Consider the following 288,358-nt stretch of genomic DNA (forward strand, 5'->3'; position numbering starts at 1 on the left):
CCGTTAGTAGGCCCCAACCACACATATTAACAACAACTACTTAATGAGAGCCTGAAGACTGAAGCCCAGGCAAGTAAACCTGGAGAACACCTTGGAGCGGCAGACACAGTTAGTAGGCCCCAACCACACATATTAACAACAACTACTTAATGAGAGCCTGAAGATTGAAGCTCAGCTTTGTACAGTGGAGGACAACACCAAGGAGCGGCAGACACCGCTAGTAGGCCCCAAACACAAATATTAACAACAACTACATAATGAGAGCCTGATGAATGAAGCTCAGCTTTGTACAGTGGAGGACAACACCAGGGAGTGGCAGACACCGTTAGTAGGCCCCAACCACAAATATTAACAACAACAACTTAATGAGAGCCTGAAGATTGAAGCTCAGCTTTGTACAGTGGAGGACAACACCAGGGAGCGGCAGACACCGTTAGTAGGCCCCAACCAAAAATAATAACAACAACTACTTAATGAGAGCCTGAAGATTCAAGCTCAGCTTTGTACAGTGGAGGACAACACCAGGGAGCGGCAGACACCGTTAGTAGGCCCCAACCACACATATTAACAACAACTACTTAATGAGAGCCTGAAGACTGAAGCTCAGGCAAGTAAACCTGGAGAACACCTTGGAGCGGCAGACACCGTTAGTAGGCCCCAACCACACATATTAACAACAACTACTTAATGAGAGCCTGAAGATTGAAGCTCAGCTTTGTACAGTGGATGACAACACCAGGGAGCGGCAGACACCGTTAGTAGGCCCCAACCACACATATTAACAACAACTACTTAATGAGAGCCTGAAGATTGAAGCTCAGGCAAATGAACATGGAGAACACCTTGGAGCGGCAGACACCGTTAGTAGGCCCCAACCACAAATATTAACAACCACAACTTAATGAGAGCCTGAAGATTGAAGCTCAGCTTTGTACAGTGGAGGACAACACCAGGGAGCGGCAGACACCGTTAGTAGGCCCCAACCACAAATATTAACAACTACTTAAAGAGAGCCTGAAGATTGAAGCTCAGCTTTGTACAGTGGAGGACAACACCAGAGAGCGGCAGACACCGTTAGTAGGCCCCAACCACAAATATTAACAACAACTACTTAATGAGAGCCTGAAGATTCAAGCTCAGCTTTGTACAGTGGAGGACAACACCAGGGAGCGGCAGACACCGTTAGTAGGCCCCAACCACACATATTAACAACAACTACTTAATGAGAGCCTGAAGACTGAAGCTCAGGCAAGTAAACCTGGAGAACACCTTGGAGCGGCAGACACCGTTAGTAGGCCCCAACCACACATATTAACAACAACTACTTAATGAGAGCCTGAAGATTGAAGCTCAGCTTTGTACAGTGGATGACAACACCAGGGAGCGGCAGACACCGTTAGTAGGCCCCAACCACACATATTAACAACAACTACTTAATGAGAGCCTGAAGATTGAACCTCAGCTTTGTACAGTGGAGGACAACACCAGGGAGCGGCAGACACCGTTAGTAGGCCCCAACCAAAAATATTAACAACAACTACTTAATGAGAGCCTGAAGATTGAAGCTCAGCTTTGTACAGTGGAGGACAACACCAGGGAGCGGCAGACACCGTTAGTAGGCCCCAACCACACATATTAACAACAACTACTTAATGAGAGCCTGAAGACTGAAGCCCAGGCAAGTAAACCTGGAGAACACCTTGGAGCGGCAGACACAGTTAGTAGGCCCCAACCACACATATTAACAACAACTACTTAATGAGAGCCTGAAGATTGAAGCTCAGCTTTGTACAGTGGAGGACAACAACAAGGAGCGGCAGACACCGCTAGTAGGCCCCAAACACAAATATTAACAACAACTACATAATGAGAGCCTGATGAATGAAGCTCAGCTTTGTACAGTGGAGGACAACACCAGGGAGTGGCAGACACCGTTAGTAGGCCCCAACCACAAATATTAACAACAACAACTTAATGAGAGCCTGAAGATTGAAGCTCAGCTTTGTACAGTGGAGGACAACACCAGGGAGCGGCAGACACCGTTAGTAGGCCCCAACCAAAAATAATAACAACAACTACTTAATGAGAGCCTGAAGATTCAAGCTCAGCTTTGTACAGTGGAGGACAACACCAGGGAGCGGCAGACACCGTTAGTAGGCCCCAACCACACATATTAACAACAACTACTTAATGAGAGCCTGAAGACTGAAGCTCAGGCAAGTAAACCTGGAGAACACCTTGGAGCGGCAGACACCGTTAGTAGGCCCCAACCACACATATTAACAACAACTACTTAATGAGAGCCTGAAGATTGAAGCTCAGCTTTGTACAGTGGATGACAACACCAGGGAGCGGCAGACACCGTTAGTAGGCCCCAACCACACATATTAACAACAACTACTTAATGAGAGCCTGAAGATTGAAGCTCAGGCAAATGAACATGGAGAACACCTTGGAGCGGCAGACACCGTTAGTAGGCCCCAACCACAAATATTAACAACCACAACTTAATGAGAGCCTGAAGATTGAAGCTCAGCTTTGTACAGTGGAGGACAACACCAGGGAGCGGCAGACACCGTTAGTAGGCCCCAACCACAAATATTAACAACTACTTAAAGAGAGCCTGAAGATTGAAGCTCAGCTTTGTACAGTGGAGGACAACACCAGAGAGCGGCAGACACCGTTAGTAGGCCCCAACCACAAATATTAACAACAACTACTTAATGAGAGCCTGAAGATTCAAGCTCAGCTTTGTACAGTGGAGGATAACACCAGGGAGCGGCAGACACCATTAGTAGGCCGCAACCACACGTATTAACAACAACTACTTAATGAGAGCCTGAAGATTGAAGCTCAGCTTTGTACAGTGGAGGACAACAACAGGGAGCGGCATACACCGTTAGTAGGCCCCAACCACAAATATTAACAACAACAACTCAAAGAGAGCCTGAAGATTGAAGCTCAGCTTTGTACAGTGGAGGACAACACCCGGGAGCGTCAGACACCGTTAGTAGGCCCCAACCACAAATATTAACAACAACTACTTAATGAGAGCCTGAAGATTCAAGCTCAGCTTTGTACAGTGGAGGATAACACCAGGGAGCGGCAGACACCGTTAGTAGGCCCCAACCACACATATTAACAACAACTGCTTAATGAGAGCCTGAAGATTGAAGCTCAGCTTTGTACAGTGGAGGACAACACCAAGGAGCGGCAGACACCGTTAGGCCCCAACCACAAATATTAACAACAACAACTTAATGAGAGCCTGAAGATTCAAGCTCAGCTTTGTACAGTAGACGACAACACCAGGAAGCGGCAGACACCGTTAGTAGGCCCCAACCACAAATATTAACAACAACTACTTAATGAGAGCCTGAAGATTGAAGCTCAGCTTTTTACAGTGGAGGACAACACCAGGGAGCGGCAGACACCGTTAGGCCCCAACCACAAATATTAACAACAACAACTTAATGAGAGCCTGAAGATTGAAGCTCAGCTTTGTACAGTGGAGGACAACACCAGGGAGCGGCAGACACCACTAGTAGGCCCCAATCACAGATATTAACAACAACAACTTAATGAGAGCCTGAAGATTCAAGCTCAGCTTTGTACAGTGGAGGACAACACCAAGGAGCGGCAGACACCACTAGTAGGCCCCAAACACAAATATTAACAACAACTACTTAATGAGAGCCTGAAGATAGAAGCTCAGCTTTGTACAGTGGAGGACAAAACCAGGGAGTGGCAGACACCGTTAGTAGGCCCCAACCACAAATATTAACAACAACAACTTAATGAGAGCCTGAAGATTGAAGCTCAGCTTTGTACAGTGGAGGACAACACCAGGGAGCGGCAGACACCGTTAGTAGGCCCCAACCAAAAATATTAACAACTACTTAATGAGAGCCTGAAGACTGAAGCTCAGGCAAGTAAACCTGGAAACACCTTGGAGTGGCAGACACTGTTAGCAGGCCCCAACCACAAATATTAACAACAACAACTTAATGAGAGCCTGAAGATTGAAGCCCAGGCAAGAAAACCTGGAGAACACCTTGGAGCGGCAGACACCGTTAGTAGGCCCCAACCACACATATTAACAACAACTACTTAATGAGAGCCTGAAGATTCAAGCTCAGCTTTGTACAGTGGAGGACAACACCAGGGAGCGGCAGACACCGATAGTAGGCCCCAACCACACATATTAACAACAACTACTTAATGAGAGCCTGAAGACTGAAGCTCAGGCAAGTAAACCTGGAGAACACCTTGGAGCGGCAGACACCGTTAGTAGGCCCCAACCACACATGTTAACAACAACAACTTAATGAGAGCCTGAAGATTGAATCTCAGCTTTGTACAGTGGAGGACAACACCAGGGAGCGGCAGACACCGTTAGTAGGCCCCAACTAAAAATATTAACAACAACTACTTAATGAGATCCTGAAGATTCAAGCTTGGCTTTGTACAGTGGAGGACAACACCAGGGAGCGGCAGACACCACTAGTAGGCCCCAATCACAGATATTAACAACAACAACTTAATGAGAGCCTGAAGATTCAAGCTCAGCTTTGTACAGTGGAGGACAACAGCAAGGAGCAGCAGACAACACTAGTAGGCCCCAACCACAAATATTAACAACAACAACTTAATGAGAGCCTGAAGATTGAAGCTCAGCTTTGTACAGTGGAGGACAACACCAGGGAGCGGCAGACACCGTTAGTAGGCCCCAACCAAAAATATTAACAACTACTTAATGAGAGCCTGAAGACTGAAGCTCAGGCAAGTAAACCTGGAAACACCTTGGAGTGGCAGACACTGTTAGCAGGCCCCAACCACAAATATTAACAACAACAACTTAATGAGAGCCTGAAGATTGAAGCCCAGGCAAGAAAACCTGGAGAACACCTTGGAGCGGCAGACACCGTTAGTAGGCCCCAACCACACATATTAACAACAACTACTTAATGAGAGCCTGAAGATTCAAGCTCAGCTTTGTACAGTGGAGGACAACACCAGGGAGCGGCAGAAACCGATAGTAGGCCCCAACCACACATATTAACAACAACTACTTAATGAGAGCCTGAAGACTGAAGCTCAGGCAAGTAAACCTGGAGAACACCTTGGAGCGGCAGACACCGTTAGTAGGCCCCAACCACACATGTTAACAACAACAACTTAATGAGAGCCTGAAGATTGAATCTCAGCTTTGTACAGTGGAGGACAACACCAGGGAGCGGCAGACACCGTTAGTAGGCCCCAACTAAAAATATTAACAACAACTACTTAATGAGATCCTGAAGATTCAAGCTTGGCTTTGTACAGTGGAGGACAACACCAGGGAGAGGCAGACACCGTTAGTAGGCCCCAACCACACATATTAACAACAACTACTTAATGAGAGCCTGAAGACTGAAGCTCAGGCAAGTAAACCTCGAGAAAACCTTGGAGCGGCAGACACCGTTAGCAAGCCCCAACCACAAATATTAACAACAACTACTTAATGAGAGCCTGAAGATTCAAGCTCAGCTTTGTACAATGGAGGACAACACCAGGGAGCGGCAGACACCGTTAGTAGGCCCCAACCACAAATATTAACAACTACTTAATGAGAGCCTGAAGATTGAAGCTCAGCTTTGTACAGTGGAGTACAAAACCAGGGAGCGGCAGACACCGTTAGTAGGCCCCAACCACACATATTAACAACACCAACTTAAAGAGAGCCTGGAGATTGAAGCTCAGCTTTGTAGAGTGGAGGACAACACCAGGGAGCGGCAGACACCGTTAGTAGGCCCCAACCACACATATTAACAACAACTACTTAATGAGAGCCTGAAGATTCAAGCTCAGCTTTGTACAGTGGAGGACAACACCAGGGAGCGGCAGACACCGTTAGTAGGCCCCAACCACACATATTAACAACAACTACTTAATGAGAGCCTGAAGATTGAAGCTCAGCTTTGTACAGTGGAGGACAACACCAGGGAACGGCAGACACCGTTAGTAGGCCCCAACCACAAATATTAACAACAACAACTTAATGAGAGTCTGAAGATTCAAGGTCAGCTTTGTACAGTGGAGGACAACACCAAGGAGCGGCAGACACCGTTAGTAGGCCCCAACCAAAAATCTTAACAACAACTACTTAATGAGAGCCTGAAGATTCAAGCTCGGCTTTGTACAGTGGAGGACAACACCAGGGAGAGGCATACACGGTTAGTAGGCTTCAACCACACATATTAACAACAACAACTTAATGAGAGCCTGAAGATTGAAGCTCAGGAAAGTAAACATGGAGAACACTTTGGAGCGGCAGACACCATTAGTAGGCCCCAACCACAAATATTAACAACAACTACTTAATGAGAGCCTGAAGATTCAAGCTCAGCTTTGTACAATGGAGGATAACACCAGGGAGCGGCAGACACCGTTAGTAGGCCCCAACCACACATATTAACAACAATTACTTAATGAGAGCCTGAAGATTCAAGCTCAGCTTTGTACAGTGGAGGATAACACCAGGGAGCGGCAGACACCGTTAGTAGGCCCCAACCACACATATTAACAACAACTACTTAATGAGAGCCTGAAGATTGAAGCTCAGCTTTGTACAGTAGAGGACAACACCAGGGAGCGGCAGACACCGTTAGTAGGCCCCAACCACACATATTAACAACAACAACTTAATGAGAGCCTGAAGATTGAAGCTCAGCTTTGTACAGTGGAGGACAACACCAGGGAGTGGAAGACACCGTTAGTAGGCCCCAACCACACATATTAACAACAACTACTTAATGAGAGCCTGAAGATTCAAGCTCAGCTTTGTACAGTGGAGGATAACACCAGGGAGCGGCAGACACCGTTAGTAGGCCCCAACCACACATATTAACAACAACTACTTAATGAGAGCCTGAAGATTGAAGCTCAGCTTTGTACAGTAGAGGACAACACCAGGGAGCGGCAGACACCGTTAGTAGGCCCCAACCACACATATTAACAACAACTACTTAATGAGAGCCTGAAGATTCAAGCTCAGCTTTGTACAGTGGAGGATAACACCAGGGAGCGGCAGACACCGTTAGTAGGCCCCAACCACACATATTAACAACAACTACTTAATGAGAGCCTGAAGATTGAAGCTCAGCTTTGTACAGTAGAGGACAACACCAGGGAGCGGCAGACACCGTTAGTAGGCCCCAACCACACATATTAACAACAACAACTTAATGAGAGCCTGAAGATTGAAGCTCAGCTTTGTACAGTGGAGGACAACACCAGGGAGTGGAAGACACCGTTAGTAGGCCCCAACCACACATATTAACAACAACTACTTAATGAGAGCCTGAAGATTCAAGCTCAGCTTTGTACAGTGGAGGATAACACCAGGGAGCGGCAGACACCGTTAGTAGGCCCCAACCACACATATTAACAACAACTACTTAATGAGAGCCTGAAGATTGAAGCTCAGCTTTGTACAGTAGAGGACAACACCAGGGAGCGGCAGACACCGTTAGTAGGCCCCAACCACACATATTAACAACAACTACTTAATGAGAGCCTGAAGACTGAAGCTCAGGCAAGTAAACATGGAGAACACCTTGGAGCGACAGACACCGTTAGTAGGCCCCAACCACAAATATTAACAACAACAACTTAATGAGAGCCTGAAGATTGAAGCTCAGCTTTGTACAGTGGAGGACAAAATCAGGGAGCGGCAGACACCGTTAGTAGGCCCCAACCACAAATATTAACAACAACAACTTAATGAGAGCCTGAAGATTGAAGCTCAGCTTTGTACAGTGGAGGACAACACCAGGGAGCGGCAGACACCGTTAGTAGGCCCCAACCACAAATATTAACAACAACAACTTAATGAGAGCCTGAAGATTGAAGCTCAGCTTTGTACAGTGGAGGACAACACCAGGGAGCGGCAGACACCGTTAGTAGGCCCCAACCACTAATATTAACAACAACTAGTTTATGAGAGCCTGAAGATTCAAGCTCAGCTTTGTACAGTGGAGGATAACACCAGGGAGCGGCAGACACCGTTAGTAGGCCCCAACCACACATATTAACAACAACTACTTAATGAGAGCCTGAAGATTGAAGCTCAGCTTTGTACAGTAGAGAACAACACCAAGGAGCGGCAGACACCGTTAGTAGGCCCCAACCACACATATTAACAACAACTACTTAATGAGAGCCTGAAGATTGAAGCTCAGCTTTGTACAGTGGAGGACAACACCAGGGAGCGGCAGACACCATTAGTAGGCCCCAACCACACATATTAACAACAATTACTTAATGAGAGCCTGAAGATTGAAGCTCAGGCATGTTAACCTGGAGAACACCTTGGAGCGGCAGACACCGTTAGTAGGCCCCAACCACACATATTAACAACAACTACTTAATGAGAGCCTGAAGATTCAAGCTCAGCTTTGTACAGTGGAGGACAACACCAGGGAGCGGCAGACACCGTTAGTAGGCCCCAACCACACATATTAACAACAACTACTTAATGAGAGCCTGAAGATTGAAGCTCAGCTTTGTACAGTGGAGGACAACACCAGGCAGCGTCAAACACCGTTAGTAGGCCCCAACCACACATTTTAACAACAACAACTTAATGAGAGCCTGAAGATTGAAGCTCAGGCAAGTAAACATGGAGAACACTTTGGAGAGGCAGACACCGTTAGTAGGCCCCAACCACAAATATTAGCAACAACTACTTAATGAGAGCCTGAAGATTCAAGCTCAGCTTTGTACAGTGGAGGATAACACCAGGGAGCGGCAGACACCGTTAGTAGGCCCCAACCACACATATTAACAACAACTACTTAATGAGAGCCTGAAGATTCAAGCTCAGCTTTGTACAGTGGAGGATAACACCAGGGAGCGGCAGACACCGTTAGTAGGCCCCAACCACACATATTAACAACAACTACTTAATGAGAGCCTGAAGATTGAAGCTCAGCTTTGTACAGTGGAGGACAACATCAGGGAGCGGCAGACACCGTTAGTAGGCCCCAACCACACATATTAACAACAACTACTTAATGAGAGCCTGAAGATTGAAGCTCAGCTTTGTACAGTGGAGGACAACACCAGGGAGTGGAAGACACCGTTAGCAGGCCCCAACCACACATATTAACAACAACTACTTAATGAGAGCCTGAAGATTGAATCTCAGGCAAGTAAACATGGAGAACACCTTGGAGCGGCAGACACCGTTAGTAGGCCCCAACCACAAATATTAACAACACCAACTTAAAGAGAGCCTGGAGATTGAAGCTCAGCTTTGTAGAGTGGAGGACAACACCAGGGAGCGGCAGACACCGTTAGTAGGCCCCAACCACACATATTAACAACAACTACTTAATGAGAGCCTGAAGATTCAAGCTCAGCTTTGTACAGTGGAGGACAACACCAGGGAGCGGCAGACACCGTTAGTAAGCCCCAACCACACATATTAACAACAACTACTTAATGAGAGCCTGAAGATTGAAGCTCAGCTTTGTACAGTGGAGGACAACACCAGGGAACGGCAGACACCGTAAGTAGGCCCCAACCACAAATATTAACAACAACAACTTAATGAGAGTCTGAAGATTCAAGCTCAGCTTTGTACAGTGGAGGACAACACCAGGGAGCGGCAGACACCGTTAGTAGGCCCCAACCAAAAATCTTAACAACAACTACTTAATGAGAGCCTGAAGATTCAAGCTCGGCTTTGTACAGTGGAGGACAACACCAGGGAGAGGCATACACGGTTAGTAGGCTTCAACCACACATATTAACAACAACAACTTAATGAGAGCCTGAAGATTGAAGCTCAGGCAAGTAAACATGGAGAACACTTTGGAGCGGCAGACACCATTAGTAGGCCCCAACCACAAATATTAACAACAACTACTTAATGAGAGCCTGAAGATTCAAGCTCAGCTTTGTACAATGGAGGATAACACCAGGGAGCGGCAGACACCGTTAGTAGGCCCCAACCACACATATTAACAACAACTACTTAATGAGAGCCTGAAGATTCAAGCTCAGCTTTGTACAGTGGAGGATAACACCAGGGAGCGGCAGACACCGTTAGTAGGCCCCAACCACACATATTAACAACAACTACTTAATGAGAGCCTGAAGATTGAAGCTCAGCTTTGTACAGTAGAGGACAACACCAGGGAGCGGCAGACACCGTTAGTAGGCCCCAACCACACATATTAACAACAACAACTTAATGAGAGCCTGAAGATTGAAGCTCAGCTTTGTACAGTGGAGGACAACACCAGGGAGTGGAAGACACCGTTAGTAGGCCCCAACCACACATATTAACAACAACTACTTAATGAGAGCCTGAAGACTGAAGCTCAGGCAAGTAAACATGGAGAACACCTTGGAGCGACAGACACCGTTAGTAGGCCCCAACCACAAATATTAACAACAACAACTTAATGAGAGCCTGAAGATTGAAGCTCAGCTTTGTACAGTGGAGGACAAAACCGGGGAGCGGCAGACACCGTTAGTAGGCCCCAACCACAAATATTAACAACAACAACTTAATGAGAGCCTGAAGATTGAAGCTCAGCTTTGTACAGTGGAGGACAACACCAGGGAGCGGCAGACACCGTTAGTAGGCCCCAACCACAAATATTAACAACAACAACTTAATGAGAGCCTGAAGATTGAAGCTCAGCTTTGTACAGTGGAGGACAACACCAGGGAGCGGCAGACACCGTTAGTAGGCCCCAACCACTAATATTAACAACAACTAGTTAATGAGAGCCTGAAGATTCAAGCTCAGCTTTGTACAGTGGAGGATAACACCAGGGAGCGGCAGACACCGTTAGTAGGCCCCAACCACACATATTAACAACAACTACTTCATGAGAGCCTGAAGATTGAAGCTCAGCTTTGTACAGTAGAGGACAACACCAAGGAGCGGCAGACACCGTTAGTAGGCCCCAACCACACATATTAACAACAACTACTTAATGAGAGCCTGAAGATTGAAGCTCAGCTTTGTACAGTGGAGGACAACACCAGGGAGCGGCAGACACCATTAGTAGGCCCCAACCACACATATTAACAACAATTACTTAATGAGAGCCTGAAGATTGAAGCTCAGGCATGTAAACCTGGAGAACACCTTGGAGCGGCAGACACCGTTAGTAGGCCCCAACCACACATATTAACAACAACTACTTAATGAGAGTCTGAAGATTCAAGCTCAGCTTTGTACAGTGGAGGACAACACCAGGGAGCGGCAGACACCGTTAGTAGGCCCCAACCACACATATTAACAACAACTACTTAATGAGAGCCTGAAGATTGAAGCTCAGCTTTGTACAGTGGAGGACAACACCAGGCAGCGTCAAACACCGTTAGTAGGCCCCAACCACACATTTTAACAACAACAACTTAATGAGAGCCTGAAGATTGAAGCTCAGGCAAGTAAACATGGAGAACACTTTGGAGAGGCAGACACCGTTAGTAGGCCCCAACCACAAATATTAGCAACAACTACTTAATGAGAGCCTGAAGATTCAAGCTCAGCTTTGTACAGTGGAGGATAACACCAGGGAGCGGCAGACACCGTTAGTAGGCCCCAACCACACATATTAACAACAACTACTTAATGAGAGCCTGAAGATTCAAGCTCAGCTTTGTACAGTGGAGGATAACACCAGGGAGCGGCAGACACCGTTAGTAGGCCCCAACCACACATATTAACAACAACTACTTAATGAGAGCCTGAAGATTGAAGCTCAGCTTTGTACAGTGGAGGACAACACCAGGGAGCGGCAGACACCGTTAGTAGGCCCCAACCACACATATTAACAACAACTACTTAATGAGAGCCTGAAGATTGAAGCTCAGCTTTGTACAGTGGAGGACAACACCAGGGAGTGGAAGACACCGTTAGCAGGCCCCAACCACACATATTAACAACAACTACTTAATGAGAGCCTGAAGACTGAAGCTCAGGCATGTAAACCTGGAGAACACCTTGGAGCGGCAGACACCGTTAGTAGGCCCCAACCACACATATTAACAACAACTACTTAATGAGAGCCTGAAGATTCAAGCTCAGCTTTCTACAGTGGGGGACAACACCAGGGAGCGGCAGACACCATTAGTAGGCCCCAACCACACATATTAACAACAACTACTTAATGAGAGCCTGAAGATTGAAGCTCAGCTTTGTACAGTGGAGGACAACACCAGGGAGCGTCAAACACCGTTAGTTGTTGTGAATTTGCTTTTTGCTCCCTCTAGTGGTTACTAGTTTTTTGACTCTGGTTTTTCTGTCATTCCTTTTATCCGCACCTGGGTCGTTAGTTAGGGGTGTTGCTATATAAGCTCCCTGGACCTTCAGTTCAATGCCTGGCAACGTAGTTATCAGAGCTAGTCTGCTGTGCTCTTGTCTACGGATCCTGGTTCCAGTTATATCAGCTAAGTCTGCCTTTTGCTTTTTGCTATTTGTTTTGGTTTTGTATTTTTGTCCAGCTTGTTCCAAAACTATATCCTGACCTTTGCTTGAAGCTCTAGGGGGGCTGGTGTTCTCCCCCCGGACCGTTAGACGGTTCGGGGGTTCTTGAATTTCCAGTGTGGATTTTGATAGGGTTTTTGTTGACCATATAAGTTACCTTTCTTATTCTGCTATCAGTAAGCGGGCCTCTCTGTGCTAAACCTGGTTCATTTCTGTGTTTGTCATTTCCTCTTACCTCACCGTCATTATTTGTGGGGGGCTTCTATCCAGCTTTGGGGTCCCCTTCTCTGGAGGCAAGAAAGGTCTTTGTTTTCCTCTACTAGGGGTAGCTAGATTCTCCGGCTGGCGCGTGTCATCTAGAATCAACGTAGGAATGATCCCCGGCTACTTCTAGTGTTGGCGTTAGGAGTAGATATATGGTCAACCCAGTTACCACTGCCCTATGAGCTGGATTTTTGTATTCTGCAGACTTCCACGTTCCTCTGAGACCCTCGCCATTGGGGTCATAACAGTTTGCCAGGCCAGTATAAAATGTTTAATGCATTGCAGAAGAGGGATTATAAGAAAGAAGATTCTGAGTTTTTTTTTTTTTTTTTTTCTTCTTCCCCTTTACCTCAGAGTGGCTATGCTTGCTGCAGACATGAATGTCCAGACCTTGATTACAAGTGTGGACCAGCTGGCTACTCGTGTGCAGGGCATACAAGACTATGTTATCAGAAATCCTAGGTCAGAACCTAAAATACCGATTCCTGAACTGTTTTCCGGAGACAGGTTTAAGTTTAGGAATTTCGTGAATAATTGTAAATTGTTTTTGTCCCTGAGACCCTGTTCATCTGGAGATTCTGCTCAGCAAGTAAAAATTGTTATTTCGTTCTTACGGGGCGACCCTCAGGATTGGGCTTTTTCGCTGGCGCCAGGAGATCCGGCATTGGCTGATCTTGATGCGTTTTTTCTGGCGCTCGGTTTACTTTATGAGGAACCCAATCTTGAGATTCAGGCAGAAAAGGCCTTGCTGGCTATGTCTCAGGGGCAGGACGAGGCTGAAGTGTATTGCCAAAAATTTCGGAAATGGTCCGTGCTGACACATTGGAACGAGTGTGCACTGGCCGCTAATTTTAGAAATGGCCTTTCTGAAGCCATTAAGAATGTTATGGTGGGTTTTCCCATTCCCACAGGTCTGAATGATACTATGGCACTGGCTATTCAAATTGACCGGCGGTTGCGGGAGCGCAAAACCGCAAATTCCCTCATGGTGTTGTCTGAACAGACACCTAATTCGGTGCAATGTGATAGAAAAACCGCAAATTCCCTCATGGTGTTGTCTGAACAGACACCTGATTTAATGCAATGTGATAGAATCCTGACTAGAAATGAGCGGAAAATTCATAGACGCCGGAATGGCTTGTGCTACTACTGTGGTGATTCTACACATGTTATCTCAGCATGCTCTAAACGTATAGCTAAGGTTGTTAGTCCTGTCACCGTTGGTAATTTGCAACCTAAATTTATTCTGTCTGTAACTTTGATTTGCTCACTGTCATCTTATCCTGTCATGGCGTTTGTAGATTCAGGTGCTGCCCTGAGTCTCATGGATCTCTCATTTGCTAAGCGCTGTGGTTTTACTCTTGAACCATTAGAAAATCCTATTCCTCTTAGGGGTATTGATGCTACACCATTGGCAGCAAATAAACCGCAGTATTGGACACAGGTTACCATGTGCATGACTCCTGAACACCGCGAGGTGATACGTTTCCTGGTTTTACATAAAATGCATGATTTGGTTGTTTTAGGGCTGCCATGGTTACAGACCCATAATCCAGTCCTGGACTGGAAGGCTATGTCAGTCTCAAGTTGGGGCTGTCGTGGTATTCATGGGGATTCCCTGCCTGTGTCTATTGCTTCTTCTACGCCTTCGGAAGTTCCGGAGTATTTGTCTGATTATCAGGACGTCTTCAGTGAGTCTGAGTCCAGTGCACTGCCTCCTCATAGGGACTGTGACTGTGCTATAGATTTGATCCCAGGCAGTAAATTTCCTAAGGGAAGACTGTTTAATCTGTCGGTACCTGAACATACCGCTATGCGTTCATATATCAAGGAGTCTCTGGAAAAAGGACATATTCGTCCGTCTTCTTCCCCTCTTGGTGCGGGATTCTTTTTTGTGGCAAAAAAGGACGGATCTTTGAGACCTTGTATTGATTATCGGCTTTTAAATAAGATCACTGTCAAATTTCAGTATCCTTTACCGCTGTTGTCTGACTTGTTTGCCCGGATTAAGGGTGCCAAGTGGTTCACCAAGATAGACCTTCGTGGTGCGTACAACCTTGTGCGCATTAAGCAAGGTGATGAATGGAAAACCGCATTCAATACGCCCGAAGGTCATTTTGAGTACTTGGTGATGCCTTTTGGGCTCTCCAATGCGCCTTCAGTTTTTCAGTCCTTTATGCATGACATTTTCCGGAAGTATCTGGATAAATTTTTGATTGTTTATCTGGATGATATTTTGGTTTTTTCTGATAATTGGGATTCGCATGTGGAGCAGGTCAGGTTGGTCTTTAAAATTTTGCGTGAAAATTCTTTGTTTGTCAAGGGCTCAAAGTGTCTCTTTGGTGTACAGAAGGTTCCCTTTTTGGGGTTCATTTTTTCCCCTTCTGCTGTGGAGATGGACCCAGTCAAGGTCCGAGCTATTCTTGATTGGACTCAGCCCTCGTCAGTTAAGAGTCTTCAGAAGTTCTTGGGCTTCGCTAACTTCTACCGTCGTTTTATCGCTAATTTTTCTAGCATTGTGAAACCTTTGACGGATATGACCAAGAAGGGCTCCGATGTAGCTAACTGGGCTCCTGCTGCCGTGGAGGCTTTCCAGGAGTTGAAACGCCGGTTTACTTCGGCGCCTGTTTTGTGCCAGCCTGACGTCTCACTTCCCTTTCAGGTTGAGGTGGATGCTTCGGAGATTGGGGCAGGGGCCGTTTTGTCGCAGAGAGGCCCTGGTTGCTCTGTTATGAAACCTTGTGCCTTTTTCTCTAGGAAGTTTTCGCCTGCCGAGCGAAATTATGATGTGGGCAATCGGGAGTTGTTGGCCATGAAATGAGCATTTGAGGAGTGGCGTCATTGGCTCGAGGGTGCTAAGCATCGTGTGGTGGTCTTGACTGATCACAAAAATCTGATGTATCTCGAGTCTGCTAAACGCCTTAATCCGAGACAGGCCCGCTGGTCATTGTTTTTCTCCCGCTTTGATTTTGTTGTCTCGTATTTACCTGGTTCAAAGAATGTGAAGGCCGATGCTCTTTCTAGGAGCTTTGTGCCTGATGCTCCTGGAGTCGCTGATCCTGTTGGTATTCTTAAAGATGGAGTTATCTTGTCAGCTATTTCTCCGGATCTGCGACGTGTGTTGCAGAGATTTCAGGCTGATAGGCCTGAGTCTTGTCCACCTGACAGACTGTTTGTCCCGGATAAGTGGACCAGCAGAGTCATTTCCGAGGTTCATTCCTCGGTGTTGGCAGGTCACCCGGGAATTTTTGGCACCAGAGATCTGGTGGCCAGGTCCTTTTGGTGGCCTTCCTTGTCAAGGGATGTGCGGTCATTTGTGCAGTCCTGTGGGACTTGTGCTCGAGCTAAGCCTTGCTGTTCTCGTGCCAGCGGTTTGCTCTTGCCCTTGCCTGTCCCGAAGAGACCTTGGACACATATCTCCATGGATTTCATTTCTGATCTTCCGCTATCTCAGGGCATGTCCGTTATCTGGGTGATATGTGATCGCTTCTCCAAGATGGTCCATTTGGTTCCTTTGCCTAAGCTGCCTTCCTCTTCCGATCTGGTTCCTGTGTTTTTCCAGAACGTGGTTCGTTTGCACGGCATCCCTGAGAATATTGTGTCAGACAGAGGATCCCAGTTCGTTTCCAGGTTCTGGCGATCCTTTTGTAGTAGGATGGGCATTGATTTGTCGTTTTCGTCTGCTTTCCATCCTCAGACTAATGGACAGACGGAGCGAACCAATCAGACTTTGGAGGCTTATTTGAGGTGTTTTGTCTCTGCTGATCAGGACGATTGGGTGACATTCTTGCCGTTGGCTGAGTTTGCCCTTAATAATCGGGCTAGTTCCGCCACCTTGGTTTCACCTTTTTTCTGCAACTCTGGTTTCCATCCTCGCTTTTCTTCGGGTCATGTGGAGCCTTCTGACTGTCCTGGGGTGGATTCTGTGGTGGATAGGTTGCAGCAGATCTGGAATCATGTGGTGGACAACTTGAAGTTGTCACAGGAGAAGGCTCAGCGCTTTGCCAACCGCCGCCGCGGTGTGGGTCCCCGACTACGCGTTGGGGATTTGGTATGGCTTTCTTCCCGCTTTGTTCCTATGAAGGTCTCCTCTCCCAAATTTAAACCTCGTTTTATTGGGCCTTACAAGATATTGGAAATCCTTAATCCTGTATCTTTTCGTCTGGATCTTCCTGTGTCGTTTGCTTTTCACAATGTATTTCATAGGTCCTTGTTGCGGCGGTACATTGTGCCTGTAGTTCCTTCTGCTGAGCCTCCTGCTCCGGTGTTGGTTGAGGGCGAGTTGGAGTACGTGGTGGAGAAGATCTTGGATTCTCGCCTCTCCAGGCGGAGGCTTCAGTACCTGGTCAAGTGGAAGGGCTATGGTCAGGAGGATAATTCCTGGGTGGTCGCCTCTGAAGTTCATGCGGCCGATTTAGTTCGTGCCTTTCATGCCGCTCATCCTGATCGCCCTGGTGGTCGTGGTGAGGGTTCGGTGACCCCTCACTAAGGGGGGGGTACTGTTGTGAATTTGCTTTTTCCTCCCTCTAGTGGTTACTAGTTTTTTGACTCTGGTTTTTCTGTCATTCCTTTTATCCGCACCTGGGTCGTTAGTTAGGGGTGTTGCTATATAAGCTCCCTGGACCTTCAGTTCAATGCCTGGCAACGTAGTTATCAGAGCTAGTCTGCTGTGCTCTTGTCTACTGATCCTGGTTCCAGTTATATCAGCTAAGTCTGCCTTTTGCTTTTTGCTATTTGTTTTGGTTTTGTATTTTTGTCCAGCTTGTTCCAAAACTATATCCTGACCTTTGCTGGAAGCTCTAGGGGGGCTGGTGTTCTCCCCCCGGACCGTTAGACGGTTCGGGGGTTCTTGAATTTCCAGTGTGGATTTTGATAGGGTTTTTGTTGACCATATAAGTTACCTTTCTTATTCTGCTATCAGTAAGCGGGCCTCTCTGTGCTAAACCTGGTTCATTTCTGTGTTTGTCATTTCCTCTTACCTCACCGTCATTATTTGTGGGGGGCTTCTATCCAGCTTTGGGGTCCCCTTCTCTGGAGGCAAGAAAGGTCTTTGTTTTCCTCTACTAGGGGTAGCTAGATTCTCCGGCTGGCGCGTGTCATCTAGAATCAACGTAGGAATGATCCCCGGCTACTTCTAGTGTTGGCGTTAGGAGTAGATATATGGTCAACCCAGTTACCACTGCCCTATGAGCTGGATTTTTGTATTCTGCAGACTTCCACGTTCCTCTGAGACCCTCGCCATTGGGGTCATAACAGTTAGTATGCCCCAACCACACATTTTAACAACAACAACTTAATGAGAGCCTGAAGATTGAAGCTCAGGCAAGTAAACATGGAGAACACTTTGGAGAGGTAGACACCGTAAGTAGGCCCCAACCACAAATATTAACAACAACTACTTAATGAGAGCCTGAAGATTCAAGCTCAGCTTTGTACAGTGGAGGATAACACCAGGGAGTGGCAGACACCGTTAGTAGGCCCCAACCACACATATTAACAACAACTACTTAATGAGAGCCTGAAGATTCAAGCTCAGCTTTGTACAGTGGAGGATAACACCAGGGAGCGGCAGACACCGTTAGTAGGCCCCAACCACACATATTAACAACAACTACTTAATGAGAGCCTGAAGATTGAAGCTCAGCTTTGTACAGTGGAGGACAACACCAGGGAGCGGCAGACACCGTTAGTAGGCCCCAACCACAAATATTAACAACAACTACTTAATGAGAGCCTGAAGATTGAAGCTCAGCTTTTTACAGTGGAGGACAACACCAGGGAGCGGCAGACACAGTTAGGCCCCAACCACAAATATTAACAACAACAACTTAATGAGAGCCTGAAGATTGAAGCTCAGCTTTGTACAGTGGAGGACAACACCAGGGAGCGGCAGACACCGTTAGTAGGCAACAATCACAGATATTAACAACAACAACTTAATGAGAGCCTGAAGATTCAAGCTCAGCTTTGTACAGTGGAGGACAACACCAAGGAGCGGCAGACACCGCTAGTAGGCCCCAAACACAAATATTAACAACAACTACTTAATGAGAGCCTGAAGATAGAAGCTCAGCTTTGTACAGTGGAGGACAACACCAGGGAGTGGCAGACACCGTTAGTAGGCCCCAACCACAAATATTAACAACAACAACTTAATGAGAGCCTGAAGATTGAAGCTCAGCTTTGTACAGTGGAGGACAACACCAGGGAGCGGCAGACACCGTTAGTAGGCCCCAACCACAAATATTAACAACAACAACTTAATGAGAGCCTGAAGATTGAAGCCCAGGCAAGTAAACCTGGAGAACACCTTGGAGCGGCAGACACCGTTAGTAGGCCCCAACCACACATATTAACAACAACTACTTAATGAGAGCCTGAAGATTCAACCTCAGCTTTGTACAGTGGAGGACAACACCAGGGAGCGGCAGACACCGTTAGTAGGCCCCAACCACACATATTAACAACAACTACTTAATGAGAGCCTGAAGACTGAAGCTCAGGCAAGTAAACCTGGAGAACACCTTGGAGCGGCAGACACCGTTAGTAGGCCCCAACCACACATGTTAACAACAACAACTTAATGAGAGCCTGAAGATTGAAGCTCAGCTTTGTACAGTGGAGGACAACACCAGGGAGCGGCAGACACCGTTAGTAGGCCCCAACCAAAAATATTAACAACAACTACTTAATGAGATCCTGAAGATTCAAGCTCGGCTTTGTACAGTGGAGGACAACACCAGGAAGAGGCAGACACCGTTAGTAGGCCCCAACCACACATATTAACAACAACTACTTAATGAGAGCCTGAAGACTGAAGCTCAGGCAAGTAAACCTGGAGAACACCTTGGAGCGGCAGACACCGTTAGTAGGCCCCAACCACACATATTAACAACAACTACTTAATGAGAGCCTGAAGATTGAAGCTCAGGCAAGTAAACCTGGGGAACACCTTGGAGCGGCAGACACCGTTAGCAAGCCCCAACCACAAATATTAACAACAACAACTTAATGAGAGCCTGAAGATTGAAGCTCAGGCAAGTAAACCTGGAGAACACCTTGGAGCGGCAGACACCGTTAGTAGGCCCCAACCACACATATTAACAACAACTACTTAATGAGAGCCTGAAGATTCAAGCTCAGCTTTGTACAATGGAGGACAACACCAGGGAGCGGCAGACACCGTTAGTAGGCCCCAACCACAAATATTAACAACTACTTAATGAGAGCCTGAAGATTGAAGCTCAGCTTTGTACAGTGGAGTACAAAACCAGGGAGCGGCAGACACCGTTAGTAGGCCCCAACCACACATATTAACAACAACTACTTAATGAGAGCCTGAAGATTGAATCTCAGGCAAGTAAACATGGAGAACACCTTGGAGCGGCAGACACCGTTAGTAGGCCCCAACCACAAATATTAACAACACCAACTTAAAGAGAGCCTGGAGATTGAAGCTCAGCTTTGTAGAGTGGAGGACAACACCAGGGAGCGGCAGACACCGTTAGTAGGCCCCAACCACACATATTAACAACAACTACTTAATGAGAGCCTGAAGATTCAAGCTCAGCTTTGTACAGTGGAGGACAACACCAGGGAGCGGCAGACACCGTTAGTAGGCCCCAACCACACATATTAACAACAACTACTTAATGAGAGCCTGAAGATTGAAGCTCAGCTTTGTACAGTGGAGGACAACACCAGGGAACGGCAGACACCGTTAGTAGGCCCCAACCACAAATATTAACAACAACAACTTAATGAGAGTCTGAAGATTCAAGCTCAGCTTTGTACAGTGGAGGACAACACCAGGGAGCGGCAGACACCGTTAGTAGGCCCCAACCAAAAATCTTAACAACAACTACTTAATGAGAGCCTGAAGATTCAAGCTCGGCTTTGTACAGTGGAGGACAACACCAGGGAGAGGCAGACACGGTTAGTAGGCTCCAACCACACATATTAACAACAACAACTTAATGAGAGCCTGAAGATTGAAGCTCAGGCAAGTAAACATGGAGAACACTTTGGAGCGGCACACACCGTTAGTAGGCCCCAACCACAAATATTAACAACAACTACTTAATGAGAGCCTGAAGATTCAAGCTCAGCTTTGTACAATGGAGGATAACACCAGGGAGCGGCAGACACCGTTAGTAGGCCCCAACCACACATATTAACAACAACTACTTAATGAGAGCCTGAAGATTCAAGCTCAGCTTTGTACAGTGGAGGATAACACCAGGGAGCGGCAGACACCGTTAGTAGGCCCCAACCACACATATTAACAACAACTACTTAATGAGAGCCTGAAGATTGAAGCTCAGCTTTGTACAGTGGAGGACAACACCAGGGAGCGGCAGACACCGTTAGCAGGCCCCAACCACACATATTAACAACAACTACTTAATGAGAGCCTGAAGACTGAAGCTCAGGCATGTAAACCTGGAGAACACCTTGGAGCGGCAGACACCGTTAGTAGGCCCCAACCACACATATTAACAACAACTACTTAATGAGAGCCTGAAGATTCAAGCTCAGCTTTGTACAGTGGGGGACAACACCAGGGAGCGGCAGACACCATTAGTAGGCCCCAACCACACATATTAACAACAACTACTTAATGAGAGCCTGAAGATTGAAGCTCAGCTTTGTACAGTGGAGGACAACACCAGGGAGCGTCAAACACCGTTAGTAGGCCCCAACCACACATTTTAACAACAACAACTTAATGAGAGCCTGAAGATTGAAGCTCAGGCAAGTAAACATGGAGAACACTTTAGAAAGGCAGACACCGTTAGTAGGCCCCAACCACAAATATTAACAACAACTACTTAATGAGAGCCTGAAGATTCAAGCTCAGCTTTGTACAGTGGAGGATAACACCAGGGAGTGGCAGACACCGTTAGTAGGCCCCAACCACACATATTAACAACAACTACTTAATGAGAGCCTGAAGATTCAAGCTCAGCTTTGTACAGTGGAGGATAACACCAGAGAGCGGCAGACACCGTTAGTAGGCCCCAACCACACATATTAACAACAACTACTTAATGAGAGCCTGAAGATTGAAGCTCAGCTTTGTACAGTGGAGGACAACACCAGGGAGCGGCAGACACCGTTAGTAGGCCCCAACCACAAATATTAACAACAACTACTTAATGAGAGCCTGAAGATTGAAGCTCAGCTTTTTACAGTGGAGGACAACACCAGGGAGCGGCAGACACAGTTAGGCCCCAACCACAAATATTAACAACAACAACTTAATGAGAGCCTGAAGATTGAAGCTCAGCTTTGTACAGTGGAGGACAACACCAGGGAGCGGCAGACACCGTTAGTAGGCCCCAATCACAGATATTAACAACAACAACTTAATGAGAGCCTGAAGATTCAAGCTCAGCTTTGTACAGTGGAGGACAACACCAAGGAGCGGCAGACACCGCTAGTAGGCCCCAAACACAAATATTAACAACAACTACTTAATGAGAGCCTGAAGATAGAAGCTCAGCTTTGTACAGTGGAGGACAACACCAGGGAGTGGCAGACACCGTTAGTAGGCCCCAACCACAAATATTAACAACAACAACTTAATGAGAGCCTGAAGATTGAAGCTCAGCTTTGTACAGTGGAGGACAACACCAGGGAGCGGCAGACACCGTTAGTAGGCCCCAACCAAAAATATTAACAACTACTTAATGAGAGCCTGAAGACTGAAGCTCAGGCAAGTAAACCTGGAAACACCTTGGAGTGGCAGACACCGTTAGCAGGCCCCAACCACAAATATTAACAACAACAACTTAATGAGAGCCTGAAGATTGAAGCCCAGGCAAGTAAACCTGGAGAACACCTTGGAGCGGCAGACACCGTTATTAGGCCCCAACCACACATATTAACAACAACTACTTAATGAGAGCCTGAAGATTCAAGCTCAGCTTTGTACAGTGGAGGACAACACCAGGGAGCGGCAGACACCGTTAGTAGGCCCCAACCACACATATTAACAACAACTACTTAATGAGAGCCTGAAGACTGAAGCTCAGGCAAGTAAACCTGGAGAACACCTTGGAGCGGCAGACACCGTTAGTAGGCCCCAACCACACATGTTAACAACAACAACTTAATGAGAGCCTGAAGATTGAAGCTCAGCTTTGTACAGTGGAGGACAACACCAGGGAGCGGCAGACACCGTTAGTAGGCCCCAACCAAAAATATTAACAACAACTACTTAATGAGATCCTGAAGATTCAAGCTCGGCTTTGTACAGTGGAGGACAACACCAGGAAGAGGCAGACACCGTTAGTAGGCCCCAACCACACATATTAACAACAACTACTTAATGAGAGCCTGAAGACTGAAGCTCAGGCAAGTAAACCTGGAGAACACCTTGGAGCGGCAGACACCGTTAGTAGGCCCCAACCACACATATTAACAACAACTACTTAATGAGAGCCTGAAGATTGAAGCTCAGGCAAGTAAACCTGGGGAACACCTTGGAGCGGCAGACACCGTTAGCAAGCCCCAACCACAAATATTAACAACAACAACTTAATGAGAGCCTGAAGATTGAAGCTCAGGCAAGTAAACCTGGAGAACACCTTGGAGCAGCAGACACCGTTAGTAGGCCCCAACCACACATATTAACAACAACTACTTAATGAGAGCCTGAAGATTCAAGCTCAGCTTTGTACAATGGAGGACAACACCAGGGAGCGGCAGACACCGTTAGTAGGCCCCAACCACAAATATTAACAACTACTTAATGAGAGCCTGAAGATTGAAGCTCAGCTTTGTACAGTGGAGTACAAAACCAGGGAGCGGCAGACACCGTTAGTAGGCCCCAACCACACATATTAACAACAACTACTTAATGAGAGCCTGAAGATTGAATCTCAGGCAAGTAAACATGGAGAACACCTTGGAGCGGCAGACACCGTTAGTAGGCCCCAACCACAAATATTAACAACACCAACTTAAAGAGAGCCTGGAGATTGAAGCTCAGCTTTGTAGAGTGGAGGACAACACCAGGGAGCGGCAGACACCGTTAGTAGGCCCCAACCCCACATATTAACAACAACTACTTAATGAGAGCCTGAAGATTCAAGCTCAGCTTTGTACAGTGGAGGACAACACCAGGGAGCGGCAGACACCGTTAGTAGGCCCCAACCACACATATTAACAACAACTACTTAATAAGAGCCTGAAGATTGAAGCTCAGCTTTGTACAGTGGAGGACAACACCAGGGAACGGCAGACACCGTTAGTAGGCCCCAACCACAAATATTAACAACAACAACTTAATGAGAGTCTGAAGATTCAAGCTCAGCTTTGTACAGTGGAGGACAACACCAGGGAGCGGCAGACACCGTTAGTAGGCCCCAACCAAAAATATTAACAACTACTTAATGAGAGCCTGAAGACTGAAGCTCAGGCAAGTAAACCTGGAAACACCTTGGAGTGGCAGACACCGTTAGCAGGCCCCAACCACAAATATTAACAACAACAACTTAATGAGAGCCTGAAGATTGAAGCCCAGGCAAGTAAACCTGGAGAACACCTTGGAGCGGCAGACACCGTTAGTAGGCCCCAACCACACATATTAACAACAACTACTTAATGAGAGCCTGAAGATTCAAGCTCAGCTTTGTACAGTGGAGGACAACACCAGGGAGCGGCAGACACCGTTAGTAGGCCCCAACCACACATATTAACAACAACTACTTAATGAGAGCTTGAAGACTGAAGCTCAGGCAAGTAAACCTGGAGAACACCTTGGAGCGGCAGACACCGTTAGTAGGCCCCAACCACACATGTTAACAACAACAACTTAATGAGAGCCTGAAGATTGAAGCTCAGCTTTGTACAGTGGAGGACAACACCAAGGAGCGGCAGACACCGCTAGTAGGCCCCAAACACAAATATTAACAACAACTACTTAATGAGAGCCTGAAGATAGAAGCTCAGCTTTGTACAGTGGAGGACAGCACCAGGGAGTGGCAGACACCGTTAGTAGGCCCCAACCACAAATATTAACAACAACAACTTAATGAGAGCCTGAAGATTGAAGCTCAGCTTTGTACAGTGGAGGACAACACCAGGGAGCGGCAGACACCGTTAGTAGGCCCCAACCAAAAATATTAACAACTACTTAATGAGAGCCTGAAGACTGAAGCTCAGGCAAGTAAACCTGGAAACACCTTGGAGTGGCAGACACCGTTAGCAGGCCCCAACCACAAATATTAACAACAACAACTTAATGAGAGCCTGAAGATTGAAGCCCAGGCAAGTAAACCTGGAGAACACCTTGGAGCGGCAGACACCGTTAGTAGGCCCCAACCACACATATTAACAACAACTACTTAATGAGAGCCTGAAGATTCAAGCTCAGCTTTGTACAGTGGAGGACAACACCAGGGAGCGGCAGACACCGTTAGTAGGCCCCAACCACACATATTAACAACAACTACTTAATGAGAGCCTGAAGACTGAAGCTCAGGCAAGTAAACCTGGAGAACACCTTGGAGCGGCAGACACCGTTAGTAGGCCCCAACCACACATGTTAACAACAACAACTTAATGAGAGCCTGAAGATTGAAGCTCAGCTTTGTACAGTGGAGGACAACACCAGGGAGCGGCAGACACAGTTAGTAGGCCCCAACCAAAAATATTAACAACAACTACTTAATGAGATCCTGAAGATTCAAGCTCGGCTTTGTACAGTGGAGGACAACACCAGGAAGAGGCAGACACCGTTAGTAGGCCCCAACCACACATATTAACAACAACTACTTAATGAGAGCCTGAAGACTGAAGCTCAGGCAAGTAAACCTGGAGAACACCTTGGAGCGGCAGACACCGTTAGTAGGCCCCAACCACACATATTAACAACAACTACTTAATGAGAGCCTGAAGATTGAAGCTCAGGCAAGTAAACCTGGGGAACACCTTGGAGCGGCAGACACCGTTAGCAAGCCCCAACCACAAATATTAACAACAACAACTTAATGAGAGCCTGAAGATTGAAGCTCAGGCAAGTAAACCTGGAGAACACCTTGGAGCAGCAGACACCGTTAGTAGGCCCCAACCACACATATTAACAACAACTACTTAATGAGAGCCTGAAGATTCAAGCTCAGCTTTGTACAATGGAGGACAACACCAGGGAGCGGCAGACACCGTTAGTAGGCCCCAACCACAAATATTAACAACTACTTAATGAGAGCCTGAAGATTGAAGCTCAGCTTTGTACAGTGGAGTACAAAACCAGGGAGCGGCAGACACCGTTAGTAGGCCCCAACCACACATATTAACAACAACTACTTAATGAGAGCCTGAAGATTGAATCTCAGGCAAGTAAACATGGAGAACACCTTGGAGCGGCAGACACCGTTAGTAGGCCCCAACCACAAATATTAACAACACCAACTTAAAGAGAGCCTGGAGATTGAAGCTCAGCTTTGTAGAGTGGAGGACAACACCAGGGAGCGGCAGACACCGTTAGTAGGCCCCAACCCCACATATTAACAACAACTACTTAATGAGAGCCTGAAGATTCAAGCTCAGCTTTGTACAGTGGAGGACAACACCAGGGAGCGGCAGACACCGTTAGTAGGCCCCAACCACACATATTAACAACAACTACTTAATGAGAGCCTGAAGATTGAAGCTCAGCTTTGTACAGTGGAGGACAACACCAGGGAACGGCAGACACCGTTAGTAGGCCCCAACCACAAATATTAACAACAACAACTTAATGAGAGTCTGAAGATTCAAGCTCAGCTTTGTACAGTGGAGGACAACACCAGGGAGCGGCAGACACCGTTAGTAGGCCCCAACCAAAAATATTAACAACTACTTAATGAGAGCCTGAAGACTGAAGCTCAGGCAAGTAAACCTGGAAACACCTTGGAGTGGCAGACACCGTTAGCAGGCCCCAACCACAAATATTAACAACAACAACTTAATGAGAGCCTGAAGATTGAAGCCCAGGCAAGTAAACCTGGAGAACACCTTGGAGCGGCAGACACCGTTAGTAGGCCCCAACCACACATATTAACAACAACTACTTAATGAGAGCCTGAAGATTCAAGCTCAGCTTTGTACAGTGGAGGACAACACCAGGGAGCGGCAGACACCGTTAGTAGGCCCCAACCACACATATTAACAACAACTACTTAATGAGAGCCTGAAGACTGAAGCTCAGGCAAGTAAACCTGGAGAACACCTTGGAGCGGCAGACACCGTTAGTAGGCCCCAACCACACATGTTAACAACAACAACTTAATGAGAGCCTGAAGATTGAAGCTCAGCTTTGTACAGTGGAGGACAACACCAGGGAGCGGCAGACACCGTTAGTAGGCCCCAACCAAAAATATTAACAACAACTACTTAATGAGATCCTGAAGATTCAAGCTCGGCTTTGTACAGTGGAGGACAACACCAGGAAGAGGCAGACACCATTAGTAGGCCCCAACCACACATATTAACAACAACTACTTAATGAGAGCCTGAAGACTGAAGCTCAGGCAAGTAAACCTGGAGAACACCTTGGAGCGGCAGACACCGTTAGTAGGCCCCAACCACACATATTAACAACAACTACTTAATGAGAGCCTGAAGATTGAAGCTCAGGCAAGTAAACCTGGGGAACACCTTGGAGCGGCAGACACCGTTAGCAAGCCCCAACCACAAATATTAACAACAACAACTTAATGAGAGCCTGAAGATTGAAGCTCAGGCAAGTAAACCTGGAGAACACCTTGGAGCGGCAGACACCGTTAGTAGGCCCCAACCACACATATTAACAACAACTACTTAATGAGAGCCTGAAGATTCAAGCTCAGCTTTGTACAATGGAGGACAACACCAGGGAGCGGCAGACACCGTTAGTAGGCCCCAACCACAAATATTAACAACTACTTAATGAGAGCCTGAAGATTGAAGCTCAGCTTTGTACAGTGGAGTACAAAACCAGGGAGCGGCAGACACCGTTAGTAGGCCCCAACCACACATATTAACAACAACTACTTAATGAGAGCCTGAAGATTGAATCTCAGGCAAGTAAACATGGAGAACACCTTGGAGCGGCAGACACCGTTAGTAGGCCCCAACCACAAATATTAACAACACCAACTTAAAGAGAGCCTGGAGATTGAAGCTCAGCTTTGTAGAGTGGAGGACAACACCAGGGAGCGGCAGAAACCGTTAGTAGGCCCCAACCACACATATTAACAACAACTACTTAATGAGAGCCTGAAGATTCAAGCTCAGCTTTGTACAGTGGAGGACAACACCAGGGAGCGGCAGACACCGTTAGTAGGCCCCAACCACACATATTAACAACAACTACTTAATGAGAGCCTGAAGATTGAAGCTCAGCTTTGTACAGTGGAGGACAACACCAGGGAACGGCAGACACCGTTAGTAGGCCCCAACCACAAATATTAACAACAACAACTTAATGAGAGTCTGAAGATTCAAGCTCAGCTTTGTACAGTGGAGGACAACACCAGGGAGCGGCAGACACCGTTAGTAGGCCCCAACCAAAAATCTTAACAACAACTACTTAATGAGAGCCTGAAGATTCAAGCTCGGCTTTGTACAGTGGAGGACAACACCAGGGAGAGGCAGACACGGTTAGTAGGCTCCAACCACACATATTAACAACAACAACTTAATGAGAGCCTGAAGATTGAAGCTCAGGCAAGTAAACATGGAGAACACTTTGGAGCGGCACACACCGTTAGTAGGCCCCAACCACAAATATTAACAACAACTACTTAATGAGAGCCTGAAGATTCAAGCTCAGCTTTGTACAATGGAGGATAACACCAGGGAGCGGCAGACACCGTTAGTAGGCCCCAACCACACATATTAACAACAACTACTTAATGAGAGCCTGAAGATTCAAGCTCAGCTTTGTACAGTGGAGGATAACACCAGGGAGCGGCAGACACCGTTAGTAGGCCCCAACCACACATATTAACAACAACTACTTAATGAGAGCCTGAAGATTGAAGCTCAGCTTTGTACAGTGGAGGACAACACCAGGGAGCGGCAGACACCGTTAGCAGGCCCCAACCACACATATTAACAACAACTACTTAATGAGAGCCTGAAGACTGAAGCTCAGGCATGTAAACCTGGAGAACACCTTGGAGCGGCAGACACCGTTAGTAGGCCCCAACCACACATATTAACAACAACTACTTAATGAGAGCCTGAAGATTCAAGCTCAGCTTTGTACAGTGGGGGACAACACCAGGGAGCGGCAGACACCATTAGTAGGCCCCAACCACACATATTAACAACAACTACTTAATGAGAGCCTGAAGATTGAAGCTCAGCTTTGTACAGTGGAGGACAACACCAGGGAGCGTCAAACACCGTTAGTAGGCCCCAACCACACATTTTAACAACAACAACTTAATGAGAGCCTGAAGATTGAAGCTCAGGCAAGTAAACATGGAGAACACTTTAGAGAGGCAGACACCGTTAGTAGGCCCCAACCACAAATATTAACAACAACTACTTAATGAGAGCCTGAAGATTCAAGCTCAGCTTTGTACAGTGGAGGATAACACCAGGGAGTGGCAGACACCGTTAGTAGGCCCCAACCACACATATTAACAACAACTACTTAATGAGAGCCTGAAGATTCAAGCTCAGCTTTGTACAGTGGAGGATAACACCAGGGAGCGGCAGACACCGTTAGTAGGCCCCAACCACACATATTAACAACAACTACTTAATGAGAGCCTGAAGATTGAAGCTCAGCTTTGTACAGTGGAGGACAACACCAGGGAGCGGCAGACACCGTTAGTAGGCCCCAACCACAAATATTAACAACAACTACTTAATGAGAGCCTGAAGATTGAAGCTCAGCTTTTTACAGTGGAGGACAACACCAGGGAGCGGCAGACACAGTTAGGCCCCAACCACAAATATTAACAACAACAACTTAATGAGAGCCTGAAGATTGAAGCTCAGCTTTGTACAGTGGAGGACAACACCAGGGAGCGGCAGACACCGTTAGTAGGCCCCAATCACAGATATTAACAACAACAACTTAATGAGAGCCTGAAGATTCAAGCTCAGCTTTGTACAGTGGAGGACAACACCAAGGAGCGGCAGACACCGCTAGTAGGCCCCAAACACAAATATTAACAACAACTACTTAATGAGAGCCTGAAGATAGAAGCTCAGCTTTGTACAGTGGAGGACAACACCAGGGAGTGGCAGACACCGTTAGTAGGCCCCAACCACAAATATTAACAACAACAACTTAATGAGAGCCTGAAGATTGAAGCTCAGCTTTGTACAGTGGAGGACAACACCAGGGAGCGGCAGACACCGTTAGTAGGCCCCAACCAAAAATATTAACAACTACTTAATGAGAGCCTGAAGACTGAAGCTCAGGCAAGTAAACCTGGAAACACCTTGGAGTGGCAGACACCGTTAGCAGGCCCCAACCACAAATATTAACAACAACAACTTAATGAGAGCCTGAAGATTGAAGCCCAGGCAAGTAAACCTGGAGAACACCTTGGAGCGGCAGACACCGTTAGTAGGCCCCAACCACACATATTAACAACAACTACTTAATGAGAGCCTGAAGATTCAAGCTCAGCTTTGTACAGTGGAGGACAACACCAGGGAGCGGCAGACACCGTTAGTAGGCCCCAACCACACATATTAACAACAACTACTTAATGAGAGCCTGAAGACTGAAGCTCAGGCAAGTAAACCTGGAGAACACCTTGGAGCGGCAGACACCGTTAGTAGGCCCCAACCACACATGTTAACAACAACAACTTAATGAGAGCCTGAAGATTGAAGCTCAGCTTTGTACAGTGGAGGACAACACCAGGGAGCGGCAGACACCGTTAGTAGGCCCCAACCAAAAATATTAACAACAACTACTTAATGAGATCCTGAAGATTCAAGCTCGGCTTTGTACAGTGGAGGACAACACCAGGAAGAGGCAGACACCGTTAGTAGGCCCCAACCACACATATTAACAACAACTACTTAATGAGAGCCTGAAGACTGAAGCTCAGGCAAGTAAACCTGGAGAACACCTTGGAGCGGCAGACACCGTTAGTAGGCCCCAACCACACATATTAACAACAACTACTTAATGAGAGCCTGAAGATTGAAGCTCAGGCAAGTAAACCTGGAGAACACCTTGGAGCGGCAGACACCGTTAGCAAGCCCCAACCACAAATATTAACAACAACAACTTAATGAGAGCCTGAAGATTGAAGCTCAGGCAAGTAAACCTGGAGAACACCTTGGAGCGGCAGACACCGTTAGTAGGCCCCAACCACACATATTAACAACAACTACTTAATGAGAGCCTGAAGATTCAAGCTCAGCTTTGTACAATGGAGGACAACACCAGGGAGCGGCAGACACCGTTAGTAGGCCCCAACCACAAATATTAACAACTACTTAATGAGAGCCTGAAGATTGAAGCTCAGCTTTGTACAGTGGAGTACAAAACCAGGGAGCGGCAGACACCGTTAGTAGGCCCCAACCACACATATTAACAACAACTACTTAATGAGAGCCTGAAGATTGAATCTCAGGCAAGTAAACATGGAGAACACCTTGGAGCGGCAGACACCGTTAGTAGGCCCCAACCACAAATATTAACAACACCAACTTAAAGAGAGCCTGGAGATTGAAGCTCAGCTTTGTAGAGTGGAGGACAACACCAGGGAGCGGCAGACACCGTTAGTAGGCCCCAACCAGACATATTAACAACTACTTAATGAGAGCCTGAAGATTCAAGCTCAGCTTTGTACAGTGGAGGACAACACCAGGGAGCGGCAGACACCGTTAGTAGGCCCCAACCACACATATTAACAACAACTACTTAATGAGAGCCTGAAGATTGAAGCTCAGCTTTGTACAGTGGAGGACAACACCAGGGAACGGCAGACACCGTTAGTAGGCCCCAACCACAAATATTAACAACAACAACTTAATGAGAGTCTGAAGATTCAAGCTCAGCTTTGTACAGTGGAGGACAACACCAGGGAGCGGCAGACACCGTTAGTAGGCCCCAACCAAAAATATTAACAACTACTTAATGAGAGCCTGAAGACTGAAGCTCAGGCAAGTAAACCTGGAAACACCTTGGAGTGGCAGACACCGTTAGCAGGCCCCAACCACAAATATTAACAACAACAACTTAATGAGAGCCTGAAGATTGAAGCCCAGGCAAGTAAACCTGGAGAACACCTTGGAGCGGCAGACACCGTTAGTAGGCCCCAACCACACATATTAACAACAACTACTTAATGAGAGCCTGAAGATTCAAGCTCAGCTTTGTACAGTGGAGGACAACACCAGGGAGCGGCAGACACCGTTAGTAGGCCCCAACCACACATATTAACAACAACTACTTAATGAGAGCCTGAAGACTGAAGCTCAGGCAAGTAAACCTGGAGAACACCTTGGAGCGGCAGACACCGTTAGTAGGCCCCATCCACACATGTTAACAACAACAACTTAATGAGAGCCTGAAGATTGAAGCTCAGCTTTGTACAGTGGAGGACAACACCAGGGAGCGGCAGACACCGTTAGTAGGCCCCAACCAAAAATATTAACAACAACTACTTAATGAGATCCTGAAGATTCAAGCTCGTCTTTGTACAGTGGAGGACAACACCAGGAAGAGGCAGACACCGTTCGTAGGCCCCAACCACACATATTAACAACAACTACTTAATGAGAGCCTGAAGACTGAAGCTCAGGCAAGTAAACCTGGAGAACACCTTGGAGCGGCAGACACTGTTAGTAGGCCCCAACCACACATATTAACAACAACTACTTAATGAGAGCCTGAAGATTGAAGCTCAGGCAAGTAAACCTGGGGAACACCTTGGAGCGGCAGACACCGTTAGCAAGCCCCAACCACAAATATTAACAACAACTTAATGAGAGCCTGAAGATTGAAGCTCAGGCAAGTAAACCTGGAGAACACCTTGGAGCAGCAGACACCGTTAGTAGGCCCCAACCACACATATTAACAACAACTACTTAATGAGAGCCTGAAGATTCAAGCTCAGCTTTGTACAATGGAGGACAACACCAGGGAGCGGCAGACACCGTTAGTAGGCCCCAACCACACATATTAACAACAACTACTTAATGAGAGCCTGAAGATTCAAGCTCAGCTTTGTACAATGGAGGACAACACCAGGGAGCGGCAGACACCGTTAGTAGGCCCCAACCACAAATATTAACAACTACTTAATGAGAGCCTGAAGATTGAAGCTCAGCTTTGTACAGTGGAGTACAAAACCAGGGAGCGGCAGACACCGTTAGTAGGCCCCAACCACACATATTAACAACAACTACTTAATGAGAGCCTGAAGATTGAATCTCAGGCAAGTAAACATGGAGAACACCTTGGAGCGGCAGACACCGTTAGTAGGCCCCAACCACAAATATTAACAACACCAACTTAAAGAGAGCCTGGAGATTGAAGCTCAGCTTTGCAGAGTGGAGGACAACACCAGGGAGCGGCAGACACCGTTAGTAGGCCCCAACCACACATATTAACAACAACTACTTAATGAGAGCCTGAAGATTCAAGCTCAGCTTCGTACAGTGGAGGACAACACCAGGGAGCGGCAGACACCGTTAGTAGGCCCCAACCACACATATTAACAACAACTACTTAATGAGAGCCTGAAGATTGAAGCTCAGCTTTGTACAGTGGAGGACAACACCAGGGAACGGCAGACACCGTTAGTAGGCCCCAACCACAAATATTAACAACAACAACTTAATGAGAGTCTGAAGATTCAAGCTCAGCTTTGTACAGTGGAGGACAACACCAGGGAGCGGCAGACACCGTTAGTAGGCCCCAACCAAAAATCTTAACAACAACTACTTAATGAGAGCCTGAAGATTCAAGCTCGGCTTTGTACAGTGGAGGACAACACCAGGGAGAGGCAGACACGGTTAGTAGGCTCCAACCACACATATTAACAACAACAACTTAATGAGAGCCTGAAGATTGAAGCTCAGGCAAGTAAACATGGAGAACACTTTGGAGCGGCACACACCGTTAGTAGGCCCCAACCACAAATATTAACAACAACTACTTAATGAGAGCCTGAAGATTCAAGCTCAGCTTTGTACAATGGAGGATAACACCAGGGAGCGGCAGACACCGTTAGTAGGCCCCAACCACACATATTAACAACAACTACTTAATGAGAGCCTGAAGATTCAAGCTCAGCTTTGTACAGTGGAGGATAACACCAGGGAGCGGCAGACACCGTTAGTAGGCCCCAACCACACATATTAACAACAACTACTTAATGAGAGCCTGAAGATTGAAGCTCAGCTTTGTACAGTGGAGGACAACACCAGGGAGCGGCAGACACCGTTAGCAGGCCCCAACCACACATATTAACAACAACTACTTAATGAGAGCCTGAAGACTGAAGCTCAGGCATGTAAACCTGGAGAACACCTTGGAGCGGCAGACACCGTTAGTAGGCCCCAACCACACATATTAACAACAACTACTTAATGAGAGCCTGAAGATTCAAGCTCAGCTTTGTACAGTGGGGGACAACACCAGGGAGCGGCAGACACCATTAGTAGGCCCCAACCACACATATTAACAACAACTACTTAATGAGAGCCTGAAGATTGAAGCTCAGCTTTGTACAGTGGAGGACAACACCAGGGAGCGTCAAACACCGTTAGTAGGCCCCAACCACACATTTTAACAACAACAACTTAATGAGAGCCTGAAGATTGAAGCTCAGGCAAGTAAACATGGAGAACACTTTGGAGAGGCAGACACCGTTAGTAGGCCCCAACCACAAATATTAACAACAACTACTTAATGAGAGCCTGAAGATTCAAGCTCAGCTTTGTACAGTGGAGGATAACACCAGGGAGTGGCAGACACCGTTAGTAGGCCCCAACCACACATATTAACAACAACTACTTAATGAGAGCCTGAAGATTCAAGCTCAGCTTTGTACAGTGGAGGATAACACCAGGGAGCGGCAGACACCGTTAGTAGGCCCCAACCACACATATTAACAACAACTACTTAATGAGAGCCTGAAGATTGAAGCTCAGCTTTGTACAGTGGAGGACAACACCAGGGAGCGGCAGACACCGTTAGTAGGCCCCAACCACAAATATTAACAACAACTACTTAATGAGAGCCTGAAGATTGAAGCTCAGCTTTTTACAGTGGAGGACAACACCAGGGAGCGGCAGACACAGTTAGGCCCCAACCACAAATATTAACAACAACAACTTAATGAGAGCCTGAAGATTGAAGCTCAGCTTTGTACAGTGGAGGACAACACCAGGGAGCGGCAGACACCGTTAGTAGGCCCCAATCACAGATATTAACAACAACAACTTAATGAGAGCCTGAAGATTCAAGCTCAGCTTTGTACAGTGGAGGACAACACCAAGGAGCGGCAGACACCGCTAGTAGGCCCCAAACACAAATATTAACAACAACTACTTAATGAGAGCCTGAAGATAGAAGCTCAGCTTTGTACAGTGGAGGACAACACCAGGGAGTGGCAGACACCGTTAGTAGGCCCCAACCACAAATATTAACAACAACAACTTAATGAGAGCCTGAAGATTGAAGCTCAGCTTTGTACAGTGGAGGACAACACCAGGGAGCGGCAGACACCTTTAGTAGGCCCCAACCAAAAATATTAACAACTACTTAATGAGAGCCTGAAGACTGAAGCTCAGGCAAGTAAACCTGGAAACACCTTGGAGTGGCAGACACCGTTAGCAGGCCCCAACCACAAATATTAACAACAACAACTTAATGAGAGCCTGAAGATTGAAGCCCAGGCAAGTAAACCTGGAGAACACCTTGGAGCGGCAGACACCGTTAGTAGGCCCCAACCACACATATTAACAACAACTACTTAATGAGAGCCTGAAGATTCAAGCTCAGCTTTGTACAGTGGAGGACAACACCAGGGAGCGGCAGACACCGTTAGTAGGCCCCAACCACACATATTAACAACAACTACTTAATGAGAGCCTGAAGACTGAAGCTCAGGCAAGTAAACCTGGAGAACACCTTGGAGCGGCAGACACTGTTAGTAGGCCCCAACCACACATGTTAACAACAACAACTTAATGAGAGCCTGAAGATTGAAGCTCAGCTTTGTACAGTGGAGGACAACACCAGGGAGCGGCAGACACCGTTAGTAGGCCCCAACCAAAAATATTAACAACAACTACTTAATGAGATCCTGAAGATTCAAGCTCGGCTTTGTACAGTGGAGGACAACACCAGGAAGAGGCAGACACCGTTAGTAGGCCCCAACCACACATATTAACAACAACTACTTAATGAGAGCCTGAAGACTGAAGCTCAGGCAAGTAAACCTGGAGAACACCTTGGAGCGGCAGACACCGTTAGTAGGCCCCAACCACACATATTAACAACAACTACTTAATGAGAGCCTGAAGATTGAAGCTCAGGCAAGTAAACCTGGAGAACACCTTGGAGCGGCAGACACCGTTAGCAAGCCCCAACCACAAATATTAACAACAACAACTTAATGAGAGCCTGAAGATTGAAGCTCAGGCAAGTAAACCTGGAGAACACCTTGGAGCGGCAGACACCGTTAGTAGGCCCCAACCACACATATTAACAACAACTACTTAATGAGAGCCTGAAGATTGAATCTCAGGCAAGTAAACATGGAGAACACCTTGGAGCGGCAGACACCGTTAGTAGGCCCCAACCACAAATATTAACAACACCAACTTAAAGAGAGCCTGGAGATTGAAGCTCAGCTTTGTAGAGTGGAGGACAACACCAGGGAGCGGCAGACACCGTTAGTAGGCCCCAACCACACATATTAACAACAACTACTTAATGAGAGCCTGAAGATTCAAGCTCAGCTTTGTACAGTGGAGGACAACACCAGGGAGCGGCAGACACCGTTAGTAGGCCCCAACCACACATATTAACAACAACTACTTAATGAGAGCCTGAAGATTGAAGCTCAGCTTTGTACAGTGGAGGACAACACCAGGGAACGGCAGACACCGTTAGTAGGCCCCAACCACAAATATTAACAACAACAACTTAATGAGAGTCTGAAGATTCAAGCTCAGCTTTGTACAGTTGAGGACAACACCAGGGAGCGGCAGACACCGTTAGTAGGCCCCAACCAAAAATATTAACAACTACTTAATGAGAGCCTGAAGACTGAAGCTCAGGCAAGTAAACCTGGAAACACCTTGGAGTGGCAGACACCGTTAGCAGGCCCCAACCACAAATATTAACAACAACAACTTAATGAGAGCCTGAAGATTGAAGCCCAGGCAAGTAAACCTGGAGAACACCTTGGAGCGGCAGACACCGTTAGTAGGCCCCAACCACACATATTAACAACAACTACTTAATGAGAGCCTGAAGATTCAAGCTCAGCTTTGTACAGTGGAGGACAACACCAGGGAGCGGCAGACACCGTTAGTAGGCCCCAACCACACATATTAACAACAACTACTTAATGAGAGCCTGAAGACTGAAGCTCAGGCAAGTAAACCTGGAGAACACCTTGGAGCGGCAGACACCGTTAGTAGGCCCCAACCACACATGTTAACAACAACAACTTAATGAGAGCCTGAAGATTGAAGCTCAGCTTTGTACAGTGGAGGACAACACCAGGGAGCGGCAGACACCGTTAGTAGGCCCCAACCAAAAATATTAACAACAACTACTTAATGAGATCCTGAAGATTCAAGCTCGGCTTTGTACAGTGGAGGACAACACCAGGAAGAGGCAGACACCGTTAGTAGGCCCCAACCACACATATTAACAACAACTACTTAATGAGAGCCTGAAGACTGAAGCTCAGGCAAGTAAACCTGGAGAACACTTTGGAGAGGCAGACACCGTTAGTAGGCCCCAACCACAAATATTAACAACAACTACTTAATGAGAGCCTGAAGATTCAAGCTCAGCTTTGTACAGTGGAGGATAACACCAGGGAGTGGCAGACACCGTTAGTAGGCCCCAACCACACATATTAACAACAACTACTTAATGAGAGCCTGAAGATTGAAGCTCAGCTTTGTACAGTGGAGGACAACACCAGGGAGCGTCAAACACCGTTAGTAGGCCCCAACCACACATTTTAACAACAACAACTTAATGAGAGCCTGAAGATTGAAGCTCAGGCAAGTAAACATGGAGAACACTTTGGAGAGGCAGACACCGTTAGTAGGCCCCAACCACAAATATTAACAACAACTACTTAATGAGAGCCTGAAGATTCAAGCTCAGCTTTGTACAGTGGTGGATAACACCAGGGAGTGGCAGACACCGTTAGTAGGCCCCAACCACACATATTAACAACAACTACTTAATGAGAGCCTGAAGATTCAAGCTCAGCTTTGTACAGTGGAGGATAACACCAGGGAGCGGCAGACACCGTTAGTAGGCCCCAACCACACATATTAACAACAACTACTTAATGAGAGCCTGAAGATTGAAGCTCAGCTTTGTACAGTGGAGGACAACACCAGGGAGCGGCAGACACCGTTAGTAGGCCCCAACCACAAATATTAACAACAACTACTTAATGAGAGCCTGAAGATTGAAGCTCAGCTTTTTACAGTGGAGGACAACACCAGGGAGCGGCAGACACAGTTAGGCCCCAACCACAAATATTAACAACAACAACTTAATGAGAGCCTGAAGATTGAAGCTCAGCTTTGTACAGTGGAGGACAACACCAGGGAGCGGCAGACACCGTTAGTAGGCCCCAATCACAGATATTAACAACAACAACTTAATGAGAGCCTGAAGATTCAAGCTCAGCTTTGTACAGTGGAGGACAACACCAAGGAGCGGCAGACACCGCTAGTAGGCCCCAAACACAAATATTAACAACAACTACTTAATGAGAGCCTGAAGATAGAAGCTCAGCTTTGTACAGTGGAGGACAACACCAGGGAGTGGCAGACACCGTTAGTAGGCCCCAACCACAAATATTAACAACAACAACTTAATGAGAGCCTGAAGATTGAAGCTCAGCTTTGTACAGTGGAGGACAACACCAGGGAGCGGCAGACACCTTTAGTAGGCCCCAACCAAAAATATTAACAACTACTTAATGAGAGCCTGAAGACTGAAGCTCAGGCAAGTAAACCTGGAAACACCTTGGAGTGGCAGACACCGTTAGCAGGCCCCAACCACAAATATTAACAACAACAACTTAATGAGAGCCTGAAGATTGAAGCCCAGGCAAGTAAACCTGGAGAACACCTTGGAGCGGCAGACACCGTTAGTAGGCCCCAACCACACATATTAACAACAACTACTTAATGAGAGCCTGAAGATTCAAGCTCAGCTTTGTACAGTGGAGGACAACACCAGGGAGCGGCAGACACCGTTAGTAGGCCCCAACCACACATATTAACAACAACTACTTAATGAGAGCCTGAAGACTGAAGCTCAGGCAAGTAAACCTGGAGAACACCTTGGAGCGGCAGACACCGTTAGTAGGCCCCAACCACACATGTTAACAACAACAACTTAATGAGAGCCTGAAGATTGAAGCTCAGCTTTGTACAGTGGAGGACAACACCAGGGAGCGGCAGACACCGTTAGTAGGCCCCAACCAAAAATATTAACAACAACTACTTAATGAGATCCTGAAGATTCAAGCTCGGCTTTGTACAGTGGAGGACAACACCAGGAAGAGGCAGACACCGTTAGTAGGCCCCAACCACACATATTAACAACAACTACTTAATGAGAGCCTGAAGACTGAAGCTCAGGCAAGTAAACCTGGAGAACACCTTGGAGCGGCAGACACCGTTAGTAGGCCCCAACCACACATATTAACAACAACTACTTAATGAGAGCCTGAAGATTGAAGCTCAGGCAAGTAAACCTGGAGAACACCTTGGAGCGGCAGACACCGTTAGCAAGCCCCAACCACAAATATTAACAACAACAACTTAATGAGAGCCTGAAGATTGAAGCTCAGGCAAGTAAACCTGGAGAACACCTTGGAGCGGCAGACACCGTTAGTAGGCCCCAACCACACATATTAACAACAACTACTTAATGAGAGCCTGAAGATTGAATCTCAGGCAAGTAAACATGGAGAACACCTTGGAGCGGCAGACACCGTTAGTAGGCCCCAACCACAAATATTAACAACACCAACTTAAAGAGAGCCTGGAGATTGAAGCTCAGCTTTGTAGAGTGGAGGACAACACCAGGGAGCGGCAGACACCGTTAGTAGGCCCCAACCACACATATTAACAACAACTACTTAATGAGAGCCTGAAGATTCAAGCTCAGCTTTGTACAGTGGAGGACAACACCAGGGAGCGGCAGACACCGTTAGTAGGCCCCAACCACACATATTAACAACAACTACTTAATGAGAGCCTGAAGATTGAAGCTCAGCTTTGTACAGTGGAGGACAACACCAGGGAACGGCAGACACCGTTAGTAGGCCCCAACCACAAATATTAACAACAACAACTTAATGAGAGTCTGAAGATTCAAGCTCAGCTTTGTACAGTTGAGGACAACACCAGGGAGCGGCAGACACCGTTAGTAGGCCCCAACCAAAAATATTAACAACTACTTAATGAGAGCCTGAAGACTGAAGCTCAGGCAAGTAAACCTGGAAACACCTTGGAGTGGCAGACACCGTTAGCAGGCCCCAACCACAAATATTAACAACAACAACTTAATGAGAGCCTGAAGATTGAAGCCCAGGCAAGTAAACCTGGAGAACACCTTGGAGCGGCAGACACCGTTAGTAGGCCCCAACCACACATATTAACAACAACTACTTAATGAGAGCCTGAAGATTCAAGCTCAGCTTTGTACAGTGGAGGACAACACCAGGGAGCGGCAGACACCGTTAGTAGGCCCCAACCACACATATTAACAACAACTACTTAATGAGAGCCTGAAGACTGAAGCTCAGGCAAGTAAACCTGGAGAACACCTTGGAGCGGCAGACACCGTTAGTAGGCCCCAACCACACATGTTAACAACAACAACTTAATGAGAGCCTGAAGATTGAAGCTCAGCTTTGTACAGTGGAGGACAACACCAGGGAGCGGCAGACACCGTTAGTAGGCCCCAACCAAAAATATTAACAACAACTACTTAATGAGATCCTGAAGATTCAAGCTCGGCTTTGTACAGTGGAGGACAACACCAGGAAGAGGCAGACACCGTTAGTAGGCCCCAACCACACATATTAACAACAACTACTTAATGAGAGCCTGAAGACTGAAGCTCAGGCAAGTAAACCTGGAGAACACCTTGGAGCGGCAGACACCGTTAGTAGGCCCCAACCACACATATTAACAACAACTACTTAATGAGAGCCTGAAGATTGAAGCTCAGGCAAGTAAACCTGGGGAACACCTTGGAGCGGCAGACACCGTTAGCAAGCCCCAACCACAAATATTAACAACAACAACTTAATGAGAGCCTGAAGATTGAAGCTCAGGCAAGTAAACCTGGAGAACACCTTGGAGCGGCAGACACCGTTAGTAGGCCCCAACCACACATATTAACAACAACTACTTAATGAGAGCCTGAAGATTCAAGCTCAGCTTTGTACAATGGAGGACAACACCAGGGAGCGGCAGACACCGTTAGTAGGCCCCAACCACAAATATTAACAACTACTTAATGAGAGCCTGAAGATTGAAGCTCAGCTTTGTACAGTGGAGTACAAAACCAGGGAGTGGCAGACACCGTTAGTAGGCCCCAACCACACATATTAACAACAACTACTTAATGAGAGCCTGAAGATTGAATCTCAGGCAAGTAAACATTGAGAACACCTTGGAGCGGCAGACACCGTTAGTAGGCCCCAACCACAAATATTAACAACACCAACTTAAAGAGAGCCTGGAGATTGAAGCTCAGCTTTGTAGAGTGGAGGACAACACCAGGGAGCGGCAGACACCGTTAGTAGGCCCCAACCACACATATTAACAACAACTACTTAATGAGAGCCTGAAGATTCAAGCTCAGCTTTGTACAGTGGAGGACAACACCAGTGAGCGGCAGACACCGTTAGTAGGCCCCAACCACACATATTAACAACAACTACTTAATGAGAGCCTGAAGATTGAAGCTCAGCTTTGTACAGTGGAGGACAACACCAGGGAACGGCAGACACCGTTAGTAGGCCCCAACCACAAATATTAACAACAACAACTTAATGAGAGTCTGAAGATTCAAGCTCAGCTTTGTACAGTGGAGGACAACACCAGGGAGCGGCAGACACCGTTAGTAGGCCCCAACCAAAAATCTTAACAACAACTACTTAATGAGAGCCTGAAGATTCAAGCTCGGCTTTGTACAGTGGAGGACAACACCAGGGAGAGGCAGACACGGTTAGTAGGCTCCAACCACACATATTAACAACAACAACTTAATGAGAGCCTGAAGATTGAAGCTCAGGCAAGTAAACATGGAGAACACTTTGGAGCGGCACACACCGTTAGTAGGCCCCAACCACAAATATTAACAACAACTACTTAATGAGAGCCTGAAGATTCAAGCTCAGCTTTGTACAATGGAGGATAACACCAGGGAGCGGCAGACACCGTTAGTAGGCCCCAACCACACATATTAACAACAACTACTTAATGAGAGCCTGAAGATTCAAGCTCAGCTTTGTACAGTGGAGGATAACACCAGGGAGCGGCAGACACCGTTAGTAGGCCCCAACCACACATATTAACAACAACTACTTAATGAGAGCCTGAAGATTCAAGCTCAGCTTTGTACAGTGGAGGACAACACCAGTGAGCGGCAGACACCGTTAGTAGGCCCCAACCACACATATTAACAACAACTACTTAATGAGAGCCTGAAGATTGAAGCTCAGCTTTGTACAGTGGAGGACAACACCAGGGAACGGCAGACACCGTTAGTAGGCCCCAACCACAAATATTAACAACAACAACTTAATGAGAGTCTGAAGATTCAAGCTCAGCTTTGTACAGTGGAGGACAACACCAGGGAGCGGCAGACACCGTTAGTAGGCCCCAACCAAAAATCTTAACAACAACTACTTAATGAGAGCCTGAAGATTCAAGCTCGGCTTTGTACAGTGGAGGACAACACCAGGGAGAGGCAGACACGGTTAGTAGGCTCCAACCACACATATTAACAACAACAACTTAATGAGAGCCTGAAGATTGAAGCTCAGGCAAGTAAACATGGAGAACACTTTGGAGCGGCACACACCGTTAGTAGGCCCCAACCACAAATATTAACAACAACTACTTAATGAGAGCCTGAAGATTCAAGCTCAGCTTTGTACAATGGAGGATAACACCAGGGAGCGGCAGACACCGTTAGTAGGCCCCAACCACACATATTAACAACAACTACTTAATGAGAGCCTGAAGATTCAAGCTCAGCTTTGTACAGTGGAGGATAACACCAGGGAGCGGCAGACACCGTTAGTAGGCCCCAACCACACATATTAACAACAACTACTTAATGAGAGCCTGAAGATTGAAGCTCAGCTTTGTACAGTGGAGGACAACACCAGGGAGCGGCAGACACCGTTAGCAGGCCCCAACCACACATATTAACAACAACTACTTAATGAGAGCCTGAAGACTGAAGCTCAGGCATGTAAACCTGGAGAACACCTTGGAGCGGCAGACACCGTTAGTAGGCCCCAACCACACATATTAACAACAACTACTTAATGAGAGCCTGAAGATTCAAGCTCAGGTTTGTACAGTGGGGGACAACACCAGGGAGCGGCAGACACCATTAGTAGGCCCCAACCACACATATTAACAACAACTACTTAATGAGAGCCTGAAGATTGAAGCTCAGCTTTGTACAGTGGAGGACAACACCAGGGAGCGTCAAACACCGTTAGTAGGCCCCAACCACACATTTTAACAACAACAACTTAATGAGAGCCTGAAGATTGAAGCTCAGGCAAGTAAACATGGAGAACACTTTGGAGAGGCAGACACCGTTAGTAGGCCCCAACCACAAATATTAACAACAACTACTTAATGAGAGCCTGAAGATTCAAGCTCAGCTTTGTACAGTGGAGGATAACACCAGGGAGTGGCAGACACCGTTAGTAGGCCCCAACCACACATATTAACAACAACTACTTAATGAGAGCCTGAAGATTCAAGCTCAGCTTTGTACAGTGGAGGATAACACCAGGGAGCGGCAGACACCGTTAGTAGGCCCCAACCACACATATTAACAACAACTACTTAATGAGAGCCTGAAGATTGAAGCTCAGCTTTGTACAGTGGAGGACAACACCAGGGAGCGGCAGACACCGTTAGTAGGCCCCAACCACAAATATTAACAACAACTACTTAATGAGAGCCTGAAGATTGAAGCTCAGCTTTTTACAGTGGAGGACAACACCAGGGAGCGGCAGACACAGTTAGGCCCCAACCACAAATATTAACAACAACAACTTAATGAGAGCCTGAAGATTGAAGCTCAGCTTTGTACAGTGGAGGACAACACCAGGGAGCGGCAGACACCGTTAGTAGGCCCCAATCACAGATATTAACAACAACAACTTAATGAGAGCCTGAAGATTCAAGCTCAGCTTTGTACAGTGGAGGACAACACCAAGGAGCGGCAGACACCGCTAGTAGGCCCCAAACACAAATATTAACAACAACTACTTAATGAGAGCCTGAAGATAGAAGCTCAGCTTTGTACAGTGGAGGACAACACCAGGGAGTGGCAGACACCGTTAGTAGGCCCCAACCACAAATATTAACAACAACAACTTAATGAGAGCCTGAAGATTGAAGCTCAGCTTTGTACAGTGGAGGACAACACCAGGGAGCGGCAGACACCTTTAGTAGGCCCCAACCAAAAATATTAACAACTACTTAATGAGAGCCTGAAGACTGAAGCTCAGGCAAGTAAACCTGGAAACACCTTGGAGTGGCAGACACCGTTAGCAGGCCCCAACCACAAATATTAACAACAACAACTTAATGAGAGCCTGAAGATTGAAGCCCAGGCAAGTAAACCTGGAGAACACCTTGGAGCGGCAGACACCGTTAGTAGGCCCCAACCACACATATTAACAACAACTACTTAATGAGAGCCTGAAGATTCAAGCTCAGCTTTGTACAGTGGAGGACAACATCAGGGAGCGGCAGACACCGTTAGTAGGCCCCAACCACACATATTAACAACAACTACTTAATGAGAGCCTGAAGACTGAAGCTCAGGCAAGTAAACCTGGAGAACACCTTGGAGCGGCAGACACCGTTAGTAGGCCCCAACCACACATGTTAACAACAACAACTTAATGAGAGCCTGAAGATTGAAGCTCAGCTTTGTACAGTGGAGGACTGTTGTGAATTTGGATTCTGGGCTCCCCCGGTGGCCGCTTGTGGAATTGGACTTGTCATCCTCTTTCCTGTTTCACCTGGTTCCATCAGTAGTGGGTGTCGCTATTTAAGCTCATTTCTCTGGTGGTTTCTTGCCGGTCAACAATGTTATCTGATGCCTCTCAGTGCTTGTTCCTGCTTCTGACAACTACTAGATAAGTTGGACTTTTGTCCATGTTTCGTTTTGCCTATTTGTTCCAGTTCACAGCTGAAGTTTTGTTTCTGTGTCTGGAAAGCTCTCGTTGATCAGGGATTGCTACTCTGGCGTTATGAGTTAATGCCAGAGTTTAAGGTAATCTCTGGATGGTGTTTTGTTAGTGTTTTTCTGCTGACCATGAAAGTATACTATCTGTCTTCTGCTATCTAGTAAGCGGACCTCAAATTTGCTAAGACTATTTTCCTGCTGCGTTTGTTGTTTCATCTGAACTCACCGTCATTATATGTGGGGGGCTACTGTCTTCTTTGGAATATTTCTCTAGAGGTGAGCCAGGTCTTATATTTCCCTCTGCTAGCTATTTAGGTCTTAGGCCAGAGCTGGGCATCTAGCAATAAATAGGAAATGCTACCTGGCTATTTCTAGTTGCGCGGCAGGCTTAGTTCATGGTCAGTATAGTTCCATCTTCCGAGAGCTTGTCCCTCTATAGGCTTGCTATGATCTCTGCCTGCAGAGATCATGACAGTTTGACCGGCCGATAAAGTGTTAAAGACCCAGGTTGAGAAAGGAGAGTTATAAGAAGTCTGCTGGAATTTTTTTTTTTTTTTTTTTTTTTCCTCCAGTTTGCCTTGCTGCAGTCTTTTTTCTCTCTCTCCTCCTAATCTCTGTATGGCTCTGTGTGCACCTGACAATAATGGATCTTCAGAGTGTAACTGCGGGTTTGAATAATCTCATCACGAAAGTACAAAATTTACAAGATTTTGTGGTACATGCTCCAGTATCTGAGCCGAGAATTCCTTTGCCGGAGTTCTTCACAGGGAATAGAGCTAGCTTCCAGAATTTCCGAAATAATTGTAAGCTTTATTTGTCCCTGAAGTCTCGTTCAGCTGGAGACCCTGCTCAGCAGGTTAGGATTGTGATTTCCTTGCTCAGGGGTGACCCTCAAGATTGGGCCTTCTCATTGCCAGCAGGGGATCCTGCGTTGCGCGATGTGGATGCGTTTTTTCTGGCCTTGGGCTTGCTTTATGAGGAACCTCATTTGGAACTTCAGGCAGAAAAAACTTTGATGGCACTATCTCAGGGGCAAGACGAAGCTGAGGTTTACTGCCAAAAATTCCGTAAATGGTCTGTGCTTACTCAGTGGAATGAGTGCGCCTTGGCGGCAACTTTCAGAGAAGGTCTCTCTGATGCCGTTAAGGATGTTATGGTGGGGTTCCCTGTGCCTGCAGGTCTGAATGAGTCCATGACAATGGCTATTCAGATTGATAGGCGTCTGCGGGAGCGCAAACCGGTGCACCATCTGGCGGTGTCTATGGAAAAGACGCCAGAAAGTATGCAGTGTGATAGAATTCTGTCCAGGAGCGAGCGACAGAATTTTAGACGGAAGAATGGATTGTGCTTCTATTGTGGGGATTCTACTCATGTTATATCAGCATGCTCTAGGCGTACAAAGAAGCTTGATAAGTCTGTTTCCATTGGCACCATTCAGTCTAAGTTTATTTTGTCTGTAACCCTGATTTGCTCTTTGTCATCCATTGCCACGGACGCCTATGTTGACTCTGGCGCCGCTCTGAGTCTCATGGATTGGTCCTTTGCCAATCGTTGTGGTTTTGATTTAGAGCCTTTGGAGACTCTTATTCCTCTGAAGGGGATTGACTCCACCCCATTGGCTAATAATAAACCACAATACTGGACACAAGTAACCATGCGTATCAATCCGGATCACCAGGAGATTATTCGTTTCCTGGTGCTGTATAATTTACATGACGATTTGGTACTGGGATTGCCATGGTTGCAGTCTCACAATCCAGTCTTGGACTGGAGAGCAATGTCTGTGTTGAGCTGGGGATGTAAGGGTATTCATGGGGACTTACCTTTGGTTTCTATTTCGTCGTCCATTCCCTCTGAAGTCCCTGAGTTCCTCTCTGATTATCAAGACGTCTTTGACGAACCCAAGCTTGGGTCGTTACCTCCGCACCGTGAGTGCGATTGTGCCATAGATTTGATACCGGGTTGCAAATATCCAAAGGGTCGTTTGTTTAATCTGTCTGTGCCGGAACATGCTGCTATGCGGGAATATATAAAGGAGTCTTTGGAAAAGGGACATATTCGTCCATCTTCTTCTCCCTTGGGGGCTGGGTTTTTCTTTGTCTCAAAAAAGGACGGCTCTTTGAGACCATGTATTGATTATCGGCTTCTGAATAAGATCACTGTTAAGTACCAATACCCATTGCCATTGCTTACTGATTTGTTTGCTCGTATAGAGGGTGCTAAGTGGTTCTCTAAAATTGATCTTCGTGGGGCGTATAATTTGGTGCGGATCAGGCAGGGGGATGAGTGGAAGACCGCATTTAATACGCCCGAGGGCCACTTTGAGTATTTGGTCATGCCTTTTGGTCTTTCTAATGCCCCTTCAGTTTTCCAGTCTTTTATGCATGATATTTTCCGCGATTTTCTGGATAAATTTATGATAATATATCTGGATGATATTCTGATTTTTTCTGATGACTGGGACTCTCATGTCCAGCAGGTCAGGAGAGTTTTTCAGGTTCTGCGGTCTAATTCTTTATGTGTGAAGGGGTCTAAGTGCGTTTTTGGGGTCCAGAAAATTTCCTTTTTGGGGTATATTTTTTCTCCCTCTTCCATTGAGATGGATCCCGTCAAGGTGCAAGCTATTTGTGACTGGACTCAGCCCTCCTCTCTTAAGGGTCTTCAGAGATTTTTGGGCTTTGCCAACTTTTACCGCCGATTTATTGCTGGTTTTTCGGATGTCGTTAAACCACTGACTGATTTGACCAGACATGGCGCTGATGTTGCTAATTGGTCCCCTCATGCTGTAGAGGCCTTTCAGGAGCTTAAGCACCGTTTTGCCTCTGCCCCTGTGTTACGTCAGCCTGATGTGAATCTGCCTTTTCAGGTTGAGGTTGACGCTTCGGAGATCGGAGCTGGGGCAGTGTTGTCGCAGAAAGGTTCCGACTGCTCCGTCATTAGGCCTTGTGCCTTCTTTTCTCGCAAATTTTCGCCCGCAGAGCGGAATTATGATGTTGGGAATAGGGAGCTTTTGGCCATGAAGTGGGCGTTTGAGGAGTGGCGCCATTGGCTAGAGGGGGCTAAGCATCGGGTGGTGGTATTGACTGACCACAAAAATTTGATTTATCTTGAGACTGCCAGGCGCCTGAATCCTAGACAGGCGCGCTGGTCTTTATTTTTTTCTCGCTTTAATTTTGTGGTGTCATACCTACCGGGTTCTAAGAATGTTAAGGCAGATGCCCTTTCTAGGAGTTTTGACCCGGACTCTCCTGGTAATGCTGAACCCACAGGTATCCTTAGGGAGGGAGTAATTTTGTCGGCCGTTTCTCCTGATCTGCGGCGGTCCTTGCAAGAGTTTCAGGCGGATAGACCGGATCGTTGTCCGCCTGATAGACTGTTTGTTCCGGATGATTGGACCAGTAGAGTCATCTCTGAGGTACATTCTTCTGCATTGGCAGGTCATCCCGGAATTTTTGGTACCAGGGATTTGGTGGCAAGATCCTTCTGGTGGCCTTCCCTGTCACGAGATGTGCGAGTCTTTGTGCAGTCATGTGACATTTGTGCTCGGGCCAAGTCTTGTAGTTCTCGGGCTAGCGGACTGCTGTTGCCCTTGCCTATTCCTAAGAGGCCTTGGACACACATCTCGATGGATTTTATTTCGGATCTGCCTGTTTCCCAGAAGATGTCTGTCATCTGGGTGGTCTGTGACCGTTTCTCTAAAATGGTCCATTTGGTTCCTCTGCCCAAGTTGCCTTCTTCTTCTGAGTTGGTTCCTCTGTTTTTTCAGAATGTTGTCCGATTGCACGGTATTCCTGAGAATATTGTTTCTGACAGAGGTACCCAGTTTGTGTCTAGATTTTGGCGGGCATTCTGTGCTAGGATGGGCATAGATTTGTCTTTTTCATCTGCTTTTCACCCTCAGACTAATGGCCAGACCGAGCGGACTAATCAGACCCTGGAGACATATCTGAGGTGTTTTGTCTCTGCTGACCAGGATGATTGGGTTGCTTTTTTGCCATTGGCAGAGTTCGCCCTCAATAATCGGGCCAGCTCTTCCACCTTGGTGTCCCCGTTTTTCTGTAATTCGGGGTTTCACCCTCGATTTTCCTCCGGTCAGGTGGAATCCTCGGATTGTCCTGGAGTGGATGCGGTGGTGGAGAGATTGCATCACATCTGGGGGCAGGTTATGGACAATTTGAAGTTGTCCCAGGAGAAGACTCAGCGTTTTGCCAACCGTCATCGTCGTGTTGGTTCTCGGCTTTGTGTTGGAGATTTGGTGTGGTTGTCTTCTCGTTTTGTCCCTATGAGGGTCTCTTCTCCTAAGTTTAAACCTCGGTTCATCGGCCCTTATAGAATATTGGAGATTCTTAATCCTGTTTCTTTCCGTTTGGACCTCCCTGCGTCCTTTTCCATTCATAACGTTTTTCATCGGTCGTTATTGCGCAGGTATGAGGTACCTGTTGTACCTTCAGTTGAGCCTCCTGCTCCGGTGTTGGTTGAGGGTGAGTTGGAGTACGTTGTGGAGAAAATTTTGGACTCTCGTGTTTCCAGACGGAGACTCCAGTATCTGGTCAACTGGAAGGGTTACGGCCAGGAGGATAATTCTTGGGTCAATGCATCTGATGTTCATGCTTCTGATCTTGTTCGTGCCTTCCATAGGGCTCATCCTGGTCGCCCTGGTGGATCTGGTGAGGGTTCGGTGCCCCCTCCTTGAGGGGGGGGTACTGTTGTGAATTTGGATTCTGGGCTCCCCCGGTGGCCGCTTGTGGAATTGGACTTGTCATCCTCTTTCCTGTTTCACCTGGTTCCATCAGTAGTGGGTGTCGCTATTTAAGCTCATTTCTCTGGTGGTTTCTTGCCGGTCAACAATGTTATCTGATGCCTCTCAGTGCTTGTTCCTGCTTCTGACAACTACTAGATAAGTTGGACTTTTGTCCATGTTTCGTTTTGCCTATTTGTTCCAGTTCACAGCTGAAGTTTTGTTTCTGTGTCTGGAAAGCTCTCGTTGATCAGGGATTGCTACTCTGGCGTTATGAGTTAATGCCAGAGTTTAAGGTAATCTCTGGATGGTGTTTTGTTAGTGTTTTTCTGCTGACCATGAAAGTATACTATCTGTCTTCTGCTATCTAGTAAGCGGACCTCAAATTTGCTAAGACTATTTTCCTGCTGCGTTTGTTGTTTCATCTGAACTCACCGTCATTATATGTGGGGGGCTACTGTCTTCTTTGGAATATTTCTCTAGAGGTGAGCCAGGTCTTATATTTCCCTCTGCTAGCTATTTAGGTCTTAGGCCAGAGCTGGGCATCTAGCAATAAATAGGAAATGCTACCTGGCTATTTCTAGTTGCGCGGCAGGCTTAGTTCATGGTCAGTATAGTTCCATCTTCCGAGAGCTTGTCCCTCTATAGGCTTGCTATGATCTCTGCCTGCAGAGATCATGACAGAGGACAACACCAGGGAGCGGCAGACACCGTTAGTAGGCCCCAACCAAAAATATTAACAACAACTACTTAATGAGATCCTGAAGATTCAAGCTCGGCTTTGTACAGTGGAGGACAACACCAGGAAGAGGCAGACACCGTTAGTAGGCCCCAACCACACATATTAACAACAACTACTTAATGAGAGCCTGAAGACTGAAGCTCAGGCAAGTAAACCTGGAGAACACCTTGGAGCGGCAGACACCGTTAGTAGGCCCCAACCACACATATTAACAACAACTACTTAATGAGAGCCTGAAGATTGAAGCTCAGGCAAGTAAACCTGGAGAACACCTTGGAGCGGCAGACACCGTTAGCAAGCCCCAACCACAAATATTAACAACAACAACTTAATGAGAGCCTGAAGATTGAAGCTCAGGCAAGTAAACCTGGAGAACACCTTGGAGCGGCAGACACCGTTAGTAGGCCCCAACCACACATATTAACAACAACTGCTTAATGAGAGCCTGAAGATTCAAGCTCAGCTTTGTACAATGGAGGACAACACCAGGGAGCGGCAGACACCGTTAGTAGGCCCCAACTACAAATATTAACAACTACTTAATGAGAGCCTGAAGATTGAAGCTCAGCTTTGTACAGTGGAGTACAAAACCAGGGAGCGGCAGACACCGTTAGTAGGCCCCAACCACACATATTAACAACAACTACTTAATGAGAGCCTGAAGATTGAATCTCAGGCAAGTAAACATGGAGAACACCTTGGAGCGGCACACACCGTTAGTAGGCCCCAACCACAAATATTAACAACACCAACTTAAAGAGAGCCTGGAGATTGAAGCTCAGCTTTGTAGAGTGGAGGACAACACCAGGGAGCGGCAGACACCGTTAGTAGGCCCCAACCACACATATTAACAACAACTACTTAATGAGAGCCTGAAGATTCAAGCTCAGCTTTGTACAGTGGAGGACAACACCAGGGAGCGGCAGACACCGTTAGTAGGCCCCAACCACCCATATTAACAACAACTACTTAATGAGAGCCTGAAGATTGAAGCTCAGCTTTGTACAGTGGAGGACAACACCAGGGAACGGCAGACACCGTTAGTAGGCCCCAACCACAAATATTAACAACAACAACTTAATGAGAGTCTGAAGATTCAAGCTCAGCTTTGTACAGTGGAGGACAACACCAGGGAGCGGCAGACACCGTTAGTAGGCCCCAACCAAAAATCTTAACAACAACTACTTAATGAGAGCCTGAAGATTCAAGCTCGGCTTTGTACAGTGGAGGACAACACCAGGGAGAGGCAGACACGGTTAGTAGGCTCCAACCACACATATTAACAACAACAACTTAATGAGAGCCTGAAGATTGAAGCTCAGGCAAGTAAACATGGAGAACACTTTGGAGCGGCACACACCGTTAGTAGGCCCCAACCACAAATATTAACAACAACTACTTAATGAGAGCCTGAAGATTCAAGCTCAGCTTTGTACAATGGAGGATAACACCAGGGAGCGGCAGACACCGTTAGTAGGCCCCAACCACACATATTAACAACAACTTTCTTAATGAGAGCCTGAAGATTCAAGCTCAGCTTTGTACAGTGGAGGATAACACCAGGGAGCGGCAGACACCGTTAGTAGGCCCCAACCACACATATTAACAACAACTACTTAATGAGAGCCTGAAGATTGAAGCTCAGCTTTGTACAGTGGAGGACAACACCAGGGAGCGGCAGACACTGTTAGCAGGCCCCAACCACACATATTAACAACAACTACTTAATGAGAGCCTGAAGACTGAAGCTCAGGCATGTAAACCTGGAGAACACCTTGGAGCGGCAGACACCGTTAGTAGGCCCCAACCACACATATTAACAACAACTACTTAATGAGAGCCTGAAGATTCAAGCTCAGCTTTGTACAGTGGGGGACAACACCAGGGAGCGGCAGACACCATTAGTAGGCCCCAACCACACATATTAACAACAACTACTTAATGAGAGCCTGAAGATTGAAGCTCAGCTTTGTACAGTGGAGGACAACACCAGGGAGCGTCAAACACCGTTAGTAGGCCCCAACCACACATTTTAACAACAACAACTTAATGAGAGCCTGAAGATTGAAGCTCAGGCAAGAAAACATGGAGAACACTTTGGAGAGGCAGACACCGTTAGTAGGCCCCAACCACAAATATTAACAACAACTACTTAATGAGAGCCTGAAGATTCAAGCTCAGCTTTGTACAGTGGAGGATAACACCAGGGAGTGGCAGACACCGTTAGTAGGCCCCAACCACACATATTAACAACAACTACTTAATGAGAGCCTGAAGATTCAAGCTCAGCTTTGTACAGTGGAGGATAACACCAGGGAGCGGCAGACACCGTTAGTAGGCCCCAACCACACATATTAACAACAACTACTTAATGAGAGCCTGAAGATTGAAGCTCAGCTTTGTACAGTGGAGGACAACACCAGGGAGCGGCAGACACTGTTAGCAGGCCCCAACCACACATATTAACAACAACTACTTAATGAGAGCCTGAAGACTGAAGCTCAGGCATGTAAACCTGGAGAACACCTTGGAGCGGCAGACACCGTTAGTAGGCCCCAACCACACATATTAACAACAACTACTTAATGAGAGCCTGAAGATTCAAGCTCAGCTTTGTACAGTGGGGGACAACACCAGGGAGCGGCAGACACCATTAGTAGGCCCCAACCACACATATTAACAACAACTACTTAATGAGAGCCTGAAGATTGAAGCTCAGCTTTGTACAGTGGAGGACAACACCAGGGAGCGTCAAACACCGTTAGTAGGCCCCAACCACACATTTTAACAACAACAACTTAATGAGAGCCTGAAGATTGAAGCTCAGGCAAGAAAACATGGAGAACACTTTGGAGAGGCAGACACCGTTAGTAGGCCCCAACCACAAATATTAACAACAACTACTTAATGAGAGCCTGAAGATTCAAGCTCAGCTTTGTACAGTGGAGGATAACACCAGGGAGTGGCAGACACCGTTAGTAGGCCCCAACCACACATATTAACAACAACTACTTAATGAGAGCCTGAAGATTCAAGCTCAGCTTTGTACAGTGGAGGATAACACCAGGGAGCGGCAGACACCGTTAGTAGGCCCCAACCACACATATTAACAACAACTACTTAATGAGAGCCTGAAGATTGAAGCTCAGCTTTGTACAGTGGAGGACAACACCAGGGAGCGGCAGACACCGTTAGTAGGCCCCAACCACAAATATTAACAACAACTATTTAATGAGAGCCTGAAGATTGAAGCTCAGCTTTTTACAGTGGAGGACAACACCAGGGAGCGGCAGACACAGTTAGGCCCCAACCACAAATATTAACAACAACAACTTAATGAGAGCCTGAAGATTGAAGCTCAGCTTTGTACAGTGGAGGACAACACCAGGGAGCGGCAGACACCGTTAGTAGGCCCCAATCACACATATTAACAACAACAAATTAATGAGAGCCTGAAGATTCAAGCTCAGCTTTGTACAGTGGAGGACAACACCAAGGAGCGGCAGACACCGCTAGTAGGCCCCAAACACAAATATTAACAACAACTACTTAATGAGAGCCTGAAGATAGAAGCTCAGCTTTGTACAGTGGAGGACAACACCAGGGAGTGGCAGACACCGTTAGTAGACCCCAACCACAAATATTAACAACAACAACTTAATGAGAGCCTGAAGATTGAAGCTCAGCTTTGTACAGTGGAGGACAACACCAGGGAGCGGCAGACACCTTTAGTAGGCCCCAACCAAAAATATTAACAACTACTTAATGAGAGCCTGAAGACTGAAGCTCAGGCAAGTAAACCTGGAAACACCTTGGAGTGGCAGACACCGTTAGCAGGCCCCAACCACAAATATTAACAACAACAACTTAATGAGAGCCTGAAGATTGAAGCCCAGGCAAGTAAACCTGGAGAACACCTTGGAGCGGCAGACACCGTTAGTAGGCCCCAACCACACATATTAACAACAACTACTTAATGAGAGCCTGAAGATTCAAGCTCAGCTTTGTACAGTGGAGGACAACACCAGGGAGCGGCAGACACCGTTAGTAGGCCCCAACCACACATATTAACAACAACTACTTAATGAGAGCCTGAAGACTGAAGCTCAGGCAAGTAAACCTGGAGAACACCTTGGAGCGGCAGACACCGTTAGTAGGCCCCAACCACACATGTTAACAACAACAACTTAATGAGAGCCTGAAGATTGAAGCTCAGCTTTGTACAGTGGAGGACAACACCAGGGAGCGTCAAACACCGTTAGTAGGCCCCAACCACACATTTTAACAACAACAACTTAATGAGAGCCTGAAGATTGAAGCTCAGGCAAGTAAACATGGAGAACACTTTGGAGAGGCAGACACCGTTAGTAGGCCCCAACCACAAATATTAACAACAACTACTTAATGAGAGCCTGAAGATTCAAGCTCAGCTTTGTACAGTGGAGGATAACACCAGGGAGCGGCAGACACCGTTAGTAGGCCCCAACCACACATATTAACAACAACTACTTAATGAGAGCCTGAAGATTGAAGCTCAGCTTTGTACAGTGGAGGACAACACCAGGGAGCGGCAGACACCGTTAGTAGGCCCCAACCACAAATATTAACAACAACTATTTAATGAGAGCCTGAAGATTGAAGCTCAGCTTTTTACAGTGGAGGACAACACCAGGGAGCGGCAGACACAGTTAGGCCCCAACCACAAATATTAACAACAACAACTTAATGAGAGCCTGAAGATTGAAGCTCAGCTTTGTACAGTGGAGGACAACACCAGGGAGCGGCAGACACCGTTAGTAGGCCCCAATCACAGATATTAACAACAACAAATTAATGAGAGCCTGAAGATTCAAGCTCAGCTTTGTACAGTGGAGGACAACACCAAGGAGCGGCAGACACCGCTAGTAGGCCCCAAACACAAATATTAACAACAACTACTTAATGAGAGCCTGAAGATAGAAGCTCAGCTTTGTACAGTGGAGGACAACACCAGGGAGTGGCAGACACCGTTAGTAGGCCCCAACCACAAATATTAACAACAACAACTTAATGAGAGCCTGAAGATTGAAGCTCAGCTTTGTACAGTGGAGGACAACACCAGGGAGCGGCAGACACCTTTAGTAGGCCCCAACCAAAAATATTAACAACTACTTAATGAGAGCCTGAAGACTGAAGCTCAGGCAAGTAAACCTGGAAACACCTTGGAGTGGCAGACACCGTTAGCAGGCCCCAACCACAAATATTAACAACAACAACTTAATGAGAGCCTGAAGATTGAAGCCCAGGCAAGTAAACCTGGAGAACACCTTGGAGCGGCAGACACCGTTAGTAGGCCCCAACCACACATGTTAACAACAACAACTTAATGAGAGCCTGAAGATTGAAGCTCAGCTTTGTACAGTGGAGGACAACACCAGGGAGCGTCAAACACCGTTAGTAGGCCCCAACCACACATTTTAACAACAACAACTTAATGAGAGCCTGAAGATTGAAGCTCAGGCAAGTAAACATGGAGAACACTTTGGAGAGGTAGACACCGTTAGTAGGCCCCAACCACAAATATTAACAACTACTTAATGAGAGCCTGAAGATTCAAGCTCAGCTTTGTACAGTGGAGGATAACACCAGGGAGTGGCAGACACCGTTAGTAGGCCCCAACCACACATATTAACAACAACTACTTAATGAGAGCCTGAAGATTCAAGCTCAGCTTTGTACAGTGGAGGATAACACCAGGGAGCGGCAGACACCGTTAGTAGGCCCCAACCACACATATTAACAACAACTACTTAATGAGAGCCTGAAGATTGAAGCTCAGCTTTGTACAGTGGAGGACAACACCAGGGAGCGGCAGACACCGTTAGTAGGCCCCAACCACAAATATTAACAACAACTATTTAATGAGAGCCTGAAGATTGAAGCTCAGCTTTTTACAGTGGAGGACAACACCAGGGAGCGGCAGACACAGTTAGGCCCCAACCACAAATATTAACAACAACAACTTAATGAGAGCCTGAAGATTGAAGCTCAGCTTTGTACAGTGGAGGACAACACCAGGGAGCGGCAGACACCGTTAGTAGGCCCCAATCACAGATATTAACAACAACAAATTAATGAGAGCCTGAAGATTCAAGCTCAGCTTTGTACAGTGGAGGACAACACGAAGGAGCGGCAGACACCGCTAGTAGGCCCCAAACACAAATATTAACAACAACTACTTAATGAGAGCCTGAAGATAGAAGCTCAGCTTTGTACAGTGGAGGACAACACCAGGGAGTGGCAGACACCGTTAGTAGGCCCCAACCACAAATATTAACAACAACAACTTAATGAGAGCCTGAAGATTGAAGCTCAGCTTTGTACAGTGGAGGACAACACCAGGGAGCGGCAGACACCTTTAGTAGGCCCCAACCAAAAATATTAACAACTACTTAATGAGAGCCTGAAGACTGAAGCTCAGGCAAGTAAACCTGGAAACACCTTGGAGTGGCAGACACCGTTAGCAGGCCCCAACCACAAATATTAACAACAACAACTTAATGAGAGCCTGAAGATTGAAGCCCAGGCAAGTAAACCTGGAGAACACCTTGGAGCGGCAGACACCGTTAGTAGGCCCCAACCACACATATTAACAACAACTACTTAATGAGAGCCTGAAGATTCAAGCTCAGCTTTGTACAGTGGAGGACAACACCAGGGAGCGGCAGACACCGTTAGTAGGCCCCAACCACACATATTAACAACAACTACTTAATGAGAGCCTGAAGATTGAAGCTCAGGCAAGTAAACATGGAGAACACTTTGGAGAGGTAGACACCGTTAGTAGGCCCCAACCACAAATATTAACAACTACTTAATGAGAGCCTGAAGATTCAAGCTCAGCTTTGTACAGTGGAGGATAACACCAGGGAGTGGCAGACACCGTTAGTAGGCCCCAACCACACATATTAACAACAACTACTTAATGAGAGCCTGAAGATTCAAGCTCAGCTTTGTACAGTGGAGGATAACACCAGGGAGCGGCAGACACCGTTAGTAGGCCCCAACCACACATATTAACAACAACTACTTAATGAGAGCCTGAAGATTGAAGCTCAGCTTTGTACAGTGGAGGACAACACCAGGGAGCGGCAGACACCGTTAGTAGGCCCCAACCACAAATATTAACAACAACTATTTAATGAGAGCCTGAAGATTGAAGCTCAGCTTTTTACAGTGGAGGACAACACCAGGGAGCGGCAGACACAGTTAGGCCCCAACCACAAATATTAACAACAACAACTTAATGAGAGCCTGAAGATTGAAGCTCAGCTTTGTACAGTGGAGGACAACACCAGGGAGCGGCAGACACCGTTAGTAGGCCCCAATCACAGATATTAACAACAACAAATTAATGAGAGCCTGAAGATTCAAGCTCAGCTTTGTACAGTGGAGGACAACACGAAGGAGCGGCAGACACCGCTAGTAGGCCCCAAACACAAATATTAACAACAACTACTTAATGAGAGCCTGAAGATAGAAGCTCAGCTTTGTACAGTGGAGGACAACACCAGGGAGTGGCAGACACCGTTAGTAGGCCCCAACCACAAATATTAACAACAACAACTTAATGAGAGCCTGAAGATTGAAGCTCAGCTTTGTACAGTGGAGGACAACACCAGGGAGCGGCAGACACCTTTAGTAGGCCCCAACCAAAAATATTAACAACTACTTAATGAGAGCCTGAAGACTGAAGCTCAGGCAAGTAAACCTGGAAACACCTTGGAGTGGCAGACACCGTTAGCAGGCCCCAACCACAAATATTAACAACAACAACTTAATGAGAGCCTGAAGATTGAAGCCCAGGCAAGTAAACCTGGAGAACACCTTGGAGCGGCAGACACCGTTAGTAGGCCCCAACCACACATATTAACAACAACTACTTAATGAGAGCCTGAAGATTCAAGCTCAGCTTTGTACAGTGGAGGACAACACCAGGGAGCGGCAGACACCGTTAGTAGGCCCCAACCACACATATTAACAACAACTACTTAATGAGAGCCTGAAGACTGAAGCTCAGGCAAGTAAACCTGGAGAACACCTTGGAGCGGCAGACAACGTTAGTAGGCCCCAACCACACATGTTAACAACAACAACTTAATGAGAGCCTGAAGATTGAAGCTCAGCTTTGTACAGTGGAGGACAACACCAGGGAGCGGCAGACACCGTTAGTAGGCCCCAACCAAAAATATTAACAACAACTACTTAATGAGATCCTGAAGATTCAAGCTCGGCTTTGTACAGTGGAGGACAACACCAGGAAGAGGCAGACACCGTTAGTAGGCCCCAACCACACATATTAACAACAACTACTTAATGAGAGCCTGAAGACTGAAGCTCAGGCAAGTAAACCTGGAGAACACCTTGGAGCGGCAGACACCGTTAGTAGGCCCCAACCACACATATTAACAACAACTACTTAATGAGAGCCTGAAGATTGAAGCTCAGGCAAGTAAACCTGGAGAACACCTTGGAGCGGCAGACACCGTTAGCAAGCCCCAACCACAAATATTAACAACAACAACTTAATGAGAGCCTGAAGATTGAAGCTCAGGCAAGTAAACCTGGAGAACACCTTGGAGCGGCAGACACCGTTAGTAGGCCCCAACCACACATATTAACAACAACTACTTAATGAGAGCCTGAAGATTCAAGCTCAGCTTTGTACAATGGAGGACAACACCAGGGAGCGGCAGACACCGTTAGTAGGCCCCAACCACAAATATTAACAACTACTTAATGAGAGCCTGAAGATTGAAGCTCAGCTTTGTACAGTGGAGTACAAAACCAGGGAGCGGCAGACACCGTTAGTAGGCCCCAACCACACATATTAACAACAACTACTTAATGAAAGCCTGAAGATTGAATCTCAGGCAAGTAAACATGGAGAACACCTTGGAGCGGCACACACCGTTAGTAGGCCCCAACCACAAATATTAACAACACCAACTTAAAGAGAGCCTGGAGATTGAAGCTCAGCTTTGTAGAGTGGAGGACAACACCAGGGAGCGGCAGACACCGTTAGTAGGCCCCAACCACACATATTAACAACAACTACTTAATGAGAGCCTGAAGATTGAAGCTCAGCTTTGTACAGTGGAGGACAACACCAGGGAACGGCAGACACCGTTAGTAGGCCCCAACCACAAATATTAACAACAACAACTTAATGAGAGTCTGAAGATTCAAGCTCAGCTTTGTACAGTGGAGGACAACACCAGGGAGCGGCAGACACCGTTGGTAGGCCCCAACCAAAAATCTTAACAACAACTACTTAATGAGAGCCTGAAGATTCAAGCTCGGCTTTGTACAGTGGAGGACAACACCAGGGAGAGGCAGACACGGTTAGTAGGCTCCAACCACACATATTAACAACAACAACTTAATGAGAGCCTGAAGATTGAAGCTCAGGCAAGTAAACATGGAGAACACTTTGGAGCGGCAGACACCGTTAGTAGGCCCCAACCACAAATATTAACAACAACTACTTAATGAGAGCCTGAAGATTCAAGCTCAGCTTTGTACAATGGAGGATAACACCAGGGAGCAGCAGATACCGTTAGTAGGCCCCAACCACACATATTAACAACAACTACTTAATGAGAGCCTGAAGATTCAAGCTCAGCTTTGTACAGTGGAGGATAACACCAGGGAGCGGCAGACACCGTTAGTAGGCCCCAACCACACATATTAACAACAACTACTTAATGAGAGCGTGAAGATTGAAGCTCAGCTTTGTACAGTAGAGGACAACACCAGGGAGCGGCAGACACCGTTAGTAGGCCCCAACCACACATATTAACAACAACAACTTAATGAGAGCCTGAAGATTGAAGCTCAGCTTTGTACAGTGTAGGACAACACCAGGGAGTGGAAGACACCGTTAGTAGGCCCCAACCACACATATTAACAACAACTACTTAATGAGAGCCTGAAGACTGAAGCTCAGTCAAGTAAACATGGAGAACACCTTGGAGCGACAGACACCGTTAGTAGGCCCCAACCACAAATATTAACAACAACAACTTAATGAGAGCCTGAAGATTGAAGCTCAGCTTTGTACAGTGGAGGACAAAACCAGGGAGCGGCAGACACCGTTAGTAGGCCCCAACCACAAATATTAACAACAACAACTTAATTTGAGCCTGAAGATTGAAGCTCAGCTTTGTACAGTGGAGGACAACACCAGGGAGCGGCAGACACCGTTAGTAGGCCCCAACCACAAATATTAACAACAACAACTTAATGAGAGCCTGAAGATTGAAGCTCAGCTTTGTACAGTGGAGGACAACACCAGGGAGCGGCAGACACCGTTAGTAGGCCCCAACCACTAATATTAACAACAACTACTTAATGAGAGCCTGAAGATTCAAGCTCAGCTTTGTACAGTGGAGGGTAACACCAGGGAGCGGCAGACACCGTTAGTAGGCCCCAACCACACATATTAACAACAACTACTTAATGAGAGCCTGAAGATTGAAGCTCAGCTTTGTACAGTAGAGGACAACACCAAGGAGCGGCAGACACCGTTAGTAGGCCCCAACCACACATATTAACAACAACTACTTAATGAGAGCCTGAAGATTGAAGCTCAGCTTTGTACAGTGGAGGACAACACCAGGGAGCGGCAGACACCATTAGTAGGCCCCAACCACACATATTAACAACAATTACTTAATGAGAGCCTGAAGATTGAAGCTCAGGCATGTAAACCTGGAGAACACCTTGGAGCGGCAGACACCGTTAGTAGGCCCCAACCACACATATTAACAACAACTACTTAATGAGAGCCTGAAGATTCAAGCTCAGCTTTGTACAGTGGAGGACAACACCAGGGAGCAGCAGACACCGTTAGTAGGCCCCAACCACACATATTAACAACAACTACTTAATGAGAGCCTGAAGATTGAAGCTCAGCTTTGTACAGTGGAGGACAACACCAGGGAGCGTCAAACACCGTTAGTAGGCCCCAACCACACATTTTAACAACAACAACTTAATGAGAGCCTGAAGATTGAAGCTCAGGCAAGTAAACATGGAGAACACTTTGGAGAGGCAGACACCGTTAGTAGGCCCCAACCACAAATATTAGCAACAACTACTTAATGAGAGCCTGAAGATTCAAGCTCAGCTTTGTACAGTGGAGGATAACACCAGGGAGCGGCAGACACCGTTAGTAGGCCCCAACCACACATATTAACAACAACTACTTAATGAGAGCCTGAAGATTCAAGCTCAGCTTTGTACAGTGGAGGATAACACCAGGGAGCGGCAGACACCGTTAGTAGGCCCCAACCACACATATTAACAACAACTACTTAATGAGAGCCTGAAGATTGAAGCTCAGCTTTGTACAGTGGAGGACAACACCAGGGAGCGTCAGACACCGTTAGTAGGCCCCAACCACACATATTAACAACAACTACTTAATGAGAGCCTGAAGATTGAAGCTCAGCTTTGTACAGTGGAGGACAACACCAGGGAGTGGAAGACACCGTTAGCAGGCCCCAACCACACATATTAACAACAACTACTTAATGAGAGCCTGAAGACTGAAGCTCAGGCATGTAAACCTGGAGAACACCTTGGAGCGGCAGACACCGTTAGTAGGCCCCAACCACACATATTAACAACAACTACTTAATGAGAGCCTGAAGATTGAAGCTCAGCTTTGTACAGTGGAGGACAACACCAGGGAGCGGCAGACACCGTTAGTAGGCCCCAACCACACATATTAACAACAACTACTTAATGAGAGCCTGAAGATTGAAGCTCAGCTTTGTACAGTGGAGGACAACACCAGGGAGTGGAAGACACCGTTAGCAGGCCCCAACCACACATATTAACAACAACTACTTAATGAGAGCCTGAAGACTGAAGCTCAGGCAAGTAAACATGGAGCACACCTTGGAGCGGCAGACACCGTTAGTAGGCCCCAACCACAAATATTAACAACAACAACTTAATGAGAGCCTGAAGATTGAAGCTCAGCTTTGTACAGTGGAGGACAACACCAGGAAGCGGCAGACACCGTTAGTAGGCCCCAACCACTAATATTAACAACTACTTAATGAGAGCCTGAAGATTCAAGCTCAGCTTTGTACAGTGGAGGATAACACGAGGGAGCGGCAGACACCGTTAGTAGGCCCCAACCACACATATTAACAACAACTACTTAATGAGAGCCTTAAGATTGAAGCTCAGCTTTGTACAGTAGAGGACAACACCAAGGAGTGGCAGACACCGTTAGTAGGCCCCAGCCACACATATTAACAACAACTACTTAATGAGAGCCTGAAGACTGAAGCTCAGGCAAGTAATCATGGAGAACACCTTGGAGCGGCAGACACCGTTAGTAGGCCCCAACCACAAATATTAACAACAACAACTTAATCAGAGCCTGAAGATTGAAGCTCAGCTATGTACAGTGGAGGACAACACCAGGGAGCGGCAGACACCGTTAGTAGGCCCCAACCACAAATATTAACAACAACAACTTAATGAGAGCCTGAAGATTCAAGCTCAGCTTTGTACAGTGGAGGACAACACCAAGGAGCGGCAGACACCTCTAGTAGGCCCCAAACACAAATATTAACAACAACTACTTAATGAGAGCCTGAAGATTGAAGCTCAGCTTTGTACAGTGGAGGACAACACCAGGGAGCGGTAGACACCGTTAGTAGGCCCCAACCACAAATGTTAACAACAACTACTTAATGAGAGCCTGAAGATTCAAGCTTAGCTTTGTACAGTGGAGGACAACACCAGGGAGCGGCAGACACCGTTAGTAGGCCCCAACCACATATATTAACAGCAACTACTTAATGAGAGCCTTAAGATTGAAGCTCAGGCAAGTAAACATAGAGAACACCTTGGAGCGACAGACCCCGTTAGTAGGCCCCAACCACAAATATTAACAACAACTTAATGAGAGCCTGAAGATTGAAGCTCAGCTATGTACAGTGGAGGACAACACCAGGGAGTGGCAGACACCGTTAGTAGGCCCAAACCACAAATATTAACAACAACAACTTAATGAGAGCCTGAAGATTGAAGCTCAGCTTTGTACAGTGGAGGACAAAACCAGGGAGCGGCAGACACCGTTAGTAGGCCCTGTCACGATATGGTATGAAATATCATAAGTTAGTTTTCTTGCTAGCATGCGGGGGCTAAACCCCCCCTCTCTCTGGTTCTCTTTCCTTCCCTGTGGTTCTAACTGTCTGTGTAGCAGAGCTTGCCTTGTGGGGGAGTTTTATTGACGAAAGGTATTTACGACTGGCATAGCTGCAAGGGAAATTTGTACTAGCAGGAACTGTTAGAGAAACTTCTAGAACCATGCGGTCCTTTGTTCTGTTATTGTGAGATATTAGACAAACTATTTAGGATAGTAGAATGATAAATACATATTCTTGATCTCCATCGAAGCATCTACCCATCACTCTAAACACAGTCGTCTAACTCCATCGGGGGAAGAAGTAGGGATTGCTCTGTAAATAATAGGACATATTTGATCTCATAAGAAAGCTCATGTTAATACAAGCTGAATGCTGGGTGTGATATGATTCTGATATGTACTGGAACGGAGTTATAAGCATTAGACCAATTTGTATTCAAAGTACTCAGACTGAAAGGTAGGAGGATCTGGAAAAGCCAGCCCTTTCTGTGATGTCACTAGCTGTAGGTCTTAAGTTTGTGGCCAGATCCCCAGCTCTTTCTTCTTGTCTTTTCCTGTGAGGCCTGAGCAGCACGACCAATGAGCTGGGATGTCTGGTTGCCTGCAATGCAATGATCTGAGAATATGTGAGTGTTATCTTTTCTTCATTTAATCCTTTTATTTTCATAATTACCTTGTACATATTTGCAATTGTCTCATTTGTAACATCTTTGTAAAATATTTTATAAACACTGCCTAAAAATCATTTATGGGGTATCATATTTAATACTAGTTCGTTCTTCCTGCTCTAAATACGTACCCTGTCTCTGAAGGGAATTACGCTACTATTTTGGGGGTTAGCTCCGGACCTGTTTGATCGGAGCTGGTGGCAGCTTACCGTGTGCCGGCTTTTTGGGGGGGTCACTGTAGCGACTGCGGCTTGATAATTATTGTTCCTGCCTGAGTGGGAGTAGTTATCGCATCGCTGCAGTGCACCCAATAGCCAGTACATAGCAGGCAGCCTTTATGGCGAATAATCACCCTAGGTGCAGTACCTAATCTGACCTGAGAGGAAGGGGGGCGCCAGAGAGCTGCAAGGTTTAAGTGGAACTGTAAGCGGGATATACACAAATCCCTGCAGTTCATGGTATACTGAAGAGCAGTGGGATACCTAAAATAAGCCCCTGCTGTAAACAAGAGGTCAGTAACCTCGTGTGTGTTTTTTTTTCATCACATTGTGGCAGTGGAGGGATAACTAGGATAACCCCCCTGCACATGTGATAGCCGTCTGTTGGTCTAAAGTCACCCCAATCCGTGACATATTGTGGGCAGCGGCTAAGGGATCTTGACAATTGGTGACAGTCACGGTGTGAATCGTGACAGGCCCCAACCAAAAATATTAACAACAACTACTTAATGAGAGCCTGAAGATTCAAGCTCAGCTTTGTACAGTGGAGGACAACACCAGGGAGCGGCAGACACCGAAAGTAGGCCCCAACCACACATATTAACAACAACTACTTAATGAGAGCCTGAAGATTGAAGCTCAGCTTTGTACAGTGGAGGACAACACCAGGGAGCAGCAGACACCGTTAGTAGGCCCCAACCACACATAGTAACAACAACTACTTAATGAGAGCCTGAAGATTCAAGCTCAGCTTTGTACAGTGGAGGACAGCACCAGGGAGCGGCAGACACCGTTAGTAGGCCCCAACCACACATATTAACAACAACTACTTAATGAGAGCCTGAAGATTCAAGCTCAGCTTTGTACAGTGGAGGACAACACCAGGGAGCGGCAGACACCGTTAGTAGGCCCCAACCACACATATTAACAACAACAACTTAATGAGAGCCTGAAGATTGAAGCTCAGCTTTGTACAGCAGAGGACAACACCAGGGAGCGGCAGACACCGTTAGTAGGCCCCAACCACAAATATTAACAACAACAACTTAATGAGAGCCTGAAGATTGAAGCTCAGCTTTGTACAGTGGAGGACAACACCAGGAGTGGAAGACACCGTTAGCAGGCCCCAACCACACATATTAACAACAACTACTTAATGAGAGCCTGAAGACTGAAGCTCAGGCAAGTAAACATGGAGAACACCTTGGAGCGGCAGACACCGTTAGTAGGCCCCAACCACAAATATTAACAACAACAACTTAATGAGAGCCTGAAGATTGAAGCTCAGCTTTGTACAGTGGAGGACAACACCAGGAAGCGGCAGACACCGTTAGTAGGCCCCAACCACTAATATTAACAACAACTACTTAATGAGAGCCTGAAGATTCAAGCTCAGCTTTGTACAGTGGAGGACAACACGAGGGAGCGGCAGACACCGTTAGTAGGCCCCAACCACACATATTAACAACAACTACTTAATGAGAGCCTGAAGATTCAAGCTCAGCTTTGTACAGTAGAGGACAACACCAAGGAGCGGCAGACACCGTTAGTAGGCCCCAACCACACATATTAACAACAACTACTTAATGAGAGCCTGAAGATTGAAGCTCAGCTTTGTACAGTGGAGTTCAACACCAGGGAGTGGCAGACACCGTTAGTAGGCCCCAACCACACATATTAGCAACAACTACTTAATGAGAGCCTGAAGACTGAAGCTCAGGCAAGTAATCATGGAGAACACCTTGGAGCGGCAGACACCGTTAGTAGGCCCCAACCACAAATATTAACAACAACAACTTAATGAGAGCCTGAAGATTGAAGCTCAGCTTTGTACAGTGGAGGACAACACCAGGGAGCGGCAGACACCGTTAGTAGGCCGCAACCACACATATTAACAACAACTACTTAATGAGAGCCTGAATATTGAAGCTCAGGCAAGTAAACCTGGAGAACACCTTGGAGCGGCAGACACCGTTACTAGGCCCCAACCACACATATTAACAACAACTACTTAATGAGAGCCTGAAGATTCAAGCTCAGCTTTGTACAGTGGAGGACAACACCAGGGAGCAGCAGACTGTTGTGAAATTGGATTCTGGGCTCCCCCGGTGGCCACTTGTGGAATTGAACTTGTGTGCATCATCCCCTCTGTTCACCTGCTCCTATCAGGATGTGGGAGTCGCTATATAACCTTGCTCCTCTGTCAGTTTCTTGCCGGTCAACAATGTAATCAGAAGTCTTTCTGTGCATGTTCCTGCTACTAGACAACTCCCAGCTAAGTTGGACTTTTGTCCTTGTGTGTTTTTGCATTTTGTTCCTGTTCACAGCTGCTGTTTCGTTACTGTGTCTGGAAAGCTCTAGTGATCGGAAATTGCCACTCTGGTGTTATGAGTTAATGCTAGAGTCTTAAAGTAATTTCTGGATGGTGTTTTGATAGGGTTTTCTGCTGACCATGAAAGTGCCCTTTCTGTCTTCCTGCTATCTAGTAAGCAGACCTCGATTTTGCTAAACCTATTTTCATACTACGTTTGTCATTTCATCTAAAATCACCGCCAATATATGTGGGGGCCTCTGTCTGCCTTTTGGGAAAATTTCTCTAGAGGTGAGCCAGGACTGTCTTTTCCTCTGCTAGGATTAGGTAGTTCTCCCGCTGGCGCTGGGCATCTAGGGATAAAAAAACGTAGGCATGCTACCCGGCCACTTCTAGTTGTGCGGCAGGTTTAGTTCATGGTCAGTATAGTTTCCATCTTCCAAGAGCTAGTTCTCATATATGCTGGGCTATGTTCTCTCGCCATTGAGAATCATGACAGTTTGACCGGCCCAAAAAGGGTTAAATTACTGCTGAGAAAGGAGAGAAAAAAGAAGTCTGCTACAATTTTTTTTTTTTTTTTCCCTCTAGTTCTGAGTGTGCTCTTAATTGAATCACTTGCTAGTCTGCCTATACTGCAGCCTTCCTCTCTTTCTCTCCTTCTAATCCTTGAATGGCTCTGTGTTCACCTGTTTGAAATGGATCTTCAGAGTGTGGCTGCAGGTTTGAATAATCTCGCCACAAAGGTACAAAATTTGCAAGATTTTGTTGTTCATGCACCTATGTCTGAGCCTAGAATTCCTTTGCCTGAATTCTTCTCGGGGAATAGATCTCACTTTCAAAATTTTAAAAATAATTGCAAATTGTTTTTGTCCCTGAAGTCTCGCTCTGCCGGAGACCCTGCACAGCAGGTCAGGATTGTAATTTCCTTGCTCCGGGGCGACCCTCAAGACTGGGCTTTTGCATTGGCACCAGGGGATCCTGCGTTGCTCAATGTGGATGCGTTTTTTCTGGCCTTGGGGTTGCTTTATGAGGAACCTCATTTAGAGCTTCAGGCGGAAAAGGCCTTGATGTCCTTGTCTCAGGGGCAAGATGAAGCTGAAATATACTGCCAAAAATTCCGCAAATGGTCTGTGCTTACTCAGTGGAATGAGTGCGCCCTGGCGGCGATTTTCAGAGAAGGTCTCTCTGATGCCATTAAGGATGTTATGGTGGGGTTCCCTGTGCCTGCGAGTCTGAATGAGTCCATGACGATGGCTATTCAGATCGATAGGCGTCTGCGGGAGCGCAAACCTGTGCACCATTTGGCGGTGTCTACTGAGAAAACGCCAGAAAATATGCAATGTGATAGAATTCTGTCCAGAAGCGAGCGGCAGAATTTTAGACGAAAAAATGGGTTGTGCTTCTATTGTGGTGATTCATCTCATGTTATATCAGCATGCTTTAAGCGTACTAAGAAGCCTGACAAGTCTGTTTCAATTAGCACTTTACAGTCTAAGTTTATTCTATCTGTGACCCTGATTTGTTCTTTGTCATCTATTACCGCGGACGCCTATGTCGACTCTGGCGCTGCTTTGAGTCTTATGGATTGGTCCTTTGCCAAACGCTGTGGGTATGATTTGGAGCCATTGGAGGCTCCGATACCTCTGAAAGGGATTGACTCCACCCCATTGGCTAGTAATAAACCACAATACTGGACACAAGTGACTATGCATGTTAATCCGGATCACCAGGAGGTTATTCGCTTTCTGGTGCTGTATAATCTACATGATGTTTTGGTGCTGGGATTGCCATGGCTGCAATCTCATAACCCAGTCCTCGACTGGAGAGCTATGTCTGTGTTAAGCTGGGGATGTAAAGGAACTCATGGGGACGTACCTTTGGTTTCCATTTCATCATCTATTCCCTCTGAGATTCCTGAATTCTTGTCTGACTTTCGTGACGTTTTTGAAGAACCCAAGGTTGGTTCACTACCTCCGCACCGGGAGTGCGATTGTGCCATAGACTTGATCCCGGGTAGTAAATACCCTAAGGGTCGTTTATTTAATCTGTCTGTGCCTGAACACGCTGCTATGCGAGAATATATAAAGGAGTCCTTGGAAAAGGGACATATTCGTCCTTCGTCATCTCCCTTAGGAGCCGGTTTTTTCTTTGTGTCTAAGAAAGACGGCTCTTTGAGGCCGTGTATTGATTATCGACTTTTGAATAAAATCACGGTTAAATATCAATATCCGTTACCACTGCTTACTGATTTGTTTGCTCGTATAAAGGGGGCCAAGTGGTTCTCTAAGATTGATCTCCGTGGGGCGTATAATTTGGTGCGAATCAAGCAGGGGGATGAGTGGAAAACCGCATTTAATACGCCCGAGGGCCATTTTGAGTATTTGGTGATGCCTTTTGGTCTTTCAAATGCCCCTTCAGTCTTCCAGTCCTTTATGCATGACATTTTCCGCGATTATTTGGATAAATTTATGATTGTGTATCTGGATGATATTCTGATTTTTTCGGATGACTGGGACTCTCATGTCCAGCAGGTCAGGAGGGTTTTTCAGGTTTTGCGGTCTAATTCCTTGTGTGTGAAGGGTTCTAAGTGTGTTTTTGGGGTTCAAAGGATTTCCTTCTTGGGATACATTTTTTCCCCCTCTTCCATCGAGATGGATCCTGTCAAGGTTCAGGCTATTGGTGATTGGACGCAACCCTCTTCTCTTAAGAGTCTTCAGAAATTTTTGGGCTTTGCTAACTTTTATCGTCGATTTATTGCTGGTTTTTCTGATGTTGTGAAACCATTGACTGATTTGACTAAGAAGGGTGCTGATGTTGCTGATTGGTCCCCTGATGCTGTGGAGGCCTTTCGGGAGCTCAAGCGCCGCTTTTCTTCCGCCCCAGTGTTGCGTCAGCCTGATGTTGCTCTTCCTTTTCAGGTTGAGGTCGACGCTTCTGAAATCGGAGCTGGGGCGGTGTTGTCGCAGAGAAGTTCCGACTGCTCCGTGATGAGACCTTGTGCTTTTTTTTCCCGTAAATTTTCGCCCGCCGAGCGGAATTATGATATTGGGAATCGGGAGCTTTTGGCCATGAAGTGGGCTTTTGAGGAGTGGCGTCACTGGCTTGAGGGGGCCAGACATCAGGTGGTGGTATTGACTGACCACAAAAATTTAATTTACCTTGAGTCTGCCAGGCGCCTGAATCCTAGACAGGCGCGCTGGTCGTTGTTTTTCTCTCGGTTTAATTTTGTGGTGTCGTACCTACCGGGTTCTAAGAATGTTAAGGCGGATGCCCTTTCTAGGAGTTTTGAGCCTGACTCCCCTGGTAATTCTGAGCCCACAGGTATCCTTAAAGATGGAGTGATATTGTCTGCCGTTTCTCCAGACCTGCGGCGGGCCTTGCAGGAGTTTCAGGCGGATAGACCTGATCGTTGCCCACCTGGTAGACTGTTTGTTCCTGATGATTGGACCAGTAGAGTCATCTCTGAGGTTCATTCTTCTGCGTTGGCAGGTCATCCTGGAATCTTTGGTACCAGGGATTTGGTGGCAAGGTCCTTCTGGTGGCCTTCCCTGTCACGAGATGTGCGAGGCTTTGTGCAGTCTTGTGACGTTTGTGCTCGGGCCAAGCCTTGTTGTTCTCGGGCTAGTGGATTGTTGTTACCCTTGCCTATCCCGAAGAGGCCTTGGACGCACATCTCGATGGATTTTATTTCGGATCTGCCTGTTTCTCAGAAGATGTCTGTCATCTGGGTGGTGTGTGACCGTTTCTCTAAGATGGTCCATCTGGTTCCCTTGCCTAAGTTGCCTTCTTCTTCCGAGTTGGTTCCTCTGTTTTTTCAAAATGTTGTTCGTTTGCATGGTATTCCTGAGAATATCGTTTCTGACAGAGGGACCCAGTTCGTGTCTAGATTTTGGCGGGCATTCTGTGCTAGGATGGGCATAGATTTGTCTTTTTCGTCTGCTTTCCATCCTCGGACTAATGGCCAGACCGAGCGGACTAATCAGACCTTGGAGACATATTTGAGGTGTTTTGTGTCTGCGGATCAGGATGATTGGGTTGCTTTTTTGCCTTTGGCGGAGTTCGCCCTCAATAATCGGGCCAGCTCTGCCACCTTGGTGTCCCCGTTTTTCTGTAATTCGGGGTTTCATCCTCGATTTTCCTCCGGTCAAGTGGAATCTTCGGATTGTCCTGGAGTGGATGCTGTGGTGGAGAGGTTGCATCAGATTTGGGGGCAGGTGGTGGACAATTTGAAGTTGTCCCAGGAGAAGACTCAGCTTTTTGCCAACCGCCGTCGTCGTGTTGGTCCTCGGCTTTGTGTTGGGGACTTGGTGTGGTTGTCTTCTCGTTTTGTCCCTATGAGGGTTTCTTCTCCTAAGTTTAAGCCTCGGTTCATCGGCCCGTACAAGATATTGGAGATTCTTAACCCTGTGTCCTTCCGTTTGGACCTCCCTGCATCCTTTTCGATTCATAATGTTTTTCATCGGTCATTGTTGCGCAGGTATGAGGTACCGGTTGTGCCTTCCGTTGAGCCTCCTGCTCCGGTGTTGGTTGAGGGTGAGTTGGAGTACGTTGTGGAAAAGATCTTAGACTCTCGTGTTTCCAGACGGAAACTCCAGTATCTGGTCAAATGGAAGGGATACGGTCAGGAGGATAATTCTTGGGTCACTGCCTCTGATGTTCATGCCTCCGATCTTGTCCGTGCCTTTCATAGGGCTCATCCTGATCGCCCTGGTGGTTCTGGTGAGGGTTCGGTGCCCCCTCCTTGAGGGGGGGGTACTGTTGTGAAATTGGATTCTGGGCTCCCCCGGTGGCCACTTGTGGAATTGAACTTGTGTGCATCATCCCCTCTGTTCACCTGCTCCTATCAGGATGTGGGAGTCGCTATATAACCTTGCTCCTCTGTCAGTTTCTTGCCGGTCAACAATGTAATCAGAAGTCTTTCTGTGCATGTTCCTGCTACTAGACAACTCCCAGCTAAGTTGGACTTTTGTCCTTGTGTGTTTTTGCATTTTGTTCCTGTTCACAGCTGCTGTTTCGTTACTGTGTCTGGAAAGCTCTAGTGATCGGAAATTGCCACTCTGGTGTTATGAGTTAATGCTAGAGTCTTAAAGTAATTTCTGGATGGTGTTTTGATAGGGTTTTCTGCTGACCATGAAAGTGCCCTTTCTGTCTTCCTGCTATCTAGTAAGCGGACCTCGATTTTGCTAAACCTATTTTCATACTACGTTTGTCATTTCATCTAAAATCACCGCCAATATATGTGGGGGCCTCTGTCTGCCTTTTGGGAAAATTTCTCTAGAGGTGAGCCAGGACTGTCTTTTCCTCTGCTAGGATTAGGTAGTTCTCCGGCTGGCGCTGGGCATCTAGGGATAAAAAAACGTAGGCATGCTACCCGGCCACTTCTAGTTGTGCGGCAGGTTTAGTTCATGGTCAGTATAGTTTCCATCTTCCAAGAGCTAGTTCTCATATATGCTGGGCTATGTTCTCTCGCCATTGAGAATCATGACAGCAGACACCGTTAGTAGGCCCCAACCACACATAGTAACAACAACTACTTAATGAGAGCCTGAAGATTCAAGCTCAGCTTTGTACAGTGGAGGACAGCATCAGGGAGCGGCAGACACCGTTAGTAGGCCCCAACCACACATATTAACAACAACTACTTAATGAGAGCCTGAATATTGAAGCTCAGGCAAGTAAACCTGGAGAACACCTTGGAGCGGCAGACACCGTTACTAGGCCCCAACCACACATATTAACAACAACTACTTAATGAGAGCCTGAAGATTCAAGCTCAGCTTTGTACAGTGGAGGACAACACCAGGGAGCAGCAGACACCGTTAGTAGGCCCCAACCACACATAGTAACAACAACTACTTAATGAGAGCCTGAAGATTCAAGCTCAGCTTTGTACAGTGGAGGACAGCATCAGGGAGCGGCAGACACCGTTAGTAGGCCCCAACCACACATATTAACAACAACTACTTAATGAGAGCCTGAAGATTCAAGCTCAGCTTTGTACAGTGGAGGACAACACCAGGGAGCAGCAGACACCGTTAGTAGGCCCCAACCACACATATTAACAACAACTACTTAATGAGAGCCTGAAGATTGAAGCTCAGCTTTGTACAGTAGAGGACAACGCCAGGGAGCGGCAGACACCGTTAGTAGGCCCCAACCACACATATTAACAACAACTACTTAATGAGAGCCTGAAGATTGAAGCTCAGCTTTGTACAGTGGAGGACAACACCAGGGAGTGGCAGACACCGTTAGTAGGCCCCAACCACACATATTAACAACAACTACATAATGAGAGCCTGAAGACTGAAGCTCAGGCAAGTAATCATGGAGAACAACTTGGAGCGGCAGACACCGATAGTAGGCCCCAACCACAAATATTAACAACAACAACTTAATGAGAGCCTGAAGATTGAAGCTCAGTTTTGTACAAAGGAGGACAACACCAGGGAGCATCAAACACTGTAAGTAGGCCCCAACCACACATATTAACAACAACAACTTAATGAGAGCCTGAAGATTGAAGCTCAGGCAAGTAAACATGGAGAACACTTTGGAGCGGCAGACACCGTTAGTAGGCCCCAACCACAAATATTAACAACAACTACTTAATGAGAGCCTGAAGATTCAAGCTCAGCTTTGTTCAGTGGAGGATAACACCAGGGAGCGGCAGACACCGTTAGTAGGCCCCAACCACACATATTAACAACAACTACTTAATGAGAGCCTGAAGATTGAAGCTCAGCTTTGTACAGTGGAGGACAACACCAGGGAGTGGAAGACACCGTTAGTAGGCCCCAACCACACATATTAACAACAACTACTTAATGAGAGCCTGAAGACTGAAGCTCAGGCAAGTAAACATGGAGAACACATTGGAGCGGCAGACACCGTTAGTAGGCCCCAACCACAAATATTAACAACAACAACTTAATGAGAGCCTGAAGATTGAAGCTCAGCTTTGTACAGTGGAGGACAAAACCAGGGAGCGACAGACACCGTTAGTAGGCCCCAACCACAAATATTAACAACAACAACTTAATGAGAGCCTGAAGATTGAAGCTCAGCTTTGTACAGTGGAGGACAACACCAGGGAGCGGCAGAAACAGTTAGTAGGCCCCAACCACAAATATTAACAACAACAACTTAATGAGAGCCTGAAGATTGAAGCTCAGCTTTGTACAGTGGAGGACAACACCAGGGAGCGGCAGACACCGTTAGTAGGCCCCAACCACTAATATTAACAACAGCTACTTAATGAGAGCCTGAAGATTCAAGCTCAGCTTTGTACAGTGGAGGATAACACCAGGGAGCGGCAGACACCGTTTTTAGGCCCCAACCACACATATTAACAACAACTACTTAATGAGAGCCTGAAGATTGAAGCTCAGCTTTGTACAGTAGAGGACAACACCAAGGAGCGGCAGACACCGTTAGAAGGCCCCAACCACACATATTAACAACAACTACTTAATGAGGGCCTGAAGATTGAAGCTCAGCTATGTACAGTGGAGGACAACACCAGGGAGCGGCAGACACAGTTAGTAGGCCCCAACCACAAATGTTAACAACAACAACTTAATGAGAGCCTGAAGATTCAAGCTCAGCATTGTACAGTGGAGGACAACACCAAGGAGCGGCAGACACCGCTAGTAGGCCCCAAACACAAATATTAACAACAACTACTTAATGAGAGCCTGAAGATTGAAGCTCAGCTTTGTACAGTGGAGGACAACACCAGGGAGCGGCAGACACCGTTAGTAGGCCGCAACCACACATATTAACAACAACTACTTAATGACAGCCTGAATATTGAAGCTCAGGCAAGTAAACTTGGAGAACACCTTGGAGCGGCAGACACCGTTAGTAGGCCCCAACCACACATATTAACAACAACTACTTAATGAGAGCCTGAAGATTCAAGCTCAGCTTTGTACAGTGGAGGACAACACCAGGGAGCGGCAGACACCATTAGTAGGCCCCAACCACACATATTAACAACAACTACTTAATGAGAGCCTGAAGATTGAAGCTCAGCTTTGTACAGTGGAGGATAACACCAGGGAGCGGCAGACACCGTTAGTAGGCCCCAACCACACATATTAACAACAACTACTTAATGAGAGCCTGAAGATTGAAGCTCAGCTTTGTACAGTGGAGGACAACACCAGGGAGTGGAAGACACCGTTAGTAGGCCCCAACCACACATATTAACAACAACTACTTAATGAGAGCCTGAAGACTGAAGCTCAGGCAAGTAAACATGGAGAACACCTTGGAGCGGCAGACACCGTTAGTAGGCCCCAACCACAAATATTAACAACAACAACTTAATGAGAGCCTGAAGATTGAAGCTCAGCTTTGTACAGTGGAGGACAAAACCAGGGAGCGACAGACACCGTTAGTAGGCCCCAACCACAAATATTAACAACAACAACTTAATGAGAGCCTGAAGATTGAAGCTCAGCTTTGTACAGTGGAGGACAACACCAGGGAGCGGCAGAAACCGTTAGTAGGCCCCAACCACAAATATTAACAACAACAACTTAATGAGAGCCTGAAGATTGAAGCTCAGCTTTGTACAGTGGAGGACAACACCAGGGAGCGGCAGACACCGTTAGTAGTCCCCAACCACTAATATTAACAACAGCTACTTAATGAGAGCCTGAAGATTCAAGCTCAGCTTTGTACAGTGGAGGATAACACCAGGGAGCGGCAGACACCATTTTTAGGCCCCAACCACACATATTAACAACAACTACTTAATGAGAGCCTGAAGATTGAAGCTCAGCTTTGTACAGTAGAGGACAACACCAAGGAGCGGCAGACACCGTTAGAAGGCCCCAACCACACATATTAACAACAACTACTTAATGAGGGCCTGAAGATTGAAGCTCAGCTATGTACAGTGGAGGACAACACCAGGGAGCGGCAGACACAGTTAGTAGGCCCCAACCACAAATATTAACAACAACAACTTAATGAGAGCCTGAAGATTCAAGCTCAGCATTGTACAGTGGAGGACAACACCAAGGAGCGGCAGACACCGCTAGTAGGCCCCAAACACAAATATTAACAACAACTACTTAATGAGAGCCTGAAGATTGAAGCTCAGCTTTGTACAGTGGAGGACAACACCAGGGAGCGGCAGACACCGTTAGTAGACCCCAACCACACATATTAACAACAACTACTTAATGACAGCCTGAATATTGAAGCTCAGGCAAGTAAACTTGGAGAACACCTTGGAGCGGCAGACACCGTTAGTAGGCCCCAACCACACATATTAACAACAACTACTTAATGAGAGCCTGAAGATTCAAGCTCAGCTTTGTACAGTGGAGGACAACACCAGGGAGCGGCAGACACCATTAGTAGGCCCCAACCACACATATTAACAACAACTACTTAATGAGAGCCTGAAGATTGAAGCTCAGCTTTGTACAGTGGAGGACAACACCAGGGAGCGTCAAACACTGTTAGTAGTCCCCAACCACACATATTAACAACAACAACTTAATGAGAGCCTGAAGATTGAAGCTCAGGCAAGTAAACATGGAGAACACTTTGGAGCGGCAGACACCGTTAGTAGGCCCCAACCACAAATATTAACAACAACTACTTAATGAGAGCCTGAAGATTCAAGCTCAGCTTTGTACAGTGGAGGATAACACCAGGGAGCGGCAGACACCGTTAGTAGGCCCCAACCACACATATTAACAACAACTACTTAATGAGAGCCTGAAGATTCAAGCTCAGCTTTGTACAGTGGAGGATAACACCAGGGAGCGGCAGACACCGTTAGTAGGCCCCAACCACACATATTAACAACAACTACTTAATGAGAGCCTGAAGATTGAAGCTCAGCTTTGTACAGTGGAGGACAACACCAGGGAGCGGCAGACACCGTTAGTAGGCCCCAACCACACATATTAACAACAACTACTTAATGAGAGCCTGAAGATTGAAGCTCAGCTTTGTACAGTGGAGGACAACACCAGGGAGTGGAAGACACCGTTAGCAGGCCCCAACCACACATATTAACAACAACTACTTAATGAGAGCCTGAAGACTGAAGCTCAGGCAAGTAAACATGGAGAACACCTTGGAGCGGCAGACACCGTTAGTAGGCCCCAACCACAAATATTAACAACAACAACTTAATGAGAGCCTGAAGATTGAAGCTCAGCTTTGTACAGTGGAGGACAACACTAGGGAGCGGCAGACACCGTTAGTAGGCCCCAACCACAAATATTAACAACAACTACTTAATGAGAGCCTGAAGATTCAAGCTCAGCTTTGTTCAGTGGAGGATAACACCAGGGAGCGGCAGACACCGTTAGTAGGCCCCAACCACACATATTAACAACAACTACTTAATGAGAGCCTGAAGATTCAAGCTCAGCTTTGTACAGTGGAGGATAACACCAGGGAGCGGCAGACACCGTTAGTAGGCCCCAACCACACATATTAACAACAACTACTTAATGAGAGCCTGAAGATTGAAGCTCAGCTTTGTACAGTAGAGGACAACACCAGGGAGCGGCAGACACCGTTAGTAGGCCCCAACCACACATATTAACAACAACTACTTAATGAGAGCCTGAAGATTGAAGCTCAGCTTTGTACAGTGGAGGACAACACCAGGGAGTGGAAGACACCGTTAGTAGGCCCCAACCACACATATTAACAACAACTACTTAATGAGAGCCTGAAGACTGAAGCTCAGGCAAGTAAACATGGAGAACACCTTGGAGCGGCAGACACCGTTAGTAGGCCCCAACCACAAATATTAACAACAACAACTTAATGAGAGCCTGAAGATTGAAGCTCAGCTTTGTACAGTGGAGGACAAAACCAGGGAGCGACAGACACCGTTAGTAGGCCCCAACCACAAATATTAACAACAACAACTTAATGAGAGCCTGAAGATTGAAGCTCAGCTTTGTACAGTGGAGGACAACACCAGGGAGCGGCAGAAACCGTTAGTAGGCCCCAACCACAAATATTAACAACAACAACTTAATGAGAGCCTGAAGATTGAAGCTCAGCTTTGTACAGTGGAGGACAACACCAGGGAGCGGCAGACACCGTTAGTAGTCCCCAACCACTAATATTAACAACAGCTACTTAATGAGAGCCTGAAGATTCAAGCTCAGCTTTGTACAGTGGAGGATAACACCAGGGAGCGGCAGACACCATTTTTAGGCCCCAACCACACATATTAACAACAACTACTTAATGAGAGCCTGAAGATTGAAGCTCAGCTTTGTACAGTAGAGGACAACACCAAGGAGCGGCAGACACCGTTAGAAGGCCCCAACCACACATATTAACAACAACTACTTAATGAGGGCCTGAAGATTGAAGCTCAGCTATGTACAGTGGAGGACAACACCAGGGAGCGGCAGACACAGTTAGTAGGCCCCAACCACAAATATTAACAACAACAACTTAATGAGAGCCTGAAGATTCAAGCTCAGCATTGTACAGTGGAGGACAACACCAAGGAGCGGCAGACACCGCTAGTAGGCCCCAAACACAAATATTAACAACAACTACTTAATGAGAGCCTGAAGATTGAAGCTCAGCTTTGTACAGTGGAGGACAACACCAGGGAGCGGCAGACACCGTTAGTAGGCCGCAACCACACATATTAACAACAACTACTTAATGACAGCCTGAATATTGAAGCTCAGGCAAGTAAACTTGGAGAACACCTTGGAGCGGCAGACACCGTTAGTAGGCCCCAACCACACATATTAACAACAACTACTTAATGAGAGCCTGAAGATTCAAGCTCAGCTTTGTACAGTGGAGGACAACACCAGGGAGCGGCAGACACCATTAGTAGGCCCCAACCACACATATTAACAACAACTACTTAATGAGAGCCTGAAGATTGAAGCTCAGCTTTGTACAGTGGAGGACAACACCAGGGAGCGTCAAACACTGTTAGTAGTCCCCAACCACACATATTAACAACAACAACTTAATGAGAGCCTGAAGATTGAAGCTCAGGCAAGTAAACATGGAGAACACTTTGGAGCGGCAGACACCGTTAGTAGGCCCCAACCACAAATATTAACAACAACTACTTAATGAGAGCCTGAAGATTCAAGCTCAGCTTTGTACAGTGGAGGATAACACCAGGGAGCGGCAGACACCGTTAGTAGGCCCCAACCACACATATTAACAACAACTACTTAATGAGAGCCTGAAGATTCAAGCTCAGCTTTGTACAGTGGAGGATAACACCAGGGAGCGGCAGACACCGTTAGTAGGCCCCAACCACACATATTAACAACAACTACTTAATGAGAGCCTGAAGATTGAAGCTCAGCTTTGTACAGTGGAGGACAACACCAGGGAGCGGCAGACACCGTTAGTAGGCCCCAACCACACATATTAACAACAACTACTTAATGAGAGCCTGAAGATTGAAGCTCAGCTTTGTACAGTGGAGGACAACACCAGGGAGTGGAAGACACCGTTAGCAGGCCCCAACCACACATATTAACAACAACTACTTAATGAGAGCCTGAAGACTGAAGCTCAGGCAAGTAAACATGGAGAACACCTTGGAGCGGCAGACACCGTTAGTAGGCCCCAACCACAAATATTAACAACAACAACTTAATGAGAGCCTGAAGATTGAAGCTCAGCTTTGTACAGTGGAGGACAACACTAGGGAGCGGCAGACACCGTTAGTAGGCCCCAACCACAAATATTAACAACAACTACTTAATGAGAGCCTGAAGATTCAAGCTCAGCTTTGTTCAGTGGAGGATAACACCAGGGAGCGGCAGACACCGTTAGTAGGCCCCAACCACACATATTAACAACAACTACTTAATGAGAGCCTGAAGATTCAAGCTCAGCTTTGTACAGTGGAGGATAACACCAGGGAGCGGCAGACACCGTTAGTAGGCCCCAACCACACATATTAACAACAACTACTTAATGAGAGCCTGAAGATTGAAGCTCAGCTTTGTACAGTAGAGGACAACACCAGGGAGCGGCAGACACCGTTAGTAGGCCCCAACCACACATATTAACAACAACTACTTAATGAGAGCCTGAAGATTGAAGCTCAGCTTTGTACAGTGGAGGACAACACCAGGGAGTGGAAGACACCGTTAGTAGGCCCCAACCACACATATTAACAACAACTACTTAATGAGAGCCTGAAGACTGAAGCTCAGGCAAGTAAACATGGAGAACACCTTGGAGCGGCAGACACCGTTAGTAGGCCCCAACCACAAATATTAACAACAACAACTTAATGAGAGCCTGAAGATTGAAGCTCAGCTTTGTACAGTGGAGGACAAAACCAGGGAGCGACAGACACCGTTAGTAGGCCCCAACCACAAATATTAACAACAACAACTTAATGAGAGCCTGAAGATTGAAGCTCAGCTTTGTACAGTGGAGGACAACACCAGGGAGCGGCAGAAACCGTTAGTAGGCCCCAACCACAAATATTAACAACAACAACTTAATGAGAGCCTGAAGATTGAAGCTCAGCTTTGTACAGTGGAGGACAACACCAGGGAGCGGCAGACACCGTTAGTAGGCCCCAACCACTAATATTAACAACAGCTACTTAATGAGAGCCTGAAGATTCAAGCTCAGCTTTGTACAGTGGAGGATAACACCAGGGAGCAGCAGACACCGTTAGTAGGCCCCAACCACACATATTAACAACAACTACTTAATGAGAGCCTGAAGATTGAAGCTCAGCTTTGTACAGTAGAGGACAACACCAAGGAGCGGCAGACACCGTTAGTAGGCCCCAACCACACATATTAACAACAACTACTTAATGAGGGCCTGAAGATTGAAGCTCAGCTATGTACAGTGGAGGACAACACCAGGGAGCGGCAGACACCGTTAGTAGGCCCCAACCACAAATATTAACAACAACAACTTAATGAGAGCCTGAAGATTCAAGCTCAGCATTGTACAGTGGAGGACAACACCAAGGAGCGGCAGACACCGCTAGTAGGCCCCAAACACAAATATTAACAACAACTACTTAATGAGAGCCTGAAGATTGAAGCTCAGCTTTGTACAGTGGAGGACAACACCAGGGAGCGGCAGACACCGTTAGTAGGCCGCAACCACACATATTAACAACAACTACTTAATGAGAGCCTGAATATTGAAGCTCAGGCAAGTAAACTTGGAGAACACCTTGGAGCGGCAGACACCGTTAGTAGGCCCCAACCACACATATTAACAACAACTACTTAATGAGAGCCTGAAGATTCAAGATCAGCTTTGTACAGTGGAGGACAACACCAGGGAGCGTCAAACACTGTTAGTAGTCCCCAACCACACATATTAACAACAACAACTTAATGAGAGCCTGAAGATTGAAGCTCAGGCAAGTAAACATGGAGAACACTTTGGAGCGGCAGACACCGTTAGTAGGCCCCAACCACAAATATTAACAACAACTACTTAATGAGAGCCTGAAGATTCAAGCTCAGCTTTGTACAGTTGAGGATAACACCAGGGAGCGGCAGACACCGTTAGTAGGCCCCAACCACACATATTAACAACAACTACTTAATGAGAGCCTGAAGATTCAAGCTCAGCTTTGTACAGTGGAGGATAACACCAGGGAGCGGCAGACACCGTTAGTAGGCCCCAACCACACATATTAACAACAACTACTTAATGAGAGCCTGAAGATTCAAGCTCAGCTTTGTACAGTGGAGGACAACACTAGGGAGCGGCAGACACCGTTAGTAGGCCCCAACCACAAATATTAACAACAACTACTTAATGAGAGCCTGAAGATTCAAGCTCAGCTTTGTTCAGTGGAGGATAACACCAGGGAGCGGCAGACACCGTTAGTAGGCCCCAACCACACATATTAACAACAACTACTTAATGAGAGCCTGAAGATTCAAGCTCAGCTTTGTACAGTGGAGGATAACACCAGGGAGCGGCAGACACCGTTAGTAGGCCCCAACCACACATATTAACAACAACTACTTAATGAGAGCCTGAAGATTGAAGCTCAGCTTTGTACAGTAGAGGACAACACCAGGGAGCGGCAGACACCGTTAGTAGGCCCCAACCACACATATTAACAACAACTACTTAATGAGAGCCTGAAGATTGAAGCTCAGCTTTGTACAGTGGAGGACAACACCAGGGAGTGGAAGACACCGTTAGTAGGCCCCAACCACACATATTAACAACAACTACTTAATGAGAGCCTGAAGACTGAAGCTCAGGCAAGTAAACATGGAGAACACCTTGGAGCGGCAGACACCGTTAGTAGGCCCCAACCACAAATATTAACAACAACAACTTAATGAGAGCCTGAAGATTGAAGCTCAGCTTTGTACAGTGGAGGACAAAACCAGGGAGCGACAGACACCGTTAGTAGGCCCCAACCACAAATATTAACAACAACAACTTAATGAGAGCCTGAAGATTGAAGCTCAGCTTTGTACAGTGGAGGACAACACCAGGGAGCGGCAGAAACCGTTAGTAGGCCCCAACCACAAATATTAACAACAACAACATAATGAGAGCCTGAAGATTGAAGCTCAGCTTTGTACAGTGGAGGACAACACCAGGGAGCGGCAGACACCGTTAGTAGGCCCCAACCACTAATATTAACAACAGCTACTTAATGAGAGCCTGAAGATTCAAGCTCAGCTTTGTACAGTGGAGGATAACACCAGGGAGCAGCAGACACCGTTAGTAGGCCCCAACCACACATATTAACAACAAATACTTAATGAGAGCCTGAAGATTGAAGCTCAGCTTTGTACAGTAGAGGACAACACCAAGGAGCGGCAGACACCGTTAGTAGGCCCCAACCACACATATTAACAACAACTACTTAATGAGGGCCTGAAGATTGAAGCTCAGCTATGTACAGTGGAGGACAACACCAGGGAGCGGCAGACACCGTTAGTAGGCCCCAACCACAAATATTAACAACAACAACTTAATGAGAGCCTGAAGATTCAAGCTCAGCATTGTACAGTGGAGGACAACACCAAGGAGCGGCAGACACCGCTAGTAGGCCCCAAACACAAATATTAACAACAACTACTTAATGAGAGCCTGAAGATTGAAGCTCAGCTTTGTACAGTGGAGGACAACACCAGGGAGCGGCAGACACCGTTAGTAGGCCGAAACCACACATATTAACAACAACTACTTAATGAGAGCCTGAATATTGAAGCTCAGGCAAGTAAACTTGGAGAACACCTTGGAGCGGCAGACACCGTTAGTAGGCCCCAACCACACATATTAACAACAACTACTTAATGAGAGCCTGAAGATTGAAGCTCAGCTTTGTACAGTGGAGGACAACACCAGGGAGCGTCAAACACTGTTAGTAGGCCCCAACCACACATATTAACAACAACAACTTAATGAGAGCCTGAAGATTGAAGCTCAGGCAAGTAAACATGGAGAACACTTTGGAGCGGCAGACACCGTTAGTAGGCCCCAACCACAAATATTAACAACAACTACTTAATGAGAGCCTGAAGATTCAAGCTCAGCTTTGTACAGTGGAGGATAACACCATGGAGCGGCAGACACCGTTAGTAGGCCCCAACCACACATATTAACAACAACTACTTAATGAGAGCCTGAAGATTCAAGCTCAGCTTTGTACAGTGGAGGATAACACCAGGGAGCGGCAGACACCGTTAGTAGGCCCCAACCACACATATTAACAACAACTACTTAATGAGAGCCTGAAGATTGAAGCTCAGCTTTGTACAGTGGAGGACAACACCAGGGAGCGGCAGACACCGTTAGTAGGCCCCAACCACACATATTAACAACAACTACTTAATGAGAGCCTGAAGATTGAAGCTCAGCTTTGTACAGTGGAGGACAACACCAGGGAGTGGCAGACACCGTTAGTAGGCCCCAACCACACATATTAACAACAACTACATAATGAGAGCCTGAAGACTGAAGCTCAGGCAAGTAATCATGGAGAACACCTTGGAGCGGCAGACACCGATAGTAGGCCCCAACCACAAATATTAACAACAACAACTTAATGAGAGCCTGAAGATTGAAGCTCAGCTTTGTACAGTGGAGGACAACACCAGGGAGCAGCAGACACCGTTAGTAGGCCGCAACCACACATATTAACAACAACTACTTAATGAGAGCCTGAATATTGAAGCTCAGGCAAGTAAACCTGGAGAACACCTTGGAGCGGAAGACACCGTTAGTAGGCCCCAACCACACATATTAACAACAACTACTTAATGAGAGCCTGAAGATTCAAGCTCAGCTTTGTACAGTGGAGGACAACACCAGGGAGCGGCAGACACCGTTGGTAGGCCCCAACCACACATATTAACAACAACTACTTAATGAGAGCCTGAAGATTGAAGCTCAGTTTTGTACAAAGGAGGACAACACCAGGGAGCATCAAACACTGTAAGTAGGCCCCAACCACACATATTAACAACAACAACTTAATGAGAGCCTGAAGATTGAAGCTCAGGCAAGTAAACATGGAGAACACTTTGGAGCGGCAGACACCGTTAGTAGGCCCCAACCACAAATATTAACAACAACTACTTAATGAGAGCCTGAAGATTCAAGCTCAGCTTTGTTCAGTGGAGGATAACACCAGGGAGCGGCAGACAACGTTAGTAGGCCCCAACCACACATATTAATAACAACTACTTAATGAGAGCCTGAAGATTCAAGCTCAGCTTTGTACAGTGGAGGATAACACCAGGGAGCGGCAGACACCGTTAGTAGGCCCCAACCACACATATTAACAACAACTACTTAATGAGAGCCTGAAGATTGAAGCTCAGCTTTGTACAGTAGAGGACAACACCAGGGAGCGGCAGACACCGTTAGTAGGCCCCAACCACAAATATTAACAACAACAACTTAATGAGAGCCTGAAGATTGAAGCTCAGCTTTGTAAAGTGGAGGACAACACCAGGGAGCGGCAGACACCGTTAGTAGGCCCCAACCACAAATATTAACAACAACAACTTAATGAGAGCCTGAAGATTGAAGCTCAGCTTTGTACAGTGGAGGACAAAACCAGGGAGCGACAGACACCGTTAGTAGGCCCCAACCACAAATATTAACAACAACAACTTAATGAGAGCCTGAAGATTGAAGCTCAGCTTTGTAAAGTGGAGGACAACACCAGGGAGCGGCAGACACCGTTAGTAGGCCCCAACCACAAATATTAACAACAACAACTTAATGAGAGCCTGAAGATTGAAGCTCAGCTTTGTACAGTGGAGGACAACACCAGGGAGCGGCAGACACCGTTAGTAGGCCCCAACCACTAATATTAACAACAGCTACTTAATGAGAGCCTGAAGATTCAAGCTCAGCTTTGTACAGTGGAGGATAACACCTGGGAGCGGCAGACACCGTTAGTAGGCCCCAACCACACATATTAACAACAACTACTTAATGAGAGCCTGAAGATTGAAGCTCAGCTTTGTACAGTAGAGGACAACACCAGGGAGCGGCAGACACCGTTAGTAGGCCCCAACCACACATATTAACAACAACTACTTAATGAGAGCCTGAAGATTGAAGCTCAGCTATGTACAGTGGAGGACAACACCAGGGAGCGGCAGACACCGTTAGTAGGCCCCAACCACAAATATTAACAACAACAACTTAATGAGAGCCTGAAGATTCAAGCTCAGCATTGTACAGTGGAGGACAACACCAAGGAGCGGCAGACACCGCTAGTAGGCCCCAAACACAAATATTAACAACAACTACTTAATGAGAGCCTGAAGATTGAAGCTCAGCTTTGTACAGTGGAGGACAACACCAGGGAGCGGCAGACACCGTTAGTAGGCCGCAACCACACATATTAACAACAACTACTTAATGAGAGCCTGAAGATTCAAGCTCAGCTTTGTACAGTGGAGGACAACACCAGGGAGCGGCAGACACCGTTAGTAGGCCCCAACCACACATATTAACAACAACTACTTAATGAGAGCCTGAAGATTCAAGCTCAGCTTTGTACAGTGGAGGACAACACCAGGGAGCGGCAGACACCGTTGGTAGGCCCCAACCACACATATTAACAACAACTACTTAATGAGAGCCTGAAGATTGAAGCTCAATTTTGTACAAAGGAGGACAACACCAGGGAGCATCAAACACTGTAAGTAGGCCCCAACCACACATATTAACAACAACAACTTAATGAGAGCCTGAAGATTGAAGCTCAGGCAAGTAAACATGGAGAACACTTTGGAGCGGCAGACACCGTTAGTAGGCCCCAACCACAAATATTAACAACAACAACTTAATGAGAGCCTGAAGATTCAAGCTCAGCTTTGTTCAGTGGAGGATAACACCAGGGAGCGGCAGACACCGTTAGTAGGCCCCAACCACACATATTAATAACAACTACTTAATGAGAGCCTGAAGATTCAAGCTCAGCTTTGTACAGTGGAGGATAACACCAGGGAGCGGCAGACACCGTTAGTAGGCCCCAACCACACATATTAACAACAACTACTTAATGAGAGCCTGAAGATTGAAGCTCAGCTTTGTACAGTAGAGGACAACACCAGGGAGCGGCAGACACCGTTAGTAGGCCCCAACCACACATATTAACAACAACTACTTAATGAGAGCCTGAAGATTGAAGCTCAGCTTTGTACAGTGGAGGACAACACCAGGGAGTGGAAGACACCGTTAGTAGGCCCCAACCACACATATTAACAACAACTACTTAATGAGAGCCTGAAGACTGAAGCTCAGGCAAGTAAACATGGAGAACACCTTGGAGCGGCAGACACCGTTAGTAGGCCCCAACCACAAATATTAACAACAACAACTTAATGAGAGCCTGAAGATTGAAGCTCAGCTTTGTACAGTGGAGGACAAAACCAGGGAGCGACAGACACCGTTAGTAGGCCCCAACCACAAATATTAACAACAACAACTTAATGAGAGCCTGAAGATTGAAGCTCAGCTTTGTAAAGTGGAGGACAACACCAGGGAGCGGCAGACACCGTTAGTAGGCCCCAACCACAAATATTAACAACAACAACTTAATGAGAGCCTGAAGATTGAAGCTCAGCTTTGTACAGTGGAGGACAACACCAGGGAGCGGCAGACACCGTTAGTAGGCCCCAACCACTAATATTTACAACAGCTACTTAATGAGAGCCTGAAGATTCAACCTCAGCTTTGTACAGTGGAGGATAACACCAGGGAGCGGCAGACACCGTTAGTAGGCCCCAACCACACATATTAACAACAACTACTTAATGAGAGCCTGAAGATTGAAGCTCAGCTTTGTACAGTAGAGGACAACACCAAGGAGCGGCAGACACCGTTAGTAGGCCCCAAACACACATATTAACAACAACTACTTAATGAGAGCCTGAAGATTGAAGCTCAGCTATGTACAGTGGAGGACAACACCAGGGAGCGGCAGACACCGTTAGTAGGCCCCAACCACAAATATTAACAACAACAACTTAATGAGAGCCTGAAGATTTAAGCTCAGCATTGTACAGTGGAGGACAACACCAAGGAGCGGCAGACACCGATAGTAGGCCCCAACCACACATATTAACAACAACAACTTAATGAGAGCCTGAAGATTGAAGCTCAGGCAAGTAAACATGGAGAACACTTTGGAGCGGCAGACACCGTTAGTAGGCCCCAACCACAAATATTAACAACAACTACTTAATGAGAGCCTGAAGATTCAAGCTCAGCTTTGTACAGTGGAGGACAACACCAGGGAGCAGCAGACACCGTTAGTAGGCCCCAACCACACATAGTAACAGCAACTACTTAATGAGAGCCTGAAGATTCAAGCTCAGCTTTGTACAGTGGAGGACAGCACCAGGGAGCGGCAGACACCGTTAGTAGGCCCCAACCACACATATTAACAACAACTACTTAATGAGAGCCTGAAGATTCAAGCTCAGCTTTGTACAGTGGAGGACAACACCAGGGAGCGGCAGACACCGTTAGTAGGCCCCAACCACACATATTAACAACAACTACTTAATGAGAGCCTGAAGATTGAAGCTCAGCTTTGTACAGTAGAGGACAACGCCAGGGAGCGGCAGACACCGTTAGTAGGCCCCAACCACACATATTAACAACAACTACTTAATGAGAGCCTGAAGATTGAAGCTCAGCTTTGTACAGTGGAGGACAACACCAGGGAGTGGCAGACACCGTTAGTAGGCCCCAACCACACATATTAACAACAACTACATAATGAGAGCCTGAAGACTGAAGCTCCGGCAAGTAATCATGGAGAACACCTTGGAGCGGCAGACACCGATAGTAGGCCCCAACCACAAATATTAACAACAACAACTTAATGAGAGCCTGAAGATTGAAGCTCAGCTTTGTACAGAGGAGGACAACACCAGGGAGCGGCAGACACCGTTAGTAGGCCCCAACCACACATATTAACAACAACTACATAATGAGAGCCTGAAGACTGAAGCTCCGGCAAGTAATCATGGAGAACACCTTGGAGCGGCAGACACCGATAGTAGGCCCCAACCACAAATATTAACAACAACAACTTAATGAGAGCCTGAAGATTGAAGCTCAGCTTTGTACAGTGGAGGACAACACCAGGGAGCGTCAAACACTGTTAGTAGGCCCCAACCACACATATTAACAACAACAACTTAATGAGAGCCTGAAGATTGAAGCTCAGGCAAGTAAACTTGGAGAACACCTTGGAGCGGCAGACACCGTTAGTAGGCCCCAACCACACATATTAACAACAACTACTTAATGAGAGCCTGAAGATTCAAGCTCAGCTTGGTACAGTGGAGGACAACACCAGGGAGCGGCAGACACCGTTAGTAGGCCCCAACCACACATATTAACAACAACTACTTAATGAGAGCCTGAAGATTGAAGCTCAGCTTTGTACAGTGGAGGACAACACCAGGGAGCGTCAAACACTGTTAGTAGGCCCCAACCACACATATTAACAACAACAACTTAATGAGAGCCTGAAGATTGAAGCTCAGGCAAGTAAACATGGAGAACACTTTGGAGCGGCAGACACCGTTAGTAGGCCCCAACCACAAATATTAACAACAACTACTTAATGAGAGCCTGAAGATTCAAGCTCAGCTTTGTACAGTGGAGGACAACACCAGGGAGCAGCAGACACCGTTAGTAGGCCCCAACCACACATAGTAACAGCAACTACTTAATGAGAGCCTGAAGATTCAACCTCAGCTTTGTACAGTGGAGGACAGCACCAGGGAGCGGCAGACACCGTTAGTAGGCCCCAACCACACATATTAACAACAACTACTTAATGAGAGCCTGAAGATTCAAGCTCAGCTTTGTACAGTGGAGGACAACACCAGGGAGCGGCAGACACCGTTAGTAGGCCCCAACCACACATATTAACAACAACTACTTAATGAGAGCCTGAAGATTGAAGCTCAGCTTTGTACAGTAGAGGACAACGCCAGGGAGCGGCAGACACCGTTAGTAGGCCCCAACCACACATATTAACAACAACTACTTAATGAGAGCCTGAAGATTGAAGCTCAGCTTTGTACAGTGGAGGACAACACCAGGGAGTGGCAGACACCGTTAGTAGGCCCCAACCACACATATTAACAACAACTACATAATGAGAGCCTGAAGACTGAAGCTCCGGCAAGTAATCATGGAGAACACCTTGGAGCGGCAGACACCGATAGTAGGCCCCAACCACAAATATTAACAACAACAACTTAATGAGAGCCTGAAGATTGAAGCTCAGCTTTGTACAGTGGAGGACAACACCAGGGAGCGGCAGACACCGTTAGTAGGCCGCAACCACACATATTAACAACAACTACATAATGAGAGCCTGAAGACTGAAGCTCCGGCAAGTAATCATGGAGAACACCTTGGAGCGGCAGACACCGTTAGTAGGCCCCAACCACACATATTAACAACAACTACTTAATGAGAGCCTGAAGATTCAAGCTCAGCTTTGTACAGTGGAGGACAACACCAGGGAGCGGCAGACACCGTTGGTAGGCCCCAACCACACATATTAACAACAACTACTTAATGAGAGCCTGAAGATTGAAGCTCAGTTTTGTACAAAGGAGGACAACACCAGGGAGCATCAAACACTGTAAGTAGGCCCCAACCACACATATTAACAACAACAACTTAATGAGAGCCTGAAGATTGAAGCTCAGGCAAGTAAACATGGAGAACACTTTGGAGCGGCAGACACCGTTAGTAGGCCCCAACCACAAATATTAACAACAACTACTTAATGAGAGCCTGAAGATTCAAGCTCAGCTTTGTTCAGTGGAGGATAACACCAGGGAGCGGCAGACACCGTTAGTAGGCCCCAACCACACATATTAACAACAACTACTTAATGAGAGCCTGAAGATTGAAGCTCAGCTTTGTACAGTAGAGGACAACACCAGGGAGCGGCAGACACCGTTAGTAGGCCCCAACCACACATATTAACAACAACTACTTAATGAGAGCCTGAAGATTGAAGCTCAGCTTTGTACAGTGGAGGACAAAACCAGGGAGCGACAGACACCGTTAGTAGGCCCCAACCACAAATATTAACAACAACAACTTAACGAGAGCCTGAAGATTGAAGCTCAGCTTTGTACAGTGGAGGACAACACCAGGGAGCGGCAGACACCGTTAGTAGGCCCCAACCACAAATATTAACAACAACAACTTAATGAGAGCCTGAAGATTCAAGCTCAGCATTGTACAGTGGAGGACAACACCAAGGAGCGGCAGACACCGCTAGTAGGCCCCAAACACAAATATTAACAACAACTACTTAATGAGAGCCTGAAGATTGAAGCTCAGCTTTGTACAGTGGAGGACAACACCAGGGAGCGGCAGTCACCGTTAGTAGGCCGCAACCACACATATTAACAACAACTACTTAATGAGAGCCTGAATATTGAAGCTCAGGCAAGTAAACTTGGAGAACACCTTGGAGCGGCAGACACCGTTAGTAGGCCCCAACCACACATATTAACAACAACTACTTAATGAGAGCCTGAAGATTCAAGCTCAGCTTTGTACAGTGGAGGGCAACACCAGGGAGCGGCAGACACCGTTAGTAGGCCCCAACCACACATATTAACAACAACTACTTAATGAGAGCCTGAAGATTGAAGCTCAGCTTTGTACAGTAGAGGACAACGCCAGGGAGCGGCAGACACCGTTAGTAGGCCCCAACCACACATATTAACAACAACTACTTAATGAGAGCCTGAAGATTGAAGCTCAGCTTTGTACAGTGGAGGAAACACCAGGGAGTGGCAGACACCGTTAGTAGGCCCCAACCACACATATTAACAACAACTACATAATGAGAGCCTGAAGACTGAAGCTCAGGCAAGTAATCATGGAGAACACCTTGGAGCGGCAGACACCGATAGTAGGCCCCAACCACAAATATTAACAACAACAACTTAATGAGAGCCTGAAGATTGAAGCTCAGCTTTGTACAGTGGAGAACAACACCAGGGAGCGGCAGACACCGTTAGTAGGCCGCAACCACACATATTAACAACAACTACTTAATGAGAGCCTGAATATTGAAGCTCAGGCAAGTAAACCTGGAGAACACCTTGGAGCGGCAGACACCGTTAGTAGGTCCCAACCACACATATTAACAACAACTACTTAATGAGAGCCTGAAGATTCAAGCTCAGCTTTGTACAGTGGAGGACAACACCAGGGAGCGGCAGACACCGTTGGTAGGCCCCAACCACACATATTAACAACAACTACTTAATGAGAGCCTGAAGATTGAAGCTCAGTTTTGTACAAAGGAGGACAACACCAGGGAGCATCAAACACTGTAAGTAGGCCCCAACCACACATATTAACAACAACAACTTAATGAGAGCCTGAAGATTGAAGCTCAGGCAAGTAAACATGGAGAACACTTTGGAGCGGCAGACACCGTTAGTAGGCCCCAACCACAAATATTAACAACAACTACTTAATGAGAGCCTGAAGATTCAAGCTCAGCTTTGTTCAGTGGAGGATAACACCAGGGAGCGGCAGGCACCGTTAGTAGGCCCCAACCACACATATTAACAACAACTACTTAATGAGAGCCTGAAGATTCAAGCTCAGCTTTGTACAGTGGAGGATAACACCAGGGAGCGGCAGACACCGTTAGTAGGCCCCAACCACACATATTAACAACAACTACTTAATGAGAGCCTGAAGATTGAAGCTCAGCTTTGTACAGTAGAGGACAACACCAGGGAGCGGCAGACACCATTAGTAGGCCCCAACCACACATATTAACAACAACTACTTAATGAGAGCCTGAAGATTGAAGCTCAGCTTTGTACAGTGGAGGACAAAACCAGGGAGCGACAGACACCGTTAGTAGGCCCCAACCACAAATATTAACAACAACAACTTAATGAGAGCCTGAAGATTGAAGCTCAGCTTTGTACAGTGGAGGACAACACCAGGGAGCGGCAGACACCGTTAGTAGGCCCCAACCACAAATATTAACAACAACAACTTAATGAGAGCCTGAAGATTGAAGCTCAGCTTTGTACAGTGGAGGACAACACCAGGGAGCGGCAGACACCGTTAGTAGGCCCCAACCACTAATATTAACAACAGCTACTTAATGAGAGCCTGAAGATTCAAGCTCAGCTTTGTACAGTGGATGATAACACCAGGGAGCGGCAGACACCGTTAGTAGGCCCCATCCACACATATTAACAACAACTACTTAATGAGAGCCTGAAGATTGAAGCTCAGCTATGTACAGTGGAGGACAACACCAGGGAGCGGCAGACACCGTTAGTAGGCCCCAACCACAAATATTAACAACAACAACTTAATGAGAGCCTGAAGATTCAAGCTCAGCATTGTACAGTGGAGGACAACACCAAGGAGCGGCAGACACCGCTAGTAGGCCCCAAACACAAATATTAACAACAACTACTTAATGAGAGCCTGAAGATTGAAGCTCAGCTTTGTACAGTGGAGGACAACACCAGGGAGCGGCAGACACCGTTAGTAGGCCGCAACCACACATATTAACAACAACTACTTAATGAGAGCCTGAATATTGAAGCTCAGGCAAGTAAACTTGGAGAACACCTTGGAGCGGCAGACACCGTTAGTAGGCCCCAACCACACATATTAACAACAACTTCTTAATGAGAGCCTGAAGATTCAAGCTCAGCTTTGTACAGTGGAGGACAAAACCAGGGAGCGGCAGACACCGTTAGTAGGCCCCAACCACACATATTAACAACAACTACTTAATGAGAGCCTGAAGATTGAAGCTCAGCTTTGTACAGTGGAGGACAACACCAGGGAGCGTCAAACACTGTTAGTAGGCCCCAACCACACATATTAACAACAACAACTTAATGAGAGCCTGAAGATTGAAGCTCAGGCAAGTAAACATGGAGAACACTTTGGAGCGGCAGACACCGTTAGTAGGCCCCAACCTCAAATATTAACAACAACTACTTAATGAGAGCCTGAAGATTCAAGCTCAGCTTTGTACAGTGGAGGATAACACCAGGGAGCGGCAGACACCGTTAGTAGGCCCCAACCACACATATTAACAACAACTACTTAATGAGAGCCTGAAGATTCAAGCTCAGCTTTGTACCGTGGAGGATAACACCAGGGAGCGGCAGACACCGTTAGTAGGCCCCAACCACACATATTAACAACAACTACTTAATGAGAGCCTGAAGATTGAAGCTCAGCTTTGTACAGTAGAGGACAACACCAGGGAGCGGCAGACACCGTTAATAGGCCCCAACCACACATATTAACAACAACACAACTACTTAATGAGAGCCTGAATATTGAAGCTCAGGCAAGTAAACATGGAGAACACCTTGGAGCGGCAGACACCGTTAGTAGGTCCCAACCACACATATTAACAACAACTACTTAATGAGAGCCTGAAGATTCAAGCTCAGCTTTGTACAGTGGAGGACAACACCAGGGAGCGGCAGACACCGTTGGTAGGCCCCAACCACACATATTAACAACAACTACTTAATGAGAGCCTGAAGATTGAAGCTCAGTTTTGTACAAAGGAGGACAACACCAGGGAGCATCAAACACTGTAAGTAGGCCCCAACCACACATATTAACAACAACAACTTAATGAGAGCCTGAAGATTGAAGCTCAGGCAAGTAAACACGGAGAACACTTTGGAGCGGCAGACACCGTTAGTAGGCCCCAACCACAAATATTAACAACAACTACTTAATGAGAGCCTGAAGATTCAAGCTCAGCTTTGTTCAGTGGAGGATAACACCAGGGAGCGGCAGACACCGTTAGTAGGCCCCAACCACACATATTAACAACAACTACTTAATGAGAGCCTGAAGATTCAAGCTCAGCTTTGTACAGTGGAGGATAACACCAGGGAGCGGCAGACACCGTTAGTAGGCCCCAACCACACATATTAACAACAACTACTTAATGAGAGCCTGAAGATTGAAGCTCAGCTTTGTACAGTAGAGGACAACACCATGGAGCGGCAGACACCGTTAGTAGGCCCCAACCACACATATTAACAACAACTACTTAATGAGAGCCTGAAGATTGAAGCTCAGCTTTGTACAGTGGAGGACAAAACCAGGGAGCGACAGACACCGTTAGTAGGCCCCAACCACAAATATTAACAACAACAACTTAATGAGAGCCTGAAGATTGAAGCTCAGCTTTGTACAGTGGAGGACAAAACCAGGGAGCGACAGACACCGTTAGTAGGCCCCAACCACAAATATTAACAACAACAACTTAATGAGACCCTGAAGATTGAAGCTCAGCTTTGTACAGAGGAGGACAACACCAGGGAGCGGCAGACACCGTTAGTAGGCCCCAACCACAAATATTAACAACAACAACTTAATGAGAGCCTGAAGATTGAAGCTCAGCTTTGTACAGTGGAGGACAACACCAGGGAGCGGCAGACACCGTTAGTAGGCCCCAACCACACATATTAACAACAACTACTTAATGAGAGCCTGAAGATTCAAGCTCAGCTTGGTACAGTGGAGGACAACACCAGGGAGCGGCAGACACCGTTAGTAGGCCCCAACCACACATATTAACAACAACTACTTAATGAGAGCCTGAAGATTGAAGCTCAGCTTTGTACAGTGGAGGACAACACCAGGGAGCGTCAAACACTGTTAGTAGGCCCCAACCACACATATTAACAACAACAACTTAATGAGAGCCTGAAGATTGAAGCTCAGGCAAGTAAACATGGAGAACACTTTGGAGCGGCAGACACCGTTAGTAGGCCCCAACCACAAATATTAACAACAACTACTTAATGAGAGCCTGAAGATTCAAGCTCAGCTTTGTACAGTGGAGGACAACACCAGGGAGCAGCAGACACCGTTAGTAGGCCCCAACCACACATAGTAACAGCAACTACTTAATGAGAGCCTGAAGATTCAACCTCAGCTTTGTACAGTGGAGGACAGCACCAGGGAGCGGCAGACACCGTTAGTAGGCCCCAACCACACATATTAACAACAACTACTTAATGAGAGCCTGAAGATTCAAGCTCAGCTTTGTACAGTGGAGGACAACACCAGGGAGCGGCAGACACCGTTAGTAGGCCCCAACCACACATATTAACAACAACTACTTAATGAGAGCCTGAAGATTGAAGCTCAGCTTTGTACAGTAGAGGACAACGCCAGGGAGCGGCAGACACCGTTAGTAGGCCCCAACCACACATATTAACAACAACTACTTAATGAGAGCCTGAAGATTGAAGCTCAGCTTTGTACAGTGGAGGACAACACCAGGGAGTGGCAGACACCGTTAGTAGGCCCCAACCACACATATTAACAACAACTACATAATGAGAGCCTGAAGACTGAAGCTCCGGCAAGTAATCATGGAGAACACCTTGGAGCGGCAGACACCGATAGTAGGCCCCAACCACAAATATTAACAACAACAACTTAATGAGAGCCTGAAGATTGAAGCTCAGCTTTGTACAGTGGAGGACAACACCAGGGAGCGGCAGACACCGTTAGTAGGCCGCAACCACACATATTAACAACAACTACATAATGAGAGCCTGAAGACTGAAGCTCCGGCAAGTAATCATGGAGAATACCTTGGAGCGGCAGACACCGTTAGTAGGCCCCAACCACACATATTAACAACAACTACTTAATGAGAGCCTGAAGATTCAAGCTCAGCTTTGTACAGTGGAGGACAACACCAGGGAGCGGCAGACACCGTTGGTAGGCCCCAACCACACATATTAACAACAACTACTTAATGAGAGCCTGAAGATTGAAGCTCAGTTTTGTACAAAGGAGGACAACACCAGGGAGCATCAAACACTGTAAGTAGGCCCCAACCACACATATTAACAACAACAACTTAATGAGAGCCTGAAGATTGAAGCTCAGGCAAGTAAACATGGAGAACACTTTGGAGCGGCAGACACCGTTAGTAGGCCCCAACCACAAATATTAACAACAACTACTTAATGAGAGCCTGAAGATTCAAGCTCAGCTTTGTTCAGTGGAGGATAACACCAGGGAGCGGCAGACACCGTTAGTAGGCCCCAACCACACATATTAACAACAACTACTTAATGAGAGCCTGAAGATTGAAGCTCAGCTTTGTACAGTAGAGGACAACACCAGGGAGCGGCAGACACCGTTAGTAGGCCCCAACCACACATATTAACAACAACTACTTAATGAGAGCCTGAAGATTGAAGCTCAGCTTTGTACAGTGGAGGACAAAACCAGGGAGCGACAGACACCGTTAGTAGGCCCCAACCACAAATATTAACAACAACAACTTAACGAGAGCCTGAAGATTGAAGCTCAGCTTTGTACAGTGGAGGACAACACCAGGGAGCGGCAGACACCGTTAGTAGGCCCCAACCACAAATATTAACAACAACAACTTAATGAGAGCCTGAAGATTCAAGCTCAGCATTGTACAGTGGAGGACAACACCAAGGAGCGGCAGACACCGCTAGTAGGCCCCAAACACAAATATTAACAACAACTACTTAATGAGAGCCTGAAGATTGAAGCTCAGCTTTGTACAGTGGAGGACAACACCAGGGAGCGGCAGTCACCGTTAGTAGGCCGCAACCACACATATTAACAACAACTACTTAATGAGAGCCTGAATATTGAAGCTCAGGCAAGTAAACTTGGAGAACACCTTGGAGCGGCAGACACCGTTAGTAGGCCCCAACCACACATATTAACAACAACTACTTAATGAGAGCCTGAAGATTCAAGCTCAGCTTTGTACAGTGGAGGGCAACACCAGGGAGCGGCAGACACCGTTAGTAGGCCCCAACCACACATATTAACAACAACTACTTAATGAGAGCCTGAAGATTGAAGCTCAGCTTTGTACAGTAGAGGACAACGCCAGGGAGCGGCAGACACCGTTAGTAGGCCCCAACCACACATATTAACAACAACTACTTAATGAGAGCCTGAAGATTGAAGCTCAGCTTTGTACAGTGGAGGAAACACCAGGGAGTGGCAGACACCGTTAGTAGGCCCCAACCACACATATTAACAACAACTACATAATGAGAGCCTGAAGACTGAAGCTCAGGCAAGTAATCATGGAGAACACCTTGGAGCGGCAGACACCGATAGTAGGCCCCAACCACAAATATTAACAACAACAACTTAATGAGAGCCTGAAGATTGAAGCTCAGCTTTGTACAGTGGAGAACAACACCAGGGAGCGGCAGACACCGTTAGTAGGCCGCAACCACACATATTAACAACAACTACTTAATGAGAGCCTGAATATTGAAGCTCAGGCAAGTAAACCTGGAGAACACCTTGGAGCGGCAGACACCGTTAGTAGGTCCCAACCACACATATTAACAACAACTACTTAATGAGAGCCTGAAGATTCAAGCTCAGCTTTGTACAGTGGAGGACAACACCAGGGAGCGGCAGACACCGTTGGTAGGCCCCAACCACACATATTAACAACAACTACTTAATGAGAGCCTGAAGATTGAAGCTCAGTTTTGTACAAAGGAGGACAACACCAGGGAGCATCAAACACTGTAAGTAGGCCCCAACCACACATATTAACAACAACAACTTAATGAGAGCCTGAAGATTGAAGCTCAGGCAAGTAAACATGGAGAACACTTTGGAGCGGCAGACACCGTTAGTAGGCCCCAACCACAAATATTAACAACAACTACTTAATGAGAGCCTGAAGATTCAAGCTCAGCTTTGTTCAGTGGAGGATAACACCAGGGAGCGGCAGGCACCGTTAGTAGGCCCCAACCACACATATTAACAACAACTACTTAATGAGAGCCTGAAGATTCAAGCTCAGCTTTGTACAGTGGAGGATAACACCAGGGAGCGGCAGACACCGTTAGTAGGCCCCAACCACACATATTAACAACAACTACTTAATGAGAGCCTGAAGATTGAAGCTCAGCTTTGTACAGTAGAGGACAACACCAGGGAGCGGCAGACACCATTAGTAGGCCCCAACCACACATATTAACAACAACTACTTAATGAGAGCCTGAAGATTGAAGCTCAGCTTTGTACAGTGGAGGACAAAACCAGGGAGCGACAGACACCGTTAGTAGGCCCCAACCACAAATATTAACAACAACAACTTAATGAGAGCCTGAAGATTGAAGCTCAGCTTTGTACAGTGGAGGACAACACCAGGGAGCGGCAGACACCGTTAGTAGGCCCCAACCACAAATATTAACAACAACAACTTAATGAGAGCCTGAAGATTGAAGCTCAGCTTTGTACAGTGGAGGACAACACCAGGGAGCGGCAGACACCGTTAGTAGGCCCCAACCACTAATATTAACAACAGCTACTTAATGAGAGCCTGAAGATTCAAGCTCAGCTTTGTACAGTGGATGATAACACCAGGGAGCGGCAGACACCGTTAGTAGGCCCCATCCACACATATTAACAACAACTACTTAATGAGAGCCTGAAGATTGAAGCTCAGCTATGTACAGTGGAGGACAACACCAGGGAGCGGCAGACACCGTTAGTAGGCCCCAACCACAAATATTAACAACAACAACTTAATGAGAGCCTGAAGATTCAAGCTCAGCATTGTACAGTGGAGGACAACACCAAGGAGCGGCAGACACCGCTAGTAGGCCCCAAACACAAATATTAACAACAACTACTTAATGAGAGCCTGAAGATTGAAGCTCAGCTTTGTACAGTGGAGGACAACACCAGGGAGCGGCAGACACCGTTAGTAGGCCGCAACCACACATATTAACAACAACTACTTAATGAGAGCCTGAATATTGAAGCTCAGGCAAGTAAACTTGGAGAACACCTTGGAGCGGCAGACACCGTTAGTAGGCCCCAACCACACATATTAACAACAACTTCTTAATGAGAGCCTGAAGATTCAAGCTCAGCTTTGTACAGTGGAGGACAAAACCAGGGAGCGGCAGACACCGTTAGTAGGCCCCAACCACACATATTAACAACAACTACTTAATGAGAGCCTGAAGATTGAAGCTCAGCTTTGTACAGTGGAGGACAACACCAGGGAGCGTCAAACACTGTTAGTAGGCCCCAACCACACATATTAACAACAACAACTTAATGAGAGCCTGAAGATTGAAGCTCAGGCAAGTAAACATGGAGAACACTTTGGAGCGGCAGACACCGTTAGTAGGCCCCAACCTCAAATATTAACAACAACTACTTAATGAGAGCCTGAAGATTCAAGCTCAGCTTTGTACAGTGGAGGATAACACCAGGGAGCGGCAGACACCGTTAGTAGGCCCCAACCACACATATTAACAACAACTACTTAATGAGAGCCTGAAGATTCAAGCTCAGCTTTGTACCGTGAAGGATAACACCAGGGAGCGGCAGACACCGTTAGTAGGCCCCAACCACACATATTAACAACAACTACTTAATGAGAGCCTGAAGATTGAAGCTCAGCTTTGTACAGTAGAGGACAACACCAGGGAGCGGCAGACACCGTTAATAGGCCCCAACCACACATATTAACAACAACACAACTACTTAATGAGAGCCTGAATATTGAAGCTCAGGCAAGTAAACATGGAGAACACCTTGGAGCGGCAGACACCGTTAGTAGGTCCCAACCACACATATTAACAACAACTACTTAATGAGAGCCTGAAGATTCAAGCTCAGCTTTGTACAGTGGAGGACAACACAAGGGAGCGGCAGACACCGTTGGTAGGCCCCAACCACACATATTAACAACAACTACTTAATGAGAGCCTGAAGATTGAAGCTCAGTTTTGTACAAAGGAGGACAACACCAGGGAGCATCAAACACTGTAAGTAGGCCCCAACCACACATATTAACAACAACAACTTAATGAGAGCCTGAAGATTGAAGCTCAGGCAAGTAAACACGGAGAACACTTTGGAGCGGCAGACACCGTTAGTAGGCCCCAACCACAAATATTAACAACAACTACTTAATGAGAGCCTGAAGATTCAAGCTCAGCTTTGTTCAGTGGAGGATAACACCAGGGAGCGGCAGACACCGTTAGTAGGCCCCAACCACACATATTAACAACAACTACTTAATGAGAGCCTGAAGATTCAAGCTCAGCTTTGTACAGTGGAGGATAACACCAGGGAGCGGCAGACACCGTTAGTAGGCCCCAACCACACATATTAACAACAACTACTTAATGAGAGCCTGAAGATTGAAGCTCAGCTTTGTACAGTAGAGGACAACACCATGGAGCGGCAGACACCGTTAGTAGGCCCCAACCACACATATTAACAACAACTACTTAATGAGAGCCTGAAGATTGAAGCTCAGCTTTGTACAGTGGAGGACAAAACCAGGGAGCGACAGACACCGTTAGTAGGCCCCAACCACAAATATTAACAACAACAACTTAATGAGAGCCTGAAGATTGAAGCTCAGCTTTGTACAGTGGAGGACAAAACCAGGGAGCGACAGACACCGTTAGTAGGCCCCAACCACAAATATTAACAACAACAACTTAATGAGACCCTGAAGATTGAAGCTCAGCTTTGTACAGTGGAGGACAACACCAGGGAGCGGCAGACACCGTTAGTAGGCCCCAACCACAAATATTAACAACAACAACTTAATGAGAGCCTGAAGATTGAAGCTCAGCTTTGTACAGTGGAGGACAACACCAGGGAGCGGCAGACACCGTTAGTAGGCCCCAACCACTAATATTAACAACAGCTACTTAATGAGAGCCTGAAGATTCAAGCTCAGCTTTGTACAGTGGATGATAACACCAGGGAGCGGCAGACACCGTTAGTAGGCCCCAACCACACATATTAACAACAACTACTTAATGAGAGCCTGAAGATTGAAGCTCAGCTATGTACAGTGGAGGACAACACCAGGGAGCGGCAGACACCGTTAGTAGGCCCCAACCACAAATATTAACAACAACAACTTAATGAGAGCCTGAAGATTCAAGCTCAGCATTGTACAGTGGAGGACAACACCAAGGAGCGGCAGACACCGCTAGTAGGCCCCAAACACAAATATTAACAACAACTACTTAATGAGAGCCTGAAGATTGAAGCTCAGCTTTGTACAGTGGAGGACAACACCAGGGAGCGGCAGACACCGTCAGTAGGCCGCAACCACACATATTAACAACAACTACTTAATGAGAGCCTGAATATTGAAGCTCAGGCAAGTAAACTTGGAGAACACCTTGGAGCGGCAGACACCGTTAGTAGGCCCCAACCACACATATTAACAACAACTTCTTAATGAGAGCCTGAAGATTCAAGCTCAGCTTTGTACAGTGGAGGACAACACCAGGGAGTGGCAGACACCGTTAGTAGGCCCCAACCACACATATTAACAACAACTACTTAATGAGAGCCTGAAGATTGAAGCTCAGCTTTGTACAGTGGAGGACAACACCAGGGAGCGTCAAACACTGTTAGTAGGCCCCAACCACACATATTAACAACAACAACTTAATGAGAGCCTGAAGATTGAAGCTCAGGCAAGTAAACATGGAGAACACTTTGGAGCGGCAGACACCGTTAGTAGGCCCCAACCTCAAATATTAACAACAACTACTTAATGAGAGCCTGAAGATTCAAGCTCAGCTTTGTACAGTGGAGGATAACACCAGGGAGCGGCAGACACCGTTAGTAGGCCCCAACCACACATATTAACAACAACTACTTAATGAGAGCCTGAAGATTCAAGCTCAGCTTTGTACCGTGGAGGATAACACCAGGGAGCGGCAGACACCGTTAGTAGGCCCCAACCACACATATTAACAACAACTACTTAATCAGAGCCTGAAGATTGAAGCTCAGCTTTGTACAGTAGAGGACAACACCAGGGAGCGGCAGACACCGTTAATAGGCCCCAACCACACATATTAACAACAACTACTTAATGAGAGCCTGAAGATTGAAGCTCAGCTTTGTACAGTGGAGGACAACACCAGGGAGTGGAAGACACCGTTAGTAGGCCCCAACCACACATATTAACAACAACTACTTAATGAGAGCCTGAAGACTGAAGCTCAGGCAAGTAAACATGGAGAACACCTTGGAGCGGCAGACACCGTTAGTAGGCCCCAACCACAAATATTAACAACAACAACTTAATGAGAGCCTGAAGACTGAAGCTCAGCTTTGTACAGTGGAGGACAAAACCAGGGAGCGACAGACACCGTTAGTAGGCCCCAACCACAAATATTAACAACAACAACTTAATGAGAGACTGAAGATTGAAGCTCAGCTTTGTACAGTGGAGTTCAACACCAGGGAGCGGCAGACACCGTTAGTAGGCCCCAACCACAAATATTAACAACAACAACTTAATGAGAGCCTGAAGATTGAAGCTCAGCTTTGTACAGTGGAGGACAACACCAGGGAGCGGCAGACACCGTTAGTAGGCCCCAACCACTAATATTAACAACAGCTACTTAAAGAGAGCCTGAAGATTCAAGCTCAGCTTTGTACAGTGGAGGATAACACCAGGGAGCGGCAGACACCTTTAGTAGGCCCCATCCACACATATTAACAACAATTACTTAATGAGAGCCTGAAGATTGAAGCTCAGCTTTGTACAGTAGAGGACAACACCAAGGAGCGGCAGACACCGTTAGTAGGCCCCAACCACACATATTAACAACACTACTTAATGAGAGCCTGAAGATTGAAGCTCAGGCAAGTAAACATGGAGAACACTTTGGAGCGGCAGACACCGTTAGTAGGCCCCAACCACACATATTAACAACAACTACTTAATGAGAGCCTGAAGATTGAAGCTCAGCTTTGTACAGTAGAGGACAACGCCAGGGAGCGGCAGACACCGTTAGTAGGCCCCAACCACACATATTAACAACAACTACTTAATGAGAGCCTGAAGATTGAAGCTCAGCTTTGTACAGTGGAGGACAACACCAGAGAGCGGCAGACACCGTTAGTAGGCCCCAACCACAAATATTAACAACAACTACTTAATAAGAGCCTGAAGATTCAAGCTCAGCTTTGTACAGTGGAGGATAACACCAGGGAGCGGCAGACACCGTTAGTAGGCCCCAACCACACGTATTAACAACAACTACTTAATGAGAGCCCCCTGAGGAAGGTCATTCGTACTGAAACGTACGTCGGGGAGAGTCCCAGCCGCCCTGCACTACACCATGACGGGTAATGTTATGTGACTTCACATGTATATTTATTATCTTTCTTTGTCAGCTGATATACTTTTGCCGCTGGAGTTTGTTAGTTTGGTACACTTTAATGGGTGGATATGCTTTATAAATCAGCCGCTGGTAGCTGGTTGCACCTGTGAGCCTGATTATGACAGTTACTCTGTCCACCCTAAGCTATACTAACTAGTCACTATCCAGTGTTCTGTTTTTCTTTTTATGTGACAATTAAGATTTTACATCCCTAGTTGTGCTGCAGGTCCGCTGGCACTCACTATCTTGGGCGATATTTTGTCACTAACCCAATATACATTTACTGGCCTATTTTTGATTGCTCTATACGTTGCTTCTTTTAAACATAATTTTTGTATGGTGTGTTTAATTTGTATTTAATAAAATTTGGTATCTATTTTCTATTTATCTAGCTATGACTCTTTTCCTTTTTTTGTATAATATGCAGCTCCTGAGTCGCTTATGTTCACAATATGCAATTGGCATATAGATGTTAGGTAGACATCGCAATATATATGGTAAATTATGATTTGGAGAGGTTTTTTTCTATTTTTTTTTTTTTCTAACTACTTAATGAGAGTCTGAAGATTGAATCTCAGCTTTGTACAGTAGAGGACAACACCAGGGAGTGGCAGACACCGTTAGTAGGCCCCAACCACACTTATTAACAACAACTACTTAATGAGAGCCTGAAGATTGAAGCTCAGCTTTGTACAGTAGAGGACAACGCCAGGGAGCGGCAGACACCGTTAGTAGGCCCCAACCACACATATTAACAACAACTACTTAATGAGAGCCTGAAGATTGAAGCTCAGCTTTGTACAGTGGAGGACAACACCAGAGAGCGGCAGACACCGTTAGTGGGCCCCAAACACAAATATTAACAACAACTACTTAATGAGAGCCTGAAGATTCAAGCTCAGCTTTGTACAGTAGAGGACAACACCAGGGAGCGGCAGACACCGTTAGTAGGCCCCAACCACAAATATTAACAACAACTACTTAATGAGAGCCTGAAAATTAAAGCTCAGCTTTTTACAGTGGAGGACAACACCAGGGAGCGGCAGACACCGTTAGTAGACCCAAACCACAAATATTAACAACAACTTAATGAGAGCCTGAAGATTGAAGCTCAGCTTTGTACAGTGGAGGACAACACCAGGGAGCGGCAGACACCGTTAGTAGGCCCCAACCAAAAATATTAACAACAACTACTTAATGAGAGCCTGAAGATTCAAGCTCAGCTTTGTACACTGGAGGACAACACCAGGGAGCGGCAGACACCGTTAGTAGGCCCGAACCACACATATTAACAACAACTACTTAATGAGAGCCTGAAGACTGAAGCTCAGGCAAGTAAACCTGGAGAACACCTTGGAGCGGCAGACACCGTTAGCAGGCCCCAACCACAAATATTAACAACAACAACTTAATGAGAGCCTGAAGATTGAAGCTCAGGCAAGTAAACCTGGAGAACACCTTGGAGCGGCAGACACCGTTAGTAGGCCCCAACCACAAATATTAACAACAACAACTTAATGAGAGCCTGAAGATTCAAGCTCAGCTTTGTACAGTAGAGGACAACACCAGGGAGCGGCAGACACCGTTAGTAGGCCCCAACCACAAATAATAACAACAACAACTTAATGAGAGCCTGAAGATTCAAGCTCAGCTTTGTACAGTAGAGGACAACACCAGAGAGCGGCAGACACCGTTAGTAGGCCCCAACCACAAATATTAACAACAACTACTTAATGAGAGCCTGAAAATTAAAGCTCAGCTTTTAACAGTGGAGGACAACACCAGGGAGCGGCAGACACCATTAGTATACCCAAACCACAAATATTAACAACAACTTAATGAGAGCCTGAAGATTGAAGCTCAGCTTTGTACTGTGGAGGACAACACCAAGGAGCGGCAGACACCGTTAGTAGGCCCCAACCAAAAATATTAACAACAACTACTTAATGAGAGCCTGAAGATTGAAGCTCAGCTTTGTACAGTGGAGGACAACACCAGGGAGCGGCAGACACCGTTAGTAGGCCCGAACCACACATATTAACAACAACTACTTAATGAGAGCCTGAAGACTGAAGCTCAGGCAAGTAAACCTGGAGAACACCTTGGAGCGGCAGACACCGTTAGCAGGCCCCAACCACAAATATTAACAACAACAACTTAATGAGAGCCTGAGGATTGAAGCTCAGGCAAGTAAACCTGGAGAACACCTTGGAGCGGCAGACACCGTTAGTAGGCCCCAACCACACATATTAACAACAACTACTTATTGAGAGCCTGAAGATTCAAGCTCAGCTTTGTACAATGGAGGACAACACCAGGGAGCGGAAGACACCGTTAGTAGGCCCTAACCACAAATATTAACAACAGCTACTTAATGAGAGCCTGAAGATTAAAGCTCAGCTTTGTACAGTGGAGGACAAAATCAGGGAGCGTCAGACACCATTAGTAGACCCCAACCACACATATTAACAACTACTTAATGAGAGCCTGAAGATTGAAGCTCAGGCAAGTAAACATGGAGAAAACCTTGGAGCGGCAGACACCGTTAGTAGGCCCCAACCACAAATATTAACAACAACAACTTAAAGAGAGCCTGAAGATTGAAGCTCAGCTTTGTACAGTGGAGGACAACACCAGGGAGCGGCAGACACCGTTAGTAGGCCCCAACCACAAATATTAACAACAACAACTTAAAGAGAGCCTGAAGATTGAAGCTCAGCTTTGTACAGTGGAGGACAACACCAGGGAGCGGCAGACACCGTTAGTAGGCCCCAACCACAAATATTAACAACAACTACCGTATTTCGCGGACTATAAGACACACCGGACCATAAGGCGCACCCCAAATTTGGGGTGAAAATTGCAGAAAAAAAGATTTTTTATAAGATGGGGGTCCGTCTTATTGTCCGAATTTACAGTATCTTACCTGAGGGCTGGTGGTGGCAGAGCAGGGTCACAGGAGGCATGGTGGCGGCAGAGGTGGGGTGATGCGGTACGGCGTGCACCTGAGCAGGGTCCCTTCCTGCTTAGGTGGGCGACGCCACGGCCTGGTGTCCATGGGAGGGTGGCAGCAGTGGTTACCGACAGAGGTGCTGGGATGAGGAAGCACAGTGAGAGGTATGGCGTGAGAGGGGTCCCTTTCCCCGGTGAGGTGATGGAAGGATCTCGTGGGCACATGGACTGGAGATGATGGAGGTAGTGGTGTACATTGTGAAGCGAGTATTCCACAGGAGCTCATATGTCTGAGTCCTTGCCGCTTCCCGGCGCTCCTCAGCGCAATAATTATTTCAGAAGCCGGTAATAAGTGAGGAGCTCCGCTACCGAGACACAGCCGCCATGACCGTACACTGCAGGAAAAGCGCCTCTATACTGCTGCGAGCCCTGCTGGAGGCGGAGAGCCGGCCGTGCCATGCGGTGCTGAGGAGCGCCGGGAAGTGGCAAGGACTCAGACATCTGAGCGCCTGTGGAATACTCGCTTCACAATGTACACCACTACCTCCATCATCTCCAGTCCATGTGCCCACGAGATCCTTCCTGAACCTTGCTGCACCCCTGGGAAGCAAAAGGATGGAGTATACAGAGTCCAAAGTCCCGGTGAGGTGATGCAGCTGCAGCAGCCCGGTAATGCAGCAGAGCCGGGTGAATCCTGTTGATATCGGTGGGCGCGGCCATCTTCCTGAGGCCGCGCATTCGCAGATGGAGCTCTGCTGCCCGGGGCTTCAGGAAAATGGCCGCCGCGATCCCCATCTGCGCACGCGCGGCATCCCGCGGCCATTTTCCTGAAGCCCCGGGCAGCAGAGCTCCATCTGCGAACGCGCGGCCTCAGGAAGATGGCCGCGCCCACCGATAACATCAGGATCACCCGGCTCTGCTGCCTTACCGGGCTGCTGCATCACCTCACCGGGAAAAGGGACCCTGCTCACTGCGCCTCCTCATCTCCGTACCTCTGCTGCCACACCTCTGCCGCCGCACCTCTGCCGCCACGGTAAGCCTGCATTGCGACTATTAGACGCACCCCCCATTTTCCCCCCTTTTTTGGGGGGGAAAAAGTGCGTCTTGTAGTCCGAAAAATACGGTACTTAATGAGAGCCTGAAGATTCAAGCTCAGCTTTGTACAGTGGAGGATAACACCAGGGAGCGGCAGACACCGTTAGTAGGCCCCAACCACACATATTAACAACAACTACTTAATGAGAGCCTGAAGATTGAAGCTCAGCTTTGTATAGTAGAGGACAACACCAGGGAGCGGCAGACACCGTTAGTAGGCCCCAACCACACATATTAACAACAACTACTTAATGAGAGCCTGAAGATTGAAGCTCAGGCAAGTAAACCTGGAGGACACCTTGGAGCGGCAGACACCGTTAGTAGGCCCCAACCACAAATATTAACAACAACTACTTAATGAGAGCCTGAAGATTCAAGCTCAGCTTTGTACAGAAGAGGACAACACCAGGGAGCGGCAAACACCGTTAGTAGGCCCCAACCACAAATATTAACAACAACTACGTAATGAGAGCCTGAAGATTGAAGCTCAGCTTTTTACAGTGGAGGACAACACCAGGGAGCGGCACACACTGTTAGTAGGCCCAAACCACAAATATTAACAACAACAACTTAATGAGAGCCTGAAGATTGAAGCTCAGCTTTGTACAGTGGAGGACAACACCAGGGAGCGGCAGACACCGTTAGTAGGCCCCAACCACAAATATTAACAACAACAACTTAATGAGAGCCTGAAGATTCAAGCTCAGCTTTGTACAGTGGAGGACAACACCAAGGTGCGGCAGACACCGCTAGTAGGCCCCAAACTCAAATATTAACAACAACTACTTAATGACAGCCTGAAGATTGAAGCTCAGCTTTGTACAGTGGAGGACAACACCAGGGAGCGGCAGACACCGTTAGTAGGCCCCAACCACAAATATTAACAACAACAACTTAATGAGAGCCTGAAGTTTGAAGCTCAGCTTTGTACAGTGGAGGACAACACCAAGGAGCGGCAGACACCGCTAGTAGGCTCCAACCACACATATTAACAACAACTACTTAATGTGAGCCTGAAGACTGAAGCTCAGGCAAGTAAACCTGGAGAACACCTTGGAGCGGCAGACACCATTAGCAGTCCCCAACCACAAATATTAATAACAACAACTTAATGAGAGCCTGAAGATTGAAGCTCAGGCAAGTAAACCTGGAGAACACCTTGGAGCGGCAGACACCGTCAGTAGGCCCCAACCACACATATTAACAACAACTACTTAATGAGAGCCTGAAGATTCAAGCTCAGGCAAGTAAACCTGGAGAACACCTTGGAGCGGCAGACACCGTTAGCAGGCCCCAACCACAAATATTAACAACAACAACTTAATGAGAGCCTGAAGATTGAAGCTCAGGCAAGTAAACCTGGAGAACACCTTGGAGCGGCAGACACCGTTAGTAGGCCCCAACCACAAATATTAACAACAACAACTTAATGAGAGCCTGAAGATTCAAGCTCAGCTTTGTACAGTAGAGGACAACACCAGGGAGCGGCAGACACCGTTAGTAGGCCCCAACCACAAATAATAACAACAACAACTTAATGAGAGCCTGAAGATTCAAGCTCAGCTTTGTACAGTAGAGGACAACACCAGAGAGCGGCAGACACCGTTAGTAGGCCCCAACCACAAATATTAACAACAACTACTTAATGAGAGCCTGAAAATTAAAGCTCAGCTTTTAACAGTGGAGGACAACACCAGGGAGCGGCAGACACCGTTAGTATACCCAAACCACAAATATTAACAACAACTTAATGAGAGCCTGAAGATTGAAGCTCAGCTTTGTACTGTGGAGGACAACACCAAGGAGCGGCAGACACCGTTAGTAGGCCCCAACCAAAAATATTAACAACAACTACTTAATGAGAGCCTGAAGATTGAAGCTCAGCTTTGTACAGTGGAGGACAACACCAGGGAGCGGCAGACACCGTTAGTAGGCCCGAACCACACATATTAACAACAACTACTTAATGAGAGCCTGAAGACTGAAGCTCAGGCAAGTAAACCTGGAGAACACCTTGGAGCGGCAGACACCGTTAGCAGGCCCCAACCACAAATATTAACAACAACAACTTAATGAGAGCCTGAAGATTGAAGCTCAGGCAAGTAAACCTGGAGAACACCTTGGAGCGGCAGACACCGTTAGTAGGCCCCAACCACACATATTAACAACAACTACTTATTGAGAGCCTGAAGATTCAAGCTCAGCTTTGTACAATGGAGGACAACACCAGGGAGCGGAAGACACCGTTAGTAGGCCCTAACCACAAATATTAACAACAGCTACTTAATGAGAGCCTGAAGATTAAAGCTCAGCTTTGTACAGTGGAGGACAAAATCAGGGAGCGTCAGACACCGTTAGTAGACCCCAACCACACATATTAACAACTACTTAATGAGAGCCTGAAGATTGAAGCTCAGGCAAGTAAACATGGAGAAAACCTTGGAGCGGCAGACACCGTTAGTAGGCCCCAACCACAAATATTAACAACAACAACTTAAAGAGAGCCTGAAGATTGAAGCTCAGCTTTGTACAGTGGAGGACAACACCAGGGAGCGGCAGACACCGTTAGTAGGCCCCAACCACAAATATTAACAACAACAACTTAAAGAGAGCCTGAAGATTGAAGCTCAGCTTTGTACAGTGGAGGACAACACCAGGGAGCGGCAGACACCGTTAGTAGGCCCCAACCACAAATATTAACAACAACTACTTAATGAGAGCCTGAAGATTCAAGCTCAGCTTTGTACAGTGGAGGATAACACCAGGGAGCGGCAGACACCGTTAGTAGGCCCCAACCACACATATTAACAACAACTACTTAATGAGAGCCTGAAGATTGAAGCTCAGCTTTGTATAGTAGAGGACAACACCAGGGAGCGGCAGACACCGTTAGTAGGCCCCAACCACACATATTAACAACAACTACTTAATGAGAGCCTGAAGATTGAAGCTCAGGCAAGTAAACCTGGAGGACACCTTGGAGCGGCAGACACCGTTAGTAGGCCCCAACCACAAATATTAACAACAACTACTTAATGAGAGCCTGAAGATTCAAGCTCAGCTTTGTACAGAAGAGGACAACACCAGGGAGCGGCAAACACCGTTAGTAGGCCCCAACCACAAATATTAACAACAACTACGTAATGAGAGCCTGAAGATTGAAGCTCAGCTTTTTACAGTGGAGGACAACACCAGGGAGCGGCAGACACTGTTAGTAGGCCCAAACCACAAATATTAACAACAACAACTTAATGAGAGCCTGAAGATTGAAGCTCAGCTTTGTACAGAGGAGGACAACACCAGGGAGCGGCAGACACCGTTAGTAGGCCCCAACCACAAATATTAACAACAACAACTTAATGAGAGCCTGAAGATTCAAGCTCAGCTTTGTACAGTGGAGGACAACACCAAGGTGCGGCAGACACCGCTAGTAGGCCCCAAACTCAAATATTAACAACAACTACTTAATGAGAGCCTGAAGATTGAAGCTCAGCTTTGTACAGTGGAGGACAACACCAGGGAGCGGCAGACACCGTTAGTAGGCCCCAACCACAAATATTAACAACAACAACTTAATGAGAGCCTGAAGATTCAAGCTCAGCTTTGTACAGTGGAGGACAACACCAAGGAGCGGCAGACACCGCTAGTAGGCCCCAAACTCAAATATTAACAACAACTACTTAATGACAGCCTGAAGATTGAAGTTCAGCTTTGTACAGTGGAGGACAACGCCAGGGAGCGGCAGACACCGTTAGTAGGCCCCAACCACAAATATTAACAACAACAACTTAATGAGAGCCTGAAGATTAAAGCTCAGCTTTGTACAGTGGAGGACAAAATCAGGGAGCGTCAGACACCGTTAGTAGACCCCAACCACACATATTAACAACTACTTAATGAGAGCCTGAAGATTGAAGCTCAGGCAAGTAAACATGGAGAAAACCTTGGAGCGGCAGACACCGTTAGTAGGCCCCAACCACAAATATTAACAACAACAACTTAAAGAGAGCCTGAAGATTGAAGCTCAGCTTTGTACAGTGGAGGACAACACCAGGGAGCGGCAGACACCGTTAGTAGGCCCCAACCACAAATATTAACAACAACAACTTAAAGAGAGCCTGAAGATTGAAGCTCAGCTTTGTACAGTGGAGGACAACACCAGGGAGCGGCAGACACCGTTAGTAGGCCCCAACCACAAATATTAACAACAACTACTTAATGAGAGCCTGAAGATTCAAGCTCAGCTTTGTACAGTGGAGGATAACACCAGGGAGCGGCAGACACCGTTAGTAGGCCCCAACCACACATATTAACAACAACTACTTAATGAGAGCCTGAAGATTGAAGCTCAGCTTTGTATAGTAGAGGACAACACCAGGGAGCGGCAGACACCGTTAGTAGGCCCCAACCACACATATTAACAACAACTACTTAATGAGAGCCTGAAGATTGAAGCTCAGGCAAGTAAACCTGGAGGACACCTTGGAGCGGCAGACACCGTTAGTAGGCCCCAACCACAAATATTAACAACAACTACTTAATGAGAGCCTGAAGATTGAAGCTCAGCTTTGTACAGTGGAGGACAACACCAAGGAGCGGCAGACACCGCTAGTAGGCCCCAAACACAAATGTTAACAACAACTACTTAATGAGAGCCTGAAGATTGAAGCTCAGCTTTGTACAGTGGAGGACAACACCAGGGAGCGGCAGACACCGTTAGTAGGCCCCAACCACAAATATTAACAACAACAACTTAATGAGAGCCTGAAGATTGAAGCTCAGCTTTGTACAGTGGAGGACAACACCAGGGAGCGTCAGACACCGTTAGTAGGCCCCAACCACACATATTAACAACGACTACTTAATGAGAGCCTGAAGACTGAAGCTCAGGCAAGTAAACCTGGAGAACACCTTGGAGCAGCACACACCGTTTGCAGGCCCCAACAACAAATATTAACAACAACAACTTAATGAGAGCCTGAAGATTCAAGCTCAGGCAAGTAAACCTGGAGAACACCTTGGAGCGGCAGACACCGTTAGTAGGCCCCAACCACACATATTAACAACAACTACTTAATGAGAGCCTGAAGTTTGAAGCTCAGCTTTGTACAGTGGAGGACAACACCAGGGAGCGGCAGACACCGTTAGTAGGCCCCAACCAAAAATATTAACAACAACTACTTAATGAGAGCCTGAAGCTTCAAGCTCAGCTTTGTACAGTGGAGGACAACACCAGGGAGAGGCAGACACCGTTAGTAGGCCCCAACCACACATATTAACAACAACTACTTAATGTGAGCCTGAAGACTGAAGCTCAGGCAAGTAAACCTGGAAACACCTTGGAGTTGCAGACACCGTTAGCAGGCCCCAACCACAAATATTAACAACAACAACTTAATGAGAGCCTGAAGATTGAAGCTCAGGCAAGTAAACCTGGAGAACACCTTGGAGCGGCAGACACCGTTAGTAGGCCCCAACCACACATATTAACAACAACTACTTAATGAGAGCCTGAAGATTCAATCTCAGCTTTGTACAATGGAGGACAACACCAGGGAGCGGCAGACACCGTTAGTAGGCCCCAACCACAGATATTAACAACAACTACTTAATGAGAGCCTGAAGATTGAAGCTCAGCTTTGTACAGTGGAGGACAAAACCAGGGAGCGGCAGACACCGTTAGTAGGCCCCAACCACACATATCAACAACAACTACTTATTGAGAGCCTGAAGATTGAAGCTCAGGCAAGTAAACATGGAGAACACCTTGGAGCGGCAGACACCGTTAGTAGGCCCCAACCACAAATATTAACAACCACAACTTAGGGTACTGTCACACAGTACCATTTTGATCGCTACGACGGTACGATTCGTGACGTTCTAGCGATATCGTTACGATATCGCAGTGTCTGACACGCAGCAGCGATCAGGGATCCTGCTGAGAATCGTACGTCGTAGCAGATCGTATGGAACTTTCTTTCGTCGCTTGATCACCCGCTGACATCGCTGGATCGTTGTGTGTGACAGCGATCCAGCGATGTGTTCGCTTGTAACCAGGGTAAACATCGGGTAACTAAGCGCAGGGCCGCGCTTAGTAACCCGATGTTTACCCTGGTTACCAGCGTAAACGTAAAAAAAACAAACAGTACATACTTACATTCCGGTGTCTATCCTCCGGCGTCTCAGCTTCTCTGCACTGTGTGAGCGCCGGCCAGCCAGAAAGCGAGCACAGCGGTGACGTCTGACGTCACCGCTGTGCTTTCCGGCTATGGCGCTTACACAGTGGAGAGAAGCAGAACGCCGGGGACAGACACCGGAATGTAAGTATGTACTGTTTGTTTTTTTTACGTTTACACTGGTAACCAGGGTAAACATCGGGTTACTAAGCGCGGCCCTGCGCTTAGTTACCCGATGTTTACCCTGGTTACCGGGGACTTCGGCATCGCTCCAGCGCCGTGATTGCAACGTGTGACCGCAGTCTACGACGCTGGAGCGATAATCATACGATCGCTGCGACGTCACGGATCGTGCCGTCGTAGCGATCAAAATGGTACTGTGTGACAGTACCCTTAATGAGAGCCTGAAGATTGAAGCTCAGCTTTGTACAGTGGAGGACAACACCAGGGAGCGGCAGACACCGTTAGTAGGTCGAAACCACAAATATTAACAACAACTACTTAATGAGAGCCTGAAGATTCAAGGTCAGCTTTGTACAGTGGAGGATAACACCAGGTAGCGGCAGACACCGTTAGTAGGCCCCAACCACACATATTAACAACAACTACTTAATGAGAGCCTGAAGATTGAAGCTCAGCTTTGTACAGTAGAGGACAACAGCAGGGAGCGGCAGACACCGTTAGTAGGCCCCAACCACACATATTAACAACAACTACTTAATGAGAGCCTGAAGATTGAAGCTCAGCTTTGTACAGTGGAGGACAACACCAAGGAGTGGCAGACACCGTTAGTAGGCCCCAACCACACATATTAACAACAACTACTTAATGAGTGCCTGAAGACTGAAGCTCAGGCAAGTAAACATGGAGAACACCTTGGAGCAGCAGACACCGTTAGTAGGCCCCAACCACAAATATTAACAACAACAACTTAATGAGAGCCTGAAGATTGAAGATCAGCTTTGTACAGTAGAGGACAACACCAGGGATCGGCAGACACCGTTAGTAGGCCCCAACCACACATATTAACAACAACTACTTAATGAGAGCCTGAAGATTGAAGCTCAGCTTTGTACAGTGGAGGACAACACCAAGGAGTGGCAGACACCGTTAGTAGGCCCCAACCACACATATTAACAACAACTACTTAATGAGAGCCTGAAGACTGAAGCTCAGGCAAGTAAACCTGGAAACACCTTGGAGTGGCAGACACCGTTAGCAGGCCCCAACCACAAATATTAACAACAACAACTTAATGAGAGCCTGAAGATTGAAGCTCAGGCAAGTAAACCTGGAGAACACCTTGGAGCGGCAGACACCGTTAGTATGCCCCAACCACACATATTAACAACAACTACTTAATGAGAGCCTGAAGATTCAATCTCAGCTTTGTACAATGGAGGACAACACCAGGGAGCGGCAGACACCGTTAGTAGGCCCCAACCACAGATATTAACAACAACTACTTAATGAGAGCCTGAAGATTGAAGCTCAGCTTTGTACAGTGGAGGACAAAACCAGGGAGCGGCAGACACCGTTAGTAGGCCCCAACCACACATATTAACAACAACTACTTAATGAGAGCCTGAAGATTGAAGCTCAGCTTTGTACAGTGGAGGACAACACCAAGGAGTGGCAGACACCGTTAGTAGGCCCCAACCACACATATTAACAACAACTACTTAATGAGAGCCTGAAGACTGAAGCTCAGGCAAGTAAACATGGAGAACACCTTGGAGCGGCAGACACCGTTAGTAGGCCCCAACCACAAATATTAACAACAACAACTTAATGAGAGCCTGAAGATTGAAGCTCAGCTTTGTACAGTGGAGGACAACACCAGGGATCGGCAGACACCGTTAGTAGGCCCCAACCACAAATATTAACAACAACAACTTAATGAGAGCCTGAAGATTCAAGCTCAGCTTTGTACAGTGGAGGACAACACCAAGGAGTGGCAGACACCGCTAGTAGGCCCCAAACACAAATATTAACAACAACTACTTAATGAGAGCCTGAAGATTGAAGCTCAGCTTTGTACAGTGGAGGACAACTGTCATGAATCCCCAATGGCTAGGGATAGCACAGGACAAGCAAAGTACAAATAAATGACGGACGAGCTCTAGGGTGATGGAACCTGGGCTGACCGCTGCCCTACGCCTGACAAACGCAACTAGAGATAGCCAGGGAGCGTGCCTACGTTGGTTCTAGACGCCACGCACCAGCCTAAGAGCTAACTAGTACTGCAGAGAAAATAAAGACCTCACTTGCCTCCAGAGGAACGAACCCCAAAAGATATAGTTGCCCCCCACATATATTGACGGTGAAATGAGAGGAAGGCACACACATAGAGATGATATATATAGCTTTAGCAAATTGAGGCCCGCTGTAAACTAGAAAGCAGAATGATACAAAAGGGGACTGAGCGGTCAGCAAAAAACCCTAATCAAAAAAACCATCCTGAGATTACAAGAACCCATGTGCCAACTCATGGCACATGGGGAGAACCTCAGTCCACTAGAGCTACCAGCTAGCATAGAGACATATAAGCAAGCTGGACAAAAAACCAAACAACTGAAAATCAGCACTTAGCTTATCCTGAAAGATCTGGGAGCAGGTAGGCAGGAACCAAACAGAGCACATCTGAATACATTGATAGCCGGCAAGGGAAATGACAGAAAGGCCAGGTAAAATAGGAAACACCCAGCCTCTGATGGACAGGTGGAAACCAAAGGCCGCAACCCACCAAAGTCACCCAGTACCAGCAGTAACCACCAGAGGGAGCCCACAAACAGAATCCACAACAGTACCCCCCCTTGAGGAGGGGTCACCGAACCCTCACGAGAACCCCCAGGGCGATCAGGGTGAGCTCTATGGAAGGCGCGGACCAAATCTGTCGCATGAACATCGGAGGCGACCACCCAGGAATTATCCTCCTGACCATAACCCTTCCACTTAACCAAATACTGGAGTTTGCGTCTGGAAACACGAGAATCCAAGATCTTTTCAACAACATACTCCAATTCTCCCTCCACCAGCACCGGAGCAGGAGGCTCAACCGAAGGAACAACGGGCACCTCATACCTCCGCAACAACGACCGATGGAACACATTATGAATAGCAAACGATGCTGGGAGATCCAAACGAAAAGATACAGGGTTAAGAATCTCCGAGATCCTATAAGGACCGATGAACCGAGGCTTGAACTTAGGAGAAGAGACCTTCATAGGGACAAAACGAGAAGACAACCACACCAAATCCCCAACAAGAAGTCGGGGACCCACGCGGCGATGGCGATTAGCAAACTGCTGAGTCCTCTCCTGAGATAACTTCAAATTGTCCACCACCTGATTCCAAATCTGATGTAGCCTGTCCACCACCACGTCCACTCCAGGACAATCCGAAGACTCCACCTGACCAGAGGAAAAACGAGGATGAAACCCCGAATTACAAAAAAAAGGAGAGACCAACGTGGCAGAACTAGCCCGATTATTAAGAGCAAATTCGGCCAGTGGCAAAAAAGCAACCCAGTCATCTTGATCAGCAGAAACAAAACACCTCAAATAAGTTTCCAAGGTCTGATTAGTTCGCTCCATCTGGCCATTCGTCTGAGGATGGAATGCAGACGAGAAAGACAAATCAATGCCCATCTTGGCACAAAACGTCCGCCAAAATCTAGACACAAACTGGGATCCCCTGTCAGAAACGATATTCTCCGGAATCCCATGCAAACAAACCACGTTCTGAAAAAATAAAGGGACCAACTCAGAGGAGGAGGGCAACTTAGGCAAGGGCACCAAATGAACCATCTTAGAAAAGCGGTCACACACAACCCAGATAACGGACATTTTCTGTGAAACCGGAAGATCAGAAATAAAATCCATGGAAATGTGCGTCCAAGGCCTCTTCGGGATGGGCAAAGATAACAACAACCCACTGGCCCGTGAACAGCAAGGCTTAGCTCGAGCACACACTTCACAAGACTGCACAAATGTACGCACATCCCTAGACAAGGAAGGCCACCAAAAAGACCTGGCCACCAAGTCTCTCGTACCAAATATTCCAGGATGACCAGCCAACACAGAAGAATGGACCTCGGAGATGACTCTACTGGTCCAATCATCCGGAACAAACAGTCTTTCAGGTGGACATCGATCCGGTTTATCCACCTGAAACTCCTGCAATGCGCGTCGCAAGTCTGGGGATAAGGCGGACAATATTACCCCATCCCTAAGGATACCAGTAGGCCCAGTGTCTCCAGGAGAGTCAGGCACAAAACTCCTGGAAAGAGCATCTGCCTTCACATTCTTTGAACCTGGCAGGTATGAAACCACGAAATTGAAACGAGAAAAAAATAACGACCAACGAGCCTGTCTAGGATTCAAACGCCTGGCAGACTCAAGGTAAATGAGATTCTTGTGATCAGTCAAGACCACCACACGATGTTTAGCACCCTCAAGCCAATGACGCCACTCCTCAAATGCCCACTTCATGGCCAAAAGCTCCCGATTACCCACATCATAATTGCGCTCGGCGGGCGAGAATTTTCTAGAGAAGAAAGCACATGGCTTCATCACCGAGCCATTAGAACTTCTCTGTGACAAAACCGCCCCCGCTCCAATCTCGGAAGCATCCACCTCAACCTGAAAAGGAAGTGAAACATCTGGTTGACACAACACAGGAGCAGAAGAAAACCGGCGCTTAAGTTCCCGAAAGGCCTCCACGGCCGCAGTAGACCAATCAGCAACATCAGCACCCTTTTTAGTCAAATCAGTCAAAGGTTTAACAATACTGGAAAAATTAGCAATGAACCGACGATAAAAATTAGCAAACCCCAAGAACTTCTGAAGGCTCTTAACAGATGTAGGTTGTGTCCAGTCACAAATAGCCTGAACCTTGACGGGATCCATCTCAATAGTAGAAGGAGAAAAAATGTACCCCAAAAAAGAAATCTTCTGGACTCCGAAGAGACACTTTGAGCCCTTCACAAACAGAGAATTGGCCCGCAGAACCTGAAACACCTTCCTGACCTGTAGAACATGAGACTCCCAGTCATCAGAAAACACCAAAATATCATCCAAATACACAATCATAAACTTATCCAGATATTCACAGAAAATATTGTGCATAAAGGACTGAAAGACTGACGGAGCATTGGAGAGTCCAAAAGGCATTACCAAATACTCAAAATGGCCCTCAGGCGTATTAAATGCGGTTTTCCACTCATCACCCTGTTTTATCCGCACCAGATTATACGCACCGCGAAGATCTATCTTAGTGAACCACCTAGCCCCCTTAATGCGAGCAAACAAATCAGTTAATAATGGCAATGGATACTGATATTTGACTGTAATCTTATTCAGAAGGCGATAATCTATACAAGGCCTCAGGGAACCATCCTTTTTTGCCACGAAAAAAAAACCTGCTCCCAGAGGGGACGAAGATGGACGAATATGTCCCTTTTCCAAGGACTCCTTAATATAATTCCGCATAGCAGTATGCTCTGGCAGTGACAGATTAAATAAACGACCCTTAGGGAACTTACTGCCAGGAATCAATTCTATAGCACAGTCACACTCTCTATGAGGAGGGAGCGAATAGAGCTTAGGCTCCTCAAAAACATCCCTATAGTCAGACAAAAATGCAGGGATCTCAGAAGGAGTAGATGAAGCGATTGAAATCGGAGGTGCATCATCATGAACCCCCTGACATCCCCAGCTTAGCACAGACATTGTTTTCCAGTCCAGGACAGGATTATGAGTTTGTAACCATGGCAGACCAAGCACTAGTACATCATGTAAATTATACAGTACAAGGAAGCGAATCACCTCCTGATGAACGGGAGTAATGCGCATGGTCACTTGTGTCCAATACTGCGGTTTATTCATAGCCAATGGTGTAGAGTCAATTCCATTCAGAGGAATAGGAACTTCCAGAGGCTCCAGACTAAAACCGCAGCGTTTAGCAAATGACCAATCCATAAGACTCAGGGCAGCGCCCGAATCCACATAGGCATCGACGGAAATGGAAGACAGTGAAAAAATCAAAGTCACAGACAAAATGAACTTAGGCTGCAGAGTATCAATGGCAAAAGATTTATCAACCCTTTTTGTGCGTTTAGAGCATGCTGATATAACATGAGCTGAATCACCACAATAAAAACACAATCCATTTTTCCGCCTATAATTTTGCCGTTCACTTCTGGACTGAATTCTATCACATTGCATAGTCTCAGGTGCCTGTTCAGAAGACACCGCCAACTGGTGCACGGGTTTGCGCTCCCGTAAACGCCGATCAATCTGAATGGCCATAGTCATAGACTCATTCAGACCTGTAGGCGTAGGGAACCCCACCATAATATCCTTAATGGCCTCAGAAAGACCATTTCTGAAGTTTGCAGCCAGGGCGCACTCATTCCACTGAGTAAGCACCGACCATTTCCGAAATTTCTGACAATATATTTCCGCTTCATCATGCCCCTGAGAGAAGGCTAATAAAGCCTTTTCAGCCTGAATCTCTAGGTTAGGTTCCTCATAGAGCAATCCCAATGCCAGAAAAAACGCATCCACACTGAGCAATGCAGGATCCCCTGGTGCTAATGCAAATGCCCAATTCTGAGGGTCGCCCCGCAGGAAAGATATGACAATCCTGACCTGTTGAGCAGGGTCTCCAGAGGAGCGAGATTTTAAAGAAAGAAACAATTTACAATTGTTCCTGAAATTCAGGAAGGTAGATCTATCTCCAGAAAAAAACTCTGGAATAGGAATTCTAGGTTCAGACATGGGAGTGTGAACAACAAAATCCTGTATGTTTTGAACTTTTGCCGCGAGATTACTCAGGCTGGAAGCCAAACTCTGGACATCCATGTTAAACAGCCAGGATCAGAGCCATTCAAGGGTTAAGAGGAGGTAAGAAGCAGCTAGACAGCAATTAAGGGCTAGGCAGCAAAACTCTGAAGGGAAAAAAAAAAAAAAAATTTCCCTTGAACACTTCTTTTTCTCCTGCTTCAGCCCAAACAATTAACACTTTGTGGGCCGGCTATACTGTCATGAATCCCCAATGGCTAGGGATAGCACAGGACAAGCAAAGTACAAATAAATGACGGACGAGCTCTAGGGTGATGGAACCTGGGCTGACCGCTGCCCTACGCCTGACAAACGCAACTAGAGATAGCCAGGGAGCGTGCCTACGTTGGTTCTAGACGCCACGCACCAGCCTAAGAGCTAACTAGTACTGCAGAGAAAATAAAGACCTCACTTGCCTCCAGAGGAACGAACTCCAAAAGATATAGTTGCCCCCCACATATATTGACGGTGAAATGAGAGGAAGGCACACACATAGAGATGATATATATAGCTTTAGCAAATTGAGGCCCGCTGTAAACTAGAAAGCAGAACGATACAAAAGGGGACTGAGCGGTCAGCAAAAAACCCTGATCAAAAAAACCATCCTGAGATTACAAGAACCCATGTGCCAACTCATGGCACATGGGGAGAACCTCAGTCCACTAGAGCTACCAGCTAGCATAGAGACATATAAGCAAGCTGGACAAAAAACCAAACAACTGAAAATCAGCACTTAGCTTATCCTGAAAGATCTGGGAGCAGGTAGGCAGGAACCAAACAGAGCACATCTGAATACATTGATAGCCGGCAAGGGAAATGACAGAAAGGCCAGGTAAAATAGGAAACACCCAGCCTCTGATGGACAGGTGGAAACCAAAGGCCGCAACCCACCAAAGTCACCCAGTACCAGCAGTAACCACCAGAGGGAGCCCACAAACAGAATCCACAACAGACAACACCAGGGAGCGGCAGACACCGTTAGTAGGCCCCAAACACAAACATTAACAACAACAACTTAATGAGAGCCTGAAGATTGAACCTCAGCTTTGTACAGTGGAGGACAACACCAGGGAGCGGCAGACACCGTTAGTAGGCCCCAACCAAAAATATTAACAACAACTACTTAATGAGAGCCTGAAGATTGAAGCTCAGCTTTGTACAGTGGAGGACAACACCAGGGAGCGGCAGACACCGTTAGTAGGCCCCAACCACACATATTAACAACAACTACTTAATGAGAGCCTGAAGACTGAAGCCCAGGCAAGTAAACCTGGAGAACACCTTGGAGCGGCAGACACAGTTAGTAGGCCCCAACCACACATATTAACAACAACTACTTAATGAGAGCCTGAAGATTGAAGCTCAGCTTTGTACAGTGGAGGACAATACCAAGGAGCGGCAGACACCGCTAGTAGGCCCCAAACACAAATATTAACAACAACTACATAATGAGAGCCTGATGAATGAAGCTCAGCTTTGTACAGTGGAGGACAACACCAGGGAGTGGCAGACACCGTTAGTAGGCCCCAACCACAAATATTAACAACAACAACTTAATGAGAGCCTGAAGATTGAAGCTCAGCTTTGTACAGTGGAGGACAACACCAGGGAGCGGCAGACACCGTTAGTAGGCCCCAACCAAAAATAATAACAACAACTACTTAATGAGAGCCTGAAGATTCAAGCTCAGCTTTGTACAGTGGAGGACAACACCAGGGAGCGGCAGACACCGTTAGTAGGCTGTTGTGAATTTGCTTTTTGCTCCCTCTAGTGGTTACTAGTTTTTTGACTCTGGTTTTTCTGTCATTCCTTTTATCCGCACCTGGGTCGTTAGTTAGGGGTGTTGCTATATAAGCTCCCTGGACCTTCAGTTCAATGCCTGGCAACGTAGTTATCAGAGCTAGTCTGCTGTGCTCTTGTCTACTGATCCTGGTTCCAGTTATATCAGCTAAGTCTGCCTTTTGCTTTTTGCTATTTGTTTTGGTTTTGTATTTTTGTCCAGCTTGTTCCAAATCTATATCCTGACCTTTGCTGGAAGCTCTAAGGGGGCTGGTGTTCTCCCCCCGGACCGTTAGACGGTTCGGGGGTTCTTGAATTTCCAGTGTGGATTTTGATAGGGTTTTTGTTGACCATATAAGTTACCTTTCTTTATTCTGCTATCAGTAAGCGGGCCTCTCTGTGCTAAACCTGGTTCATTTCTGTGTTTGTCATTTCCTCTTACCTCACCGTCATTATTTGTGGGGGGCTTCTATCCAGCTTTGGGGTCCCCTTCTCTGGAGGCAAGAAAGGTCTTTGTTTTCCTCTACTAGGGGTAGCTAGATTCTCCGGCTGGCGCGTGTCATCTAGAATCAACGTAGGAATGATCCCCGGCTACTTCTAGTGTTGGCGTTAGGAGTAGATATATGGTCAACCCAGTTACCACTGCCCTATGAGCTGGATTTTTGTATTCTGCAGACTTCCACGTTCCTCTGAGACCCTCGCCATTGGGGTCATAACAGTTTGCCAGGCCAGTATTAAATGTTTAATGCATTGCAGAAGAGGGATTATAAGAAAGAAGATTCTGAGTTTTTTTTTTTTTTTTTTTTCTTCTTCCCCTTTACCTCAGAGTGGCTATGCTTGCTGCAGACATGAATGTCCAGACCTTGATTACAAGTGTGGACCAGCTGGCTACTCGTGTGCAGGGCATACAAGACTATGTTATCAGAAATCCTAGGTCAGAACCTAAAATACCGATTCCTGAACTGTTTTCCGGAGACAGGTTTAAGTTTAGGAATTTCGTGAATAATTGTAAATTGTTTTTGTCCCTGAGACCCTGTTCATCTGGAAATTCTGCTCAGCAAGTAAAAATTGTTATTTCGTTCTTACGGGGCGACCCTCAGGATTGGGCTTTTTCGCTGGCGCCAGGAGATCCGGCATTGGCTGATCTTGATGCGTTTTTTCTGGCGCTCGGTTTACTTTATGAGGAACCCAATCTTGAGTTTCAGGCAGAAAAGGCCTTGCTGGCTATGTCTCAGGGGCAGGACGAGGCTGAAGTGTATTGCCAAAAATTTCGGAAATGGTCCGTGCTGACACATTGGAACGAGTGTGCACTGGCCGCTAATTTTAGAAATGGCCTTTCTGAAGCCATTAAGAATGTTATGGTGGGTTTTCCCATTCCCACAGGTCTGAATGATACTATGGCACTGGCTATTCAAATTGACCGGCGGTTGCGGGAGCGCAAAACCGCAAATTCCCTCATGGTGTTGTCTGAACAGACACCTAATTCGGTGCAATGTGATAGAAAAACCGCAAATTCCCTCATGGTGTTGTCTGAACAGACACCTGATTTAATGCAATGTGATAGAATCCTGACTAGAAATGAGCGGAAAATTCATAAACGCCGGAATGGCTTGTGCTACTACTGTGGTGATTCTACACATGCTATCTCAGCATGCTCTAAACGTATAGCTAAGGTTGTTAGTCCTGTCACCGTTGGTAATTTGCAACCTAAATTTATTCTGTCTGTAACTTTGATTTGCTCACTGTCATCTTATCCTGTCATGGCGTTTGTAGATTCAGGTGCTGCCCTGAGTCTCATGGATCTCTCATTTGCTAAGCGCTGTGGTTTTACTCTTGAACCATTAGAAAATCCTATTCCTCTTAGGGGTATTGATGCTACACCATTGGCAGCAAATAAACCGCAGTATTGGACACAGGTTACCATGTGCATGACTCCTGAACACCGCGAGGTGATACGTTTTCTGGTTTTACATAAAATGCATGATTTGGTTGTTTTAGGGCTGCCATGGTTACAGACCCATAATCCAGTCCTGGACTGGAAGGCTATGTCAGTCTCAAGTTGGGGCTGTCGTGGTATTCATGGGGATTCCCTGCCTGTGTCTATTGCTTCTTCTACGCCTTCGGAAGTTCCGGAGTATTTGTCTGATTATCAGGATGTCTTCAGTGAGTCTGAGTCCAGTGCACTGCCTCCTCATAGGGACTGTGACTGTGCTATAGATTTGATCCCAGGCAGTAAATTTCCTAAGGGAAGACTGTTTAATCTGTCGGTACCTGAACATACCGCTATGCGTTCATATATCAAGGAGTCTCTGGAGAAAGGACATATTCGTCCGTCTTCTTCCCCTCTTGGTGCGGGATTCTTTTTTGTGGCAAAAAAGGACGGATCTTTGAGACCTTGTATTGATTATCGGCTTTTAAATAAGATCACTGTCAAATTTCAGTATCCTTTACCGCTGTTGTCTGACTTGTTTGCCCGGATTAAGGGTGCCAAGTGGTTCACCAAGATAGACCTTCGTGGTGCGTACAACCTTGTGCGCATTAAGCAAGGTGATGAATGGAAAACCGCATTCAATACGCCCGAAGGTCATTTTGAGTACTTGGTGATGCCTTTTGGGCTCTCCAATGCGCCTTCAGTTTTTCAGTCCTTTATGCATGACATTTTCCGGAAGTATCTGGATAAATTTTTGATTGTTTATCTGGATGATATTTTGGTTTTTTCTGATAATTGGGATTCGCATGTGGAGCAGGTCAGGTTGGTCTTTAAAATTTTGCGTGAAAATTCTTTGTTTGTCAAGGGCTCAAAGTGTCTCTTTGGTGTACAGAAGGTTCCCTTTTTGGGGTTCATTTTTTCTCCTTCTGCTGTGGAGATGGACCCAGTCAAGGTCCGAGCTATTCTTGATTGGACTCAGCCCTCGTCAGTTAAGAGTCTTCAGAAGTTCTTGGGCTTCGCTAACTTCTACCGTCGTTTTATCGCTAATTTTTCTAGCATTGTGAAACCTTTGACGGATATGACCAAGAAGGGCTCCGATGTAGCTAACTGGGCTCCTGCTGCCGTGGAGGCTTTCCAGGAGTTGAAACGCCGGTTTACTTCGGCGCCTGTTTTGTGCCAGCCTGACGTCTCACTTCCCTTTCAGGTTGAGGTGGATGCTTCGGAGATTGGGGCAGGGGCCGTTTTGTCGCAGAGAGGCCCTGGTTGCTCTGTTATGAAACCTTGTGCCTTTTTCTCTAGGAAGTTTTCGCCTGCCGAGCGAAATTATGATGTGGGCAATCGGGAGTTGTTGGCCATGAAATGAGCATTTGAGGAGTGGCGTCATTGGCTCGAGGGTGCTAAGCATCGTGTGGTGGTCTTGACTGATCACAAAAATCTGATGTATCTCGAGTCTGCTAAACGCCTTAATCCGAGACAGGCCCGCTGGTCATTGTTTTTCTCCCGCTTTGATTTTGTTGTCTCGTATTTACCTGGTTCAAAGAATGTGAAGGCCGATGCTCTTTCTAGGAGCTTTGTGCCTGATGCTCCTGGAGTCGCTGATCCTGTTGGTATTCTTAAAGATGGAGTTATCTTGTCAGCTATTTCTCCGGATCTGCGACGTGTGTTGCAGAGATTTCAGGCTGATAGGCCTGAGTCTTGTCCACCTGACAGACTGTTTGTCCCGGATAAGTGGACCAGCAGAGTCATTTCCGAGGTTCATTCCTCGGTGTTGGCAGGTCACCCGGGAATTTTTGGCACCAGAGATCTGGTGGCCAGGTCCTTTTGGTGGCCTTCCTTGTCAAGGGATGTGCGGTCATTTGTGCAGTCCTGTGGGACTTGTGCTCGAGCTAAGCCTTGCTGTTCTCGTGCCAGCGGTTTGCTCTTGCCCTTGCCTGTCCCGAAGAGACCTTGGACACATATCTCCATGGATTTCATTTCTGATCTTCCGCTATCTCAGGGCATGTCCGTTATCTGGGTGATATGTGATCGCTTCTCCAAGATGGTCCATTTGGTTCCTTTGCCTAAGCTGCCTTCCTCTTCCGATCTGGTTCCTGTGTTTTTCCAGAACGTGGTTCGTTTGCACGGCATCCCTGAGAATATTGTGTCAGACAGAGGATCCCAGTTCGTTTCCAGGTTCTGGCGATCCTTTTGTAGTAGGATGGGCATTGATTTGTCGTTTTCGTCTGCTTTCCATCCTCAGACTAATGGACAGACGGAGCGAACCAATCAGACTTTGGAGGCTTATTTGAGGTGTTTTGTCTCTGCTGATCAGGACGATTGGGTGACATTCTTGCCGTTGGCTGAGTTTGCCCTTAATAATCGGGCTAGTTCCGCCACCTTGGTTTCACCTTTTTTCTGCAACTCTGGTTTCCATCCTCGCTTTTCTTCGGGTCATGTGGAGCCTTCTGACTGTCCTGGGGTGGATTCTGTGGTGGATAGGTTGCAGCAGATCTGGAATCATGTGGTGGACAACTTGAAGTTGTCACAGGAGAAGGCTCAGCGCTTTGCCAACCGCCGCCGCGGTGTGGGTCCCCGACTACGCGTTGGGGATTTGGTATGGCTTTCTTCCCGCTTTGTTCCTATGAAGGTCTCCTCTCCCAAATTTAAACCTCGTTTTATTGGGCCTTACAAGATATTGGAAATCCTTAATCCTGTATCTTTTCGTCTGGATCTTCCTGTGTCGTTTGCTATTCACAATGTATTTCATAGGTCCTTGTTGCGGCGGTACATTGTGCCTGTAGTTCCTTCTGCTGAGCCTCCTGCTCCGGTGTTGGTTGAGGGCGAGTTGGAGTACGTGGTGGAGAAGATCTTGGATTCTCGCCTCTCCAGGCGGAGGCTTCAGTACCTGGTCAAGTGGAAGGGCTATGGTCAGGAGGATAATTCCTGGGTGGTCGCCTCTGATGTTCATGCGGCCGATTTAGTTCGTGCCTTTCATGCCGCTCATCCTGATCGCCCTGGTGGTCGTGGTGAGGGTTCGGTGACCCCTCACTAAGGGGGGGGTACTGTTGTGAATTTGCTTTTTGCTCCCTCTAGTGGTTACTAGTTTTTTGACTCTGGTTTTTCTGTCATTCCTTTTATCCGCACCTGGGTCGTTAGTTAGGGGTGTTGCTATATAAGCTCCCTGGACCTTCAGTTCAATGCCTGGCAACGTAGTTATCAGAGCTAGTCTGCTGTGCTCTTGTCTACTGATCCTGGTTCCAGTTATATCAGCTAAGTCTGCCTTTTGCTTTTTGCTATTTGTTTTGGTTTTGTATTTTTGTCCAGCTTGTTCCAAATCTATATCCTGACCTTTGCTGGAAGCTCTAGGGGGGCTGGTGTTCTCCCCCCGGACCGTTAGACGGTTCGGGGGTTCTTGAATTTCCAGTGTGGATTTTGATAGGGTTTTTGTTGACCATATAAGTTACCTTTCTTTATTCTGCTATCAGTAAGCGGGCCTCTCTGTGCTAAACCTGGTTCATTTCTGTGTTTGTCATTTCCTCTTACCTCACCGTCATTATTTGTGGGGGGCTTCTATCCAGCTTTGGGGTGCCCTTCTCTGGAGGCAAGAAAGGTCTTTGTTTTCCTCTACTAGGGGTAGCTAGATTCTCCGGCTGGCGCGTGTCATCTAGAATCAACGTAGGAATGATCCCCGGCTACTTCTAGTGTTGGCGTTAGGAGTAGATATATGGTCAACCCAGTTACCACTGCCCTATGAGCTGGATTTTTGTATTCTGCAGACTTCCACGTTCCTCTGAGACCCTCGCCATTGGGGTCATAACAGTAGGCCCCAACCACACATATTAACAACAACTACTTAATGAGAGCCTGAAGACTGAAGCTCAGGCAAGTAAACCTGGAGAACACCTTGGAGCGGCAGACACCGTTAGTAGGCCCCAACCACACATATTAACAACAACTACTTAATGAGAGCCTGAAGATTGAAGCTCAGCTTTGTACAGTGGATGACAACACCAGGGAGCGGCAGACACCGTTAGTAGGCCCCAACCACACATATTAACAACAACTACTTAATGAGAGCCTGAAGATTGAAGCTCAGGCAAATGAACATGGAGAACACCTTGGAGCGGCAGACACCGTTAGTAGGCCCCAACCACAAATATTAACAACCACAACTTAATGAGAGCCTGAAGATTGAAGCTCAGCTTTGTACAGTGGAGGACAACACCAGGGAGCGGCAGACACCGTTAGTAGGCCCCAACCACAAATATTAACAACTACTTAAAGAGAGCCTGAAGATTGAAGCTCAGCTTTGTACAGTGGAGGACAACACCAGAGAGCGGCAGACACCGTTAGTAGGCCCCAACCACAAATATTAACAACAACTACTTAATGAGAGCCTGAAGATTCAAGCTCAGCTTTGTACAGTGGAGGATAACACCAGGGAGCGGCAGACACCATTAGTAGGCCGCAACCACACGTATTAACAACAACTACTTAATGAGAGCCTGAAGATTGAAGCTCAGCTTTGTACAGTGGAGGACAACAACAGGGAGCGGCAGACACCGTTAGTAGGCCCCAACCACAAATATTAACAACAACAACTCAAAGAGAGCCTGAAGATTGAAGCTCAGCTTTGTACAGTGGAGGACAACACCCGGGAGCGTCAGACACCGTTAGTAGGCCCCAACCACAAATATTAACAACAACTACTTAATGAGAGCCTGAAGATTCAAGCTCAGCTTTGTACAGTGGAGGATAACACCAGGGAGCGGCAGACACCATTAGTAGGCCCCAACCACACATATTAACAACAACTGCTTAATGAGAGCCTGAAGATTGAAGCTCAGCTTTGTACAGTGGAGGACAACACCAAGGAGCGGCAGACACCGTTAGGCCCCAACCATAAATATTAACAACAACAACTTAATGAGAGCCTGAAGATTCAAGCTCAGCTTTGTACAGTAGACGACAACACCAGGAAGCGGCAGACACCGTTAGTAGGCCCCAACCACAAATATTAACAACAACTACTTAATGAGAGCCTGAAGATTGAAGCTCAGCTTTTTACAGTGGAGGACAACACCAGGGAGCGGCAGACACCGTTAGGCCCCAACCACAAATATTAACAACAACAACTTAATGAGAGCCTAAAGATTGAAGCTCAGCTTTGTACAGTGGAGGACAACACCAGGGAGCGGCAGACACCGTTAGTAGGCCCCAATCACAGATATTAACAACAACAACTTAATGAGAGCCTGAAGATTCAAGCTCAGCTTTGTACAGTGGAGGACAACACCAAGGAGCGGCAGACACCACTAGTAGGCCCCAAACACAAATATTAACAACAACTACTTAATGAGAGCCTGAAGATAGAAGCTCAGCTTTGTACAGTGGAGGACAAAACCAGGGAGTGGCAGACACCGTTAGTAGGCCCCAACCACAAATATTAACAACAACAACTTAATGAGAGCCTGAAGATTGAAGCTCAGCTTTGTACAGTGGAGGACAACACCAGGGAGCGGCAGACACCGTTAGTAGGCCCCAACCAAAAATATTAACAACTACTTAATGAGAGCCTGAAGACTGAAGCTCAGGCAAGTAAACCTGGAAACACCTTGGAGTGGCAGACACTGTTAGCAGGCCCCAACCACAAATATTAACAACAACAACTTAATGAGAGCCTGAAGATTGAAGCCCAGGCAAGAAAACCTGGAGAACACCCTGGAGCGGCAGACACCGTTAGTAGGCCCCAACCACACATATTAACAACAACTACTTAATGAGAGCCTGAAGATTCAAGCTCAGCTTTGTACAGTGGAGGGCAACACCAGGGAGCGGCAGACACCGATAGTAGGCCCCAACCACACATATTAACAACAACTACTTAATGAGAGCCTGAAGACTGAAGCTCAGGCAAGTAAACCTGGAGAACACCTTGGAGCGGCAGACACCGTTAGTAGGCCCCAACCACACATGTTAACAACAACAACTTAATGAGAGCCTGAAGATTGAATCTCAGCTTTGTACAGTGGAGGACAACACCAGGGAGCGGCAGACACCGTTAGTAGGCCCCAACTAAAAATATTAACAACAACTACTTAATGAGATCCTGAAGATTCAAGCTTGGCTTTGTACAGTGGAGGACAACACCAGGGAGAGGCAGACACCGTTAGTAGGCCCCAACCACACATATTAACAACAACTACTTAATGAGAGCCTGAAGACTGAAGCTCAGGCAAGTAAACCTCGAGAAAACCTTGGAGCGGCAGACACCGTTAGCAAGCCCCAACCACAAATATTAACAACAACTACTTAATGAGAGCCTGAAGATTCAAGCTCAGCTTTGTACAATGGAGGACAACACCAGGGAGCGGCAGACACCGTTAGTAGGCCCCAACCACAAATATTAACAACTACTTAATGAGAGCCTGAAGATTGAAGCTCAGCTTTGTACAGTGGAGTACAAAACCAGGGAGCGGCAGACACCGTTAGTAGGCCCCAACCACACATATTAACAACAACTACTTAATGAGAGCCTGAAGATTGAATCTCAGGCAAGTAAACATGGAGAACACCTTGGAGCGGCAGACACCGTTAGTAGGCCCCAACCACAAATATTAACAACACCAACTTAAAGAGAGCCTGGAGATTGAAGCTCAGCTTTGTAGAGTGGAGGACAACACCAGGGAGCGGCAGACACCGTTAGTAGGCCCCAACCACACATATTAACAACAACTACTTAATGAGAGCCTGAAGATTCAAGCTCAGCTTTGTACAGTGGAGGACAACACCAGGGAGCGGCAGACACCGTTAGTAGGCCCCAACCACACATATTAACAACAACTACTTAATGAGAGCCTGAAGATTGAAGCTCAGCTTTGTACAGTGGAGGACAACACCAGGGAACGGCAGACACCGTTAGTAGGCCCCAACCACAAATATTAACAACAACAACTTAATGAGAGTCTGAAGATTCAAGCTCAGCTTTGTACAGTGGAGGACAACACCAGGGAGCGGCAGACACCGTTAGTAGGCCCCAACCAAAAATCTTAACAACATCTACTTAATGAGAGCCTGAAGATTCAAGCTCGGCTTTGTACAGTGGAGGACAACACCAGGGAGAGGCATACACGGTTAGTAGGCTTCAACCACACATATTAACAACAACAACTTAATGAGAGCCTGAAGATTGAAGCTCAGGCAAGTAAACATGGAGAACACTTTGGAGCGGCAGACACCATTAGTAGGCCCCAACCACAAATATTAACAACAACTACTTAATGAGAGCCTGAAGATTCAAGCTCAGCTTTGTACAATGGAGGATAACACCAGGGAGCGGCAGACACCGTTAGTAGGCCCCAACCACACATATTAACAACAACTACTTAATGAGAGCCTGAAGATTCAAGCTCAGCTTTGTACAGTGGAGGATAACACCAGGGAGCGGCAGACACCGTTAGTAGGCCCCAACCACACATATTAACAACAACTACTTAATGAGAGCCTGAAGATTGAAGCTCAGCTTTGTACAGTAGAGGACAACACCAGGGAGCGGCAGACACCGTTAGTAGGCCCCAACCACACATATTAACAACAACAACTTAATGAGAGCCTGAAGATTGAAGCTCAGCTTTGTACAGTGGAGGACAACACCAGGGAGTGGAAGACACCGTTAGTAGGCCCCAACCACACATATTAACAACAACTACTTAATGAGAGCCTGAAGACTGAAGCTCAGGCAAGTAAACATGGAGAACACCTTGGAGCGACAGACACCGTTAGTAGGCCCCAACCACAAATATTAACAACAACAACTTAATGAGAGCCTGAAGATTGAACCTCAGCTTTGTACAGTGGAGGACAACACCAGGGAGCGGCAGACACCGTTAGTAGGCCCCAACCAAAAATATTAACAACAACTACTTAATGAGAGCCTGAAGATTGAAGCTCAGCTTTGTACAGTGGAGGACAACACCAGGGAGCGGCAGACACCGTTAGTAGGCCCCAACCACACATATTAACAACAACTACTTAATGAGAGCCTGAAGACTGAAGCCCAGGCAAGTAAACCTGGAGAACACCTTGGAGCGGCAGACACAGTTAGTAGGCCCCAACCACACATATTAACAACAACTACTTAATGAGAGCCTGAAGATTGAAGCTCAGCTTTGTACAGTGGAGGACAACACCAAGGAGCGGCAGACACCGCTAGTAGGCCCCAAACACAAATATTAACAACAACTACATAATGAGAGCCTGATGAATGAAGCTCAGCTTTGTACAGTGGAGGACAACACCAGGGAGTGGCAGACACCGTTAGTAGGCCCCAACCACAAATATTAACAACAACAACTTAATGAGAGCCTGAAGATTGAAGCTCAGCTTTGTACAGTGGAGGACAACACCAGGGAGCGGCAGACACCGTTAGTAGGCCCCAACCAAAAATAATAACAACAACTACTTAATGAGAGCCTGAAGACTCAAGCTCAGCTTTGTACAGTGGAGGACAACACCAGGGAGCGGCAGACACCGTTAGTAGGCCCCAACCACACATATTAACAACAACTACTTAATGAGAGCCTGAAGATTGAAGCTCAGGCAAATGAACATGGAGAACACCTTGGAGCGGCAGACACCGTTAGTAGGCCCCAACCACAAATATTAACAACCACAACTTAATGAGAGCCTGAAGATTGAAGCTCAGCTTTGTACAGTGGAGGACAACACCAGGTAGCGGCAGACACCGTTAGTAGGCCCCAACCACAAATATTAACAACTACTTAATGAGAGCCTGAAGATTGAAGCTCAGCTTTGTACAGTGGAGTACAAAACCAGGGAGCGGCAGACACCGTTAGTAGGCCCCAACCACACATATTAACAACAACTACTTAATGAGAGCCTGAAGATTGAATCTCAGGCAAGTAAACATGGAGAACACCTTGGAGCGGCAGACACCGTTAGTAGGCCCCAACCACAAATATTAACAACACCAACTTAAAGAGAGCCTGGAGATTGAAGCTCAGCTTTGTAGAGTGGAGGACAACACCAGGGAGCGGCAGACACCGTTAGTAGGCCCCAACCACACATATTAACAACAACTACTTAATGAGAGCCTGAAGATTCAAGCTCAGCTTTGTACAGTGGAGGACAACACCAGGGAACGGCAGACACCGTTAGTAGGCCCCAACCACAAATATTAACAACAACAACTTAATGAGAGTCTGAAGATTCAAGCTCAGCTTTGTACAGTGGAGGACAACACCAGGGAGCGGCAGACACCGTTAGTAGGCCCCAACCAAAAATCTTAACAACAACTACTTAATGAGAGCCTGAAGATTCAAGCTCGGCTTTGTACAGTGGAGGACAACACCAGGGAGAGGCATACACGGTTAGTAGGCTTCAACCACACATATTAACAACAACAACTTAATGAGAGCCTGAAGATTGAAGCTCAGGCAAGTAAACATGGAGAACACTTTGGAGCGGCAGACACCATTAGTAGGCCCCAACCACAAATATTAACAACAACTACTTAATGAGAGCCTGAAGATTCAAGCTCAGCTTTGTACAATGGAGGATAACACCAGGGAGCGGCAGACACCGTTAGTAGGCCCCAACCACACATATTAACAACAACTACTTAATGAGAGCCTGAAGATTCAAGCTCAGCTTTGTACAGTGGAGGATAACACCAGGGAGCGGCAGACACCGTTAGTAGGCCCCAACCACACATATTAACAACAACTACTTAATGAGAGCCTGAAGATTGAAGCTCAGCTTTGTACAGTAGAGGACAACACCAGGGAGCGGCAGACACCGTTAGTAGGCCCCAACCACACATATTAACAACAACAACTTAATGAGAGCCTGAAGATTGAAGCTCAGCTTTGTACAGTGGAGGACAACACCAGGGAGTGGAAGACACCGTTAGTAGGCCCCAACCACACATATTAACAACAACTACTTAATGAGAGCCTGAAGACTGAAGCTCAGGCAAGTAAACATGGAGAACACCTTGGAGCGACAGACACCGTTAGTAGGCCCCAACCACAAATATTAACAACAACAACTTAATGAGAGCCTGAAGATTGAACCTCAGCTTTGTACAGTGGAGGACAACACCAGGGAGCGGCAGACACCGTTAGTAGGCCCCAACCAAAAATATTAACAACAACTACTTAATGAGAGCCTGAAGATTGAAGCTCAGCTTTGTACAGTGGAGGACAACACCAGGGAGCGGCAGACACCGTTAGTAGGCCCCAACCACACATATTAACAACAACTACTTAATGAGAGCCTGAAGACTGAAGCCCAGGCAAGTAAACCTGGAGAACACCTTGGAGCGGCAGACACAGTTAGTAGGCCCCAACCACACATATTAACAACAACTACTTAATGAGAGCCTGAAGATTGAAGCTCAGCTTTGTACAGTGGATGACAACACCAGGGAGCGGCAGACACCGTTAGTAGGCCCCAACCACACATATTAACAACAACTACTTAATGAGAGCCTGAAGATTGAAGCTCAGCTTTGTACAGTGGAGGACAACACCAGGGAGCGGCAGACACCGTTAGTAGGCCCCAACCAAACATAATAACAACAACAACTTAATGAGAGCCTGAAGATTGAAGCTCAGCTTTGTACAGTGGAGGACAACACCAAGGAGCGGCAGACACCGCTAGTAGGCCCCAAACACAAATATTAACAACAACTACATAATGAGAGCCTGATGAATGAAGCTCAGCTTTGTACAGTGGAGGACAACACCAGGGAGTGGCAGACACCGTTAGTAGGCCCCAACCACAAATATTAACAACAACAACTTAATGAGAGCCTGAAGATTGAAGCTCAGCTTTGTACAGTGGAGGACAACACCAGGGAGCGGCAGACACCGTTAGTAGGCCCCAACCAAAAATAATAACAACAACTACTTAATGAGAGCCTGAAGACTCAAGCTCAGCTTTGTACAGTGGAGGACAACACCAGGGAGCGGCAGACACCGTTAGTAGGCCCCAACCACACATATTAACAACAACTACTTAATGAGAGCCTGAAGACTGAAGCTCAGGCAAGTAAACCTGGAGAACACCTTGGAGCGGCAGACACCGTTAGTAGGCCCCAACCACACATATTAACAACAACTACTTAATGAGAGCCTGAAGATTCAAGCTCAGCTTTGTACAGTGGATGATAACACCAGGGAGCGGCAGACACCGTTAGTAGGCCCCAACCACACATATTAACAACAACTGCTTAATGAGAGCCTGAAGATTGAAGCTCAGCTTTGTACAGTGGAGGACAACACCAAGGAGCGGCAGACACCGTTAGGCCCCAACCACAAATATTAACAACAACAACTTAATGAGAGCCTGAAGATTCAAGCTCAGCTTTGTACAGTAGACGACAACACCAGGAAGCGGCAGACACCGTTAGTAGGCCCCAACCACAAATATTAACAACAACTACTTAATGAGAGCCTGAAGATTGAAGCTCAGCTTTTTACAGTGGAGGACAACACCAGGGAGCGGCAGACACCGTTAGGCCCCAACCACAAATATTAACAACAACAACTTAATGAGAGCCTGAAGATTGAAGCTCAGCTTTGTACAGTGGAGGACAACACCAGGGAGCGGCAGACACCACTAGTAGGCCCCAATCACAGATATTAACAACAACAACTTAATGAGAGCCTGAAGATTCAAGCTCAGCTTTGTACAGTGGAGGACAACACCAAGGAGCGGCAGACACCACTAGTAGGCCCCAAACACAAATATTAACAACAACTACTTAATGAGAGCCTGAAGATAGAAGCTCAGCTTTGTACAGTGGAGGACAAAACCAGGGAGTGGCAGACACCGTTAGTAGGCCCCAACCACAAATATTAACAACAACAACTTAATGAGAGCCTGAAGATTGAAGCTCAGCTTTGTACAGTGGAGGACAACACCAGGGAGCGGCAGACACCGTTAGTAGGCCCCAACCAAAAATATTAACAACTACTTAATGAGAGCCTGAAGACTGAAGCTCAGGCAAGTAAACCTGGAAACACCTTGGAGTGGCAGACACTGTTAGCAGGCCCCAACCACAAATATTAACAACAACAACTTAATGAGAGCCTGAAGATTGAAGCCCAGGCAAGAAAACCTGGAGAACACCCTGGAGCGGCAGACACCGTTAGTAGGCCCCAACCACACATATTAACAACAACTACTTAATGAGAGCCTGAAGATTCAAGCTCAGCTTTGTACAGTGGAGGACAACACCAGGGAGCGGCAGACACCGATAGTAGGCCCCAACCACACATATTAACAACAACTACTTAATGAGAGCCTGAAGACTGAAGCTCAGGCAAGTAAACCTGGAGAACACCTTGGAGCGGCAGACACCGTTAGTAGGCCCCAACCACACATGTTAACAACAACAACTTAATGAGAGCCTGAAGATTGAATCTCAGCTTTGTACAGTGGAGGACAACACCAGGGAGCGGCAGACACCGTTAGTAGGCCCCAACTAAAAATATTAACAACAACTACTTAATGAGATCCTGAAGATTCAAGCTTGGCTTTGTACAGTGGAGGACAACACCAGGGAGAGGCAGACACCGTTAGTAGGCCCCAACCACACATATTAACAACAACTACTTAATGAGAGCCTGAAGACTGAAGCTCAGGCAAGTAAACCTCGAGAAAACCTTGGAGCGGCAGACACCGTTAGCAAGCCCCAACCACAAATATTAACAACAACTACTTAATGAGAGCCTGAAGATTCAAGCTCAGCTTTGTACAATGGAGGACAACACCAGGGAGCGGCAGACACCGTTAGTAGGCCCCAACCACAAATATTAACAACTACTTAATGAGAGCCTGAAGATTGAAGCTCAGCTTTGTACAGTGGAGTACAAAACCAGGGAGCGGCAGACACCGTTAGTAGGCCCCAACCACACATATTAACAACAACTACTTAATGAGAGCCTGAAGATTGAATCTCAGGCAAGTAAACATGGAGAACACCTTGGAGCGGCAGACACCGTTAGTAGGCCCCAACCACAAATATTAACAACACCAACTTAAAGAGAGCCTGGAGATTGAAGCTCAGCTTTGTAGAGTGGAGGACAACACCAGGGAGCGGCAGACACCGTTAGTAGGCCCCAACCACACATATTAACAACAACTACTTAATGAGAGCCTGAAGATTCAAGCTCAGCTTTGTACAGTGGAGGACAACACCAGGGAACGGCAGACACCGTTAGTAGGCCCCAACCACAAATATTAACAACAACAACTTAATGAGAGTCTGAAGATTCAAGCTCAGCTTTGTACAGTGGAGGACAACACCAGGGAGCGGCAGACACCGTTAGTAGGCCCCAACCAAAAATCTTAACAACAACTACTTAATGAGAGCCTGAAGATTCAAGCTCGGCTTTGTACAGTGGAGGACAACACCAGGGAGAGGCATACACGGTTAGTAGGCTTCAACCACACATATTAACAACAACAACTTAATGAGAGCCTGAAGATTGAAGCTCAGGCAAGTAAACATGGAGAACACTTTGGAGCGGCAGACACCATTAGTAGGCCCCAACCACAAATATTAACAACAACTACTTAATGAGAGCCTGAAGATTCAAGCTCAGCTTTGTACAATGGAGGATAACACCAGGGAGCGGCAGACACCGTTAGTAGGCCCCAACCACACATATTAACAACAACTACTTAATGAGAGCCTGAAGATTCAAGCTCAGCTTTGTACAGTGGAGGATAACACCAGGGAGCGGCAGACACCGTTAGTAGGCCCCAACCACACATATTAACAACAACTACTTAATGAGAGCCTGAAGATTGAAGCTCAGCTTTGTACAGTAGAGGACAACACCAGGGAGCGGCAGACACCGTTAGTAGGCCCCAACCACACATATTAACAACAACAACTTAATGAGAGCCTGAAGATTGAAGCTCAGCTTTGTACAGTGGAGGACAACACCAGGGAGTGGAAGACACCGTTAGTAGGCCCCAACCACACATATTAACAACAACTACTTAATGAGAGCCTGAAGACTGAAGCTCAGGCAAGTAAACATGGAGAACACCTTGGAGCGACAGACACCGTTAGTAGGCCCCAACCACAAATATTAACAACAACAACTTAATGAGAGCCTGAAGATTGAACCTCAGCTTTGTACAGTGGAGGACAACACCAGGGAGCGGCAGACACCGTTAGTAGGCCCCAACCAAAAATATTAACAACAACTACTTAATGAGAGCCTGAAGATTGAAGCTCAGCTTTGTACAGTGGAGGACAACACCAGGGAGCGGCAGACACCGTTAGTAGGCCCCAACCACACATATTAACAACAACTACTTAATGAGAGCCTGAAGACTGAAGCCCAGGCAAGTAAACCTGGAGAACACCTTGGAGCGGCAGACACAGTTAGTAGGCCCCAACCACACATATTAACAACAACTACTTAATGAGAGCCTGAAGATTGAAGCTCAGCTTTGTACAGTGGATGACAACACCAGGGAGCGGCAGACACCGTTAGTAGGCCCCAACCACACATATTAACAACAACTACTTAATGAGAGCCTGAAGATTGAAGCTCAGCTTTGTACAGTGGAGGACAACACCAGGGAGCGGCAGACACCGTTAGTAGGCCCCAACCAAAAATAATAACAACAACAACTTAATGAGAGCCTGAAGATTGAAGCTCAGCTTTGTACAGTGGAGGACAACACCAAGGAGCGGCAGACACCGCTAGTAGGCCCCAAACACAAATATTAACAACAACTACATAATGAGAGCCTGATGAATGAAGCTCAGCTTTGTACAGTGGAGGACAACACCAGGGAGTGGCAGACACCGTTAGTAGGCCCCAACCACAAATATTAACAACAACAACTTAATGAGAGCCTGAAGATTGAAGCTCAGCTTTGTACAGTGGAGGACAACACCAGGGAGCGGCAGACACCGTTAGTAGGCCCCAACCAAAAATAATAACAACAACTACTTAATGAGAGCCTGAAGACTCAAGCTCAGCTTTGTACAGTGGAGGACAACACCAGGGAGCGGCAGACACCGTTAGTAGGCCCCAACCACACATATTAACAACAACTACTTAATGAGAGCCTGAAGACTGAAGCTCAGGCAAGTAAACCTGGAGAACACCTTGGAGCGGCAGACACCGTTAGTAGGCCCCAACCACACATATTAACAACAACTACTTAATGAGAGCCTGAAGATTGAAGCTCAGCTTTGTACAGTGGATGACAACACCAGGGAGCGGCAGACACCGTTAGTAGGCCCCAACCACACATATTAACAACAACTACTTAATGAGAGCCTGAAGATTGAAGCTCAGGCAAATGAACATGGAGAACACCTTGGAGCGGCAGACACCGTTAGTAGGCCCCAACCACAAATATTAACAACCACAACCTAATGAGAGCCTGAAGATTGAAGCTCAGCTTTGTACAGTGGAGGACAACACCAGGGAGCGGCAGACACCATTAGTAGGCCCCAACCACAAATATTAACAACTACTTAAAGAGAGCCTGAAGATTGAAGCTCAGCTTTGTACAGTGGAGGACAACACCAGAGAGCGGCAGACACCGTTAGTAGGCCCCAACCACAAATATTAACAACAACTACTTAATGAGAGCCTGAAGATTCAAGCTCAGCTTTGTACAGTGGAGGACAACACCAGGGAGCGGCAGACACCGTTAGTAGGCCCCAACCACACATGTTAACAACAACTACTTAATGAGAGCCTGAAGACTGAAGCTCAGGCAAGTAAACCTGGAGAACACCTTGGAGCGGCAGACACCGTTAGTAGGCCCCAACCACACATATTAACAACAACTACTTAATGAGAGCCTGAAGATTGAAGCTCAGCTTTGTACAGTGGATGACAACACCAGGGAGCGGTAGACACCGTTAGTAGGCCCCAACCACACATATTAACAACAACTACTTAATGAGAGCCTGAAGATTGAACCTCAGCTTTGTACAGTGGAGGACAACACCAGGGAGCGGCAGACACCGTTAGTAGGCCCCAACCAAAAATATTAACAACAACTACTTAATGAGAGCCTGAAGATTGAAGCTCAGCTTTGTACAGTGGAGGACAACACCAGGGAGCGGCAGACACCGTTAGTAGGCCCCAACCACACATATTAACAACAACTACTTAATGAGAGCCTGAAGACTGAAGCCCAGGCAAGTAAACCTGGAGAACACCTTGGAGCGGCAGACACAGTTAGTAGGCCCCAACCACACATATTAACAACAACTACTTAATGAGAGCCTGAAGATTGAAGCTCAGCTTTGTACAGTGGAGGACAACAACAAGGAGCGGAAGACACCGCTAGTAGGCCCCAAACACAAATATTAACAACAACTACATAATGAGAGCCTGATGAATGAAGCTCAGCTTTGTACAGTGGAGGACAACACCAGGGAGTGGCAGACACCGTTAGTAGGCCCCAACCACAAATATTAACAACAACAACTTAATGAGAGCCTGAAGATTGAAGCTCAGCTTTGTACAGTGGAGGACAACACCAGGGAGCGGCAGACACCGTTAGTAGGCCCCAACCAAAAATAATAACAACAACTACTTAATGAGAGCCTGAAGATTCAAGCTCAGCTTTGTACAGTGGAGGACAACACCAGGGAGCGGCAGACACCGTTAGTAGGCCCCAACCACACATATTAACAACAACTACTTAATGAGAGCCTGAAGACTGAAGCTCAGGCAAGTAAACCTGGAGAACACCTTGGAGCGGCAGACACCGTTAGTAGGCCCCAACCACACATATTAACAACAACTACTTAATGAGAGCCTGAAGATTGAAGCTCAGCTTTGTACAGTGGATGACAACACCAGGGAGCGGCAGACACCGTTAGTAGGCCCCAACCACACATATTAACAACAACTACTTAATGAGAGCCTGAAGATTGAAGCTCAGGCAAATGAACATGGAGAACACCTTGGAGCGGCAGACACCGTTAGTAGGCCCCAACCACAAATATTAACAACCACAACTTAATGAGAGCCTGAAGATTGAAGCTCAGCTTTGTACAGTGGAGGACAACACCAGGGAGCGGCAGACACCGTTAGTAGGCCCCAACCACAAATATTAACAACTACTTAAAGAGAGCCTGAAGATTGAAGCTCAGCTTTGTACAGTGGAAGACAACACCAGAGAGCGGCAGACACCGTTAGTAGGCCCCAACCACAAATATTAACAACAACTACTTAATGAGAGCCTGAAGATTCAAGCTCAGCTTTGTACAGTGGAGGATAACACCAGGGAGCGGCAGACACCATTAGTAGGCCGCAACCACACGTATTAACAACAACTACTTAATGAGAGCCTGAAGATTGAAGCTCAGCTTTGTACAGTGGAGGACAACAACAGGGAGCGGCAGACACCGTTAGTAGGCCCCAACCACAAATATTAACAACAACAACTCAAAGAGAGCCTGAAGATTGAAGCTCAGCTTTGTACAGTGGAGGACAACACCCGGGAGCGTCAGACACCGTTAGTAGGCCCCAACCACAAATATTAACAACAACTACTTAATGAGAGCCTGAAGATTCAAGCTCAGCTTTGTACAGTGGAGGATAACACCAGGGAGCGGCGGACACCGTTAGTAGGCCCCAACCACACATATTAACAACAACTGCTTAATGAGAGCCTGAAGATTGAAGCTCAGCTTTGTACAGTGGAGGACAACACCAAGGAGCGGCAGACACCGTTAGGCCCCAACCACAAATATTAACAACAACAACTTAATGAGAGCCTGAAGATTCAAGCTCAGCTTTGTACAGTAGACGACAACACCAGGAAGCGGCAGACACCGTTAGTAGGCCCCAACCACAAATATTAACAACAACTACTTAATGAGAGCCTGAAGATTGAAGCTCAGCTTTTTACAGTGGAGGACAACACCAGGGAGCGGCAGACACCGTTAGGCCCCAACCACAAATATTAACAACAACAACTTAATGAGAGCCTGAAGATTGAAGCTCAGCTTTGTACAGTGGAGGACAACACCAGGGAGCGGCAGACACCACTAGTAGGCCCCAATCACAGATATTAACAACAACAACTTAATGAGAGCCTGAAGATTCAAGCTCAGCTTTGTACAGTGGAGGACAACACCAAGGAGCGGCAGACACCACTAGTAGGCCCCAAACACAAATATTAACAACAACTACTTAATGAGAGCCTGAAGATTGAAGCTCAGCTTTGTACAGTGGAGGACAACACCAGGGAGCGGCAGACACCGTTAGTAGGCCCCAACCAAAAATATTAACAACTACTTAATGAGAGCCTGAAGACTGAAGCTCAGGCAAGTAAACCTGGAAACACCTTGGAGTGGCAGACACTGTTAGCAGGCCCCAACCACAAATATTAACAACAACAACTTAATGAGAGCCTGAAGATTGAAGCCCAGGCAAGAAAACCTGGAGAACACCTTGGAGCGGCAGACACCGTTAGTAGGCCCCAACCACACATATTAACAACAACTACTTAATGAGAGCCTGAAGATTCAAGCTTAGCTTTGTACAGTGGAGGATAACACCAGGGAGCGGCAGACACCGATAGTAGGCCCCAACCACACATATTAACAACAACTACTTAATGAGAGCCTGAAGACTGAAGCTCAGGCAAGTAAACCTGGAGAACACCTTGGAGCGGCAGACACCGTTAGTAGGCCCCAACCACACATGTTAACAACAACAACTTAATGAGAGCCTGAAGATTGAATCTCAGCTTTGTACAGTGGAGGACAACACCAGGGAGCGGCAGACACCGTTAGTAGGCCCCAACTAAAAATATTAACAACAGCTACTTAATGAGATCCTGAAGATTCAAGCTTGGCTTTGTACAGTGGAGGACAACACCAGGGAGAGGCAGACACCGTTAGTAGGCCCCAACCACACATATTAACAACAAAAACTTAATGAGAGCCTGAAGACTGAAGCTCAGGCAATTAAACCTCGAGAAAACCTTGGAGCGGCAGACACCGTTAGCAAGCCCCAACCACAAATATTAACAACAACTACTTAATGAGAGCCTGAAGATTCAAGCTCAGCTTTGTACAATGGAGGACAACAACAGGGAGCGGCAGACACCGTTAGTAGGCCCCAACCACAAATATTAACAACTACTTAATGAGAGCCTGAAGATTGAAGCTCAGCTTTGTACAGTGGAGTACAAAACCAGGGAGCGGCAGACACCGTTAGTAGGCCCCAACCACACATATTAACAACACCAACTTAAAGAGAGCCTGGAGATTGAAGCTCAGCTTTGTAGAGTGGAGGACAACACCAGGGAGCGGCAGACACCGTTCGTAGGCCCCAACCACACATATTAACAACAACTACTTAATGAGAGCCTGAAGATTCAAGCTCAGCTTTGTACAGTGGAGGACAACACCAGGGAGCGGCAGACACCGTTAGTAGGCCCCAACCACACATATTAACAACAACTACTTAATGAGAGCCTGAAGATTGAAGCTCAGCTTTGTACAGTGGAGGACAACACCAGGGAACGGCAGACACCGTTAGTAGGCCCCAACCACAAATATTAACAACAACAACTTAATGAGAGTCTGAAGATTCAAGCTCAGCTTTGTACAGTGGAGGACAACACCAGGGAGCGGCAGACACCGTTAGTAGGCCCCAACCAAAAATCTTAACAACAACTACTTAATGAGAGCCTGAAGATTCAAGCTCGGCTTTGTACAGTGGAGGACAACACCAGGGAGAGGCATACACGGTTAGTAGGCTTCAACCACACATATTAACAACAACAACTTAATGAGAGCCTGAAGATTGAAGCTCAGGCAAGTAAACATGGAGAACACTTTGGAGCGGCAGACACCATTAGTAGGCCCCAACCACAAATATTAACAACAACTACTTAATGAGAGCCTGAAGATTCAAGCTCAGCTTTGTACAATGGAGGATAACACCAGGGAGCGGCAGACACCGTTAGTAGGCCCCAACCACACATATTAACAACAACTACTTAATGAGAGCCTGAAGATTCAAGCTCAGCTTTGTACAGTGGAGGATAACACCAGGGAGCGGCAGACACCGTTAGTAGGCCCCAACCACACATATTAACAACAACTACTTAATGAGAGCCTGAAGATTGAAGCTCAGCTTTGTACAGTAGAGGACAACACCAGGGATCGGCAGACACCGTTAGTAGGCCCCAACCACACATATTAACAACAACAACTTAATGAGAGCCTGAAGATTGAAGCTCAGCTTTGTACAGTGGAGGACAACACCAGGGAGTGGAAGACACCGTTAGTAGGCCCCAACCACACATATTAACAACAACTACTTAATGAGAGCCTGAAGACTGAAGCTCAGGCAAGTAAACATGGAGAACACCTTGGAGCGACAGACACCGTTAGTAGGCCCCAACCACAAATATTAACAACAACAACTTAATGAGAGCCTGAAGATTGAAGCTCAGCTTTGTACAGTGGAGGACAAAATCAGGGAGCGGCAGACACCGTTAGTAGGCCCCAACCACAAATATTAACAACAACAACTTAATGAGAGCCTGAAGATTGAAGCTCAGCTTTGTACAGTGGAGGACAACACCAGGGAGCGGCAGACACCGTTAGTAGGCCCCAACCACAGATATTAACAACAACAACTTAATGAGAGCCTGAAGATTGAAGCTCAGCTTTGTACAGTGGAGGACAACACCAGGGAGCGGCAGACACCGTTAGTAGGCCCCAACCACTAATATTAACAACAACTAGTTTATGAGAGCCTGAAGATTCAAGCTCAGCTTTGTACAATGGAGGATAACACTAGGGAGCGGCAGACACCGTTAGTAGGCCCCAACCACACATATTAACAACAACTACTTAATGAGAGCCTGAAGATTGAAGCTCAGCTTTGTACAGTAGAGGACAACACCAAGGAGCGGCAGACACCGTTAGTAGGCCCCAACCACACATATTAACAACAACTACTTAATGAGAGCCTGAAGATTGAAGCTCAGCTTTGTACAGTGGAGGACAACACCAGGGAGCGGCAGACACCATTAGTAGGCCCCAACCACACATATTAACAACAATTACTTAATGAGAGCCTGAAGATTGAAGCTCAGGCATGTAAACCTGGAGAACACCTTGGAGCGGCAGACACCGTTAGTAGGCCCCAACCACACATATTAACAACAACTACTTAATGAGAGCCTGAAGATTCAAGCTCAGCTTTGTACAGTGGAGGACAACACCAGGGAGCGGCAGACACCGTTAGTAGGCCCCAACCACACATATTAACAACAACTACTTAATGAGAGCCTGAAGATTGAAGCTCAGCTTTGTACAGTGGAGGACAACACCAGGCAGCGTCAAACACCGTTAGTAGGCCCCAACCACACATTTTAACAACAACAACTTAATGAGAGCCTGAAGATTGAAGCTCAGGCAAGTAAACATGGAGAACACTTTGGAGAGGCAGACACCGTTAGTAGGCCCCAACCACAAATATTAGCAACAACTACTTAATGAGAGCCTGAAGATTCAAGCTCAGCTTTGTACAGTGGAGGATAACACCAGGGAGCGGCAGACACCGTTAGTAGGCCCCAACCACACATATTAACAACAACTACTTAATGAGAGCCTGAAGATTCAAGCTCAGCTTTCTACAGTGGAGGATAACACCAGGGAGCGGCAGACACCGTTAGTAGGCCCCAACCACACATATTAACAACAACTACTTAATGAGAGCCTGAATATTGAAGCTCAGCTTTGTACAGTGGAGGACAACACCAGGGAGCGGCAGACACCGTTAGTAGGCCCCAACCACACATATTAACAACAACTACTTAATGAGAGCCTGAAGATTGAAGCTCAGCTTTGTACAGTGGAGGACAACACCAGGGAGTGGAAGACACCGTTAGCAGGCCCCAACCACACATATTAACAACAACTACTTAATGAGAGCCTGAAGATTGAATCTCAGGCAAGTAAACATGGAGAACACCTTGGAGCGGCAGACACCGTTAGTAGGCCCCAACCACAAATATTAACAACACCAACTTAAAGAGAGCCTGGAGATTGAAGCTCAGCTTTGTAGAGTGGAGGACAACACCAGGGAGCGGCAGACACCGTTAGTAGGCCCCAACCACACATATTAACAACAACTACTTAATGAGAGCCTGAAGATTCAAGCTCAGCTTTGTACAGTGGAGGACAACACCAGGGAGCGGCAGACACCGTTAGTAAGCCCCAACCACACATATTAACAACAACTACTTAATGAGAGCCTGAAGATTGAAGCTCAGCTTTGTACAGTGGAGGACAACACCAGGGAACGGCAGACACCGTTAGTAGGCCCCAACCACAAATATTAACAACAACAACTTAATGAGAGTCTGAAGATTCAAGCTCAGCTTTGTACAGTGGAGGACAACACCAGGGAGCGGCAGATACCGTTAGTAGGCCCCAACCAAAAATCTTAACAACAACTACTTAATGAGAGCCTGAAGATTCAAGCTCGGCTTTGTACAGTGGAGGACAACACCAGGGAGAGGCATACACGGTTAGTAGGCTTCAACCACACATATTAACAACAACAACTTAATGAGAGCCTGAAGATTGAAGCTCAGGCAAGTAAACATGGAGAACACTTTGGAGCGGCAGACACCATTAGTAGGCCCCAACCACAAATATTAACAACAACTACTTAATGAGAGCCTGAAGATTCAAGCTCAGCTTTGTACAATGGAGGATAACACCAGGGAGCGGCAGACACCGTTAGTAGGCCCCAACCACACATATTAACAACAACTACTTAATGAGAGCCTGAAGATTCAAGCTCAGCTTTGTACAGTGGAGGATAACACCAGGGAGCGGCAGACACCGTTAGTAGGCCCCAACCACACATATTAACAACAACTACTTAATGAGAGCCTGAAGATTGAAGCTCAGCTTTGTACAGGAGAGGACAACACCAGGGAGCGGCAGACACCGTTAGTAGGCCCCAACCACACATATTAACAACAACAACTTAATGAGAGCCTGAAGATTGAAGCTCAGCTTTGTACAGTGGAGGACAACACCAGGGAGTGGAAGACACCGTTAGTAGGCCCCAACCACACATATTAACAACAACTACTTAATGAGAGCCTGAAGACTGAAGCTCAGGCAAGTAAACATGGAGAACACCTTGGAGCGACAGACACCGTTAGTAGGCCCCAACCACAAATATTAACAACAACAACTTAATGAGAGCCTGAAGATTGAAGCTCAGCTTTGTACAATGGAGGACAAAACCAGGGAGCGGCAGACACCGTTAGTAGGCCCCAACCACAAATATTAACAACAACAACTTAATGAGAGCCTGAAGATTGAAGCTCAGCTTTGTACAGTGGAGGACAACACCAGGGAGCGGCAGACACCGTTAGTAGGCCCCAACCACAAATATTAACAACAACAACTTAATGAGAGCCTGAAGATTGAAGCTCAGCTTTGTACAGTGGAGGACAACACCAGGGAGCGGCAGACACCGTTAGTAGGCCCCAACCACTAATATTAACAACAACTAGTTAATGAGAGCCTGAAGATTCAAGCTCAGCTTTGTACAGTGGAGGATAACACCAGGGAGCGGCAGACACCGTTAGTAGGCCCCAACCACACATATTAACAACAACTACTTCATGAGAGCCTGAAGATTGAAGCTCAGCTTTGTACAGTAGAGGACAACACCAAGGAGCGGCAGACACCGTTAGTAGGCCCCAACCACACATATTAACAACAACTACTTAATGAGAGCCTGAAGATTGAAGCTCAGCTTTGTACAGTGGAGGACAACACCAGGGAGCGGCAGACACCATTTGTAGGCCCCAACCACACATATTAACAACAATTACTTAATGAGAGCCTGAAGATTGAAGCTCAGGCATGTAAACCTGGAGAACACCTTGGAGCGGCAGACACCGTTAGTAGGCCCCAACCACACATATTAACAACAACTACTTAATGAGAGTCTGAAGATTCAAGCTCAGCTTTGTACAGTGGAGGACAACACCAGGGAGCGGCAGACACCGTTAGTAGGCCCCAACCACACATATTAACAACAACTACTTAATGAGAGCCTGAAGATTGAAGCTCAGCTTTGTACAGTGGAGGACAACACCAGGCAGCGTCAAACACCGTTAGTAGGCCCCAACCACACATTTTAACAACAACAACTTAATGAGAGCCTGAAGATTGAAGCTCAGGCAAGTAAACATGGAGAACACTTTGGAGAGGCAGACACCGTTAGTAGGCCCCAACCACAAATATTAGCAACAACTACTTAATGAGAGCCTGAAGATTCAAGCTCAGCTTTGTACAGTGGAGGATAACACCAGGGAGCGGCAGACACCGTTAGTAGGCCCCAACCACACATATTAACAACAACTACTTACTGAGAGCCTGAAGATTCAAGCTCAGCTTTGTACAGTGGAGGATAACACCAGGGAGCGGCAGACACCGTTAGTAGGCCCCAACCACACATATTAACAACAACTACTTAATGAGAGCCTGAAGATTTAAGCTCAGCTTTGTACAGTGGAGGACAACACCAGGGAGCGGCAGACACCGTTAGTAGGCCCCAACCACACATATTAACAACAACTACTTAATGAGAGCCTGAAGATTGAAGCTCAGCTTTGTACAGTGGAGGACAACACCAGGGAGTGGAAGACACCGTTAGCAGGCCCCAACCACACATATTAACAACAACTACTTAATGAGAGCCTGAAGACTGAAGCTCAGGCATGTAAACCTGGAGAACACCTTGGAGCGGCAGACACCGTTAGTAGGCCCCAACCACACATATTAACAACAACTACTTAATGAGAGCCTGAAGATTCAAGCTCAGCTTTGTACAGTGGAGGATAACACCATGGAGCGGCAGACACCGTTAGTAGGCCCCAACCACACATATTAACAACAACTACTTAATGAGAGCCTGAAGATTGAAGCTCAGCTTTGTACAGTGGAGGACAACACCAGGGAGCGGCAGACACCGTTAGTAGGCCCCAACCACAAATATTAACAACAACTACTTAATGAGAGCCTGAAGATTGAAGCTCAGCTTTTTACAGTGGAGGACAACACCAGGGAGCGGCAGACACAGTTAGGCCCCAACCACAAATATTAACAACAACAACTTAATGAGAGCCTGAAGATTGAAGCTCAGCTTTGTACAGTGGAGGACAACACCAGGGAGCGGCAGACACCGTTAGTAGGCCCCAATCACAGATATTAACAACAACAACTTAATGAGAGCCTGAAGATTCAAGCTCAGCTTTGTACAGTGGAGGACAACACCAAGGAGCGGCAGACACCGCTAGTAGGCCCCAAACACAAATATTAACAACAACTACTTAATGAGAGCCTGAAGATAGAAGCTCAGCATTGTACAGTGGAGGACAACACCAGGGAGTGGCAGACACCGTTAGTAGGCCCCAACCACAAATATTAACAACAACAACTTAATGAGAGCCTGAAGATTGAAGCTCAGCTTTGTACAGTGGAGGACAACACCAGGGAGCGGCAGACACCGTTAGTAGGCCCCAACCAAAAATATTAACAACTACTTAATGAGAGCCTGAAGACTGAAGCTCAGGCAAGTAAACCTGGAAACACCTTGGAGTGGCAGACACCGTTAGCAGGCCCCAACCACAAATATTAACAACAACAACTTAATGAGAGCCTGAAGATTGAAGCCCAGGCAAGTAAACCTGGAGAACACCTTGGAGCGGCAGACACCGTTAGTAGGCCCCAACCACACATATTAACAACAACTACTTAATGAGAGCCTGAAGATTCAAGCTCAGCTTTGTACAGTGGAGGACAACACCAGGGAGCGGCAGACACCGTTAGTAGGCCCCAACCACACATATTAACAACAACTACTTAATGAGAGCCTGAAGACTGAAGCTCAGGCAAGTAAACCTGGAGAACACCTTGGAGCGGCAGACACCGTTAGTAGGCCCCAACCACACATGTTAACAACAACAACTTAATGAGAGCCTGAAGATTGAAGCTCAGCTTTGTACAGTGGAGGACAACACCAGGGAGCGGCAGACACCGTTAGTAGGCCCCAACCAAAAATATTAACAACAACTACTTAATGAGATCCTGAAGATTCAAGCTCGGCTTTGTACAGTGGAGGACAACACCAGGAAGAGGCAGACACCGTTAGTAGGCCCCAACCACACATATTAACAACAACTACTTAATGAGAGCCTGAAGACTGAAGCTCAGGCAAGTAAACCTGGAGAACACCTTGGAGCGGCAGACACCGTTAGTAGGCCCCAACCACACATATTAACAACAACTACTTAATGAGAGCCTGAAGATTGAAGCTCAGGCAAGTAAACCTGGGGAACACCTTGGAGCGGCAGACACCGTTAGCAAGCCCCAACCACAAATATTAACAACAACAACTTAATGAGAGCCTGAAGATTGAAGCTCAGGCAAGTAAACCTGGAGAACACCTTGGAGCGGCAGACACCGTTAGTAGGCCCCAACCACACATATTAACAACAACTACTTAATGAGAGCCTGAAGATTCAAGCTCAGCTTTGTACAATGGAGGACAACACCAGGGAGCGGCAGACACCGTTAGTAGGCCCCAACCACAAATATTAACAACTACTTAATGAGAGCCTGAAGATTGAAGCTCAGCTTTGTACAGTGGAGTACAAAACCAGGGAGCGGCAGACACCGTTAGTAGGCCCCAACCACACATATTAACAACAACTACTTAATGAGAGCCTGAAGATTGAATCTCAGGCAAGTAAACATGGAGAACACCTTGGAGCGGCAGACACCGTTAGTAGGCCCCAACCACAAATATTAACAACACCAACTTAAAGAGAGCCTGGAGATTGAAGCTCAGCTTTGTAGAGTGGAGGACAACACCAGGGAGCGGCAGACACCGTTAGTAGGCCCCAACCACACATATTAACAACAACTACTTAATGAGAGCCTGAAGATTCAAGCTCAGCTTTGTACAGTGGAGGACAACACCAGGGAGCGGCAGACACCGTTAGTAGGCCCCAACCACACATATTAACAACAACTACTTAATGAGAGCCTGAAGATTGAAGCTCAGCTTTGTACAGTGGAGGACAACACCAGGGAACGGCAGACACCGTTAGTAGGCCCCAACCACAAATATTAACAACAACAACTTAATGAGAGTCTGAAGATTCAAGCTCAGCTTTGTACAGTGAAGGACAACACCAGGGAGCGGCAGGCACCGTTAGTAGGCCCCAACCAAAAATCTTAACAACAACTACTTAATGAGAGCCTGAAGATTCAAGCTCGGCTTTGTACAGTGGAGGACAACACCAGGGAGAGACAGACACGGTTAGTAGGCTCCAACCACACATATTAACAACAACAACTTAATGAGAGCCTGAAGATTGAAGCTCAGGCAAGTAAACATGGAGAACACTTTGGAGCGGCACACACCATTAGTAGGCCCCAACCACAAATATTAACAACAACTACTTAATGAGAGCCTGAAGATTCAAGCTCAGCTTTGTACAATGGAGGATAACACCAGGGAGCGGCAGACACCGTTAGTAGGCCCCAACCACACATATTAACAACAACTACTTAATGAGAGCCTGAAGATTCAAGCTCAGCTTTGTACAGTGGAGGATAACACCAGGGAGCGGCAGACACCGTTAGTAGGTCCCAACCACACATATTAACAACAACTACTTAATGAGAGCCTGAAGATTGAAGCTCAGCTTTGTACAGTGGAGGACAACACCAGGGAGCGGCAGACACCGTTAGCAGGCCCCAACCACACATATTAACAACAACTACTTAATGAGAGCCTGAAGACTGAAGCTCAGGCATGTAAACCTGGAGAACACCTTGGAGCGGCAGACACCGTTAGTAGGCCCCAACCACACATATTAACAACAACTACTTAATGAGAGCCTGAAGATTCAAGCTCAGCTTTGTACAGTGGGGGACAACACCAGGGAGCGGCAGACACCATTAGTAGGCCCCAACCACACATATTAACAACAACTACTTAATGAGAGCCTGAAGATTGAAGCTCAGCTTTGTACAGTGGAGGACAACACCAGGGAGCGTCAAACACCGTTAGTAGGCCCCAACCACACATTTTAACAACAACAACTTAATGAGAGCCTGAAGATTGAAGCTCAGGCAAGTAAACATGGAGAACACTTTGGAGAGGCAGACACCGTTAGTAGGCCCCAACCACAAATATTAACAACAACTACTTAATGAGAGCCTGAAGATTCAAGCTCAGCTTTGTACAGTGGAGGATAACACCAGGGAGTGGCAGACACCGTTAGTAGGCCCCAACCACACATATTAACAACAACTACTTAATGAGAGCCTGAAGAATCAAGCTCAGCTTTGTACAGTGGAGGATAACACCAGGGAGCGGCAGACACCGTTAGTAGGCCCCAACCACACATATTAACAACAACTACTTAATGAGAGCCTGAAGATTGAAGCTCAGCTTTGTACAGTGGAGGACAACACCAGGGAGCGGCAGACACCGTTAGTAGGCCCCAACCACAAATATTAACAACAACTACTTAATGAGAGCCTGAAGATTGAAGCTCAGCTTTTTACAGTGGAGGACAACACCAGGGAGCGGCAGACACAGTTAGGCCCCAACCACAAATATTAACAACAACAACTTAATGAGAGCCTGAAGATTGAAGCTCAGATTTGTACAGTGGAGGACAACACCAGGGAGCGGCAGACACCGTTAGTAGGCCCCAATCACAGATATTAACAACAACTTAATGAGAGCCTGAAGATTCAAGCTCAGCTTTGTACAGTGGAGGACAACACCAAGGAGCGGCAGACACTGCTAGTAGGCCCCAAACACAAATATTAACAACAACTACTTAATGAGAGCCTGAAGATAGAAGCTCAGCTTTGTACAGTGGAGGACAACACCAGGGAGTGGCAGACACCGTTAGTAGGCCCCAACCACAAATATTAACAACAACAACTTAATGAGAGCCTGAAGATTGAAGCTCAGCTTTGTACAGTGGAGGACAACACCAGGGAGCGGCAGACACCTTTAGTAGGCCCCAACCAAAAATATTAACAACTACTTAATGAGAGCCTGAAGACTGAAGCTCAGGCAAGTAAACCTGGAAACACCTTGGAGTGGCAGACACCGTTAGCAGGCCCCAACCACAAATATTAACAACAACAACTTAATGAGAGCCTGAAGATTGAAGCCCAGGCAAGTAAACCTGGAGAACACCTTGGAGCGGCAGACACCGTTAGTAGGCCCCAACCACACATATTAACAACAACTACTTAATGAGAGCCTGAAGATTCAAGCTCAGCTTTGTACAGTGGAGGACAACACCAGGGAGCGGCAGACACCGTTAGTAGGCCCCAACCACACATATTAACAACAACTACTTAATGAGAGCCTGAAGACTGAAGCTCAGGCAAGTAAACCTGGAGAACACCTTGGAGCGGCAGACACCGTTAGTAGGCCCCAACCACACATGTTAAGAACAACAACTTAATGACAGCCTGAAGATTGAAGCTCAGCTTTGTACAGTGGAGGACAACACCAGGGAGCGGCAGACACCGTTAGTAGGCCCCAACCAAAAATATTAACAACAACTACTTAATGAGATCCTGAAGATTCAAGCTCGGCTTTGTACAGTGGAGGACAACACCAGGAAGAGGCAGACACCGTTAGTAGGCCCCAACCACACATATTAACAACAACTACTTAATGAGAGCCTGAAGACTGAAGCTCAGGCAAGTAAACCTGGAGAACACCTTGGAGCGGCAGACACCGTTAGTAGGCCCCAACCACACATATTAACAACAACTACTTAATGAGAGCCTGAAGATTGAAGCTCAGGCAAGTAAACCTGGAGAACACCTTGGAGCGGCAGACACCGTTAGCAAGCCCCAACCACAAATATTAACAACAACAACTTAATGAGAGCCTGAAGATTGAAGCTCAGGCAAGTAAACCTGGAGAACACCTTGGAGCGGCAGACACCGTTAGTAGGCCCCAACCACACATATTAACAACAACTACTTAATGAGAGCCTGAAGATTCAAGCTCAGCTTTGTACAATGGAGGACAACACCAGGGAGCGGCAGACACCGTTAGTAGGCCCCAACCACAAATATTAACAACTACTTAATGAGAGCCTGAAGATTGAAGCTCAGCTTTGTACAGTGGAGTACAAAACCAGGGAGCGGCAGACACCGTTAGTAGGCCCCAACCACACATATTAACAACAACTACTTAATGAGAGCCTGAAGATTGAATCTCAGGCAAGTAAACATGGAGAACACCTTGGAGCGGCACACACCGTTAGTAGGCCCCAACCACAAATATTAACAACACCAACTTAAAGAGAGCCTGGAGATTGAAGCTCAGCTTTGTAGAGTGGAGGACAACACCAGGGAGCGGCAGACACCGTTAGTAGGCCCCAACCACACATATTAACAACAACTACTTAATGAGAGCCTGAAGATTCAAGCTCAGCTTTGTACAGTGGAGGACAACACCAGGGAGCGGCAGACACCGTTAGTAGGCCCCAACCACACATATTAACAACAACTACTTAATGAGAGCCTGAAGATTGAAGCTCAGCTTTGTACAGTGGAGGACAACACCAGGGAACGGCAGACACCGTTAGTAGGCCCCAACCACAAATATTAACAACAACAACTTAATGAGAGTCTGAAGATTCAAGCTCAGCTTTGTACAGTGGAGGACAACACCAGGGAGCGGCAGACACCGTTGGTAGGCCCCAACCAAAAATCTTAACAACAACTACTTAATGAGAGCCTGAAGATTCAAGCTCGGCTTTGTACAGTGGAGGACAACACCAGGGAGAGGCAGACACGGTTAGTAGGCTCCAACCACACATATTAACAACAACAACTTAATGAGAGCCTGAAGATTGAAGCTCAGGCAAGTAAACATGGAGAACACTTTGGAGCGGCAGACACCGTTAGTAGGCCCCAACCACAAATATTAACAACAACTACTTAATGAGAGCCTGAAGATTCAAGCTCAGCTTTGTACAATGGAGGATAACACCAGGGAGCGGCAGATACCGTTAGTAGGCCCCAACCACACATATTAACAACAACTACTTAATGAGAGCCTGAAGATTCAAGCTCAGCTTTGTACAGTGGAGGATAACACCAGGGAGCGGCAGACACCGTTAGTAGGCCCCAACCACACATATTAACAACAACTACTTAATGAGAGCGTGAAGATTGAAGCTCAGCTTTGTACAGTAGAGGACAACACCAGGGAGCGGCAGACACCGTTAGTAGGCCCCAACCACACATATTAACAACAACAACTTAATGAGAGCCTGAAGATTGAAGCTCAGCTTTGTACAGTGTAGGACAACACCAGGGAGTGGAAGACACCGTTAGTAGGCCCCAACCACACATATTAACAACAACTACTTAATGAGAGCCTGAAGACTGAAGCTCAGGCAAGTAAACATGGAGAACACCTTGGAGCGACAGACACCGTTAGTAGGCCCCAACCACAAATATTAACAACAACAACTTAATGAGAGCCTGAAGATTGAAGCTCAGCTTTGTACAGTGGAGGACAAAACCAGGGAGCGGCAGACACCGTTAGTAGGCCCCAACCACAAATATTAACAACAACAACTTAATGAGAGCCTGAAGATTGAAGCTCAGCTTTGTACAGTGGAGGACAACACCAGGGAACGGCAGACACCGTTAGTAGGCCCCAACCACAAATATTAACAACAACAACTTAATGAGAGCCTGAAGATTGAAGCTCAGCTTTGTACAGTGGAGGACAACACCAGGGAGCGGCAGACACCGTTAGTAGGCCCCAACCACTAATATTAACAACAACTACTTAATGAGAGCCTGAAGATTCAAGCTCAGCTTTGTACAGTGGAGGGTAACACCAGGGAGCGGCAGACACCGTTAGTAGGCCCCAACCACACATATTAACAACAACTACTTAATGAGAGCCTGAAGATTGAAGCTCAGCTTTGTACAGTAGAGGACAACACCAAGGAGCGGCAGACACCGTTAGTAGGCCCCAACCACACATATTAACAACAACTACTTAATGAGAGCCTGAAGATTGAAGCTCAGCTTTGTACAGTGGAGGACAACACCAGGGAGCGGCAGACACCATTAGTAGGCCCCAACCACACATATTAACAACAATTACTTAATGAGAGCCTGAAGATTGAAGCTCAGGCATGTAAACCTGGAGAACACCTTGGAGCGGCAGACACCGTTAGTAGGCCCCAACCACACATATTAACAACAACTACTTAATGAGAGCCTGAAGATTCAAGCTCAGCTTTGTACAGTGGAGGATAACACGAGGGAGCGGCAGACACCGTTAGTAGGCCCCAACCACACATATTAACAACAACTACTTAATGAGAGCCTTAAGATTGAAGCTCAGCTTTGTACAGTAGAGGACAACACCAAGGAGCGGCAGACACCGTTAGTAGGCCCCAGCCACACATATTAACAACAACTACTTAATGAGAGCCTGAAGACTGAAGCTCAGGCAAGTAATCATGGAGAACACCTTGGAGCGGCAGACACCGTTAGTAGGCCCCAACCACAAATATTAACAACAACAACTTAATCAGAGCCTGAAGATTGAAGCTCAGCTATGTACAGTGGAGGACAACACCAGGGAGCAGCAGACACCGTTAGTAGGCCCCAACCACAAATATTAACAACAACAACTTAATGAGAGCCTGAAGATTCAAGCTCAGCTTTGTACAGTGGAGGACAACACCAAGGAGCGGCAGACACCTCTAGTAGGCCCCAAACACAAATATTAACAACAACTACTTAATGAGAGCCTGAAGATTGAAGCTCAGCTTTGTACAGTGGAGGACAACACCAGGGAGCGGTAGACACCGTTAGTAGGCCCCAACCACAAATGTTAACAACAACTACTTAATGAGAGCCTGAAGATTCAAGCTTAGCTTTGTACAGTGGAGGACAACACCAGGGAGCGGCAGACACCTTTAGTAGGCCCCAACCACATATATTAACAGCAACTACTTAATGAGAGCCTTAAGATTGAAGCTCAGGCAAGTAAACATAGAGAACACCTTGGAGCGACAGACCCCGTTAGTAGGCCCCAACCACAAATATTAACAACAACTTAATGAGAGCCTGAAGATTGAAGCTCAGCTATGTACAGTGGAGGACAACACCAGGGAGTGGCAGACACCGTTAGTAGGCCCAAACCACAAATATTAACAACAACAACTTAATGAGAGCCTGAAGATTGAAGCTCAGCTTTGTACAGTGGAGGACAAAACCAGGGAGCGGCAGACACCGTTAGTAGGCCCTGTCACGATATGGTATGAAATATCATAAGTTAGTTTTCTTGCTAGCATGCGGGGGCTAAACCCCCCCTCTCTCTGGTTCTCTTTCCTTCCCTGTGGTTTTAACTGTCTGTGTAGCAGAGCTTGCCTTGTGGGGGAGTTTTATTGACGAAAGGTATTTACGACTGGCATAGCTGCAAGGGAAATTTGTACTAGCAGGAACTGTTAGAGAAACTTCTAGAACCATGCGGTCCTTTGTTCTGTTATTGTGAGATATTAGACAAACTATTTAGGATAGTAGAATGATAAATACATATTCTTGATCTCCATCGAAGCATCTACCCATCACTCTAAACACAGTCGTCTAACTCCATCGGGGGAAGAAGTAGGGATTGCTCTGTAAATAATAGGACATATTTGATCTCATAAGAAAGCTCATGTTAATACAAGCTGAATGCTGGGTGTGATATGATTCTGATATGTACTGGAACGGAGTTATAAGCATTAGACCAATTTGTATTCAAAGTACTCAGACTGAAAGGTAGGAGGATCTGGAAAAGCCAGCCCTTTCTGTGATGTCACTAGCTGTAGGTCTTAAGTTTGTGGCCAGATCCCCAGCTCTTTCTTCTTGTCTTTTCCTGTGAGGCCTGAGCAGCACGACCAATGAGCTGGGATGTCTGGTTGCCTGCAATGCAATGATCTGAGAATATGTGAGTGTTATCTTTTCTTCATTTAATCCTTTTATTTTCATAATTACCTTGTACATATTTGCAATTGTCTCATTTGTAACATCTTTGTAAAATATTTTATAAACACTGCCTAAAAATCATTTATGGGGTATCATATTTAATACTAGTTCGTTCTTCCTGCTCTAAATACGTACCCTGTCTCTGAAGGGAATTACGCTACTATTTTGGGGGTTAGCTCCGGACCTGTTTGATCGGAGCTGGTGGCAGCTTACCGTGTGCCGGCTTTTTGGGGGGGTCACTGTAGCGACTGCGGCTTGATAATTATTGTTCCTGCCTGAGTGGAAGTAGTTATCGCATCGCTGCAGTGCACCCAATAGCCAGTACATAGCAGGCAGCCTTTATGGCGAATAATCACCCTAGGTGCAGTACCTAATCTGACCTGAGAGGAAGGGGGGCGCCAGAGAGCTGCAAGGTTTAAGTGGAACTGTAAGCGGGATATACACAAATCCCTGCAGTTCATGGTATACTGAAGAGCAGTGGGATACCTAAAATAAGCCCCTGCTGTAAACAAGAGGTCAGTAACCTCGTGTGTGTTTTTTTTTCATCACATTGTGGCAGTGGAGGGATAACTAGGATAACCCCCCTGCACATGTGATAGCCGTCTGTTGGTCTAAAGTCACCCCAATCCGTGACATATTGTGGGCAGCGGCTAAGGGATCTTGACAATTGGTGACAGTCACGGTGTGAATCGTGACAGGCCCCAACCAAAAATATTAACAACAACTACTTAATGAGAGCCTGAAGATTCAAGCTCAGCTTTGTACAGTGGAGGACAACACCAGGGAGCGGCAGACACCGAAAGTAGGCCCCAACCACACATATTAACAACAACTACTTAATGAGAGCCTGAAGATTGAAGCTCAGCTTTGTACAGTGGAGGACAACACCAGGGAGCAGCAGACACCGTTAGTAGGCCCCAACCACACATAGTAACAACAACTACTTAATGAGAGCCTGAAGATACAAGCTCAGCTTTGTACAGTGGAGGACAGCACCAGGGAGCGGCAGACACCGTTAGTAGGCCCCAACCACACATATTAACAACAACTACTTAATGAGAGCCTGAAGATTGAAGCTCAGCTTTGTACAGCAGAGGACAACACCAGGGAGCGGCAGACACCGTTAGTAGGCCCCAACCACAAATATTAACAACAACAACTTAATGAGAGCCTGAAGATTGAAGCTCAGCTTTGTACAGTGGAGGACAACACCAGGGAGTGGAAGACACCGTTAGCAGGCCCCAACCACACATATTAACAACAACTACTTAATGAGAGCCTGAAGACTGAAGCTCAGGCAAGTAAACATGGAGAACACCTTGGAGCGGCAGACACCGTTAGTAGGCCCCAACCACAAATATTAACAACAACAACTTAATGAGAGCCTGAAGATTGAAGCTCAGCTTTGTACAGTGGAGGACAACACCAGGAAGCGGCAGACACCGTTAGTAGGCCCCAACCACTAATATTAACAACAACTACTTAATGAGAGCCTGAAGATTCAAGCTCAGCTTTGTACAGTGGAGGATAACACGAGGGAGCGGCAGACACCGTTAGTAGGCCCCAACCACACATATTAACAACAACTACTTAATGAGAGCCTGAAGATTCAAGCTCAGCTTTGTACAGTAGAGGACAACACCAAGGAGCGGCAGACACCGTTAGTAGGCCCCAACCACACATATTAACAACAACTACTTAATGAGAGCCTGAAGATTGAAGCTCAGCTTTGTACAGTGGAGTTCAACACCAGGGAGTGGCAGACACCGTTAGTAGGCCCCAACCACACATATTAGCAACAACTACTTAATGAGAGCCTGAAGACTGAAGCTCAGGCAAGTAATCATGGAGAACACCTTGGAGCGGCAGACACCGTTAGTAGGCCCCAACCACAAATATTAACAACAACAACTTAATGAGAGCCTGAAGATTGAAGCTCAGCTTTGTACAGTGGACGACAACACCAGGGAGCGGCAGACACCGTTAGTAGGCCGCAACCACACATATTAACAACAACTACTTAATGAGAGCCTGAATATTGAAGCTCAGGCAAGTAAACCTGGAGAACACCTTGGAGCGGCAGACACCGTTAATAGGCCCCAACCACACATATTAACAACAACTACTTAATGAGAGCCTGAAGATTGAAGCTCAGCTTTGTACAGTGGAGGACAACACCAGGGAGTGGAAGACACCGTTAGTAGGCCCCAACCACACATATTAACAACAACTACTTAATGAGAGCCTGAAGACTGAAGCTCAGGCAAGTAAACATGGAGAACACCTTGGAGCGGCAGACACCGTTAGTAGGCCCCAACCACAAATATTAACAACAACAACTTAATGAGAGCCTGAAGACTGAAGCTCAGCTTTGTACAGTGGAGGACAAAACCAGGGAGCGACAGACACCGTTAGTAGGCCCCAACCACAAATATTAACAACAACAACTTAATGAGAGCCTGAAGATTGAAGCTCAGCTTTGTACAGTGGAGTTCAACACCAGGGAGCGGCAGACACCGTTAGTAGGCCCCAACCACAAATATTAACAACAACTACTTAATGAGAGCCTGAAGATTGAAGCTCAGCTTTGTACAGTGGAGGACAACACCAGGGAGCAGCAGACACCGTTAGTAGGCCCCAACCACACATAGTAACAACAACTACTTAATGAGAGCCTGAAGATACAAGCTCAGCTTTGTACAGTGGAGGACAGCACCAGGGAGCGGCAGACACCGTTAGTAGGCCCCAACCACACATATTAACAACAACTACTTAATGAGAGCCTGAAGATTGAAGCTCAGCTTTGTACAGCAGAGGACAACACCAGGGAGCGGCAGACACCGTTAGTAGGCCCCAACCACAAATATTAACAACAACAACTTAATGAGAGCCTGAAGATTGAAGCTCAGCTTTGTACAGTGGAGGACAACACCAGGGAGTGGAAGACACCGTTAGCAGGCCCCAACCACACATATTAACAACAACTACTTAATGAGAGCCTGAAGACTGAAGCTCAGGCAAGTAAACATGGAGAACACCTTGGAGCGGCAGACACCGTTAGTAGGCCCCAACCACAAATATTAACAACAACAACTTAATGAGAGCCTGAAGATTGAAGCTCAGCTTTGTACAGTGGAGGACAACACCAGGAAGCGGCAGACACCGTTAGTAGGCCCCAACCACTAATATTAACAACAACTACTTAATGAGAGCCTGAAGATTCAAGCTCAGCTTTGTACAGTGGAGGATAACACGAGGGAGCGGCAGACACCGTTAGTAGGCCCCAACCACACATATTAACAACAACTACTTAATGAGAGCCTGAAGATTCAAGCTCAGCTTTGTACAGTAGAGGACAACACCAAGGAGCGGCAGACACCGTTAGTAGGCCCCAACCACACATATTAACAACAACTACTTAATGAGAGCCTGAAGATTGAAGCTCAGCTTTGTACAGTGGAGTTCAACACCAGGGAGTGGCAGACACCGTTAGTAGGCCCCAACCACACATATTAGCAACAACTACTTAATGAGAGCCTGAAGACTGAAGCTCAGGCAAGTAATCATGGAGAACACCTTGGAGCGGCAGACACCGTTAGTAGGCCCCAACCACAAATATTAACAACAACAACTTAATGAGAGCCTGAAGATTGAAGCTCAGCTTTGTACAGTGGACGACAACACCAGGGAGCGGCAGACACCGTTAGTAGGCCGCAACCACACATATTAACAACAACTACTTAATGAGAGCCTGAATATTGAAGCTCAGGCAAGTAAACCTGGAGAACACCTTGGAGCGGCAGACACCGTTAATAGGCCCCAACCACACATATTAACAACAACTACTTAATGAGAGCCTGAAGATTGAAGCTCAGCTTTGTACAGTGGAGGACAACACCAGGGAGTGGAAGACACCGTTAGTAGGCCCCAACCACACATATTAACAACAACTACTTAATGAGAGCCTGAAGACTGAAGCTCAGGCAAGTAAACATGGAGAACACCTTGGAGCGGCAGACACCGTTAGTAGGCCCCAACCACAAATATTAACAACAACAACTTAATGAGAGCCTGAAGACTGAAGCTCAGCTTTGTACAGTGGAGGACAAAACCAGGGAGCGACAGACACCGTTAGTAGGCCCCAACCACAAATATTAACAACAACAACTTAATGAGAGCCTGAAGATTGAAGCTCAGCTTTGTACAGTGGAGTTCAACACCAGGGAGCGGCAGACACCGTTAGTAGGCCCCAACCACAAATATTAACAACAACAACTTAATGAGAGCCTGAAGATTGAAGCTCAGCTTTGTACAGTGGAGGACAACACCAGGGAGCGGCAGACACCGTTAGTAGGCCCCAACCACTAATATTAACAACAGCTACTTAATGAGAGCCTGAAGATTCAAGCTCAGCTTTGTACAGTGGAGGATAACACCAGGGAGCGGCAGACACCTTTAGTAGGCCCCATCCACACATATTAACAACAATTACTTAATGAGAGCCTGAAGATTGAAGCTCAGCTTTGTACAGTAGAGGACAAAACCAAGGAGCGGCAGACACCGTTAGTAGGCCCCAACCACACATATTAACAACAACTTCTTAATGAGAGCCTGAAGATTGAAGCTCAGCTATATACAGTGGAGGACAACACCAGGGAGCGGCAGAAACCGTTAGTAGGCCCCAACCACAAATATTTACAACAACAACTTAATGAGAGCCTGAAGATTCAAGCTCAGCATTGTACAGTGGAGGACAACACCAAGGAGCGGCAGACACCGCTAGTAGGCCCCAAACACAAATATTAACAACAACTACTTAATGAGAGCCTGAAGATTGAAGCTCAGCTTTGTACAGTGGAGGACAACACCAGGGAGCGGCAAACACCGTTGGTAGGCCCCAACCACACATATTAACAACAACTACTTAATGAGAGCCTGAAGATTGAAGCTCAGTTTTGTACAAAGGAGGACAACACCAGGGAGCATCAAACACTGTTAGTAGGCCCCAACCACACATATTAACAACAACAACTTAATGAGAGCCTGAAGATTGAAGCTCAGGCAAGTAAACATGGAGAACACTTTGGAGCGGCAGACACCGTTAGTAGGCCCCAACCACAAATATTAACAACAACTACTTAATGAGAGCCTGAAGATTCAAGCTCAGCTTTTTTCAGTGGAGGATAACACGAGGGAGCGGCAGACACCGTTAGTAGGCCCCAACCACACATATTAACAACAACTACTTAATGAGAGCCTGAAGATTCAAGCTCAGCTTTGTACAGTAGAGGACAACACCAAGGAGCGGCAGACACCGTTAGTAGGCCCCAACCACACATATTAACAACAACTACTTAATGAGAGCCTGAAGATTGAAGCTCAGCTTTGTACAGTGGAGTTCAACACCAGGGAGTGGCAGACACCGTTAGTAGGCCCCAACCACACATATTAGCAACAACTACTTAATGAGAGCCTGAAGACTGAAGCTCAGGCAAGTAATCATGGAGAACACCTTGGAGCGGCAGACACCGTTAGTAGGCCCCAACCACAAATATTAACAACAACAACTTAATGAGAGCCTGAAGATTGAAGCTCAGCTTTGTACAGTGGACGACAACACCAGGGAGCGGCAGACACCGTTAGTAGGCCGCAACCACACATATTAACAACAACTACTTAATGAGAGCCTGAATATTGAAGCTCAGGCAAGTAAACCTGGAGAACACCTTGGAGCGGCAGACACCGTTAATAGGCCCCAACCACACATATTAACAACAACTACTTAATGAGAGCCTGAAGATTGAAGCTCAGCTTTGTACAGTGGAGGACAACACCAGGGAGTGGAAGACACCGTTAGTAGGCCCCAACCACACATATTAACAACAACTACTTAATGAGAGCCTGAAGACTGAAGCTCAGGCAAGTAAACATGGAGAACACCTTGGAGCGGCAGACACCGTTAGTAGGCCCCAACCACAAATATTAACAACAACAACTTAATGAGAGCCTGAAGACTGAAGCTCAGCTTTGTACAGTGGAGGACAAAACCAGGGAGCGACAGACACCGTTAGTAGGCCCCAACCACAAATATTAACAACAACAACTTAATGAGAGCCTGAAGATTGAAGCTCAGCTTTGTACAGTGGAGTTCAACACCAGGGAGCGGCAGACACCGTTAGTAGGCCCCAACCACAAATATTAACAACAACAACTTAATGAGAGCCTGAAGATTGAAGCTCAGCTTTGTACAGTGGAGGACAACACCAGGGAGCGGCAGACACCGTTAGTAGGCCCCAACCACTAATATTAACAACAGCTACTTAATGAGAGCCTGAAGATTCAAGCTCAGCTTTGTACAGTGGAGGATAACACCAGGGAGCGGCAGACACCTTTAGTAGGCCCCATCCACACATATTAACAACAATTACTTAATGAGAGCCTGAAGATTGAAGCTCAGCTTTGTACAGTAGAGGACAACACCAAGGAGCGGCAGACACCGTTAGTAGGCCCCAACCACACATATTAACAACAACTTCTTAATGAGAGCCTGAAGATTGAAGCTCAGCTATATACAGTGGAGGACAACACCAGGGAGCGGCAGAAACCGTTAGTAGGCCCCAACCACAAATATTTACAACAACAACTTAATGAGAGCCTGAAGATTCAAGCTCAGCATTGTACAGTGGAGGACAACACCAAGGAGCGGCAGACACCGCTAGTAGGCCCCAAACACAAATATTAACAACAACTACTTAATGAGAGCCTGAAGATTGAAGCTCAGCTTTGTACAGTGGAGGACAACACCAGGGAGCGGCAAACACCGTTGGTAGGCCCCAACCACACATATTAACAACAACTACTTAATGAGAGCCTGAAGATTGAAGCTCAGTTTTGTACAAAGGAGGACAACACCAGGGAGCATCAAACACTGTTAGTAGGCCCCAACCACACATATTAACAACAACAACTTAATGAGAGCCTGAAGATTGAAGCTCAGGCAAGTAAACATGGAGAACACTTTGGAGCGGCAGACACCGTTAGTAGGCCCCAACCACAAATATTAACAACAACTACTTAATGAGAGCCTGAAGATTCAAGCTCAGCTTTGTTCAGTGGAGGATAACACCAGGGAGCGGCAGACACCGTTAGTAGGCCCCAACCACACATATTAACAACAACTACTTAATGAGAGCCTGAAGATTCAAGCTCAGCTTTGTACAGTGGAGGATAACACCAGGGAGCGGCAGACACCGTTAGTAGGCCCCAACCACACATATTAACAACAACTACATAATGAGAGCCTGAAGATTGAAGCTCAGCTTTGTACAGTAGAGGACAACACCAGGGAGCGGCAGACACCGTTAGTAGGCCCCAACCACACATATTAACAACAACTACTTAATGAGAGCCTGAAGATTGAAGCTCAGCTTTGTACAGTGGAGGACAAAACCAGGGAGCGACAGACACCGTTAGTAGGCCCCAACCACAAATATTAACAACAACAACTTAATGAGAGCCTGAAGATTGAAGCTCAGCTTTGTACAGTGGAGGACAAAACCAGGGAGCGACAGACACCGTTAGTAGGCCCCAACCACAAATATTAACAACAACAACTTAATGAGAGCCTGAAGATTGAAGCTCAGCTTTGTACAGTGGAGGACAACACCAGGGAGTGGAAGACACCGTTAGTAGGCCCCAACCACACATATTAACAACAACTACTTAATGAGAGCCTGAAGACTGAAGCTCAGGCAAGTAAACATGGAGAACACCTTGGAGCGGCAGACACCGTTAGTAGGCCCCAACCACAAATATTAACAACAACTACTTAATGAGAGCCTGAAGATTCAAGCTCAGCTTTGTACAGTGGAGGATAACACCAGGGAGCGGCAGACACCGTTAGTAGGCCCCAACCACACATATTAACAACTACTTAATGAGAGCCTGAAGATTCAAGCTCAGCTTTGTACAGTGGAGGATAACACCAGGGAGCGGCAGACACCGTTAGTAGGCCCCAACCACACATATTAACAACAACTACTTAATGAGAGCCTGAAGATTGAAGCTCAGCTTTGTACAGTAGAGGACAACACCAGGGAGCGGCAGACACCGTTAATAGGCCCCAACCACACATATTAACAACAACTACTTAATGAGAGCCTGAAGATTGAAGCTCAGCTTTGTACAGTGGAGGACAACACCAGGGAGTGGAAGACACCGTTAGGCGGCCCCAACCACACATATTAACAACAACTACTTAATGAGAGCCTGAAGACTGAAGCTCAGGCAAGTAAACATGGAGAACACCTTGGAGCGGCAGACACCGTTAGTAGGCCCCAACCACAAATATTAACAACAACAACTTAATGAGAGCCTGAAGACTGAAGCTCAGCTTTGTACAGTGGAGGACAAAACCAGGGAGCGACAGACACCGTTAGTAGGCCCCAACCACAAATATTAACAACAACTTAATGAGAGCCTGAAGATGGAAGCTCAGCTTTGTACAGTGGAGTTCAACACCAGGGAGCGGCAGACACCGTTAGTAGGCCCCAACCACAAATATTAACAACAACAATTTAATGAGAGCCTGAAGATTGAAGCTCAGCTTTGTACAGTGGAGGACAACACCAGGGAGCGGCAGACACCGTTAGTAGGCCCCAACCACTAATATTAACAACAGCTACTTAATGAGAGCCTGAAGATTCAAGCTCAGCTTTGTACAGTGGAGGATAACACCAGGGAGCGGCAGACACCTTTAGTAGGCCCCATCCACACATATTAACAACAATTACTTAATGAGAGCCTGAAGATTGAAGCTCAGCTTTGTACAGTAGAGGACAACACCAAGGAGCGGCAGACACCGTTAGTAGGCCCCAACCACACATATTAACAACACTACTTAATGAGAGCCTGAAGATTGAAGCTCAGGCAAGTAAACATGGAGAACACTTTGGAGCGGCAGACACCGTTAGTAGGCCCCAACCACAAATATTAACAACAACTACTTAATGAGAGCCTGAAGATTCAAGCTCAGCTTTGTACAGTGGAGGATAACACCAGGGAGCGGCAGACACCGTTAGTAGGCCCCAACCACACATATTAACAACAACTACTTAATGAGAGCCTGAAGATTCAAGCTCAGCTTTGTACAGTGGAGGATAACACCAGGGAGCGGCAGACACCGTTAGTAGGCCCCAACCACACATATTAACAACAACTACTTAATGAGAGCCTGAAGATTGAAGCTCAGCTTTGTACAGTAGAGGACAACACCAGGGAGCGGCAGACACCGTTAGTAGGCCCCAACCACACATATTAACAACAACTACTTAATGAGAGCCTGAAGATTGAAGCTCAGCTTTGTACAGTGGAGGACAACACCAGGGAGTGGAAGACACCGTTAGCAGGCCCCAACCACACATATTAACAACAACTACTTAATGAGAGCCTGAAGACTGAAGCTCAGGCAAGTAAACATGGAGAACACCTTGGAGCGGCAGACACCGTTAGTAGGCCCCAACCACAAATATTAACAACAACAACTTAATGAGAGCCTGAAGATTGAAGCTCAGCTTTGTACAGAGGAGGACAAAACCAGGGTGCGACAGACACCGTTAGTAGGCCCCAACCACAAATATTAACAACAACAACTTAATGAGAGCCTGAAGATTGAAGCTCAGCTTTGTACAGTGGAGGACAACACCAGGGAGCGGCAGACACCGTTAGTAGGCCCCAACCACAAATATTAACAACAACAACTTAATGAGAGCCTGAAGATTGAAGCTCAGCTTTGTACAGTGGAGGACAACACCAGGGAGCGGCCGACACCGTTAGTAGGCCCCAACCACTAATATTAACAACAGCTACTTAATGAGAGCCTGAAGATTCAAGCTCAGCTTTGTACAGTGGAGGATAACACCAGGGAGCGGCAGACACCGTTAGTAGGCCCCAACCACACATATTAACAACAACTACTTAATGAGAGCCTGAAGATTGAAGCTCAGCTTTGTACAGTAGAGGACAACACCAAGGAGCGGCAGACACCGTTAGTAGGCCCCAACCACACATATTAACAACAACTTCTTAATGAGAGCCTGAAGATTGAAGCTCAGCTATATACAGTGGAGGACAACACCAGGGAGCGGCAGACACCGTTAGTAGGCCCCAACCATAAATATTTACAACAACAACTTAATGAGAGCCTGAAGATTCAAGCTCAGCATTGTACAGTGGAGGACAACACCAAGGAGCGGCAGACACCGCTAGTAGGCCCCAAACACAAATATTAACAACAACTACTTAATGAGAGCCTGAAGATTGAAGCTCAGCTTTGTACAGTGGAGGACAACACCAGGGAGCGGCAGACACCGTTGGTAGGCCCCAACCACACATATTAACAACAACTACTTAATGAGAGCCTGAAGATTGAAGCTCAGTTTTGTACAAAGGAGGACAACACCAGGCAGCATCAAACACTGTAAGTAGGCCCCAACCACACATATTAACAACAACAACTTAATGAGAGCCTGAAGATTGAAGCTCAGGCAAGTAAACATGGAGAACACTTTGGAGCGGCAGACACCGTTAGTAGGCCCCAACCACAAATATTAACAACAACTACTTAATGAGAGCCTGAAGATTCAAGCTCAGCTTTGTTCAGTGGAGGATAACACCAGGGAGCGGCAGACACCGTTAGTAGGCCCCAACCACACATATTAACAACAACTACTTAATGAGAGCCTGAAGATTCAAGCTCAGCTTTGTACAGTGGAGGATAACACCAGGGAGCGGCAGACACCGTTAGTAGGCCCCAACCACACATATTAACAACAACTACATAATGAGAGCCTGAAGATTGAAGCTCAGCTTTGTACAGTAGAGGACAACACCAGGGAGCGGCAGACACCGTTAGTAGGCCCCAACCACACATATTAACAACAACTACTTAATGAGAGCCTGAAGATTGAAGCTCAGCTTTGTACAGTGGAGGACAAAACCAGGGAGCGACAGACACCGTTAGTAGGCCCCAACCACAAATATTAACAACAACAACTTAATGAGAGCCTGAAGATTGAAGCTCAGCTTTGTACAGTGGAGGACAAAACCAGGGAGCGACAGACACCGTTAGTAGGCCCCAACCACAAATATTAACAACAACAACTTAATGAGAGCCTGAAGATTGAAGCTCAGCTTTGTACAGTGGAGGACAACACCAGGGAGTGGAAGACACCGTTAGTAGGCCCCAACCACACATATTAACAACAACTACTTAATGAGAGCCTGAAGACTGAAGCTCAGGCAAGTAAACATGGAGAACACCTTGGAGCGGCAGACACCGTTAGTAGGCCCCAACCACAAATATTAACAACAACAACTTAATGAGAGCCTGAAGACTGAAGCTCAGCTTTGTACAGTGGAGGACAAAACCAGGGAGCGACAGACACCGTTAGTAGGCCCCAACCACAAATATTAACAACAACAACTTAATGAGAGCCTGAAGATTGAAGCTCAGCTTTGTACAGTGGAGTTCAACACCAGGGAGCGGCAGACACCGTTAGTAGGCCCCAACCACAAATATTAACAACAACAACTTAATGAGAGCCTGAATATTGAAGCTCAGCTTTGTACAGTGGAGGACAACACCAGGGAGCGGCAGACACCGTTAGTAGGCCCCAACCACTAATATTAACAACAGCTACTTAATGAGAGCCTGAAGATTCAAGCTCAGCTTTGTACAGTGGAGGATAACACCAGGGAGCGGCAGACACCTTTAGTAGGCCCCATCCACACATATTAACAACAATTACTTAATGAGAGCCTGAAGATTGAAGCTCAGCTTTGTACAGTAGAGGACAACACCAAGGAGCGGCAGACACCGTTAGTAGGCCCCAACCACACATATTAACAACACTACTTAATGAGAGCCTGAAGATTGAAGCTCAGGCAAGTAAACATGGAGAACACTTTGGAGCGGCAGACACCGTTAGTAGGCCCCAACCACAAATATTAACAACAACTACTTAATGAGAGCCTGAAGATTCAAGCTCAGCTTTGTACAGTGGAGGATAACACCAGGGAGCGGCAGACACCGTTAGTAGGCCCCAACCACACATATTAACAACAACTACTTAATGAGAGCCTGAAGATTCAAGCTCAGCTTTGTACAGTGGAGGATAACACCAGGGAGCGGCAGACACCGTTAGTAGGCCCCAACCACACATATTAACAACAACTACTTAATGAGAGCCTGAAGATTGAAGCTCAGCTTTGTACAGTAGAGGACAACACCAGGGAGCGGCAGACACCGTTAGTAGGCCCCAACCACACATATTAACAACAACTACTTAATGAGAGCCTGAAGATTGAAGCTCAGCTTTGTACAGTGGAGGACAACACCAGGGAGTGGAAGACACCGTTAGTAGGCCCCAACCACACATATTAACAACAACTACTTAATGAGAGCCTGAAGACTGAAGCTCAGGCAAGTAAACATGGAGAACACCTTGGAGCGGCAGACACCGTTAGTAGGCCCCAACCACAAATATTAACAACAACAACTTAATGAGAGCCTGAAGATTGAAGCTCAGCTTTGTACAGTGGAGGACAAAATCAGGGTGCGACAGACACCGTTAATAGGCCCCAACCACAAATATTAACAACAACAACTTAATGAGAGCCTGAAGATTGAAGCTCAGCTTTGTACAGTGGAGGACAACACCAGGGAGCGGCAGACACCGTTAGTAGGCCCCAGCCACAAATATTAACAACAACAACTTAATGAGAGCCTGAAGATTGAAGCTCAGCTTTGTACAGTGGAGGACAACACCAGGGAGCGGCCGACACCGTTAGTAGGCCCCAACCACTAATATTAACAACAGCTACTTAATGAGAGCCTGAAGATTCAAGCTCAGCTTTGTACAATGGAGGATAACACCAGGGAGCGGCAGACACCGTTAGTAGGCCCCAACCACACATATTAACAACAACTACTTAATGAGAGCCTGAAGATTGAAGCTCAGCTTTGTACAGTAGAGGACAACACCAAGGAGCGGCAGACACCGTTAGTAGGCCCCAACCACACATATTAACAACAACTTCTTAATGAGAGCCTGAAGATTGAAGCTCAGCTATATACAGTGGAGGACAACACCAGGGAGCGGCAGACACCGTTAGTAGGCCCCAACCACAAATATTTACAACAACAACTTAATGAGAGCCTGAAGATTGAAGCTCAGCATTGTACAGTGGAGGACAACACCAAGGAGCGGCAGACACCGCTAGTAGGCCCCAAACACAAATATTAACAACAACTACTTAATGAGAGCCTGAAGATTGAAGCTCAGCTTTGTACAGTGGAGGACAACACCAGGGAGCGGCAGACACCGTTGGTAGGCCCCAACCACACATATTAACAACAACTACTTAATGAGAGCCTGAAGATTGAAGCTCAGTTTTGTACAAAGGAGGACAACACCAGGGAGCATCAAACACTGTAAGTAGGCCCCAACCACACATATTAACAACAACAACTTAATGAGAGCCTGAAGATTGAAGCTCAGGCAAGTAAACATGGAGAACACTTTGGAGCGGCAGACACCGTTAGTAGGCCCCAACCACAAATATTAACAACAACTACTTAATGAGAGCCTGAAGATTCAAGCTCAGCTTTGTTCAGTGGAGGATAACACCAGGGAGCGGCAGACACCGTTAGTAGGCCCCAACCACACATATTAACAACAACTACTTAATGAGAGCCTGAAGATTCAAGCTCAGCTTTGTACAGTGGAGGATAACACCAGGGAGCGGCAGACACCGTTAGTAGGCCCCAACCACACATATTAACAACAACTACATAATGAGAGCCTGAAGATTGAAGCTCAGCTTTGTACAGTAGAGGACAACACCAGGGAGCGGCAGACACCGTTAGTAGGCCCCAACCACACATATTAACAACAACTACTTAATGAGAGCCTGAAGATTGAAGCTCAGCTTTGTACAGTGGAGGACAAAACCAGGGAGCGACAGACACCGTTAGTAGGCCCCAACCACAAATATTAACAACAACAACTTAATGAGAGCCTGAAGATTGAAGCTCAGCTTTGTACAGTGGAGGACAAAACCAGGGAGCGACAGACACCGTTAGTAGGCCCCAACCACAAATATTAACAACAACAACTTAATGAGAGCCTGAAGATTGAAGCTCAGCTTTCTACAGTGGAGGACAACACCAGGGAGCGGCAGACACCGTTAGTAGGCCCCAACCACAAATATTAACAACAACAACTTAATGAGAGCCTGAAGATTGAACCTCAGCTTTGTACAGTGGAGGACAACACCAGGAAGCGGCAGACACCGTTAGTAGGCCCCAACCACTAATATTAACAACAGCTACTTAATGAGAGCCTAAAGATTCAAGCTCAGCTTTGTACAGTGGAGGATGACACCAGGGAGCGGCAGACACCGTTAGTAGGCCCCAACCACACATATTAACAACAACTACTTAATGAGAGCCTGAAGATTGAAGCTCAGCTTTGTACAGTAGAGGACAACACCAAGGAGCGGCAGACACCGTTAGTAGGCCCCAACCACACATATTAACAACAACTACTTAATGAGAGCCTGAAGATTGAAGCTCAGCTATGTACAGTGGAGGACAACACCAGGGAGCGGCAGACACCGTTAGCAGGCCCCAACCACAAATATTAACAACAACTACTTAATGAGAGCCTGAAGATTCAAGCTCAGCATTGTACAGTGGAGGACAACACCAAGGAGCGGCAGACACCGCTAGTAGGCCCCAAACACAAATATTAACAACAACTACTTAATGAGAGCCTGAAGATTGAAGCTCAGCTTTGTACAGTGGAGGACAACACCAGGGAGCGGAAGACACCGTTAGTAGGCCGCAACCACACATATTAACAACAACTACTTAATGAGAGCCTGAATATTGAAGCTCAGGCAAGTAAACTTGGAGAACACCTTGGAGCGGCAGACACCGTTAGTAGGCCCCAACCACACATATTAACAACAACTACTTAATGAGAGCCTGAAGATTCAAGCTCAGCTTTGTACAGTGGAGGACAACACCAGGGAGCGGCAGACACCGTTAGTAGGCCCCAACCACACATATTAACAACTACTACTTAATGAGAGCCTGAAGATTGAAGCTCAGCTTTGTACAGTGGAGGACAACACCAGGGAGCGTCAAACACTGTTAGTAGGCCCCAACCACACATATTAACAACAACAACTTAATGAGAGCCTGAAGATTGAAGCTCAGGCAAGTAAACATGGAGAACACTTTGGAGCGGCAGACACCGTTAGTAGGCCCCAACCACAAATATTAACAACAACTACTTAATGAGAGCCTGAAGATTCAAGCTCAGCTTTGTACAGTGGAGGATAACACCAGGGAGCGGCAGACACCGTTAGTAGGCCCCAACCACACATATTAACAACTACTTAATGAGAGCCTGAAGATTCAAGCTCAGCTTTGTACAGCGGAGGATAACACCAGGGAGCGGCAGACACCGTTAGTAGGCCCCAACCACACATATTAACAACAACTACTTAATGAGAGCCTGAAGATTGAAGCTCAGCTTTGTACTGTAGAGGACAACACCAGGGAGCGGAGACACCGTTAATAGGCCCCAACCACACATATTAACAACAACTACTTAATGAGAGCCTGAAGACTGAAGCTCAGGCAAGTAAACATGGAGAACACCTTGGAGCGGCAGACACCGTAAGTAGGCCCCAACCACAAATATTAACAACAACAACTTAATGAGAGCCTGAAGACTGAAGCTCAGCTTTGTACAGTGGAGGACAAAACCAGGGAGCGACAGACACCGTTAGTAGGCCCCAACCACAAATATTAACAACAACAACTTAATGAGAGCCTGAAGATTGAAGCTCAGCTTTGTACAGTGGAGTTCAACACCAGGGAGCGGCAGACACCGTTAGTAGGCCCCAACCACAAATATTAACAACAACAACTTAATGAGAGCCTGAAGATTGAAGCTCAGCTTTGTACAGTAGAGGACAACACCAGGGAGCGGCAGACACCGTTAGTAGGCCCCAACCACACATATTAACAACAACTACTTAATGAGAGCCTGAAGATTGAAGCTCAGCTTTGTACAGTGGAGGACAAAACCAGGGAGCGACAGACACCGTTAGTAGGCCCCAACCACAAATATTAACAACAACAACTTAATGAGAGCCTGAAGATTGAAGCTCAGCTTTGTACAGTGGAGGACAAAACCAGGGAGCGACAGACACCGTTAGTAGGCCCCAACCACAAATATTAACAACAACAACTTAATGAGAGCCTGAAGATTGAAGCTCAGCTTTCTACAGTGGAGGACAACACCAGGGAGCGGCAGACACCGTTAGTAGGCCCCAACCACAAATATTAACAACAACAACTTAATGAGAGCCTGAAGATTGAACCTCAGCTTTGTACAGTGGAGGACAACACCAGGAAGCGGCAGACACCGTTAGTAGGCCCCAACCACTAATATTAACAACAGCTACTTAATGAGAGCCTAAAGATTCAAGCTCAGCTTTGTACAGTGGAGGATGACACCAGGGAGCGGCAGACACCGTTAGTAGGCCCCAACCACACATATTAACAACTACTTAATGAGAGCCTGAAGATTGAAGCTCAGCTTTGTACAGTAGAGGACAACACCAAGGAGCGGCAGACACCGTTAGTAGGCCCCAACCACACATATTAACAACAACTACTTAATGAGAGCCTGAAGATTGAAGCTCAGCTATGTACAGTGGAGGACAACACCAGGGAGCGGCAGACACCGTTAGCAGGCCCCAACCACAAATATTAACAACAACTACTTAATGAGAGCCTGAAGATTCAAGCTCAGCATTGTACAGTGGAGGACAACACCAAGGAGCGGCAGACACCGCTAGTAGGCCCCAAACACAAATATTAACAACAACTACTTAATGAGAGCCTGAAGATTGAAGCTCAGCTTTGTACAGTGGAGGACAACACCAGGGAGCGGAAGACACCGTTAGTAGGCCGCAACCACACATATTAACAACAACTACTTAATGAGAGCCTGAATATTGAAGCTCAGGCAAGTAAACTTGGAGAACACCTTGGAGCGGCAGACACCGTTAGTAGGCCCCAACCACACATATTAACAACAACTACTTAATGAGAGCCTGAAGATTCAAGCTCAGCTTTGTACAGTGGAGGACAACACCAGGGAGCGGCAGACACCGTTAGTAGGCCCCAACCACACATATTAACAACTACTACTTAATGAGAGCCTGAAGATTGAAGCTCAGCTTTGTACAGTGGAGGACAACACCAGGGAGCGTCAAACACTGTTAGTAGGCCCCAACCACACATATTAACAACAACAACTTAATGAGAGCCTGAAGATTGAAGCTCAGGCAAGTAAACATGGAGAACACTTTGGAGCGGCAGACACCGTTAGTAGGCCCCAACCACAAATATTAACAACAACTACTTAATGAGAGCCTGAAGATTCAAGCTCAGCTTTGTACAGTGGAGGATAACACCAGGGAGCGGCAGACACCGTTAGTAGGCCCCAACCACACATATTAACAACTACTTAATGAGAGCCTGAAGATTCAAGCTCAGCTTTGTACAGCGGAGGATAACACCAGGGAGCGGCAGACACCGTTAGTAGGCCCCAACCACACATATTAACAACAACTACTTAATGAGAGCCTGAAGATTGAAGCTCAGCTTTGTACTGTAGAGGACAACACCAGGGAGCGGAGACACCGTTAATAGGCCCCAACCACACATATTAACAACAACTACTTAATGAGAGCCTGAAGACTGAAGCTCAGGCAAGTAAACATGGAGAACACCTTGGAGCGGCAGACACCGTAAGTAGGCCCCAACCACAAATATTAACAACAACAACTTAATGAGAGCCTGAAGACTGAAGCTCAGCTTTGTACAGTGGAGGACAAAACCAGGGAGCGACAGACACCGTTAGTAGGCCCCAACCACAAATATTAACAACAACAACTTAATGAGAGCCTGAAGATTGAAGCTCAGCTTTGTACAGTGGAGTTCAACACCAGGGAGCGGCAGACACCGTTAGTAGGCCCCAACCACAAATATTAACAACAACAACTTAATGAGAGCCTGAAGATTGAAGCTCAGCTTTGTACAGTGGAGGACAACACCAGGGAGCGGCAGACACCGTTAGTAGGCCCCAACCACTAATATTAACAACAGCTACTTAATGAGAGCCTGAAGATTCAAGCTCAGCTTTGTACAGTGGAGGATAACACCAGGGAGCGGCAGACACCTTTAGTAGGCCCCATCCACACATATTAACAACAATTACTTAATGAGAGCCTGAAGATTGAAGCTCAGCTTTGTACAGTAGAGGACAACACCAAGGAGCGGCAGACACCGTTAGTAGGCCCCAACCACACATATTAACAACACTACTTAATGAGAGCCTGAAGATTGAAGCTCAGGCAAGTAAACATGGAGAACACTTTGGAGCGGCAGACACCGTTAGTAGGCCCCAACCACAAATATTAACAACAACTACTTAATGAGAGCCTGAAGATTCAAGCTCAGCTTTGTACAGTGGAGGATAACACCAGGGAGCGGCAGACACCGTTAGTAGGCCCCAACCACACATATTAACAACAACTACTTAATGAGAGCCTGAAGATTCAAGCTCAGCTTTGTACAGTGGAGGATGACACCAGGGAGCGGCAGACACCGTTAGTAGGGCTCAACCACACATATTAACAACAACTACTTAATGAGAGCCTGAAGATTGAAGCTCAGCTTTGTACAGTAGAGGACAACACCAAGGAGCGGCAGACACCGTTAGTAGGCCCCAACCACACATATTAACAACAACTACTTAATGAGAGCCTGAAGATTGAAGCTCAGCTATGTACAGTGGAGGACAACACCAGGGAGCGGCACACACCGTTAGCAGGCCCCAACCACAAATATTAACAACAACTACTTAATGAGAGCCTGAAGATTCAAGCTCAGCATTGTACAGTGGAGGACAACACCAAGGAGCGGCAGACACCGCTAGTAGGCCCCAAACACAAATATTAACAACAACTACTTAATGAGAGCCTGAAGATTGAAGCTCAGCTTTGTACAGTGGAGGACAACACCAGGGAGCGGCAGACACCGTTAGTAGGCCGCAACCACACATATTAACAACAACTACTTAATGAGAGCCTGAATATTGAAGCTCAGGCAAGTAAACTTGGAGAACACCTTGGAGCGGCAGACACCGTTAGTAGGCCCCAACCACACATATTAACAACAACTACTTAATGAGAGCCTGAAGATTCAAGCTCAGCTTTGTACAGTGGAGGACAACACCAGGGAGCGGCAGACACCGTTAGTAGGCCCCAACCACACATATTAACAACTACTACTTAATGAGAGCCTGAAGATTGAAGCTCAGCTTTGTACAGTGGAGGACAACACCAGGGAGCGTCAAACACTGTTAGTAGGCCCCAACCACACATATTAACAACAACAACTTAATGAGAGCCTGAAGATTGAAGCTCAGGCAAGTAAACATGGAGAACACTTTGGAGCGGCAGACACCGTTAGTAGGCCCCAACCACAAATATTAATAACAACTACTTAATGAGAGCCTGAAGATTCAAGCTCAGCTTTGTACAGTGGAGGATAACACCAGGGAGCGGCAGACACCGTTAGTAGGCCCCAACCACACATATTAACAACTACTTAATGAGAGCCTGAAGATTCAAGCTCAGCTTTGTACAGTGGAGGATAACACCAGGGAGCGGCAGACACCGTTAGTAGGCCCCAACCACACATATTAACAACAACTACTTAATGAGAGCCTGAAGATTCAAGCTCAGCTTTGTACAGTGGAGGATGACACCAGGGAGCGGCAGACACCGTTAGTAGGCCCCAACCACACATATTAACAACAACTACTTAATGAGAGCCTGAAGATTGAAGCTCAGCTTTGTACAGTAGAGGACAACACCAAGGAGCGGCAGACACCGTTAGTAGGCCCCAACCACACATATTAACAACAACTACTTAATGAGAGCCTTAAGATTGAAGCTCAGCTATGTACAGTGGAGGACAACACCAGGGAGCGGCAGACACCGTTAGCAGGCCCCAACCACAAATATTAACAACAACTACTTAATGAGAGCCTGAAGATTCAAGCTCAGCATTGTACAGTGGAGGACAACACCAAGGAGCGGCAGACACCGCTAGTAGGCCCCAAACACAAATATTAACAACAACTACTTAATGAGAGCCTGAAGATTGAAGCTCAGCTTTGTACAGTGGAGGACAACACCAGGGAGCGGCAGACACCGTTAGTAGGCCGCAACCACACATATTAACAACAACTACTTAATGAGAGCCTGAATATTGAAGCTCAGGCAAGTAAACTTGGAGAACACCTTGGAGCGGCAGACACCGTTAGTAGGCCCCAACCACACATATTAACAACAACTACTTAATGAGAGCCTGAAGATTCAAGCTCAGCTTTGTACAGTGGAGGACAACACCAGGGAGCGGCAGACACCGTTAGTAGGCCCCAACCACACATATTAACAACTACTACTTAATGAGAGCCTGAAGATTGAAGCTCAGCTTTGTACAGTGGAGGACAACACCAGGGAGCGTCAAACACTGTTAGTAGGCCCCAACCACACATATTAACAACAACAACTTAATGAGAGCCTGAAGATTGAAGCTCAGGCAAGTAAACATGGAGAACACTTTGGAGCGGCAGACACCGTTAGTAGGCTCCAACCACAAATATTAACAACAACTACTTAATGAGAGCCTGAAGATTCAAGCTCAGCTTTGTACAGTGGAGGATAACACCAGGGAGCGGCAGACACCGTTAGTAGGCCCCAACCACACATATTAACAACTACTTAATGAGAGCCTGAAGATTCAAGCTCAGCTTTGTACAGCGGAGGATAACACCAGGGAGCGGCAGACACCGTTAGTAGGCCCCAACCACACATATTAACAACAACTACTTAATGAGAGCCTGAAGATTGAAGCTCAGCTTTGTACTGTAGAGGACAACACCAGGGAGCGGAGACACCGTTAATAGGCCCCAACCACACATATTAACAACAACTACTTAATGAGAGCCTGAAGACTGAAGCTCAGGCAAGTAAACATGGAGAACACCTTGGAGCGGCAGACACCGTAAGTAGGCCCCAACCACAAATATTAACAACAACAACTTAATGAGAGCCTGAAGACTGAAGCTCAGCTTTGTACAGTGGAGGACAAAACCAGGGAGCGACAGACACCGTTAGTAGGCCCCAACCACAAATATTAACAACAACAACTTAATGAGAGCCTGAAGATTGAAGCTCAGCTTTGTACAGTGGAGTTCAACACCAGGGAGCGGCAGACACCGTTAGTAGGCCCCAACCACAAATATTAACAACAACAACTTAATGAGAGCCTGAAGATTGAAGCTCAGCTTTGTACAGTGGAGGACAACACCAGGGAGCGGCAGACACCGTTAGTAGGCCCCAACCACTAATATTAACAACAGCTACTTAATGAGAGCCTGAAGATTCAAGCTCAGCTTTGTACAGTGGAGGATAACACCAGGGAGCGGCAGACACCTTTAGTAGGCCCCATCCACACATATTAACAACAATTACTTAATGAGAGCCTGAAGATTGAAGCTCAGCTTTGTACAGTAGAGGACAACACCAAGGAGCGGCAGACACCGTTAGTAGGCCCCAACCACACATATTAACAACACTACTTAATGAGAGCCTGAAGATTGAAGCTCAGGCAAGTAAACATGGAGAACACTTTGGAGCGGCAGACACCGTTAGTAGGCCCCAACCACAAATATTAACAACAACTACTTAATGAGAGCCTGAAGATTCAAGCTCAGCTTTGTACAGTGGAGGATAACACCAGGGAGCGGCAGACACCGTTAGTAGGCCCCAACCACACATATTAACAACAACTACTTAATGAGAGCCTGAAGATTCAAGCTCAGCTTTGTACAGTGGAGGACAACACCAGGGAGCGGCAGACACCGTTAGTAGACCCCAACCACACATATTAACAACTACTACTTAATTAGAGCCTGAAGATTGAAGCTCAGCTTTGTACAGTGGAGGACAACACCAGGGAGCGTCAAACACTGTTAATAGGCCCCAACCACACATATTAACAACAACAACTTAATGAGAGCCTGAAGATTGAAGCTCAGGCAAGTAAACATGGAGAACACTTTGGAGCGGCAGACACCGTTAGTAGGCCCCAACCACAAATATTAACAACTACTTAATGAGAGCCTGAAGATTGAAGCTCAGCTTTGTACAGTGGAGTACAAAACCAGGGAGCGGCAGACACCGTTAGTAGGCCCCAACCACACATATTAACAACACCAACTTAAAGAGAGCCTGGAGATTGAAGCTCAGCTTTGTAGAGTGGAGGACAACACCAGGGAGCGGCAGACACCGTTCGTAGGCCCCAACCACACATATTAACAACAACTACTTAATGAGAGCCTGAAGATTCAAGCTCAGCTTTGTACAGTGGAGGACAACACCAGGGAGCGGCAGACACCGTTAGTAGGCCCCAACCACACATATTAACAACAACTACTTAATGAGAGCCTGAAGATTGAAGCTCAGCTTTGTACAGTGGAGGACAACACCAGGGAACGGCAGACACCGTTAGTAGGCCCCAACCACAAATATTAACAACAACAACTTAATGAGAGTCTGAAGATTCAAGCTCAGCTTTGTACAGTGGAGGACAACACCAGGGAGCGGCAGACACCGTTAGTAGGCCCCAACCAAAAATCTTAACAACAACTACTTAATGAGAGCCTGAAGATTCAAGCTCGGCTTTGTACAGTGGAGGACAACACCAGGGAGAGGCATACACGGTTAGTAGGCTTCAACCACACATATTAACAACAACAACTTAATGAGAGCCTGAAGATTGAAGCTCAGGCAAGTAAACATGGAGAACACTTTGGAGCGGCAGACACCATTAGTAGGCCCCAACCACAAATATTAACAACAACTACTTAATGAGAGCCTGAAGATTCAAGCTCAGCTTTGTACAATGGAGGATAACACCAGGGAGCGGCAGACACCGTTAGTAGGCCCCAACCACACATATTAACAACAACTACTTAATGAGAGCCTGAAGATTCAAGCTCAGCTTTGTACAGTGGAGGATAACACCAGGGAGCGGCAGACACCGTTAGTAGGCCCCAACCACACATATTAACAACAACTACTTAATGAGAGCCTGAAGATTGAAGCTCAGCTTTGTACAGTAGAGGACAACACCAGGGATCGGCAGACACCGTTAGTAGGCCCCAACCACACATATTAACAACAACAACTTAATGAGAGCCTGAAGATTGAAGCTCAGCTTTGTACAGTGGAGGACAACACCAGGGAGTGGAAGACACCGTTAGTAGGCCCCAACCACACATATTAACAACAACTACTTAATGAGAGCCTGAAGACTGAAGCTCAGGCAAGTAAACATGGAGAACACCTTGGAGCGACAGACACCGTTAGTAGGCCCCAACCACAAATATTAACAACAACAACTTAATGAGAGCCTGAAGATTGAAGCTCAGCTTTGTACAGTGGAGGACAAAATCAGGGAGCGGCAGACACCGTTAGTAGGCCCCAACCACAAATATTAACAACAACAACTTAATGAGAGCCTGAAGATTGAAGCTCAGCTTTGTACAGTGGAGGACAACACCAGGGAGCGGCAGACACCGTTAGTAGGCCCCAACCACAGATATTAACAACAACAACTTAATGAGAGCCTGAAGATTGAAGCTCAGCTTTGTACAGTGGAGGACAACACCAGGGAGCGGCAGACACCGTTAGTAGGCCCCAACCACTAATATTAACAACAACTAGTTTATGAGAGCCTGAAGATTCAAGCTCAGCTTTGTACAATGGAGGATAACACTAGGGAGCGGCAGACACCGTTAGTAGGCCCCAACCACACATATTAACAACAACTACTTAATGAGAGCCTGAAGATTGAAGCTCAGCTTTGTACAGTAGAGGACAACACCAAGGAGCGGCAGACACCGTTAGTAGGCCCCAACCACACATATTAACAACAACTACTTAATGAGAGCCTGAAGATTGAAGCTCAGCTTTGTACAGTGGAGGACAACACCAGGGAGCGGCAGACACCATTAGTAGGCCCCAACCACACATATTAACAACAATTACTTAATGAGAGCCTGAAGATTGAAGCTCAGGCATGTAAACCTGGAGAACACCTTGGAGCGGCAGACACCGTTAGTAGGCCCCAACCACACATATTAACAACAACTACTTAATGAGAGCCTGAAGATTCAAGCTCAGCTTTGTACAGTGGAGGACAACACCAGGGAGCGGCAGACACCGTTAGTAGGCCCCAACCACACATATTAACAACAACTACTTAATGAGAGCCTGAAGATTGAAGCTCAGCTTTGTACAGTGGAGGACAACACCAGGCAGCGTCAAACACCGTTAGTAGGCCCCAACCACACATTTTAACAACAACAACTTAATGAGAGCCTGAAGATTGAAGCTCAGGCAAGTAAACATGGAGAACACTTTGGAGAGGCAGACACCGTTAGTAGGCCCCAACCACAAATATTAGCAACAACTACTTAATGAGAGCCTGAAGATTCAAGCTCAGCTTTGTACAGTGGAGGATAACACCAGGGAGCGGCAGACACCGTTAGTAGGCCCCAACCACACATATTAACAACAACTACTTAATGAGAGCCTGAAGATTCAAGCTCAGCTTTCTACAGTGGAGGATAACACCAGGGAGCGGCAGACACCGTTAGTAGGCCCCAACCACACATATTAACAACAACTACTTAATGAGAGCCTGAATATTGAAGCTCAGCTTTGTACAGTGGAGGACAACACCAGGTAGCGGCAGACACCGTTAGTAGGCCCCAACCACACATATTAACAACAACTACTTAATGAGAGCCTGAAGATTGAAGCTCAGCTTTGTACAGTGGAGGACAACACCAGGGAGTGGAAGACACCGTTAGCAGGCCCCAACCACACATATTAACAACAACTACTTAATGAGAGCCTGAAGATTGAATCTCAGGCAAGTAAACATGGAGAACACCTTGGAGCGGCAGACACCGTTAGTAGGCCCCAACCACAAATATTAACAACACCAACTTAAAGAGAGCCTGGAGATTGAAGCTCAGCTTTGTAGAGTGGAGGACAACACCAGGGAGCGGCAGACACCGTTAGTAGGCCCCAACCACACATATTAACAACAACTACTTAATGAGAGCCTGAAGATTCAAGCTCAGCTTTGTACAGTGGAGGACAACACCAGGGAGCGGCAGACACCGTTAGTAAGCCCCAACCACACATATTAACAACAACTACTTAATGAGAGCCTGAAGATTGAAGCTCAGCTTTGTACAGTGGAGGACAACACCAGGGAACGGCAGACACCGTTAGTAGGCCCCAACCACAAATATTAACAACAACAACTTAATGAGAGTCTGAAGATTCAAGCTCAGCTTTGTACAGTGGAGGACAACACCAGGGAGCGGCAGATACCGTTAGTAGGCCCCAACCAAAAATCTTAACAACAACTACTTAATGAGAGCCTGAAGATTCAAGCTCGGCTTTGTACAGTGGAGGACAACACCAGGGAGAGGCATACACGGTTAGTAGGCTTCAACCACACATATTAACAACAACAACTTAATGAGAGCCTGAAGATTGAAGCTCAGGCAAGTAAACATGGAGAACACTTTGGAGCGGCAGACACCATTAGTAGGCCCCAACCACAAATATTAACAACAACTACTTAATGAGAGCCTGAAGATTCAAGCTCAGCTTTGTACAATGGAGGATAACACCAGGGAGCGGCAGACACCGTTAGTAGGCCCCAACCACACATATTAACAACAACTACTTAATGAGAGCCTGAAGATTCAAGCTCAGCTTTGTACAGTGGAGGATAACACCAGGGAGCGGCAGACACCGTTAGTAGGCCCCAACCACACATATTAACAACAACTACTTAATGAGAGCCTGAAGATTGAAGCTCAGCTTTGTACAGGAGAGGACAACACCAGGGAGCGGCAGACACCGTTAGTAGGCCCCAACCACACATATTAACAACAACAACTTAATGAGAGCCTGAAGATTGAAGCTCAGCTTTGTACAGTGGAGGACAACACCAGGGAGTGGAAGACACCGTTAGTAGGCCCCAACCACACATATTAACAACAACTACTTAATGAGAGCCTGAAGACTGAAGCTCAGGCAAGTAAACATGGAGAACACCTTGGAGCGACAGACACCGTTAGTAGGCCCCAACCACAAATATTAACAACAACAACTTAATGAGAGCCTGAAGATTGAAGCTCAGCTTTGTACAATGGAGGACAAAACCAGGGAGCGGCAGACACCGTTAGTAGGCCCCAACCACAAATATTAACAACAACAACTTAATGAGAGCCTGAAGATTGAAGCTCAGCTTTGTACAGTGGAGGACAACACCAGGGAGCGGCAGACACCGTTAGTAGGCCCCAACCACAAATATTAACAACAACAACTTAATGAGAGCCTGAAGATTGAAGCTCAGCTTTGTACAGTGGAGGACAACACCAGGGAGCGGCAGACACCGTTAGTAGGCCCCAACCACTAATATTAACAACAACTAGTTAATGAGAGCCTGAAGATTCAAGCTCAGCTTTGTACAGTGGAGGATAACACCAGGGAGCGGCAGACACCGTTAGTAGGCCCCAACCACACATATTAACAACAACTACTTCATGAGAGCCTGAAGATTGAAGCTCAGCTTTGTACAGTAGAGGACAACACCAAGGAGCGGCAGACACCGTTAGTAGGCCCCAACCACACATATTAACAACAACTACTTAATGAGAGCCTGAAGATTGAAGCTCAGCTTTGTACAGTGGAGGACAACACCAGGGAGCGGCAGACACCATTTGTAGGCCCCAACCACACATATTAACAACAATTACTTAATGAGAGCCTGAAGATTGAAGCTCAGGCATGTAAACCTGGAGAACACCTTGGAGCGGCAGACACCGTTAGTAGGCCCCAACCACACATATTAACAACTACTTAATGAGAGTCTGAAGATTCAAGCTCAGCTTTGTACAGTGGAGGACAACACCAGGGAGCGGCAGACACCGTTAGTAGGCCCCAACCACACATATTAACAACAACTACTTAATGAGAGCCTGAAGATTGAAGCTCAGCTTTGTACAGTGGAGGACAACACCAGGCAGCGTCAAACACCGTTAGTAGGCCCCAACCACACATTTTAACAACAACAACTTAATGAGAGCCTGAAGATTGAAGCTCAGGCAAGTAAACATGGAGAACACTTTGGAGAGGCAGACACCGTTAGTAGGCCCCAACCACAAATATTAGCAACAACTACTTAATGAGAGCCTGAAGATTCAAGCTCAGCTTTGTACAGTGGAGGATAACACCAGGGAGCGGCAGACACCGTTAGTAGGCCCCAACCACACATATTAACAACAACTACTTACTGAGAGCCTGAAGATTCAAGCTCAGCTTTGTACAGTGGAGGATAACACCAGGGAGCGGCAGACACCGTTAGTAGGCCCCAACCACACATATTAACAACAACTACTTAATGAGAGCCTGAAGATTTAAGCTCAGCTTTGTACAGTGGAGGACAACACCAGGGAGCGGCAGACACCGTTAGTAGGCCCCAACCACACATATTAACAACAACTACTTAATGAGAGCCTGAAGATTGAAGCTCAGCTTTGTACAGTGGAGGACAACACCAGGGAGTGGAAGACACCGTTAGCAGGCCCCAACCACACATATTAACAACAACTACTTAATGAGAGCCTGAAGACTGAAGCTCAGGCATGTAAACCTGGAGAACACCTTGGAGCGGCAGACACCGTTAGTAGGCCCCAACCACACATATTAACAACAACTACTTAATGAGAGCCTGAAGATTCAAGCTCAGCTTTGTACAGTGGAGGATAACACCATGGAGCGGCAGACACCGTTAGTAGGCCCCAACCACACATATTAACAACAACTACTTAATGAGAGCCTGAAGATTGAAGCTCAGCTTTGTACAGTGGAGGACAACACCAGGGAGCGGCAGACACCGTTAGTAGGCCCCAACCACAAATATTAACAACAACTACTTAATGAGAGCCTGAAGATTGAAGCTCAGCTTTTTACAGTGGAGGACAACACCAGGGAGCGGCAGACACAGTTAGGCCCCAACCACAAATATTAACAACAACAACTTAATGAGAGCCTGAAGATTGAAGCTCAGCTTTGTACAGTGGAGGACAACACCAGGGAGCGGCAGACACCGTTAGTAGGCCCCAATCACAGATATTAACAACAACAACTTAATGAGAGCCTGAAGATTCAAGCTCAGCTTTGTACAGTGGAGGACAACACCAAGGAGCGGCAGACACCGCTAGTAGGCCCCAAACACAAATATTAACAACAACTACTTAATGAGAGCCTGAAGATAGAAGCTCAGCATTGTACAGTGGAGGACAACACCAGGGAGTGGCAGACACCGTTAGTAGGCCCCAACCACAAATATTAACAACAACAACTTAATGAGAGCCTGAAGATTGAAGCTCAGCTTTGTACAGTGGAGGACAACACCAGGGAGCGGCAGACACCGTTAGTAGGCCCCAACCAAAAATATTAACAACTACTTAATGAGAGCCTGAAGACTGAAGCTCAGGCAAGTAAACCTGGAAACACCTTGGAGTGGCAGACACCGTTAGCAGGCCCCAACCACAAATATTAACAACAACAACTTAATGAGAGCCTGAAGATTGAAGCCCAGGCAAGTAAACCTGGAGAACACCTTGGAGCGGCAGACACCGTTAGTAGGCCCCAACCACACATATTAACAACAACTACTTAATGAGAGCCTGAAGATTCAAGCTCAGCTTTGTACAGTGGAGGACAACACCAGGGAGCGGCAGACACCGTTAGTAGGCCCCAACCACACATATTAACAACAACTACTTAATGAGAGCCTGAAGACTGAAGCTCAGGCAAGTAAACCTGGAGAACACCTTGGAGCGGCAGACACCGTTAGTAGGCCCCAACCACACATGTTAACAACAACAACTTAATGAGAGCCTGAAGATTGAAGCTCAGCTTTGTACAGTGGAGGACAACACCAGGGAGCGGCAGACACCGTTAGTAGGCCCCAACCAAAAATATTAACAACAACTACTTAATGAGATCCTGAAGATTCAAGCTCGGCTTTGTACAGTGGAGGACAACACCAGGAAGAGGCAGACACCGTTAGTAGGCCCCAACCACACATATTAACAACAACTACTTAATGAGAGCCTGAAGACTGAAGCTCAGGCAAGTAAACCTGGAGAACACCTTGGAGCGGCAGACACCGTTAGTAGGCCCCAACCACACATATTAACAACAACTACTTAATGAGAGCCTGAAGATTGAAGCTCAGGCAAGTAAACCTGGGGAACACCTTGGAGCGGCAGACACCGTTAGCAAGCCCCAACCACAAATATTAACAACAACAACTTAATGAGAGCCTGAAGATTGAAGCTCAGGCAAGTAAACCTGGAGAACACCTTGGAGCGGCAGACACCGTTAGTAGGCCCCAACCACACATATTAACAACAACTACTTAATGAGAGCCTGAAGATTCAAGCTCAGCTTTGTACAATGGAGGACAACACCAGGGAGCGGCAGACACCGTTAGTAGGCCCCAACCACAAATATTAACAACTACTTAATGAGAGCCTGAAGATTGAAGCTCAGCTTTGTACAGTGGAGTACAAAACCAGGGAGCGGCAGACACCGTTAGTAGGCCCCAACCACACATATTAACAACAACTACTTAATGAGAGCCTGAAGATTGAATCTCAGGCAAGTAAACATGGAGAACACCTTGGAGCGGCAGACACCGTTAGTAGGCCCCAACCACAAATATTAACAACACCAACTTAAAGAGAGCCTGGAGATTGAAGCTCAGCTTTGTAGAGTGGAGGACAACACCAGGGAGCGGCAGACACCGTTAGTAGGCCCCAACCACACATATTAACAACAACTACTTAATGAGAGCCTGAAGATTCAAGCTCAGCTTTGTACAGTGGAGGACAACACCAGGGAGCGGCAGACACCGTTAGTAGGCCCCAACCACACATATTAACAACAACTACTTAATGAGAGCCTGAAGATTGAAGCTCAGCTTTGTACAGTGGAGGACAACACCAGGGAACGGCAGACACCGTTAGTAGGCCCCAACCACAAATATTAACAACAACAACTTAATGAGAGTCTGAAGATTCAAGCTCAGCTTTGTACAGTGAAGGACAACACCAGGGAGCGGCAGGCACCGTTAGTAGGCCCCAACCAAAAATCTTAACAACAACTACTTAATGAGAGCCTGAAGATTCAAGCTCGGCTTTGTACAGTGGAGGACAACACCAGGGAGAGACAGACACGGTTAGTAGGCTCCAACCACACATATTAACAACAACAACTTAATGAGAGCCTGAAGATTGAAGCTCAGGCAAGTAAACATGGAGAACACTTTGGAGCGGCACACACCATTAGTAGGCCCCAACCACAAATATTAACAACAACTACTTAATGAGAGCCTGAAGATTCAAGCTCAGCTTTGTACAATGGAGGATAACACCAGGGAGCGGCAGACACCGTTAGTAGGCCCCAACCACACATATTAACAACAACTACTTAATGAGAGCCTGAAGATTCAAGCTCAGCTTTGTACAGTGGAGGATAACACCAGGGAGCGGCAGACACCGTTAGTAGGTCCCAACCACACATATTAACAACAACTACTTAATGAGAGCCTGAAGATTGAAGCTCAGCTTTGTACAGTGGAGGACAACACCAGGGAGCGGCAGACACCGTTAGCAGGCCCCAACCACACATATTAACAACAACTACTTAATGAGAGCCTGAAGACTGAAGCTCAGGCATGTAAACCTGGAGAACACCTTGGAGCGGCAGACACCGTTAGTAGGCCCCAACCACACATATTAACAACAACTACTTAATGAGAGCCTGAAGATTCAAGCTCAGCTTTGTACAGTGGGGGACAACACCAGGGAGCGGCAGACACCATTAGTAGGCCCCAACCACACATATTAACAACAACTACTTAATGAGAGCCTGAAGATTGAAGCTCAGCTTTGTACAGTGGAGGACAACACCAGGGAGCGTCAAACACCGTTAGTAGGCCCCAACCACACATTTTAACAACAACAACTTAATGAGAGCCTGAAGATTGAAGCTCAGGCAAGTAAACATGGAGAACACTTTGGAGAGGCAGACACCGTTAGTAGGCCCCAACCACAAATATTAACAACAACTACTTAATGAGAGCCTGAAGATTCAAGCTCAGCTTTGTACAGTGGAGGATAACACCAGGGAGTGGCAGACACCGTTAGTAGGCCCCAACCACACATATTAACAACAACTACTTAATGAGAGCCTGAAGAATCAAGCTCAGCTTTGTACAGTGGAGGATAACACCAGGGAGCGGCAGACACCGTTAGTAGGCCCCAACCACACATATTAACAACAACTACTTAATGAGAGCCTGAAGATTGAAGCTCAGCTTTGTACAGTGGAGGACAACACCAGGGAGCGGCAGACACCGTTAGTAGGCCCCAACCACAAATATTAACAACAACTACTTAATGAGAGCCTGAAGATTGAAGCTCAGCTTTTTACAGTGGAGGACAACACCAGGGAGCGGCAGACACAGTTAGGCCCCAACCACAAATATTAACAACAACAACTTAATGAGAGCCTGAAGATTGAAGCTCAGATTTGTACAGTGGAGGACAACACCAGGGAGCGGCAGACACCGTTAGTAGGCCCCAATCACAGATATTAACAACAACTTAATGAGAGCCTGAAGATTCAAGCTCAGCTTTGTACAGTGGAGGACAACACCAAGGAGCGGCAGACACTGCTAGTAGGCCCCAAACACAAATATTAACAACAACTACTTAATGAGAGCCTGAAGATAGAAGCTCAGCTTTGTACAGTGGAGGACAACACCAGGGAGTGGCAGACACCGTTAGTAGGCCCCAACCACAAATATTAACAACAACAACTTAATGAGAGCCTGAAGATTGAAGCTCAGCTTTGTACAGTGGAGGACAACACCAGGGAGCGGCAGACACCTTTAGTAGGCCCCAACCAAAAATATTAACAACTACTTAATGAGAGCCTGAAGACTGAAGCTCAGGCAAGTAAACCTGGAAACACCTTGGAGTGGCAGACACCGTTAGCAGGCCCCAACCACAAATATTAACAACAACAACTTAATGAGAGCCTGAAGATTGAAGCCCAGGCAAGTAAACCTGGAGAACACCTTGGAGCGGCAGACACCGTTAGTAGGCCCCAACCACACATATTAACAACAACTACTTAATGAGAGCCTGAAGATTCAAGCTCAGCTTTGTACAGTGGAGGACAACACCAGGGAGCGGCAGACACCGTTAGTAGGCCCCAACCACACATATTAACAACAACTACTTAATGAGAGCCTGAAGACTGAAGCTCAGGCAAGTAAACCTGGAGAACACCTTGGAGCGGCAGACACCGTTAGTAGGCCCCAACCACACATGTTAAGAACAACAACTTAATGACAGCCTGAAGATTGAAGCTCAGCTTTGTACAGTGGAGGACAACACCAGGGAGCGGCAGACACCGTTAGTAGGCCCCAACCAAAAATATTAACAACAACTACTTAATGAGATCCTGAAGATTCAAGCTCGGCTTTGTACAGTGGAGGACAACACCAGGAAGAGGCAGACACCGTTAGTAGGCCCCAACCACACATATTAACAACAACTACTTAATGAGAGCCTGAAGACTGAAGCTCAGGCAAGTAAACCTGGAGAACACCTTGGAGCGGCAGACACCGTTAGTAGGCCCCAACCACACATATTAACAACAACTACTTAATGAGAGCCTGAAGATTGAAGCTCAGGCAAGTAAACCTGGAGAACACCTTGGAGCGGCAGACACCGTTAGCAAGCCCCAACCACAAATATTAACAACAACAACTTAATGAGAGCCTGAAGATTGAAGCTCAGGCAAGTAAACCTGGAGAACACCTTGGAGCGGCAGACACCGTTAGTAGGCCCCAACCACACATATTAACAACAACTACTTAATGAGAGCCTGAAGATTCAAGCTCAGCTTTGTACAATGGAGGACAACACCAGGGAGCGGCAGACACCGTTAGTAGGCCCCAACCACAAATATTAACAACTACTTAATGAGAGCCTGAAGATTGAAGCTCAGCTTTGTACAGTGGAGTACAAAACCAGGGAGCGGCAGACACCGTTAGTAGGCCCCAACCACACATATTAACAACAACTACTTAATGAGAGCCTGAAGATTGAATCTCAGGCAAGTAAACATGGAGAACACCTTGGAGCGGCACACACCGTTAGTAGGCCCCAACCACAAATATTAACAACACCAACTTAAAGAGAGCCTGGAGATTGAAGCTCAGCTTTGTAGAGTGGAGGACAACACCAGGGAGCGGCAGACACCGTTAGTAGGCCCCAACCACACATATTAACAACAACTACTTAATGAGAGCCTGAAGATTCAAGCTCAGCTTTGTACAGTGGAGGACAACACCAGGGAGCGGCAGACACCGTTAGTAGGCCCCAACCACACATATTAACAACAACTACTTAATGAGAGCCTGAAGATTGAAGCTCAGCTTTGTACAGTGGAGGACAACACCAGGGAACGGCAGACACCGTTAGTAGGCCCCAACCACAAATATTAACAACAACAACTTAATGAGAGTCTGAAGATTCAAGCTCAGCTTTGTACAGTGGAGGACAACACCAGGGAGCGGCAGACACCGTTGGTAGGCCCCAACCAAAAATCTTAACAACAACTACTTAATGAGAGCCTGAAGATTCAAGCTCGGCTTTGTACAGTGGAGGACAACACCAGGGAGAGGCAGACACGGTTAGTAGGCTCCAACCACACATATTAACAACAACAACTTAATGAGAGCCTGAAGATTGAAGCTCAGGCAAGTAAACATGGAGAACACTTTGGAGCGGCAGACACCGTTAGTAGGCCCCAACCACAAATATTAACAACAACTACTTAATGAGAGCCTGAAGATTCAAGCTCAGCTTTGTACAATGGAGGATAACACCAGGGAGCGGCAGATACCGTTAGTAGGCCCCAACCACACATATTAACAACAACTACTTAATGAGAGCCTGAAGATTCAAGCTCAGCTTTGTACAGTGGAGGATAACACCAGGGAGCGGCAGACACCGTTAGTAGGCCCCAACCACACATATTAACAACAACTACTTAATGAGAGCGTGAAGATTGAAGCTCAGCTTTGTACAGTAGAGGACAACACCAGGGAGCGGCAGACACCGTTAGTAGGCCCCAACCACACATATTAACAACAACAACTTAATGAGAGCCTGAAGATTGAAGCTCAGCTTTGTACAGTGTAGGACAACACCAGGGAGTGGAAGACACCGTTAGTAGGCCCCAACCACACATATTAACAACAACTACTTAATGAGAGCCTGAAGACTGAAGCTCAGGCAAGTAAACATGGAGAACACCTTGGAGCGACAGACACCGTTAGTAGGCCCCAACCACAAATATTAACAACAACAACTTAATGAGAGCCTGAAGATTGAAGCTCAGCTTTGTACAGTGGAGGACAAAACCAGGGAGCGGCAGACACCGTTAGTAGGCCCCAACCACAAATATTAACAACAACAACTTAATGAGAGCCTGAAGATTGAAGCTCAGCTTTGTACAGTGGAGGACAACACCAGGGAACGGCAGACACCGTTAGTAGGCCCCAACCACAAATATTAACAACAACAACTTAATGAGAGCCTGAAGATTGAAGCTCAGCTTTGTACAGTGGAGGACAACACCAGGGAGCGGCAGACACCGTTAGTAGGCCCCAACCACTAATATTAACAACAACTACTTAATGAGAGCCTGAAGATTCAAGCTCAGCTTTGTACAGTGGAGGGTAACACCAGGGAGCGGCAGACACCGTTAGTAGGCCCCAACCACACATATTAACAACAACTACTTAATGAGAGCCTGAAGATTGAAGCTCAGCTTTGTACAGTAGAGGACAACACCAAGGAGCGGCAGACACCGTTAGTAGGCCCCAACCACACATATTAACAACAACTACTTAATGAGAGCCTGAAGATTGAAGCTCAGCTTTGTACAGTGGAGGACAACACCAGGGAGCGGCAGACACCATTAGTAGGCCCCAACCACACATATTAACAACAATTACTTAATGAGAGCCTGAAGATTGAAGCTCAGGCATGTAAACCTGGAGAACACCTTGGAGCGGCAGACACCGTTAGTAGGCCCCAACCACACATATTAACAACAACTACTTAATGAGAGCCTGAAGATTCAAGCTCAGCTTTGTACAGTGGAGGATAACACGAGGGAGCGGCAGACACCGTTAGTAGGCCCCAACCACACATATTAACAACAACTACTTAATGAGAGCCTTAAGATTGAAGCTCAGCTTTGTACAGTAGAGGACAACACCAAGGAGCGGCAGACACCGTTAGTAGGCCCCAGCCACACATATTAACAACAACTACTTAATGAGAGCCTGAAGACTGAAGCTCAGGCAAGTAATCATGGAGAACACCTTGGAGCGGCAGACACCGTTAGTAGGCCCCAACCACAAATATTAACAACAACAACTTAATCAGAGCCTGAAGATTGAAGCTCAGCTATGTACAGTGGAGGACAACACCAGGGAGCAGCAGACACCGTTAGTAGGCCCCAACCACAAATATTAACAACAACAACTTAATGAGAGCCTGAAGATTCAAGCTCAGCTTTGTACAGTGGAGGACAACACCAAGGAGCGGCAGACACCTCTAGTAGGCCCCAAACACAAATATTAACAACAACTACTTAATGAGAGCCTGAAGATTGAAGCTCAGCTTTGTACAGTGGAGGACAACACCAGGGAGCGGTAGACACCGTTAGTAGGCCCCAACCACAAATGTTAACAACAACTACTTAATGAGAGCCTGAAGATTCAAGCTTAGCTTTGTACAGTGGAGGACAACACCAGGGAGCGGCAGACACCTTTAGTAGGCCCCAACCACATATATTAACAGCAACTACTTAATGAGAGCCTTAAGATTGAAGCTCAGGCAAGTAAACATAGAGAACACCTTGGAGCGACAGACCCCGTTAGTAGGCCCCAACCACAAATATTAACAACAACTTAATGAGAGCCTGAAGATTGAAGCTCAGCTATGTACAGTGGAGGACAACACCAGGGAGTGGCAGACACCGTTAGTAGGCCCAAACCACAAATATTAACAACAACAACTTAATGAGAGCCTGAAGATTGAAGCTCAGCTTTGTACAGTGGAGGACAAAACCAGGGAGCGGCAGACACCGTTAGTAGGCCCTGTCACGATATGGTATGAAATATCATAAGTTAGTTTTCTTGCTAGCATGCGGGGGCTAAACCCCCCCTCTCTCTGGTTCTCTTTCCTTCCCTGTGGTTTTAACTGTCTGTGTAGCAGAGCTTGCCTTGTGGGGGAGTTTTATTGACGAAAGGTATTTACGACTGGCATAGCTGCAAGGGAAATTTGTACTAGCAGGAACTGTTAGAGAAACTTCTAGAACCATGCGGTCCTTTGTTCTGTTATTGTGAGATATTAGACAAACTATTTAGGATAGTAGAATGATAAATACATATTCTTGATCTCCATCGAAGCATCTACCCATCACTCTAAACACAGTCGTCTAACTCCATCGGGGGAAGAAGTAGGGATTGCTCTGTAAATAATAGGACATATTTGATCTCATAAGAAAGCTCATGTTAATACAAGCTGAATGCTGGGTGTGATATGATTCTGATATGTACTGGAACGGAGTTATAAGCATTAGACCAATTTGTATTCAAAGTACTCAGACTGAAAGGTAGGAGGATCTGGAAAAGCCAGCCCTTTCTGTGATGTCACTAGCTGTAGGTCTTAAGTTTGTGGCCAGATCCCCAGCTCTTTCTTCTTGTCTTTTCCTGTGAGGCCTGAGCAGCACGACCAATGAGCTGGGATGTCTGGTTGCCTGCAATGCAATGATCTGAGAATATGTGAGTGTTATCTTTTCTTCATTTAATCCTTTTATTTTCATAATTACCTTGTACATATTTGCAATTGTCTCATTTGTAACATCTTTGTAAAATATTTTATAAACACTGCCTAAAAATCATTTATGGGGTATCATATTTAATACTAGTTCGTTCTTCCTGCTCTAAATACGTACCCTGTCTCTGAAGGGAATTACGCTACTATTTTGGGGGTTAGCTCCGGACCTGTTTGATCGGAGCTGGTGGCAGCTTACCGTGTGCCGGCTTTTTGGGGGGGTCACTGTAGCGACTGCGGCTTGATAATTATTGTTCCTGCCTGAGTGGGAGTAGTTATCGCATCGCTGCAGTGCACCCAATAGCCAGTACATAGCAGGCAGCCTTTATGGCGAATAATCACCCTAGGTGCAGTACCTAATCTGACCTGAGAGGAAGGGGGGCGCCAGAGAGCTGCAAGGTTTAAGTGGAACTGTAAGCGGGATATACACAAATCCCTGCAGTTCATGGTATACTGAAGAGCAGTGGGATACCTAAAATAAGCCCCTGCTGTAAACAAGAGGTCAGTAACCTCGTGTGTGTTTTTTTTTCATCACATTGTGGCAGTGGAGGGATAACTAGGATAACCCCCCTGCACATGTGATAGCCGTCTGTTGGTCTAAAGTCACCCCAATCCGTGACATATTGTGGGCAGCGGCTAAGGGATCTTGACAATTGGTGACAGTCACGGTGTGAATCGTGACAGGCCCCAACCAAAAATATTAACAACAACTACTTAATGAGAGCCTGAAGATTCAAGCTCAGCTTTGTACAGTGGAGGACAACACCAGGGAGCGGCAGACACCGAAAGTAGGCCCCAACCACACATATTAACAACAACTACTTAATGAGAGCCTGAAGATTGAAGCTCAGCTTTGTACAGTGGAGGACAACACCAGGGAGCAGCAGACACCGTTAGTAGGCCCCAACCACACATAGTAACAACAACTACTTAATGAGAGCCTGAAGATACAAGCTCAGCTTTGTACAGTGGAGGACAGCACCAGGGAGCGGCAGACACCGTTAGTAGGCCCCAACCACACATATTAACAACAACTACTTAATGAGAGCCTGAAGATTGAAGCTCAGCTTTGTACAGCAGAGGACAACACCAGGGAGCGGCAGACACCGTTAGTAGGCCCCAACCACAAATATTAACAACAACAACTTAATGAGAGCCTGAAGATTGAAGCTCAGCTTTGTACAGTGGAGGACAACACCAGGGAGTGGAAGACACCGTTAGCAGGCCCCAACCACACATATTAACAACAACTACTTAATGAGAGCCTGAAGACTGAAGCTCAGGCAAGTAAACATGGAGAACACCTTGGAGCGGCAGACACCGTTAGTAGGCCCCAACCACAAATATTAACAACAACAACTTAATGAGAGCCTGAAGATTGAAGCTCAGCTTTGTACAGTGGAGGACAACACCAGGAAGCGGCAGACACCGTTAGTAGGCCCCAACCACTAATATTAACAACAACTACTTAATGAGAGCCTGAAGATTCAAGCTCAGCTTTGTACAGTGGAGGATAACACGAGGGAGCGGCAGACACCGTTAGTAGGCCCCAACCACACATATTAACAACAACTACTTAATGAGAGCCTGAAGATTCAAGCTCAGCTTTGTACAGTAGAGGACAACACCAAGGAGCGGCAGACACCGTTAGTAGGCCCCAACCACACATATTAACAACAACTACTTAATGAGAGCCTGAAGATTGAAGCTCAGCTTTGTACAGTGGAGTTCAACACCAGGGAGTGGCAGACACCGTTAGTAGGCCCCAACCACACATATTAGCAACAACTACTTAATGAGAGCCTGAAGACTGAAGCTCAGGCAAGTAATCATGGAGAACACCTTGGAGCGGCAGACACCGTTAGTAGGCCCCAACCACAAATATTAACAACAACAACTTAATGAGAGCCTGAAGATTGAAGCTCAGCTTTGTACAGTGGACGACAACACCAGGGAGCGGCAGACACCGTTAGTAGGCCGCAACCACACATATTAACAACAACTACTTAATGAGAGCCTGAATATTGAAGCTCAGGCAAGTAAACCTGGAGAACACCTTGGAGCGGCAGACACCGTTAATAGGCCCCAACCACACATATTAACAACAACTACTTAATGAGAGCCTGAAGATTGAAGCTCAGCTTTGTACAGTGGAGGACAACACCAGGGAGTGGAAGACACCGTTAGTAGGCCCCAACCACACATATTAACAACAACTACTTAATGAGAGCCTGAAGACTGAAGCTCAGGCAAGTAAACATGGAGAACACCTTGGAGCGGCAGACACCGTTAGTAGGCCCCAACCACAAATATTAACAACAACAACTTAATGAGAGCCTGAAGACTGAAGCTCAGCTTTGTACAGTGGAGGACAAAACCAGGGAGCGACAGACACCGTTAGTAGGCCCCAACCACAAATATTAACAACAACAACTTAATGAGAGCCTGAAGATTGAAGCTCAGCTTTGTACAGTGGAGTTCAACACCAGGGAGCGGCAGACACCGTTAGTAGGCCCCAACCACAAATATTAACAACAACTACTTAATGAGAGCCTGAAGATTGAAGCTCAGCTTTGTACAGTGGAGGACAACACCAGGGAGCAGCAGACACCGTTAGTAGGCCCCAACCACACATAGTAACAACAACTACTTAATGAGAGCCTGAAGATACAAGCTCAGCTTTGTACAGTGGAGGACAGCACCAGGGAGCGGCAGACACCGTTAGTAGGCCCCAACCACACATATTAACAACAACTACTTAATGAGAGCCTGAAGATTGAAGCTCAGCTTTGTACAGCAGAGGACAACACCAGGGAGCGGCAGACACCGTTAGTAGGCCCCAACCACAAATATTAACAACAACAACTTAATGAGAGCCTGAAGATTGAAGCTCAGCTTTGTACAGTGGAGGACAACACCAGGGAGTGGAAGACACCGTTAGCAGGCCCCAACCACACATATTAACAACAACTACTTAATGAGAGCCTGAAGACTGAAGCTCAGGCAAGTAAACATGGAGAACACCTTGGAGCGGCAGACACCGTTAGTAGGCCCCAACCACAAATATTAACAACAACAACTTAATGAGAGCCTGAAGATTGAAGCTCAGCTTTGTACAGTGGAGGACAACACCAGGAAGCGGCAGACACCGTTAGTAGGCCCCAACCACTAATATTAACAACAACTACTTAATGAGAGCCTGAAGATTCAAGCTCAGCTTTGTACAGTGGAGGATAACACGAGGGAGCGGCAGACACCGTTAGTAGGCCCCAACCACACATATTAACAACAACTACTTAATGAGAGCCTGAAGATTCAAGCTCAGCTTTGTACAGTAGAGGACAACACCAAGGAGCGGCAGACACCGTTAGTAGGCCCCAACCACACATATTAACAACAACTACTTAATGAGAGCCTGAAGATTGAAGCTCAGCTTTGTACAGTGGAGTTCAACACCAGGGAGTGGCAGACACCGTTAGTAGGCCCCAACCACACATATTAGCAACAACTACTTAATGAGAGCCTGAAGACTGAAGCTCAGGCAAGTAATCATGGAGAACACCTTGGAGCGGCAGACACCGTTAGTAGGCCCCAACCACAAATATTAACAACAACAACTTAATGAGAGCCTGAAGATTGAAGCTCAGCTTTGTACAGTGGACGACAACACCAGGGAGCGGCAGACACCGTTAGTAGGCCGCAACCACACATATTAACAACAACTACTTAATGAGAGCCTGAATATTGAAGCTCAGGCAAGTAAACCTGGAGAACACCTTGGAGCGGCAGACACCGTTAATAGGCCCCAACCACACATATTAACAACAACTACTTAATGAGAGCCTGAAGATTGAAGCTCAGCTTTGTACAGTGGAGGACAACACCAGGGAGTGGAAGACACCGTTAGTAGGCCCCAACCACACATATTAACAACAACTACTTAATGAGAGCCTGAAGACTGAAGCTCAGGCAAGTAAACATGGAGAACACCTTGGAGCGGCAGACACCGTTAGTAGGCCCCAACCACAAATATTAACAACAACAACTTAATGAGAGCCTGAAGACTGAAGCTCAGCTTTGTACAGTGGAGGACAAAACCAGGGAGCGACAGACACCGTTAGTAGGCCCCAACCACAAATATTAACAACAACAACTTAATGAGAGCCTGAAGATTGAAGCTCAGCTTTGTACAGTGGAGTTCAACACCAGGGAGCGGCAGACACCGTTAGTAGGCCCCAACCACAAATATTAACAACAACAACTTAATGAGAGCCTGAAGATTGAAGCTCAGCTTTGTACAGTGGAGGACAACACCAGGGAGCGGCAGACACCGTTAGTAGGCCCCAACCACTAATATTAACAACAGCTACTTAATGAGAGCCTGAAGATTCAAGCTCAGCTTTGTACAGTGGAGGATAACACCAGGGAGCGGCAGACACCTTTAGTAGGCCCCATCCACACATATTAACAACAATTACTTAATGAGAGCCTGAAGATTGAAGCTCAGCTTTGTACAGTAGAGGACAAAACCAAGGAGCGGCAGACACCGTTAGTAGGCCCCAACCACACATATTAACAACAACTTCTTAATGAGAGCCTGAAGATTGAAGCTCAGCTATATACAGTGGAGGACAACACCAGGGAGCGGCAGAAACCGTTAGTAGGCCCCAACCACAAATATTTACAACAACAACTTAATGAGAGCCTGAAGATTCAAGCTCAGCATTGTACAGTGGAGGACAACACCAAGGAGCGGCAGACACCGCTAGTAGGCCCCAAACACAAATATTAACAACAACTACTTAATGAGAGCCTGAAGATTGAAGCTCAGCTTTGTACAGTGGAGGACAACACCAGGGAGCGGCAAACACCGTTGGTAGGCCCCAACCACACATATTAACAACAACTACTTAATGAGAGCCTGAAGATTGAAGCTCAGTTTTGTACAAAGGAGGACAACACCAGGGAGCATCAAACACTGTTAGTAGGCCCCAACCACACATATTAACAACAACAACTTAATGAGAGCCTGAAGATTGAAGCTCAGGCAAGTAAACATGGAGAACACTTTGGAGCGGCAGACACCGTTAGTAGGCCCCAACCACAAATATTAACAACAACTACTTAATGAGAGCCTGAAGATTCAAGCTCAGCTTTTTTCAGTGGAGGATAACACGAGGGAGCGGCAGACACCGTTAGTAGGCCCCAACCACACATATTAACAACAACTACTTAATGAGAGCCTGAAGATTCAAGCTCAGCTTTGTACAGTAGAGGACAACACCAAGGAGCGGCAGACACCGTTAGTAGGCCCCAACCACACATATTAACAACAACTACTTAATGAGAGCCTGAAGATTGAAGCTCAGCTTTGTACAGTGGAGTTCAACACCAGGGAGTGGCAGACACCGTTAGTAGGCCCCAACCACACATATTAGCAACAACTACTTAATGAGAGCCTGAAGACTGAAGCTCAGGCAAGTAATCATGGAGAACACCTTGGAGCGGCAGACACCGTTAGTAGGCCCCAACCACAAATATTAACAACAACAACTTAATGAGAGCCTGAAGATTGAAGCTCAGCTTTGTACAGTGGACGACAACACCAGGGAGCGGCAGACACCGTTAGTAGGCCGCAACCACACATATTAACAACAACTACTTAATGAGAGCCTGAATATTGAAGCTCAGGCAAGTAAACCTGGAGAACACCTTGGAGCGGCAGACACCGTTAATAGGCCCCAACCACACATATTAACAACAACTACTTAATGAGAGCCTGAAGATTGAAGCTCAGCTTTGTACAGTGGAGGACAACACCAGGGAGTGGAAGACACCGTTAGTAGGCCCCAACCACACATATTAACAACAACTACTTAATGAGAGCCTGAAGACTGAAGCTCAGGCAAGTAAACATGGAGAACACCTTGGAGCGGCAGACACCGTTAGTAGGCCCCAACCACAAATATTAACAACAACAACTTAATGAGAGCCTGAAGACTGAAGCTCAGCTTTGTACAGTGGAGGACAAAACCAGGGAGCGACAGACACCGTTAGTAGGCCCCAACCACAAATATTAACAACAACAACTTAATGAGAGCCTGAAGATTGAAGCTCAGCTTTGTACAGTGGAGTTCAACACCAGGGAGCGGCAGACACCGTTAGTAGGCCCCAACCACAAATATTAACAACAACAACTTAATGAGAGCCTGAAGATTGAAGCTCAGCTTTGTACAGTGGAGGACAACACCAGGGAGCGGCAGACACCGTTAGTAGGCCCCAACCACTAATATTAACAACAGCTACTTAATGAGAGCCTGAAGATTCAAGCTCAGCTTTGTACAGTGGAGGATAACACCAGGGAGCGGCAGACACCTTTAGTAGGCCCCATCCACACATATTAACAACAATTACTTAATGAGAGCCTGAAGATTGAAGCTCAGCTTTGTACAGTAGAGGACAACACCAAGGAGCGGCAGACACCGTTAGTAGGCCCCAACCACACATATTAACAACAACTTCTTAATGAGAGCCTGAAGATTGAAGCTCAGCTATATACAGTGGAGGACAACACCAGGGAGCGGCAGAAACCGTTAGTAGGCCCCAACCACAAATATTTACAACAACAACTTAATGAGAGCCTGAAGATTCAAGCTCAGCATTGTACAGTGGAGGACAACACCAAGGAGCGGCAGACACCGCTAGTAGGCCCCAAACACAAATATTAACAACAACTACTTAATGAGAGCCTGAAGATTGAAGCTCAGCTTTGTACAGTGGAGGACAACACCAGGGAGCGGCAAACACCGTTGGTAGGCCCCAACCACACATATTAACAACAACTACTTAATGAGAGCCTGAAGATTGAAGCTCAGTTTTGTACAAAGGAGGACAACACCAGGGAGCATCAAACACTGTTAGTAGGCCCCAACCACACATATTAACAACAACAACTTAATGAGAGCCTGAAGATTGAAGCTCAGGCAAGTAAACATGGAGAACACTTTGGAGCGGCAGACACCGTTAGTAGGCCCCAACCACAAATATTAACAACAACTACTTAATGAGAGCCTGAAGATTCAAGCTCAGCTTTGTTCAGTGGAGGATAACACCAGGGAGCGGCAGACACCGTTAGTAGGCCCCAACCACACATATTAACAACAACTACTTAATGAGAGCCTGAAGATTCAAGCTCAGCTTTGTACAGTGGAGGATAACACCAGGGAGCGGCAGACACCGTTAGTAGGCCCCAACCACACATATTAACAACAACTACATAATGAGAGCCTGAAGATTGAAGCTCAGCTTTGTACAGTAGAGGACAACACCAGGGAGCGGCAGACACCGTTAGTAGGCCCCAACCACACATATTAACAACAACTACTTAATGAGAGCCTGAAGATTGAAGCTCAGCTTTGTACAGTGGAGGACAAAACCAGGGAGCGACAGACACCGTTAGTAGGCCCCAACCACAAATATTAACAACAACAACTTAATGAGAGCCTGAAGATTGAAGCTCAGCTTTGTACAGTGGAGGACAAAACCAGGGAGCGACAGACACCGTTAGTAGGCCCCAACCACAAATATTAACAACAACAACTTAATGAGAGCCTGAAGATTGAAGCTCAGCTTTGTACAGTGGAGGACAACACCAGGGAGTGGAAGACACCGTTAGTAGGCCCCAACCACACATATTAACAACAACTACTTAATGAGAGCCTGAAGACTGAAGCTCAGGCAAGTAAACATGGAGAACACCTTGGAGCGGCAGACACCGTTAGTAGGCCCCAACCACAAATATTAACAACAACTACTTAATGAGAGCCTGAAGATTCAAGCTCAGCTTTGTACAGTGGAGGATAACACCAGGGAGCGGCAGACACCGTTAGTAGGCCCCAACCACACATATTAACAACTACTTAATGAGAGCCTGAAGATTCAAGCTCAGCTTTGTACAGTGGAGGATAACACCAGGGAGCGGCAGACACCGTTAGTAGGCCCCAACCACACATATTAACAACAACTACTTAATGAGAGCCTGAAGATTGAAGCTCAGCTTTGTACAGTAGAGGACAACACCAGGGAGCGGCAGACACCGTTAATAGGCCCCAACCACACATATTAACAACAACTACTTAATGAGAGCCTGAAGATTGAAGCTCAGCTTTGTACAGTGGAGGACAACACCAGGGAGTGGAAGACACCGTTAGTAGGCCCCAACCACACATATTAACAACAACTACTTAATGAGAGCCTGAAGACTGAAGCTCAGGCAAGTAAACATGGAGAACACCTTGGAGCGGCAGACACCGTTAGTAGGCCCCAACCACAAATATTAACAACAACAACTTAATGAGAGCCTGAAGACTGAAGCTCAGCTTTGTACAGTGGAGGACAAAACCAGGGAGCGACAGACACCGTTAGTAGGCCCCAACCACAAATATTAACAACAACAACTTAATGAGAGCCTGAAGATGGAAGCTCAGCTTTGTACAGTGGAGTTCAACACCAGGGAGCGGCAGACACCGTTAGTAGGCCCCAACCACAAATATTAACAACAACAATTTAATGAGAGCCTGAAGATTGAAGCTCAGCTTTGTACAGTGGAGGACAACACCAGGGAGCGGCAGACACCGTTAGTAGGCCCCAACCACTAATATTAACAACAGCTACTTAATGAGAGCCTGAAGATTCAAGCTCAGCTTTGTACAGTGGAGGATAACACCAGGGAGCGGCAGACACCTTTAGTAGGCCCCATCCACACATATTAACAACAATTACTTAATGAGAGCCTGAAGATTGAAGCTCAGCTTTGTACAGTAGAGGACAACACCAAGGAGCGGCAGACACCGTTAGTAGGCCCCAACCACACATATTAACAACACTACTTAATGAGAGCCTGAAGATTGAAGCTCAGGCAAGTAAACATGGAGAACACTTTGGAGCGGCAGACACCGTTAGTAGGCCCCAACCACAAATATTAACAACAACTACTTAATGAGAGCCTGAAGATTCAAGCTCAGCTTTGTACAGTGGAGGATAACACCAGGGAGCGGCAGACACCGTTAGTAGGCCCCAACCACACATATTAACAACAACTACTTAATGAGAGCCTGAAGATTCAAGCTCAGCTTTGTACAGTGGAGGATAACACCAGGGAGCGGCAGACACCGTTAGTAGGCCCCAACCACACATATTAACAACAACTACTTAATGAGAGCCTGAAGATTGAAGCTCAGCTTTGTACAGTAGAGGACAACACCAGGGAGCGGCAGACACCGTTAGTAGGCCCCAACCACACATATTAACAACAACTACTTAATGAGAGCCTGAAGATTGAAGCTCAGCTTTGTACAGTGGAGGACAACACCAGGGAGTGGAAGACACCGTTAGCAGGCCCCAACCACACATATTAACAACAACTACTTAATGAGAGCCTGAAGACTGAAGCTCAGGCAAGTAAACATGGAGAACACCTTGGAGCGGCAGACACCGTTAGTAGGCCCCAACCACAAATATTAACAACAACAACTTAATGAGAGCCTGAAGATTGAAGCTCAGCTTTGTACAGAGGAGGACAAAACCAGGGTGCGACAGACACCGTTAGTAGGCCCCAACCACAAATATTAACAACAACAACTTAATGAGAGCCTGAAGATTGAAGCTCAGCTTTGTACAGTGGAGGACAACACCAGGGAGCGGCAGACACCGTTAGTAGGCCCCAACCACAAATATTAACAACAACAACTTAATGAGAGCCTGAAGATTGAAGCTCAGCTTTGTACAGTGGAGGACAACACCAGGGAGCGGCCGACACCGTTAGTAGGCCCCAACCACTAATATTAACAACAGCTACTTAATGAGAGCCTGAAGATTCAAGCTCAGCTTTGTACAGTGGAGGATAACACCAGGGAGCGGCAGACACCGTTAGTAGGCCCCAACCACACATATTAACAACAACTACTTAATGAGAGCCTGAAGATTGAAGCTCAGCTTTGTACAGTAGAGGACAACACCAAGGAGCGGCAGACACCGTTAGTAGGCCCCAACCACACATATTAACAACAACTTCTTAATGAGAGCCTGAAGATTGAAGCTCAGCTATATACAGTGGAGGACAACACCAGGGAGCGGCAGACACCGTTAGTAGGCCCCAACCATAAATATTTACAACAACAACTTAATGAGAGCCTGAAGATTCAAGCTCAGCATTGTACAGTGGAGGACAACACCAAGGAGCGGCAGACACCGCTAGTAGGCCCCAAACACAAATATTAACAACAACTACTTAATGAGAGCCTGAAGATTGAAGCTCAGCTTTGTACAGTGGAGGACAACACCAGGGAGCGGCAGACACCGTTGGTAGGCCCCAACCACACATATTAACAACAACTACTTAATGAGAGCCTGAAGATTGAAGCTCAGTTTTGTACAAAGGAGGACAACACCAGGCAGCATCAAACACTGTAAGTAGGCCCCAACCACACATATTAACAACAACAACTTAATGAGAGCCTGAAGATTGAAGCTCAGGCAAGTAAACATGGAGAACACTTTGGAGCGGCAGACACCGTTAGTAGGCCCCAACCACAAATATTAACAACAACTACTTAATGAGAGCCTGAAGATTCAAGCTCAGCTTTGTTCAGTGGAGGATAACACCAGGGAGCGGCAGACACCGTTAGTAGGCCCCAACCACACATATTAACAACAACTACTTAATGAGAGCCTGAAGATTCAAGCTCAGCTTTGTACAGTGGAGGATAACACCAGGGAGCGGCAGACACCGTTAGTAGGCCCCAACCACACATATTAACAACAACTACATAATGAGAGCCTGAAGATTGAAGCTCAGCTTTGTACAGTAGAGGACAACACCAGGGAGCGGCAGACACCGTTAGTAGGCCCCAACCACACATATTAACAACAACTACTTAATGAGAGCCTGAAGATTGAAGCTCAGCTTTGTACAGTGGAGGACAAAACCAGGGAGCGACAGACACCGTTAGTAGGCCCCAACCACAAATATTAACAACAACAACTTAATGAGAGCCTGAAGATTGAAGCTCAGCTTTGTACAGTGGAGGACAAAACCAGGGAGCGACAGACACCGTTAGTAGGCCCCAACCACAAATATTAACAACAACAACTTAATGAGAGCCTGAAGATTGAAGCTCAGCTTTGTACAGTGGAGGACAACACCAGGGAGTGGAAGACACCGTTAGTAGGCCCCAACCACACATATTAACAACAACTACTTAATGAGAGCCTGAAGACTGAAGCTCAGGCAAGTAAACATGGAGAACACCTTGGAGCGGCAGACACCGTTAGTAGGCCCCAACCACAAATATTAACAACAACAACTTAATGAGAGCCTGAAGACTGAAGCTCAGCTTTGTACAGTGGAGGACAAAACCAGGGAGCGACAGACACCGTTAGTAGGCCCCAACCACAAATATTAACAACAACAACTTAATGAGAGCCTGAAGATTGAAGCTCAGCTTTGTACAGTGGAGTTCAACACCAGGGAGCGGCAGACACCGTTAGTAGGCCCCAACCACAAATATTAACAACAACAACTTAATGAGAGCCTGAATATTGAAGCTCAGCTTTGTACAGTGGAGGACAACACCAGGGAGCGGCAGACACCGTTAGTAGGCCCCAACCACTAATATTAACAACAGCTACTTAATGAGAGCCTGAAGATTCAAGCTCAGCTTTGTACAGTGGAGGATAACACCAGGGAGCGGCAGACACCTTTAGTAGGCCCCATCCACACATATTAACAACAATTACTTAATGAGAGCCTGAAGATTGAAGCTCAGCTTTGTACAGTAGAGGACAACACCAAGGAGCGGCAGACACCGTTAGTAGGCCCCAACCACACATATTAACAACACTACTTAATGAGAGCCTGAAGATTGAAGCTCAGGCAAGTAAACATGGAGAACACTTTGGAGCGGCAGACACCGTTAGTAGGCCCCAACCACAAATATTAACAACAACTACTTAATGAGAGCCTGAAGATTCAAGCTCAGCTTTGTACAGTGGAGGATAACACCAGGGAGCGGCAGACACCGTTAGTAGGCCCCAACCACACATATTAACAACAACTACTTAATGAGAGCCTGAAGATTCAAGCTCAGCTTTGTACAGTGGAGGATAACACCAGGGAGCGGCAGACACCGTTAGTAGGCCCCAACCACACATATTAACAACAACTACTTAATGAGAGCCTGAAGATTGAAGCTCAGCTTTGTACAGTAGAGGACAACACCAGGGAGCGGCAGACACCGTTAGTAGGCCCCAACCACACATATTAACAACAACTACTTAATGAGAGCCTGAAGATTGAAGCTCAGCTTTGTACAGTGGAGGACAACACCAGGGAGTGGAAGACACCGTTAGTAGGCCCCAACCACACATATTAACAACAACTACTTAATGAGAGCCTGAAGACTGAAGCTCAGGCAAGTAAACATGGAGAACACCTTGGAGCGGCAGACACCGTTAGTAGGCCCCAACCACAAATATTAACAACAACAACTTAATGAGAGCCTGAAGATTGAAGCTCAGCTTTGTACAGTGGAGGACAAAATCAGGGTGCGACAGACACCGTTAATAGGCCCCAACCACAAATATTAACAACAACAACTTAATGAGAGCCTGAAGATTGAAGCTCAGCTTTGTACAGTGGAGGACAACACCAGGGAGCGGCAGACACCGTTAGTAGGCCCCAGCCACAAATATTAACAACAACAACTTAATGAGAGCCTGAAGATTGAAGCTCAGCTTTGTACAGTGGAGGACAACACCAGGGAGCGGCTGACACCGTTAGTAGGCCCCAACCACTAATATTAACAACAGCTACTTAATGAGAGCCTGAAGATTCAAGCTCAGCTTTGTACAATGGAGGATAACACCAGGGAGCGGCAGACACCGTTAGTAGGCCCCAACCACACATATTAACAACAACTACTTAATGAGAGCCTGAAGATTGAAGCTCAGCTTTGTACAGTAGAGGACAACACCAAGGAGCGGCAGACACCGTTAGTAGGCCCCAACCACACATATTAACAACAACTTCTTAATGAGAGCCTGAAGATTGAAGCTCAGCTATATACAGTGGAGGACAACACCAGGGAGCGGCAGACACCGTTAGTAGGCCCCAACCACAAATATTTACAACAACAACTTAATGAGAGCCTGAAGATTGAAGCTCAGCATTGTACAGTGGAGGACAACACCAAGGAGCGGCAGACACCGCTAGTAGGCCCCAAACACAAATATTAACAACAACTACTTAATGAGAGCCTGAAGATTGAAGCTCAGCTTTGTACAGTGGAGGACAACACCAGGGAGCGGCAGACACCGTTGGTAGGCCCCAACCACACATATTAACAACAACTACTTAATGAGAGCCTGAAGATTGAAGCTCAGTTTTGTACAAAGGAGGACAACACCAGGGAGCATCAAACACTGTAAGTAGGCCCCAACCACACATATTAACAACAACAACTTAATGAGAGCCTGAAGATTGAAGCTCAGGCAAGTAAACATGGAGAACACTTTGGAGCGGCAGACACCGTTAGTAGGCCCCAACCACAAATATTAACAACAACTACTTAATGAGAGCCTGAAGATTCAAGCTCAGCTTTGTTCAGTGGAGGATAACACCAGGGAGCGGCAGACACCGTTAGTAGGCCCCAACCACACATATTAACAACAACTACTTAATGAGAGCCTGAAGATTCAAGCTCAGCTTTGTACAGTGGAGGATAACACCAGGGAGCGGCAGACACCGTTAGTAGGCCCCAACCACACATATTAACAACAACTACATAATGAGAGCCTGAAGATTGAAGCTCAGCTTTGTACAGTAGAGGACAACACCAGGGAGCGGCAGACACCGTTAGTAGGCCCCAACCACACATATTAACAACAACTACTTAATGAGAGCCTGAAGATTGAAGCTCAGCTTTGTACAGTGGAGGACAAAACCAGGGAGCGACAGACACCGTTAGTAGGCCCCAACCACAAATATTAACAACAACAACTTAATGAGAGCCTGAAGATTGAAGCTCAGCTTTGTACAGTGGAGGACAAAACCAGGGAGCGACAGACACCGTTAGTAGGCCCCAACCACAAATATTAACAACAACAACTTAATGAGAGCCTGAAGATTGAAGCTCAGCTTTCTACAGTGGAGGACAACACCAGGGAGCGGCAGACACCGTTAGTAGGCCCCAACCACAAATATTAACAACAACAACTTAATGAGAGCCTGAAGATTGAACCTCAGCTTTGTACAGTGGAGGACAACACCAGGAAGCGGCAGACACCGTTAGTAGGCCCCAACCACTAATATTAACAACAGCTACTTAATGAGAGCCTAAAGATTCAAGCTCAGCTTTGTACAGTGGAGGATGACACCAGGGAGCGGCAGACACCGTTAGTAGGCCCCAACCACACATATTAACAACAACTACTTAATGAGAGCCTGAAGATTGAAGCTCAGCTTTGTACAGTAGAGGACAACACCAAGGAGCGGCAGACACCGTTAGTAGGCCCCAACCACACATATTAACAACAACTACTTAATGAGAGCCTGAAGATTGAAGCTCAGCTATGTACAGTGGAGGACAACACCAGGGAGCGGCAGACACCGTTAGCAGGCCCCAACCACAAATATTAACAACAACTACTTAATGAGAGCCTGAAGATTCAAGCTCAGCATTGTACAGTGGAGGACAACACCAAGGAGCGGCAGACACCGCTAGTAGGCCCCAAACACAAATATTAACAACAACTACTTAATGAGAGCCTGAAGATTGAAGCTCAGCTTTGTACAGTGGAGGACAACACCAGGGAGCGGAAGACACCGTTAGTAGGCCGCAACCACACATATTAACAACAACTACTTAATGAGAGCCTGAATATTGAAGCTCAGGCAAGTAAACTTGGAGAACACCTTGGAGCGGCAGACACCGTTAGTAGGCCCCAACCACACATATTAACAACAACTACTTAATGAGAGCCTGAAGATTCAAGCTCAGCTTTGTACAGTGGAGGACAACACCAGGGAGCGGCAGACACCGTTAGTAGGCCCCAACCACACATATTAACAACTACTACTTAATGAGAGCCTGAAGATTGAAGCTCAGCTTTGTACAGTGGAGGACAACACCAGGGAGCGTCAAACACTGTTAGTAGGCCCCAACCACACATATTAACAACAACAACTTAATGAGAGCCTGAAGATTGAAGCTCAGGCAAGTAAACATGGAGAACACTTTGGAGCGGCAGACACCGTTAGTAGGCCCCAACCACAAATATTAACAACAACTACTTAATGAGAGCCTGAAGATTCAAGCTCAGCTTTGTACAGTGGAGGATAACACCAGGGAGCGGCAGACACCGTTAGTAGGCCCCAACCACACATATTAACAACTACTTAATGAGAGCCTGAAGATTCAAGCTCAGCTTTGTACAGCGGAGGATAACACCAGGGAGCGGCAGACACCGTTAGTAGGCCCCAACCACACATATTAACAACAACTACTTAATGAGAGCCTGAAGATTGAAGCTCAGCTTTGTACTGTAGAGGACAACACCAGGGAGCGGAGACACCGTTAATAGGCCCCAACCACACATATTAACAACAACTACTTAATGAGAGCCTGAAGACTGAAGCTCAGGCAAGTAAACATGGAGAACACCTTGGAGCGGCAGACACCGTAAGTAGGCCCCAACCACAAATATTAACAACAACAACTTAATGAGAGCCTGAAGACTGAAGCTCAGCTTTGTACAGTGGAGGACAAAACCAGGGAGCGACAGACACCGTTAGTAGGCCCCAACCACAAATATTAACAACAACAACTTAATGAGAGCCTAAAGATTGAAGCTCAGCTTTGTACAGTGGAGTTCAACACCAGGGAGCGGCAGACACCGTTAGTAGGCCCCAACCACAAATATTAACAACAACAACTTAATGAGAGCCTGAAGATTGAAGCTCAGCTTTGTACAGTAGAGGACAACACCAGGGAGCGGCAGACACCGTTAGTAGGCCCCAACCACACATATTAACAACAACTACTTAATGAGAGCCTGAAGATTGAAGCTCAGCTTTGTACAGTGGAGGACAAAACCAGGGAGCGACAGACACCGTTAGTAGGCCCCAACCACAAATATTAACAACAACAACTTAATGAGAGCCTGAAGATTGAAGCTCAGCTTTGTACAGTGGAGGACAAAACCAGGGAGCGACAGACACCGTTAGTAGGCCCCAACCACAAATATTAACAACAACAACTTAATGAGAGCCTGAAGATTGAAGCTCAGCTTTCTACAGTGGAGGACAACACCAGGGAGCGGCAGACACCGTTAGTAGGCCCCAACCACAAATATTAACAACAACAACTTAATGAGAGCCTGAAGATTGAACCTCAGCTTTGTACAGTGGAGGACAACACCAGGAAGCGGCAGACACCGTTAGTAGGCCCCAACCACTAATATTAACAACAGCTACTTAATGAGAGCCTAAAGATTCAAGCTCAGCTTTGTACAGTGGAGGATGACACCAGGGAGCGGCAGACACCCTTAGTAGGCCCCAACCACACATATTAACAACTACTTAATGAGAGCCTGAAGATTGAAGCTCAGCTTTGTACAGTAGAGGACAACACCAAGGAGCGGCAGACACCGTTAGTAGGCCCCAACCACACATATTAACAACAACTACTTAATGAGAGCCTGAAGATTGAAGCTCAGCTATGTACAGTGGAGGACAACACCAGGGAGCGGCAGACACCGTTAGCAGGCCCCAACCACAAATATTAACAACAACTACTTAATGAGAGCCTGAAGATTCAAGCTCAGCATTGTACAGTGGAGGACAACACCAAGGAGCGGCAGACACCGCTAGTAGGCCCCAAACACAAATATTAACAACAACTACTTAATGAGAGCCTGAAGATTGAAGCTCAGCTTTGTACAGTGGAGGACAACACCAGGGAGCGGAAGACACCGTTAGTAGGCCGCAACCACACATATTAACAACAACTACTTAATGAGAGCCTGAATATTGAAGCTCAGGCAAGTAAACTTGGAGAACACCTTGGAGCGGCAGACACCGTTAGTAGGCCCCAACCACACATATTAACAACAACTACTTAATGAGAGCCTGAAGATTCAAGCTCAGCTTTGTACAGTGGAGGACAACACCAGGGAGCGGCAGACACCGTTAGTAGGCCCCAACCACACATATTAACAACTACTACTTAATGAGAGCCTGAAGATTGAAGCTCAGCTTTGTACAGTGGAGGACAACACCAGGGAGCGTCAAACACTGTTAGTAGGCCCCAACCACACATATTAACAACAACAACTTAATGAGAGCCTGAAGATTGAAGCTCAGGCAAGTAAACATGGAGAACACTTTGGAGCGGCAGACACCGTTAGTAGGCCCCAACCACAAATATTAACAACAACTACTTAATGAGAGCCTGAAGATTCAAGCTCAGCTTTGTACAGTGGAGGATAACACCAGGGAGCGGCAGACACCGTTAGTAGGCCCCAACCACACATATTAACAACTACTTAATGAGAGCCTGAAGATTCAAGCTCAGCTTTGTACAGCGGAGGATAACACCAGGGAGCGGCAGACACCGTTAGTAGGCCCCAACCACACATATTAACAACAACTACTTAATGAGAGCCTGAAGATTGAAGCTCAGCTTTGTACTGTAGAGGACAACACCAGGGAGCGGAGACACCGTTAATAGGCCCCAACCACACATATTAACAACAACTACTTAATGAGAGCCTGAAGACTGAAGCTCAGGCAAGTAAACATGGAGAACACCTTGGAGCGGCAGACACCGTAAGTAGGCCCCAACCACAAATATTAACAACAACAACTTAATGAGAGCCTGAAGACTGAAGCTCAGCTTTGTACAGTGGAGGACAAAACCAGGGAGCGACAGACACCGTTAGTAGGCCCCAACCACAAATATTAACAACAACAACTTAATGAGAGCCTGAAGATTGAAGCTCAGCTTTGTACAGTGGAGTTCAACACCAGGGAGCGGCAGACACCGTTAGTAGGCCCCAACCACAAATATTAACAACAACAACTTAATGAGAGCCTGAAGATTGAAGCTCAGCTTTGTACAGTGGAGGACAACACCAGGGAGCGGCAGACACCGTTAGTAGGCCCCAACCACTAATATTAACAACAGCTACTTAATGAGAGCCTGAAGATTCAAGCTCAGCTTTGTACAGTGGAGGATAACACCAGGGAGCGGCAGACACCTTTAGTAGGCCCCATCCACACATATTAACAACAATTACTTAATGAGAGCCTGAAGATTGAAGCTCAGCTTTGTACAGTAGAGGACAACACCAAGGAGCGGCAGACACCGTTAGTAGGCCCCAACCACACATATTAACAACACTACTTAATGAGAGCCTGAAGATTGAAGCTCAGGCAAGTAAACATGGAGAACACTTTGGAGCGGCAGACACCGTTAGTAGGCCCCAACCACAAATATTAACAACAACTACTTAATGAGAGCCTGAAGATTCAAGCTCAGCTTTGTACAGTGGAGGATAACACCAGGGAGCGGCAGACACCGTTAGTAGGCCCCAACCACACATATTAACAACAACTACTTAATGAGAGCCTGAAGATTCAAGCTCAGCTTTGTACAGTGGAGGATGACACCAGGGAGCGGCAGACACCGTTAGTAGGGCTCAACCACACATATTAACAACAACTACTTAATGAGAGCCTGAAGATTGAAGCTCAGCTTTGTACAGTAGAGGACAACACCAAGGAGCGGCAGACACCGTTAGTAGGCCCCAACCACACATATTAACAACAACTACTTAATGAGAGCCTGAAGATTGAAGCTCAGCTATGTACAGTGGAGGACAACACCAGGGAGCGGCACACACCGTTAGCAGGCCCCAACCACAAATATTAACAACAACTACTTAATGAGAGCCTGAAGATTCAAGCTCAGCATTGTACAGTGGAGGACAACACCAAGGAGCGGCAGACACCGCTAGTAGGCCCCAAACACAAATATTAACAACAACTACTTAATGAGAGCCTGAAGATTGAAGCTCAGCTTTGTACAGTGGAGGACAACACCAGGGAGCGGCAGACACCGTTAGTAGGCCGCAACCACACATATTAACAACAACTACTTAATGAGAGCCTGAATATTGAAGCTCAGGCAAGTAAACTTGGAGAACACCTTGGAGCGGCAGACACCGTTAGTAGGCCCCAACCACACATATTAACAACAACTACTTAATGAGAGCCTGAAGATTCAAGCTCAGCTTTGTACAGTGGAGGACAACACCAGGGAGCGGCAGACACCGTTAGTAGGCCCCAACCACACATATTAACAACTACTACTTAATGAGAGCCTGAAGATTGAAGCTCAGCTTTGTACAGTGGAGGACAACACCAGGGAGCGTCAAACACTGTTAGTAGGCCCCAACCACACATATTAACAACAACAACTTAATGAGAGCCTGAAGATTGAAGCTCAGGCAAGTAAACATGGAGAACACTTTGGAGCGGCAGACACCGTTAGTAGGCCCCAACCACAAATATTAATAACAACTACTTAATGAGAGCCTGAAGATTCAAGCTCAGCTTTGTACAGTGGAGGATAACACCAGGGAGCGGCAGACACCGTTAGTAGGCCCCAACCACACATATTAACAACTACTTAATGAGAGCCTGAAGATTCAAGCTCAGCTTTGTACAGTGGAGGATAACACCAGGGAGCGGCAGACACCGTTAGTAGGCCCCAACCACACATATTAACAACAACTACTTAATGAGAGCCTGAAGATTCAAGCTCAGCTTTGTACAGTGGAGGATGACACCAGGGAGCGGCAGACACCGTTAGTAGGCCCCAACCACACATATTAACAACAACTACTTAATGAGAGCCTGAAGATTGAAGCTCAGCTTTGTACAGTAGAGGACAACACCAAGGAGCGGCAGACACCGTTAGTAGGCCCCAACCACACATATTAACAACAACTACTTAATGAGAGCCTGAAGATTGAAGCTCAGCTATGTACAGTGGAGGACAACACCAGGGAGCGGCAGACACCGTTAGCAGGCCCCAACCACAAATATTAACAACAACTACTTAATGAGAGCCTGAAGATTCAAGCTCAGCATTGTACAGTGGAGGACAACACCAAGGAGCGGCAGACACCGCTAGTAGGCCCCAAACACAAATATTAACAACAACTACTTAATGAGAGCCTGAAGATTGAAGCTCAGCTTTGTACAGTGGAGGACAACACCAGGGAGCGGCAGACACCGTTAGTAGGCCGCAACCACACATATTAACAACAACTACTTAATGAGAGCCTGAATATTGAAGCTCAGGCAAGTAAACTTGGAGAACACCTTGGAGCGGCAGACACCGTTAGTAGGCCCCAACCACACATATTAACAACAACTACTTAATGAGAGCCTGAAGATTCAAGCTCAGCTTTGTACAGTGGAGGACAACACCAGGGAGCGGCAGACACCGTTAGTAGGCCCCAACCACACATATTAACAACTACTACTTAATGAGAGCCTGAAGATTGAAGCTCAGCTTTGTACAGTGGAGGACAACACCAGGGAGCGTCAAACACTGTTAGTAGGCCCCAACCACACATATTAACAACAACAACTTAATGAGAGCCTGAAGATTGAAGCTCAGGCAAGTAAACATGGAGAACACTTTGGAGCGGCAGACACCGTTAGTAGGCTCCAACCACAAATATTAACAACAACTACTTAATGAGAGCCTGAAGATTCAAGCTCAGCTTTGTACAGTGGAGGATAACACCAGGGAGCGGCAGACACCGTTAGTAGGCCCCAACCACACATATTAACAACTACTTAATGAGAGCCTGAAGATTCAAGCTCAGCTTTGTACAGCGGAGGATAACACCAGGGAGCGGCAGACACCGTTAGTAGGCCCCAACCACACATATTAACAACAACTACTTAATGAGAGCCTGAAGATTGAAGCTCAGCTTTGTACTGTAGAGGACAACACCAGGGAGCGGAGACACCGTTAATAGGCCCCAACCACACATATTAACAACAACTACTTAATGAGAGCCTGAAGACTGAAGCTCAGGCAAGTAAACATGGAGAACACCTTGGAGCGGCAGACACCGTAAGTAGGCCCCAACCACAAATATTAACAACAACAACTTAATGAGAGCCTGAAGACTGAAGCTCAGCTTTGTACAGTGGAGGACAAAACCAGGGAGCGACAGACACCGTTAGTAGGCCCCAACCACAAATATTAACAACAACAACTTAATGAGAGCCTGAAGATTGAAGCTCAGCTTTGTACAGTGGAGTTCAACACCAGGGAGCGGCAGACACCGTTAGTAGGCCCCAACCACAAATATTAACAACAACAACTTAATGAGAGCCTGAAGATTGAAGCTCAGCTTTGTACAGTGGAGGACAACACCAGGGAGCGGCAGACACCGTTAGTAGGCCCCAACCACTAATATTAACAACAGCTACTTAATGAGAGCCTGAAGATTCAAGCTCAGCTTTGTACAGTGGAGGATAACACCAGGGAGCGGCAGACACCTTTAGTAGGCCCCATCCACACATATTAACAACAATTACTTAATGAGAGCCTGAAGATTGAAGCTCAGCTTTGTACAGTAGAGGACAACACCAAGGAGCGGCAGACACCGTTAGTAGGCCCCAACCACACATATTAACAACACTACTTAATGAGAGCCTGAAGATTGAAGCTCAGGCAAGTAAACATGGAGAACACTTTGGAGCGGCAGACACCGTTAGTAGGCCCCAACCACAAATATTAACAACAACTACTTAATGAGAGCCTGAAGATTCAAGCTCAGCTTTGTACAGTGGAGGATAACACCAGGGAGCGGCAGACACCGTTAGTAGGCCCCAACCACACATATTAACAACAACTACTTAATGAGAGCCTGAAGATTCAAGCTCAGCTTTGTACAGTGGAGGACAACACCAGGGAGCGGCAGACACCGTTAGTAGACCCCAACCACACATATTAACAACTACTACTTAATGAGAGCCTGAAGATTGAAGCTCAGCTTTGTACAGTGGAGGACAACACCAGGGAGCGTCAAACACTGTTAATAGGCCCCAACCACACATATTAACAACAACAACTTAATGAGAGCCTGAAGATTGAAGCTCAGGCAAGTAAACATGGAGAACACTTTGGAGCGGCAGACACCGTTAGTAGGCCCCAACCACAAATATTAACAACAACTACTTAATGAGAGCCTGAAGATTCAAGCTCAGCTTTGTACAGTGGTGGATAACACCAGGGAGCGGCAGACACCGTTAGTAGGCCCCAACCACACATATTAACAACTACTTAATGAGAGCCTGAAGATTCAAGCTCAGCTTTGTACAGCGGAGGATAACACCAGGGAGCGGCAGACACCGTTAGTAGGCCCCAACCACACATATTAACAACAACTACTTAATGAGAGTCTGAAGATTGAAGCTCAGCTTTGTACTGTAGAGGACAACACCAGGGAGCGGCAGACACCGTTAATAGGCCCCAACCACACATATTAACAACAACTACTTAATGAGAGCCTGAAGACTGAAGCTCAGGCAAGTAAACATGGAGAACACCTTGGAGCGGCAGACACCGTTAGTAGGCCCCAACCACAAATATTAACAACAACAACTTAATGAGAGCCTGAAGACTGAAGCTCAGCTTTGTACAGTGGAGGACAAAACCAGGGAGCGACAGACACCGTTAGTCGGCCCCAACCACAAATATTAACAACAACAACTTAATGAGAGCCTGAAGATTGAAGCTCAGCTTTGTACAGTGGAGTTCAACACCAGGGAGCGGCAGACACCGTTAGTAGGCCCCAACCACAAATATTAACAACTACTACTTAATGAGAGCCTGAAGATTGAAGCTCAGCTTTGTACAGTGGAGGACAACACCAGGGAGCGTCAAACACTGTTAGTAGGCCCCAACCACACATATTAACAACAACAACTTAATGAGAGCCTGAAGATTGAAGCTCAGGCAAGTAAACATGGAGAACACTTTGGAGCGGCAGACACCGTTAGTAGGCTCCAACCACAAATATTAACAACAACTACTTAATGAGAGCCTGAAGATTCAAGCTCAGCTTTGTACAGTGGAGGATAACACCAGGGAGCGGCAGACACCGTTAGTAGGCCCCAACCACACATATTAACAACTACTTAATGAGAGCCTGAAGATTCAAGCTCAGCTTTGTACAGCGGAGGATAACACCAGGGAGCGGCAGACACCGTTAGTAGGCCCCAACCACACATATTAACAACAACTACTTAATGAGAGCCTGAAGATTGAAGCTCAGCTTTGTACTGTAGAGGACAACACCAGGGAGCGGAGACACCGTTAATAGGCCCCAACCACACATATTAACAACAACTACTTAATGAGAGCCTGAAGACTGAAGCTCAGGCAAGTAAACATGGAGAACACCTTGGAGCGGCAGACACCGTAAGTAGGCCCCAACCACAAATATTAACAACAACAACTTAATGAGAGCCTGAAGACTGAAGCTCAGCTTTGTACAGTGGAGGACAAAACCAGGGAGCGACAGACACCGTTAGTAGGCCCCAACCACAAATATTAACAACAACAACTTAATGAGAGCCTGAAGATTGAAGCTCAGCTTTGTACAGTGGAGTTCAACACCAGGGAGCGGCAGACACCGTTAGTAGGCCCCAACCACAAATATTAACAACAACAACTTAATGAGAGCCTGAAGATTGAAGCTCAGCTTTGTACAGTGGAGGACAACACCAGGGAGCGGCAGACACCGTTAGTAGGCCCCAACCACTAATATTAACAACAGCTACTTAATGAGAGCCTGAAGATTCAAGCTCAGCTTTGTACAGTGGAGGATAACACCAGGGAGCGGCAGACACCTTTAGTAGGCCCCATCCACACATATTAACAACAATTACTTAATGAGAGCCTGAAGATTGAAGCTCAGCTTTGTACAGTAGAGGACAACACCAAGGAGCGGCAGACACCGTTAGTAGGCCCCAACCACACATATTAACAACACTACTTAATGAGAGCCTGAAGATTGAAGCTCAGGCAAGTAAACATGGAGAACACTTTGGAGCGGCAGACACCGTTAGTAGGCCCCAACCACAAATATTAACAACAACTACTTAATGAGAGCCTGAAGATTCAAGCTCAGCTTTGTACAGTGGAGGATAACACCAGGGAGCGGCAGACACCGTTAGTAGGCCCCAACCACACATATTAACAACAACTACTTAATGAGAGCCTGAAGATTCAAGCTCAGCTTTGTACAGTGGAGGACAACACCAGGGAGCGGCAGACACCGTTAGTAGACCCCAACCACACATATTAACAACTACTACTTAATGAGAGCCTGAAGATTGAAGCTCAGCTTTGTACAGTGGAGGACAACACCAGGGAGCGTCAAACACTGTTAATAGGCCCCAACCACACATATTAACAACAACAACTTAATGAGAGCCTGAAGATTGAAGCTCAGGCAAGTAAACATGGAGAACACTTTGGAGCGGCAGACACCGTTAGTAGGCCCCAACCACAAATATTAACAACAACTACTTAATGAGAGCCTGAAGATTCAAGCTCAGCTTTGTACAGTGGTGGATAACACCAGGGAGCGGCAGACACCGTTAGTAGGCCCCAACCACACATATTAACAACTACTTAATGAGAGCCTGAAGATTCAAGCTCAGCTTTGTACAGCGGAGGATAACACCAGGGAGCGGCAGACACCGTTAGTAGGCCCCAACCACACATATTAACAACAACTACTTAATGAGAGTCTGAAGATTGAAGCTCAGCTTTGTACTGTAGAGGACAACACCAGGGAGCGGCAGACACCGTTAATAGGCCCCAACCACACATATTAACAACAACTACTTAATGAGAGCCTGAAGACTGAAGCTCAGGCAAGTAAACATGGAGAACACCTTGGAGCGGCAGACACCGTTAGTAGGCCCCAACCACAAATATTAACAACAACAACTTAATGAGAGCCTGAAGACTGAAGCTCAGCTTTGTACAGTGGAGGACAAAACCAGGGAGCGACAGACACCGTTAGTCGGCCCCAACCACAAATATTAACAACAACAACTTAATGAGAGCCTGAAGATTGAAGCTCAGCTTTGTACAGTGGAGTTCAACACCAGGGAGCGGCAGACACCGTTAGTAGGCCCCAACCACAAATATTAACAACAACAACTTAATGAGAGCCTGAAGATTGAAGCTCAGCTTTGTACAGTGGAGGACAACACCAGGGAGCGGCAGACACCGTTAGTAGGCCCCAACCACTAATATTAACAACAGCTACTTAATGAGAGCCTGAAGATTGAAGCTCAGCTTTGTACAGTGGAGGATAACACCAGGGAGCGGCAGACACCTTTAGTAGGCCCCATCCACACATATTAACAACAATTACTTAATGAGAGCCTGAAGATTGAAGCTCAGCTTTGTACAGTAGAGGACAACACCAAGGAGCGGCAGACACCGTTAGTAGGCCCCAACCACACATATTAACAACACTACTTAATGAGAGCCTGAAGATTGAAGCTCAGGCAAGTAAACATGGAGAACACTTTGGAGCGGCAGACACCGTTAGTAGGCCCCAACCACAAATATTAACAACAACTACTTAATGAGAGCCTGAAGATTCAAGCTCAGCTTTGTACAGTGGAGGATAACACCAGGGAGCGGCAGACACCGTTAGTAGGCCCCAACCACACATATTAACAACAACTACTTAATGAGAGCCTGAAGATTGAAGCTCAGCTTTGTACAGTGGAGGACAACACCAGGGAGCGTCAAACACTGTTAGTAGGCCCCAACCACACATATTAACAACAACAACTTAATGAGAGCCTGAAGATTGAAGCTCAGGCAAGTAAACATGGAGAACACTTTGGAGCGGCAGACACCGTTTGTAGGCCCCAACCACAAATATTAACAACAACTACTTAATGAGAGCCTGAAGATTCAAGCTCAGCTTTGTACAGTGGAGGATAACACCAGGGAGCGGCAGACACCGTTAGTAGGCCCCAACCACACATATTAACAACTACTTAATGAGAGCCTGAAGATTGAAGCTCAGCTTTGTACAGTAGAGGACAACACCAGGGAGCGGCAGACACCGTTAGTAGGCCCCAACCACACATATTAACAACAACTACTTAATGAGAGCCTGAAGATTGAAGCTCAGCTTTGTACAGTGGAGGACAACACCAGGGAGTGGAAGACACCGTTAGTAGGCCCCAACCACACATATTAACAACAGCTACTTAATGAGAGCCTGAAGACTGAAGCTCAGGCAAGTAAACATGGAGAACACCTTGGAGCGGCAGACACCGTTAGTAGGCCCCAACCACAAATATTAACAACAACAACTTAATGAGAGCCTGAAGATTGAAGCTCAGCTTTGTACAGTGGAGGACAAAACCAGGGAGCGACAGACACCGTTAGTAGGCCCCAACCACAAATATTAACAACAACAACTTAATGAGAGCCTGAAGATTGAAGCTCAGCTTTGTACAGTGGAGGACAACACCAGGGAGCGGCAGACACCGTTAGTAGGCCCCAACCACAAATATTAACAACAACAACTTAATGAGAGCCTGAAGATTGAAACTCAGCTTTGTACAGTGGAGGACAACACCAGGGAGCGGCAGACACCGTTAGTAGGCCCCAACCACTAATATTAACAACAGCTACTTAATGAGAGCCTGAAGATTCAAGCTCAGCTTTGTACAGTGGAGGATAACACCAGGGAGCGGCAGACACCGTTAGTAGGCCCCAACCACACATATTAACAACAACTACTTAATGAGAGCCTGAAGATTGAAGCTCAGCTTTGTACAGTAGAGGACAACACCAAGGAGCGGCAGACACCGTTAGTAGGCCCCAACCACACATATTAACAACAACTTCTTAATGAGAGCCTGAAGATTGAAGCTCAGCTATATACAGTGGAGGACAACACCAGGGAGCGGCAGACACCGTTAGTAGGCCCCAACCACAAATATTTACAACAACAACTTAATGAGAGCCTGAAGATTCAAGCTCAGCATTGTACAGTGGAGGACAACACCAAGGAGCGGCAGACACCGCTAGTAGGCCCCAAACACAAATATTAACAACAACTACTTAATGAGAGCCTGAAGATTGAAGCTCAGCTTTGTACAGTGGAGGACAACACCAGGGAGCGGCAGACACCGTTAGTAGGCCGCAACCACACATATTAACAACAACTACTTAATGAGAGCCTGAATATTGAAGCTCAGGCAAGTAAACCTGGAGAACACCTTGGAGCGGCAGACACCGTTAGTAGGCCCCAACCACACATATTAACAACAACTACTTAATGAGAGCCTGAAGATTCAAGCTCAGCTTTGTACAGTGGAGGACAACACCAGGGAGCGGCAGACACCGTTAGTAGGCCCCAACCACACATAATAACAACAACTACTTAATGAGAGCCTGAAGATTGAAGCTCAGCTTTGTACAGTGGAGGACAACACCAGGGAGCGTCAAACACTGTTAGTAGGACCCAACCACACATATTAACAACAACAACTTAATGAGAGCCTGAAGATTGAAGCTCAGGCAAGTAAACATCGAGAACACTTTGGAGCGGCAGACACCGTTAGTAGGCCCCAACCACAAATATTAACAACAACTACTTAATGAGAGCCTGAAGATTCAAGCTCAGCTTTGTACAGTGGAGGATAACACCAGGGAGCGGCAGACACCGTTAGTAGGCCCCAACCACACATATTAACAACAACTACTTAATGAGAGCCTGAAGATTCAAGCTCAGCTTTGTACAGTGGAGGATAACACCAGGGAGCAGCAGACACCGTTAGTAGGCCCCAACCACACATATTAACAACAACTACTTAATGAGAGCCTGAAGATTGAAGCTCAGCTTTGTACAGTAGAGGACAACACCAGGGAGCGGCAGACACCGTTAGTAGGCCCCAACCACACATATTAACAACAACTACTTAATGAGAGCCTGAAGATTGAAGCTCAGCTTTGTACAGTGGAGGACAACACCAGGGAGTGGAAGACACCGTTAGTAGGCCCCAACCACACATATTAACAACAACTACTTAATGAGAGCCTGAAGACTGAAGCTCAGGCAAGTAAACATGGAGAACACCTTGGAGCGGCAGACACCGTTAGTAGGCCCCAACCACAAATATTAACAACAACAACTTAAAGAGAGCCTGAAGATTGAAGCTCAGCTTTGTACAGTGGAGGACAAAACCAGGGAGCGACAGACACTGTTAGTAGGCCCCAACCACAAATATTAACAACAACTTAATGAGAGCCTGAAGATTGAAGCTCAGCTTTGTACAGTGGAGTTCAACACCAGGGAGCGGCAGACACCGTTAGTAGGCCCCAACCACAAATATTAACAACAACAACTTAATGAGAGCCTGAAGATTGAAGCTCAGCTTTGTACAGTGGAGGACAACACCAGGGAGCGGCAGACACCGTTAGTAGGCCCCAACCACTAATATTAACAACAGCTACTTAATGAGAGCCTGAAGATTCAAGCTCAGCTTTGTACAGTGGAGGATAACACCAGGGAGCGGCAGACAACTTTAGTAGGCCCCAACCTCACATATTAACAACAATTACTTAATGAGAGCCTGAAGATTGAAGCTCAGCTTTGTACAGTAGAGGACAACACCAAGGAGCGGCAGACACCGTTAGTAGGCCCCAACCACACATATTAACAACAACTACTTAATGAGAGCCTGAAGATTGAAGCTCAGGCAAGTAAACATGGAGAACACTTTGGAGCGGCAGACACCGTTAGTAGGCCCCAACCACAAATATTAACAACAACTACTTAATGAGAGCCTGAAGATTCAAGCTCAGCTTTGTACAGTGGAGGATAACACCAGGGAGCGGCAGACACCGTTAGTAGGCCCCAACCACACATATTAACAACAACTACTTAATGAGAGCCTGAAGATTCAAGCTCAGCTTTGTACAGTGGAGGATAACACCAGGGAGCGGCAGACACCGTTAGTAGGCCCCAACCACACATATTAACAACAACTACTTAATGAGAGCCTGAAGATTGAAGCTCAGCTTTGTACAGTAGAGGACAACACCAGGGAGCGGCAGACACCGTTAGTAGGCCCCAACCACACATATTAACAACAACTACTTAATGAGAGCCTGAAGACTGAAGCTCAGGCAAGTAAACATGGAGAACACCTTGGAGCGGCAGACACCGTTAGTAGGCCCCAACCACAAATATTAACAACAACTACTTAATGAGAGCCTGAAGATTGAAGCTCAGCTTTGTACAGTGGAGGACAAAACCAGGTAGCGACAGACACCGTTAGTAGGCCCCAACCACAAATATTAACAACAACAACTTATTGAGAGCCTGAAGATTGAAGCTCAGCTTTGTACAGTGGAGGACAACACCAGGGAGCGGCAGACACCGTTAGTAGGCCCCAACCACTAATATTAACAACAGCTACTTAATGACAGCCTGAAGATTCAAGCTCAGCTTTGTACAGTGGAGGATAACACCAGGGAGCGGCAGACACCTTTAGTAGGCCCCAACCACACATATTAACAACAATTACTTAATGAGAGACTGAAGATTGAAGCTCAGCTTTGTACAGTAGAGGAGAACACCAAGGAACGGCAGACACCGTTAGTAGGCCCCAACCACACATATTAACAACAACTACTTAATGAGAGCCTGAAGATTGAAGCTCAGCTTTGTACAGTGGAGGACAACACCAGGGAGTGGCAGACACCGTTAGTAGGCCCCAACCACACATATTAACAACAACTACTTAATGAGAGCCTGAAGACTGAAGCTCAGGCAAGTAATCATGGAGAACACCTTGGAGCGGCAGACACCGTTAGTAGGCCCCAACCGCAAATATTAACAACAACAACTTAATGAGAGCCTGAAGATTGAAGCTCAGCTTTGTACAGTGGAGGACAACACCAGGGAGCGGCAGACACCGTTAGTAGGCCCCAACCACAAATATTAACAACAACAACTTAATGAGAGCCTGAAGATTGAAGCTCAGCTATGTACAGTGGAGGACAACACCAGGGAGCGGCAGACACCATTAGTAGGCCCCAACCACAAATATTAACAACAACAACTTAATGAGAACCTGAAGATTCAAGCTCAGCTTTGTATAGTGGAGGACAACACCAAGGAGCGGCAGACACCGCTAGTAGGCCCCAAACACAAATATTAACAACAACTACTTAATGAGAGCCTGAAGATTGAAGCTCAGCTTTGTACAGTGGAGGAAAACACCAGGGAGCGGCAGACACCGTTAGTAGGCCCCAACCACAAATATTAACAACAACAACTTATTGAGAGCCTGAAGATTGAAGCTCAGCTTTGTACAGTGGAGGACAACACCAGGGAGCGGCAGACACCGTTAGTAGGCCCCAACCACTAATATTAACAACAGCTACTTAATGACAGCCTGAAGATTCAAGCTCAGCTTTGTACAGTGGAGGATAACACCAGGGAGCGGCAGACACCTTTAGTAGGCCCCAACCACACATATTAACAACAATTACTTAATGAGAGACTGAAGATTGAAGCTCAGCTTTGTACAGTAGAGGAGAACACCAAGGAACGGCAGACACCGTTAGTAGGCCCCAACCACACATATTAACAACAACTACTTAATGAGAGCCTGAAGATTGAAGCTCAGCTTTGTACAGTGGAGGACAACACCAGGGAGTGGCAGACACCGTTAGTATGCCCCAACAACAACTATTAACAACAACAACTTAATGAGAGCCTGAAGATTGAAGCTCAGCTTTGTACAGTGGAGTTCAACACCAGGGAGCGGCAGACACCGTTAGTAGGCCCCAACCACAAATATTAACAACAACAACTTAATGAGAGCCTGAAGATTGAAGCTCAGCTTTGTACAGTGGAGGATAACACCAGGGAGCGGCAGACAACTTTAGTAAGCCCCAACCTCACATATTAACAACAATTACTTAATGAGAGCCTGAAGATTGAAGCTCAGCTTTGTACAGTAGAGGACAACACCAAGGAGCGGCAGACACCGTTAGTAGGCCCCAACCACACATATTAACAACAACTACTTAATGAGAGCCTGAAGATTGAAGCTCAGGCAAGTAAACATGGAGAACACTTTGGAGCGGCAGACACCGTTAGTAGGCCCCAACCACAAATATTAACAACAACTACTTAATGAGAGCCTGAAGATTCAAGCTCAGCTTTGTACAGTGGAGGATAACACCAGGGAGCGGCAGACACCGTTAGTAGGCCCCAACCACACATATTAACAACAACTACTTAATGAGAGCCTGAAGATTCAAGCTCAGCTTTGTACAGTGGAGGATAACACCAGGGAGCGGCAGACACCGTTAGTAGGCCCCAACCACACATATTAACAACAACTACTTAATGAGAGCCTGAAGATTGAAGCTCAGCTTTGTACAGTAGAGGACAACACCAGGGAGCGGCAGACACCGTTAGTAGGCCCCAACCACACATATTAACAACAACTACTTAATGAGAGCCTGAAGATTGAAGCTCAGGCAAGTAAACATGGAGAACACCTTGGAGCGGCAGACACCGCTAGTAGGCCCCAACCACAAATATTAACAACAACTACTTAATGAGAGCCTGAAGATTGAAGCTCAGCTTTGTACAGTGGAGGACAAAACCAGGTAGCGACAGACACCGTTAGTAGGCCCCAACCACAAATATTAACAACAACAACTTATTGAGAGCCTGAAGATTGAAGCTCAGCTTTGTACAGTGGAGGACAACACCAGGGAGCGGCAGACACCGTTAGTAGGCCCCAACCACTAATATTAACAACAGCTACTTAATGACAGCCTGAAGATTCAAGCTCAGCTTTGTACAGTGGAGGATAACACCAGGGAGGGGCAGACACCTTTAGTAGGCCCCAACCACACATATTAACAACAATTACTTAATGAGAGACTGAAGATTGAAGCTCAGCTTTGTACAGTAGAGGACAACACCAGGGAGTGGCAGACACCGTTAGTAGGCCCCAACCACACATATTAACAACAACTACTTAATGAGAGCCTGAAGATTGAAGCTCAGCTTTGTACAGTGGAGGACAACACCAGGGAGTGGCAGACACCGTTAGTAGGCCCCAACCACACATATTAACAAAAACTACTTAATGAGAGCCTGAAGACTGAAGCTCAGGCAAGTAATCATGGAGAACACCTTGGAGCGGCAGACACCGTTAGTAGGCCCCAACCACAAATATTAACAACAACAACTTAATGAGAGCCTGAAGATTGAAGCTCAGCTTTGTACAGTGGAGGACAACACCAGGGAGCGGCAGACACCGTTAGTAGGCCCCAACCACAAATATTAACAACAACAACTTAATGAGAGCCTGAAGATTGAAGCTCAGCTATGTACAGTGGAGGACAACACCAGGGAGCGGCAGACACCATTAGTAGGCCCCAACCACAAATATTAACAACAACAACTTAATGAGAACCTGAAGATTCAAGCTCAGCTTTGTATAGTGGAGGACAACACCAAGGAGCGGCAGACACCGCTAGTAGGCCCCAAACACAAATATTAACAACAACTACTTAATGAGAGCCTGAAGATTGAAGCTCAGCTTTGTACAGTGGAGGAAAACACCAGGGAGCGGCAGACACCGTTAGTAGGCCCCAACCACAAATATTAACAACAACAACTTATTGAGAGCCTGAAGATTGAAGCTCAGCTTTGTACAGTGGAGGACAACACCAGGGAGCGGCAGACACCGTTAGTAGGCCCCAACTACTAATATTAACAACAGCTACTTAATGACAGCCTGAAGATTCAAGCTCAGCTTTGTACAGTGGAGGATAACACCAGGGAGCGGCAGACACCTTTAGTAGGCCCCAACCACACATATTAACAACAATTACTTAATGAGAGACTGAAGATTGAAGCTCAGCTTTGTACAGTAGAGGAGAACACCAAGGAACGGCAGACACCGTTAGTAGGCCCCAATCACACATATTAACAACAACTACTTAATGAGAGCCTGAAGATTGAAGCTCAGCTTTGTACAGTGGAGGACAACACCAGGGAGTGGCAGACACCGTTAGTATGCCCCAACAACAAATATTAACAACAACAACTTAATGAGAGCCTGAAGATTGAAGCTCAACTTTGTACAGTGGAGTTCAACACCAGGGAGCGGCAGACACCGTTAGTAGGCCCCAACCACAAATATTAACAACAACAACTTAATGAGAGCCTGAAGATTGAAGCTCAGCTTTGTACAGTGGAGGACAACACCAGGGAGCGGCAGACACCGTTAGTAGGCCCCAACCACACATATTAACAACAACTACTTAATGAGAGCCTGAAGACTGAAGCTCAGGCAAGTAAACATGGAGAACACCTTGGAGCGGCAGACACCGTTAGTAGGCCCCAACCACAAATATTAACAACAACTACTTAATGAGAGCCTGAAGATTGAAGCTCAGCTTTGTACAGTACAGCTTCAATCTTCAGGCTCTCATTAAGTAATTGTTGTTAATATGTGAGGTTGGGGCCTACTAAAGTTGTCTGCCGCTCCCTGGTGTTATCCTCCACTGTACAAAGCTGAGCTTGAATCTTCAGGCTCTCATTAAGTAGCTGTTGTTAATATTAGTGGTTGGGGCCTACTAACGGTGTCTGCCGCTCCCTGGTGTTGTCCTCCACTGTACAAAGCTGAGCTTCAATCTTCAGGCTCTCATTAAGTTGTTGTTGTTAATATTTGTGGTTGGGGCCTACTAACGGTGTCTGCCGCTCCCTGGTGTTGAACTCCACTGTACAAAGTTGAGCTTCAATCTTCAGGCTCTCATTAAGTTGTTGTTGTTAATATTTGTTGTTGGGGCATACTAACGGTGTCTGCCACTCCCTGGTGTTGTCCTCCACTGTACAAAGCTGAGCTTCAATCTTCAGGCTCTCATTAAGTAGTTGTTGTTAATATGTGTGATTGGGGCCTACTAACGGTGTCTGCCGTTCCTTGGTGTTCTCCTCTACTGTACAAAGCTGAGCTTCAATCTTCAGTCTCTCATTAAGTAATTGTTGTTAATATGTGTGGTTGGGGCCTACTAAAGGTGTCTGCCGCTCCCTGGTGTTATCCTCCACTGTACAAAGCTGAGCTTGAATCTTCAGCCACACATATTAACAACAACTACTTAATGAGAGCCTGAAGAATCAAGCTCAGCTTTGTACAGTGGAGGACAACACCAGGGAGCGGCAGACACCGTTAGTAGGCCCCAACCACACATATTAACAACAACTACTTAATGAGAGCCTGAAGATTGAAGCTCAGCTTTGTACAGTGGAGGACAACACCAGGGAGCGTCAAACACCGTTAGTAGGCCCCAACCACACATTTTAACAACAACAACTTAATGAGAGCCTGAAGATTGAAGCTCAGGCAAGTAAACATGGAGAACACTTTGGAGAGGCAGACACCGTTAGTAGGCCCCAACCACAAATATTAACAACAACTACTTAATGAGAGCCTGAAGATTCAAGCTCAGCTTTGTACAGTGGAGGATAACACCAGGGAGCGGCAGACACCGTTAGTAGGCCCCAACCACACATATTAACAACAACTACTTAATGAGAGCCTGAAGATTGAAGCTCAGCTTTGTACAGTGGAGGATAACACCAGGGAGCGGCAGACACCGTTAGTAGGCCCCAACCACAAATATTAACAACAACTACTTAATGAGAGCCTGAAGATTGAAGCTCAGCTTTGTACAGTGGAGGATAACACCAGGGAGCGGCAGACACCGTTAGTAGGCCCCAACCACTAATATTAACAACAACTACTTAATGAGAGCCTGAAGATTCAAGCTCAGCTTTGTACAGTGGAGGATAACACCAGGGAGCGGCAGACACCGTTAGTAGGCCCCAACCACACATATTAACAACAACTACTTAATGAGAGCCTGAAGATTGAAGCTCAGCTTTGTACAGTAGAGGACAACACCAAGGAGCGGCAGACACCGTTAGTAGGCCCCAAACACACATATTAACAACAACTACTTAATGAGAGCCTGAAGATTGAAGCTCAGCTTTGTACAGTGGAGGACAACACCAAGGAGCGGCAGACACCATTAGTAGGCCCCAACTACACATATTAACAACAATTACTTAATGAGAGCCTGAAGATTGAAGCTCAGGCATGTAAACCTGGAGAACACCTTGGAGCGGCAGACACCGTTAGTAGGCCCCAACCACACATATTAACAACAACTACTTAATGAGAGCCTGAAGATTGAAGCTCAGCTTTGTACAGTGGAGGACAACACCAGGGAGCGTCAAACACCGTTAGTAGGCCCCAACCACACATTTTAACAACAACAACTTAATGAGAGCCTGAAGATTGAAGCTCAGGCAAGTAAACATGGAGAACACTTTGGAGAGGCAGACATCGTTAGTAGGCCACAACCACAAATATTAACAACAACTACTTAATGAGAGCCTGAAGATTCAAGCTCAGCTTTGTACAGTGGAGGATAACACCAGGGAGCGGCAGACACCGTTAGTAGGCCCCAACCACACATATTGACAACAACTACTTAATGAGAGCTTGAAGACTGAAGCTCAGGCATGTAAACCTGGAGAACACCTTGGAGCGGCAAACACCGTTAGTAGGCCCCAACCACACATATTAACAACAACTACTTAATGAGAGCCTGAAGATTCAAGCTCAGCTTTGTACAGTGGAGGACAACACCAGGGAGCGGCAGACACCGTTAGTAGGCCCCAAGCACACATATTAACAACAACTACTTAATGAGAGCCTGAAGATTGAAGCTCAGCTTTGTACAGTGGAGGACAACACCAGGGAGCGTCAAACACCGTTAGTAGGCCCCAACCACACATTTTAACAACAACAACTTAATGAGAGCCTGAAGATTGAAGCTCAGGCAAGTAAACATGGAGAACACTTTGGAGAGGCAGACACCGTTAGTAGGCCCCAACCACAAATATTAACAACAACTACTTAATGAGAGCCTGAAGATTCAAGCTCAGCTTTGTACAGTGGAGGATAACACCAGGGAGCGGCAGACACCGTTAGTAGGCCCCAACCACACATATTAACAACAACTACTTAATGAGAGCCTGAAGATTGAAGCTCAGCTTTGTACAGTGGAGGACAACACCAGGGAGCGGCAGACACCGTTAGTAGGCCCCAACCACACAAATTAACAACAACTACTTAATGAGAGCCTGAAGATTGAAGCTCAGCTTTGTACAGTGGAGGACAACACCAGGGAGTGGAAGACACCGTTAGCAGGCCCCAACCACACATATTAACAACAAATACTTAATGAGAGCCTGAAGACTGAAGCTCAGGCAAGTAAACATGGAGAACACCTTGGAGCGGCAGACACCGTTAGTAGGCCCCAACCACAAATATTAACAACAACAACTTAATGAGAGCCTGAAGATTGAAGCTCAGCTTTGTACAGTGGAGGACAACACCAGGGAGCGGCAGACACCGTTAGTAGGCCCCAACCACTAATATTAACAACAACTACTTAATGAGAGCCTGAAGATTCAAGCTCAGCTTTGTACAGTGGAGGATAACACGAGGGAGCGGCAGACACCGTTAGTAGGCCCCAACCACACATATTAACAACAACTACTTAATGAGAGCCTGAAGATTGAAGCTCAGCTTTGTACAGTAGAGGACAACACCAAGGAGCGGCAGACACCGTTAGTAGGCCCCAACCACACATATTAACAACAACTACTTAATGAGAGCCTGAAGACTGAAGCTCAGCTTTGTACAGTGGAGGACAACACCAGGGAGTGGCAGACACCGTTAGTAGGCCCCAACCACACATATTAGCAACAACTACTTAATGAGAGCCTGAAGATTGAAGCTCAGGCAAGTAAACATGGAAAACACTTTGGAGCGGCAGACACCGTTAGTAGGACCCAACCACAAATATTAACAACAACAACTTAATGAGAGCCTGAAGATTGAAGCTCAGCTTTGTACAGTGCAGGATAACACCAGGGAACGGCAGACACCGTTAGTAGGCCCCAACCACACATATTAACAACAACTACTTAATGAGAGCCTGTAGATTGAAGCTCAGCTTTGTACAGTGGAGGACAACACCAGGGAGCGGCAGACACCGTTAGTAGGCCCCAACCACACATATTAACAACAACTACTTAATGAGAGCCTGAAGACTGAAGCTCAGGCAAGTAAACATGGAGAACACCTTGGAGCGGCAGACACCGTTAGTAGGCCCCAACCACAAATATTAACAACAACAACTTAATGAGAGCCTGAAGATTGAAGCTCAGCTTTGTACAGTGGAAAACAACACCAGGGAGCGGCAGACACCGTTAGTAGGCCCCAACCACAAATATTAACAACAACAACTTAATGAGAGCCTGAAGATTGAAGCTCAGCTTTGTACAGTGGAGGATAACACCAGGGAGCGGCAGACACCGTTAGTAGGCCCCAACCACTAATATTAACAACAACTACTTAATGAGAGCCTGAAGATTCAAGCTCAGCTTTGTACAGTGGAGGATAACACCAGGGAGCGGCAGACACCGTTAGTAGGCCCCAACCACACATATTAACAACAACTACTTAATGAGAGCCTGAAGATTGAAGCTCAGCTTTGTACAGTAGAGGACAACACCAAGGAGCGGCAGACACCGTTAGTAGGCCCCAAACACACATATTAACAACAACTACTTAATGAGAGCCTGAAGATTGAAGCTCAGCTTTGTAAAATGGAGGACAACACCAAGGAGCGGCAGACACCATTAGTAGGCCCCAACTATACATATTAACAACAATTACTTAATGAGAGCCTGAAGATTGAAGCTCAGGCATGTAAACCTGGAGAACACCTTGGAGCGGCAGACACCGTTAGTAGGCCCCAACCACACATTTTAACAACAACTACTTAATGAGAGCCTGAAGATTCAAGCTCAGCTTTGTACAGTGGAGGACAACACTAGGGAGCGTCAAACATCGTTAGTAGGCCCCAACCACACATTTTAACAACAACAACTTAATGAGAGCCTGAAGATTGAAGCTCAGGCAAGTAAACATGGAGAACACTTTGGAGAGGCAGACACCGTTAGTAGGCCCCAACCACAAATATTAACAACAACTACTTAATGAGAGCCTGAAGATTCAAGCTCAGCTTTGTACAGTGGAGGATAACACCAGGGAGCGGCAGACACCGTTAGTAGGCCCCAACCACACATATTAACAACAACTACTTAATGAGAGCCTGAAGATTGAAGCTCAGCTTTGTACAGTGGAGGACAACACCAGGGAGCGGCAGACACCGTTAGTAGGCCCCAACCACACATATTAACAACAACTACGTAATGAGAGCCTGAAGATTGAAGCTCAGCTTTGTACAGTGGAGGACAACACCAGGGAGTGGAAGACACCGTTAGCAGGCCCCAACCACACATATTAACAACAACTACTTAATGAGAGCCTGAAGACTGAAGCTCAGGCATGTAAACCTGGAGAACACCTTGGAGCGGCAGACACCGTTAGTAGGCCCCAACCACACATATTAACAACAACTACTTAATGAGAGCCTGAAGATTCAAGCTCAGCTTTGTACAGTGGAGGACAACACCAGGGAGCGGCAGACACCGTTAGTAGGCCCCAACCACACATATTAACAACAACTACTTAATGAGAGCCTGAAGATTGAAGCTCAGCTTTGTACAGTGGAGGACAACACCAGGGAGCGTCAAACACCGTTAGTAGGCCCCAACCACACATTTTAACAACAACAACTTAATGAGAGCCTGAAGATTGAAGCTCAGGCAAGTAAACATGGAGAACACTTTGGAGAGGCAGACACCGTTAGTAGGCCCCAACCACAAATATTAACAACAACTACTTAATGAGAGCCTGAAGATTCAAGCTCAGCTTTGTACAGTGGAGGATAACACCAGGGAGCGGCAGACACCGTTAGTAGGCCCCAACCACACATATTAACAACAACTACTTAATGAGAGCCTGAGGATTGAAGCTCAGCTTTGTACAGTGGAGGATAACACCAGGGAGCGGCAGACACCGTTAGTAGGCCCCAACCACAAATATTAACAACAACTAACTAATGAGAGCCTGAAGATTGAAGCTCAGCTTTGTACAGTGGAGGATAACACCAGGGAGCGGCAGACACCGTTAGTAGGCCCCAACCACTAATATTAACAACAACTACTTAATGAGAGCCTGAAGATTGAAGCTCAGGCATGTAAACCTGGAGAACACCTTGGAGCGGCAGACACCGTTAGTAGGCCCCAACAACACATATTAACAACAACTACTTAATGAGAGCCTGAAGATTCAAGCTCAGCTTTGTACAGTGGAGGACAACACTAGGGAGCGTCAAACATCGTTAGTAGGCCCCAACCACACATTTTAACAACAACAACTTAATGAGAGCCTGAAGATTGAAGCTCAGGCAAGTAAACATGGAGAACACTTTGGAGAGGCAGACACCGTTAGTAGGCCCCAACCACAAATATTAACAACAACTACTTAATGAGAGCCTGAAGATTCAAGCTCAGCTTTGTACAGTGGAGGATAACACCAGGGAGCGGCAGACACCGTTAGTAGGCCCCAACCACACATATTAACAACAACTACTTAATGAGAGCCTGAAGATTGAAGCTCAGCTTTGTACAGTGGAGGACAACACCAGGGAGCGGCAGACACCGTTAGTAGGCCCCAACCACACATATTAACAACAACTACGTAATGAGAGCCTGAAGATTGAAGCTCAGCTTTGTACAGTGGAGGACAACACCAGGGAGTGGAAGACACCGTTAGCAGGCCCCAACCACACATATTAACAACAACTACTTAATGAGAGCCTGAAGACTGAAGCTCAGGCATGTAAACCTGGAGAACACCTTGGAGCGGCAGACACCGTTAGTAGGCCCCAACCACACATATTAACAACAACTACTTAATGAGAGCCTGAAGATTCAAGCTCAGCTTTGTACAGTGGAGGACAACACCAGGGAGCGGCAGACACCGTTAGTAGGCCCCAACCACACATATTAACAACAACTACTTAATGAGAGCCTGAAGATTGAAGCTCAGCTTTGTACAGTGGAGGACAACACCAGGGAGCGTCAAACACCGTTAGTAGGCCCCAACCACACATTTTAACAACAACAACTTAATGAGAGCCTGAAGATTGAAGCTCAGGCAAGTAAACATGGAGAACACTTTGGAGAGGCAGACACCGTTAGTAGGCCCCAACCACAAATATTAACAACAACTACTTAATGAGAGCCTGAAGATTCAAGCTCAGCTTTGTACAGTGGAGGATAACACCAGGGAGCGGCAGACACCGTTAGTAGGCCCCAACCACACATATTAACAACAACTACTTAATGAGAGCCTGAAGATTGAAGCTCAGCTTTGTACAGTGGAGGATAACACCAGGGAGCGGCAGACACCGTTAGTAGGCCCCAACCACAAATATTAACAACAACTACTTAATGAGAGCCTGAAGATTGAAGCTCAGCTTTGTACAGTGGAGGATAACACCAGGGAGCGGCAGACACCGTTAGTAGGCCCCAACCACTAATATTAACAACAACTACTTAATGAGAGCCTGAAGATTCAAGCTCAGCTTTGTACAGTGGAGGATAACACCAGGGAGCGGCAGACACCGTTAGTAGGCCCCAACCACACATATTAACAACAACTACTTAATGAGAGCCTGAAGATTGAAGCTCAGCTTTGTACAGTAGAGGACAACACCAAGGAGCGGCAGACACCGTTAGTAGGCCCCAAACACACATATTAACAACAACTACTTAATGAGAGCCTGAAGATTGAAGCTCAGCTTTGTACAGTGGAGGACAACACCAAGGAGCGGCAGACACCATTAGTAGGCCCCAACTACACATATTAACAACAATTACTTAATGAAAGCCTGAAGATTGAAGCTCAGGCATGTAAACCTGGAGAACACCTTGGAACGGCAGACACCGTTAGTAGGCCCCAACCACACATATTAACAACAACTACTTAATGAGAGCCTGAAGATTCAAGCTCAGCTTTGTACAGTGGAGGACAACACTAGGGAGCGGCAGACACCGTTAGTAGGCCCCAACCACACATATTAACAACAACTACTTAATGAGAGCCTGAAGATTGAAGCTCAGCTTTGTACAGTGGAGGACAACACCAGGGAGCGTCAAACACCGTTAGTAGGCCCCAACCACACATTTTAACAACAACAACTTAATGAGAGCCTGAAGATTGAAGCTCAGGCAAGTAAACATGGAGAACACTTTGGAGAGGCAGACACCGTTAGTAGGCCCCAACCACAAATATTAACAACAACTACTTAATGAGAGCCTGAAGATTCAAGCTCAGCTTTGTACAGTGGAGGATAACACCAGGGAGCGGCAGACACCGTTAGTAGGCCCCAACCACACATATTAACAACAACTACTTAATGAGAGCCCGAAGATTCAAGCTCAGCTTTGTACAGTGGAGGATAACACCAGGGAGCGGCAGACACCGTTAGTAGGCCCCAACCACACATATTAACAACAACTACTTAATGAGAGCCTGAAGATTGAAGCTCAGCTTTGTACAGTGGAGGACAACACCAGGGAGCGGCAGACACCGTTAGTAGGCCCCAACCACACATATTAACAACAACTACGTAATGAGAGCCTGAAGATTGAAGCTCAGCTTTGTACAGTGGAGGACAACACCAGGGAGTGGAAGACACCGTTAGCAGGCCCCAACCACACATATTAACAACAACTACTTAATGAGAGCCTGAAGACTGAAGCTCAGGCATGTAAACCTGGAGAACACCTTGGAGCGGCAGACACCGTTAGTAGGCCCCAACCACACATATTAACAACAACTACTTAATGAGAGCCTGAAGATTCAAGCGCAGCTTTGTACAGTGGAGGACAACACCAGGGAGCGGCAGACACCGTTAGTAGGCCCCAACCACACATATTAACAACAACTACTTAATGAGAGCCTGATGATTGAAGCTCAGCTTTGTACAGTGGAGGACAACACCAGGGAGCGTCAAACACCGTTAGTAGGCCCCAACCACACATTTTAACAACAACAACTTAATGAGAGCCTGAAGATTGAAGCTCAGGCAAGTAAACATGGAGAACACTTTGGAGAGGCAGACACCGTTAGTAGGCCCCAACCACAAATATTAACAACAACTACTTAATGAGAGCCTGAAGATTCAAGCTCAGCTTTGTACAGTGGAGGATAACACCAGGGAGCGGCAGACACCGTTAGTAGGCCCCAACCACACATATTAACAACAACTACTTAATGAGAGCCTGAAGATTGAAGCTCAGCTTTGTACAGTGGAGGATAACACCAGGGAGCGGCAGACACCGTTAGTAGGCCCCAACCACAAATATTAACAACAACTACTTAATGAGAGCCTGAAGATTGAAGCTCAGCTTTGTACAGTGGAGGATAACACCAGGGAGCGGCAGACACCGTTAGTAGGCCCCAACCACTAATATTAACAACAACTACTTAATGAGAGCCTGAAGATTCAAGCTCAGCTTTGTACAGTGGAGGATAACACCAGGGAGCGGCAGACACCGTTAGTAGGCCCCAACCACACATATTAACAACAACTACTTAATGAGAGCCTGAAGATTGAAGCTCAGCTTTGTACAGTAGAGGACAACACCAAGGAGCGGCAGACACCGTTAGTAGGCCCCAAACACACATATTAACAACAACTACTTAATGAGAGCCTGAAGATTGAAGCTCAGCTTTGTACAGTGGAGGACAACACCAAGGAGCGGCAGACACCATTAGTAGGCCCCAACTACACATATTAACAACAATTACTTAATGAAAGCCTGAATATTGAAGCTCAGGCATGTAAACCTGGAGAACACCTTGGAACGGCAGACACCGTTAGTAGGCCCCAACCACACATATTAACAACAACTACTTAATGAGAGCCTGAAGATTCAAGCTCAGCTTTGTACAGTGGAGGACAACACTAGGGAGCGGCAGACACCGTTAGTAGGCCCCAGCCACACATATTAACAACAACTACTTAATGAGAGCCTGAAGATTGAAGCTCAGCTTTGTACAGTAGAGGACAACACCAAGGAGCGGCAGACACCGTTAGTAGGCCCCAAACACACATATTAACAACAACTACTTAATGAGAGCCTGAAGATTGAAGCTCAGCTTTGTAAAATGGAGGACAACACCAAGGAGCGGCAGACACCATTAGTAGGCCCCAACTATACATATTAACAACAATTACTTAATGAGAGCCTGAAGATTGAAGCTCAGGCATGTAAACCTGGAGAACACCTTGGAGCGGCAGACACCGTTAGTAGGCCCCAACCACACATATTAACAACAACTACTTAATGAGAGCCTGAAGATTCAAGCTCAGCTTTGTACAGTGGAGGACAACACTAGGGAGCGTCAAACATCGTTAGTAGGCCCCAACCACACATTTTAACAACAACAACTTAATGAGAGCCTGAAGATTGAAGCTCAGGCAAGTAAACATGGAGAACACTTTGGAGAGGCAGACACCGTTAGTAGGCCCCAACCACAAATATTAACAACAACTACTTAATGAGAGCCTGAAGATTCAAGCTCAGCTTTGTACAGTGGAGGATAACACCAGGGAGCGGCAGACACCGTTAGTAGGCCCCAACCACACATATTAACAACAACTACTTAATGAGAGCCTGAAGATTGAAGCTCAGCTTTGTACAGTGGAGGACAACACCAGGGAGCGGCAGACACCGTTAGTAGGCCCCAACCACACATATTAACAACAACTACGTAATGAGAGCCTGAAGATTGAAGCTCAGCTTTGTACAGTGGAGGACAACACCAGGGAGTGGAAGACACCGTTAGCAGGCCCCAACCACACATATTAACAACAACTACTTAATGAGAGCCTGAAGACTGAAGCTCAGGCATGTAAACCTGGAGAACACCTTGGAGCGGCAGACACCGTTAGTAGGCCCCAACCACACATATTAACAACAACTACTTAATGAGAGCCTGAAGATTCAAGCTCAGCTTTGTACAGTGGAGGACAACACCAGGGAGCGGCAGACACCGTTAGTAGGCCCCAACCACACATATTAACAACAACTACTTAATGAGAGCCTGAAGATTGAAGCTCAGCTTTGTACAGTGGAGGACAACACCAGGGAGCGTCAAACACTGTTAGTAGGCCCCAACCACACATTTTAACAACAACAACTTAATGAGAGCCTGAAGATTGAAGCTCAGGCAAGTAAACATGGAGAACACTTTGGAGAGGCAGACACCGTTAGTAGGCCCCAACCACAAATATTAACAACAACTACTTAATGAGAGCCTGAAGATTCAAGCTCAGCTTTGTACAGTGGAGGATAACACCAGGGAGCGGCAGACACCGTTAGTAGGCCCCAACCACACATATTAACAACAACTACTTAATGAGAGCCTGAGGATTGAAGCTCAGCTTTGTACAGTGGAGGATAACACCAGGGAGCGGCAGACACCGTTAGTAGGCCCCAACCACAAATATTAACAACAACTAACTAATGAGAGCCTGAAGATTGAAGCTCAGCTTTGTACAGTGGAGGATAACACCAGGGAGCGGCAGACACCGTTAGTAGGCCCCAACCACTAATATTAACAACAACTACTTAATGAGAGCCTGAAGATTGAAGCTCAGGCATGTAAACCTGGAGAACACCTTGGAGCGGCAGACACCGTTAGTAGGCCCCAACAACACATATTAACAACAACTACTTAATGAGAGCCTGAAGATTCAAGCTCAGCTTTGTACAGTGGAGGACAACACTAGGGAGCGTCAAACATCGTTAGTAGGCCCCAACCACACATTTTAACAACAACAACTTAATGAGAGCCTGAAGATTTAAGCTCAGGCAAGTAAACATGGAGAACACTTTGGAGAGGCAGACACCGTTAGTAGGCCCCAACCACAAATATTAACAACAACTACTTAATGAGAGCCTGAAGATTCAAGCTCAGCTTTGTACAGTGGAGGATAACACCAGGGAGCGGCAGACACCGTTAGTAGGCCCCAACCACACATATTAACAACAACTACTTAATGAGAGCCTGAAGATTGAAGCTCAGCTTTGTACAGTGGAGGACAACACCAGGGAGCGGCAGACACCGTTAGTAGGCCCCAACCACACATATTAACAACAACTACGTAATGAGAGCCTGAAGATTGAAGCTCAGCTTTGTACAGTGGAGGACAACACCAGGGAGTGGAAGACACCGTTAGCAGGCCCCAACCACACATATTAACAACAACTACTTAATGAGAGCCTGAAGACTGAAGCTCAGGCATGTAAACCTGGAGAACACCTTGGAGCGGCAGACACCGTTAGTAGGCCCCAACCACACATATTAACAACAACTACTTAATGAGAGCCTGAAGATTCAAGCTCAGCTTTGTACAGTGGAGGACAACACCAGGGAGCGGCAGACACCGTTAGTAGGCCCCAACCACACATATTAACAACAACTACTTAATGAGAGCCTGAAGATTGAAGCTCAGCTTTGTACAGTGGAGGACAACACCAGGGAGCGTCAAACACCGTTAGTAGGCCCCAACCACACATTTTAACAACAACAACTTAATGAGAGCCTGAAGATTGAAGCTCAGGCAAGTAAACATGGAGAACACTTTGGAGAGGCAGACACCGTTAGTAGGCCCCAACCACAAATATTAACAACAACTACTTAATGAGAGCCTGAAGATTCAAGCTCAGCTTTGTACAGTGGAGGATAACACCAGGGAGCGGCAGACACCGTTAGTAGGCCCCAACCACACATATTAACAACAACTACTTAATGAGAGCCTGAAGATTGAAGCTCAGCTTTGTACAGTGGAGGATAACACCAGGGAGCGGCAGACACCATTAGTAGGCCCCAACCACAAATATTAACAACAACTACTTAATGAGAGCCTGAAGATTGAAGCTCAGCTTTGTACAGTGGAGGATAACACCAGGGAGCGGCAGACACCGTTAGTAGGCCCCAACCACTAATATTAACAACAACTACTTAATGAGAGCCTGAAGATTCAAGCTCAGCTTTGTACAGTGGAGGATAACACCAGGGAGCGGCAGACACCGTTAGTAGGCCCCAACCACACATATTAACAACAACTACTTAATGAGAGCCTGAAGATTGAAGCTCAGCTTTGTACAGTAGAGGACAACACCAAGGAGCGGCAGACACCGTTAGTAGGCCCCAAACACACATATTAACAACAACTACTTAATGAGAGCCTGAAGATTGAAGCTCAGCTTTGTACAGTGGAGGACAACACCAAGGAGCGGCAGACACCATTAGTAGGCCCCAACTACACATATTAACAACAATTACTTAATGAAAGCCTGAAGATTGAAGCTCAGGCATGTAAACCTGGAGAACACCTTGGAACGGCAGACACCGTTAGTAGGCCCCAACCACACATATTAACAACAACTACTTAATGAGAGCCTGAAGATTCAAGCTCAGCTTTGTACAGTGGAGGACAACACTAGGGAGCGGCAGACACCGTTAGTAGGCCCCAACCACACATATTAACAACAACTACTTAATGAGAGCCTGAAGATTGAAGCTCAGCTTTGTACAGTGGAGGACAACACCAGGGAGCGTCAAACACCGTTAGTAGGCCCCAACCACACATTTTAACAACAACAACTTAATGAGAGCCTGAAGATTGAAGCTCAGGCAAGTAAACATGGAGAACACTTTGGAGAGGCAGACACCGTTAGTAGGCCCCAACCACAAATATTAACAACAACTACTTAATGAGAGCCTGAAGATTCAAGCTCAGCTTTGTACAGTGGAGGATAACACCAGGGAGCGGCAGACACCGTTAGTAGGCCCCAACCACACATATTAACAACAACTACTTAATGAGAGCCCGAAGATTCAAGCTCAGCTTTGTACAGTGGAGGATAACACCAGGGAGCGGCAGACACCGTTAGTAGGCCCCAACCACACATATTAACAACAACTACTTAATGAGAGCCTGAAGATTGAAGCTCAGCTTTGTACAGTGGAGGACAACACCAGGGAGCGGCAGACACCGTTAGTAGGCCCCAACCACACATATTAACAACAACTACGTAATGAGAGCCTGAAGATTGAAGCTCAGCTTTGTACAGTGGAGGACAACACCAGGGAGTGGAAGACACCGTTAGCAGGCCCCAACCACACATATTAACAACAACTACTTAATGAGAGCCTGAAGACTGAAGCTCAGGCATGTAAACCTGGAGAACACCTTGGAGCGGCAGACACCGTTAGTAGGCCCCAACCACACATATTAACAACAACTACTTAATGAGAGCCTGAAGATTCAAGCTCAGCTTTGTACAGTGGAGGACAACACCAGGGAGCGGCAGACACCGTTAGTAGGCCCCAACCACACATATTAACAACAACTACTTAATGAGAGCCTGAAGATTGAAGCTCAGCTTTGTACAGTGGAGGACAACACCAGGGAGCGTCAAACACCGTTAGTAGGCCCCAACCACACATTTTAACAACAACAACTTAATGAGAGCCTGAAGATTGAAGCTCAGGCAAGTAAACATGGAGAACACTTTGGAGAGGCAGACACCGTTAGTAGGCCCCAACCACAAATATTAACAACAACTACTTAATGAGAGCCTGAAGATTCAAGCTCAGCTTTGTACAGTGGAGGATAACACCAGGGAGCGGCAGACACCGTTAGTAGGCCCCAACCACACATATTAACAACAACTACTTAATGAGAGCCTGAAGATTGAAGCTCAGCTTTGTACAGTGGAGGATAACACCAGGGAGCGGCAGACACCGTTAGTAGGCCCCAACCACAAATATTAACAACAACTACTTAATGAGAGCCTGAAGATTGAAGCTCAGCTTTGTACAGTGGAGGATAACACCAGGGAGCGGCAGACACCGTTAGTAGGCCCCAACCACTAATATTAACAACAACTACTTAATGAGAGCCTGAAGATTCAAGCTCAGCTTTGTACAGTGGAGGATAACACCAGGGAGCGGCAGACACCGTTAGTAGGCCCCAACCACACATATTAACAACAACTACTTAATGAGAGCCTGAAGATTGAAGCTCAGCTTTGTACAGTAGAGGACAACACCAAGGAGCGGCAGACACCGTTAGTAGGCCCCAAACACACATATTAACAACAACTACTTAATGAGAGCCTGAAGATTGAAGCTCAGCTTTGTACAGTGGAGGACAACACCAAGGAGCGGCAGACACCATTAGTAGGCCCCAACTACACATATTAACAACAATTATTTAATGAAAGCCTGAAGATTGAAGCTCAGGCATGTAAACCTGGAGAACACCTTGGAACGGCAGACACCGTTAGTAGGCCCCAACCACACATATTAACAACAACTACTTAATGAGAGCCTGAAGATTCAAGCTCAGCTTTGTACAGTGGAGGACAACACTAGGGAGCGGCAGACACCGTTAGTAGGCCCCAACCACACATATTAACAACAACTACTTAATGAGAGCCTGAAGATTGAAGCTCAGCTTTGTACAGTGGAGGACAACACCAGGGAGCGTCAAACACCGTTAGTAGGCCCCAACCACACATTTTAACAACAACAACTTAATGAGAGCCTGAAGATTGAAGCTCAGGCAAGTAAACATGGAGAACACTTTGGAGAGGCAGACACCGTTAGTAGGCCCCAACCACACATATTAACAACAACTACTTAATGAGAGCCTGAAGATTCAAGCTCAGCTTTGTACAGTGGAGGATAACACCAGGGAGCGGCAGACACCGTTAGTAGGCCCCAACCACACATATTAACAACAACTACTTAATGAGAGCCCGAAGATTCAAGCTCAGCTTTGTACAGTGGAGGATAACACCAGGGAGCGGCAGACACCGTTAGTAGGCCCCAACCACACATATTAACAACAACTACTTAATGAGAGCCTGAAGATTGAAGCTCAGCTTTGTACAGTGGAGGACAACACCAGGGAGCGGCAGACACCGTTAGTAGGCCCCAACCACACATATTAACAACAACTACGTAATGAGAGCCTGAAGATTGAAGCTCAGCTTTGTTCAGTGGAGGACAACACCAGGGAGTGGAAGACACCGTTAGCAGGCCCCAACCACACATATTAACAACAACTACTTAATGAGAGCCTGAAGACTGAAGCTCAGGCATGTAAACCTGGAGAACACCTTGGAGCGGCAGACACCGTTAGTAGGCCCCAACCACACATATTAACAACAACTACTTAATGAGAGCCTGAAGATTCAAGCTCAGCTTTGTACAGTGGAGGACAACACCAGGGAGCGGCAGACACCGTTAGTAGGCCCCAACCACACATATTAACAACAACTACTTAATGAGAGCCTGAAGATTGAAGCTCAGCTTTGTACAGTGGACGACAACACCAGGGAGCGTCAAACACCGTTAGTAGGCCCCAACCACACATTTTAACAACAACAACTTAATGAGAGCCTGAAGATTGAAGCTCAGGCAAGTAAACATGGAGAACACTTTGGAGAGGCAGACACCGTTAGTGGGCCCCAACCACAAATATTAACAACAACTACTTAATGAGAGCCTGAAGATTCAAGCTCAGCTTTGTACAGTGGAGGATAACACCAGGGAGCGGCAGACACCGTTAGTAGGCCCCAACCACACATATTAACAACAACTACTTAATGAGAGCCTGAAGATTGAAGCTCAGCTTTGTACAGTGGAGGACAACACCAGGGAGCGGCAGACACCGTTAGTAGGCCCCAACCACACATATTAACAACAACTACTTAATGAGAGCCTGAAGATTGAAGCTCAGCTTTGTACAGTGGAGGACAACACCAGGGAGTGGAAGACACCGTTAGCAGGCCCCAACCACACATATTAACAACAAATACTTAATGAGAGCCTGAAGACTGAAGCTCAGGCAAGTAAACATGGAGAACACCTTGGAGCGGCAGACACCGTTAGTAGGCCCCAACCACAAATATTAACAACAACAACTTAATGAGAGCCTGAAGATTGAAGCTCAGCTTTGTACAGTGGAGGACAACACCAGGGAGCGGCAGACACCGTTAGTAGGCCCCAACCACTAATATTAACAACAACTACTTAATGAGAGCCTGAAGATTCAAGCTCAGCTTTGTACAGTGGAGGATAACACGAGGGAGCGGCAGACACCGTTAGTATGCCCCAACCACACATATTAACAACAACTACTTAATGAGAGCCTGAAGATTGAAGCTCAGCTTTGTACAGTAGAGGACAACACCAAGGAGCGGCAGACACCGTTAGTAGGCCCCAACCACACATATTAACAACAACTACTTAATGAGAGCCTGAAGACTGAAGCTCAGCTTTGTACAGTGGAGGACAACACCAGGGAGTGGCAGACACCGTTAGTAGGCCCCAACCACACATGTTAGCAACAACTACTTAATGAGAGCCTGAAGACTGAAGCTCAGGCAAGTAATCATGGAGAACACCTTGGAGCGGCAGACACCGTTAGTAGGCCCCAACCACAAATATTAACAACAACAACTTAATGAGAGCCTGAAGATTGAAGCTCAGCTTTGTACAGTGGAAGACAACACCAGGGAGCGGCAGACACCGTTAGTAGGCCCCAACCACAAATATTAACAACAACAACTTAATGAGAGCCTGAAGATTGAAGCTCAGCTATGTACAGTGGAGGACAACACCAGGGAGCGGCAGACACGATTAGTAGGCCCCAACCACACATATTAACAACAACAACTTAATGAGAGCCTGAAGATTCAAGCTCAGCTTTGTACAGTGGAGGACAACACCAAGGAGCGGCAGACACCGCTAGTAGGCCCCAAACACAAATATTAACAACAACTACTTAATGAGAGCCTGAAGATTGAAGCTCAGCTTTGTACAGTGGAGGACAACACCAGGGAGCGGTAGACACCGTTAGTAGGCCCCAACCACAAATGTTAACAACAACTACTTAATGAGAGCCTGAAGATTCAAGCTCAGCTTTGTACAGTGGAGGACAACACCAGGGAGCGGCAGACACCGTTAGTAGGCTCCAACCACACATAATAACAGCAACTACTTAATGAGAGCCTTAAGATTGAAGCTCAGGCAAGTAAACATAGAGAACACCTTGGAGCGACAGACCCCGTTAGTAGGCCCCAACCACAAATATTAACAACAACTTAATGAGAGCCTGAAGATTGAAGCTCAGCTATGTACAGTGGAGGACAACACCAGGGAGCGGCAGACACCGTTAGTAGGCCCAAACCACAAATATTAACAACAACAACTTAATGAGAGCCTGAAGATTGAAGCTCAGCTTTGTACAGTGGAGGAAAAAACCAGGGAGCGGCAGACACCGTTAGTAGGCCCCAACCAAAAATATTAACAACAACTACTTAATGAGAGCCTGAAGATTCAAGCTCAGCTTTGTACAGTGGAGGACAACACCAGGGAGCGGCAGACACCGAAAGTAGGCCCCAACCACACATATTAACAACAACTACTTAATGAGAGCCTGAAGATTCAAACTCAGCTTTGTACAGTGGAGGACAACACCAGGGAGCAGCAGACACCGTTAGTAGGCCCCAACCACACATAGTAACAACAACTACTTAATGAGAGCCTGAAAATTCAAGCTCAGCTTTGTACAGTGGAGGACAGCACCCGGGAGCGGCAGACACCGTTAGTAGGCCCCAACCACACATATTAACAACAACTACTTAATGAGAGCCTGAAGATTCAAGCTCAGCTTTGTACAGTGGAGGACAACACCAGGGAGCGGCAGACACCGTTAGTAGGCCCCAACCACACATATTAACAACAACTACTTAATGAGAGCCTGAAGATTGAAGCTCAGCTTTGTACAGTAGAGGACAACACCAGGGAGCGGCAGACACCGTTAGTAGGCCCCAACCACACATATTAACAACAACTACTTAATGAGAGCCTGAAGATTGAAGCTCAGCTTTGTACAGTGGAGGACAACACCAGGGAGTGGCAGACACCGTTAGTAGGCCCCAACCACACATATTAACAACAACTACATAATGAGAGCCTGAAGACTGAAGCTCAGGCAAGTAATCATGGAGAACACCTTGGAGCGGCAGACACCGATAGTAGGCCCCAACCACAAATATTAACAACAACTTAATGAGAGCCTGAAGATTGAAGCTCAGCTTTGTACAGTGGAGGACAACACCAGGGAGCGGCAGACACCGTTAGTAGGCCCCAACCACTAATATTAACAACAACTACTTAATGAGAGCCTGAAGATTCAAGCTCAGCTTTGTACAGTGGAGGATAACACGAGGGAGCGGCAGACACCGTTAGTATGCCCCAACCACACATATTAACAACAACTACTTAATGAGAGCCTGAAGATTAAAGCTCAGCTTTGTACAGTAGAGGACAACACCAAGGAGCGGCAGACACCGTTACTAGGCCCCAACCACATATATTAACAACAACTACTTAATGAGAGCCTGAAGACTGAAGCTCAGCTTTGTACAGTGGAGGACAACACCAGGGAGTGGCAGACACCGTTAGTAGGCCCCAACCACACATATTAGCAACAACTACTTAATGAGAGCCTGAAGACTGAAGCTCAGGCAAGTAATCATGGAGAACACCTTGGAGCGGCAGACACCGTTAGTAGGCCCCAACCACAAATATTAACAACAACAACTTAATGAGAGCCTGAAGATTGAAGCTCAGCTTTGTACAGTGGAAGACAACACCAGGGAGCGGCAGACACCGTTAGTAGGCCACAACCACAAATATTAACAACAACAACTTAATGAGAGCCTGAAGATTGAAGCTCAGCTATGTACAGTGGAGGACAACACCAGGGAGCGGCAGACACGATTAGTAGGCCCCAACCACAAATATTAACAACAACAACTTAATGAGAGCCTGAAGATTCAAGCTCAGCTTTGTACAGTGGAGGACAACACCAAGGAGCGGCAGACACCGCTAGTAGGCCCCAAACACAAATATTAACAACAACTACTTAATGAGAGCCTGAAGATTGAAGCTCAGCTTTGTACAGTGGAGGACAACACCAGGGAGCGGTAGACACCGTTAGTAGGCCCCAACCACAAATGTTAACAACAACTACTTAATGAGAGCCTGAAGATTCAAGCTCAGCTTTGTACAGTGGAGGACAACACCAGGGAGCGGCAGACACCGTTAGTAGGCTCCAACCACACATAATAACAGCAACTACTTAATGAGAGCCTTAAGATTGAAGCTCAGGCAAGTAAACATAGAGAACACCTTGGAGCGACAGACCCCGTTAGTAGGCCCCAACCACAAATATTAACAACAACTTAATGAGAGCCTGAAGATTGAAGCTCAGCTATGTACAGTGGAGGACAACACCAGGGAGCGGCAGACACCGTTAGTAGGCCCAAACCACAAATATTAACAACAACAACTTAATGAGAGCCTGAAGATTGAAGCTCAGCTTTGTACAGTGGAGGAAAAAACCAGGGAGCGGCAGACACCGTTAGTAGGCCCCAACCAAAAATATTAACAACAACTACTTAATGAGAGCCTGAAGATTCAAGCTCAGCTTTGTACAGTGGAGGACAACACCAGGGAGCGGCAGACACCGAAAGTAGGCCCCAACCACACATATTAACAACAACTACTTAATGAGAGCCTGAAGATTCAAACTCAGCTTTGTACAGTGGAGGACAACACCAGGGAGCAGCAGACACCGTTAGTAGGCCCCAACCACACATAGTAACAACAACTACTTAATGAGAGCCTGAAAATTCAAGCTCAGCTTTGTACAGTGGAGGACAGCACCCGGGAGCGGCAGACACCGTTAGTAGGCCCCAACCACACATATTAACAACAACTACTTAATGAGAGCCTGAAGATTCAAGCTCAGCTTTGTACAGTGGAGGACAACACCAGGGAGCGGCAGACACCGTTAGTAGGCCCCAACCACACATATTAACAACAACTACTTAATGAGAGCCTGAAGATTGAAGCTCAGCTTTGTACAGTAGAGGACAACACCAGGGAGCGGCAGACACCGTTAGTAGGCCCCAACCACACATATTAACAACAACTACTTAATGAGAGCCTGAAGATTGAAGCTCAGCTTTGTACAGTGGAGGACAACACCAGGGAGTGGCAGACACCGTTAGTAGGCCCCAACCACACATATTAACAACAACTACATAATGAGAGCCTGAAGACTGAAGCTCAGTCAAGTAATCATGGAGAACACCTTGGAGCGGCAGACACCGATAGTAGGCCCCAACCACAAATATTAACAACAACTTAATGAGAGCCTGAAGATTGAAGCTCAGCTTTGTACAGTGGAGGACAACACCAGGGAGCGGCAGACACCGTTAGTAGGCCGCAACCACACATATTAACAACAACTACTTAATGAGAGCCTGAAGATTCAAGCTCAGCTTTGCACAGTGGAGGACAACACCAGGGAGTGGCAGACACCGTTAGTAGGCCCCAACCACACATATTAACAACAACTACATAATGAGAGCTTGAAGACTGAAGCTCAGGCAAGTAATCATGGAGAACACCTTGGAGCGGCAGACACCGATAGTAGGCCCCAACCACACATATTAACAACAACTACTTAATGAGAGCCTGAAGATTCAAGCTCAGCTTTGTACAGTGGAGGACAACACCAGGGAGCAGCAGACACCGTTAGTAGGCCCCAACCACACATAGTAACAACAATTACTTAATGAGAGCCTGAAGATTCAAGCTCAGCTTTGTACAGTGCAGGACAGCACCAGGGAGCGGCAGACACTGTTAGTAGGCCCCAACCACACATATTAACAACAACTACTTACTGAGAGCCTGAAGATTCAAGCTCAGCTTTGTACAGTGGAGGACAACACCAGGGAGCGGCAGACACCGTTAGTAGGCCCCAACCACACATATTAACAACAACTACTTAATGAGAGCCTGAAGATTGAAGCTCAGCTTTGTACAGTAGAGGACAACACCAGGGAGCGGCAGACACCGTTAGTAGGCCCCAACCACACATATTAACAACAACTACTTTATGAGAGCCTGAAGATTGAAGCTCAGCTTTGTACAGTGGAGGACAACACCAGGGAGTGGCAGACACCGTTATTGGCCCCAACCACACATATTAACAACAACTACATAATGAGAGCCTGAAGACTGAAGCTCAGGCAAGTAATCATGGAGAACACCTTGGAGCGGCAGACACCGATAGTAGGCCCCAACCACAAATATTAACAACAACAACTTAATGAGAGCCTGAAGATTGAAGCTCAGCTTTGTACAGTGGAGGACAACACCAGGGAGCGGCAGACACCGTTAGTAGGCCGCAACCACACATATTAACAACAACTACTTAATGAGAGCCTGAATATTGAAGCTCAGGCAAGTAAACCTGGAGAACACCTTGGAGCGGCAGACACCGTTAGTAGGCCCCAACCACACATATTAACAACAACTACTTAATGAGAGCCTGAAGATTCAAGCTCAGCTTTGTACAGTGGAGGACAACACCAGGGAGCGGCAGACACCGTTGGTAAGCCCCAACCACACATATTAACAACAACTACTTAATGAGAGCCTGAAGATTGAAGCTCAGTTTTGTACAAAGGAGGACAACACCAGGGAGCATCAAACACTGTAAGTAGGCCCCAACCACACATATTAACAACAACAACTTAATGAGAGCCTGAAGATTGAAGCTCAGGCAAGTAAACATGGAGAACACTTTGGAGCGGCAGACACCGTTAGTAGGCCCCAACCACAAATATTAACAACAACTACTTAATGAGAGCCTGAAGATTCAAGCTCAGCTTTGTTCAGTGGAGGATAACACCAGGGAGCGGCAGACACCGTTACTAGGCCCCAACCACACATATTAACAACAACTACTTAATGAGAGCCTTAAGATTCAAGCTCAGCTTTGTACAGTGGAGGATAACATCAGGGAGCGGCAGACACCGTTAGTAGGCCCCAACCACACATATTAACAACAACTACTTAATGAGAGCCTGAAGATTGAAGCTCAGCTTTGTACAGTAGAGGACAACACCAGGGAGTGGCAGACACCGTTAGTAGGCCCCAACCACACATAGTAACAACAACTACTTAATGAGAGCCTGAAGATTGAAGCTCAGCTTTGTACAGTGGAGGACAACACCATGGAGCGGCAGACACCGTTAGTAGGCCGCAACCACACATATTAACAACAACTACGTAATGAGAGCCTGAATATTGAAGCTCAGGCAAGTAAACCTGGAGGACACCTTGGAGCGGCAGACACCGTTAGTAGGCCCCAACCACACATTTTAACAACAACAACTTAATGAGAGCCTGAAGATTGAAGCTCAGCTTTGTACAGTGGAGGAAAAAACCAGGGAGCGGCAGACACCGTTAGTAGGCCCCAACCAAAAATATTAACAACAACTACTTAATGAGAGCCTGAAGATTCAAGCTCAGCTTTGTACAGTGGAGGACAACACCAGGGAGCGGCAGACACCGAAAGTAGGCCCCAACCACACATATTAACAACAACTACTTAATGAGAGCCTGAAGATTCAAACTCAGCTTTGTACAGTGGAGGACAACACCAGGGAGCAGCAGACACCGTTAGTAGGCCCCAACCACACATAGTAACAACAACTACTTAATGAGAGCCTGAAAATTCAAGCTCAGCTTTGTACAGTGGAGGACAGCACCCGGGAGCGGCAGACACCGTTAGTAGGCCCCAACCACACATATTAACAACAACTACTTAATGAGAGCCTGAAGATTCAAGCTCAGCTTTGTACAGTGGAGGACAACACCAGGGAGCGGCAGACACCGTTAGTAGGCCCCAACCACACATATTAACAACAACTACTTAATGAGAGCCTGAAGATTGAAGCTCAGCTTTGTACAGTAGAGGACAACACCAGGGAGCGGCAGACACCGTTAGTAGGCCCCAACCACACATATTAACAACAACTACTTAATGAGAGCCTGAAGATTGAAGCTCAGCTTTGTACAGTGGAGGACAACACCAGGGAGTGGCAGACACCGTTAGTAGGCCCCAACCACACATATTAACAACAACTACATAATGAGAGCCTGAAGACTGAAGCTCAGGCAAGTAATCATGGAGAACACCTTGGAGCGGCAGACACCGATAGTAGGCCCCAACCACAAATATTAACAACAACTTAATGAGAGCCTGAAGATTGAAGCTCAGCTTTGTACAGTGGAGGACAACACCAGGGAGCGGCAGACACCGTTAGTAGGCCGCAACCACACATATTAACAACAACTACTTAATGAGAGCCTGAAGATTCAAGCTCAGCTTTGCACAGTGGAGGACAACACCAGGGAGTGGCAGACACCGTTAGTAGGCCCCAACCACACATATTAACAACAACTACATAATGAGAGCTTGAAGACTGAAGCTCAGGCAAGTAATCATGGAGAACACCTTGGAGCGGCAGACACCGATAGTAGGCCCCAACCACACATATTAACAACAACTACTTAATGAGAGCCTGAAGATTCAAGCTCAGCTTTGTACAGTGGAGGACAACACCAGGGAGCAGCAGACACCGTTAGTAGGCCCCAACCACACATAGTAACAACAATTACTTAATGAGAGCCTGAAGATTCAAGCTCAGCTTTGTACAGTGCAGGACAGCACCAGGGAGCGGCAGACACTGTTAGTAGGCCCCAACCACACATATTAACAACAACTACTTACTGAGAGCCTGAAGATTCAAGCTCAGCTTTGTACAGTGGAGGACAACACCAGGGAGCGGCAGACACCGTTAGTAGGCCCCAACCACACATATTAACAACAACTACTTAATGAGAGCCTGAAGATTGAAGCTCAGCTTTGTACAGTAGAGGACAACACCAGGGAGCGGCAGACACCGTTAGTAGGCCCCAACCACACATATTAACAACAACTACTTTATGAGAGCCTGAAGATTGAAGCTCAGCTTTGTACAGTGGAGGACAACACCAGGGAGTGGCAGACACCGTTATTGGCCCCAACCACACATATTAACAACAACTACATAATGAGAGCCTGAAGACTGAAGCTCAGGCAAGTAATCATGGAGAACACCTTGGAGCGGCAGACACCGATAGTAGGCCCCAACCACAAATATTACCAACAACAACTTAATGAGAGCCTGAAGATTGAAGCTCAGCTTTGTACAGTGGAGGAGAACACCAGGGAGCGGCAGACACCGTTAGTAGGCCGCAACCACACATATTAACAACAACTACTTAATGAGAGCCTGAATATTGAAGCTCAGGCAAGTAAACCTGGAGAACACCTTGGAGCGGCAGACACCGTTAGTAGGCCCCAACCACACATATTAACAACAACTACTTAATGAGAGCCTGAAGATTCAAGCTCAGCTTTGTACAGTGGAGGACAACACCAGGGAGCGGCAGACACCGTTGGTAAGCCCCAACCACACATATTAACAACAACTACTTAATGAGAGCCTGAAGATTGAAGCTCAGTTTTGTACAAAGGAGGACAACACCAGGGAGCATCAAACACTGTAAGTAGGCCCCAACCACACATATTAACAACAACAACTTAATGAGAGCCTGAAGATTGAAGCTCAGGCAAGTAAACATGGAGAACACTTTGGAGCGGCAGACACCGTTAGTAGGCCCCAACCACAAATATTAACAACAACTACTTAATGAGAGCCTGAAGATTCAAGCTCAGCTTTGTTCAGTGGAGGATAACACCAGGGAGCGGCAGACACCGTTACTAGGCCCCAACCACACATATTAACAACAACTACTTAATGAGAGCCTTAAGATTCAAGCTCAGCTTTGTACAGTGGAGGATAACATCAGGGAGCGGCAGACACCGTTAGTAGGCCCCAACCACACATATTAACAACAACTACTTAATGAGAGCCTGAAGATTGAAGCTCAGCTTTGTACAGTAGAGGACAACACCAGGGAGTGGCAGACACCGTTAGTAGGCCCCAACCACACATAGTAACAACAACTACTTAATGAGAGCCTGAAGATTGAAGCTCAGCTTTGTACAGTGGAGGACAACACCATGGAGCGGCAGACACCGTTAGTAGGCCGCAACCACACATATTAACAACAACTACGTAATGAGAGCCTGAATATTGAAGCTCAGGCAAGTAAACCTGGAGGACACCTTGGAGCGGCAGACACCGTTAGTAGGCCCCAACCACACATTTTAACAACAACAACTTAATGAGAGCCTGAAGATTGAAGCTCAGCTTTGTACAGTGGAGGAAAAAACCAGGGAGCGGCAGACACCGTTAGTAGGCCCCAACCAAAAATATTAACAACAACTACTTAATGAGAGCCTGAAGATTCAAGCTCAGCTTTGTACAGTGGAGGACAACACCAGGGAGCGGCAGACACCGAAAGTAGGCCCCAACCACACATATTAACAACAACTACTTAATGAGAGCCTGAAGATTCAAACTCAGCTTTGTACAGTGGAGGACAACACCAGGGAGCAGCAGACACCGTTAGTAGGCCCCAACCACACATAGTAACAACAACTACTTAATGAGAGCCTGAAAATTCAAGCTCAGCTTTGTACAGTGGAGGACAGCACCCGGGAGCGGCAGACACCGTTAGTAGGCCCCAACCACACATATTAACAACAACTACTTAATGAGAGCCTGAAGATTCAAGCTCAGCTTTGTACAGTGGAGGACAACACCAGGGAGCGGCAGACACCGTTAGTAGGCCCCAACCACACATATTAACAACAACTACTTAATGAGAGCCTGAAGATTGAAGCTCAGCTTTGTACAGTAGAGGACAACACCAGGGAGCGGCAGACACCGTTAGTAGGCCCCAACCACACATATTAACAACAACTACTTAATGAGAGCCTGAAGATTGAAGCTCAGCTTTGTACAGTGGAGGACAACACCAGGGAGTGGCAGACACCGTTAGTAGGCCCCAACCACACATATTAACAACAACTACATAATGAGAGCCTGAAGACTGAAGCTCAGGCAAGTAATCATGGAGAACACCTTGGAGCGGCAGACACCGATAGTAGGCCCCAACCACAAATATTAACAACAACTTAATGAGAGCCTGAAGATTGAAGCTCAGCTTTGTACAGTGGAGGACAACACCAGGGAGCGGCAGACACCGTTAGTAGGCCGCAACCACACATATTAACAACAACTACTTAATGAGAGCCTGAAGATTCAAGCTCAGCTTTGCACAGTGGAGGACAACACCAGGGAGTGGCAGACACCGTTAGTAGGCCCCAACCACACATATTAACAACAACTACATAATGAGAGCTTGAAGACTGAAGCTCAGGCAAGTAATCATGGAGAACACCTTGGAGCGGCAGACACCGATAGTAGGCCCCAACCACACATATTAACAACAACTACTTAATGAGAGCCTGAAGATTCAAGCTCAGCTTTGTACAGTGGAGGACAACACCAGGGAGCAGCAGACACCGTTAGTAGGCCCCAACCACACATAGTAACAACAATTACTTAATGAGAGCCTGAAGATTCAAGCTCAGCTTTGTACAGTGCAGGACAGCACCAGGGAGCGGCAGACACCGTTAGTAGGCCCCAACCACACATATTAACAACAACTACTTACTGAGAGCCTGAAGATTCAAGCTCAGCTTTGTACAGTGGAGGACAACACCAGGGAGCGGCAGACACCGTTAGTAGGCCCCAACCACACATATTAACAACAACTACTTAATGAGAGCCTGAAGATTGAAGCTCAGCTTTGTACAGTAGAGGACAACACCAGGGAGCGGCAGACACCGTTAGTAGGCCCCAACCACACATATTAACAACAACTACTTTATGAGAGCCTGAAGATTGAAGCTCAGCTTTGTACAGTGGAGGACAACACCAGGGAGTGGCAGACACCGTTAGTAGGCCCCAACCACACATATTAACAACAACTACATAATGAGAGCCTGAAGACTGAAGCTCAGGCAAGTAATCATGGAGAACACCTTGGAGCGGCAGACACCGATAGTAGGCCCCAACCACAAATATTAACAACAACAACTTAATGAGAGCCTGAAGATTGAAGCTCAGCTTTGTACAGTGGAGGACAACACCAGGGAGCGGCAGACACCGTTAGTAGGCCGCAACCACACATATTAACAACAACTACTTAATGAGAGCCTGAATATTGAAGCTCAGGCAAGTAAACCTGGAGAACACCTTGGAGCGGCAGACACCGTTAGTAGGCCCCAACCACACATATTAACAACTACTACTTAATGAGAGCCTGAAGATTCAAGCTCAGCTTTGTACAGTGGAGGACAACACCAGGGAGCGGCATACACCGTTGGTAAGCCCCAACCACACATATTAACAACAACTACTTAATGAGAGCCTGAAGATTGAAGCTCAGTTTTGTACAAAGGAGGACAACACCAGGGAGCATCAAACACTGTAAGTAGGCCCCAACCACACATATTAACAACAACAACTTAATGAGAGCCTGAAGATTGAAGCTCAGGCAAGTAAACATGGAGAACACTTTGGAGCGGCAGACACCGTTAGTAGGCCCCAACCACAAATATTAACAACAACTACTTAATGAGAGCCTGAAGATTCAAGCTCAGCTTTGTTCAGTGGAGGATAACACCAGGGAGCGGCAGACACCGTTACTAGGCCCCAACCACACATATTAACAACAACTACTTAATGAGAGCCTTAAGATTCAAGCTCAGCTTTGTACAGTGGAGGATAACATCAGGGAGCGGCAGACACCGTTAGTAGGCCCCAACCACACATATTAACAACAACTACTTAATGAGAGCCTGAAGATTGAAGCTCAGCTTTGTACAGTAGAGGACAACACCAGGGAGTGGCAGACACCATTAGTAGGCCCCAACCACACATAGTAACAACAACTACTTAATGAGAGCCTGAAGATTGAAGCTCAGCTTTGTACAGTGGAGGACAACACCAGGGAGCGGCAGACACCGTTAGTAGGCCGCAACCACACATATTAACAACAACTACGTAATGAGAGCCTGAATATTGAAGCTCAGGCAAGTAAACCTGGAGGACACCTTGGAGCGGCAGACACCGTTAGTAGGCCCCAACCACACATATTAACAACAACTACTTAATGAGAGCCTGAAGATTCAAGCACAGCTTTGTACAGTGGAGGACAACACCAGGGAGCGGCAGACACCGTTAGTAGGCCCCAACCACATATATTAACAACAACTACTTAATGAGAGTCTGAAGATTGAAGCTCAGCTTTGTACAGTGGAGGACAACACCAGGGAGCGTCAAACACTGTTAGTAGGCCCCAACCACACATATTAACAACAACAACTTAATGAGAGCCTGAATATTGAAGCTCAGGCAAGTAAACCTGGAGAACACCTTGGAGCGGCAGACACCGTTAGTAGGCCCCAACCACAAATATTAACAACAACAACTTAATGAGAGCCTGAAGATTGAAGCTCAGCTTTGTACAGTGGAGGAGAACACCAGGGAGTGGCACACACCGTTAGTAGGCCCCAACCACACATATTAACAACAACTACTTAATGAGAGCCTGAAGACTGAAGCTCAGGGAAGTAAACATGGAGAACACCTTGGAGCGGCAGACACCGTTAGTAGGCCCCAACCACAAATATTAACAACAACAACTTAATGAGAGCCTGAAGATTGAAGCTCAGCTTTGTACAGTGGAAGAGAACACCAGGGAGTGGCACACACCGTTAGTAGGCCCCAACCACACATATTAACAACAACTACTTAATGAGAGCCTGAAGACTGAAGCTCAGGCAAGTAAACATGGAGAACACCTTGGAGCGGCAGACACCGTTAGTAGGCCCCAACCACAAATATTAACAACAACAACTTAATGAGAGCCTGAAGATTGAAGCTCAGCTTTGTACAGTGGAGGACAACACCAGGGAGTGGCAGACACCGTTAGTAGGCCCCAACCACATATATTAACAACAACTACTTAATGAGAGCCTGAAGACTGAAGCTCAGCTTTGTACAGTGGAGGACAACACCAGGGAGTGGCAGACACCGTTAGTAGGCCCCAACCACACATATTAACAACAACTACTTAATGAGAGCCTGAAGACTGAAGCTCAGGCAAGAAAACATGGAGAACACCTTGGAGTGGCAGACACCGTTAGTAGGCCCCAACCACAAATATTAACAACAACAACTTAATGAGAGCCTGAAGATTGAAGCTCAGCTTTGTTCAGTGGAGGACAACACCAGGGAGCGGCAGACACCGTTAGTAGGCCCCAACCACAAATATTAACAACAACAACTTAATGAGAGCCTGAAGATTAAAGCTCAGCTTTGTACAGTGGAGGACAACACCAAGGAGCGGCAGACACTGCTAGTAGGCCCCAACTAAAAATATTAACAACTACTTAATGAGAGCCTGAAGATTCAAGCTCAGCTTTGTACAGTGGAGGACAACACCAGGGAGCGGCAGACACCGTTAGTAGGCCCCAACCACACATATTAACAACAACTACTTAATGAGAGCCTGAATATTGAAGCTCAGGCAAGTAAACCTGGAGAACACCTTGGAGCGGCAGACACAGTTACTAGGCCCCAACCACACATATTAACAACAACTACTTAATGAGAGCCTGAAGATTCAAGCTCAGCATTGTACAGTGGAGGACAACACCAGGGAGCAGCAGACACCGTTAGTAGGCCCCAACCACACATATTAATAACAACTACTTAATGAGAGCCTGAAGATTCAAGCTCAGCTTTGTAAAGTGGAGGACAATACCAGGGAGCGGCAGACACCGTTAGTAGGCCCAAACCACACATATTGACAACAACTACTTAATGAGAGCCTGAAGTTTCAAGCTCAGCTTTGTACAGTGGAGGACAACACCAGGGAGCGGCAGACACCGTTAGTAGGCCCCAACCACACATATTAACAACAACTACTTAATGAGAGCCTGAAGATTGAAGCTCAGCTTTGTACAGTGGAGGACAACACCAGGGAGCGGCAGACACCGTTAGTAGGCCCCAACTAAAAATATTAACAACTACTTAATGAGAGCCTGAAGATTGAAGCTCAGCTTTGTACAGTGGAGGACAACACCAGGGAGCGGCAGACACCGTTAGTAGGCCCCAACCACACATATTAACAACAACTACTTAATGAGAGCCTGAAGATTGAAGCTCAGCTTTGTACAGTGGAGGAGAACACCAGGGAGTGGCACACACCGTTAGTAGGCCCCAACCACACATATTAACAACAACTACTTAATGAGAGCCTGAAAACTGAAGCTCAGGCAAGTAAACATGGAGAACACCTTGGAGTGGCAGACACCGTTAGTAGGCCCCAACCACAAATATTAACAACAACAACTTAATGAGAGCCTGAAGATTGAAGCTCAGCTTTGTTCAGTGGAGGACAACACCAGGGAGCGGCAGACACCGTTAGTAGGCCCCAACCACAAATATTAACAACAACAACTTAATGAGAGCCTGAAGATTGAAGCTCAGCTTTGTACAGTGGAGGACAACACCAGGGAGCGGCAGACACCGTTAGTAGGCCCCAACCACAAATATTAACAACAACAACTTAATGAGAGCCTGAAGATTAAAGCTCAGCTTTGTACAGTTGAGGACAACACCAAGGAGCGGCAGACACTGCTAGTAGGCCCCAAACACAAATATTAACAACAACTACTTAATGAGAGCCTGAAGATTGAAGATCAGCTTTGTACAGTGGAGGACAACACCAGGGAGCGGCATACACCGTTAGTATGCCCCAACCACAAATATTAACAACAACAACTTAATGAGAGCCTGAAGATTGAAGCTCAGCTTTGTACAGTGGAGGACAACACCAGGGAGCGGCAGACACCGTTAGTAGGCCCCAACTAAAAATATTAACAACTACTTAATGAGAGCCTGAAGATTCAAGCTCAGCTTTGTACAGTGGAGGACAACACCAGGGAGCGGCAGACACCGTTAGAAGGCCCCAACCACACATATTAACAACAACTACTTAATGAGAGCCTGAAGATTGAAGCTCAGCTTTGTACAGTGGAGGAGAACACCAGGGAGTGGCACACACCGTTAGTAGGCCCCAACCACACATATTAACAACAACTACTTAATGAGAGCCTGAAGATTGAAGCTCAGCTTTGTACAGTGGAGGACAACACCAGGGAGCGGCAGACACCGTTAGTAGGCCCCAACTAAAAATATTAACAACTACTTAATGAGAGCCTGAAGATTCAAGCTCAGCTTTGTACAGTGGAGGACAACACCAGGGAGCGGCAGACACCGTTAGTAGGCCCCAACCACACATATTAACAACAACTACTTAATGAGAGCCTGAAGATTGAAGCTCAGCTTTGTACAGTGGAGGAGAACACCAGGGAGTGGCAGACACCGTTAGTAGGCCCAAACCACACATATTAACAACAACTACTTAATGAGAGCCTGAAGATTCAAGCTCAGCTTTGTACAGTGGAGGACAACACCAGGGAGCGGCAGACACCGTTAGTAGGCCCCAACCACACATATTAACAACAACTACTTAATGAGAGCCTGAAGATTGAAGCTCAGCTTTGTACAGTGGAGGACAACACCAGGGAGCGGCAGACACCGTTAGTAGGCCCCAACTAAAAATATTAACAACTACTTAATGAGAGCCTGAAGATTCAAGCTCAGCTTTGTACAGTGGAGGACAACACCAGGGAGCGGCAGACACCGTTAGTAGGCCCCAACCACACATATTAACAACAACTACTTAATGAGAGCCTGAAGATTGAAGCTCAGCTTTGTACAGTGGAGGAGAACACCAGGGAGTGGCACACACCGTTAGTAGGCCCCAACCACACATATTAACAACAACTACTTAATGAGAGCCTGAAGACTGAAGCTTAGGCAAGTAAACATGGAGAACACCTTGGAGCGGCAGACACCGTTAGTAGGCCCCAACCACAAATATTAACAACAACAACTTAATGAGAGCCTGAAGATTGAAGCTCAGCTTTGTACAGTGGAGGACAACACCAGGGAGCGGCAGACACCGTTAGTAGGCCCCAACCACATATATTAACAACAACTACTTAATGAGAGCCTGAAGATTGAAGCTCAGCTTTGTACAGTGGAGGACAACACCAGGGAGTGGCAGACACCGTTAGTAGGCCCCAACCACACATATTAACAACAACTACTTAATGAGAGCCTGAAGACTGAAGCTCAGGCAAGTAAACATGGAGAACACCTTGGAGTGGCAGACACCGTTAGTAGGCCCCAACCACAAATATTAACAACAACAACTTAATGAGAGCCTGAAGATTGAAGCTCAGCTTTGTTCAGTGGAGGACAACACCAGGGAGCGGCAGACACCGTTAGTAGGCCCCAACCACAAATATTAACAACAACAACTTAATGAGAGCCTGAAGATTGAAGCTCAGCTTTCTACAGTGGAGGAGAACACCAGGGAGTGGCACACACCGTTAGTAGGCCCCAACCACACATATTAACAACAACTACTTAATGAGAGCCTGAAGACTGAAGCTCAGGCAAGTAAACATGGAGAACACCTTGGAGTGGCAGACACCGTTAGTAGGCCCCAACCACAAATATTAACAACAACAACTTAATGAGAGCCAGAAGATTGAAGCTCAGCTTTGTTCAGTGGAGGACAACACCAGGGAGCGGCAGACACCGTTAGTAGGCCCCAACCACAAATATTAACAACAACAACTTAATGAGAGCCTGAAGATTGAAGCTCAGCTTTGTACAGTGGAGGACAACACCAGGGAGCGGCAGACACTGTTAGTAGGCCCCAACCACAAATATTAACAACAACAACTTAATGAGAGCCTGAAGATTAAAGCTCAGCTTTGTACAGTGGAGGACAACACCAAGGAGCGGCAGACACTGCTAGTAGGCCCCAAACACAAATATTAACAACAACTACTTAATGAGAGCCTGAAGACTGAAGCTCAGGCAAGTAAACATTGAGAACACCTTGGAGCGGCAGACACCGTTAGTAGGCCCCAACCACAAATATTAACAACAACAACTTAATGAGAGCCTGAAGATTGAAGCTCAGCTTTGTACAGTGGAGGACAACACCAGGGAGTGGCAGACACCGTTAGTAGGCCACAACCACACATATTAACAACAACTACTTAATGAGAGCCTGAAGACTGAAGCTCAGGGAAGTAAACATGGAGAACACCTTGGAGTGGCAGACACCGTTAGTAGGCCCCAACCACAAATATTAACAACAACAACTTAATGAGAGCCTGAAGATTGAAGCTCAGCTTTGTTCAGTGGAGGACAACACCAGGGAGCGGCAGACACCGTTAGTAGGCCCCAACCACAAATATTAACAACAACAACTTAATGAGAGCCTGAAGATTGAAGCTCAGCTTTGTACAGTGGAGGACAACACCAGGGAGTGGCACACACCGTTAGTAGGCCCCAACCACACATATTAACAACAACTACTTAATGAGAGCCTGAAGACTGAAGCTCAGGCAAGTAAACATGGAGAACACCTTGGAGTGGCAGACACCGTTAGTAGGCCCCAACCACAAATATTAACAACAACTTAATGAGAGCCTGAAGATTGAAGCTCAGCTTTGTTCAGTGGAGGACAACACCAGGGAGCGACAGACACCGTTAGTAGGCCCCAACCACAAATATTAACAACAACAACTTAATGAGAGCCTGAAGATTGAAGCTCAGCTTTGTACAGTGGAGGACAACACCAGGGAGCGGCAGACACCGTTAGTAGGCCCCAACCACAAATATTAACAACAACAACTTAATGAGAGCCTGAAGATTAAAGCTCAGCTTTGTACAGTGGAGGACAACACCAAGGAGCGGCAGACACTGCTAGTAGGCCCCAAACACAAATATTAACAACAACTACTTAATGAGAGCCTGAAGATTGAAGATCAGCTTTGTACAGTGGAGGACAACACCAGGGAGCGGCAGACACCGTTAGTAGGCCCCAACCACAAATATTAACAACAACAACTTAATGAGAGCCTGAAGATTGAAGCTCAGCTTTCTACAGTGGAGGAGAACACCAGGGAGTGGCACACACCGTTAGTAGGCCCCAACCACACATATTAACAACAACTACTTAATGAGAGCCTGAAGACTGAAGCTCAGGCAAGTAAACATGGAGAACACCTTGGAGTGGCAGACACCGTTAGTAGGCCCCAACCACAAATATTAACAACAACAACTTAATGAGAGCCAGAAGATTGAAGCTCAGCTTTGTTCAGTGGAGGACAACACCAGGGAGCGGCAGACACCGTTAGTAGGCCCCAACCACAAATATTAACAACAACAACTTAATGAGAGCCTGAAGATTGAAGCTCAGCTTTGTACAGTGGAGGACAACACCAGGGAGCGGCAGACACTGTTAGTAGGCCCCAACCACAAATATTAACAACAACAACTTAATGAGAGCCTGAAGATTAAAGCTCAGCTTTGTACAGTGGAGGACAACACCAAGGAGCGGCAGACACTGCTAGTAGGCCCCAAACACAAATATTAACAACAACTACTTAATGAGAGCCTGAAGACTGAAGCTCAGGCAAGTAAACATGGAGAACACCTTGGAGTGGCAGACACCGTTAGTAGGCCCCAACCACAAATATTAACAACAACAACTTAATGAGAGCCTGAAGATTGAAGCTCAGCTTTGTACAGTGGAGGACAACACCAGGGAGCGGCAGACACCGTTAGTAGGCCCCAACCACACATATTAACAACAACTACTTAATGAGAGCCTGAAGATTGAAGCTCAGCTTTGTACAGTGGAGGACAACACCAGGGAGCGGCAGACACCGTTAGTAGGCCCCAACCACACATATTAACAACAACTACTTAATGAGAGCCTGAAGATTCAAGCTCAGCTTTGTACAGTGGAGGACAACACCAGGGAGCGGCAGACACCGTTAGTAGGCCCAAACCACACATATTAACAACAACTACTTAATGAGAGCCTGAAGATTGAAGCTCAGCTTTGTACAGTGGAGGAGAACACCAGGGAGTGGCACACACCGTTAGTAGGCCCCAACCACACATATTAACAACAACTACTTAATGAGAGCCTGAAAACTGAAGCTCAGGCAAGTAAACATGGAGAACACCTTGGAGTGGCAGACACCGTTAGTAGGCCCCAACCACAAATATTAACAACAACAACTTAATGAGAGCCTGAAGATTGAAGCTCAGCTTTGTTCAGTGGAGGACAACACCAGGGAGCGGCAGACACCGTTAGTAGGCCCCAACCACAAATATTAACAACAACAACTTAATGAGAGCCTGAAGATTGAAGCTCAGCTTTGTACAGTGGAGGACAACACCAGTGAGCGGCAGACACCGTTAGTAGGCCCCAACCACAAATATTAACAACAACAACTTAATGAGAGCCTGAAGATTAAAGCTCAGCTTTGTACAGTGGAGGACAACACCAAGGAGCGGCAGACACTGCTAGTAGGCCCCAAACACAAATATTAACAACAACTACTTAGTGAGAGCCTGAAGATTGAAGATCAGCTTTGTACAGTGGAGGACAACACCAGGGAGCGGCATACACCGTTAGTATGCCCCAACCACAAATATTAACAACAACAACTTAATGAGAGCCTGAAGATTGAAGCTCAGCTTTGTACAGTGGAGGACAACACCAGGGAGCGGCAGACACCGTTAGTAGGCCCCAACTAAAAATATTAACAACTACTTAATGAGAGCCTGAAGATTCAAGCTCAGCTTTGTACAGTGGAGGACAACACCAGGGAGCGGCAGACACCGTTAGAAGGCCCCAACCACACATATTAACAACAACTACTTAATGAGAGCCTGAAGATTGAAGCTCAGCTTTGTACAGTGGAGGAGAACACCAGGGAATGGCACACACCGTTAGTAGGCCCCAACCACACATATTAACAACAACTACTTAATGAGAGCCTGAAGACTGAAGCTCAGGCAAGTAAACATGGAGAACACCTTGGAGCGGCAGACACCGTTAGTAAGCCCCAACCACAAATATTAACAACAACAACTTAATGAGAGCCTGAAGAAAGAAGCTCAGCTTTGTACAGTGGAGGACAACACCAGGGAGCGGCAGACACCGTTAGTAGGCCCCAACCACATATATTAACAACAACTACTTAATGAGAGCCTGAAGATTTTAGCTCAGCTTTGTACAGTGGAGGACAAAACCAGGGAGTGGCAGACACCGTTAGTAGGCCCCAACCACACATATTAACAACAACTACTTAATGAGAGCCTGAAGACTGAAGCTCAGGCAAGTAAACATGGAGAACACCTTGGAGTGGCAGACACCGTTAGTAGGCCCCAACCACAAATATTAACAACAACAACTTAATGAGAGCCTGAAGATTGAAGCTCAGCTTTGTTCAGTGGAGGACAACACCAGGGAGCGGCAGACACCGTTAGTAGGCCCCAACCACAAATATTAACAACAACAACTTAATGAGAGCCTGAAGATTGAAGCTCAGCTTTGTACAGTGGAGGACAACACCAGGGAGCGGCAGACACCGTTAGTAGGCCCCAACCACAAATATTAACAACAACAACTTAATGAGAGCCTGAAGATTAAAGCTCAGCTTTGTACAGTGGAGGACAACACCAAGGAGCGGCAGACACTGCTAGTAGGCCCCAAACACAAATATTAACAACAACTACTTAATGAGAGCCTGAAGATTGAAGATCAGCTTTGTACAGTGGAGGACAACACCAGGGAGCGGCAGACACCGTTAGTAGGCCCCAACTAAAAATATTAACAACTACTTAATGAGAGCCTGAAGATTCAAGCTCAGCTTTGTACAGTGGAGGACAACACCAGGGAGCGGCAGACACCGTTAGTAGGCCCCAACCACACATATTAACAACAACTACTTAATGAGAGCCTGAATATTGAAGCTCAGGCAAGTAAACCTGGAGAACACCTTGGAGCGGCAGACACAGTTACTAGGCCCCAACCACACATATTAACAACAACTACTTAATGAGAGCCTGAAGATTCAAGCTCAGCTTTGTACAGTGGAGGACAACACCAGGGAGCGGCAGACACCGTTAGTAGGCCCAAACCACACATATTAACAACAACTACTTAATGAGAGCCTGAAGATTCAAGCTCAGCTTTGTACAGTGGAGGACAACACCAGGGAGCGGCAGACACCGTTAGTAGGCCCCAACCACACATATTAACAACAACTACTTAATGAGAGCCTGAAGATTGAAGCTCAGCTTTGTACAGTGGAGGACAACACCAGGGAGCGGCAGACACCGTTAGTAGGCCCCAACTAAAAATATTAACAACTACTTAATGAGAGCCTGAAGATTCAAGCTCAGCTTTGTACAGTGGAGGACAACACCAGGGAGCGGCAGACACCGTTAGTAGGCCCCAACCACACATATTAACAACAACTACTTAATGAGAGCCTGAAGATTGAAGCTCAGCTTTGTACAGTGGAGGAGAACACCAGGGTGTGGCACACACCGTTAGTAGGCCCCAACCACACATATTAACAACAACTACTTAATGAGAGCCTGAAGACTGAAGCTCAGGCAAGTAAACATGGAGAACACCTTGGAGCGGCAGACACCGTTAGTAGGCCCCAACCACAAATATTAACAACAACAACTTAATGAGAGCCTGAAGATTGAAGCTCAGCTTTGTACAGTGGAGGACAACACCAGGGAGCGGCAGACACCGTTAGTAGGCCCCAACCACATATATTAACAACAACTACTTAATGAGAGCCTGAAGATTGAAGCTCAGCTTTGTACAGTGGAGGACAACACCAGGGAGTGGCAGACACCGTTAGTAGGCCCCAACCACACATATTAACAACAACTACTTAATGAGAGCCTGAAGACTGAAGCTCAGGCAAGTAAACATGGAGAACACCTTGGAGTGGCAGACACCGTTAGTAGGCCCCAACCACAAATATTAACAACAACAACTTAATGAGAGCCTGAAGATTGAAGCTCAGCTTTGTTCAGTGGAGGACAACACCAGGGAGCGGCAGACACCATTAGTAGGCCCCAACCACAAATATTAACAACAACAACTTAATGAGAGCCTGAAGATTGAAGCTCAGCTTTCTGCAGTGGAGGAGAACACCAGGGAGTGGCACACACCGTTAGTAGGCCCCAACCACACATATTAACAACAACTACTTAATGAGAGCCTGAAGACTGAAGCTCAGGCAAGTAAACATGGAGAACACCTTGGAGTGGCAGACACCGTTAGTAGGCCCCAACCACAAATATTAACAACAACAACTTAATGAGAGCCAGAAGATTGAAGCTCAGCTTTGTTCAGTGGAGGACAACACCAGGGAGCGGCAGACACCGTTAGTAGGCCCCAACCACAAATATTAACAACAACAACTTAATGAGAGCCTGAAGATTGAAGCTCAGCTTTGTACAGTGGAGGACAACACCAGGGAGCGGCAGACACTGTTAGTAGGCCCACACCACAAATATTAACAACAACAACTTAATGAGAGCCTGAAGATTAAAGCTCAGCTTTGTACAGTGGAGGACAACACCAAGGAGCGGCAGACACTGCTAGTAGGCCCCAAACACAAATATTAACAACAAATACTTAATGAGAGCCTGAAGACTGAAGCTCAGGCAAGTAAACATGGAGAACACCTTGGAGCGGCAGACACCGTTAGTAGGCCCCAACCACAAATATTAACAACAACAACTTAATGAGAGCCTGAAGATTGAAGCTCAGCTTTGTACAGTGGAGGACAACACCAGGGAGTGGCAGACACCGTTAGTAGGCCCCAACCACACATATTAACAACAACTACTTAATGAGAGCCTGAAGACTGAAGCTCAGGCAAGTAAACATGGAGAACACCTTGGAGTGGCAGACACCGTTAGTAGGCCCCAACCACAAATATTAACAACAACAACTTAATGAGAGCCTGAAGATTGAAGCTCAGCTTTGTTCAGTGGAGGACAACACCAGGGAGCGGCAGACACCGTTAGTAGGCCCCAACCACAAATATTAACAACAACAACTTAATGAGAGCCTGAAGATTGAAGCTCAGCTTTGTACAGTGGAGGACAACACCAGGGAGTGGCACACACCGTTAGTAGGCCCCAACCACACATATTAACAACAACTACTTAATGAGAGCCTGAAGACTGAAGCTCAGGCAAGTAAACATGGAGAACACCTTGGAGTGGTAGACACCGTTAGTAGGCCCCAACCACAAATATTAACAACAACAACTTAATGAGAGCCTGAAGATTGAAGCTCAGCTTTGTTCAGTGGAGGACAACACCAGGGAGCGACAGACACCGTTAGTAGGCCCCAACCACAAATATTAACAACAACAACTTAATGAGAGCCTGAAGATTGAAGCTCAGCTTTGTACAGTGGAGGACAACACCAGGGAGCGGCAGACACCGTTAGTAGGCCCCAACCACAAATATTAACAACAACAACTTAATGAGAGCCTGAAGATTAAAGCTCAGCTTTGTACAGTGGAGGACAACACCAAGGAGCGGCAGACACTGCTAGTAGGCCCCAAACACAAATATTAACAACAACTACTTAATGAGAGCCTGAAGATTGAAGATCAGCTTTGTACAGTGGAGGACAACACCAGGGAGCGGCAGACACCGTTAGTAGGCCCCAACCACAAATATTAACAACAACAACTTAATGAGAGCCTGAAGATTGAAGCTCAGCTTTCTACAGTGGAGGAGAACACCAGGGAGTGGCACACACCGTTAGTAGGCCCCAACCACACATATTAACAACAACTACTTAATGAGAGCCTGAAAACTGAAGCTCAGGCAAGTAAACATGGAGAACGCCTTGGAGTGGCAGACACCGTTAGTAGGCCCCAACCAAAAATATTAACAACAACTACTTAATGAGAGCCTGAAGATTCAAGCTCAGCTTTGTACAGTGGAGGACAACACCAGGGAGCGGCAGACACCGAAAGTAGGCCCCAACCACACATATTAACAACAACTACTTAATGAGAGCCTGAAGATTCAAACTCAGCTTTGTACAGTGGAGGACAACACCAGGGAGCAGCAGACACCGTTAGTAGGCCCCAACCACACATAGTAACAACAACTACTTAATGAGAGCCTGAAAATTCAAGCTCAGCTTTGTACAGTGGAGGACAGCACCCGGGAGCGGCAGACACCGTTAGTAGGCCCCAACCACACATATTAACAACAACTACTTAATGAGAGCCTGAAGATTCAAGCTCAGCTTTGTACAGTGGAGGACAACACCAGGGAGCGGCAGACACCGTTAGTAGGCCCCAACCACACATATTAACAACAACTACTTAATGAGAGCCTGAAGATTGAAGCTCAGCTTTGTACAGTAGAGGACAACACCAGGGAGCGGCAGACACCGTTAGTAGGCCCCAACCACACATATTAACAACAACTACTTAATGAGAGCCTGAAGATTGAAGCTCAGCTTTGTACAGTGGAGGACAACACCAGGGAGTGGCAGACACCGTTAGTAGGCCCCAACCACACATATTAACAACAACTACATAATGAGAGCCTGAAGACTGAAGCTCAGGCAAGTAATCATGGAGAACACCTTGGAGCGGCAGACACCGATAGTAGGCCCCAACCACAAATATTAACAACAACTTAATGAGAGCCTGAAGATTGAAGCTCAGCTTTGTACAGTGGAGGACAACACCAGGGAGCGGCAGACACCGTTAGTAGGCCCCAACCACTAATATTAACAACAACTACTTAATGAGAGCCTGAAGATTCAAGCTCAGCTTTGTACAGTGGAGGATAACACGAGGGAGCGGCCGACACCGTTAGTATGCCCCAACCACACATATTAACAACAACTACTTAATGAGAGCCTGAAGATTGAAGCTCAGCTTTGTACAGTAGAGGACAACACCAAGGAGCGGCAGACACCGTTACTAAGCCCAAACCACACATATTAACAACAACTACTTAATGAGAGCCTGAAGACTGAAGCTCAGCTTTGTACAGTGGAGGACAACACCAGGGAGTGGCAGACACCGTTAGTAGGCCCCAACCACACATATTAGCAACAACTACTTAATGAGAGCCTGAAGACTGAAGCTCAGGCAAGTAATCATGGAGAACACCTTGGAGCGGCAGACACCGTTAGTAGGCCCCAACCACAAATATTAACAACAACAACTTAATGAGAGCCTGAAGATTGAAGCTCAGCTTTGTACAGTGGAAGACAACACCAGGGAGCGGCAGACACCGTTAGTAGGCCCCAACCACAAATATTAACAACAACAACTTAATGAGAGCCTGAAGATTGAAGCTCAGCTATGTACAGTGGAGGACAACACCAGGGAGCGGCAGACACGATTAGTAGGCCCCAACCACAAATATTAACAACAACAACTTAATGAGAGCCTGAAGATTCAAGCTCAGCTTTGTACAGTGGAGGACAACACCAAGGAGCGGCAGACACCGCTAGTAGGCCCCAAACACAAATATTAACAACAACTACTTAATGAGAGCCTGAAGATTGAAGCTCAGCTTTGTACAGTGGAGGACAACACCAGGGAGCGGTAGACACCGTTAGTAGGCCCCAACCACAAATGTTAACAACAACTACTTAATGAGAGCCTGAAGATTCAAGCTCAGCTTTGTACAGTGGAGGACAACACCAGGGAGCGGCAGACACCGTTAGTAGGCTCCAACCACACATAATAACAGCAACTACTTAATGAGAGCCTTAAGATTGAAGCTCAGGCAAGTAAACATAGAGAACACCTTGGAGCGACAGACCCCGTTAGTAGGCCCCAACCACAAATATTAACAACAACTTAATGAGAGCCTGAAGATTGAAGCTCAGCTATGTACAGTGGAGGACAACACCAGGGAGCGGCAGACACCGTTAGTAGGCCCAAACCACAAATATTAACAACAACAACTTAATGAGAGCCTGAAGATTGAAGCTCAGCTTTGTACAGTGGAGGAAAAAACCAGGGAGCGGCAGACACCGTTAGTAGGCCCCAACCAAAAATATTAACAACAACTACTTAATGAGAGCCTGAAGATTCAAGCTCAGCTTTGTACAGTGGAGGACAACACCAGGGAGCGGCAGACACCGAAAGTAGGCCCCAACCACACATATTAACAACAACTACTTAATGAGAGCCTGAAGATTCAAACTCAGCTTTGTACAGTGGAGGACAACACCAGGGAGCAGCAGACACCGTTAGTAGGCCCCAACCACACATAGTAACAACAACTACTTAATGAGAGCCTGAAAATTCAAGCTCAGCTTTGTACAGTGGAGGACAGCACCCGGGAGTGGCAGACACCGTTAGTAGGCCCCAACCACACATATTAACAACAACTACTTAATGAGAGCCTGAAGATTCAAGCTCAGCTTTGTACAGTGGAGGACAACACCAGGGAGCGGCAGACACCGTTAGTAGGCCCCAACCACACATATTAACAACAACTACTTAATGAGAGCCTGAAGATTGAAGCTCAGCTTTGTACAGTAGAGGACAACACCAGGGAGCGGCAGACACCGTTAGTAGGCCCCAACCACACATATTAACAACAACTACTTAATGAGAGCCTGAAGATTGAAGCTCAGCTTTGTACAGTGGAGGACAACACCAGGGAGTGGCAGACACCGTTAGTAGGCCCCAACCACACATATTAACAACAACTACATAATGAGAGCCTGAAGACTGAAGCTCAGGCAAGTAATCATGGAGAACACCTTGGAGCGGCAGACACCGATAGTAGGCCCCAACCACAAATATTAACAACAACTTAATGAGAGCCTGAAGATTGAAGCTCAGCTTTGTACAGTGGAGGACAACACCAGGGAGCGGCAGACACCGTTAGTAGGCCGCAACCACACATATTAACAACAACTACTTAATGAGAGCCTGAAGATTCAAGCTCAGCTTTGCACAGTGGAGGACAACACCAGGGAGTGGCAGACACCGTTAGTAGGCCCCAACCACACATATTAACAACAACTACATAATGAGAGCTTGAAGACTGAAGCTCAGGCAAGTAATCATGGAGAACACCTTGGAGCGGCAGACACCGATAGTAGGCCCCAACCACACATATTAACAACAACTACTTAATGAGAGCCTGAAGATTCAAGCTCAGCTTTGTACAGTGGAGGACAACACCAGGGAGCAGCAGACACCGTTAGTAGGCCCCAACCACACATAGTAACAACAATTACTTAATGAGAGCCTGAAGATTCAAGCTCAGCTTTGTACAGTGCAGGACAGCACCAGGGAGCGGCAGACACTGTTAGTAGGCCCCAACCACACATATTAACAACAACTACTTACTGAGAGCCTGAAGATTCAAGCTCAGCTTTGTACAGTGGAGGACAACACCAGGGAGCGGCAGACACCGTTAGTAGGCCCCAACCACACATATTAACAACAACTACTTAATGAGAGCCTGAAGATTGAAGCTCAGCTTTGTACAGTAGAGGACAACACCAGGGAGCGGCAGACACCGTTAGTAGGCCCCAACCACACATATTAACAACAACTACTTTATGAGAGCCTGAAGATTGAAGCTCAGCTTTGTACAGTGGAGGACAACACCAGGGAGTGGCAGACACCGTTATTGGCCCCAACCACACATATTAACAACAACTACATAATGAGAGCCTGAAGACTGAAGCTCAGGCAAGTAATCATGGAGAACACCTTGGAGCGGCAGACACCGATAGTAGGCCCCAACCACAAATATTAACAACAACAACTTAATGAGAGCCTGAAGATTGAAGCTCAGCTTTGTACAGTGGAGGACAACACCAGGGAGCGGCAGACACCGTTAGTAGGCCGCAACCACACATATTAACAACAACTACTTAATGAGAGCCTGAATATTGAAGCTCAGGCAAGTAAACCTGGAGAACACCTTGGAGCGGCAGACACCGTTAGTAGGCCCCAACCACACATATTAACAACAACTACTTAATGAGAGCCTGAAGATTCAAGCTCAGCTTTGTACAGTGGAGGACAACACCAGGGAGCGGCAGACACCGTTGGTAAGCCCCAACCACACATATTAACAACAACTACTTAATGAGAGCCTGAAGATTGAAGCTCAGTTTTGTACAAAGGAGGACAACACCAGGGAGCATCAAACACTGTAAGTAGGCCCCAACCACACATATTAACAACAACTACTTAGTGAGAGCCTGAAGATTGAAGCTCAGCTTTGTACAGTAGAGGACAACACCAGGGAGTGGCAGACACCGTTAGTAGGCCCCAACCACACATAGTAACAACAACTACTTAATGAGAGCCTGAAGATTGAAGCTCAGCTTTGTACAGTGGAGGACAACACCATGGAGCGGCAGACACCGTTAGTAGGCCGCAACCACACATATTAACAACAACTACGTAATGAGAGCCTGAATATTGAAGCTCAGGCAAGTAAACCTGGAGGACACCTTGGAGCGGCAGACACCGTTAGTAGGCCCCAACCACACATTTTAACAACAACAACTTAATGAGAGCCTGAAGATTGAAGCTCAGCTTTGTACAGTGGAGGAAAAAACCAGGGAGCGGCAGACACCGTTAGTAGGCCCCAACCAAAAATATTAACAACAACTACTTAATGAGAGCCTGAAGATTCAAGCTCAGCTTTGTACAGTGGAGGACAACACCAGGGAGCGGCAGACACCGAAAGTAGGCCCCAACCACACATATTAACAACAACTACTTAATGAGAGCCTGAAGATTCAAACTCAGCTTTGTACAGTGGAGGACAACACCAGGGAGCAGCAGACACCGTTAGTAGGCCCCAACCACACATAGTAACAACAACTACTTAATGAGAGCCTGAAAATTCAAGCTCAGCTTTGTACAGTGGAGGACAGCACCCGGGAGCGGCAGACACCGTTAGTAGGCCCCAACCACACATATTAACAACAACTACTTAATGAGAGCCTGAAGATTCAAGCTCAGCTTTGTACAGTGGAGGACAACACCAGGGAGCGGCAGACACCGTTAGTAGGCCCCAACCACACATATTAACAACAACTACTTAATGAGAGCCTGAAGATTGAAGCTCAGCTTTGTACAGTAGAGGACAACACCAGGGAGCGGCAGACACCGTTAGTAGGCCCCAACCACACATATTAACAACAACTACTTAATGAGAGCCTGAAGATTGAAGCTCAGCTTTGTACAGTGGAGGACAACACCAGGGAGTGGCAGACACCGTTAGTAGGCCCCAACCACACATATTAACAACAACTACATAATGAGAGCCTGAAGACTGAAGCTCAGGCAAGTAATCATGGAGAACACCTTGGAGCGGCAGACACCGATAGTAGGCCCCAACCACAAATATTAACAACAACTTAATGAGAGCCTGAAGATTGAAGCTCAGCTTTGTACAGTGGAGGACAACACCAGGGAGCGGCAGACACCGTTAGTAGGCCGCAACCACACATATTAACAACAACTACTTAATGAGAGCCTGAAGATTCAAGCTCAGCTTTGCACAGTGGAGGACAACACCAGGGAGTGGCAGACACCGTTAGTAGGCCCCAACCACACATATTAACAACAACTACATAATGAGAGCTTGAAGACTGAAGCTCAGGCAAGTAATCATGGAGAACACCTTGGAGCGGCAGACACCGATAGTAGGCCCCAACCACACATATTAACAACAACTACTTAATGAGAGCCTGAAGATTCAAGCTCAGCTTTGTACAGTGGAGGACAACACCAGGGAGCAGCAGACACCGTTAGTAGGCCCCAACCACACATAGTAACAACAATTACTTAATGAGAGCCTGAAGATTCAAGCTCAGCTTTGTACAGTGCAGGACAGCACCAGGGAGCGGCAGACACTGTTAGTAGGCCCCAACCACACATATTAACAACAACTACTTACTGAGAGCCTGAAGATTCAAGCTCAGCTTTGTACAGTGGAGGACAACACCAGGGAGCGGCAGACACCGTTAGTAGGCCCCAACCACACATATTAACAACAACTACTTAATGAGAGCCTGAAGATTGAAGCTCAGCTTTGTACAGTAGAGGACAACACCAGGGAGCGGCAGACACCGTTAGTAGGCCCCAACCACACATATTAACAACAACTACTTTATGAGAGCCTGAAGATTGAAGCTCAGCTTTGTACAGTGGAGGACAACACCAGGGAGTGGCAGACACCGTTATTGGCCCCAACCACACATATTAACAACAACTACATAATGAGAGCCTGAAGACTGAAGCTCAGGCAAGTAATCATGGAGAACACCTTGGAGCGGCAGACACCGATAGTAGGCCCCAACCACAAATATTAACAACAACAACTTAATGAGAGCCTGAAGATTGAAGCTCAGCTTTGTACAGTGGAGGACAACACCAGGGAGCGGCAGACACCGTTAGTAGGCCGCAACCACACATATTAACAACAACTACTTAATGAGAGCCTGAATATTGAAGCTCAGGCAAGTAAACCTGGAGAACACCTTGGAGCGGCAGACACCGTTAGTAGGCCCCAACCACACATATTAACAACAACTACTTAATGAGAGCCTGAAGATTCAAGCTCAGCTTTGTACAGTGGAGGACAACACCAGGGAGCGGCAGACACCGTTGGTAAGCCCCAACCACACATATTAACAACAACTACTTAATGAGAGCCTGAAGATTGAAGCTCAGTTTTGTACAAAGGAGGACAACACCAGGGAGCATCAAACACTGTAAGTAGGCCCCAACCACACATATTAACAACAACAACTTAATGAGAGCCTGAAGATTGAAGCTCAGGCAAGTAAACATGGAGAACACTTTGGAGCGGCAGACACCGTTAGTAGGCCCCAACCACAAATATTAACAACAACTACTTAATGAGAGCCTGAAGATTCAAGCTCAGCTTTGTTCAGTGGAGGATAACACCAGGGAGCGGCAGACACCGTTACTAGGCCCCAACCACACATATTAACAACAACTACTTAATGAGAGCCTTAAGATTCAAGCTCAGCTTTGTACAGTGGAGGATAACATCAGGGAGCGGCAGACACCGTTAGTAGGCCCCAACCACACATATTAACAACAACTACTTAATGAGAGCCTGAAGATTGAAGCTCAGCTTTGTACAGTAGAGGACAACACCAGGGAGTGGCAGACACCGTTAGTAGGCCCCAACCACACATAGTAACAACAACTACTTAATGAGAGCCTGAAGATTGAAGCTCAGCTTTGTACAGTGGAGGACAACACCATGGAGCGGCAGACACCGTTAGTAGGCCGCAACCACACATATTAACAACAACTACGTAATGAGAGCCTGAATATTGAAGCTCAGGCAAGTAAACCTGGAGGACACCTTGGAGCGGCAGACACCGTTAGTAGGCCCCAACCACACATTTTAACAACAACAACTTAATGAGAGCCTGAAGATTGAAGCTCAGCTTTGTACAGTGGAGGAAAAAACCAGGGAGCGGCAGACACCGTTAGTAGGCCCCAACCAAAAATATTAACAACAACTACTTAATGAGAGCCTGAAGATTCAAGCTCAGCTTTGTACAGTGGAGGACAACACCAGGGAGCGGCAGACACCGAAAGTAGGCCCCAACCACACATATTAACAACAACTACTTAATGAGAGCCTGAAGATTCAAACTCAGCTTTGTACAGTGGAGGACAACACCAGGGAGCAGCAGACACCGTTAGTAGGCCCCAACCACACATAGTAACAACAACTACTTAATGAGAGCCTGAAAATTCAAGCTCAGCTTTGTACAGTGGAGGACAGCACCCGGGAGCGGCAGACACCGTTAGTAGGCCCCAACCACACATATTAACAACAACTACTTAATGAGAGCCTGAAGATTCAAGCTCAGCTTTGTACAGTGGAGGACAACACCAGGGAGCGGCAGACACCGTTAGTAGGCCCCAACCACACATATTAACAACAACTACTTAATGAGAGCCTGAAGATTGAAGCTCAGCTTTGTACAGTAGAGGACAACACCAGGGAGCGGCAGACACCGTTAGTAGGCCCCAACCACACATATTAACAACAACTACTTAATGAGAGCCTGAAGATTGAAGCTCAGCTTTGTACAGTGGAGGACAACACCAGGGAGTGGCAGACACCGTTAGTAGGCCCCAACCACACATATTAACAACAACTACATAATGAGAGCCTGAAGACTGAAGCTCAGGCAAGTAATCATGGAGAACACCTTGGAGCGGCAGACACCGATAGTAGGCCCCAACCACAAATATTAACAACAACTTAATGAGAGCCTGAAGATTGAAGCTCAGCTTTGTACAGTGGAGGACAACACCAGGGAGCGGCAGACACCGTTAGTAGGCCGCAACCACACATATTAACAACAACTACTTAATGAGAGCCTGAAGATTCAAGCTCAGCTTTGCACAGTGGAGGACAACACCAGGGAGTGGCAGACACCGTTAGTAGGCCCCAACCACACATATTAACAACAACTACATAATGAGAGCTTGAAGACTGAAGCTCAGGCAAGTAATCATGGAGAACACCTTGGAGCGGCAGACACCGATAGTAGGCCCCAACCACACATATTAACAACAACTACTTAATGAGAGCCTGAAGATTCAAGCTCAGCTTTGTACAGTGGAGGACAACACCAGGGAGCAGCAGACACCGTTAGTAGGCCCCAACCACACATAGTAACAACAATTACTTAATGAGAGCCTGAAGATTCAAGCTCAGCTTTGTACAGTGCAGGACAGCACCAGGGAGCGGCAGACACCGTTAGTAGGCCCCAACCACACATATTAACAACAACTACTTACTGAGAGCCTGAAGATTCAAGCTCAGCTTTGTACAGTGGAGGACAACACCAGGGAGCGGCAGACACCGTTAGTAGGCCCCAACCACACATATTAACAACAACTACTTAATGAGAGCCTGAAGATTGAAGCTCAGCTTTGTACAGTAGAGGACAACACCAGGGAGCGGCAGACACCGTTAGTAGGCCCCAACCACACATATTAACAACAACTACTTTATGAGAGCCTGAAGATTGAAGCTCAGCTTTGTACAGTGGAGGACAACACCAGGGAGTGGCAGACACCGTTAGTAGGCCCCAACCACACATATTAACAACAACTACATAATGAGAGCCTGAAGACTGAAGCTCAGGCAAGTAATCATGGAGAACACCTTGGAGCGGCAGACACCGATAGTAGGCCCCAACCACAAATATTAACAACAACAACTTAATGAGAGCCTGAAGATTGAAGCTCAGCTTTGTACAGTGGAGGACAACACCAGGGAGCGGCAGACACCGTTAGTAGGCCGCAACCACACATATTAACAACAACTACTTAATGAGAGCCTGAATATTGAAGCTCAGGCAAGTAAACCTGGAGAACACCTTGGAGCGGCAGACACCGTTAGTAGGCCCCAACCACACATATTAACAACAACTACTTAATGAGAGCCTGAAGATTCAAGCTCAGCTTTGTACAGTGGAGGACAACACCAGGGAGCGGCAGACACCGTTGGTAAGCCCCAACCACACATATTAACAACAACTACTTAATGAGAGCCTGAAGATTGAAGCTCAGTTTTGTACAAAGGAGGACAACACCAGGGAGCATCAAACACTGTAAGTAGGCCCCAACCACACATATTAACAACAACAACTTAATGAGAGCCTGAAGATTGAAGCTCAGGCAAGTAAACATGGAGAACACTTTGGAGCGGCAGACACCGTTAGTAGGCCCCAACCACAAATATTAACAACAACTACTTAATGAGAGCCTGAAGATTCAAGCTCAGCTTTGTTCAGTGGAGGATAACACCAGGGAGCGGCAGACACCGTTACTAGGCCCCAACCACACATATTAACAACAACTACTTAATGAGAGCCTTAAGATTCAAGCTCAGCTTTGTACAGTGGAGGATAACATCAGGGAGCGGCAGACACCGTTAGTAGGCCCCAACCACACATATTAACAACAACTACTTAATGAGAGCCTGAAGATTGAAGCTCAGCTTTGTACAGTAGAGGACAACACCAGGGAGTGGCAGACACCGTTAGTAGGCCCCAACCACACATAGTAACAACAACTACTTAATGAGAGCCTGAAGATTGAAGCTCAGCTTTGTACAGTGGAGGACAACACCAGGGAGCGGCAGACACCGTTAGTAGGCCGCAACCACACATATTAACAACAACTACGTAATGAGAGCCTGAATATTGAAGCTCAGGCAAGTAAACCTGGAGGACACCTTGGAGCGGCAGACACCGTTAGTAGGCCCCAACCACACATATTAACAACAACTACTTAATGAGAGCCTGAAGATTCAAGCACAGCTTTGTACAGTGGAGGACAACACCAGGGAGCGGCAGACACCGTTAGTAGGCCCCAACCACATATATTAACAACAACTACTTAATGAGAGTCTGAAGATTGAAGCTCAGCTTTGTACAGTGGAGGACAACACCAGGGAGCGTCAAACACTGTTAGTAGGCCCCAACCACACATATTAACAACAACAACTTAATGAGAGCCTGAATATTGAAGCTCAGGCAAGTAAACCTGGAGAACACCTTGGAGCGGCAGACACCGTTAGTAGGCCCCAACCACAAATATTAACAACAACAACTTAATGAGAGCCTGAAGATTGAAGCTCAGCTTTGTACAGTGGAGGAGAACACCAGGGAGTGGCACACACCGTTAGTAGGCCCCAACCACACATATTAACAACAACTACTTAATGAGAGCCTGAAGACTGAAGCTCAGGGAAGTAAACATGGAGAACACCTTGGAGCGGCAGACACCGTTAGTAGGCCCCAACCACAAATATTAACAACAACAACTTAATGAGAGCCTGAAGATTGAAGCTCAGCTTTGTACAGTGGAAGAGAACACCAGGGAGTGGCACACACCGTTAGTAGGCCCCAACCACACATATTAACAACAACTACTTAATGAGAGCCTGAAGACTGAAGCTCAGGCAAGTAAACATGGAGAACACCTTGGAGCGGCAGACACCGTTAGTAGGCCCCAACCACAAATATTAACAACAACAACTTAATGAGAGCCTGAAGATTGAAGCTCAGCTTTGTACAGTGGAGGACAACACCAGGGAGTGGCAGACACCGTTAGTAGGCCCCAACCACATATATTAACAACAACTACTTAATGAGAGCCTGAAGACTGAAGCTCAGCTTTGTACAGTGGAGGACAACACCAGGGAGTGGCAGACACCGTTAGTAGGCCCCAACCACACATATTAACAACAACTACTTAATGAGAGCCTGAAGACTGAAGCTCAGGCAAGAAAACATGGAGAACACCTTGGAGTGGCAGACACCGTTAGTAGGCCCCAACCACAAATATTAACAACAACAACTTAATGAGAGCCTGAAGATTGAAGCTCAGCTTTGTTCAGTGGAGGACAACACCAGGGAGCGGCAGACACCGTTAGTAGGCCCCAACCACAAATATTAACAACAACAACTTAATGAGAGCCTGAAGATTAAAGCTCAGCTTTGTACAGTGGAGGACAACACCAAGGAGCGGCAGACACTGCTAGTAGGCCCCAACTAAAAATATTAACAACTACTTAATGAGAGCCTGAAGATTCAAGCTCAGCTTTGTACAGTGGAGGACAACACCAGGGAGCGGCAGACACCGTTAGTAGGCCCCAACCACACATATTAACAACAACTACTTAATGAGAGCCTGAATATTGAAGCTCAGGCAAGTAAACCTGGAGAACACCTTGGAGCGGCAGACACAGTTACTAGGCCCCAACCACACATATTAACAACAACTACTTAATGAGAGCCTGAAGATTCAAGCTCAGCATTGTACAGTGGAGGACAACACCAGGGAGCAGCAGACACCGTTAGTAGGCCCCAACCACACATATTAATAACAACTACTTAATGAGAGCCTGAAGATTGAAGCTCAGCTTTGTACAGTGGAGGAGAACACCAGGGAGTGGCACACACCGTTAGTAGGCCCCAACCACACATATTAACAACAACTACTTAATGAGAGCCTGAAGATTGAAGCTCAGCTTTGTACAGTGGAGGACAACACCAGGGAGCGGCAGACACCGTTAGTAGGCCCCAACTAAAAATATTAACAACTACTTAATGAGAGCCTGAAGATTCAAGCTCAGCTTTGTACAGTGGAGGACAACACCAGGGAGCGGCAGACACCGTTAGTAGGCCCCAACCACACATATTAACAACAACTACTTAATGAGAGCCTGAAGATTGAAGCTCAGCTTTGTACAGTGGAGGAGAACACCAGGGAGTGGCAGACACCGTTAGTAGGCCCAAACCACACATATTAACAACAACTACTTAATGAGAGCCTGAAGATTCAAGCTCAGCTTTGTACAGTGGAGGACAACACCAGGGAGCGGCAGACACCGTTAGTAGGCCCCAACCACACATATTAACAACAACTACTTAATGAGAGCCTGAAGATTGAAGCTCAGCTTTGTACAGTGGAGGACAACACCAGGGAGCGGCAGACACCGTTAGTAGGCCCCAACTAAAAATATTAACAAGTACTTAATGAGAGCCTGAAGATTCAAGCTCAGCTTTGTACAGTGGAGGACAACACCAGGGAGCGGCAGACACCGTTAGTAGGCCCCAACCACACATATTAACAACAACTACTTAATGAGAGCCTGAAGATTGAAGCTCAGCTTTGTACAGTGGAGGAGAACACCAGGGAGTGGCACACACCGTTAGTAGGCCCCAACCACACATATTAACAACAACTACTTAATGAGAGCCTGAAGACTGAAGCTTAGGCAAGTAAACATGGAGAACACCTTGGAGCGGCAGACACCGTTAGTAGGCCCCAACCACAAATATTAACAACAACAACTTAATGAGAGCCTGAAGATTGAAGCTCAGCTTTGTACAGTGGAGGACAACACCAGGGAGCGGCAGACACCGTTAGTAGGCCCCAACCACATATATTAACAACAACTACTTAATGAGAGCCTGAAGATTGAAGCTCAGCTTTGTACAGTGGAGGACAACACCAGGGAGTGGCAGACACCGTTAGTAGGCCCCAACCACACATATTAACAACAACTACTTAATGAGAGCCTGAAGACTGAAGCTCAGGCAAGTAAACATGGAGAACACCTTGGAGTGGCAGACACCGTTAGTAGGCCCCAACCACAAATATTAACAACAACAACTTAATGAGAGCCTGAAGATTGAAGCTCAGCTTTGTTCAGTGGAGGACAACACCAGGGAGCGGCAGACACCGTTAGTAGGCCCCAACCACAAATATTAACAACAACAACTTAATGAGAGCCTGAAGATTGAAGCTCAGCTTTCTACAGTGGAGGAGAACACCAGGGAGTGGCACACACCGTTAGTAGGCCCCAACCACACATATTAACAACAACTACTTAATGAGAGCCTGAAGACTGAAGCTCAGGCAAGTAAACATGGAGAACACCTTGGAGTGGCAGACACCGTTAGTAGGCCCCAACCACAAATATTAACAACAACAACTTAATGAGAGCCAGAAGATTGATGCTCAGCTTTGTTCAGTGGAGGACAACACCAGGGAGCGGCAGACACCGTTAGTAGGCCCCAACCACAAATATTAACAACAACAACTTAATGAGAGCCTGAAGATTGAAGCTCAGCTTTGTACAGTGGAGGACAACACCAGGGAGCGGCAGACACTGTTAGTAGGCCCCAACCACAAATATTAACAACAACAACTTAATGAGAGCCTGAAGATTAAAGCTCAGCTTTGTACAGTGGAGGACAACACCAAGGAGCGGCAGACACTGCTAGTAGGCCCCAAACACAAATATTAACAACAACTACTTAATGAGAGCCTGAAGACTGAAGCTCAGGCAAGTAAACATTGAGAACACCTTGGAGCGGCAGACACCGTTAGTAGGCCCCAACCACAAATATTAACAACAACAACTTAATGAGAGCCTGAAGATTGAAGCTCAGCTTTGTACAGTGGAGGACAACACCAGGGAGTGGCAGACACCGTTAGTAGGCCACAACCACACATATTAACAACAACTACTTAATGAGAGCCTGAAGACTGAAGCTCAGGGAAGTAAACATGGAGAACACCTTGGAGTGGCAGACACCGTTAGTAGGCCCCAACCACAAATATTAACAACAACAACTTAATGAGAGCCTGAAGATTGAAGCTCAGCTTTGTTCAGTGGAGGACAACACCAGGGAGCGGCAGACACCGTTAGTAGGCCCCAACCACAAATATTAACAACAACAACTTAATGAGAGCCTGAAGATTGAAGCTCAGCTTTGTACAGTGGAGGACAACACCAGGGAGTGGCACACACCGTTAGTAGGCCCCAACCACACATATTAACAACAACTACTTAATGAGAGCCTGAAGACTGAAGCTCAGGCAAGTAAACATGGAGAACACCTTGGAGTGGCAGACACCGTTAGTAGGCCCCAACCACAAATATTAACAACAACAACTTAATGAGAGCCTGAAGATTGAAGCTCAGCTTTGTTCAGTGGAGGACAACACCAGGGAGCGACAGACACCGTTAGTAGGCCCCAACCACAAATATTAACAACAACAACTTAATGAGAGCCTGAAGATTGAAGCTCAGCTTTGTACAGTGGAGGACAACACCAGGGAGCGGCAGACACCGTTAGTAGGCCCCAACCACAAATATTAACAACAACAACTTAATGAGAGCCTGAAGATTAAAGCTCAGCTTTGTACAGTGGAGGACAACACCAAGGAGCGGCAGACACTGCTAGTAGGCCCCAAACACAAATATTAACAACAACTACTTAATGAGAGCCTGAAGATTGAAGATCAGCTTTGTACAGTGGAGGACAACACCAGGGAGCGGCAGACACCGTTAGTAGGCCCCAACCACAAATATTAACAACAACAACTTAATGAGAGCCTGAAGATTGAAGCTCAGCTTTCTACAGTGGAGGAGAACACCAGGGAGTGGCACACACCGTTAGTAGGCCCCAACCACACATATTAACAACAACTACTTAATGAGAGCCTGAAGACTGAAGCTCAGGCAAGTAAACATGGAGAACACCTTGGAGTGGCAGACACCGTTAGTAGGCCCCAACCACAAATATTAACAACAACAACTTAATGAGAGCCAGAAGATTGAAGCTCAGCTTTGTTCAGTGGAGGACAACACCAGGGAGCGGCAGACACCGTTAGTAGGCCCCAACCACAAATATTAACAACAACAACTTAATGAGAGCCTGAAGATTGAAGCTCAGCTTTGTACAGTGGAGGACAACACCAAGGAGCGGCAGACACTGCTAGTAGGCCCCAAACACAAATATTAACAACAACTACTTAATGAGAGCCTGAAGACTGAAGCTCAGGCAAGTAAACATGGAGAACACCTTGGAGCGGCAGACACCGTTAGTAGGCCCCAACCACAAATATTAACAACAACAACTTAATGAGAGCCTGAAGATTGAAGCTCAGCTTTGTACAGTGGAGGACAACACCAGGGAGTGGCAGACACCGTTAGTAGGCCCCAACCACACATATTAACAACAACTACTTAATGAGAGCCTGAAGATTGAAGCTCAGCTTTGTACAGTGGAGGACAACACCAGGGAGCGGCAGACACCGTTAGTAGGCCCCAACCACACATATTAACAACAACTACTTAATGAGAGCCTGAAGATTCAAGCTCAGCTTTGTACAGTGGAGGACAACACCAGGGAGCGGCAGACACCGTTAGTAGGCCCCAACCACACATATTAACAACAACTACTTAATGAGAGCCTGAAGATTGAAGCTCAGCTTTGTACAGTGGAGGAGAACACCAGGGAGTGGCACACACCGTTAGTAGGCCCCAACCACACATATTAACAACAACTACTTAATGAGAGCCTGAAAACTGAAGCTCAGGCAAGTAAACATGGAGAACACCTTGGAGTGGCAGACACCGTTAGTAGGCCCCAACCACAAATATTAACAACAACAACTTAATGAGAGCCTGAAGATTGAAGCTCAGCTTTGTTCAGTGGAGGACAACACCAGGGAGCGGCAGACACCGTTAGTAGGCCCCAACCACAAATATTAACAACAACAACTTAATGAGAGCCTGAAGATTGAAGCTCAGCTTTGTACAGTGGAGGACAACACCAGTGAGCGGCAGACACCGTTAGTAGGCCCCAACCACAAATATTAACAACAACAACTTAATGAGAGCCTGAAGATTAAAGCTCAGCTTTGTACAGTGGAGGACAACACCAAGGAGCGGCAGACACTGCTAGTAGGCCCCAAACACAAATATTAACAACAACTACTTAATGAGAGCCTGAAGATTGAAGATCAGCTTTGTACAGTGGAGGACAACACCAGGGAGTGGCATACACCGTTAGTATGCCCCAACCACAAATATTAACAACAACAACTTAATGAGAGCCTGAAGATTGAAGCTCAGCTTTGTACAGTGGAGGACAACACCAGGGAGCGGCAGACACCGTTAGTAGGCCCCAACTAAAAATATTAACAACTACTTAATGAGAGCCTGAAGATTCAAGCTCAGCTTTGTACAGTGGAGGACAACACCAGGGAGCGGCAGACACCGTTAGAAGGCCCCAACCACACATATTAACAACAACTACTTAATGAGAGCCTGAAGATTGAAGCTCAGCTTTGTACAGTGGAGGAGAACACCAGGGAGTGGCACACACCGTTAGTAGGCCCCAACCACACATATTAACAACAACTACTTAATGAGAGCCTGAAGACTGAAGCTCAGGCAAGTAAACATGGAGAACACCTTGGAGCGGCAGACACCGTTAGTAAGCCCCAACCACAAATATTAACAACAACAACTTAATGAGAGCCTGAAGATTGAAGCTCAGCTTTGTACAGTGGAGGACAACACCAGGGAGCGGCAGACACCGTTAGTAGGCCCCAACCACATATATTAACAACAACTACTTAATGAGAGCCTGAAGATTTTAGCTCAGCTTTGTACAGTGGAGGACAAAACCAGGGAGTGGCAGACACCGTTAGTAGGCCCCAACCACACATATTAACAACAACTACTTAATGAGAGCCTGAAGACTGAAGCTCAGGCAAGTAAACATGGAGAACACCTTGGAGTGGCAGACACCGTTAGTAGGCCCCAACCACAAATATTAACAACAACAACTTAATGAGAGCCTGAAGATTGAAGCTCAGCTTTGTTCAGTTGAGGACAACACCAGGGAGCGGCAGACACCGTTAGTAGGCCCCAACCACAAATATTAACAACAACAACTTAATGAGAGCCTGAAGATTGAAGCTCAGCTTTGTACAGTGGAGGACAACACCAGGGAGCGGCAGACACCGTTAGTAGGCCCCAACCACAAATATTAACAACAACAACTTAATGAGAGCCTGAAGATTAAAGCTCAGCTTTGTACAGTGGAGGACAACACCAAGGAGCGGCAGACACTGCTAGTAGGCCCCAAACACAAATATTAACAACAACTACTTAATGAGAGCCTGAAGATTGAAGATCAGCTTTGTACAGTGGAGGACAACACCAGGGAGCGGCAGACACCGTTAGTAGGCCCCAACTAAAAATATTAACAACTACTTAATGAGAGCCTGAAGATTCAAGCTCAGCTTTGTACAGTGGAGGACAACACCAGGGAGCGGCAGACACCGTTAGTAGGCCCCAACCACACATATTAACAACAACTACTTAATGAGAGCCTGAATATTGAAGCTCAGGCAAGTAAACCTGGAGAACACCTTGGAGTGGCAGACACAGTTACT

Source organism: Ranitomeya variabilis, chromosome 7, assembly GCF_051348905.1.
Source record: "Ranitomeya variabilis isolate aRanVar5 chromosome 7, aRanVar5.hap1, whole genome shotgun sequence".
NCBI classification, from domain to species: domain Eukaryota; kingdom Metazoa; phylum Chordata; class Amphibia; order Anura; family Dendrobatidae; genus Ranitomeya; species Ranitomeya variabilis.